General features: G+C 42.1%; 6 protein-coding genes across 13 annotated transcripts; 4 read left to right on the top strand and 2 right to left on the bottom strand.

Moving 5' to 3' along the window:
* The first annotated feature begins 45,817 nt into the window (after positions 1–45,817).
* Positions 45,818–52,863, top strand: LSM6 (LSM6 homolog, U6 small nuclear RNA and mRNA degradation associated). The gene is made up of 4 exons (XM_033061397.1): positions 45,818–45,867; positions 46,779–46,891; positions 49,972–50,085; positions 52,593–52,863. Exons 2-4 carry the CDS (start codon positions 46,798–46,800, stop codon positions 52,625–52,627), a joined length of 243 nt encoding a protein of 80 aa, XP_032917288.1. The 5' UTR covers positions 45,818–45,867; positions 46,779–46,797; the 3' UTR covers positions 52,628–52,863.
* Positions 52,864–59,497: 6,634 nt separating this feature from the next.
* REELD1 (reeler domain containing 1) lies at positions 59,498–67,978 on the top strand. 2 transcript variants are annotated; one of them, XM_033061360.1, is made up of 7 exons: positions 59,498–59,531; positions 60,584–60,804; positions 61,536–61,758; positions 63,358–63,509; positions 64,268–64,529; positions 65,174–65,237; positions 67,146–67,978. In XM_033061360.1, the coding sequence occupies exons 2-7, from the start codon at positions 60,585–60,587 to the stop codon at positions 67,734–67,736; spliced, it is 1,512 nt and encodes a 503-aa protein (XP_032917251.1). In that variant the 5' UTR covers positions 59,498–59,531; position 60,584; the 3' UTR covers positions 67,737–67,978. The 2 variants fall into 2 exon arrangements, with proteins under 2 accessions (XP_032917251.1, XP_032917250.1); XM_033061359.1 differs by having other exon boundaries at positions 64,250–64,529.
* Positions 67,979–74,057: 6,079 nt separating this feature from the next.
* LOC116996406 (acrosin-like) lies at positions 74,058–82,059 on the bottom strand. 4 transcript variants are annotated; one of them, XM_042779341.1, is made up of 6 exons: positions 81,051–82,059; positions 77,615–79,767; positions 76,440–76,646; positions 75,841–76,106; positions 75,462–75,607; positions 74,058–74,968 (listed from the first exon to the last, which is right to left on the bottom strand). In XM_042779341.1, exons 3-6 carry the CDS (start codon positions 76,598–76,600, stop codon positions 74,252–74,254), a joined length of 1,290 nt encoding a protein of 429 aa, XP_042635275.1. In that variant the 5' UTR covers positions 76,601–76,646; positions 77,615–79,767; positions 81,051–82,059; the 3' UTR covers positions 74,058–74,251. The 4 variants fall into 4 exon arrangements, with proteins under 4 accessions (XP_042635275.1, XP_042635276.1, XP_042635274.1 ...); XM_042779342.1 differs by lacking the exon at positions 81,051–82,059 and having other exon boundaries at positions 77,615–77,693; positions 78,120–80,066; XM_042779340.1 differs by lacking the exon at positions 81,051–82,059 and having other exon boundaries at positions 77,615–80,066.
* Positions 82,060–84,818: 2,759 nt separating this feature from the next.
* On the bottom strand, positions 84,819–229,894 carry SLC10A7 (solute carrier family 10 member 7). 4 transcript variants are annotated; one of them, XM_033061120.1, is made up of 13 exons: positions 229,759–229,808; positions 228,757–228,910; positions 226,434–226,516; positions 222,324–222,460; positions 218,134–218,209; positions 185,132–185,170; positions 133,272–133,307; positions 121,900–121,983; positions 111,542–111,707; positions 108,597–108,648; positions 107,075–107,148; positions 90,911–91,056; positions 84,819–87,715 (listed from the first exon to the last, which is right to left on the bottom strand). In XM_033061120.1, exons 4-13 carry the CDS (start codon positions 222,440–222,442, stop codon positions 87,671–87,673), a joined length of 837 nt encoding a protein of 278 aa, XP_032917011.1. In that variant the 5' UTR covers positions 222,443–222,460; positions 226,434–226,516; positions 228,757–228,910; positions 229,759–229,808; the 3' UTR covers positions 84,819–87,670. The 4 variants fall into 4 exon arrangements, with proteins under 4 accessions (XP_032917011.1, XP_032917009.1, XP_032917010.1 ...); XM_033061118.1 differs by lacking the exon at positions 228,757–228,910 and having other exon boundaries at positions 229,759–229,894; XM_033061119.1 differs by lacking the exons at positions 185,132–185,170; positions 228,757–228,910 and having other exon boundaries at positions 229,759–229,894.
* Positions 229,895–256,641: 26,747 nt separating this feature from the next.
* On the top strand, positions 256,642–258,434 carry POU4F2 (POU class 4 homeobox 2). The gene is made up of 2 exons (XM_033060348.2): positions 256,642–256,960; positions 257,411–258,434. Exons 1-2 carry the CDS (start codon positions 256,667–256,669, stop codon positions 258,350–258,352), a joined length of 1,236 nt encoding a protein of 411 aa, XP_032916239.1. The 5' UTR covers positions 256,642–256,666; the 3' UTR covers positions 258,353–258,434.
* Positions 258,435–262,355: 3,921 nt separating this feature from the next.
* Positions 262,356–263,949, top strand: LOC116996405 (translation initiation factor IF-2-like). Its single transcript, XM_033059989.1, has 3 exons — positions 262,356–262,439; positions 262,529–262,616; positions 263,666–263,949. The coding sequence occupies exons 1-3, from the start codon at positions 262,356–262,358 to the stop codon at positions 263,872–263,874; spliced, it is 381 nt and encodes a 126-aa protein (XP_032915880.1). The 3' UTR covers positions 263,875–263,949.
* The last annotated feature ends 9,344 nt before the right edge of the window (positions 263,950–273,293 follow it).

Raw genomic sequence — 273,293 nt, 5'->3', positions numbered from 1 at the left:
CTGTTCCCAGCAAACCATTATCATCAACACATCCCTGACGTGTAGGCGCTGTGGCCACAGGATTTAATTGCTTTTCTCGCTAACCTGCAGCCATACTTCCTTAGTCCTATTCTCTCACCACTAAGCACACAAATTTACTTCTATACCTATAAATTTTCTTTTATACCTATATATATATATGTTGGCTGCTTGCACTAAAGGTGCCCAGATCATGTAAGTGAAATTCATTTAATTTGACTTCTTACTACTCCTATTCTCATAGAGGTTTTAGGAGTGACAGAGATACTGCTGTGCACTGAAAAACACTGGGGGATTTCAGCAGTGTCACTCAAGACCTAAGGGGCTCAACGCTGCACGGAGGTCGTGGTGGCTCTCAGCAGAGTGGCGAGCTCCTGCCTGCAGATGGAGTCACGGTCCCAGGGAACAAGCTCTCACACACTTCTTCTCCCCCAAAAAGAAGTTGAGGAGCAGGGAGTTGCCCCTTTGTGTGCCTCCCTCCTCAAAAAGCGGCTGTATGAATTAAGAATCAAGGGTCTGAAAATGGAAGAATAAATAGATTCACTCAAATACTTTCTAGTCTCTCTTTGTATATGTTCCCATCCCCCAAAAAATTCCACATTTTTTGTATTAAAGAAGAAAGAGGGGAAGAGAGAAGATGAAGTTTTCTTGAAGAAGTACTTTTCCCATATTCCCTACATGGAGGATTTTGCACAAGCTAGAATCAAAGGAAGTAGGTGGGACCCTGAACATTAAGTATTCCCTGCCTAGCCAGAGAAAGTATAGATCTCCCACTTAAGTCATGTAAAGTTCATCAAGCAAAGGATAAAAGGGAAAAATCAAGGCAACTGACTTTTAAAGAAGTCCAGCAGGGCCATAGACTTGTGCAAGTTTCAAGATGTTACTGTTGGGTTTTCTTGGAAATCTTTATTCAAGTTCAGAGGTTTTATTCATTCTAAGATATTGAATGGCAGCTCATAAGAAAATGAGTAGGCCTTCTTGATCTCAATAATCATTAAGTCAGGTGGCCTCTCCCTCAAGGTGCCAAGAACAGCGTCCATCAGAAACAAAACATTTTGGTTGCCTTATGAACCCTACAAAAGCTGTATCATCAAGAGTGTATCACCACTCAGAAGGGAGACACTGTGATGCTTTCATTTACATGGGGAAAAAAGCAAAATCAGGGGTTTTAAAATCATCTGAGCAGCAAAGCAATTGGGAAGTGGGCCAAGAAGATACTCAAGAGCAGCTTTCCAAGAGAAAAAAGCATTGGAGAGGATAACCACAATGGAGCTGAGACTAGTAAGAAACAGCGTGGAACATCTTTCTGGTCTTCTAGTGTAAAAAAAGAAAAAGTCTATACAGTGGAGTAGAGAAACTCTCCTATTCAGAGTTTGTCAGGCTTCTGTGATTCATACAAGCCTCAGTCCCCACAACTGTGATACCATGTCAGACATAATTACTTCTGCTGTCCAGCTGGGTATGCTAATCAAGGAAGTTGGGTCAAGTCTGACACCACACCTACTTCTCTCTTCCATAGCGCTTAACCAACTGATTAAAAATATTGAGAACGCCTAACACTCTTCACTGGAGAATATAAAAATATGAAGACCATCATCCTCCATTACTGACATTGTTGGAGACCACAACACACAGGCTTTTACCAAAGAGCCTGCTTTATACACTCAGTGCTTCTGAGTTATCATAAAGTAATTAAGTCCAACAAGTTAGAGGGAGCTAGGTGCACCAGGTTCCAAAATAGCAAACAAAAAAACCCCAAAACTAATCCATTACCCAAATCCCACCCAAATGAAGCTAATACAATGAAGATATTTTAGGTTGCAAGGAAAAGTCTGAAGACTTCCAGTTTGACAGTTGAAATATTTTAGTTGGCTGAAATTGTCACACCATTATATAATAAGAGAGAATATCTAATTTATATACATTTTATGCTCAGGGTCCCTCTCTCTTCCCTAAGTCACCTCTGAACTGTTTTCTCATCCAGTTCTTTACATCTCCCTGTTTCTCCCATTTTATCTTAAAACTGAGAGACATCCCTCCTCTTCATCCCACTCCAGAGTAGTCTTCTAACCTACATGAACATCTAAGCTTTATACTCTTCATTTGATTGACCATCCTATCTAACTCAAAGCTTGTAGCTAAAAGTAAATTATCCTTACCAAAATATTTCCCACCTCCAAACTGCCATGCCTTCAGCAACTTCCTGTAGTATGAAGACTTTTCTGACCAGTGTCTTCCAAAACGGGTTTACTGTACTTTTCAAACAAACCTTCTCCAGCAAATTGCTCCTCTCCAGGCCCTGTTAAAGTCTCCTATATTGCCTCAGTGACACTGTCTCCAGCAAGGCTTGAGTATCGTTCTTTTTAGATGTTTCCTGTACAGCTGAGCCTCAGTTTTACTGGCACAGTAAGGCCTTCTTAAAGATAAAGTGGTAACACATGATTTTGCCATAGGGTTAGGAAAGGAAAAAAAAAATATTAAAGAAACTTCAAGGGCCTTTAAAGGTCTGTATTGAGCAACTGTACCTGCTCAGACCCCAGGCTGAGGCACCAATGCCAGCAGGCTCTTGGAAGGAACTTTCATGGCTCACGTCTCAAAGCCAGGCAAGTTTTCAGGCCTTGCTCACCAACACTTTAAGACAGGACCTCTATCCAAAAGCCTGTTCCCAAAGGGGACAAAGTCTGCTGAGGGAAAAAGCTGTGCCAATACACAGAGGATGGCAAAGTCACCAATGCAGAAAGGTTAGGTTACAGGCCAATGCTTGTTTCCTAGTGATAAGGTTAACAATACTGAAGATAAGAATGACTTATTTATGGGTGCAGGAATAAAAAAAATCCTGCACAAATTAAGCCCTTCTACATCTCTCTAAGCAAGGACAAGCTTGCATTCCATCGGCCCAAGAATGGCTGCCTGCTGAGCCCGAGCAGAAGGAGACGGGCACCAGGCGAGCAGAGCCAGGGCACCCCGAGCAGCGCCGCTCTCCCAAGGCACTCGTTGGCTCCGTGGATCATTTTCCCGAGGTTTGGGGGGAGCTCCTGCCTTTCCGCTCGGAGCAGGGCGGTGGTGGGTCCCTGTGTCTCCTGCGGGCTGCAGAGCGGCCAGGGCAGCCGCGCTCCCGCTGCTCCCGGAGCGCATCCCCGGCCCGGCAGTACGAGCCCCCCTGGATCGGGACACGATGGGGATGGAGGAAGGGGCCCAAACCTCGCTGTCACACAACAGCGAATTTAAGGATGTGTTTGCCCCACTCTGTTGCGATATTGGAGCCTACTGGGGCCATTCCGGCCATAAGCTTTCCTTGTCTCTTAGCAGGGTTTGGATGAAGCCATGCTCAGCTCCAAGGAAATGTTTGGTTTCCTTTGCGCTTAGAAGTGCCACCATTAAAAAACCGCCCCCAAACCAACCAAGTCTCCTGGAGACATACAGCAGTCTGTGGCACTGTGTCTACTTCTTGAATTTAAATATACTGAATCCCCAAAAATTAGATAATTTAAGCAAAATTTCAGGCAGGCCTATAGCTACTATACAGTAACACCGGCTTTTGAGTAAAACTAACAAAAGAATTGGGGGGGACAACAGTCAAAAACTCAACAAACCAGAAGATCTCATCAATGCCCTTTAGAACTAACCAAGCTGATTGGCTGCGTATTCGCATGGCTCTATTTGTGCTTGAGCATTGGCCCAAAGATATTATGTTGAGCAGCCAACTTTTCCCTTTTGCTTAATTAAAACTACAACGTGGATAGCAATCTTTTAAAGAAAATTACAGTACATCCACCTGCACTTTGAAAGTCTCTTCACATACTCTGCTAGATCGTTGGTGAGCCAAAGCTGCTGTCTGTCCCTTGACACTTCCCCAGTTCAGTATCCCACAAGATCTGCTCCTTGAACAGTGGCTTTCACTTGTGCCATTTTCATGGGGGTTTAGCTGTGGAACTGCTCACTATTAATGCAGAAGGTGTAAGTGAGACGCTGGAGGAGTTATGAATTTCACCCATTAATCTCAAACCAGTCAAATGTGTAAATGCTGGTGCTATTAACCATTCAACTGCCAAAACAAGTTTTCTGATACTGCAATTTTGATCCTAGACCTTTATCACAAAGAATGTGCTTCCCCACCAAGAAAGCACAGAGAACAATGGCTGCAAAAACGCACCATGTGAAAAGAAGCACATAGCAGACACAAAAAGAGCTAGACACAAAAATCAGGACAAGGATGACCCCACATGGTATGCAGTTGTGGCTTAATTGTGGTGAGCTTCCCTAACTGTTGTAATGGCAAACACAATGAGCTACACTAAAATACTTTCCTTTCACTTCAAATGTGCCAGAGAGGAGAAAAACACGCAGTTAGCTACCTCATTATGCCATTGTAACTCAACAGCCTGTGATCATCTGCACAATCAAACCAGTGGGTTTGCAAAGTTCTGAATTGGAGAACATATACTGGAAATAAAGGAGTCACTGCCAATTCATTCTGGATTTAGAAGCTGAGTTTTCAGTTGTTACTACTTGCCTGTTTTAGTTCTACCACTTTTATTATATTTTTGATGACCATGTACTGAGTATCTAGAAAATTGGTACTTTTACCACTGACCTCAGGTCTGCACTTTCTACTTCTATATTTGATTTTAAGTTGGTCATAGCAGTAGCACTGCTGATGCAGTCACATTTGGATGTGAGAGAAAGCATCACACAAGGCACAAATACAGAAGAAATTGGTTTAAAAAACCAGATCTTTTTGTAATCTCACCTCTAGGGCAGAATCCAGAATTGTGTTAGGCTACTGAGGCCCCCACATAGCTCATGACTGCAGGTGCCACAGAACCATATCTGTGACCCAACAACACACTGAGAAGCTGCATAGGGCTAGCAGAAAACAGATATAACTTTTACTAGTTGTTTATGCATTTTCATCAACAAGTTTCCCCCTCTGACATAGGCAAATATCAGGTAATACCTGCACATTTTCCTTCAAGAAATAAATTGAGTGTAGCTTACCTGTATACTGGGGTTCTCTGAATGGTGGTCTCCAGTATGAAGGTCTGTGTGTCATCAACCTTTCTTTTAGCTTCTTCCCTTCTCCTCTATTTCTTTGATCTGGAATAAAGGAGTAGCAAGTAGTTCACTGGCCAAATTGTGTGCTGTGCGGTCCAGTCTCAGGTGGAATTCAGAGAACTTTTACTTTAACAATGCAAGTTAAGTGCAGGTGTTTCCAGAGCCAAAGAGCAGCTGAGGCTTTTTATCCTTACAACAGAAGTCATAGGTGTAGATAAAGTTTAATATGGGGGAAGGAGACTGGGTAGGTTTGAGGTTTGGCTTTTTTTTTTTTTAACTGTTGAACACTAGCCCCTGAACACAGTTTGGGCAAGCAGAAGTGTGAAGCAACTCCTTGCATCTTCCACATTGCCACATTCAACAGCTCAGTTCATTTTCATAGAAGAGAAATAGCAATAACTTTTCCTGAGTGTTGATGTAAACAGGCTGTAAAGGTATAGAACAAGTGTTAAGGAACTAAAATAACTGAATTTTGCCATAACCCTTCAGCTACTTTCCTGGCAGTCTGTCCTACCAAGTACCTTTCTATTCTACAGTAATTTTTTCAAATGAAAACCAGCTTTTTCCCAGACTTCTTAATAGGCATAAATTTAAAATTTGAGTTTCTTTTCAACTGTCCTGATAAAGTCACCAGTTCTGTCAGATTGTTTTCTAGGCTCATACATCTTTCCCTGATTATCACAGCTCCCTAGAAACCAGCTAGACTGGAGACAGAAGAGATCTATTGTGAAAAAAAGAATCTCCTCAAAAAGTATCTATAAACAGAAATGGTTATCATACCAACATGAGAATGCTTGTATTTACCACTGGCATAATGCCAACATTTTACAGAAAAAATCCTTTGCTACTATAAGTTCTTTCTTTTAATCAGCTTTTTCTACCATATGTGAGTACACATCAACAAATATTTTATTCCATTATTTAGTACACTTAAGTGAGCAAGCAGTGTCTGACTGTCTGAGAGCCTGAAGAGGAGAGCACTCACCCTTCATTGACTTGAATGTATCCATTGTCATCAGCCAATCCTACTTTTTGTGTGTAACACAGGGATTTATAAGCCCTGCTTCCCACACAGAAACCCAAAAAAACCCAAATCCTGAAATAAACAGTTCAGCTCCAGGCAGCAACACAACTGTAACACATAATTTGCCATAATTACTAATTGCTTACTGTGATTACCAATTAGTCATGAACTAGTGAAATCCTGGTCTCAATTCAATCAATGACCAAATCTTCACTGATCTACTCATAGAGTCTTGCTCATAGAGACTGATGATTTCAGCTCTCGTGCACAAAAGCAAATTTTTCCAAGGTTTGAGCCACTTTACTGCCCCCAACTGCTCTTTCCACCCCTTTGCCAGAAATCCATTTTCCCGTAACAGTCAGCAGAATTTAACATATACCTTCATCTTAGCCACTGCATTTTCCAGTCCAGGTGTTAAGACACTGCCAGGCAAACTCAGCTGCTCCTGATCCAGATGGAATGCCTGTTGGCCCATTTCTGGTGCCCTGGCACACCTTCCTTCTTCTTCTGGTCTGTTGATTTCACTTTCTGCATTACCATTTTCCAGTTCAGATTTGAAATCTGGTTGTTTTAAAGTTGTTTTTTTTCTACTTTAAGATCATAAAGCTTAGGGTGATACACTAAGTTTCTGCTGGGGACTGTGCCAGAGGAACACAGGTAACCTGCCAAAACTTGAGTGCCACTCACTTCACAGTTTGCCCCTCTAAAACCAATTCCACTTAATCAAGCCACTTTGCTGTTAACAGAATTGCAGACAGGCAGCAGTGTTGGGTTTTGTTGCAAAAATCTTTGGAATTAGTGGAAGATATCAAGCTTGGGGAGTTCTAAGCTGTAGACAACAAATGCAAATCCTGCCAATCTTCAGTATGATAGAGAGAGTCTTTTAATTTAACCTAGATTTCTAGGTTAAATTAAAGAGAGTTAAGCAATTCTTCCCCATCCTGTGGAAGTTAGGATGAATTTCTCTGGTGAAGCCTTGCTTTCTCCACGGACAGCAAAGGAAATGGAAAGACTGGTTCAGCTCAAAACAACAAATCTGTAGGTTCCTAAAACCTAGCTTAAGGGCAAACTCCAACTTTAAAAAATAAATTATTATTTATTTAACTAAAAGGAATGCCATTTGGCTAAAATGGAAGGTATTTAACTAACAGGAATGCTGTGTCCACACATAATCTGACACAGCCCAGTAACATGGTGTGGTTTGACATTCAGTGGCAGTAAAGAGAGAGCAAATCTAAGCAATTGCCACCCACCTTGTCCATCATTCCTCCTTTTCTGCACCACACCAGCAAAAGCATTTGTGTAGCACACAGTGAACAAGACTGGAAAAAAGATGTTGCTAAAATTAACTCAGGAAAACAAAAACTTGGAGTCACTCACCATTCAGATGGGTTCCCAAAGACCCTACAAACTGCCCTTCCAAAGCAGAAAAGAAGGACTGCCTATGACTGAATGGCCATTAGAGCCATGCTGGCTCAGACCACACACTTTGCCTGCAGTCCCCTGGGCTGTTGTACACTGTTAAGCATTTCACTCTATTCTCTCTCCATGCAGATGCCCATCTCTAAAGAAAAGACTAACGCACCCCCTACCTTAGTGACTGTTTTGACCCTGAAAATATGATGTGTCACTAGCTGTTAATGTGTATGGTATCACAGAAGCTCATTTGGGATGCACATAGGCAGAGAAACAGTGTCAGAAGCCCACCTGCTAAGTCTCTCCCCATCCCAAATCTGTCCCTTCCAATTGCTCAGCACACAAGGCAAGTTACACAAAGGTCTATTTGCTCACCCGCAGTTTATCAGAATTAGCTGCTACTGTGTTTGCTAATCACCCTTTGGAAGGCTTTTGTCACGAATCAGACTTCCACAAGAAGCACACTAGGCCCACCAGGATCAGGAAGCCAGCATTGCAGGAACTACAGATTTTCCAGGACTGATAAATCCTACTAAAGACTCATTGAAACAACCAGTTTCCTCTGCGAAGTGCAAGGAAGTTTCCAAACATCCTCCTACAGGGACTTGAACAATTATATTTTCAGGTAAAATATTGAATAGCCTGGCCCTGGAGTCAGTCCTGCTGGGGTTTATGGTTTCTCAGGCCAGATAAAGATGCCTTTCCCCTTCCACCCTGCCAAGATGCAACTGAGCAACTTGCAGGTTTTCTGATCTGAATAAATCTGTCACAGATTCTTGCTGAAGGAGCTTCACTGCAGATGTACTTCCTGCATTGCCATTCTTGCTGGCTGCTTCCCCCTTTGACAGAGATCAGGTAGCACAGCCCCACCCATGAGCTCCTAGAGTATATCATCCTCCCGTGGGGCAGGAGAAAGATCTGGGTCAGCAGTTTCTAAACTGGAAGGTCACACATCAGCTCAGTGACCTTGGAGGATTAGGAATGTAACAAGTAGGATATCCTGCAACCACCACACTGTATCCCTATTACAGCTTCTGTGAATTCAGTTTGCCACAGGATTAGATACATTCCTGGAAGTTGCTTTAGCAACCCTCTGTGCAAATTAAAATGATACTTGTCACTAGCAGTGAAGTTGAAGATCACAGAAGAGAAAGTGAAGAGGAAAGAAAAATCCCAGTATTTACATTCTATAAATACTTTGCCTGTCCTTTTCTCCCTCATTTGTGTTACTGATTGTTTTGTGCTGGACTATCTGGCAAAAATTCTCATGTTACATATACACCTTTCCCTGCTGTGATGAACTGAAATAAGTTGGAGACCTTTATTTTCTCCTCTGCAACATTCTTCACACTTTGGTGTAAAGCATATTTAGAGGAAATGTAAATAAGCTAATCAATACTTTACACCTCCGTTAAATTACCACAAGCAAAATGTGGTTCTGATTGTCGTTCTCTTTGGAAACCCAATTAGTGAGGAAACTTGGAGACCCAATTAGTGAGGGAGTTAAGGCAGAGGGGAAAAAGATCTGAGTTTTAAGGGTTTTTAATATCATCGACTCATGGTTTTCTCCCCTTCTTTACAGTTAAAGTTTAAAAAATAGAAAATAGAGCTTGGCATTTTTTGCCACAATCTCTAGATGATGCTTTGAAATGTTTAATTAACATGCTACACAAAACAATGTCAATGAGACTGACTTCACCTGTTTTTCAGTGGCTAAAGTAATGAAAATAAAAGTAACGGTAAGGTTGAGATTAAAGAGGCCTACAGTTAATGACAGGCTGAAGTATTTCAACTGTCATGTAATCAAAAATATTTGAGAATGGACAATAATTAAAGTCAGGCAAAGGATGAAGCCCAGATTATTATAATGAGATATGGTGTGTTCTTCAGGCTATTTGGAGGTTAATGTTACTTGGTTTCATGTGGTTACGGGTAAGTAAGTACTGTACTACCATACAGTAAAAATAAAGTAACTGGATACATTCTGCTTCACAGTGACCCAAGGTTAATGGTAGTTGCTCTTAGTATATTTAAAACAGATGTAACAACCTCAGCATTACAAATCCAGTGCAATTGCACTAGAAAATGGCACCAAACAGGCTGGCATAGTACTGGTGTTCTTGGTTCCACGAAAGCAGCTTCCAGCATCATCTCTGTCGTCTTTTATCTGTGTAATTACACTGACTGTGTCCATGAATTCTTTCATTCCTGAATGGCACCACCTTTTGAGCAATAGATCATTGGTATGCATCACTCTGATAAGGTATTACACTAATATATCATTAAAGCAACAGATGTATTAGTGTAATACATCACTGGGACAAAGCACTCTGATGATGATGTATTCCTGAAAGGATGGCACCATGCAGAGGAGACGAGGCCCAGGAGAAGACTTTTGCTCAGTTTAATAGAATAAAAGACATGCCTTCCTGGCACAAAAAATGTGATGCTCCCTATAAAGATATGGCACTGCTATTAATTGTATTCCCATTTGTATTGGTAATTTGAGGATCATATGGCTTGGAAAAAATTTACTGTGGATGAGGAAAAGATGTAATTTTAAAACATAACCTATCTGACTATTTCACAGTCCTTTCCCATAATGTCTGATCTCCTCAGCTCTCCAAACACCTCATCAGAATCCTCCCTGTGTTAAAAGCCTCAAGACACCTATCCTGTTCTGGAGCAATGAGGCTGTGGGAATGGTTCAGGGCACCTGGTGATAAAATGGCCTTGCAGAGTTTGCCTGAGGAATGGGGCTCTGCTAGATAAACAGGCAGAGGCCAAGGAAATCCCTAGAATTGGCCTTGGAAGCTCTTGCTGAGTCACTGCTTTTGGAGGCAGGGATTATGCCACAGCCCCCATGCCAGCCAGCACAGGAGTTGTATTTAAATACTTAGAAAGCCACATGTAGTTTCAGGCACAGGCTGGCCAGTTCTGTCCCAGCCTCTGTGTATCAGCCTGCCTCAAGCCTTCCCACCTTTCTGGACTCTAGAAGTCCCAGGTTATCTCACCAGTTCAGGGATATACTTCAAAGGAATCTCATATATTTGATTACAAAAGGTGTGTGCTGATATATGAAACAGAAGGGAGGGCTGTGAAAAATCAGTCCTCTGAAGCAGTCATCCTTTGTGTTCTGTCCATTTCCAACCCATAAAATTTCTCACACAAACTACAATTCAAATGAATTCATCTGAAAAAAAAATTAAAATAATTGCTTAAACACAAAGGTCCATATTACAATACCTTTGGTCATGCAGAGTTGGGCTGTATTCCTCAGCCCTTGTAAGGCAAGGGAGTGTTCAGGTTCAGTGGTGATCACAGTTGGGTCCTAAATAAAATTGAGATGTAAGACTGAGTATATTGTCCAGTTTCAAAATAACTCTGGACTGTGGTATTGAGTCATAAGAGCAGGATGGCTATGGAGAAAAAGGAAGAGAAAAATAAGAACAAAAATAAAAGCCATGGGAAGAAAGTAAACAGGAGAGCTCAGAGAAGAGTTGGAATGGCAAGGAGAGAAGAAAACAGAGTAAAATTCCACCTCCCCCAATTTACAATGTCCATTTCAGTATTTAAAAGTTACTGGCACACACCCATTTTCCAATATATAATAGAAACAAATAGGCCCCCTGGACCCACTTTTATCACCTTATCTTACCATAAGCTAATGTTTATACAAAGAAGGGATAGTGATCTACCAAATTAATATCATAAAGTTTTGCAGGCCAAAATGACTAGAAAGGGGATCAAGCAGATGGGAATCAGGATTATGCAGTTTTGGAAATCTTTATTCTAGCAGTGTGGTATTGTTTTGCTCAAAGGGTTTTATTTTCAAAATTATAAAGTGATAAGGCAGTGGTATTAAGATGAAAAAATAGCCTAACCAGATCTCTCTTTCTTTGTCTCTTAATAGGACTGTTGGGACTCTGTTAGTACTTTCAGAGTCAGGCCTATGTGCTCTAGTCTGAGGAAAGTGGGTGATGTCAAATAATTAATGTGTGGCATGTCTTTATATAATTTAGTTTTAGTCAAATTATTATCTAATTCCTCTCTTTACCAAATGCTCTCCAGCAGTATTCTATTATTCTATTATTCTATTAAAAACATTTGCATAATTGTTGCATAGCAAAAGATACAGGATTGTTTTTTCCTTTTTTTAAAAATTTTTTCAAGTGTATTTTTTCTCACATACAAAGTACAGCACCAAATTCTCACTCCCTGTAAATGAAATTGTTCTAATGGACCTATTGATTTATTGAAGATCTGAAGATCTGTTTCACAATTTGACTGGTATCACACACAGGGAAATAGATGGAGTCACTATTTTGTATTTTTTGTTTGGGTTTGTGACCCACTTTTACAAATGAAACCCAGTGCCTTGCAAGTCTGAGTTGAACAGATGCACTATGGGGGGGAGATAATATGTAAGATTTTGAGCCTTCCCTTTGCTTTTCTAAACAGATGAGCATCTGCCAAAAAACCTAAGCCCCAAAGTCAGCTACACATTGCACAACTACTCAGCTCTACAAAAGAAATATTACTACAGTGTCACCATTGTTATTCTAATCCGGTCAGTGTCCATGCAGATGTGTTCTCACTTTGCAAAAAGAATCTAGAAATAGTTAATTTCCAAGATGGTATATTTTCCTTAATACTTATCAACCTGTGGTCTGTAAAACTCAGAGAGAACTAAGGGAAATGCAAAGGAAAATTCAAAGAAGCAAATTTATTCTAAGTAGGTTAAATTTGCCACACACCTACACTGGAAGTCAAAAAGGATTAAAACCCACTGATTTATGTGAGATACAGTTTTACATCTTATATCCATGCTAAGTATTTTCCTTAACAGTTTCTTCTATGTCTTACTGCCTTCTATCCTATAGTTTTCTATTTCAGTTGGAAACTGAGACCATACTTTAAAATTTGGTTTTTTTAAACAGATGAACAAATTATGCAGTAAGTCTCTGTACAACCTGTCACAAGTCTTTCCTTGAATTCCAGGATGGCCAAGGCTGCCTCCAATAAAAGATGATTCAAACATAAGAAACGTTCTCTGGGGTGAGACCAATGGATCCATTCAGTCTGGTATTGTGCCTCTGACAGCAGGGAAAAAAATGGGGAGGAGGGGTTGTTCTGGCAACTGTTTTCATTTTTCCCTCCCTGGAGGTCCACAGGGAGCAATAAGCACACCTGGGTGCTCTTTTTTCCTGTGTTTCCCTCCACTTCTCTATCTATATATTATTTCTATTCTGACCCTTGTACCCCTTCCCCCTTTTTTAAGATATTGCACCTCAAACAGCAAGGTTTTTCCTTTTTTATTTTTGAACTTAAACCTTTCTTGCTGGGAAGTTTGTAGGGGTGGGATGGTGATGGTGGTAGCTAATGCCTGGCCCATAATAGAGAAGCCAGGGGTATAACAACAAAAGGAAAAGCTGTTTCAGAAGGGGTGTGACTGGCAACTATTGGCAATGTATTCATCAATACCAATATTAATATATTGATGTATCAATACTTCTATCAATTCTTCTACTACTCCAGCATCCACTTTTGCTATAGAGGTTTTAGATGTTACATTCCTGCACAATTATTTCAGCATCCCTTCATGCACATCCATGAAGTTTTCTAATTCCTTTCTGAGCTTTCTGATACTAGGAAGATTCAGCTAATTCATTACATCTGTGATTTTGTAAACCTTTATCACATCTCCCCTCACCCTTCTCTGCAAAATGAAGAATATCAGCTTTTTTCTCTCCTCACAAGGTTGTTGCTACATCATCACAAGCTTTTTGACTGGGTCTCTCTGTATCTTCTTTGCTTCTACTGCCTCCTTCATGGAAGGTGGAAAGCAGAACTGGCAGCTCTGAATAGAGGGTGCACCACAGCTTTGTATGGTGACAGAATGTCACCTCTCATTTGTACTCAGTACTTTCCTCGTGTTTGTTTTTTGTTTGGGTTGGGTTTTTGAGGTTTTTTGAGAGCAATCACTCCAAGATCTCTTCCCGAATTCAAGAGTTTAGCACCTCAGTTCTGAGTTTTACATCACGTGGGTAGGGATTAGATTATTTTTCGTAAGATCACACTTATCTACACTAAAACTTGTGATGCAAAATCCATTAATATTCAAACCCAAAAACTCCACTGTTCATTCTCTTCTCTAGCTTTTTGATGAAATACTGAATGAAATTGGTCCCAGGACCAACTCCTTACTGCCAATTCTTTTCCATCCTGAAAAACACCTATTAATCCCTGCTCTTTCCTTTGCCCAGTTTTCAATCTATACAAGGACCTTTCTTCAAGTCTAACTTTACTTTCTGGAATAATCTTAGACAGTTGGACTTACATGATGTTCTTTAGGTTCCATTCCATTCCATTCCATTCCATTCCATTCCATTCCATCCCATCCTTTGGAACCTTGGCAAAGGCATTTGGAAAACACAAATATGTCCAATCAGCCCTCTTTCTCCATATTATTACTGTCACTATCAAAGAACTTCACCTGTATTTCCCCTTACAGAGGCCAACCTGATCCCTTCTCAACAAGTCAAATTTATCCATGTGCTCACTAATCTTATTTATTATAACTATTATTACTACTACTACTACTACAAGAGATGGTACTCCACCATTGTTCTAGGAATGAGCCCAAGGTTCACCTGTCTGTAGCTCTCAGGATCTATCCAGAGCCTTTTGGTAGATGGAAGTTGGCAATTTTACACATGGCTGTAAACCCACCCTCCAATGCAGTGGGTCTTTGTTCTTGTATTCCATATCATGGCCAGCAGCTCTGTAATTTCATCTTTGAGTTCCTCCAGGACTCCTGGGTGGATGTTGTCTCATCCCGATGACTTACTGAGTTCCGATTTGTCTATTTGGATAAACACATCCCTTGTATTTACTTCAAATTGATCTATTTTTCTGACTTTCCTGCTACAAAGAATGCATCAGAATTGGGAATGAGACAGTTTCTGTTGTAAAAAACAACTAAAAGAGGTTCCTTCACCTGCTGCAGCCACTTCTACACCTTGGTCATTGTTTGGTCCCATTAACCATCAGCTGGCTTCCTGCTTCTGGTGTATTTACAAATTTCTCTACTCTCAGCTATAGCATTCTTTGCAAGGCTCTTTTCACATTCTTTATAGCTTTCTTAATTTCTCATTTGAAATTGACCTGCCACTTTTATGGGTTTTCCTGTTCCAGAAATTCAGGGGATTTTCGGACTGCCTTGGTTTTTTTTTGAATTGTGGCACAATTTTTACCTATGCATCTAACAGAACTTTTAACAGCCTTTAGGTTTCTTTTAGATTTCTTGTTTTTCATTATTTTCAAAGGAGAACTGTTAGAACTGAAATATGTAAAACCTCAGAAAATTCCAGCCTCAGACTGGACAGCTTATACTATTGAGTATATGATCACAGTGCAGCCCCATCACCTTGGCAGCTCGAAAAGACATTCTTTATAATGGTCACTTTTAGCTTGCTGTACACCAGGAGTGAAAAAGGGTCCTGGATGAATCAGTGACTTGCAGGAATCCATTCAGCAGAGGAGAGAAATCCATCTAGTTAAAACACAGAGCAAAAACTACATCCAAAGAAAGATGGGGAATGGATTGGGAGAAATATGCCTGGATGTGAAACATGAGTGAAGGTCGGGGCAGACTCTGGAAGGAGGCAGACACAAACTGCTCTATCCCACTGCAAAAGCCAACAATCACATAATGGAAGATCATCATAGGGCAGACATTCTCAAAGGACTGAGATAAAGGGGTACTGCAGCACTGACACTGGCACTTCCCAATCCTGAAGGCTTCATTCCATTCCCTGATAGAACCTGCTGTTCATGCAGCTCTGTGTGGAGGAGATGAACAATTGTCCTGCTGTACCTGCTGAAAGGAGCCAGGACAGGCCAGGGGGAAGGGATTGCTCTTGTTGAGCATCTGTCATTGGAAGAACTGGGCTGCACCTACTCTGAAAGTCTCACTCCCAGTTCAGAAGGGAAGTAAAAGTTTAAGGAACAATTAGGCTTCCTATCAAAGTTGGGGCATAACCAGTAGACTTAAAGAAGTCCCTATAATTACACTGGTGCTTGCAATTTTGTTTGGGGCTTTTTTTCCCTACCTGTCTTGAGTTGGTTGTCACCTTCATTTACTTATCTTTAATTATTAGTACAATCTTAAAATTAAAATACATTATGAATATAAATTCCCCCTTTTTTCTTCTTTTAATATCTGTGTGAATATGACATTTTTGCAGAGATGTTAAGTAATCTGTTGGAGGGTTTTCTTTTTATTTTTGCGTCAGAAATGAATTAAAGTGAGAAACCTTCAGAGGTTAGCTACATAATTTTGAGGATTCATACACATGCACATACTACACTTTGTAAGTTCTTCCATAAATTCAATGCATTCAAAAGTATGTAATGTTTCAGTGATGCATATTTTACTAACGTATCAATCTAAGGCAATGCACATTAAAATGGGATGTCTCCTTGGTCAAGACTTGAGAGAAATAAAGTAGCAGCAATGCCTCCTTGACCTTTCTTTCTTATTTAAAGATTAAATAGGGACTATATTGCTCTTTTGAAAGCCTTTCTGCATCTTTCCCAGTGGCATAAGAGGTCAGTACAATCACCAGGACCTGACATCCTTTCCTCTGTTATGAAAAGTCCTTAATAATATGTATAGTTAATAAAACCTAATTGCATAATTCAACTGTAATCTCAGTCATGTTACCTGTCAGTGTGTCAAACCCATCTTTCATCAGAGGTACTTCTGTGACATAAGTCCCCCCAACTCTATTTGACTTCTCTGTGAGTAAGAATGTGCACTTTTAAATATTCAGTAATTGTAGGTTCTTGTCTAAACCCAACAAAATTTGGCACACTGTAATAAAGTGAAAGGTCATTTCTCATTGCTGGTTCTCTGAAGGTGACATTTCTTTGGTCGAGCTTCCTGACTCTGTGTAATTCCTCCTTCTGTTTATTTTACCACTCTGGTACCTCATTAGCCATTCCAGAAAAGGGATTTCTTTGACTGTGGTTTGCACAGAGGACAGAACATATCAATGTGCACTTAAAGAGTGTTAAAATGCAGACTATGTAAAAGCCAGTGTTTAGGGACAACTTGTAAATGTAACTTAATGAACCAACAGACCATAGCAGCTTCAAAGCACTGCAAATATAAGAAGAGAATCAATACTGAGACTGAGGAATGTTGGTAGGTTGCTTTCATTCTTCTGCAAAAAACACAGTTGATTTCATTATGTCTAAATCCTTCCTCCCAGAGAGATTCCAAGTCTCAGCTCAACCATACCAGGACAGCCATTTCTGCAGTCCCTGACAACCTCTCCTACAGAAATAAGGTGGGGCCAGAATCAAACTGTACCTGCCAGGTCTGCTGAAAACTGCCTTGCTCTCCCATGTATTCATAAAAAGGAAATTAGATTTTACTGGCTAGGGACAACTTTGAGGTACCAGCACAAAAACTCCACAGCAGGAGTGATGTTCTCCTCCTGCCCCACAAGCCAAATTCCTGGCGCGCTCCTTTGCCTGCTAGAGTTGAAAGACAGAAGGTGACTGTTTGCCACCACAAACCCTTCCCCAGCATCCAGCATTCCACTTGGTTTTCCCTGGCACAACCCTCAGATGGAGCCAGCTACATTTCACCTGAATCTACAGTTTGGACTGTCCTTTTCTTTTTCATTGGCAAGTCTGAGTCCTCTTTTCCTTATAACATACTTTTTTAGTTACTTTAAAAATTATTGTGTGTCACTTCAGCTTTGGTTTTTCTAGTTGAACCATGACAAAATTTCTTAGCCTCTCTTCAAAGGCCCAGTTTTTCAACTTCTTGGAATTTTTGTTGCTGTCAACTAAACTGTTCCCAGCATACTGAGGTAATTTTGAAAGCTGGCCCCCACAACTGAGCACATCCTTGCAAATGAGGCTTGCATGGCACTGTCAAATAGAAAAATTACCTTGCTTGTCTCTGCATATAATTCATTATCAAAACTTGTACAATGCTAAGCTTTTTAAGGACAATGTCTAGTATTTAATTCATTGTTGGACTGTGGTATGGTTCAGTGTTTGTTTTCATTTAATTTTGTCTTATCCTATATTTTTTTCTCAATTTCTTTCCAAGATTTGTCTAATAGTAACAAAATGATTATATCTTTAGCTCTCTCCATCAAGGATTTTGTTTTCTTCTAATTTTACTCCCAGCTGTTGTCTCCCATTAGGTCTCCCACATGGCTAACACTTAATTTCTACATTAATTTTAGCTGCTAACAAAGTGCTATGCCATAGATTGAGTCCTCAGTGAAAAACATTGAAAAGGAAAGGAAATTACAGTGGATGATGAAGAAGAAAAATCACTGTTATTTCCCTTAATTTTTTTGTAAAATGAAAGTTTTCATTACACTTCAAAACTGAGGAGGAGGACCAATTGAAAGGGGTAAAAAAGTGAAAAAGTGATACTTTCTTATACTTACTTCTATTCAGAAAATCTTCCATTTTATACTTCTTATACTATCTGGGGAGATAAAGCTGAAAAACCAAGCAAAACAGAGAATCATGAGGTTAAAAATACCTCTCATGCTTTCATTAGAGAGAAATTAAAATCAGAAGTATTAAAGCTAGACACTAATAACCTGTTTTTTTAAACATCTCAAGTCATATTAAAAACAAAATAAAATGTATTCATCATGTACACCTTTTCTCTTCCAAAAGGGGCAAGGCATAAAAAACCCCAAGGACCCCAAACAAAAAAACAGACAGGAGGTCTCTTTAATTTAAATCTAGGAAAAAAACAAAGTTACAAAATTTCAGCATTTCTTAAGACAGATTCATTAGAGTTTTTGGGGCAATGAAAATTTTAAAAATGTAAAAGAAAAAAATCAACAAAAAACCTAAACCAAACCAAACCTCCAAAATATTTAGTTGCTAATATAAAGTAACCACTTCCCATCTTTTGCTATTTAACAGAGAAGCCTCCAGTGAATTGGAAGTATTGAAGAATGACTGGAGATTTATCTCATACCAGCCTGACTCCTTCATTGCAGGTCAAATGAAGACTACTGTGTATTATTGCCTTTAAAATAAAAATGGGACCTGTAAATATACATTGTAATTAGGAGGCTCAGGTCTCCCTGCCCTGACTTCCACCACACATCCATGATTGCAGACACCAGTGGAAGGCTCAAATGAGATGTGTCAGCTGAGAGGCTCCCCTATTGCTTCCTGTGCTTGGTAATAAGGAAAGGTTAATTGTGATCCTTTGTATTTCCCAAGAGAGACCCAGGAAATGCACAAAGGTTCAGGTGTCTGTAAACACAGAGGTGTTTGGAAACCTGTGCCAAAGGTGGTTATTTTGCTGGCCTTGCCCCTTGTGTCCTGTAGTTCTCAGTGCTGTCCTTCTGACAACATCCCTTGAAGTATCCATAAAATTATTTCACAGGACACTGGGGTGTCACCAAGGCTAATTGACTTGTGCTGCTGCAATGATCCGTGGCTGTATACATCCAGACAGCCAGCATTGTTTCCAGCCAAATGTATACACGCATCTGGAAGTGGAAACTGGGGATTGAATTCATAACCTATAGTTCCCCAAATGCAGGTCTTTATGCAGAGAGTTAAAAGAGCAGCTGTAGTCACACAAAAATACTGCTATTCATGAGGATGTTTACCCCATTGAGGTAAAGAGCAGCAGCATGTACTCACTTTGGCCAAAATGACAGATTTCCCAGGGAAATCTGCTTCTGCAGAAATGCCACAGTTTCCTTTCAGTATTTTGGGAATCTGTGTCTGGCTACTGTTGAACAGCAGATATTGAAATCAGAAAGTCTCTGTACTGTCTCTCTATCTTTTGCCTCTGTGCCTCAGCTCCTGGTCTTCTCCTTGTATACATCCCATTCTTCCTTTCCCTCATGTTTTGTCTGACTCACATAGAAATACAGTTTACCAGTACATTAAAGCTGCTTAAATTAAATTATGAGGTGCACAGCTCACAGCACAATTACTGATATTTAGTTAATAAAGTGAACATGTTCATAATTGTTGTAATGTACCAGGCCTTAGTACAACTCATTGCTAAGCTCTCTATCTCATGTAATACTCCAGTCTAAGGAGATCCTTTAGGATTTAAATATGTATTTAGAAGGATTTTCAATGCTTATACTTTTTAATTATATAATTAGGGATGAGGAGGATGTGTTTGCAAAAACTTTCTGAAGGATTATACTAACACACTCCCTGTTGAGGCAAGATAACCTCACCTGCCACACCACCTGAAACAGGAAATTCCTGTAGTTACAGAAGCTATGCTGGTTACCTTCAGGAGCTTCCTCAGAAACCAGGAGAGCTGTTTGTACAGGGCAGAAAAATATGCAAGAAGCATTTCAAGTGTCCTTTAAAGAACTATTCAAAGCATTTGCTCTGGTTCTAGGACATCTACTCTACTGTTTGGAGGAAAACAGGATTACCACAAACACACCTGACAGGACTTTTTGGCTGATGTCCAAGGATCCGGGGATCCAGCTCTCCATCCCCGGAGCAAATGAGGTAACCTGCTTATACATTCACTCATTTCCACTTCTGTGCCCAGCCCAGGAATCACACTTGGAAACAAGATGTCCCCATTTGTTCACATGGAGGCACAGAGATCCCTCCTTTCAGTGACCTGTGTGGCACCTGTTGCAGTGACGCACCAGCAGGTAAACCAAAACCCTAGAGCCAGAGCAAAAGAGGTGGTGCCATTTCTTTCATACTGTCCTCAATATGGCAGCTAGGGACTTAGTGGGAAGGCAGAGGATTTAATGTGTCCTCCTGGTGGGGAATACTGCATAGCCAAACCAGAAGACAGGTGATGTCACTGTAATATGACACAGAGATGTCAGAAATGAAACGTGAGTCTATGTTTTACCAACAGCTACAGCTGGGCAAGACTGGTACTGAACAAAGCAAGATAGAATGAAATGAGAAAGATAAAAATCAGCATAAATTTAGACCTGTCCCACATAATCAAATGTCTTAAATATAAAAAATGGATTGTATACTTATTTTTATATTTTCCAAACACAGAACAGCTACGGTTATTTTGAAATCATTCAAGGACATGAGTCAGATTCCTTCAGTGTTGTTATTCCTATTTTTAATCAAAATGCCCCAGTGTGAAGTGCAGATATCTTAGTCTTGCTTTCTCATAGTATAAATGCAGAATAACAATCATTAAATCAAATTGTGCTTACTAGCTTTTACTGCCTTTCACATCTAAATAACCCAAAGCGTTTTACATCAGAAGGGTCAGTGAGACCAAGCACTCAGCAACAGTCAGTGTGAAGCTGCCTGTAGTGACATCAACCTGCTCAGGACAGGAAGCCAAATGATACTGAAATTTATGAAGATTGAATTTAATTACCTAAAAAGGCTTGAGAAAGGCTAGGACTGCTACTCTTACAAAGAACCTTATGTGCCCAAAATGACACCTCTAACAGCACAACTCATTTCAGAGCTAGGACTGCCAGGTATTTAACTGCTTTTATTTCCTGGTGCATATGTGTATGTTGTGATAATTTACCATTCAAATAAAACTTCTTTCCAGCTTAATGAAATCCAGATTGGTTGCAGCATCAAGATGGCCAGCTTGTAAAATATAATTCTGCTTTTTTTTTCTCCAAACATAGGGCAAAAAGCTCAACTTGTACCTAACACCAAATACTGTATTTGGTTCTGGATCAATTATGTTACTGAGGTATTTTCTGAATGCAATGCCTGCCCCCATTGCAGGGTGATTTTGACTCTTGCCTGTCTGTTGTCCACAAATAATGGTCCTAATGCACTACATAGCTCTTCTATTAAGCACTGAAGTACAGTTAAATATCAACATAAAGGATGTGACAAACAACGTTAGAAATGGGAGAATGAGAGGGGGGAAGAAATTGAAAAAAAGAAAAAAAAAATCAATTTTAATAATAGCTTGACAATTACAATTAAGTAATCCAAAGCTCAAGCTGAGCATTTTTGTTACACACCGCATGAATGATGTTTGTACTTTGGAACCTTTAAAATATTTAAGCAAAGAAGAAATGAAATGAACTGCAACCAGTTAAGGTCATCCATTTAGGACAAAATTGATAAAATATTAAAATGAAAGAAATAAATTTTCAAACAGAGATACTGAGGCTTCATAGAGATGTATTATTCAAAGCAGGGGAACATGTGTGACCTCTAGGCTATTACATAATGGAGAAAGGATATGACAGTTCAAATGTGCAGGAACAGCAGAGGCAGAGAGGGAAGATGGATTAACCAGAGGCAGTGCCAGGCTTCCAGGGTACTTTAACTGGACCTCTGTATTAGAGCATTGCACTCTCAGAGCCAGTTCCTGGACCACACTATCGTATTGGCCTTAAAAACCTGTGGAAAGATCATGGATTTTAACTAAAGATTGATTTTGTGTCTAGATGAGCTTGCTGCTTCCCAGATGCTGCCATTTACAGCAAGGGTGGTCCTATGCTGCTGAGTTTCAATGTCCTCAAAAGTTCAGCTTCTTCAAAACCCTCACTCTGTCCTTACACATCTTTCCACAGAGCAGCCTGGAGTCAGGAAAGCAGTGGCTGGCAAGGTGTAATCATCACACTTCTCCCTTGCTGTGGTCAGCTTTGCTGGCTTACAGCCAACCCTCTCCTCATCCATCTTTGCCCTAACTTCTTTGCCTTGAAGATGCCCATTTTATGCTTTGGACATCTTCAAGGGGAATAGTCTACTCCAGCAATAAATTGCTCCATTTTAATTTAAGGCCAGAATCAGTATTTATTACACAGGGTTTTATTATAAAATGGAGTTTTGCAAAGATCTCAACTCTTTTATATATGGGGTTTTGGGGATAAATCTCCCCAAAACAAAGAAGTAGCTGCCAAAACAAGATGTATTTTTAAATTCCAGCAAAACCTGCCTAACAGCAAGGTCTTTGCTCCTTTGAGAAATTAATTTCCACCTAGCAGAGGGTTCTTGCCTTCAAGCCTAATGTTCTGAGGCAACTCCATTGCTCTCCTGTTGGCAAAATGTGTTCAATATTCACACACCCAGAAATGCTGTACCTAACACAAAGCTTGGAACTGCACATCAGGTACCAGGCATCAAAAAGTTAGGGCACAAAATGCCAGAGCTTTTTCTTGGATACATTTTAGCCTCCCTAGAGGGCATGAAAAAGCACCTAAAACATTAGGAAAATTAGTGTCACTGACAGTCATTTGTGATCTTGAGTCTTCCAAATGTTTTTGATCCTCTTCCCATTTTTACTCAGTTGCAATCACTTCATGTAAAAAAATAAATCTGCATTTGCAGAGTAAGCATTTATTTCTAGCTCTCAAAGCTCCTTCCAAAACTAAGTATAAACATTATTAGCTTGATTCTATAGCTGCCCTGAGAGGGGGACCATTTATAAATGAGCTTCTATGCAGGACGTAGGCCTAACCTATGGTACTTCTTCTCTGTTCCTGGCATTTCAGGCTCTTATTCTGACAAAGTGTTCCCCCAAATAATGCAAAAGTTTCAGATCAGATTTTAGGTGTCCATATATTTTACCCCAGAATTTGAAAATACAACCATGTTCCTTGTGCTTATAATGGTCAAAAGTGATCATAGAATACGACTCTTTGAGTCAAAATTAATTTTTTGTTAGCATACCTCGGACTGACCAGGGTGATCAAATCAAAGGTCCAGGCCACCAGGTACCATTCCTCCAGCAGAACCCAGCAGCAAATGCCTAAGGAAGTGAGTAAGAAGTGGCAAACATGAAGTGACATGTCCTCAGTACTGTCCTATAGATCTAGTACTATCCTAGTGATCTAAGATTGAGGGATAATTTTTATTAAGTATTTTTTGTAAGAGTTACTACCTGCATAATTGAAAGTCCTTGATAGGTTTTACTCTCATCAAGTTTTTTATGATTACATTTTCAATACAAACAAAAAAGTGAGATTCATAAAATCCTGTAGCAATGAGTACCACAGTTAATTACAAGTTGTGTGAAAAAAACCTCTCCTCTCATGGTCTTTCTAGATTTCAGCTGGTATTCCTCTTTCTGCTTAACCCAGCAGAAAAAGCCCCATTGATATAGGTGTGTGGAAGACTGGTCTCAGAATTGCCTAGAATAAAAGCAAGAAATATGTTTTAATTAAGCTAATCTGTCTTCCTCAAAAATCTGGTAAAAAGGGTTTATATCGAAAGACTGAAAAAGTGAGCTACTCTTTTCAGATAATAGAGGAACTAAACAATCAGATAACTTGGGAAACTCAAACACCAACTTTTTTGAAATTTTGCTGAAACATTCTGCTATGCCTTCAGTGCCGACTGGAATTTTGCAGCCAACATAATTTTTAAAACTGAGATAAGTATGTGTGTGGGGGGAGGGAATAATAGAGCTTTCTATTAATGGAAAGCAGTCCGGCTGCAGCCTGAACTGTGGTGTCTTCCCTCCCTATAATCATGGCATTAATTACTCCATAGGTCAAATTATATTTCGGTTTGAAAGAGTTTGGCCATCTACGTGAATCAGGGCATGCATATTTAGATCTACTGTATCCTCCAGCATGGGCTTTTATTCATGTTTGATGCATGCAGGCTACTAATTTAGATTTTCATTGAAGATGGCTATTTTTTCCTCTCCTGCACAATGGCAGTCCAATTCCAAAATATACAGAACAAGCACACATTAGGTGAATCTGAGGGCAAGTATACTTCCTCCTTTGACCATATGGACAGGATTTTTCTTTAAAATAAAAAGGCCAAAAAGTGACTGGAACAATGCCCAAAGGGGAGAATAGAGACAGACATTTAAAGGTGAGCTCACTGATTTATAATCTAGTGATAGCAGGGGACACTATCATCCTTTCCAGCCAGCTACCCGGTTAGCAGCAATGCTTATATCACAAGAAGGGCCCAGGAGATCCTTCTTTAGAAAATAATAGCTGCAGCTATTAATATATGGGGGAACTGTAGCAATCCACTTCAGATATTGATAATAAATTACATTTCAGATATGAGATTACACACTCCAGGCAGGCAAACAGAAAAGCAGGGTTTTTTGTGTGTATCAGTGTCATTTAGAAGAGCTGCTTGAAAAAGTTTTAAGGAATTAGAGTGCTTCTGTCCAGAAAGAACAGCCAAGAGCTTTGAACAAAAATACTGCTCCTCATTTAAGCATATTAAGAGCCTGGATGAGACAGTAGCTCAGGACTCACAGGAAAGGTGCTGCTTCTTATATTAAGCTGATCCCACTATTTGTGGGAACAACTTGTGAAATTATTTTGAATATAGACACAGAGAAAGCATCAAAATATTGTAGCACATAGCAGGGCTTCTTCAGCCAATGAAAGCCCTTTCACAGCAGCATTAGATCATCTTTAAGAGGGCCAGTAGTGGCCCAGCAAGCTACCCACTAAAAACCAAGACAAGCAGTCTTGGTCTCAGAATTTTTTAGAGGATTAGCTTGCTCCCAGGTGCAAAGAGATGTAGGAATTTTGTTGTTCAAAACTTAAAATAAGAAACACACTGGAGCAGCAGGAAATAAGCCTGGAAATGCCAGGATTGATAACTCTAAACACATAAAGATACCATGAGCTTGCTTTAAGAATTCCTGTACTTCAGAACCCTGTGATATTTCAGTCATCTGTCTGGTTTGCTGGTGTGGAGATAAATGGATTCAATGTTTTTACATTTTCCCAGCCACAAAGATTAGACTTGTGTTTATCTATATAATGATAGCAAATACACTCATGTTACCACAGTTATGGGAGCTGGGAGCTGTAGAAGCCCTTAAAAATAATGACCTTGTGGATAAGGTTGTGAATGTTGTCATGAGTGAGCTCCAAAGACATTTCTGAACTCTGTTCAAGATCCCTCTCTTCCGATTTCTGAGCATACGGTACAAGAATTCCCACTGAAGCCCAAAGAAGTAAAAATCCCTTTTACTTGAGGTGTTCAGTGCTTTGTAGGATCAGAGCATAAGCAAGGCTTAAAAATGAATACAATCAGAGATTGTTGGGTTTTTTTAACTGTACCTTTTTAACTGTATTGCAGTCTTTAACACAACCTTTTAAAAAAGTCAGACTGTAAGAGGATAAGCATAATACAGCAAGTTTGAAAAATTCCCTGACTCCCTGGCACCACAGATTCAAGTCTTGAGGTCACTGAACCCTTCACCTTTCTCAGATAGATAAGATGACTACTGCAATATTTAATACAAGATAAGCCACACAAGCATTTGACTGGATTTGACCTCTCAGACAGCTTACAAACCCAAGAGCTTGTGTAACCTGAACCTCTGCAAGGAAATGGATATTTGTACATTCTCCCATAGCTCCAAGAACTGGAGACTGTGGAAACATCAAATATCATAAGACATGCTGAAGGTGTTATCCAGAAATACTGCTGAAGATATTTCTTTAGCTGCATCTTCAAGTATCAATGGCCAAAGCTGGTACTCACCTAGGTATGAAGAGCAGGCTGAGCTTTAGCAGTCTGTACATCTGCAAAGATCTTTTCCAGAAGCAGCTGCACCTTGGAGACAAACAGTAGGCACATAAGAACTGCAGGTCAGATCCTGCTCCTAAGTGACAACAAGCTGCTAAGAGACAGCTTTTTGCATGGGAAGCCTGGATGGGGTCTCTCTTGTCCCACAAAAGTATCACTCTGCTGCCATGTAACTTGATAGTGTGGCAAGCACCCTGCATAGTCAGATACACAAACAACTTTATGTCTTTCACAACCAGAGACAAAACCCAGATAGCCAAGAAGATCCAGATCACATGGCATGATTTTGCTGTGCCAAGCATTGTCCTAGTGGTGTGCGCTCTGGTCCACCAGACACGTAAGGCAGGAGAAGAAAGAGGGCTGCAGGTGGGCAGCATGGATGGCCACAGCTTGGCCACACTGCACTGACTCTCCCACTCTTCCTAATCAGTTAGCCAGGAATCCTTAAATTCTTCACCCAGTTTCTGTACAAGTATTCCTACTCACATGAAGCACATACACTGTTTCAGAGCACATTAACCCTGTCTTCCCATGCAACAAGGTTTCTCTCAGTGGCTACTGTCAGTGACTACAGCGACTACAGTAACCACCGAGAAAAGCAAAGTGGTGCCTGAGGACAGGTACTCAGTTTGCCAGCCTACTTAGCTCAGGCTTCTCATGTACCAGCAGATGCTGTCATTCACAATGCTGTGGCATCCAAATCTGCTCTGAAAAAAGTTTTTATCTGTTGGTAAGGACACACATGGCTTGTCTACAGTTGAGGCTCTGCTGGTGCCACATGCAGACTAGCAATAGTGGAAAATTCTGAAGTGCAGACAATTTCAGACAGACACAGAAATAATCCACCAAATGTCAACAAACTTATGCAAAGCTTTCCCATTTCAGAAGCAGTAATTCCTTATGAAAGTATTTCCATTTTATACTTCATACTTCAGAGTGCACTCCACATGCCTCTGAAAGTCCAGGATGAAAAATTCTTGTCTTAATCCAAATGTCCTCTAAATAGCAATGGAATTTTGAAACTGCCTGTAAAGTGTCAGAAACCTGGGGGCTTTTTTTCCCCTTCTGTGGCATCAGCAGAAATGTAGATGACACAAATTCAAACTGCATAGGTAAAACTAACATTCCCCTCCTAGCTGAATTTTAAACAACAGAGATATGTGTCTTGTTTAACATGATTTATAAAGGCTTCTGAGGAAGTTGAGACCACTTCAAACCACTTTGACTAAGAAGAAATAAACTAAACCACTGCAAAAAATTAGGAAAAATGAGATTTAAATTGATGAAGAATTTTATATGTTCTTAATGCTGTGCTTATTTGATAAAAAAATAATTAGAAAATAATAATTAGGAAATCTATTATTTCATAATGTAATTGCATTTGTCTGTACAAATACATTAATTCTTATTCCAATTTGGTCCTAACACAGCATTGTTAGTATTTGCAGGTGGCAGAAAAATATATGTTACTGTTTATGATTGAAGTTATCTAGTCAAGGACGTATTTTTGGTACTGAAAACAAGTACAGTAATAGAATTTTATCTAGCCCATTTATTTATTTATTTATTTGTTTGTTTGTTTGTTTGTTTTTTTAAGAATGGAAAGTATGGCACACTATGTATCACATCTCATTATGATGAACTGGAATAAACTACTGTTTGCATGGGGTTTTTTTACTAAATTATTGAAAATGTGGTTTATTTTTCTTCATTCTGACTGATGTTACATGAAATCTTCCATGCATTATTGCAAGTCAATTCAAGCATTTTTGCACAAATCCTTTCACATTACACAATTCAACATTTAAAAGAAGTGGAATCAAACTACTCTATTGCTTCTGTACTGTTAAACTTGATGCTAGCCAGCACAATCCCAAATCTGAAAACAGTTGCCTTAAGTTATGCAAATAGTCACAAATACCTCAGTGGGTCCTCTGTCATACCTAAATATGAGTGGTTCCACATTCAGGAACCTGGTGAGTCTTCACCAGTTCTGTGCCTGTGCATCCTGCGGGTATCTATTGGTTGCAAAAGGCTCCCGCAGAGGAAGAGATGAAATCCACAGGCTGGGCAGCTGCTTGTAAGATGGATAAATACAATCAAATTGCTGAAGGTACTTCCTTTGTGTCAGGTTGTTACAGTCAGGAAGACTTGACAACCTGTGCCTTCAAAGGCAACAGTTCAAGGTGGCTAAGATCAGTTTTGTCAATCTGACATAAACAGGTATTAGGGATTATTCCTCTGACAGAGACAATAAGCTGACCTAGATTTAAATGCAAAGATTATTTATGTGTAAATATTACATGCATTACTAAAGTTATAGGATGCTTTTAAAATGAGAATTAATATTGCATGATAATGTTTCTAAATATGTGTGTAATGAACAACAGGTAGCCCATAAGATCTGAGACCTGCTGACCCTGATGGCAGTGACAGTAAACTGCTGCTGAAAGAGTCCAGGCTGACAGAGGGACAAATATGACCTTGCTAGGAGCAAGTCACCTGCTCACTTTCCTCTTGTTACCTGTAAGTCAGCACTAACTGGATGTTACTACCTAGTGTGGAAATGCTGGGCTTTTATTATAAACACATACACATATATATATTTCACGTATAAAATACACACACACATACTTACATGAAAAAAAATATTCTAAATGAGGATTCCTTGGCCTTCTGGAATTTGCAGAGACCTCTCATTGCCTTCTTCCAAAATGCACAACCAAATTAATTGGTTTCATTAATTTTACCCAAGCAAAGCATTTTTTTCCCACTTCTGCTTGGGTGATTTTTTTGAACTGAGTTCTAGGTACACTCTGTTCCAGCCATGAATAAACCAGTAACTGTTAAATGCCACCTTTTCTATGAGCTGCTGTTGTATGGATTACTCACCACATGGATTTAGTAGGTGAAGTCCAGTATGATGACAGAGTTCCTGTGACAGCAGAAGACAAGGCATTACTGAGTTAATTTCTTCTGCAGCCCCCCTCTAGGGAGTGGTGAAATCCTTTTTGAGCTGATGGTGGGACAGACTCCAGCTCTTCTACTGTGAACATATTAAAAAATGACAAGAGACAATGTTTCATTGCAAGGAGCTTCTTATTCCAAAGTTTCATTCTGAAATGTTTCATGTTAACTCAGTGACTTCTTGTGTGGTGTTGGGACTTTATATTCTGTAGTGTCCAATACTATCTTAACCTTTCTTTCTCTTTTGACCAAGCTGGTTATGGCAATGTTAACAAGGTGATGACACCCCAGAGCTGTGCATCTTTTCTCTACATTACTTAATTTTCATGCAACAAATGGTATATATTATAAACAAGGAAGAAATCCACTTTTAAATATTGCCTTAGGATGGTCACCTAAAACTATGTTTCCTTTCAAAAGAGATGTGATTATAATGATTTTAATATAATGGCAAGATCTGAGGAAGTTAGCAATCATTTGATTTTACACTGGCCAATAGCAACTGAATATTTCAATGCAGACATGCTACATTTTAATGTAGACATTAAATAGACATGTTCTCTGTCCTAAGGTCATAAAGCAGAGAAGGGAAAGATAACTATGAAAGAGATTTCAAAATTTCAGAGTGACATTTAGGTGAGCAGCTGTTGTGCATGTTGAATATTTTTGTACCTCTAGAAACTGTGCCTTTCATAAAATAATTGTGGTGTTTATCAGATATCTTAATAAAGGTGTGAATTAATTTTATTTAGGGTTTTCTTATTGAAAAATTAGCGTATTTAGTTCTGATATATCTAATAATACACTCTGGGGAAGAAAATTAAGGAGGGAAGAGTATGTGCAAATAGGGTGAAGCAGCATGAAAATTCTTTTGGACAGCAGCATTCTGCTGGAACCAGCTCAAGAGTCAGAACAGGAGAGACAACCTGATGAAACTTGGCCCCAATAAGCAGAGTTCAAACATAATGGGAATCAGCAAACAGAAACTTCAAAATATTTACACATACCCCAACAGAGATGGAAAGTTCACATCCATAATGAATGGTCATTAGGGGGAAAAATCAAAGCAAAATGAAAGCAGATTTTTAGACAAAGCTGAATTTAAACCAGGGCTGATTACAGCTGCTTTAATGTCTGAATCCAAAATTTGGCTCAACTCTAGTTAAACCATAATCTGACAGATAGCCTCTTTTTATTACAATTCTCCACTGAATCATTTAGTTTGTGGAAGAAGCGTGGTTCTGGCATCATAACTTAAATTATGACAACTATGAGATTACTCCTATGATGTAAAAGAGTAATCAGGCTCATTTACTAATCTCCGTAGTTTTCCCAGGATATTTCTTCTCCAGGAGACCCAAATGATGCAGAGTTTAGCAGCCTGTAAGACTTATAGTAGTGATAGTCCATTATTTACCTTCTCAAAAAAACCCTGCAGTATATGTAGCCTTCTTAAATTCCCTGGGTGTTTTTTTCATTTTAAAAACGGGAGAGCCTGAGAAGGGTTTTGCTGTAGACAATATTATAAAGTGAGTGACCTACACAAGTGGTTTCCAAACAGAGGTGTACATATTAGAAGCTGTATATAGATAATTTCTAGGTGGTAAATGATGCAAAGTTGCCACTGCCAATGAATGGAGTTTTTAAGATGATGGTCTTCAAAGTGGGGTACACACAAGACAGACCACTAGGATGAAAGAAGACATTCTTTATGTATGCCTCATTAATAAATAATTTTAAAAATTAATTTAATCTATTTCATATACAACTCACCCTTTTAAAAATTTCTATTTTGTGCATGTTTTATAGGAGATATAAATTAGTACAGTAGCACATTTATATCATTCATAAATAAATAATTGATTGTACATAGAGTGGAGTTGTATTTTTTTGCTGATAAGGGTATGTAACCCAAAAGGTTTAGAAACCAGCATTTAAGGATCAGCCCCTGACCGACCAAAGTGGGACTCCCATAATTTGACAATTCTTCTCTAAAAGGTTAATAAAGGCCTCTTGGGACTTCTTGCAATGGCCAGTGAAACAAATGGAAGCCTTGAGTATAAACTTCAGGTGGATTTGGATCAGGCCTGTCAGAATTACAGCAGCAGAGGTAAGAGGAGGTACCTATCACCCCTGAATCCTATTCCTACAGCACTGCTGACATTGCTCTCCAACAAACTATTGTGTAGATGCAGAAGAAAGAAAAAGTGCTTATGTGTAATTCTGCATAGCAAAGGAGTAGTTTTATGGTGAATAAAGTACTGATATGGGGCAAGATAAACACTTCTTGGATCACAGTAAAGGTTACAGTTGGCAAAACAAATCTAGCTGCCAACTCTGTACTTTTTCTGTCGTTACACAACATAATCGTAACACACAGAACACTTGACATTACTGCTAGAAAATAACTGAATGCACAGCCCACTAGTTTTGACAAACAATTGCATTCTATCATCCTAAAAAAGGAAGCCATCTTATTCCTTAGCCCATGCCTTGTGCACTCGAGGCACAGCAAGCAGCACTTGTGGTGTGAGGCACAGCCCTCTCCTGCCATGGTCTTCCTTTAATATTGGTGGCTGTGTCCGAGTGGCCATTGATCAGCATCAGCTCCTCACTGACCTCAGGCCCACAGCCTGGACAGAAGGTGTGCTCATCCTTGATGCCAATCATGCTGTCCCTCAGAACATGTCAAAGGTATGCTCTTTTCTTGGATCTGAATGACTAAGTAGGGTACCTGAAATACAGCTATTGCTGCTGCTGCTGCACTCTAGAAGTGTGGCAATGTAATGCAACACTTTTATGCACCAGAAGAGATTCTATCACTAGAAAAAAAGGTAGGTGCATTTATTCAAACATCTAAAATCAATCACCAGCTACCAGAAATAGATCACATCTTGCCTATCTTCCTCAGTTTCAGTAGTGACTTCAATGGAGGTCTGTCTCTAACATGCCTAAGTGGAATGGGAGAGTCAGAATGAAGAAGTTTACAGCATCAGCACCTCCCTCCACTAACTGAAACTTCTTTCCAGTTCTCTCAGCTGGCTTTTGGGCTCCATATGGATCTACTGAAGCCCTCTCCATTGTACTATATGCAGAAAGATGAGTGACATTTCCTAGACATTTTTAACTTAATAAAACATATGGTTATTAATGATAGTTATAGAGGATATAATTGAAATTACATTAGCTCTAGAGAAATGCACACATATAAAACCAGGGCAACATTTAACACTGACACACTACTAGTCCATTTTTGTTAGTATATCAATAGGACATTGACTGATGGGTCTGCACTGGCCTGTTCTCCAGGCACTGCCACACTTGTGCTGTGGCTGCTGCTGTAATTTCAATCTATACACAAGGGAGGGACTCAAATGATTTCAGAGGGTGCAGAGGGGCTCATTCATTAGTCTGGCCTCATAAAAACTTACTCTAGTGCAAACATTGAACTGGCTACACCTATTTTAATGCAATTAAAAGACTGCATAAATCAATGTCACAACAAGTATTTCCCTTTAGACACCCACTAATGATCTTAGCTCTTAGGAGAGCTTTGCTTTCCTTTCCTGAGTGTCAGGTCACTACATCTGGTTGGCCTTCCAGAGGCAGCAGAAGCCAGATCCTGGATAGCCAAGTGGCTACAGGTACTCTCTGGCATCACCAAGCCACGGTAGCCTTGGAAGCTGTTCAACAGATTTGCTTCTCTCCATGCTCTGGCAGAGCAGGTGTGCTGGTTTTGGCTTGGGGCTTAATTTTTTCATAGTTAGTTAATATGGTTCTATGCTTTAGGTTTGTGCTGGAAATAGTTTTTATAAGACAGGGGTGTTTTTGTTATTGCTGACAGGGCTGACAGAGAGCCAAGGCCTTTTCTGCCTCTCACCCCAGCCCAGCAGCAAGGGGGCTGGGGGTGCACAAGGAGCTGGGAGGGGACACAGCTGGGACAGGTGATTCCAAGTGACCCAAGGGATATCCCATAGCACAGGGAGTCGTGTTCAGCATATAAAAGTTAGGGAAGAAAGAATCAGAGGGGGGTGTTCAGAGTGATGGAGTTTGTCTTCCCAAGTTTCCATTACATATGATGGAGCCTGGATTTCCTGGGCATGGCAAACACTTACCTGTCCTTGGGAAGTGGTGAATGAATTCCATGTTTGGCTTTGCTTGCACCTGTGGCTTTTGCTTTACCTATTAAACTGCTTCTACCTCAACCCATGCTTACCCTTCTATTTCTCTCCCCCATCACAGTAGGAGGGAGGGAGAGAGTGGGGCTGAGTTTCTGTCTGGGGTTACACATGACAGCAAGCGCTGCAGACAATTTCTGTACCTCACTGCTGTCCTGCCTTAAAGATCACTGCTATTGTTAGTGTAGCAAAGAGACCCTAGCGCTGCCTCCAAGCCCTTTACAATGACAATATATGTCCCATTATGCACTTTTTATAAAAGGGGAGTCACAAAATGTTTAGGTGGCTTTTCCAGGTTCCAAAGCAACATCAAAGTGGTAATTCTTATGTAACTCTTGGGTCAAAGAGCATATTTGACTGAATCTTGATGCCTCCCAAACACAAATTATGATACTTGGATTCAGCACTTTCAAATCTATGAGCTGTTTGGTCTCTGGCTGATGACTAATGAAATAAACTGCTTTTATCCTCCAAAACCTGAAGAGAAATGGAGTGTATTTCAAGCCTATTTTATTAAGTGAGCCCATTGTGGAACAGATTAAAAGGTGGTGGCTCCCAGAAAACTTTTCATTGTAAGCCTAACCAGGTGATTCTCTGATATTAAAAATAGACACTCCAAGGAAACAGAGGCTGGCAGAATCACACCATGAAGAAAAGGGCTCGGTTAAACTCATATATCCCCATCTACAACCAAGAGCCCCCCACAAAGCCCCTTGATGTACGTAAGGCACAGCAAGGCTGCTGAGGCTTTGCAAGGAGGTCTGTCACGCAGACAGGTGGATCCCAAAGCACAGACCACTCCAGCTTCATCCCCTCCCTCCTCACCAACAGCACCCCAACCTGCCATTCCCAGAGGTGAACAAGGGGAAGGGCACAAAAGCTACTGGACACCTTCATAAGGTTCATGTTTATCTGAACATGGTTTCTATCATTGTTTAATAGTCTGGAGCATGTCAACAGGAGATAAAGAGGAAAGATGACTGAGGAATTAAATTATCTGTAGTGCTGAGTAAGCCTTTTTCAGCCCACTGTGGCTTAAATTTGTCACCTGACATGATAAGGTAGAAGAGGTTATATAACACTTCAGCTCAAGATGCACCTGCCTGGGAAGGCCTAACATCCCTCATTAAAGGAGACAGTGCTTGACCCAGCACTGAAATTAATACTGAAGTATTCCCCTGGAGCCAGGATTGTGGGCCCTCATTACCATCACCCTCTGGATGCTGCTCTAAACATGGGCACACTAATTGATAAAGAGAATCAATCCATTTCAGACCCCAGAGACAAGCAGCTAGAATTTGAGATGGTTATTCTTTGATAGGCAAAGAGGGCATTTTTTATGTTTTTCTTGTGCACATTAAGTGTTGGCAGAACTTTAATCAATCTTCATGTGCTGCCAATAGTTCACAGATAGAGCTGCAGTGCTTAAAGGAAATAGGTTATCTTTTCCCACTGTGAGCTGCTAGCTCTGAGCAGTGTTTGATGCAAGTCTGAAGAAACTGCACACTCTGAATTTGAAAGGACCATTAACCAGGAAAAATTAACAAAATACTTAGAAATGACTGAGCTCGGTGGGCCAGTTTTCCAGATATGACCTTTAATTCTCCATAAAGAGAAGGTTCTTTAAAAAAAAATCAAACATTCTCACCAATCTGGTTAATTAAACAGAATGGCAAATGCTACCACACGTGTGGAAGGAATCCAAAACAGTTTGGGTAGAAGAAAAAAATTGAAGTTATAACCTAGTCTTATTTAAAGAAAAAAATAAATATTTAAGCATATGGTATAATACTTCATGAACCTGTGAGAGTAAATATAAAATTGCACTAAACATATATAAATATTGCACTAAACATTATAAATAAAAATAAACTGTGAATATTTTTTCCCTGAAAAATTGTATCATAATACTCAGTATATGCATATATATATATTTAGGGAGAGAGTGTAAGCACAGTAGCCAAATGTTGTAACTTGTAAGCCATATTAAGTTACTTATATGAGACTCACACTGATTATTGCAGCTATCTTGGTACATCTAACTGTCCTGGTCTAGCAAGGATGCTGTCTGACTGTGCAGGCCAAGAGCAAATGAAACCACTTGGGCACTGCCAAGTCAAAATGTCAGCACTGGATTCTCTTGGTAGCTTGCTGTGTCTAGAGGTGAAATTGGGAAATGAAATGTTCCAAAAAATGAAGCTTTGGTGCAGGCAAACCATGGAGTTTATGTTGAAAATAAGTGGCTGCCAGCCTGTTGATCCTATTGATTAATTATATGCTCAGGTATAAATTGAGGGCCCCTTTCCCTTCATGTCTTAAGAAGGACTACAGGAATACAGTACAAAAAGCAATTGAAATTGGCCTATTTCCAGTCATTGCCCTTAAACCTGAGAAAATGAAAAGACAGGGTCTGGAGGTCCTGTCACAAATCTGAAATCTCTAAGTTATTACATCAGTTAGCTGTGTTCTGTAGTAGCCCCATAGCTAGTGCTCATAGATAAGAACCTGTGTTTGCAGAAGTTAATGTCTATTAAGATTATTTAAGAGATCTCATGATAACTTTCATAACTTCACACAGGTCACGATCTACTGCTGAACTGTAAAAAATAAGCCCTGCTTTTGACTGTACCCTCACAGTGCCGTGGCATCCTGCTGCTAATACTTACAGTGCTAAATCTAAGTTTAGGCTTGAAGAATTAGATCATACTTCCTTTTTCCTTTCATCACGCTAGAAGGTGTGTCCTCCTTACCTGAGCCCTTGGCTAAATATCCCCTGGCTGCTCTCTTTCATCAGCAGGAAATTATGAACTCCTGGTCCAACATGCAATTATTTAAAAATTGTATTATCATAGCACCTAATGGTCCCTTGCACTTGGCACTGGACAAGCACATTGCAAAGTACATTGCCCAGATAATTTTCAATTCAATTATGAATAAAGATACAGTAGAGGGATACATCATGGAACACACAAACAAATGAGACTAGTTAATGTAATAAAGAAGATTGAAAAATATTGCTTTGATGTGGCTCTTCCTCCATATTACAGTCTTCCAAGAAATGTTAAAAATAGCTAAAATCCCTTAATTTCTTCCCTAATAATACTTTCCCAGGTGACCATATGCCACAGAGGTGCTGTATAATCACAAATGGGAAAAATACCAAAGATCGTAAGGGGAATGAGTCATGAAGCAGCAAGACATGGTCTAAAAATATTTACAAATCCTTAGTTAGAAGAAAAAAAAAGGCTGCTGCAAATAGCGCTTCTTGGACAACAGGATTCTTTGTATGGACAAACAGCACATGTAACATAACAAATGGCAAGCTTTTCAGGCGAGACCGATTTTCAAAGAGCTTATGAATGTCTCTCTCCTGAATTCCTTCTTCAATTTTTGCTTAAACTACCCTGAGTCTTACATATGGAGAAGGAATAGGCTTAATCGGGGCAACTGTAAGCCTTTCATCAATTCAATTATCCAGTAAAGGGCTCACTCGTTGAACTCAGCCATAAAATGTTAGAGTCGCAGCGCTGCTCCTGTCTATCAGCTTGTGTCCCTGAATTCTTTGTACCCTTAGGGATGTTTTATCTTTTGAGAAATGTGACAGTCTGCCTTTGGAGACTGGCCTCAGCACAGCTCCATAACCAATATATTGACAGATATAAGGCAGCGTGAAAAGCAAAGCAGTTCAGGACTTGTGTCTGTCAAGCCACTTTTCTCTCCACACACGGGACCTTTAAGAGTTATTACAGGGCCTTTCAAACCATTAACTTACATTAATGACATCAGATTTATTTTTATAGGGATCTACAGATCTGCAGAAGTATCACATCGTATCTCATTTCCCAGTACTTTTACTTTTTGGAAAATATAATTAAAATATTATCATAACTCTAAGCATACACAGGGCTTATCTTCAAAAGGTACCTTTGCTGTTGAAATAACAGGCTTAAAATGGGGAGATGAATTCACTGATACTGCCAGTGTTGTTGACATTTTCTACTGAAATGTGGCTTGATTGTTTCTATATGTAAACTTGAACTTGCAGTCTCTCTTCTCTCCATTTTGAAGAGGGAGGAAGGAAGACTGCTGTTTCAAAGTAAATGAAAACCAATCACATCACCTCTAGGAACATACTAATCCATAAAAATTAAATTCAAAAGAACACAGGACTAGCAGTGGTACATTACTGACATCCTCATGAGGTCAACCATAATTTCTGATTTTACAGGACACACAGATGTGCAGTTGTATTGACATGAGTGCATCATGTTGGGGATAACACTATGCTAATTGTTCAATACTGTGATCTCCTCCTTGTTTCACCCTACCTGACTGTCACTGTTTCTGTGCCCCGGCACCCTGGTTAGGAGAACATGATGGTTCAGAGCCTCCTGAAAACCATTTTCAATTAAAATCAGAATTTCTGCAAAAGATAATAGAAAACAACATAATTACTTCTTATGTTGTTCTTTTCCTCTTTATTGCAATCCCTTGAAGATCAAACTGCCAAAATACCAATGGACATAATATCCAAAGTTGATTTTCTGAAATTTTATTTTGGAGGAAGCAACACTCTTGAGGAGATAGCTGTATATATATGACAACATATTTTAATTTCCTGTCTTTAATCAAAGTCACCAGCCCAATGCTAACACAATGTACTTATTGGACCTTGAGATTTCTTGCTATTTTATGGCCTTTTAATCTCATGCTCTCGTATATGATGTTTAAGAATGGTGCATCTTCAGAATGACATGATAAAGCTTTCAGTCAGGAGCTGGGAGCACATTTAAGAAATGCACATTTTAAATCAGCCTTTAAAATCACTAGCAAATATTTCCTAGACGAAGTAGTAAATTTTCTGGGCTAATGTAGAATGAAATAGGTTTTTGGTGCTGGGTTCCTGTCCTTTCTCTCAATGAAATAATCATGTGTCCAGGTAATGGTGGACTATATTGCTGTCAATATCACTTTCAAGTTATTAGGTCCAATCAATGCTGGATAAAAGGAAAAAGGGTGGTCAACAGGCAATCTGGCTTTCAGTTTAACACTCCCTTGAGGATTTTCATTATCCTTTCCTTTTCTGTTCTCAAGGTTAGCTCGAGCTAGACTATTTGTAGCTTCAGCTTCCTGGAGATAATGCACATCCACAATAGCCTTGCTCCTCCAACGTCACAGTGCCCTTCCACCTGAGTAAGCAGAGTCCTGTCTTTTTTCTATTATTTGTGACCTTTTCCTGGGTTAAAAGGTGACTCCTGAAGCAGACAGGTTTCACTTCTTATGGTGATTGCAGTGCAAAAAGCACGCTTCTACCTTGTTAGAAGTGACATCACTGTACATTAAAGACATCATATCTCCTTTCATATTAAAATGCCTGTCAGTTCTGCTGCTCGCAGGCTGTAAATCTGCCACAGTATCCTGTGCTTGGGAGCTTTCATTATGAAAATATGGAAGATAAGCACTCTGCTTTACTGTCAAAAGGAAAAAGTAGCCTGGTAGTAATGAGGTTACTTTAAAAATAAATACACAATTCCTTAAACACAGATTACTTGATGTGGGGCAATTTTTGAAAGCAATCTTTTTTATTTGAATTCCTAAAAAACATCAAGCTTAAAATATAGTATGAGTAACGCATTCATATACAGTCCTGTAGAATTTATTAATGCATAGATTTAGCACTTGCTCATGCAGTAAATCATTAGATTTTCCTTTGACTTTACCCCTCCAGCCTTGAAAGAAATGACATACTAGAATTTAACCTGTTTTCCATCTTTATATAATATAGATACAAAAAGACTTGTATGTTCTGCAAGACAGTGACAATACTCAGCTGCTGTGCACTTGACTGTAGAAAATAATCAGTAGAAATATACCTCCTAAACAGCAAATAAAATTATAAATAATTATTGATCATTTTATCTCATGGCAGCATTAGGATCTTAATAATACCTTCATACTACATAAATTTTTCATCCATTGTTCTGAAAGTACTTTAGATATATCATTCTTGTTGTTTTACAGAGGAGAAGGTGAGACACAGAGAGGTGAGATGACCTGTCGCAACATTTGAGAGCAGCTCAGCATCAGAAGTGAGAACAGATCCTCCCTCTCTGGACTAACCTGCCCCACACTTGACTTGCTCATTTCCAACTGGAAATTTGCACTGTGTGTTGGTGTAACCCTGAGGTGTTTACACAGCATGTGATTATTCGTTATTCAACAATGGGATAAATTGTCATAGATATTTATTATTACAAAAAAATCAATTAGAAATCTCCTTATCCATTTTGTGTGAAAACACAGATCCAGTGTTATTCCCCATTTCCACCAGGATTCCCTCCAGCTGAGGAAACCTCAGCATGTGAGCACACCATGTGTATTTTCACATTTAATCTTCCAAATGATATTCTCCATTGTGGATACTCTGAGGAGCCAAAATGAGCAGTTTAATAGTTACTTATGGGCGATGAAGCCTTTCACCGCCCAGGCATTGATTTTAACATCCAAACCCTACATCCAGAGACAGGGATATACATTTAGGTTGTCCTGTGTGCATTATGTGAAATCAATTGGTAATGTCAGTCCCAAGCAGACAAGCACACAGGTGAAAACCATGGGGGAAAAAACCCCAACAAGATAAAAACAGAAGAAGGAAAAAAATAAGAAAGGAAATTATTTGGATGAGGAAGGTGAATGCGTAGGAAAAATGTAGTAGCTGAGGAGGTGACACGGTTGGGATATGGTCTGATGAGGCAAGACCAGAGAATTGCACACATCATGGAGGAAATCAAGAACATGAGTCACTCAATGGAGCTGGAAGTGAAATGAAACAAGAACCAAAGAAAAGTGTGTGTGCTTCTTCACCTTCCACTTTCTCCTGGAAGCAGAGAGGATTTTCTTCCTCTTTATAGTATGGAGTCCTCTGCTGTGGAGCAGAGCAGAGAGAAGTAATGAGAGCTGTAGTTCTTTAACGACCCAAGTCATAAGGATTTATAACCCATTTTACACCAATGTTGCCAACACCTTCCTGGCCACAAAAGCCTGAAAGGACTGATCAGGCTTCTGTATCATCTGTCTTTGCTCAGCAGAGGCTTTTGAACCTTTGCAGTTCCACAGCCACATACCCTGTCTATGCTGAGTGCTTTCATAGCATTCTCCACTGTTTCCAACATCCATGTAGGTTCAGCAGCAGCAGAAGCAAGGGAGAGATTTTTAATGGCAGGTGGTCTGGATGGCTATAGGCACTTTATGCTACTGCCCTCTCAATTTTCCAGGTAGGATCAGGTGAGTGAGAAAAGATGGGTGCTGTTTCTTACCCTAAAGCTCCTGCAATTCCTGGGAGTGGTGGAGCTGCACTGATGGCACAGATGGCAGTTTTGCCTGAGAGGCGTGAACCAGACTGTGGAACAGTGAGTCAGTTGCCCTGCATCATTCCCCTCTCCGAGAAGATAACATTCCTCCAAACCTGTTACTGCTGATCTGGAAGAGTTAGTACCTAACCTTCAATATATGTAATTTTCCCAGGAATGTATTTTTTTCCTTCTAAAAGCAGACAAGACTAAAGTATAGAGAAATATTTTCTGCCATGTGTGAACACCAGGGAATCAGATCTGAACACTGTGTTTGAGGTTATACTGTGTCTGAAACTGCAAGCCCCAGGGACAGGGCCACAGGCAGTCACACCAGATTGACAGATCTAAATTTATAGATACAATCTTTATTTTCACTAAGATATCCATTTAATTTATATTAAAGTTAAAAAGACAAGAGAGTTGCATAATGTATTCTGTAAAAAATTAACTTTTGACATATTATGGAACTTTATGCCATTGTTCTATTCCTAGCAAAACAGTATATTTCATATAGATAGGGCCTTCTAGTCTTCCCTTTTTGATTTTATGCATTCTTGTTGTTATATTACAAAAGAATTGCATTCTGTTTTGTTCCCTTCATGAAATAATGACTTTTTAGTCAATAGCCAGAAATTTGGGTCTATTGGAAAATACCAGCTCACAAATGCTCTAGGAGTGGCCTAATACTGACACTAAATTGCATTTTATTTCTAAAGAAATTGAGCTCTGCTGTTAGCAAATGGTGATGGTAACATAATACCCATTATTCTAAATGCTTAAGGTGGCTGAACACACTTTAACCTTCCTTTTTCACTAAAATTCAGGACAAAGTATGTATTGGTATTACCACACTATAAATCTGACTCATGTTTACATCATATCCCCAAGTCTGCTTCAGAAGAATTTCTAGGGAGCTGGGAACCAACTGTGCAGATGTTTTGGACCACCAGGTCAGTTTAAAGTGACCACTTCAACTCATGTCTGGGCTTAAACTTGATACCAGAGTTTTCAACCTGAAGTACTGAATCAGCTGCATCAAACTGGATGTGAGAAAGTTTGCATTGAAATATCATCTGGAATTGATACTCCACAAACAAAAAATATAGATTGTGTCTTTACCCTGATGTAACAGTCTAAGCACAAAAGGCTTTCCTCCAACTCCATCATACTTTGGAAAAAAATCTAGTCAAATGGTGCAAAAAGGAGTCAAGTGGGGCTTCCAGCCTTTGCTTAATAGAAAGCACAAACCTGACATGATCTATCACGCTATATTTTAACTGGACAGAAAGTAGGAGAGACAAACATGTGACAAAAGGTCATTGCGTCACTTAAGCCATATAGCAGGAGATGAACATCCCAAAGTGATGAGCACAGTGTAAGAAGTTGAAGACAACAGAATTTTGTTAGGCTCTTTTTTGAGTAAGGTTCCATTCAAAAATACATTAACTTTTTGATTGGGAACATGGAAGGAAATCAGTGGTTCTGATGATCTTAGCACAGCATGGGAAATAATGTTGGCTAACTAAGCCTCCGTTTACAGAGAAAAACATCTTTGAAGTTTTACTGTATAGGCACAGACAATCATTCACATGCTGAGAAGCTTGAACTCCTCCATCCAAATGGGAATATCAGACCTCTTAATGCTCATGAAAAAGCTGGTCCCTTGGGAAGCCAAGGAGTGCACTCCCAGGAACTTAGAGGGAGTTAAGCGAACTCTGAAAGCTTCTGAGAAACTTCCTTTCTTTTTTACAGAACTGAAAGGGTAGGAGAGAGAGAGAGAAAGCCTCAGGCTGAGTTCTTACATTATTCTCCCCAGCTCCCTGGAAGAACTGCTGACAGTTCCTTGTCCACTAGAAAGTTTTGCAGAGGAGGAAAAGGAGGAAGGTCCCAATACTTCCTTTCTTTCTCTTGCTTCTTCATGCACCCTTCAATTCCTTAATGTCCTATTCCTCACACTCCGAACATCAAAAGAAGACTGCACTAAGAAGCACAAATCACAGTGAAAGAACACAGCTACAGAAGGAAGGTTTTGAGACCTCAGGTGTATTTTCAGTAACTTACAGAGGCATTCTATGTAATGGAGGAGTAATTAGCAAAACTTCTGGCTTCAATGGGAGCAGAATTTTGCCTTCCACCTTCCAAACCCCAGAAATGTATTATCATACTTACACCAGGGCCCTCAGGAAATCCTGGAATAGCAGTGCTAATCTTGACTTGCAGAGCTTCTCCACCTCAACACTATTCAATGGAGGCTGATACCTCCTTCTACCTCCCCATTCTCAGAGGCTCTGGACAAGAAATGTTCCCCCGGATTTGTAACTCAGTCTTGGCCTCTTACTTCATTACATAATTTTTAAAAACACCTTTTTCCTTTTTTATCCTAACCTAAGAAGGCACCAAAATTAATTGTTAAAATCACGTGATATGCTGTGATTTGGGCCAGAATGGATCTGTCTTCTCTGGCATAAATTTCACGTGAGGACTGCTTAAAGACTGTGGCTTTTATTAATCTACTGTATGTAGCTGGAGATTATTCAGGCTGAATTCAAAATGTGTCATAGACATTCTTTTGTCATCTGGGTTGTTGTTCATTTGCACTTAACTTATATAAACTATGTGCAATTCACAGGAAAAGGAGAAATTGGACACTCCTTCTGACCCATTCTGTGTTCTGTAGCCATCTCACTCTGAAACTGCTTTTATTTCAAGCAGCTGGGAGAGAAAAACCTTCATAACTTTGAAGTGGGTTTTACTGCATTGGCAGGAGAGAGAGAGAGAGAGCATGTGAGAGTGAAATCCCATTTCATTTTTAAAGTTAATTGTAAAGTTTTAATTAGTTCCTCTGAATAAGGATTCTGTGATGCTTTATATTTAAGAGTTAGCGATAGTATATGATCCACAGACTTCTATCCTAAAGTTCAGTTGACAAAGGCCAACACAACTCTTTTCTTTGTAACTCTGTAACCATTTATGTTTGAGGTGAAGATGTTAATATGGAAATTTTGTGAGCTGGGAACGACTACAAACTCTATCATTGTAATTTATGACCTTTCATCTGAGGCCGAATGTAAAGGCAATTGCAATTGTTCTATATCTCAAGGCCAGCACACAGCAGATGTGTGAAATTTGGAGTGCTAGACATAAACTTTTATTACCAAATTATAAATAATTTCTATCACTTACAATGTTCACCTTTCAAGTTCATCTTGATTAAAACGCAAGGGCAGCATCTCGCTGATTTCCATGAGTTATACAGCTCAAAAAACTCTACCATGGTACACTAGGAAAAGATAAAGCAATGCAATATTTAAAACAATCTACTGAGAGCCAGGCATGCAACATATTAGATCAAAATACTTCTCATCTAGAGGACAAACAAACAAAAGATAATCATTAGCCAATGACATCTGAATTCTATTTTCACTTTTGGAGATTTGGAACCTTTAAGGAGTAATTTTAAGGCTAATTTACTGTAGGTACAGCACACTAGAGTGCTCTAAGATCTCTGGCAAGCCAGGGAAAATTATCCAAGATTTGGGTTCATTACTTGGCTCAAACTATGGAAGAAGGGAGCTAAGGATACAGAACTTGCCAATCTCAATGCCCATGATTCAAATCTGAAGTGTTTGTGAGGTTCACAGGCTGCAAAGCAGAAAAGCACAAGGATTTTGTTGACTGGAAGTAGACAAAGTATCCACACACATAGAAACTGTAATTAAGTATAAACCTCGGCTAGCTAGAAAGCAGCCTATTGAGCAGAAGGCAAAACAGCTCATCAGTCTCTGATGGCTCAAAAAAAAAAAAAAAAAAAAAGCTCTGAAGGCAAACTCGTCAGAAATAAACCAAAGAGGAAGACTCACAAAACAAACTGTCCTTGGTTGGATTTGCAAAATTGCCATGCAAATTTGCCAGCCCAGACATGAAAGTATTATTTGCCCAATCTTTGTACTGGAGATTGATAACAATGAAAACAGGAATATTCCCTTATCAAAGCATTACTCATTGAAGCCAGGCAGCCAAATAAAACTTTGCAAGTCTGTTCCCTAGAGTAACTATTTTATGTTCCTTTTCTGCTTCAAATACTAGATATAATCAAGCACAGTTGGATGCTCCTGATTAACATGATGGTTGCCTGGAAACACAGGCATAGTGTGGCCAAACTTCCCTGTCCCTGCCTGTGCTTGAACTCTGGGACAGGCAGGTGAATAAGGTCGGGTTTGCAGCTCTGCCTCTTAAAAGCCTTTTAGTCTAAGCATCGGATAAAAAATTGTTACTGTATACATATTCAAAAAGAGAGGATAAACAACTCTAGAAAGAAGTGAGAAGACAAATCTATGTTCTGAAAAGCCATGGCACATTTTCTTTGTATCATGAGAATTGAGAGGTTTGGCAAGATACTAAATCAATAACAGACAGATAAAAAAAATCCGACAAAACAAAACCATCCAGAAAGCTTTCACAGATGATTAACTCCTGTCAAAGTACTAAACCCTAACAAAAAAAAAAAAAAAAAAAAAAAAAAAAAGTATTTTCCTGACAGGGGGAAAGGAGGGAAAATAAGTGCAATGATAGGAGAAGTAGAAGGGTAGAAGGCGAGTTCAGTTTCTTCTTGTGCCAAGTTATTCCCAGGTGACTTTAAAAAAAATCTTTTCTGTTTCTATGTTCACTGATTCCCCTATGAATGACCCAATGACCTTCAGCACTTTCCTGTCTGGTCCTGGACAGGATGCCTGTGAGGTGCTCACTGTGTCCCCAGTAAGGACAAGATCATTTGGGAATTAACAGGGTCCCATTAGAGCAGAATACAATTATACTGGACTGTATTGGACATTAGGAGGAATTCCCTCACAGAAAGGGTGACTGGACACTGGAAGGGCTGCCCAGGGAGGTGGTGCAGTCACCATCCCTGGGGGTGTTTAAGGAAAGCCTGGATGCGGCCCTCAGTGCCATGGTGCGGCTGACAGGGCCCTGTTGGGCGATAGGCTGGACTCCATGGTCTCTGAGGCCTTTCCCAACTTAACTGATCCTGTGGGGCTTTTTACCACCAGACATCTTTGTCCTGGAAGATTTCTCTCCGATGGGGTGTTATTTTGTGAGGAGCCCTAAACAAGACATAAAAACGCCACCATCTCCGTGAAGGAGCCGCGGCTCATCCTCGGCGAGCCCTCAGGGGTCGGGCCAGGCTCCCCGGGCAGGAGGGCCGCGCTCAGCCCAGCCCAGCCCGGCCCGCGTTCGGGCCCTGCGCGGGCTGTCCCGCCCGGCCGCCGTAGCAGGGCGGGGCCGCGCCGGGGAGCGCCGGGAAGGGCGTGGGAAGCGCCGGGAGAGGCGGCGGGCGGTGAGTGCGGGGCCGGGCCGGGGCCCTGCGTGTGCTCCCCGGGCTGGTTTGGCACGGAGCCGCGCTCTCCGGCTGGGATCGCCCCCAGGGTGCCGGGGCCGGGCTGGAACGCCAGGGTTCCGCGGGCGGGGAGCGGCTCCAAACGCGTGTGGGGTCTGGGAAAGGGACACAGCCCTGGGGCGCCGGCATCGCTGGTGGCGGTGGGTGTTGATAGGGAAACAGTGAGGATCCCTGAGGATCCACGGCTGGAATTGCCCATTGCGATTTGCTCCAGGAAGCGGCTAAATGAAATCGGCACCGTGCGGGTGTTTTCTGCCTTTGGTTTAAAACGCAGAACAAAGCGATTTTAGAGCAGAAGTCAGGCGAACACTGAGAGGGGGTCTAGCTGCGTTTTTAAATCACAGCATCTTTCCTCTGTAATTTAATCACAAGCCTTAACTTAGCCTGTTTTATTATCTGAAAGCATGCTTTTAAATTTATACTTTTCTTCTATTTGTGAGCTGAGATCAAAACTACTCTTGCTGCTCTCTCACAGACTTCGGTGTATAGAGCATGGAGGGACTGCTCCCTCCGCCCCTAAAGACATGAAACACCTATTTATGGCTTAGCCCTCTAAAACCACTTTAGCAAATTTAGGGATGATGAGGCCTTTGGCACTATTGAAATTTAAAAGATGCACGCTGTGGCAAACAAGGATTCTTAATAATACTTTCAGAAGTAATAAAAATCCCAAAGGGAAAGTTTAATACAATGGCTACAGGAGCTCTGTCTCACCACCTCAAACTTGCTTTGATCTCCTTGAGTATTTTCTCCTATTGAAAGTATTACAAATCAGGAGTCTGCCTGTCTCTATATTTAAAACAATGTGGAAGCATGTCTCTTTTTCCTAGTATTTGCTGTTCACTTCTCAGCTTACCAGAAAAGATCAAGATGAGTCTACGGAAGCAAACCCCCAGTGACTTCCTAAAACAAATCATTGGAAGACCAGTTGTTGTAAAATTAAATTCTGGAGTTGATTACCGAGGTAAGTTCTCTATCTGTCTCTGACTGTAAGTAATTCACTGAGGAGGCTGGAATAGATGCATTGATTTTGGAAAGAAAAACAGTGTGATCCAGAATCATGGAGTATGAGAACAGAGATCTCAGAATGGTGACAATAAAAATAGAAAACCAGTTCTGGATAAAGTGATAAAAGAAGGGGGTAACAACAGTGGATTTAGAGATTAAAATTACTGATCTAAATCATTAGTGTCTTTGGTCACAGGTGTTTAAACTGGATGATTCTGAGTTTCTAAACTGACACCTGGAAAGACTGTCTGGAATTACAACTCCTGAAACAGCCAGAAACACCCCTTGTTGGAACTAGACTTTTCTTCACCTTTTGTTCTCTGTTTAGACATAATATAGATCTTGATCCAGGAAAGCTTCAGAGTAAACTACGCTGTCATATAATAATAATAGAATTCTTACACAAGGCATGAAAGTGTTCTTGACATTCTTGGTTAAGCAACTGCCTAGACCTGTATTGGATCAAGATTAACAGAGATACAGGAAAAAGTTTAGCATAGCTTTTGCCAACTTCATTTTAATGCAGCCCATCAATTTTATTTCTGATTTCTTCAGTCTGTCAGTATACCTTCATGTATATAGGGTTATAGATTTTTGTTAACCTGTAAATTAAACTTCTCTGTGCAGTGAAATGTCCTGGTCCTGCTCCCATTTAGATGAGTACCAACCCAACCAATTCTTTTAGTAGCATCCAAACTCAATCAAAAGTAGTCATGTCTATTCTGTTGTGCTCAGTTAAGAAATTCTATTGTGTAATGACTTAAACATTATGGGTGTGCAACAGATCCTTTCTTCAGAGAGGTTTACTTCAAGTAGCTTAGCTTGGCACTTGTGAGAGGAGACTTGTTTGTGCTGTGACAAGGAATCTTTGTGCTATGATAGTTTTAAATTGTTATTATTCACTGACAGAGCAAGCAGTGGCTTCTTATTCCTTCCGGTTTCTCTACAGCGTCACTCAGGTGGCAAAATTTGCAGCCTCCCGTTTCTTTGAGAACCATGTTGTCTGAGCACTTGAGGTGAGGTTGAGGGCTTAAAAAAACGGTCACTGCCTCTGTAAATTCTTTAGTGCAGGAAAACATACAGTGCTTTCAATAAAGTCAGTTAAAGCAAGTCATCATTTACCTGAAGGGCCAAACCAGATTTGGGTTTTGCTGCACTTCCTATATTTTTGAGCCCATTGCTACCTTTCCCTTGGTAAGATCCATTTGTAAATGCTATAGGTGAACTACTCAACCTTCCCCTTAGCAAAGCCAGTTTAATATGCCTACAATCAGACACCACATTAATTGAACAAGAGTTCCTTGAACGCCCTTATTTGCCACTGGATTTTTTTCCCCCCTTCCCTTCCTTATTTCCCTGCACTCCTTTGATCTTGTGACAGAAAATCCGTGTAGTGTTATTTGAAAAATACGCACTTCATTTTCTGCAGAAATGTGACCAGCAATTGTAAAAGCCAAACATTTACAAAACAGCATCTCAGGCTGTGGTTGCACATCTATCTGGATTCTCCCCGAGGCTGTGTTGCTGATTTTTTTGTTGCCTCCACCCTTGGAGGCCCCATATGCACCAACGTGGCCTCATGCAAGTGGTGATGTGTAACTGAAATATCTTGAACCATTGCCAAGTGGTGCAAATATCGAAGACAGGAAGCCCTGGGAAATGATCAGGGATACATTAATGTATGGTTTCTGTGTGTAGATATGGATATGTACATCAAACCATCTCTACATACAGATAAAACAGATAAATTGCTAACCAGGCAGTTAGCAGTGATAATATTTGATACCATTAGTGGTATAAGAGTAAACACAAAGAAAAGGAGGAAGAGAATGAAACAACTAACTTTAGGAACAAAAGAGTTTGAAAATACTGCATTTGTGGCTTACTGAGTTGTAGCTCAGGTCAATTCACATGGTTCCATTTTAAGTTTGGAAAAACATTTTTGTTTTCTGTTGTGTGGATCACTCAGGATTACTGGAGTGGAAAAGAATCCTGACTTTGTTTTGGGTCTTTTTGGTGCATTTAGTGGCACTTTGTGAGCAGTTTTTCCTATGTCTATGGAAACAGAGGAGAGAAAAACAGAAAGGAAAATAATAATATTTAAGCCATAATAAGTTGGCAGAAGTAGTCGAATTCCTGATTAACTAGAAGATCCTGCAGTAACACTTCTGAAAAATGAGAATATGTCCTGAGTTTTCTCCCTCTTCCTTAGTACAAACAATATATTATATTTCAAGTTTTACTGCTAGGTAAATCACTAGGTGTTTTTCAAACAGAAGAAAAAATTATTTAAGTAGTATTGTCTGTGAAAGGAGGGACTCAGGAAAGCCCACATGCAAAAAAGATGATAAAACAACTCGTAAAAGGCTGTATTACCTATCTGCTACTACAATGTGTATTTTCTTGACCCAAAAAAATTGTCTAATTACAAATGACATTTTTTCTTTAATTGCTTTATAAAAGCAGTGTAATTTTATTTTTGTGGGACAATTTCACTGGGCTTTGTTGAAAAATATGTAGGATTTTGTTGACATCAAAACAGAGACTTGCAGCGAGTGTTCTTCTAGCTCTATAATCATGAAGACAAATGTGTAAGATGTCCTGTGTTAAAAGGGTTGTTTTTCAGCTATATCCTTCCTTCACAGGTTTTGTTGACTACACAGTTTACATAGCTTTATCCTTACGTTATCCAGTTACACTTAATGTCACAGGTGGCTTTTTGGTGTGTGCCTAAAACACAAGTGAGAAGGGACAGCTTAAACTTTCAAAGTGGAAGTTGTCCAGCTTTTGAAATAATGCCTTAACTTTTTTTTACTCCCACAACTCTTACACCAAGTGATAACATTGCTACCAGAGTGCCTGGGACTCCCTCCTCCCAGCTGAATTCTTTGAAGACATCTGCCCATGCTTGGGTTTTTTAGTTTGTTATGAGGATACAGGGTGGGGGTTTTTCCTGTACGATTCAAGCACAATGCATTTTTGTTAATTTTAAAATAAATTCAAACTGATTCTCTTCTAAGCTGCCACTGTTTTCAGGTGTCCTGGCTTGCCTGGATGGATATATGAACATAGCTCTGGAGCAGACTGAGGAATATGTAAATGGACAGTTAAAGAACAAGTACGGGGATGCATTTATCCGAGGAAATAATGGTAATTCCTACTCCTTCTGTTACTGCACGTTAGAAAATTGTGCTTTGATATTCTGAATTTGAGGGGTGGCTGAGGTGTAAGTAAGCTGTAATATTCTTTCTTGGAAATCTTTACGATATTTCCTTTTTAGAGTTTCACTTTCCAGGGTCTGTGCTTTTCTGCATTCCTGTGGCCCTTTTTTCCTCTGAACTTGAAGTTACAGTAGTTTCACGAATACAAGCCGCACGGATTATAAGCCGCACCCCCGGTGCCTCGACAATGTTGCTGTCTTTGTCAATAGATAAGCCGCACCCCGAATATTACCCGCACTTCCGTTCGTCGCGAGAATCCGTGCGCAGCTTTCACAAATTGGCCAATTAGTAACAGGATCGCGGCATAGCGGGCTTTACTGGCTCGGGGCGGGGCCAGGCAGGCTCGGCCTGCTCATGGTTGCCGACGGGGCCGGCTGGGTGGTGCTGCAGCCGCCGCCGGGCTCACTGGCCCCCCTCTCCCGTCAGCACCGCCCCGCCGCTGCGTTTACGTACTCGCCCTGCCGGCGGGCCAGCCACTGCCGCCGCTGGCAGGCATGCCGGCCGCGTCGCCGCTGCGTTCACGTACTCGCCCTGCCGGCGGGCCAGGCACTGCCGCCGCTGGCAGGCATGCCGGCCACCTCGCCGCTGCGTTGTTTACGTACTCGCCCTGCCGGCAGGCCAGGCACTGCCGCCGCTGCCAGGCTCGCCGGCCGCCCCCTCCCGTCTGCACCGCCGCCGCGTTTCCTCGCCCTGGCCGGCACTGCATGCCCACGCACCGCCGGGCTCCCCTACGCTGCTGGCCCCGATTCTGCTGGGCTTCCCCCGCTGCCAGGCAGCCCCACCCACCGGCCTTCCTGCTTCTGCCATGCTCCCCTGCACTGCTAGCCCCAGTTCTCCCCGGCTCCCGCGCCCTGCTGGCCCGGGCTCTGCCGCCCCCCTGCCCCGCCCTGCTGGCTCAGGCTCTGCCGCCCGCCCCCCACACTGCTGGCCCCGCCTCTGCCAGGCTTTCCCACCTCTGCCGGGGCCGGCCGGGCTCCAGCTTGGCTTGGGGCTGCCGCGGGCTCTCACTTCCGTGTTGGCAGCTTTTAGAATTTTGTTAATGTATTAGCCGCCCCGGAATATTGGCCGCACTTCCGGGTTTCCACCAAAATTTTGGTCAAATTGGTGCGGCTTGTATTCGTGAAATTACTGTACTTTAGAAAAGCATGCCCTTTTCTAGCTTTCTTGGAGCTTATTTTCTACTGTTTGACAAGCTTACTTACTCTTTTGCACTTACTCTTGTTTAGATGACCTCTGCACCATAAGAGTTTGTGGGTTTTAGGCAAGCTACTGCATTAAATTTATGCTACAGTGCATACAGTCCATATTACAATGACACAAATTTTCTGGTGAAGCAGTTTTCCAGGACTGAACGAATGTTTATCCTTAATCCTGGAAGCTATTTTCAACTTTTGAGTCAAGATTTTACCACCAGTCAAAAGAATCACTCGTTGATCACCTATGCATATCCAAGTGCAGTAGGTGGATTTTAGTGCACTTCAAGGACAATCCCAGGCTCCTGAAATGACTCTCTGGTATCTGGCTGTAGTAGCAGGACATGCCAGGGAGAAGAGTATCTAAAAATAGAAAAGGTTCACAAGTCAGATGTGAAGAGACTTGTAGAGGAGGTAAATGAAGCAGAGTTTGACCAAGTTACTTGGGAAGAGAATGGAGCTCAGCAAGGAGGGATAGAATAAAAAGACACAAGCACTGAATTCCATGTTAGAAGAGTCAAAGAGAATGTGGCACCAGTGTAAAAGAACATTTTGGGTCGAGAAATAATCCTTGAAACGAGGCCAACCCTTGCTTTTTGCAAGGCATTTGGACTGTTGCACTAAGGAATGGAGTGACATTACAGCTTTAGAATCAATTAAGGAAATAATCTGTTATGAAAGTTAAAACAAGTGGATGAGAGGCAGAAGGCTCAAGAACAGGCTGAACAGAGAGCTGAAGACATGTGGCAGGTTTTGGAGCACAATACCATTTTATGTTGTGACTGCATCTGTTCTGGGGATATCATCAGCCAAGCAGGAGGAAGATTTCTGTTCCTTCATAACTAATCATTAGCTTTACCTTAAGTGCTTGGGATTTCCAGCTTTTATTGAAAGATCACAGCATTAGTGTCTGACACCTGTAATTCTGCTGCTGCTGAGCTCTCTCCTGCTCCCCTCAGGAATACTGCAGGGCACTGCCTTTGTTCCTGCTCTGTTCAGCCTACATCTGCTGAGGCATAGTTGGGCTATGAATAAAATAAATACTGAACCAAAGTAATGCATGATGTTTAGAGCTAATGGCATTTTTTGAAACCTGGATTTAAAGGTTGTCTGAGTTTGTGTTGAATGGGATTTATTACAGTGTTGATTTACAAGCCATGGAAATAAGATGTTTCAAATAAAAAGGCTTCTGCATGTTATTTACCAGGGCCCTCTTCTGTGTGCCACTTTCTCCTTTTCACAGTGTTGTACATAAGCACCCAGAAGAGGAGGATGTGAAGATGCCAGAAGGAGGCTCTTTATTTGTACTTGGGAACCTCTTCGAAGTGATGAGCCCTATTTGATTTGTAATTCAAAATCCACAGGTGAAATACACAAGTGTTTAAGTATTTTTTTAAATAAATGTAAACATGAGTGTAGATTGCCTGAGTGCTTTTGTTCCAAAGCATTGCTTTATTCCATTGTACAGAAAAAAAGAAATAAAAGCGAAGCATGTAATAGTGCTGCAAGACTAATTTGAAGCAACAGCTCATTTAATTATGCTAACAGTTACAAAAATACTGATTGGAAGGTAAGCAGGCACGGGGTAATTGCAAATCAGAGCCCTGTGTTGATGGCAAAATAATAGTTTAAGGGATGGTGGGAAGGGAAATGCTAATGGTTTGGTGACAATGGCCTGTCCCTTTTGGAAAACACAAGGTCAGCTTTAAATGCCAGTCTGGTAAGAGTCATCGGCTAAAAAGTTCAGCTGTCCAAAAAATCTTGAATTGTGGATTGAATCAAGGGATATAACAGTGACACTTCAACAGTTAGGGGTGGGGAAAGAATTGAATCAAATGGAAGAAAAGCCTTAAGGGTGAAAAGAAAGCTCTGTGCCAGCTGAGGAAGTCAGTCAGAGGTGAAGAGCTCTCAGTTGGTATGTCAGTACAGCCTGGTAGCTACTTCACCTCCTGCCTGTGTACCCCCCACCCTTCCTCTGCTTGGGGTGACCTTTTTCTTGTGCTTCTCTACCAAACACAATGGACTTCTTCAGTAAAAAGCAATTTTGACTAATATCTAAATCTACTCCTGAAAACACACTAGGAATCTGAAAGCTTTTGTCAACATGCCACATGTGTCCTCTCCAGGCAGTTCCTTCTTTCTCCCATCCACTCCTCCCACAAGCTGGTACAATCTCTATTCTCTGTGTCCAGCCAGAAATGAGAACAAGTGCATTAGAGTATGGGGTATGCAAGGGGTGGCGGGGGAACCTCTGAGCTGACAGCAGAGAGGGAACTTGTGTGTATTTTGCAACAATGCTCCCAGATAATTAAAGCACAGTGAGTAAATCCAGCTCAATTTTATATGGATACTTATTCCAGTTTATAAAGTGTATTTTCTCCTTTTACATGCAGTCAACCAAGAAAAAAACCCAAACTAACTCTGAAAATTCAGGTACTCCTTCACTGTTAAGTGCAGGAGTGTTCCTGCACTTAACATCACACACTCAGAATGTTTCCTTGTTCTTCATGTCAAAGTTACAAGTTAGGGTAATGTACCTCATGGTAAGGTTACTGAGCCAATTTCTTTTTGCATGAGCTTTCCGAAACCTGGCTTTATTCTTTGAACAGTTTATAATGCCTCCAGGAGCAAAAGTATTTCCAGTTTTGGGTGGATTAACAGAAGTCAACTGTGCAAATATAGCATTGTCCTATTCTTCCCAAGTACCAGTAGCTCTGATGCAAGCTGGAAAAAGGAACATGCCAGTTACCAAAGGGAGAGAACATGAACTGCAAATTTTTAATTTTACTGTTTTATAAGATGAAGAAGTAATTTTAAATTATTTTGCAGTCAGTAGTTAACCTTTACACATTAAGCACTCCAGAAGCCATGACAGAACACACAAATAGAGTTGCTACTGTATGATATGCTTCAATAATTTATCATTTTCTGACAAGGGTTGAAAAAGGTCCAGGATATAAGACAAATCACCAACTTGTTCTGCAGTAAGTGACTTTTTTTAAAAAATGAAGATGTACCTCCAAGTGGGGCATACTATTTTTCATTTGCCTTGTCATCTGTATGTAGCTGGCAGGTAACTATCTGCTTTCAGTCCTGGAGACTGTCCAGATTTTGTGTCTGTTTTTTTTGTTTTTATTTTTAATACAGGGTTAAATTTTTTTCCCTCCCCCTCCACACACCTACCCACATATAGCAACACATTTTGCTGACTTTGATTTCATGTCAAGAGTTTGCATTGTTAACTTTTTAACTGCGGTTCAGTTTCTACAAGTCTAGTTGTAGATCATATTTCAGTTGTAATCTGCTACTTCTGCTGGTCTAATCACATACTAAATTCTATATAAATATAAATACTGTGTAGTTGACATGCCAAGGGGCTTTTTAATGTATTCTAGGTCATGAAGTCACTATTACTATGTGAGATAGAGAGATTTGCATTGAAGGTTAGCTGTTACAATTCATATTTAAATTTCAAAAGTAGCAAAAGAAATGAAGCATTTACTTCCCACAATCACTGACTTCCAGTTTTATTTTACTAGTTCTCCATGTGCCATTATTTACCACATCCTGATGCTCTTGCCCCAATAGCTGTATATAAAACTCAGGGATTAAGCTCACTGAGATCAGAACTGACCATGAAACATTAATGTCTTGAACAACCCACAAGCATTTGTCCACCACTTTTCTTAGAAGAACATACCCAAAATTAAGTAATCCAAAACTGACAAAAATGACTGAATTTCAAAGACTAAAGCTGCACCCATGTTGGTAATCAGTACTTCTATGCAATGAGATCACACCATGAAACCATGGGAAGTCAGCTATCCCACCTTCAGCACATTCAGTTCACAGACATACTCTATGAAGAACAGTAACTGTAAATTTGCTACATCTCCACATCCAGCACAAGTTTTTTGCACTTGAAGAGCCCAACTGAGCCACTTAAACAAAAGCCTGGCTGGGAGCAGCAGCATAGCATCCCACATGGAAACAAGAGAGAACCTAGAAGGAAGCAAGTACTCACTGTGTGGTAAAGCAGCCAAAACCAAGTCACTACTAAAGCCTAGAGTGCCTTAGAGTTGCCCCTATATAAAGGGAGCAGAGCATGCTAGGAAGGTTTTGTTTTAAAGGTGTATACCCTGATTACCACTCACTTTTGTAATTTGTTTCCACCTGGTTCCTAGTTCAAAGGGAATCTAATGCACACTGATCATCATTCATTCAAGTTCTTCCTATCTTTTTTGTGATATTAAATGACAAAACAGCTACTGAGAGCCCTTCTGGGTATGACTTGGTTGTTAGTTCCTCAGGCTTTTTCACAGCTCTGAAAACCAGCTGTGCCCCACAGCTGTGTTGTTCCTGGGAGATAAGAAAGCATGAAAATGTTTGCAAAGTGACAGCCTTGCAATGTGTGACTGATGGTGCCAGAGCAATTCCTGATCTTTAATATCCCAGCTCACACCCGTGGCCAGCTCCAGCCCTGTGTTGGTTTTGAAAACAAGCAAGCTGTAGAGTCAGCAGTTTCAAACGCTCAAATTCCTGTGCCAAAATGCTCTCCAAGGCCTGAAATCAGATGAGAGGAGGTATTTTCCTGGGCTGCTGTATTCACCCTGAGCAAGGGATTCAGCCACAGGATCCCTCTGCCAGGTCACTCTAATGGAGCTCAGAGGCAGCTCCCACTCAGTGCCATGATCACACCACCTGCCTGGCCTTGCCTTTATCTAACACAGCAGCAACAAAGGATCATCCTTTAGAACAGAGGGTTGGTTTTGTGTATAGAAGTTATAAAATAGCTTAAGTGGTGAGAAGTGAGAGTAGCTCTCCATGGATGCTTTGCATCTGCTGTGCACAGTGCACTATGAGAAAATCCATATGGGCTCTGACTGATGCCATGTGCATGTGAGGAGCCCAGCATCTGAGGGCATGTTCGTTTTACCTGCTGTCTGTGTTCCTCATCTTACTCAATCTTATTAAAGCAATATTAAGGTATTTATTGCTAGGCCTTACCTCTCTTTCTTCCCCTCCCCTGAACCCTCCTCTAGAGAAGAACAACTGCCCAGGTTGCAGTAATTACCAAATAAAATAAAGAGTTATTTTGGTTTGAATTTGTAAAGGAAAGAGGGTCACAATGTATGTTGCATGCGTGTATATGAGCCAGTTCATTGCCTGCAGTGACATTTTAGACAATGTCACACTTTAAGTGACAGAGGAACAGCAAGAATAGTAAACTGGATAAAAGGGGAAGGACCTGCGAGTACTTTTGCCAACTCTCTGCCTAACAAGTATCAGAAAAACATCCTAGACTCTTCAAACACAGAGGCACACACATGCATAGGTCAACTCTGAGATGCCAGTTTCTAGAGATTTTTCTCCATTCTCCCTGTGGGACTACCATGGATTTTTAGCCACTCATCTCACAGCTGAGCACTGTTTTTTGTTTTAAAGTTGACTTGAAATATTCTTAAATAAGGTGGTGCTGCCAGCTTTGCTGATTTAATGATCAGTTTCATATGATCTGAACTCAGCTGTTGCCACCTTCAAGCTGTCTACTTGATCAACCTGTCCATTCTTCCCTAAGCCCTCTCAAACTTTGCTAACAGGACTCAGGTGGCTACAGCTGACCAGAATGAAATTCTAACTCATTAAAACCCTTATCTTGCAGCAGCTAAGTATTTTCCCACCTGTCAATGAAGCAACCAGCTTGCTCTGGAGCATCAGCTCTGAGTTTCTTACATCCATGTCCATATTACATACTGATCTCCACTGCACCTGCTCCACATCTGCTGCGCTTGTTGTGGCCTGGTGGTGTTGAAGCAATCTGCAGGAAGGATAGTTTCTGTACCAGAGAACCTGCAGTGGTATGGGGTTTATAATCCTGAGCACTTATCAGTGACATTTCAACTTACATGGTTTATACTCTATCTTAATTATCAAGCCACTACAGAGCATGCACAGTTGTCCCCAGTGCTATTTCAAATTCCCAGCTATGGTCCAAGGGGTTTTTTAATTCTAGAAATCCCCTACACAAATGCTACTGGGAAAACAATAGGCAGGGTGTAAATTGTCTTATGTCCCCTTCTCCTGACAGCTTCCTACTAACGAAGACGTCTATGACAAGAAAAAGCAAAGCTCTCTCCCATTCCAGCAGTGCCACGTGGTCTGTCTGGGCCCTATGGTCAGAGCTGAGCCCGGCTGAGCTCAAGTGACTCCAGCAGGTCACAGCCCTGGCCAGAGAAGGCTGAGGCAATGCTGTCCTGGTGGGTGATGCAACCAAAGGCTCTGAGAGGGCTGTATTTCTTATTGGGAACATCTGCTTGTCACTTGGCATTTGAACGAGCAGTTTGAAGCTGCTGGTAGGTGCTTGTGTCACGGTAATGACTGTGACAGGCTTTTTCCATCTCTGAGGAGGACATGGTTGTGACATTTGCTTTGAATGCAGCTTTGAAGTCACTGACTTCCTGTGTTTGAGACCGGCAGTGAGGATGAATTCTGTGTAAAGCTGTATTTCAGATCAGCCCAGCAATTAACACTATCCAGGCAGTGCCATCTGACTGGTGCTGCTGAACCTGTGAACAGCAGCATGGCCTGAGGCTGCTGCAGCCTTGGAAGTGAGCATGGATAGTTCAGTGCTGCCCTACATCCTCTGCTGTTACACATGGGTTAGATCTGTTTGAGCCTCTGCTCCCCACAACTTTGCATGGTGCTCCAGGGAACACCAAACACTGATGTTTCAGGGTCTGCACTTGGGCCACTTTTTCATCTTTCCCAGGTGGAGAAATGACCCCCACTGATTTTAGGAATATGTTAGAAAGGAAAAACCATAAAAGACTGGCTGGTTTCAGGAAAGGATTAGTCATCAATACAGCACAAAGGTATTCTTTTTTGTGTATGAAGGATGGGCAATTACAAGCTGGAACAGAATCAAGTATGCAAACTTGTCCTGCCTTCCTGTGAACTATGCTCTGCTTCTACTGAGAAAAGGAAAGAAAATTATAAGACTTACATTATATATTGAAATTCAGTGATTTTAAGGCATCTTTCAAATGCAGAGGAGAGCAGGCTGATGAGAGCCCAGTACCAGCAGCTTCCATGCTTTCCAGCTAGCTGAGAGCTGGGCTGTCAGCAGCAGAACCTCAGTGCCAGCCCAGCATCTTGTGTCTCTTCCAAAAGACAGGCAGTAGAGCAGGGCAGACTGATGGTAACAGTGCTAATAAGTGAAGCATCTGCAAGCTTGCCCCCAGTTTTTGGGGGATGCCCTAGGCAGAGGTCACCAGGATGCCCCCTCTGGACAGACTCACACAATGGTCAGATCCCAAGCAGGATTACAGATAAGGCACCGCTGGCAGAAACGAGCCACTGGCAGGGAACAGGATGAGCCTGGTCACAGTGGCCAGGGTCATCAGAGAGCCCTGATCACCAGAGCAGTTTGCAGTCATGAGGGGCAGGATCAGCTCTGCCTCCAACTACCAGCACAGCTGCAGCAAAACTCGGGCAAGGAGCAGGGCTGACAGCCTGGACATGAATACAGCTCATGTGCTGGGGGACAGTCACACTTATCAGATGTTTGGTCCCCTGTGCCAGCTTCAGGGGATTTGTGGGGTGTTGATGGCTCCTTCTGGCAAGGCTGGCACATGGGATGAGCCTTCCCAGCCTTTGTAGCAAAATTCTGCTTTTACTGCCAAAATTAATCCTATGTGAGCATGAGAAACAGGGCACACTGCTGGGGTGACATGGAGGGAGCTGATGTGGCTTGGCTTTGCTTTGCTTCAGCATGGAAGAGGGGATATGTGTGTGGGGAGGGTAACAGGGAAGAAAAAGTCTCATCATCCTGCACCTCTGCAAAAGAGTTTCAGGGTCCCACACAAACCATTTCCATGATTTGCTGTGGGTCTTCTCCTCCCTTTCTCACTAGTTGAAGAAACTTGGAGATTTAACACACACACATAGACAAAGAAAAAAGAGAAGAAAAAAAAAAAAGGGTAGGATGTGAAAAAAACCCCTAATATGATTAAAGCAGGATTTGAGCACTGGCAGAGAGCTGCCGTGGGTGGTGGGTATTAGCAGTAACAGCTGCTGCGCTTCCCATTAGAGGAGCAGGCGAGGAAGGTCCCTGAAAGGATGGGTCTCTGGCAGGCTGGCAGGGCAGTGGTGGCAGCGAGCCCGGCAGCGAACGTGCCCCAAGGTAAGAGCCGGCAGCACCGGCAGCCTGAGCCGGGCAGCCCCGGGGAGCAGCGCTGGATGGGCACAGGAGGGCGGTGGGGCTGGGATGGGAAACAGCCCGGGCAACACCCAAGGGAAAGAGCTGCTGCTCGGGGCTACTTCCATGAGATCCTGCGAGAAATCCTGTCCAGCAAGGGAGATTTAGGTGTGCCCAGAAGGGAGGCCGGCTTCACGATAAGGAGACATCCTGCCGCTGGTCCAGCAGGGCTGGGAGAGTTAGCAAAGGCTCCTGTAATTCTCACGAGCACACAACTGCTTGGAGTAGCAGGATGCTTGCCTGTGGAAGGTTAAACTGCATCCGTCTGCTTGCTGCTTTAGGCTGGGCATGAACTGTTTCGCGTGCAGTGGTGCTTCATTAGTCAGCTGGCAAGTTTCAGAAGTGCTTGAGAGGGAGGTGTAAGCTAGATTTCCTCAGCCTCTATTGCCTCTAATTTATTTATGTTTACTCATTGACTAAGTGTAGTGACATCTAAGGCAGGAAAGGCTGCATGTTGAAAAGGAGATGGTAGAAAGCGCTACATTAAAATCAGAAGCACCTGCTTTGCGATATCCATTACAATAAATGCCACACACTCATCCTTCAGCTTCACTTTGAAAAGTGCATTTTGAAAAAGCAGAAGAGCACAATACTCTGTTCAATCTGGAAATGTGTTTTGTGTTGCCACCGCGGCTCTGTGATGGCAGGCAGGGGCAGCTCTGCAGGTCAAACGGGAGTGGTGGAGGGTGCTGAGTGTGGCTGTACACAGCCTGCTCCTCGTCCTAAAAACCACAAGGGTTTTTATAGCAAATCTTTTCTGGCTGCTCCCTCCATGGGCAGCTTCGCAAGAAATACATCCTCTTGTGGGGGGCTCTTCCTTCTCCCAGCCTGAACAGTTCACTTCAGAGTGTAAACGCTGGGGATTCCCAAAGTGGCTTCAGAGATTGGGGAAGGTGGCTCTGGAGATGAGATAAAACAATGGCACCATTTGGGAAGCCACTGCTCTGAAGTGAACTCCACACTGTTTCCTGCTGTAGGATGGAGGATGGTGGGAGAGCCCACACTGCCATTGTTGGCTGGGCCTGCACGACCCTGTGCCTGGTCTCCTACGCAGCCGCCTTCTCGCAGGGCGCGAGCCTTTCTGCCTGCACCGACATGATGCCCAGGCACCTGAGGGTGCAGCTGCACAGCTCCAACAGCAACTACGTCACTGTCCACACCAACGTGTCCTTCTACTTCCCAGGAGACAAGGTGCCAGGTAAGGAACAGCTTCTCATTCCCGCCTCTGAAAAATACATGGTAACTTCTCTCAAGTGATGGAATTAATCTCTGTGAGTCTGGGAGAGGGATAACTGCTCTGAGTGAGCTACAACACCTCTCTTGTCATGAGGACATACTTACAGAGGAATTCTGTTTCCAGCATGGGTACTTTGGGTGGGATTCATTTATCTCAAATGTGTCTCAACCACACCAGACCTTATTACATGCAATGGCACATGAGAGGCACCTCCAGTGGGTAAAGTCACCTTCCCAGTTGCTCTGCACCACTTAAAGGGGTCTGGGTGATTCACCTGACTCTTGGGCATGGTTGGCAGCATTCCCCATCTCTGGCATTGCTGCTTCTCAGGCAGATGCAGACAGAGCTGAGAGGCATTATTCCCCAGTTTGGTCATTTGCCCATTCATCCATGTGCAAAACAAAACCCCTCTGAGAGCAGAACATGAGCTTTCACATATATACAGAGCAGTGTCCAAACCTCCTTCCTTAAAAATGGCTGCATGCTGCCTGATCCAATGTGGTTAACAGCTTATCATCAAGGAGGGATGGGGGGAAAGACTCAGGCAAATGCTGTGGGCAATAACACATTGCAAAACTAAAGGTGTTTTCAGTAGTGTTGGCCAAGGTTTTTTCTGGGAACTCCACTGCAGGCAGTTCACTCTATAACAGCAAGATAAATCCCTTTGTGTCCCGTGTTTTGTCTTCCAAAAGTGACAGTAAGAAGCACTCGGGACTACATGGGCTTTATGCTGCAAGCTCGCAGAGTGTCCAACAATGAAATTGCTGGCACATTCATCTTCCTGCCTCCTGGTTCCAAGCTGCTGACTTGTTTTGAAGATGGTGACACTGTCACACACTCGGACAAGTCACTGAAGAGAAACCTGTCCTTTGTATGGAAAGCACCAGACCAACCCATTGGAGACATCAAGTTTTTGTAAGGACATGCTGGTTCCTAATGTGTCTTCTCAGTTGCAGGCTGTCTAGCACTGTGGTTTATGTATCTTGAACCCAATATAGCTAAATACTTAACAAATGCTGCAACAGCATCCCAGTTGGTACATAAATCACCATTAATATCTGCTGTGTCATTAATATCTGCTGCTTTTTATTTACATGGTCACTGTTTTCTCAGAATAGATACACTGGAAGATGACAGCTTAAGCATTTTAGGAAACAGAAATATTAAATTATAAAGAGAGAACTGTGACCACGTTGCCTGTCTTTCTAAATAATACAGCCCATAGGACTTCCCTGCCTACAGGATAATCTTGTATATCACTTCTTAAAAAAAAAAAAAAAAGTTAAATGTAAACAGAATTACTCACAAATTACTCACAATAGAAAGAGAGTGAGCACTTTGTCAAAACTTGACATCTCTGTTTTGCACCAAAGCCCAAAGTGTCCAAGGAGCTTGGTTCTGATTTGGAATGAAATTAAACTTCTTCTAACTGACTGCCTTAGAGGAAGCACAGTGGCTTTTCATTTCAAAAGAGATTAAATTGTTATATTTCAACTTTAAAACATCACTTATAAACTGCATGGCCAGATCCTTGGCTGCTTCCCAAATTCTAAGTAACCTGTTGAGTGTCGTGGCTTGAGTATCTCATCATGATTCAAGAAAAAATCATTGAAACAGAAATATTGCTGCTTGGAATTTCCAATTTTTGGCCATTACTTTAGATCAGAAAATACTATTAAAGAAATACTATTAAACTCACAAAAATCTCTAAATAGACTCAAGTAAATCCCAACAAGACCTAGTCCTAGCCATAGACTCTGGCACTTCCTTCACACTCTGACTTTTGACCCTCCAGGCTGATACCTGATAGACTCTCCCTTTTTACCCTGTCACAGCATCTGGAAAAATGCCTTGTTAGGCTTAAAAATGCCTTGCAAGTGTCATTTGGCACAGGAAAATCCAGGTTGGTTCCCCCTTAGATAATTCTCAGAAGCAGCTGAGCAATCTGAGCTGAAATTCTCCCAAAACCTCCAGCTTAAATAAGGCTCTCAGGGTGAAGTTAAAGGTTGGCCAATACAGTTTTGGCACCTGACAAAAAGCAGAGGATTAGGCAGGCTCAAATATCAGAGGGCTAAGAAGAGAGACTTTTTCTTACCCTTACCTATTCTGCTGTTTGCACAAGTTACATCGGCTTGTTTTAATTAATAAATACCACTGTTGTTTCCCTGCCTACAGAAGATTATAAGCAGAGCTAGTCCAAGTTTTACAAATGCACTTCTATCAACATGATGAATGTAATACAGCTTTTTAATTTTTTTTTGTTTGTTTAAGTTCCCACACATTTTTTGGCTGAACTTACTTATTAATTGAGTGGTGATTCTTCACCCCAAATCTTTCTCATGGGACCTGGTACCTTTTATTTGTAATAGAAAACATATGACAGGCTAATCCTTTAAAATACTTTCGTGTTGGTTCTCTCTTCAGATTAAAGCAGTCTTTATCATTAGCTGAACAGCCAGATGTTTTATTAATGCTATACAGCCAGTAAATTCTTGCCTAATTGTGTTTCAACAGCATCTCCATAGTCCAGTCATACTTTGTTTACTGGGCAAAGATTGAATCTGCTGTTGTGGCTCAGGGAGGGCAAAACAAGACTCTTGCTGACAAGAAGCCCAACACCATAGCTCCCACACCCCCACAGGGACCAGCTGACCTTCATCCCACAGGTATGGTGAGCAAACCTTGTTCCTTACCAACACCCCCTGCAGAGTGCTTTTACAGCTTATTCTGGGCAAGCGTCCAACACAAGTGGCCAAAACAAGCCACTAAATGAGGGACCCATTTAACTGCTGTGTCTGTCAAGGAGATCAGTGATGGCCATGGTGAGCTCCTTGAAGTCAGGGTGTGGGTCAGTATCTGAGGTGTGGGTCAGTATTTGAGGTGTGGGTCAGTATTTGAGGAGCCAGTTCCAAGGAGGGCACCAGAAAGTTAAACGGGGCTGCCAGCTCTTACGATTTCAATGCAAAATACTTTACCTAAAATCTCAGCTCTTGAAGAGAAGGAAATGCAATTAGCAATGTTGCCTAAACAGAGGAACATATTTGTCTCTAAATGTGATTACTGCCCTCCAGGTATATATTTAGTTGTATTTATGCAGCCTCTGGTCAGTAGGATGCTCCAAGAATTTACATACACCCAAATCAGATGTATTTCTCAGCATTTTTGGCATGGCACCAAGGCTGAGTTTTAATTATTTTACTTGACCATTATATAGGCAGAGAACTTTGCTGCTTTAATTTCCATGTGGGTTCCCTCTTAAAAATAAGTGACATGAAAATAAAGAGTCACTGTTACAAACCTTCCTGGCAAACCTTGGCACTGAGTGGGATTTGAAATAAACAAACCAAAGACAATAGACTTCTGCTCCCCTCTCTCTGATTTTTGTTTTGTCTCCCTGCTGGACAAGGTCCCATCTCTCCTGCAGCTGCCACTGGCTCCCTGCTGACTGCCAACCCCACTGGCATCGTGGCAACACCAGCCCCGGAGCCAGGTTTTGATGTGGGGTCAGACACTCGTCCCATTGCTGAGCCAAAGCAGCCAGCCCGGACTTCACGGGCTGTGTCCAGCAGGAGCATCCAGTCCAGAGGCCAGGAACTGTCCCTTCCCACCCAAGATGTTGGAATGGTGGATGCCTTGCAAGGTTCCCTCTCCCAGGACAATGCCTCCAGCTACAGCACCTTCAACGGGTAAATCTAGGTGGTGGGAAAAGCTGTTTCTCCAGTCCTTGTGGGGAAGGAAAATAGTACTAGTTTCCCTACAGATGAACAAGGAAGACGTAGGAAGGTGTCTGTGTGTAGAGGAGGGGTGAGAGGGTGTTTGTTTGCTGAGATTTTGAGAAATAATCCTTTGGATATTGCACGACAGACAGTGATGGAGAAAATCCAAAACACCTAAGAACCCAACGCTGTGTTACTCAGCACAGTGGGGGACTGGCCAGGCGGTGGAAAAATGTGATAAAACCTATCGACTGTTACAACATTTTTCTGAAAGTGCATACAAATATCCAGTGAAACAGTGAACTCAGCAGACCTATTTCTCCATCTGCAGGGAAAAAGAAAAAAAAGGATGCAAAGCAATTATGACATTTGGGCTTGAGGACGTCTGCTCAGAAGTCTTAGAAGGTTTGGGCTGCATGAGCTTTCATGCAACATTTCCTACTGTGGGTGAAAATGATGGGGATAGGAATCAATGATCAGGCATAATTCAAAATACAGCTTGTATGATCTACATTGCCTGCATGCATCCCAAAACTTCTCTAAGGAGCAGCACTTGGTGGTGTGAGCCACAGGTGTCACTTGCTAACCCTGCCTTTCCTTTGTCTATATTTCAGAGCAGGAAGCATTGCCAGTGCTGCCACTCTATCCCTGTGTTTGATGTGTACAGGCAACAGGAAGGTAAGCACCGAGGTGTTGGGGGGACGCCCTAGCAGCCCCTTGTTTTTCTTTTTTTTTTTTTTTAGCCCTCTGCCTGGGTTTTTAAGAGGTCCACTGTAAAAGCAATTGCTTTTCCTTATGTAGCCGTGACTACAGGCTGCTGGAAATGTGTGTGCTTAGAGATACAGAGCTAATGGGATAAGTCCACTATGCAGGTGATGGAGAGAAGAAAAATACAAGGAGAAGAAAGAACTAGGGCTTCCAGGGTGCAAAGGAAGAAGAGAAATAATCTCACAGAAAATAAAAGACAAATAGGACATACAGCACATAATGAGCCAGAAATATTTAGGAAGGAGCAGAGGAGAGAGAACAAGTAAAGGAGAGTTGTGTATCATGAGCACCTGGCAGAGGCATGGAGAAAAGTGGAGAACTGGCAGTAGACAGAAACCAAAGGGAAGGGTGAGTTACTGTACAAGGCAAGATCAGAAGAACATAATGAAACAAAACCACTGAGAAATTAGGCAAGAATGGAGAGGACTATGAAAAGAAAGGAGAAATAAGTTGAAATAGGGCAAGGACTTGCAAGGCAGTTCCATTTTCTATCCCAAAGTCCCAAATCCTGCAGTATATCCTTACAGTAAGGCATTTGCATTTGGGGGGCAAGTTACCCATACACATGCAATCCAAACTTTGCCAGCCTGCTACTTTACAGTTTGCAGTTCAGCCACTGCAAGCCTTCTATTTACTACTGTATTTCAATAGCAGCTTCAGAAACCATTCCTTCCACAAAGGATGGTCTGACCCTCCACTACTTTGCTTCACAGCTTGCCAGGGCTCCTACCTCAGCTTTGTGCTCCTGTCACACTGTCTTCCCAGGAAGCTTTAGAAATCACTAATGATGGTAGAGGGTGAGAGTTTCTCTGGTGTAATTAATGGATGTGTGAAAAAGCCTGCTGGGCTGGACAGGCTGGAGAGGTGCCAGCTACTGAGGGCCAGATCCAAATCTCAGTGGAACTAAATTAAAAACTCCAGTATGTTTTTCAGGTTTTGGATGGGGGCTCAGGTGCATAGTGGGAATGGAAAAATTCATTGGGGGCCTCCTAAATTGCATGCTTGTTCCCCAGTTAGTCTTGGATGATACCTGCAGCAAAGCCTGGGCTGCAGAACCAGTGTGGAGCAGCTGGCATTTTGTGACAGTTAAAATAAGGTGCATGGAACCAGACAGTCCCCAGAAACAGGCCCAGGCAGGAAGTGTCATTCCCACTAAAATGGGTGGTTAAGCAGTACAGAGGGGCAGAAGATTTCAGACTGGCTGTATAAACTGAGAAAGCAATACAGGCCTTGGGAAGAGTTTATAGCTTGTATGAATGCCCCAAAACTGCTGATGGCGAAGGCCATCCCAAGTCTCCCACGTCCATAGATGCTGCAGCCTCAGAAGGGCAATACTGAATCCCAGTGGGTCCATGTGAGCCTACACATGCAGCTTGGCTGGGAAGATCACACCTGCCCTTTCAGCATGACCCTGGTGCCACTCAAGGTGGGAACTGTTTACTAAGTGATACAATTTTGTGATAATGATGCCTGTGAAAAATACCACCGCCACAACAGGAGCTGCAGATGTTTAGTTAGACAAGGCAGTGACCTTCCTCTCTACCTGTGCCCTTCACCTTGGCCCCTCTAACCCACACTGCCTTTGCTTCTGGGACCAACTTGAGAACCTTGTTCCTCCCATGGCAGCTCTGGTAAGCATGGAGCAGGGTTCTATCTGCTTTGTAGACAGGGAATAGAGAGCAGTTAATCTAAAACCAGAGAGACACATGGGCATCAGAAACAGAGTTGAAGGGTTCAGTGAGGTAGGCAGTGGGAACTTAAATCAGCCCCCTTTTCTCTTCCCTCAATGCACATTTTGGCATGTTTTTGCTTTCAAAGGGCAGCACTGAGAGTGGGACCATCTTGAAAGCCTCCCTACGTGTGACAGCATCTCCCTCTGCCTTGCACATACGCACTCACCTGGGTGACATTGCTGCAACCACAGCCTGGCCTGGTGATGCCAACGCTGCTGGCAATTTGTCCTCGGCTTCGAGGCAAATGGCAGGAAGAGAGGTGGCACCACAGCCAGAGGAAGCAGGCACCAGGGCTGAGGAGAAAAAGGATGAGCAGGAGGCAGCTGGGAATACCCTGCCATGGGTGACCAGACCAGCTCCTGAATCTGCTGCTCCCGGGAAAGGGGAGGGCCCTGGCAGAGGACCCCGACTCCTTGCAGCCCAACTCGGCATCCTGCTGGTGTGCACGGCCGCGCTGAGCCTGGTGCTGGCGGCTGCCATGCGCTGTGTCTGTGCCCAGCACTGCCACAAGCGAGCCGAGGTGTCCTTCAGCGAGCCCGAGCCTGACGTCATCACTGTCACGGAAAACGGGGAGGTGATGCACTTCCGAAAGATCCGGGACAACAGCTTCGTGCTGCTGCAAGCTCAGTACAACTGGGTCAGCCCCTCGAGCAGCGGGAAGACAATGGTGGTTTAGTCCCTTTTTGTGCTGCCATATAGGCAAACAGACCCAAAGCAGCCAGTTCACAGAGGTGTTAGGCAAAAGTATCTAAGCTACAGCTGCTGAGAAAATAGAAGCTGATAGATTGCTCAGTGTGTTACACTTACTGCAATTAATATTGTATATCTGCTCATTAACTGTCACTGTGGCAGTGACATACACTTCCTCTGTTGCCTTAAGGGTGTAGCCTAAAATAGAAATTCTTCCTCTGCACTGTGGTATTGACTTCTGTTTAATCTCAGAATATAAGTTTCTAGTGTTATATTTCTTCCTAGGAACTACAAACCCAACCATTCTCATTTAAGAGCTTACAGGTTTGACTTTGTGCACTTGGCATCCCTCAGATGACAAATATTTGCCACAGGATTTCAAATTTTAATTTGAAAATAAAAAGCAATAACTCATTAGTGGAGAACATTGATCCCAAGAATGCTGAATTGATCCATGGAGTGAAACACAGGAGACAGACACCAGCTTTTGGGGGAGAAACATGCCTCCTCATCAGGTGCAAATGGAAGAAAATCTTTCCTGTCCATTTGCACCTGATGAAGAAGCTTGTTGAAGCCTGACAGCCAACATTTATTTAGTCTTTTACTTTGAGCCAGCTCAGTGACACTGTGCAGAAACATGGACTGAGAAGTACCCTTCCCAGGTCACTTTGGAGATGCCCTGCCAAGGCTGCATGGGAAGTTAACAGCATCCTTGTGTTCTGAGTTTGTGCAAACTTCTCTCTGACCATGTGGTTTTCTGTAGGAGATACCTAAAGCAACCCTTGGAAAACAGCATGCTCCTGGACACTTCCTAAGAAGGACAGGTGACAACAGCAAGGGTAAAGTTTTATTTTAGTGCAGCTTTAAAAGAGCCAGAAATAGACCTGATAATGATCCTCTTGAGATGTACATTTTAAAGCCTTTCAGAGAACAAGAATTGACCCTTCTGGTGTCCTTTTCTAGGATGAATCTGCTCAGAGCTGATCATTCCCAAGCCATGTAGAGGGGGACAAACTTACGTTTTGATGCTGCAGCCTAATTCACAGCCCACAGCAATCTCCCTCAACCAAGCAGATAATAACAGGACTCTGATGGTTCACCCAGCCTTCCTGATGACAACTTCCCCTTAGGAGGTCCCTATGGCCATCTCCAACTAGTTGCTCATTTCCATGCTGGACAGTCAGTCAAAGTCCAGCTCTCACATCCTCTCTTACCTCACCACATGAATGGTGACATGAGTTCTCCTTCTCCAGCTCCAGCATGATGCACAGAGTGCAGCTTTTGCTAGAAGTGCCTTCCATTAGCATTCAGAAAGAGCTGGTTTCTGACAATACTGCTGCACTGTGATCAGTGACATTTGTGCTGCACACATGGACAAATTTTTATCAACTTCACTTCTAGGCCCAGTGAGCCCTAGGCAAAAGAAATGAGTAAGAAAAGAAGTGTACTCACAAATGCAGCTTGCAGAGGTGAGCCTGATGTTCTTAACCACTGCGCTTTGAAGAGAAGGGCAACTCTACTGTAGCCCTTTGCTGCACAAAAAACAAGGGTAGTGCTGTAATTGAAAAGAGAAAGTTTGGTTTAGGACTCAGAAGGATGGTTTTATATTCATTAATTGAGCTTATACCCTACCTACTAGTAAGTCTCCAGGTTTTTAAGCACACATTTAGACACTTACAATGGCATTCCTCTCCTGTGTCGTGTGCCTTAGAAAGAAATCATGTTTCTGTAAGCCAGTGTATCTGAACTGTGTAGTGACTAAAACAGACTGCATTCAAGTCATTGTTAATGCAGCCAAAAAAAAAAAATCCTAATTAACTGAGAAAATAGGTCAACAAACTCTTAAATATTTAAAGAACTATCACATATTATTTTAAAAAGTTTCTTATGATGGCATAGCTGTTTATGAATAAATTACAAATACCTATGGCCTCTTTCACTGTCTCTCTGGGATTAATGTTACCAGACTGCTCTGGTTCTTCCTCTCCCCTCAGCTCTTTGCCCACAACCCAGCACTGCTTCTTTCTGGGCTGACTAGAGCAAGGAAAGGCCTCATGGAGGTGTTTGATTGGGAGAGTGGCACTTCAACCCCATTCTGCCTTCTGCCAAACTCTGCCTTCTGCTAAATTGATGTGCCCCAGTATTATTAGTAGTAAAACCAGTAATGGTGAGCTCTGAGGGATACAGCTTCTCTGAATTAGTAATGAGTTTTGCTACTTTGCAGCTCTCTTGGCTGAGACCTAAAGTGCCTGTGTTTTTTTCTTGACTTCCAATGATGTTCCGTTTGTTGTAGCTGCCATGACAGGAGGAATGGAGGTCTTATCTCTTCTTGGGGCTGTTAAAAACATGAGCACCGGTTAATTTATTAACAGGCAAACTATTCAAATATCCCCATTCTTAACTGACTTGCCTAATAGGGAAATTAGTCTGTGCTCATGCTTGTAAGAGATTTCTGAGAAAAAACCATCAGAATTAGGAAAACAAAGGCACAAACCATTCTAATATTTACTGGAGAGACAGGTGAAAGACTTACCTTGTTTCCCTCTCTAGGTGCATGCCTGGGCTGGTCACAGAAGTTCTGTTGGGACTGGGGATCTCAGTTCCTCCAGGGCAGCTCAGCCTGCAGTCACTGTGGCTCATGTTAGGCTGTCATCCCTCAGCAAAATGGTTTGAGGTCAGAAGCACTGAAAGCAGCTAATGCACACCTATCCTGAGCCTATCTCCCCACCAGCCAAACAGGCATCAAACATAGTTTTGGCAGTAAAAATGTCTATGGCTATAACAATACCTGAGCTATCCTAACTCAAGAAAAAAATAGATTTAGAAATAACAAAATGTGGAGAGGTTGCACTAAGCAAGACAGTTGATCTAAAGCTTGGACATTACAGATGTTTCCTGCATTGGTTGAATTGTCACTTGTAAGCAAAAAAAGCCAGACATGCACAGATTTGGCCAGCTCCAAAAAGGGTGACAAGATTCACAGGAGCAGCCCCAGGGCTCTGTGAGCAGTCACGGTCAGCAGGGACGTGCGAGCTCAGGCTCTCCCAGATGAGTGCAGGATGTGGCCCCAGGCATTTCAGAGATCTGACTGGCTGGCTTGGCCAGCCCTCTTGGCACAGTTTCTGCAAACTACTCAGGACCACAAAAACCAAGGAAGGCAAAACAGCAAGGTCAGGAACCCAGAGAGTAAAACATTCAGCAGATGTATGTGTTATTTATTCACTCAGATTTAAATAATAATGACAAATATCTGTAAAAAAGAAAAGGAGACAATGCTTTAACAATTCCTGCGACATTCAGCTCCAGAAAGACAGCTGCTTAGCAGCAAAAACAAATGATGAAGTATCAGCCTGACCTGCAGAGCTGCTGAACAGCAGAACAGACCCCTCACTCCTCCTGGCAAGCTGGACCCTTTCACTGCCCCTGCCAGGCCCTTAAGGCTCATTGTGTCTGGACAGCTCTACAGGGCTCCCTTCCTTCCTCAGCTTCCCTTCTCTCTCCTGCCAGCTCGTCCAAGGCTACGAGAGGGCAGAGAAAAACTTTGAGAGTCGCAAATTCCCCTGGACCAGGAGCTGCTCAGAGATCCCTCCCAGCCCCTTCCTGCCACCAAACTGCTTCCCCTTCACAGGTAATGTCTCAGCAGTCCTCTTTCCTGTGTGTGTGACTCTCTCAATAAAACATTTCACTACATGATCTATGAAGGACCGTGTCTCAAACCACATTTTACTCTATATTTAAGTGCGTGTTTTGCTGATTTATACTGTTCTAGAGAACGTCTCCCTCCCCGAGCAGGGCAGGCCCATAACGGATACATCAGCTCTGACTAATGATTATTAGTACATCCCAAGGTTATGTCCCACAATCAAATAATGTGTAGGAGGGAAGAGAGACTCCAGTTTACTCGGCTGAGGACAAAGATCACAGATAGTCTCTTTCAATCTTCAGATTGCAATATCCATTACAGATTGCCACCTTCTAATGTCAAAGTATAATTTGTTGTTGAGAAAATGTGTCGCTGTTCCAAAGGTGAGTCAAAGATCAGCCTGGCTGTATATCAGCGCATGTTGATGTACATTAAGAACTGACGGCCAGGTACCAAGGACATCAGGCAGCTGCTGCAGAGGGAACGGCAGCAGACGTGACTTGCTGATCCTTCCTGTGCAAACACAGGGCCCGGAGTGGGAAAATATTTAACCCAGTCCAAGTGAGGCGTCACCAGTAATTACCAGTGTCTAAGGCAGCACCAACGCGACGTGTCAGAGGCAGCGGCTGCCTGCAGGAATCCGGGCAGGAATAGTGCAGTACCTGCGCTCCCGGGCACATCCGTGCGGGCCCACGCCGCGGGGTCCATCCCAATCCCGGCTATTCCCGCGCTGCCGCCGGCCGCCGCCAGGGGGCAGCGTTGTCCCGCGATGGCGACCCCGCGCTGCGGGCCGGTCCCGGCGGGCTGCGGGGCTTGCGCTCCTTCCCCGCGCTCAACTTACGTGCTTTATACTCGGTCTTAATTATCGAGCCGCTACAGAGCATGCACATTGTCCCCAGTGCTATTTCAAATTCCCAACTGCAGTTTGTGGGGATTTTTTTCTTCTAGAAATCCGCTACACAAAATGCTTCTGGGAAAACAATAGGCAGGGTGTAAATTGTCTTATGTCCCCTTCTCCTGACAGCTTCCTACTAACGAAGACGTTTATGACAAGAAAAAGCAAAGCTCTCTCCCGTTCCAGCAGTGCCACGTGGTCTGTCTGGGCCCCATGGTCAGAGCTGAGCCCGGCTGAGCTCAAGTGACTCCAGCAGGTCACAGCCCTGGCCAGAGAAGGCTGAGGCAATGCTGTCCTGGTGGGTGATGCAACCAAAGGCTCTGAGAGGGCTGTATTTCTTATTGGGAACATCTGCCTGTCACTTGGCATTTGAATGAGCCGTTTGAAGCTGCTGGTAGGTGCTCGTGTCACGGTAATGACTGTGACAGGCTTTTTCCATCTCTGAGGAGGACATTTGCTTGGAAGGCAACTTTGAAGTCACGGAGTTCCTCTGCTTGAGAAGAATTTCTTCCTAATATCTATTCTAAATCTGCCTTCACTTAAAAGTCATTCCTCCTTGTCCTATTACTACTTGCCCTTGTAAAAAAAGTCTCTCTCCAGTTTTATTTTAGCCCCTCTGTTTGCAGGGGCTCTCAGAACTTCCTGCTGACAGCTTGCAGGAGAACATCCTGTGTGGCATCATGGTTTCTTTGGGAGGTTCACTGCCACCCTGCTCTCTGCAGCTGCTTGCCAGCAGCTCCTTCCCAAAAAAACACCCACCAGAGCACGTGGCTCCTGCAGACAGCATGCACTTGTCCAGTCTGGTTGCAGACACGGCAGGTGAGCAGTGCAGCAAAAGTCAAATACCCCAGAGATACTCAAGCAGTGTCATCCTTTCCATGTAAAGCATGGGAAACATGGATGCAGCACAGTCCATGCTGGTCACATCAGCCACAGCAACACCCTCTGGGGAGGCTCCCTGTCCTTGATGTCTACAAGGGCTAATGCTCTTCTGGGCCTCCACTGACAAGGGCAGCTGAGATAACTAGAATGCAGCCAGCCTGTGTCTGTGGGACTGGCTCCTTGATCCTCCCCTCTCCCTATCTGCCATGCTTACACATCCCCCTCATCTTCCTCAGCTCCTCTCTGTCTCTGCCCTTCCCTCCTCCCAGCTATCTTTTCCCCCTGAATCCAAGGTTTGTCCCACCTGTGAACTTGGTGTTGCTGGTGCTGTTAACTAGTTCACCTTGACCTTCCATGGCATTACAGATGCAGTTTCCTGGGTCCTTCTGCTCCTGCCAGGTTCTTCTCCCCAGAATGACCCCAACTCTTCCTTCAAACATCTCTGAACTGTGGCCGCCTCACACATCAAGGTCCCTCTGCTACCTGTGAAATCTTGCTCTTCCTTAGGGCACTGTAGCCCCTGTCAGCTTCTCCCTGTCTTTGTGACAGTCAGCAGTTTTGCTTGTTGTGCTCAGGAGCTTCCCAGGTCCTGCTCTGTTAGCTAAGGCTTTTGCCAGGCCCTAGTCACCAGCTTGTGTGCCTCAGTGTTTCCCCCCCAAGGTGTCTGCATGTGGCATTGTCTTCTCCTGTCCTCTTCCTAGCCTTGATGTGCCAGTCTTCTCCATCCTGTGGTGGCTCTGAGCACTCTCCTCTCTGAGCAGACACAATTTCAGCCTTTTGGAGTGACTCCCTTTGTGTCCAAGTGGTCTGGTGCTGCCTCATTTTGCAGGTCCTGGGCAAGGAAGTCCTTGCCTTGCTCAGGAGACCAAATTGGACTGAAAGCATGGTTAACAACAAACATAGGCAACTTTATTTCAGCAACTAAGTCAACATTAGCATTTGCATACATGCAGAGAAGCAATGTGGGCAGGACAGAGGAGGCCTTCAGCACTGAGGTGGCCTTTGGATCAGCAGGCATTGCCTCAGCAGGAAATGGTCACGGTCTCATGCAACCTGCACTAGATCCTGTCCATTCTTCTGCTCAAACTGTAACTCCCGGTATGTTCTTCAGGAGCTCCTGGAGCTTAGTGAAGAATTCCATCAGCTTCTTGAATGGATATGGGCAGTTGTTAGTCTCTTGCACTGGTGTTGGCATCGAAGTTGGCTTTTGAGTGGGGATTGGTTGTTGAGTGGGGTATGCTGTTGTCCATGGCCTCTGAGTGGTAAACGCTGTCGGCAATGGCTTCTGAGTGGGGTATGCTGTTGTCCATGGCCTCTGGGTGGTATACGCTGTCGGCAATGGCCTCTGAGTGGTATACGCTGTCGGCAATGGCCTCTGAGTGGTATACACTGTCGGCAATGGCCTCTGAGTGGGGAATGCTGTTGGCAATGGCCTCTGAATGGTGGGGAATGCTGTTGGCAAAGGCCTCTGAATGGGGGGGAATGCTGTTGGCAATGGTCTGAGAGTGAGAGGCGGTCTTGGCCATGGATTAAGAGTGGGGAATAATGTTGGCAATGGCTGAAGAGTAGGCCATATGGCAGGCAGATGACCCCACCTTTGTGAGGCGGTTGCCCGAGAAGGCTCTACTTTTTCAAGCAGTTTCATCTGGAGCAGAATCCACTCATAGAAGTGCTGAACAGAAGTGTATACTCCAGGACGTTTTGCTCTGGCACAGCCTCTTCCCCAGCTAGTCACACCAACGACCCAGAAGAAGTCAGCGTTGTTGTCCTGGCACATGAGTGGACCCCCGCTGTCACCCTGCAGCGGAGCAGAGAGGATTAAGGTGGTGTTGGGTGACCCCTGTCAGCACTGGGGCTGCCTCCTTCTTTCTCACAGCCCCTGCCAGAGCTGTATTCTAGGCAGAGGAAGGCAATAAGCACTGGTGGTCACTGCTCAGGTGCTGTAGCCTCCAGAAGCTTAGCTGGGAGTGGGTTGGGGGCCTATGAAGTCAGGCTGTCTCTCAGCCCTGGACAGTGATCCTGGATGTGCAGGGGACAGATGTTCCAGCATTGGCATGTGGACCTCTGGGCTGCCAAGAGCACTAGCAGGGCTTTCTGGGTAGAGTGCCAGGCCTCTGGGACAAGGGAGGCCCAGGGCTAGGTCCTGCAGATGGGGAATGGGTGGGAAGCCCCAGCAAAGGTGGGGAGCTGGGGCTGAGAGAGTGACTGGCCAGGGAAAGGAAGGGCTGGGTTGTGTTGGGGTGGTGCTGCCTGCGCTGCTGGGGGCTGAGTGACTCATCATGCGCTCCTACCTGGCAGGTGTCAATGCCACCCTCCGGGTAGCCAGCACACAAGTTGTGGGTGTGGATGTCCCCACCGTACCACTCGCTGCTGTTGCAGATCTGGACGTGGATAAGGTGGACCTTGGCCTCCTGCAGGACATCACTTGGTGTTTGAGCTGTGAGCACAGAAAGGAATGAGGACTTGGCAGCTCACAGCCGCTTTTCCCATCTGAGGGTGATCCCCTTCTCTAGGGCTTGGCTTTGCCTCTACAGAGGTGCTGGAACTCTCTGTCCTTCCTGCCTGCCTTTAGGGAGTAGGCAGCCTAAATCTGGCTTTGGCCTTGGCTGTCAGGAAGCCCAACCCATCTTCCCAGTGTATTGAGCCTGCCCTCCATTTTTGGAAACTCACATCTTGCAGTGGTGGCACCCCAGCCAGCAACATAGCAATTGTCCAGCTGTGCCACGTTCAGCGTGCGGTTGGGCACACAGACCGTCTGGATGTAGGGGCTGCACTGGACAGGCTCGTTCAGTTCCAGCAGCGCGATGTCATTGCTCTGGTCGGCAGAACTGTATTCCCGGTGAATCAGCAGCCGCTTAATCATGCGCACCTCAGCGCCAGGGCCTGGCTCGGTCAGCTGGGTTGCCCCAATCAGCAGGCGCATGGCGCTGATGTTCCTGAAGGCACATGGAGAGAGGGATGAGAGGGAGCAGAGCCTGAAGCTGTGGCAGCCCAGCAGTTACCGGCCTTCTGCTTCTAAAGGCAGAGGAAAGCAGCACTATGGAGGAGTTGACTGCTCTAGTCTGCCTTAGGCTCTGAGAATGTCAGGTGGAGCCTGCTAGGAAGCAGTGGCATGTGCCCAGCCTTCTTCTGAGCAATTTCTCAGTTGGGCTCTGCATCGCCCAGCACTGGGCACACTGCAAGGAAATGGGATGGGAGAAGCATATGGCACTGCTTAGAGGGCATCTGCTGATGTTGTGGGAATATCCCTGTTTCCTGCTGCTCCTTACCTGGACTCAACAAAGCAGTGGGCTGCTGTAAGGACCCACTGTACGCTGATGAGGGACCCTCCACATAGATGCCCCGTGCCTGAAACCGCGGGATCTTGGATGCTGACAAGCCAGGGCCAGGCGCCTCCCTCGGCATTTTTGCCACCCACGACGCGTGTCATGCCTCGCTCATAATCAGAAGCCAAGGGCCGGATCCCACAGCTCCCACTGCAAGTAGAAAATAATTTCCTTCCTGCTCCATGGCTTGCTGCTGCTCCAGCAGAAGCTCTCCACAAGGTGTGCAGGGACAGCAGGCCAGGAAAGGCCACAGGGTGCGCATCTGTCCACAAGGAACTGAGGCTTCCCCATGCTGTGGCCTGGCCATGGAGGACAAGTGGGCCCTCTCCAGGGAGCCCCCAAAGTGCTGCCCAAGCTCCCTCCCAGAGCCTGGGGCCACTTACTCGCAGGTGTTCCACATGGCCTGCGCAGGCCTGCAGGTGGCCAGCAGGACGAGGAGGAAGAGCAGCAGCATTGCTGTCCGTGGCTCGTGTCAGCTGCGGGAGTGAGGCCTCCGTGCACCGGCACAAGCGCAGCCACAGTGCCCGCAGCACCTGCGCTGCCCTCAGCCCTGGGCTGATGTCACAGAGCAGCTGGTTCCGTATCCAGGCACTGCGGCCTCTAGCACCGGAACCATAGAACGGTTGGGGTCAGAGTGGACCTTAACAACCACCCAGTCCCAACCCCTGCCACGGGCAGGGACACCAGGCCAGTCTGCTCAAAGCCCCATCTGGCTGGGCCTTGAACATTTCCAGGGATGGGGCAGCCATGGCTTCTCTGGACATCCTGTGCCTGTGCCTCACCCACTCTCACAGTTGAGAATTTCTTCCTCATATCTATTCCAAACCTGCTGTCTTTCACTTTAAAGCCATTCCATCTGGTTCTACCACTACTTGCCCTTATAAAAAAAAATCTGTCTCCAGCGTTTTTGTAGGCACCTCTGCTTGTGTGATGAGGGTGTGCAGACCCTGGGGCACAGGGAAGCGCAGATGCATTTGTCAGCAAGATGGACAATTTTGCTTTCCTTCTTTAAAATATGACAATTTGACTCACTTTTCCTATCATGTAGTACCTAAGTAAAAGTCAGTTTGGTCATGTATGTATGCTATCTGGGCCTGTGTATCTAAAATGGAAAATACCTGTGACTCTGCTCTCCAGGATGACTTCTCAGCCACAGTCAGCACTCTCTCTGAGGAACTATGAAGTGTTAAGTGCTGCCTACAAACAACAAGGCACAGAAAAAACACTGATGAAAACACATGGAATTAAGAAGCATGGAGATATATCTGATAAAATCTGGCTTTGCTTTCCATGCCAGCCCATGTATAGGTTCTGAAAACCTCCTGAAGATCCTTAACCAAAAAAACAAAAAGAAAATATGTAATCAAAATGGCATCTAAATATTAACCTGCTGACTGATACATACACATATTATTCTAGTTCCATAGTGCTTTCTACCCCTTTTTCTGTTTTCAGACAGAGCAAGGAAAAGACACATACAAAGAAGAAAAAATTAGAAGCTTGAAAAAGGGTCAAAATTAGTATTTGCAAACCAAATAAAATTTTTGGACACCTGGGTGTCCAAAGCACTTTTAAGCACTTTCTTTTCAATGTTATTAAAAGTGCCCAGTTTTCAGAGAGTACCTGTCCTCCCAGAGTGATGGTTATCTGATGTGCCAGTGCCAGCTGAGCATCTGCCATAATTTCTTATTTTGGGAAATGCAGGCCACTTGTGTTTACATGTCTTGAGACTGTCAATCTCTTCCAAGGAGCTGGCAAATGGTTTGCATTGGTTTTACTTCTCTGAGTCGTTTTCCCATTCTTGTGATCACCCTTTTTCTCAGTGAGAGGTTGAATTTCTGGTGTAGTAATATCCATCCACATAAAAATGAGGGCTCAATGCATTTTAAAAGGGAGAGACATTTAATCATTGATGAAGGTACAATATTCTGAGTAGGTCTTAAAACCACCAGAGGTCACACATGGGTTTCTTCCTTCCCCTTTTCCTCTTCCAGCTTTTTAAAAAAAACCTGTTAGTTTGCCAGTACAGCTGGATTTTTGATACAACAAGGTAGCTAAACTTCTTGTATAGATGATACTGAAAAACAACTGCATTCAATGTTTGAACAGACCTAGCGATTCTAAACACATATTTGCCTCTGAAAATTAATGGTGTGCCCAGAATATAAAATGATGCTGGTTTGCGTGACTTGCATGACATTTTAGTGACAAACAGGAGAAATTAAAAGTATGGGAGTGTTTCTTTGTTGTTGATGTTTTTGGGGATTTTTTGTTTGGTTGCTTTCAGGTTGTAGGGTGGTTTTTTGGTGTGTTTTTTGTTTGTTTGTTTGTTGGTTTTTTGGTTGGTTGGTTTTTTTCCTTTAAGATGGATATGGCCATCAACACATTTGGAGAAACCTCATACAATGTTAATTGAGTCACATCAGCTAGAACCTCAACTTCTGCTGCCACAAGGGTCATCTAGAGAGTTGTCTTTTTGGTAAAGATGCTGAACAGATGAATATCTGAATGGGATATATGTCTTGTGCTGATTTGAAATATACTAAAGAAATGTAGACTTTGGATAAACGACATTGTTCCCTGTCTTCTAATTTCAGCCTGAGGCAGCATCCTCTGTGTGTGGGTACAAACACTGGTATCTAGGACAGATGTTAAGTACGTATTAGTATTTGTTAATTCATACAGTTTAGTGGTATTATGTCTTGCAATTAGTTGAGGGATGTTTCAACTCTAAATCAATTCCCAAAACACAATAAAGAAAATAATCAAGGGTACTTAAAAACTAGTTGGAAGCGAGTGATCAGACTCTTCCATTAATTAGGAAAAAATCAAAGAGATGATGGAATATGCGCTGCAGAAACACCAGTGACTGCACCAAATAAGCTCAAATCAACAAAAAGCTAACTAAGTAAACATAATAATTACCTACAATGTATTCTTGAAAGATAAGAAGAGCACAAAGTACCTACAACTTCCAGGACAGAGGGAACTGAAACAGTGGAAGATGCTGGAATATTTCAAGGGCCTGGATCATAACTGACCCAGAGACAGACACACGGACACAAAGGGTGTCCAAGTTGAAGATGTTCAACTCTGCTGTCAGCTCTGGCTTCTCAGGAGACTTGGGGTGCTCCATAATACTGGGGAGGAATAAATAACTGAGCCATTCATTAATACATACCAGTTACCTCCATGTGTGGTCGAGTTCCCAAGAAACTAAAAAACCACACTTACCAAGAATCCATGTCTGCCAGCCCTCTCATTTTCCAAACTGCAAAAAACCTAAACTATAATAAGGCCCAGGACAACAGCCAGTCCAAATTTTTCACTTCAAGTCAAAGGAATAATTTGACTTTTGATTTTTAAAGGGCAACTATCATGGCTTTTAAGCAATAATCTGCAGAAGAGATGAATAGCACACTTAGGATCTGCATGATTTATTTGGCAAAGCCTATTAGTTCTTTCTGAAGAAAATTAATAATAATTCTCATCTGTTTGTCAGTGGGAATTTAATGTAGTCTAAAAAGTCACTGAGAGTTTTCCTCAGATGGAAGTCTGTTCAAAACAGAACAAAAAAGATGAATTTGAGAAAAATGCTTAATAAAGTCTTCTTTAAATGAAAACTACTCAAGACTTGACTGTTAATCAAAAGAACATTACTTACCTTACTCAGCATCGCTGTACCAGAATCTGGCAGCAAGTTTTAAAAAGGAACCCTTTTCTCTTTCTTTACAGTCATAATTTATAACAGCTGAATTACTGGCCATAAATACTCTTTTCTTTCTACTAATGTATTATGCTTCTGGGATTGTTCAGAGCAAATATTTTGTTACTTAGAGAATAAGCTCCTAAATTGAAGCTTCTGGAAAAAAACCAAAAACAAACCCACATTCAAAGTAGCAGCTGTATTTAAAGAATATCACTGTGCCATCTTAAAAGACTAAATTTTATTTTCACTAGTATTAAAAAATATTGAAATTTCTCCCTAAATCTATTTTTTAAACACAGGAAGCTGCTGCTTGCCATGCACTGGAGCATATTTATGCATATACCAAAATCCAAGGCTCATATTCAATTGAAATATGAAAATTCAAATGGGATTAATTAGCAGAGGGAGTTTGCTGTTGAAAGTGGAGTTAAATAAGCAAAATATATTCCTAAAAATGTGTGATCAAATTATAGAACATAGAGGATAATTATTTAATATACATTATGATATACAGGGAAGAGTTTTTCTACACGTACTATACATCTCACTTTGAAAAAAACCCCCAAAAAACCAGCAAGATTGAATTTTGTTAGGTTTTTTTTTGTATTCCCCTGATAGATACTTAAAATGAGATGATTTGGGACATTGATAGGTGATAGTGTAGCTACATACAGCTCTTTATGCCTTTTATAATCAGAGAGGTTACATGTTAGTGGTTTGTGTCACAAACAGGCGTTACCTGATTGCAAACATGATACAAGTCGGGCTCTGCTGACTGCAGCGCTTCTGTTCTGCTCCCTGACTCACACAAAATCTCACCTATCACAATTCCCCTATGTTCTTACACCAGGAGAGGCCAGAGGGAGGAGGCTTGTGAGCACAGGACAGCACAGTACTTGAGATTTGGCTCTGGCTCTGGGAGAGATCCACGCGCGATGCTCACAGCCGGGCTGGAAAGATACAGGCTTCTCACATTAACACTCCGTGAGCTGCAGCAAAGAGAGTTACCAGATTAGCTGGCTCAAATTGTGTCATACTCTTATTTTTAGCATGCTATTATGCCTCTGGGATATATTTTATTTATCAGGGAATTGGACCAGATAAACAGATGTTGTAGCTGTTTTCTGACAAAGGGCTTTATGCAACTCGCTGTGAGGTACCTGAGGGACTGTATGTTTGGGGAAGGGACAGAGTAAATGAATGAGGAAATACAGTAGTCCTGAGTCACTTCTGGGAAATTACAGTTGATTTTTCAGACACAGACCTAAAATAGATCAAAAAAAGGTTTCTTTGTAATTTTTATAAAGAAAAATACAGGTTCTCCCAACATTTCCCTAATCTGAAGCAATATTATGAAAGAGAACAAGTGAGAATTTGCTGGAGAACTTGCCAAAATATGTCAACAGCAGTATGGGTTTGCCCAAAGGACTGACAGTGATTCTAATGGATCCAGCAGTGAGCTTCAGGTCTGCATCATGTGGTGTTCCCTTCCAGGGGAGCTGCGAGTCCCAACAAAGAACACAAGAACTGCAATTTGCATGGGTTAAGTTGTTCAGTGTCAGCACAAAAGCTGAGTTCTGCTTCCCCAAGCATCATCTTGGAAGGCTGCCCTGGTTTCTTGGCTACAGGACAGGGTCTCTGAGAGAGCTTGGAGAAGAGATGAGAGCATCATCTTTGTGATGACACCAGGTTCAGTTAGGGACAGCAAACTGGGAGAAGCTAAAATAATAAAAAAAGGAGAAAAGGACATTTTATCACTTCATCAAACAGTGTTGACAAGAAGTGGCAAAACTACACAGGGAAGGCACTGGGAAATAAAACAATTTTGTGATATCTTGGGTATGGGCTGTGCAGTAGACAGGGAAGGACTGCAGTCACAGTGCTAAGGAACAGAGGGAGCACAGAACTGCAAAAGCTTTTGTCAATATAATTTCATACCCAATTATTGTCACAGGACTCTCAAATTTTATTTCCTGCATTTCTCCTGGCAGAAGGCCAGTTCTCACATGACCTCCATAATTTTTTAATCCTATCAATAAAATTGTCTTTCCTTCAAGGAAGCCCATTTTCTTCCCTTTCAAGACAGCTGATTTCCCTTAGAAGTTGGAATTGTTTCATAAGAAAACTGACCATGAATAGCAAATTTTCTCTTACAGAGATGAACCAGCACCAGCATGCCAACATCTGCAAGTCTTTGATTTTGTGACTGTTATATTATATGTAGCCCACCCACACAGTGTGACATCCAGAGACTTTTTTCCTTTTCTTACCTGGGTGATAAATGGTTGTGCCAGTGGCAGTTTGGAACACAGGTAAAGAGTGGATGAGATGCATCACCACGGGATCCTTAGGAGATGTGTGGCCTCTTCCATGGGCTGCAGCTGCTGGGTGTGGGCTGTCCCTCTGAGCACAGATCACAGTCAATTCCTAATCTCACACCTGCTTCTGGCTGGGGCTAGCAACAGTAAAAGTTCATCTGAACCTACCAGGCAGCCTAAGAACTCATTGGTTATTTTGTTATCTAACAAATCCAGGTGTTTCTTGTAGCTCAGCAGGGCTCTTTTCTGCATAATAATTCCAAAAGCCTTTGATTTACCTGCCCTCCCTGCCCCTGACCATGGTCAGAAGGATAGGTGGCAGGAAGCAAAGCCTGATTCAGCAGCAGCTATTGCTCATTTTCTTGTCACTCTATAGGTCACTGGCTGGCAGAAATCTCAGTGGAAATGCATCTAAAAATATTTTGAAAACTTGGCCTCCACTGATGAGAAAATTAAGTGGTGACTCATGCTGCCAACAGCTCCAGACTTGATTACTGCAATTGATGGACTGAGAAGCTGATGCTCCACCGAGACTGCTTAGGGGAGCAGCTGAGAGGCCTCATTGGCATTCCTTGTTTCCAACACATCTCTCTTGTCCTTTTAATCAGTAATAAATTTAATTTCACTTCTCACTGAAGATCTCACTCTCCACCTTACTGGCAAGAGGAACAATCCAGAGGCTGCTTTCATGACCTCTGCTGCAGCTTTAGATGCCAGCACAAAGCAGACTTGCCTGGAGCAATGCCTCCAACCTGCATTTCTGAGCATTGCTTTCTCCAGTCCTGCACAGCTTGTCCATGCAACTCCAGAAGATTTCCTACCATCCCACAGGGTGCTCTCTGTTGAATGAGAATTTTATAGGAATGGGACACATCAACTCGGAGGAATAAAAGTCAAAATGCCTTCTCGTAGAAGCTGCAGTCTAATGATCATGAGCAATAGTGTGGTTGAAGCAAGAAAATGGCAGAGGAGAGCACGTCCCTCTCCTGACATTGTTCTGACAGGACACTAACTTTTGGTCTGGGAGACTGGGGCTACCCCATGGAAACAGGGACAAAAGAGTTTCAGTTTGTAAGATGCTAGAAAGGGCAGGCCATCAAATCTAAAGTAAAATACTCTTCATTTACTCTCATCATGTGCTACATTATCCCCGAGCTTTGTTAGAAGGATGGCAGGGCTCTTCAAACAGCTTCCCTGGGGAGACTGCTCTGCAGCTTAACAACCTTGCACTGGAGATGTGCAAGTGTAACCAAGGGCAGAATTTAGTCTCTTGTCTATTTAACGTGTTTGCGAGGGACTGCCTGTGTTCCTGGCACTTTATAATAATAGTAATATAAATGCATTTGGATTATAACCAAATGGAGAAACTATGATTTAGCCCTTTACTGTGTTGTAATTCCCAAATGTATCAACATCTATTTAAGTGCAAAACAGTCTACAGTTTACAAATACAAAGCTGCGATTGTCTGCTGTAAGAGTTCTGTATGAGATTATGATTCAATACAAAACACAATTTAGTGTCTGAAATTTCATTTTTAATGGCAGAATAACATCAAAAAAAAGTAGCTCTTTCTCCATATGCAGTCTTGCAAAAAAAAAAAAAAACATATCCCAGGGACTTGGCCCTTTCTAGTCATTTCTACATATATAACTGCTCATCTCTTATGCACGTATGCACTCGCACATAAATCAATGTGCTTGCAGACAGACCATATTTCATCTTGCCTTCTAACCTCCCGCTGTCAAGATATTTCCACAGAAAAATGTACACAAATAAAACTAACAGCTCCTTTTTCCCTGACTGCCAGAGTAATGTAGGGGACTACTTCTGTAAAACCAAGCTCCTTCTGCTCCGTGAACAAGCACAACTGCGCAGCTTCTGCTGAGACTGCCTTTCTACCACATAACCTGTTCACACTCACTAAAGGATCAATGAGAAAAAACACAACCACATCTTTGATTTTAACTACATTAAAAATTGTTTATCTTGGTAAGCTACTGCAGTCATCAAAAGCTTTTCAATTTAATGCACAAAAAGGGAAATAAAACGTTTGACTAATTCAACACAAAGTGCTAACATTGCCCGTGACCTCTGAAGTGCTGTTTTATTGTTTGGGTGGGTTTTTTTTTCTCTGCTATCATTGGATGGGATTATAGAGATGCAGAAATAGGAAGCATTGATAATCAAGGAAATCTTCATCTTGTAACATGGGCAAAGTTCACATTTGCCATAATTTCTGTCTGATTATGCTCAATATCAGTTAAATTTAAACATGAGAAGTTGAAAAGATTCACAACTGTTTTAAGTCTTTAATAAAAACCTGGCTAGGTTCAATGTATTAACTTTCAATTGATGACAACTAGCAGTATTCTGAGGACTTTCTTTCCTCAAGTTCATGAAGTATTTCCAGATAATTAATGGGCTTTTTAAGAAAAAAAAACCACAAGCAAACAGTTTAAAAGCTCACCCACAAAAGAATAAAACACATAACAGAGGTAAAAATGTGACCTAGAGGATAAATAATTTTATCTTCTTTTCCTTTTAGCAAAATTGAATTCAAAACCATTGTTTATTAAAGACATATAACAAGTCATAAAACAAACATCTTAACAGTCTTAACAGAATTCATGTGCACAATTCAGTTTCATTAAGTATGGATTTAAAATATGTGTTTCAGTTTAGCTTGATATTCTCTTCGGATCAACACCTCCAACAGTCATACACAATATTTAAGCTGCCCCAAAGCAATCAACAAGGACTTTGTAAAGACTCTAACAAAACTACATCGTAAAAAAGTTTGAAATATTCTCGAAAGTGAAAAAAACCCCAAAAAACAAAGGATGTGTTCAATGGAATCTAAGCGAGTTGTTGGAAGTACTGAAAGGCAGAGATTCAGTACACAGAGGTAGCTCAGAAAGGGTACATGCAGTGTTCTGACTATTGAGCACTGACACAACCACAGTAGCACAGTCAGCTACTGTCTGCTTGAACTCTTGCTATGTATTTTTAAAAAACAGGAACACTGCCTCTGGGCCTGTTGTCTCACCATTCAAAACCAACAGAAAGAGTCATCAATATATATCAGTGGGATTGGGATTAAGACTCTGTAGTCTCTGAAAATTCAGGTTTATGGAAGCAGAACAAAAAGAAACTGTCCTGAGTTTGGAAGCAGTCCTCTGCTGCAAGTGGAGTTTTTAAACCCAGAGGATTTTTTTCCCATATGGTTACCACTTAGGATGCTGAAGGAAGTGGAACCTTAAATTTGGCCCAGGAACTCTCCAGTTCCTTGCAGGCCTATTGGTGGATCTGCCTGTGCTATCTAGGGATGCACTGATCAAACCTGAACTCACTGCCCACTGGGAAGAGAGCAGAACCCTGGGGACATGGGCAGTGGACAGTGTCCCTCAGCCCTCTGCCTACTCAGCAGGGAGAGCTTGAGCCCCCTCCAGGGAGGGAAAGAATTCAGCATGTGCCACCTCCCGTACCTTTGTTACATGGTCCTTTTCTTGGTGTGCTGGTTCTGAGCAGGGTGATGCTGTCAGCTCCCTGTAGTTTCTCATACAGATGGCAACAGGGAGTGGCCATCAGGTAAAGCACCGAGGATTGGTACCAGATTACTTTTTTCCTATTTTTCACAGGACTGGAAGTAACAGACTAGGTAAACCAAGCACATTTTTTTTTGTAAGGCAAAAGGATATGAATTTCACATGCTTATTGTCACACAGAAGATCTTCAGCTTGTGCAAAGGCTTACAGCCTTATCAGAGCTCCGATAATCTGCTTTTGCTCAAGACTTGCTCCGATGTGTTTGCACTCAGCCACGCCTTTAGCTGCAATGTTAACCGTGACACACATGGAAGCTCTGCATTTATATTGATCCCACACTGACCTATTCCTTTCCTTACTTAATATTTTAATGCACAAAAGTCAGCACAGTTTTAGCAGATGGGCACACCCACAGTCTGGACTAGAGCACATTTCTGAAATCAACTCCCAGACAAAATGTAGTGCTGGCTGCACGTTTAAATATATGCCTGCATTCCTTTCTCTTCAATGCCTAGAAATAGTATTTAGAACTCCTTTTTAATGTAAGTTTATTAGAAAGAGTAATATTATTTTTGTAAAAGTTGCGATTGATTGTCAAATGAGCTACAATAGTGTTTTTCTTACTATAAGGATCTTTTAATTAGCAAAAAAAAAAAAAAAGTCAAGTTTCTTGTCCTCATAAGCTACTATTCATTACCAATGCAGCAATAGAGAAAACATAGCCTGGCTTGCTACAATAAAGGCTCTGTTTCAGCATCCTAAATTCTCCGTGTAGATCTCCGTACATTGCATAGGGGGAAGGAAAAGAAAAAAAGACCAAAAATTTGTGTTCTTCAGGGGTAAATTATAAAAAGATCTCCTAGCTGCAAACACAAATACTTCACTCATAACCCAAGCACCAGACCATTTCTTTGAAGAAGCTTATGAGGCATTTAAGATATACAATGGCACAATATCATACAATGGAATTGAAAGAATTTTCTTGAGAAACCATTAACTTTGAAGGAATGTCTAGACAACTGTGTCAACAAATGCAAATAATTCATGCTTTTCAGCTTCTATCCATTGGATGGCCCCATGCTGAGTATACACAAACTCAGAAGAAAAAGGCATGTCACAGTCATATGACTAGGGAGTGTAACAGAGTCACACAGAAATTCAAGTCAATCTCAGAAAAAACCTTCAGAAAGCTCTTCCCCTGGGTAAGCCAGCAGTGGGATAGGCTTCTGGTCATTTTGGCTAGTTTAAAACAGAGACTTGCAGCTGGTACACCCTGGCTTCAAAGCAGGGGCAATGGAAGAACCAGCTGTCAGTCACGACCATTCACTCGGTTAGAAAAATAAACTAAAGGACTCCAAAATACTGTACAACCTCTGGCAGCAACCAACAAAGTGGCTTCTGAAAACAATGCTTTTGCCAAAAATGCATCTGTAAGGCACTTAACAGGTATCTTTTAATATATATATATATATATATATAGATATATATAAAAAAATAAAATATGCACTGAAGCAACATTCACAAAACCCAGCTGTGTCAATTGTCCGTGTGTACAGTATGGTACATATATACATTCACTGTGACACAGGCCATCTCCACAATTATACCTTCACGGGTGCTTTGGGCTGCCTGGTTAACTTCAGTGCCTGTGAACAGGAAACAAAACAGTCACTTTTTTATACCCTTAAAAGACAAGCAACAACACAAGGTAAGATTCTCATTTATAAGGGGCAACAAAACACTGTGTGTACTTCTGAGAGGCTGAGAGCGTGCAGCTGACAGGCTGTGGGTTCTGAGATGATGGTTTTGTCTCTTACAGCCCATCACAACCTCTGCTTACACAGAGAGCCTTAACACAGGAACCACAAGGACTATGGCTACAGTGCCAGTGAAGGAAGCAGAGATGGGTCTCACATGCCTTTAAGAAAGCGACTCTTTGGACCCCACCCAAATCACTCATGGCACAGATAGAAGAGCTTCAGACCCACTTAAGGAAAGACAGAGAAGGGAATTTGTGCCAACACCTTTGTGTTCCCAGCTTCCTTCCACATGGCTCAAAGCCTGCTCAGAGGATAATCACTGCTGCAGTGGTGGATGTCATGCACTCTGATGTTTATACCTTCCTTTCTGAGAAAAGGCAAGAAAAAGCCAAAGTCCATCAGTCCAGAGGTGATCATATGCCAGGGGACACCTGACATCTTTGTAGCTCTATTGCTGCTGAGGAAGAAAGAAACCCTTTTCTTTTTTGACACTGTGTTCCTCACAGGGCTGGCCAATTATGGTAGCTGAGCTATTTATTCTGTGTGTGACAGAAGTTCAACTCGGTGCTCATGCTTCCAGTTTGGCAGGAAGCAGCCTCTCTAAACTAAGGAGAGAAACGTGATAGACTTAGAAGGCATTGGGTTTTCAGCTGCTCCTGTACAGCAGTGTGGTCACTGGGAAGGATGCTGGCTGTTGGTGTGCTCAGCAGCAAAAAAAGCTCCATGCCTCTTAGGTGGGACAAATTAGCCCAGGTAAGAGGAAATTAGAGAAATTAGCAAATTCCTGAAATTTGGAGCCTCTGTTTTTCTGAAGTCTTTTGGGTAAAGAGCCCTGACAGACTGATATTTGTCTGATTTTTTGTTTCCAGCAGGTTGGCTAAACAAGCAATTTTCTGTCTGAGAGATGCCTGATGGGGCTTCTTATTGTAGATATTAACCTTTAATATTGTACACTTAAAGCTTGTAAGCACTGCTTGAAAATCACTCCAGCACAAATGTAAACCCTTAAAAAAACCCCAAACCTTTAAAAATAAATGGGCTGTATTCTCCTCAGAAACACCAGCATTTAACTATTGTTAAATCCAGCCCTTTGAGATTAGTCTTTTGGATATTATTCAGCAAGAGACTTTGGAGAGAGAGAGACATCATTCCACACTTTGTTTGGGGAAACAATTTTTTAACTTTGTAGTTTGGCAGATTCTGCTGCCATATTTACAAAGTAGAAATACCTTAGTGTAGATGAACCTCTAAATATTTAAATTCAATTTCATACAACCCGATCACATGTACTATCATAATTAAGTAAGAATGTCACTGCAGTTGAGTACTGTGACTGGATAACTGCCTCCCCCTGCAAGAGAGATGCCAAAATGAAGCCAAGGTGTTTATAGAAAATAAACATCAAGGGTGATGATGACATGTTTATTTTCAAAGCAGGAGACCATTATCCAGTCACAACATTCACTTCTATTATACTTATTGCAACTGTACCAGACCCAACCTCATTGATTTTTTTCAAAGAGTAATTAAAATAACATTTGTGAATAATACAGAAGACCAACTGAGAAACTGCAGCAACAGAACAACAATCCCCCAAAGTGGTTCTACAGTGGCATTACAGTCTGCTCAGCACAGGAGGTTTATTTGATGCTTAATGAATAAGAAACTAGTGCTGGTGAACTGTAAATCTCTCCAGTACTGATTGACTGTTCTGATGCTCTGTTTAAAGGCTGTTTTAACTTGCAGCAGCTGACAGCAGCCCCTAAAGGCCATTACTGTCCTGAGAATCAGGGAGGTCTGGATGAGCTCCAGCCCCACTTCTGAGATGCTGAAGAAAAGTCAGCATTGCAGGGATTGTTCTGTCACCAGCAGCATTAACTTCAGGCAGTCTTTCTACAGGAATAGCATGGAATTTTCTTTATAGCACCAGTAAAGTCTCCTGATAATTTTTGATTAAAAGAAAACTAATGATTTTCAGACTGATAGGTCATTGCCACTGGACTCTCAGATTTTAGTTTTCAGATACTCATACCAGTATATATTAACAAGGTCTGATTTCTGAACACATTTTCTGAAAACTGAGAGTTTTCCTGCTTTTTACAGTTCAAGTAACACATGAAAATCACTGATTTGGGGAATTGCAGCATTCAATATAGTAAGGTTACTAAGTGGTGTGAAGCTGTAAAATGACAGCCACTGGGTTTTGCTGAAAATTGGAAAAATGTTATCAATAAAATTTTTCCACTGCTAAGTGGAGAATGCAGGGTGCTGTTGGAGCTAGGCTTCCCATAGTAAGTCTCACCCATCACTGAAAAAGGCTGCCAAAGGTTGCTTCAGTTGCTGCAGCTTCTTGATCTTTATTATTTCAGAACATTAAAAGACAGCATTATTTCATGGGCTAGCTTTTTGCAGTGTAGTTATTCGAAGAACCTGACTAAAACCACTGTAATTATTTCATATAGATAACAGAATGCTGTCAGGTGTCAATACCTTCAATTTGAATCAGTGATGTTGATTCCAAACCCTCTAGGTTGTAGTCTATAATCCTACAAGTATCCCATGTCTTAATTTTGGCATAAAATGGGACACCCCAGACTGCTGTAGACTTCTTGCTATTGTAAAGAGTGACCCAAGTGGGGGGGAGGGGAAAAAAGTTTTCATCCTGCTTCAATCCAGTTCAGAAAGTATCCTTATTTTACCTTATTTCCCCAGCTCCCATGCCAGCCAACACATCTTTGTCACTTCTCCATAAAGGAGATCCAAAGCTGTGATTATTAGTCAGCTAATGGATGGAGACATTCTTATGGGGCATATTCTGAATTCATAATTTGAATGAATTAGTAATTTGAATTAACCATAGAGATCTAACTTAATGCTTTGAACTTTTTCAGAGTCTTTTCAAGTGGCATAAAGTTCTGCACTTTTAATTTGATACTGCCGTGGTTGCCACTGTTACAGAGGAAGCAAGGAAACAGAAAAATCCCAACCATAGAAGGAACCCCAGGAGTTTAGTACGTGTGTTTAGGTATTTTTCCCCTCACAGTAGAGCTGCCATTATAAATGAAATCCAACAATTCTTACCTTTTGCCTAGAAACCATCCAGGATTTTATCGTTGGTACCAACAGACTGCCAAGAAGGATCTGAGCAGGATGATAGATGAGCAAAGGGACGGAAATTAAGGACAGGTGTTCATAACCTGCAAATACTATCTTCAGCATGGGAATCCCTGCAGGCAGAAAAACAGGAGACAGACTCTCACCTCAGACTTTGAGTTCCAGATAAAAGCAAAGCATTTTATGTTGCACTGACATTTCACACAAAAAAAAATAAAATCCCAAAATGAACTGAAATGTTTTATATAGTAAAAATTGAATCCAAATGAGTAAGATAATGAAAACAAAAAATACATGGCAGAGAAAGTTCTGTGGCAGAAAGGGAGGAGTAGGGAAGACCATAAAAGATTTTTTCTAATTATGTTAATATTGCAGTAAATAAAAACTGCTGCTGAAGACTTGATATACAGTACATTCTGCTATAGTGTGTTCAGTTGCTGAGCACAGTTCTGAACTGCTTATTTACTCCTTCCTCTCACTGGGCTGTTCTGTGTTTGCATGATTGTCCACCAACCTGTCCACCTCCTGCTTGCCACCTTTGCAACCTTTTGTTGGTCTGTTCTCCACTGGAGGAGGGTCATGTTTTCCTGCTACGTTCCCTGCAGTTGGTGAGCATCCAAATGAGAGCCTTCCCTGCTTTGACTGATCCATGAGACAGAAAAGGTTTAGTCAGCTGGGTAAGCAATATGAAGTGATGCTGCCCACGAAGACTTAGGCAGCAGCTGGAGTACTGAAGTTGCTGGATACTAGAAGTGAGTGCTAAGACCTAGAGATGGGCCATTTTTCCTAAGAGCTGGAATTGGCACTCAACAGTGCTAATTCTATCAGACATCTCTGTGCACAATCTTCCTGCTTGATGATGTGATATGTAAAAATAAGTTTTATTCACTTCTACAGTAATGAAACCAATTATGCCTACTTTGAACATATCACTGTTCAAAATTATCTGTTTACATCTTGGAACTTTGCTACCATGCTCCACAAAATGCAGGTGTGGGCAAAACCTGCAACCAGCTCTGTCTTGCCTGACCAGGTATTTGCTCAGCTGCCAACAAAAGCAGCTGCAATGCCTCAGGAGCCTCCTGAGAATGCACCTTATTTTCTCTCTCATCTGAAATGTCACTCTAGGAATCCTCTGCTGGCATCAGCCTTGAAGTGAAGCAGACTACACAGTTTTCATGGAGCTCATCTGAGTGTCTCAGAGAATCACAGAGGGGTTTGGGTTGGGAGGGACCCCAAAGCCCATCTTGTTCCAGTCCCCTGCCACAGGGACACCTTCCACCAGACCAGGTTGCTCCAATCCCCATCCAATCTGGCTCTGCCTTGTCTCCTTTCTCAGCAATGACAAAACACTGAGCTTTGTGCCACATACCCTCCATTTCCCCAGGAGGAGATGTTTCAGATCAAAAAAGCTGTCATATTTATGGAAACCTTTCTTTATATCTTGGATAAACCCCCGTTCTCAACACCATTTCAGGTTTCCTTTAATAAAGTTGACACCTCCCTATGTAGGCAAACAGCTTATTTGTTAAATATTACCACTTTACCAGTGCCCCACTACTGTTGACACATGTCCAGGCTTGCTAAAATCTTCACGATGTTTCCAGAGCACTATTTCTTGTAAGTATTATTAGCTTCATCACACTACATCACTAAAAATCTCATGCCTGTGCTAGTAGCCTTTACCTATGAGTGTATTTGAAGGGATGCATTAAATCAAATAAATAAAGGCTTGCATGCTTTATTTCAGTATTATGATTACCTTCAAAACAACATAATGGACCTATCACACAATTGCTTATTACACACTAATTTTTGGAGCTTGGGAATAAATAGTATTTATACAGAAATTAAATGGGCATTTGCATTATATTAGGGCATGTAATTTACCTCAAATGCTCATCATACTGTTTTTGTAAACAGATAAACATTTTACTGCCTGTTTCCACATCTCAAATTGATCCTTGTGGGCCCTTTTCTATTTTCTAATCACAGAAGAATACACTAGAGTCCCAAGCTATGAACATGCTGTATTTCTGTTTGTAAGACAGTACCTGGTGTTTTGGTAGTGCAATTTCATCCACAGATCCAAAAACATTTTAGAAAGCTGAAGAGGGTTCCTACAGAGAATCAGAAACACTACAATGACTAGCCTAAGATCACACAGAAACTAATGTCAGAGATGTGAACAGAATGCATCCAAAGTGACTGAGACAGGCTTTACATTACTGTACATTTTCTGAAAGAAATATAAGAAATTCCAGCCTAAAAGGTAAATTGTCTAGAGGAAAACTATTTCCATAAACTAGGAAAAGAAAATTAAAGTTGTCAAATATAAATACAAAATACTATAATTAGTGTGACAATATAATTAGATCACTGGGTAGAAAGAGGTTCTTAATTCACAGCTTGTTTAAATACATGTCACAAGAACAGGTTCCTGGAAGCTACTAATGTGCAATTAAAGTTCCTATTATTTACCAGGAAATGCTAACTGGTGAAAAGAAGTAGCAATAATCATTTTTGCAGGTAAGGATTAGTCCAATGGAAATAAAAAAACACCAACCTTGTTGCCTTTTTATGCACTTCCCGATCTTTATAGTTCCAACTTTGCCAGTATGCGACTCTCTCAGAAAATATTTCGTGACAGAGATCCCCATAGTGTAGTCACAAATGCTTGTGTCAGTAACATTACCACACAGCTGAACTAAACAGCATGAGTTTTATTTATTTTTTAAAATGCCATCTAAACTTTTTAGTAGCAATATGTAGCAGCTGCAAGCATCAGTATGACTCTAATGTTTTCCAAACATAGAAAACCATGCAAATATCGAATTAGGAAAAACATGCCCTAATAGTTACTTTTACCTCTTTTAAAGTGAAACACAAAAACAACTACATTTTTCTCATATATATATATATGTATGTATGTATACAAAGATACATACATAAACACTTGGGAAAAAAACAAACACTGAAGGTTCGTGCCACAAATACCCATTCATGCTGCTGTGATTTATGGAGTTACAAGCTTCCAGCAACCTGGTTCAACTCTCTGCCAAAGACTCTCACTCACTAAATATCATGAGGCCTGACTAACAAAGTTCTCCTCTGTGCTTTGGTGCTAAGTTGGTCAGCTTTGCTCCAAGTGGGGGTTTAACAAGCATCCCATCCTGCTCCAAAGAAAGGAGTGGGGTGAGACCGCAGCACCCCACCAGACTAGAACTACAGAGAGCTGCAGCAGGAGGGAGAAAAAACAAAGATTGTTCCACAGGTATCCCTTTCAAACCAGATCATTGGTACTTCAGCTTTTACCCCAGATTTCCCTCTTCCCCTTTGTTTGGGAATGTTTCTCCTACCAGTGCTCCCCCATGTTCCCATCTTCCTCCTTGTTCTTTGGCCCTGGTATTCAGAGGCTCTTCTGTTTGTATCTTCTCCCTTCCTCCTTTCCCCTCCTCCACTCCCATGCTTCCAGCCTCCAAGGGTTTGCTTCCCAAGACCTTTAATTCTACTCACTGCAGCCATAAAGGTTTTGGATATTTCCACTAAAATCACTCAGCTCCACTAAGGGCAGGGGCACCAACATGACAGTCCCACCACAGCTGAGAGAAGAAGACAGGCCTGTGACAGGGAGCACATTTCAGTTTTCTCCCTTTTTTGTGTCCCTCACTCGGCTCTTTTTTTTTTTCCCACATTAAGCACTTTGCAAACCTGAGGAAAGCAAGGGAAACACTGTTTATCCATGACCTTCAACAGCAGCAGGGAAGAGTGATAGGACTGCTCTTGCAGCCCAGTAGAGGAAAGCCTCTTTGCTCTCCATCGCTCCAGGGTGTTCCAGTTTGGCTCCAAGGCTGTAGGTTATCAGCCCTGGCCAAAGGACACTGCTTCTCTAACAACCTGCTCAACTGAAAGCTATTTAATCCTTCCCCCAGTTTGCACCCAGGATAGCTTCCCACAACCTCCCCTTTCCCCTTTGCTACTTGCACATTTCCTAAAAGGCCCATGAAAATATTATGCTGCGCTTCGCTACATTTAGTTAACTGTAAAATAATCATAATAAAAAACCCTAAAAGATTTGAAGGTATTTTTAAGATAATTTAAATATAGGACTCTTTTCATCTAGCTATCACTGCAGTAATATAAATGAAGCAAATTAATTTTAATGCTCCAAGGTACTGATTCTGTGTCACTGTCACTGACAGGATCCAACTAGACTTTATGAGATGGCATTTGACTTTATGGAAGTGAGCACTATGCACGCATTTACAATTTTACAGGGACTTTAAGCTGTCATGCTGAAAAATGTTTATAAAACATTAATCAAAAAATGCCTCTTTAATACAATGCATTGTCTGAAAGATGTTAGAAGGCACATATTGTAAATGGATTCTTTTTCTGACTAAAGTAATTTCTACCAAAAGCCTTTCCCCACTGCTATACCAGTACACAGTGTGGAGAGATAAAGAGCACTTTCTCAGCACATTACTACCTGATCCAAACACTTGGGAAATCACTAATGTACAGCATGCCATATTTCCATGTCACACATGACACATTTGTCTAAAATTACCCAACAGAGTTTGACATTGCAGCATATTCCTTAGCAGAGCTTTCAACTGACATCTGCCAAGTAAGAACTTCAAGTAGGAGCTTTCTTCTTCTAACAAGCAAGTAAGAGTTTTCTTTTATCCTATACCCATGATGGAAATGATAAAACAATAAGTACTGGAAATCAGAGGATTTTTTCTATTTTAGTATGTTTATTTTATGCTTGCTGGATGTGTAAGCTCCCCTTAAAGCACTGTTTCATCATTTGCTGTTTTCTATCATATTGCACTGGGTTCAGAGAACTTAATAGAACATTTTTATTACCACCAAAACACAGGCCATTATCTCTCACACCCAAAGCAGAATTATTGCTAGTGCTCTACTTCCATACTTCACTGTATAGGTTTTTTCCCTTCAATGTCTTCATAACAAACAATTTATCCTAAACCTTTATTGCTTACATTACTGAAACACATTCCACACCACAAAACACTGCAGCATTTCTTCTCAGGAAAAGGGATTTGGGGCAAAACAAAGAGGTCATCCTAGGGCTATGGAACCATCAGGCATTCAGGAATCAGAATGCCAAAGAACCCTCAGAAACAGGCAGTGGAAATACTTGGAAGAAAAGCTTTAGCCTCTGAATTTTTACCTCTCCCTCGTACTTGTCAATACTTTTCAGAACTCTCTACTGCCACAATCTTTATGTGCAGTGCACAAAATGAATCAAGTGCATGATGGTAGCTTCTCTGATGCTCTCCATGCTACTCTCTCATTGAAGGATCCTCTCAGGGACTGATGTGAAAGAAACATTATTGGTCAAACAGACATTTCTTTTTTCATCTGAGAAAAGGCCTGTACAGAGGGGCATATATTGCACTGAACCTCTCCCAGGCTGCCAGAGCAGGAGGATCTGAATTTATGCCACAAAGACAGCGCCAAATGAGCACCTGAAATTTTACTGCCAGGTTTCAGAATAGCTCTGCATGGATCCCAGTGACTGCCTAGTGGGGAGGGCTGGAAAGATTTAGCCAGTGCCCAATTCAGAGGATTGGAGAAGAGTTGTTCATGCAGAGAGCTGCCAGAAGAGCAAGATACTGCTCATCTCACTTGAAAACTTTCTTAAGGATTTCCCAGTTTCTTCCCAAGCAAATCATTGCTGTGGTTAGTTTTGAGGAGACAGAAGGTCACACACTATGCCTGTCCAAAAAGAGATGTTTCTTGCCCTCATTCAGACTGTATTATGACATACTGAGATCATGACAGAAGAATATTTTGACAAATTAACTGAATTATTCTTTTGTACATCCATGCCCTCTCCAAAGCACACTCTGAACCCAAGTTAAATGCTTTTCCCTAAGGACCAGTATCTTTCAGGTATGGGGATAGCTAAATGATACCTGACAACCTCTAACAACGCAAATATTTGTTTGCTACTGAGTATTCCCATCCCAGAAAGCACCTTCCAATGTAATGAGATCACATTACACTGCAGGGAGAAATGTGCCCTTTTTGCCCAGATACATGCTGTATGAAGAAGACTCATGCCTAAAATGTTCTCAGGGAAAAAAACCCACAATTGTTTTTCAGCATGTTTTCATACTTCAGGTGAGTAACAACTATAATGGAAAGCAAAAACCAGGCTCATGAAGTGGTAAAAACAGACATCTGGGGGGGAAGAGATTACATAAGGGACTGTAGGATGTTAAGAGACTCTGGAAGAACTGTAGGGGAAAACTGCAAAATGGAGGCTGTCCTCACTCTGGAGATGTGGACCCTAATCTTCAAAACATTTCCCTTTCTTTGGGAAAGAACAATCCCCTTACATTACACTAAATTATTTACCTCTCTGCAGGACTAGAATTACTGGGAAGGTTCTGCCCTTAATCAGTGATGTGGCCACATATTGGCCATGCTGTTCTGTGGGAAGTAAGAATTTATGCTATATTTCAAGGGACTGGACTGGTCTAATATTTAAGTAAAGGAGGAAAAGGAAGAGAAATGAATGAGAAATTTTTGCTATAACTCTAACAAGAATTTAGAAAAAGAAGAAAACTTAATATGCTTTGAATGCTTTTGCTCATTCTTTTTCTTCAGGTAACTGGTACAGAAATCAGTACTTGTACAGAAATCAGTAATTCAAGTGCAATGTATGTACAGTTACCAGGGAATGGCACATCTTGATACCACCAAAATTTTAAGAAAATAAAACTGCAAAAGCTGGGAGGTAGAGAAAGAAAGTACAGTTTGTCTGTTTCTGGGGTTTCAATGAGTGCATTCAGATTGGAAGTGATGTTTAATGAACAGCATAGGCAATCTTACCAGCTGCTAACAATGAAACATTTAACACCAACAACTGAAGACTGGTGCCTGAGATTCCAGAACACCTCCACCTGGCTGACAATATGGTGGCAGGAATTAGTTAACAGGGAATTCAGGAATGATTTGAACCACTGTGAGTCATTTTACATATGTGACTAATTCTTAATTTGGCACCACAATGTAGACGTAGCAATGTTGTAAGCCCACACTCACACTTCAGTGCTTTTTTAATTGTTTGGTTATCAGCTCACTCTTCATACACACCCTACTCAAAGCACAGGCAGCAAATTAATAATGAATTACAAATTTGCTATCAATAACTAAGCTACAAGACTAAAATGAATATAATTTAAAACCATTTTTAGAGGTTTAGTACAGGAAATCTACTAATGAAGGGAATTCTGAACTAAGAGATGGACAAGTGACCTAAACCCACAAAGCTGAGATTTGATTACAGTAAATTCACGAATACAAGCCGCACTGACTATAAGCCGCATCTCTGGGTGTTGGCAAACATTTCGGTTTTTGTCCATAGATAAGCCGCACCCGAATATAAGCCGCTCTGTCGTTCGCAGCGAGGACCCGCGTGCAATTAGTAACAGAACCGCGGGAGGGCGGGGTTTACTGGCTGAGCTAAGGCTGTGCAGGCTCGGCCCACTAGGGGCCGCTGACGGGGCCAGGTGGTCCAGCACGGTGCTGCAGCTCGGGGCCGGCCGCCGCTGCCACTGGGCTCGGTCACCCTGGGTCGGCGCTGCCCCGCGGTGGCAGGCAGGGACGGAGCTTCCCCTGCTCCCACGGCAGCGGCGGCGGGCGGGGACGGAGCTTTCCCGCGCCCGTGGCGCCGGCGGTGGGCAGGGACGGAGTTTCCCCGCTCCTGCCGCGGCGGCGGCGGGTGGGGACAAAGCACCCCGTCGGCTCCCCGAGCCGCAGCAATGGCTGCGCGGGGCTCCCGTCGGCTCCCCGGGCCACAGCAAAGGCGGCGCGCGCTTCCCCCCTCTCCCTGGGCCGCAGCAATGGCGGCGCGCGCTTCCCCCCCCTCCCTGGGCCACAGCAATGGCGGCGCGTGCTTCCCCCCCCTCCCCGGGCCGCAGCAATGGCTGCGCGGGGCTCCCGTCGGCTCCCCGAGCCGCAGCAATGGCGGTGCGCGCTTCCCCCCCCTCCGCGGGCCGCAGCAATGGCGGCGCGGGCTTCCCCCCCCCTCCCCGGGCCGCGGTAGGGGCGGCCCGGGTCCCCTCTCTCCTCCCCGGGCCGCGGCAATGGCGGCGCCGGGCCCCCCCCGTCTCTCCCCTGGGCTGTGGCAGAGGAGGAAAGAGAGCTCTCCCGCCTCTCTCCCCGCCCCCCGTGCTGCCTGCAGGGAGCCAGGCTCCACCCGCGGTGCAACAGAGTAGCGATTTGTAACAATCGCAAAATGCCGACTTTGCAGCTGCTCGGCTCAGCACTCTGGCAGGCACTTCTGAGGTTGTATTAGCCGCTCCTGATTATTAGCCGCATTTCCGGTTTAGGAGCAAAATCTTAGTCAAATTGGTGCGGCTTGTATTCGTGAAATTACTGTACTTTGATTATTTCCTTGAACACTACTGCCCTTCCACACACAGCTGAGGCTAAGATTTCATAGTATTAAAGTTTTGATTATATAGATTTATCTACACATATTATTTAAAAAAAACAACATTAAAACATGTTTTATAGTTGTTCTTATTAATAAGTAAACATAGGCAGGAAAAATTTATGGTCCAACCTGTTTCATACTATCTTTTCATCAGATTTTTTTAAAGCTTTTCTCCACCTGTAACCTTGATGCAAAGGAAAACATGATATACAAATTCTCTGTAAATGGTAAACCAGGAAAATCCTTCTTTTCATCTAATTTGTGTACCCAAAAAAAAGAATATATGAAGCCAGAAAACCTTACTGCTCCATTTGGGAAGGCATATTGAGAAAATAGCTCCCTACACCTTGAAATCTTATGGGATACTATCTCCTATTCTAAAACTCTGTGGATAGGGTTATGTGCTTGCAGTGGTCATGGCAGCTTTAGAGCTGGATCCCTGTTGCAGACTCCCAAACTATTCTGCAATAGGAGATTTCTAGAATTTGCTGCTGCTGTTGATTTCTCACATCTTTGCACCCACTGCTTTAGAAGTGTCTGGAGTCAGCAGCTCAGGCTGGCTGCCAGAAGGTGCACTGAGAGCAGCAAATGTAGATACAACTCTCTCAGGGAGACTCAACATCATCTTCAATAGTCACCAGCTTTAGTATGGGTGACACTTGTAGCCTCTGCCAGCTTGAGGTAAAAAAAAACAAACTTGAGTCATGTCCAAACATGGATCTTCCCAAGGGTAACCTGTCAGCTGTCTGCTGAATATAATGTAGTTTCTTAAAGTAGATAAATTAACTTTAACTGTTTTTGGTGGGGAGGGAGAGCTCCTGTGTCATTATCATTTTACAGATGGATATGTGTGTTTACTTTTTTTTATTTCATTATAAAGAGGTATGAGCTTGCTGTCATTAAAAACCTCCAGTCTGGTTTTTAGTGTCTGATCCAATTACATGTGCTTCTGGAAAGACACACAACCAAATAAATAATTGGAGAGGTGCATCTCTGAAATGACAATTGTTATTCATCGATCTCTTTCTGCAAGTCGAGATTGAGAGATGTAAACTTCAAGTGAATGAGATCTCCTGGGTGAGATTCTTCAGTTCAAACACAGTAAACAACTGTTGTCCTCTGATGCACATTTTAGTACTGCTGCAGGCAAACTTTCTAAATATTAATAAAAAACCTATACAGATGAAAAGGAAGCCCTGGGAGCTGGTACAGATTTCTTGCCACATTCTAGGTATAATCAAAGAAACATATGTTTCAGGTGAGAAAGAAAAGGAGATTCCCTAATTTGCTGTAGTATTTCCCCTTCTGGAATCACAGAGAGGTCAAAATTGACTAAACTAGATTGTGATAATTATGGTTAAAAAAAAAGCAAGGGAGGGGCAGGTATCCTGTGCCCAAAAGCCACCATAACTCACCACACTGTGCCATTTCCTACTGTCAGACTGGCCTGCCAGCACATTTCCCTCTGCAAAGCTCAGACCCAGGGATGCTCTGCTCTGAAGGAGGCAAACAGGGGCAAGTCACATATGAGTAATGAGAAAATAAGAGAGATGCTCTGGCACAGATGATCTCAGTGACCACAGCCAACCCAAAAGTGTCAGTTTGACCTCTGTGAAGATTGTTCCCCCATGTGAGGGATGATGCAAGCATTGCAGAAATGCTTTCATGTGCAAGACAGCATCTCACCTCAGGGAGGTGGGGGTAGGGGAAGAGCCAAATAACCAAATGTTGGCTCTAGAAGACTGCCAAGCTAGGAAGTGTAACCCAGCTGCCTACAAAAGAAAAATGCTAACATGAGTAAAGTGCAGTAGATCAAGATGCTTCTGTCCTCCCCACTGTAATCCCATGTAATACAAATCCCTTGGTTCTTGTTCTCCAGAGACAGAGAGGAGAATCACAGAGGAAAAAGCCCAGACAATAACCTGCTGTTCCTTCCAAGCAAATGCTGGGCAAAGACTGAAGTGAAGAGAAAAAGATTTCCTTTTAGCCCAAATAATCACCCTATCAAAACTTTAAAAAGGTTCTAGCAGTCACTAAACCCATTCCTGAGGTATCTCAGAAGCAGAAATTGGAGAGTTCTTAACTCTCTGGGCAGCAGTGAGGGATCCAGACACAGCCTTTAGAAGACATTCATTCTTTGAGGCATTCTCCTCCCATTAGCTTCCCTTCTGCCCCAAGGGACAGCACCCACAGCTCTAGGCAGAGGAGTAGCCAGATCATTTTTACTTACATCACCCTGTCAGACACCTGGGGAAGGAATGAAACTAAAAGCCTGTAAAAGATACAAATGCAAATTCAAGCACTACCAACATGAAGAAGTATGACAGGATGCAGTAACATCTCCTGTCCAACACTCATGGGAAAATTCTGATGGTAAAAAACAGCATCAAAAGTCTTCCTCTTGGAAACTTTCAGAGAGCAATTAACCAGGATTATTTTCTATATCTTTACGTCAAAGGCAGAGAACCTTGATGAATAACTGCCTTAGAGGAAAGTTCTCTGCCAGGAGCAGAGAAAAACCACTACACTCCAAAAATACCAGAGAACAGCCTGAATACTTGCTTAGGGCAACACACATGATTTTGCCACCTTACCTTTCTATTACAGAATGATTAAGGGATGCTTCCTTTTAAAAATCATCAACTTTTTATCTTAGCACAAGTTAGAACATTTTAGCATTTTTTCTATTTAAAGGAGAAAGGTGATTATCACCTTTACAATAAAAAGAGTCTACAATGGATTATTACAGCATTTCAATACATTATTTATCCTGAAAAATCTTATAAGGTGATATCTGTAGAAAGCATGATAGAAGACTATAGATACCTGGGAGCAGATTGGAGCTATTTGTGAGCATGATGCCCTCTGTTCCCACTGTGCAGCTGGGGAGCTTGGGGGAAGGCACAGGCTGATTAATCCACAGCCTGGATGATCCCCTTGCAGACATTCCCTTCAATTTACTTGTGCACTATATCAGGCTTTTAAGAATTGTTCAAGTACAGGAAAGCTGAGTATTTAAAAAATAAAATTGAATTAAAATAAAACAAGACAAAAGACAGTTGGTGTTTTGGCTTTTATTTCTAGAATGAACTCTATTCTTGCCTGAAAGTATTTGGTAGGCTAGAAATTTCATGGTGAGAGAACTGCTACCTTGCTGAATCCAAATGAGGAAAAATACATCACAAACAATACCCCAGTCTTATTATTAGGTAGGGTTATTTTTGCTGTTTGGTTTTACCAGTTTGCTATTCATCATACGCCCAGTATAAATATTTACCCTTGTAGTAGCCAAAATAGGTAACATTATTTTGAATTTTACATAGTAAATACCAAGAATTAAAGCAAATATTATTAAAGCAAATGCCAATAATAAAGCAAATATACATTTTTGAAAGTCCTGAATTTTCCTTTTAGAGGTGTAACTTCTATCTAGCAATTCACTCTCTGAAAAAAAATAAAATAAGGTTCTGTATTTGACTGCAACTTTTGTGTAAGTGCAAGCAACAACTGCAGTATTTTTTTTAATGAGCCACAGTGATAGCTTTGCACTTCCTTGAGGCCTCTTCTTTTCTCACTGAATGAACTCCAGGGAATGGCATCATGTCGGGCTTTCCAGATGGATTATGTGAAGCCATAGCTCAATGTCATTTTCAATAGCAAGGCTCATAATTAAAGGTCAAATAGTCACTTCATCTGCAATCAATCAATAGAAGAAGTACTAATACTAAGTACTAATCAATCAATGGCAAATGCACTAATAAAAGCCATGCATCAAATGTCTGCATATGTGTGTGCTCACATGTACCGTGCATATATGTGAGCAGGGGGAAGGAGAGAAAGGGAACAACGTGGGGGTGAAAATGCCAGAGGCCATTGTGGATACTATATTTATCTTGGCTTCCTTGCAAGTTTATATCCTGCTTCAGACATTAGGTGAAATGCAAATAAACATTGGTTTTTCTGCATGTGTGGTGCCCTTTATTCAAAACCCAGCTGAAGCACTCACCTCTTTGCAGAGGTGCTGACTGGTGCTCCCAACTAAGGAACACAAAGGCACCCACCCTGTGTAATTTGTCCTTACACAAACACGCCCTGCACTCTGATCTCTGAGACAAAAAAGTGTGTCAACTGTTCTGTCTACAAAATAAAACCCAGCAGATGGGAACAGCACTCATCTCCGTGCAGAGCAAGCACTTATTCATGGATGCAACAGTGGAAGTGGCAGTTGGCCTCATGAGCATGCACTGCATGGGAATTAGCTGGTTTCGTAATATGGTGTGGGAGAAAGTGACTTACAAAAGTCTTCTCATGCCTCTCCTATTACCACTTCTAAAGCTTTAAAGCTGTCAACTCTTCTCCCACTTTAGTTGGTGCCATTCTCAGCTCCCCAGGGAACGGGCCAGACATACCTATTTGGAGTTTCACCTGCCAAGCTGAGAGAAATCAGTTTCAAAGTGAAAGAACAAGTGTTGGGGGGTCATTTATACACTACCACTGAAATCTTGAAGACAAACAAAGCAGAGCTCCACAATGGATGTGAAATGAGAGCATGAGCCGTGTTTGTGCTTTCAGGCATTGCAGTGACAGAGGGAGAAGGAAAAGCTCTCTCTACCATAAGCAAGCAGAAGATCTCTTGCTGCATGGTTTGTAATAAACTCCCATGAACAAGCAGAAATGTGCCAGAACATCAAAAGAGCAAGGGCAAAAATGTCTGTGTTTGTCTTGTTTATAAGACCAAGGTGGACAGGGAAAGATTTAAGTGTCATTCAGAAACAGCTCATCCTTAAAAACAAATTAGATCTACTCTACTCTCACCTTCAGTGAAGGAAAAAATGCCACCTGCTCTGGATAACCTATCTGTTTACACCATCAGCTCAGGGGCACGCCTCATCACATGAACCCTGGCTTTGTAAAACCCAATACTCCTTATTTTCATACAGATTTGTTTTTATACTGCTCCTTGTCATATGGAACTGGAACACCAAACAGAATAAAGCATCAATGGTCCCAAACTCAGCCAGCTGGAATCTGATACACAGCAGGCACACCTGGACACCCTTGGAGCAGGGGTGCACACAAGAGCAGCAGGTACTTCAGGCTTACCAAGGACAGACTCCCAGGGGATTGCCAAAAGGAGCATTTCCCCAGCCCTTTCCAGGATGACTAGAAAGCAGTCTGCCCCAAAGCTGACAGACAGAACAGTCCATAGCTCAGAAACAGCCCCACAGTACCATGTTCCACTACTCACCTTTTCACTTCAACCTGCACACTAAGACATGGGATATCTGGACTAGGGAAAATGGTATCTATGCCTGGGGAGAAGCTGCAGGAGTCCTTGAAGTCAAGGTGGCCGAAGTATTTTTGCTGGTGTACTTGGGCAAAGAAAACTGCAGAATACAAAAGCTGGCTCATGAGGCTATGCTAATATGAGCAGCTGTAACTTGGAATTGGAAAAATGTGAGCCAAAAGGTCAAGGGAGCTAGGAACCTCAAACTAAGTTCTTCTAAAGAAGAAAATAAAATAAAAAAGTGAGAGTGTAGTAGCAGAAGAACAGTGAACTGACTCAGCTGTGTGCACAGAGACAGGTCAAGACAGGCTGCATAAGGATTCTTGGTAGAGTGAGAAAAAGAAACAAACAGTCCTCATTTTTTGGGGGGTGATGGCAAGCCCCTTTAGGACTTAAATATTTTAAAAGGTTTTGTGCTTATTTTCTTAAGGTCATGGCAAGCCAGCAGAAATATTCAACAGAGCATATATAAAACTATTCTCACCAAAGAGAGAAGGGGAAACTTGCACATTTGTGCTGTTAAACACAACCAGCTTCTCCAGCTGTACTATCACAGTTGTGCCCTAAGTTCATACACACCTCCAAACAGCAGCACAGCAGTGTTTTAGGACTTATATGTGCAGCTGTATCTACAAATACAAGTGTAACTTGTGTCCTGAATACAACCTCCAAGTAGTCCAAGCTCAGTTCCATAGAACTTTTGGCTGGAAAAGACTAGTGTCATTTAATCTATGTTCTGCTCCAAGGAAGACCAACTCCAGCTATTTAATTCCCATCTGAGGCTTGTTCTACCAGGATAGGAGATTGAACACATCAATAGGCAAAGCTGAACTGTTCTACACTAGATCTCCCTGACTGTTAGCTTAAATCATCATCATTGTAACAAAATCCTTCCCTTTACAAAGTCCACTGTGACAGATTTACTTTCTTCCTTCTTTGCATCAACCTTTCATGCATTTGAAGATCACTGCAGTATTTCAGTTATCTTCTCTCAACAATCCCAACTGCTTCATTCTACCTCTGGGGTCATGTTTTTGAGGTCTATGATCATTCATGGCACTCTCCTTTCATCTCTTTCCAGTTAGTCCACGTAATTTTTGAATTGTGGAGCCCAAAACATTGTGCAAATATCAAAAGCTGTAACACTCAACTCAAGCCACACAACTTTTGCTCCTTCTCTGCAACCCACAGGACTCTGTGTGAAAGGAAGGTAGGTTTGTATTTGACAAAGCTATGGGGCTGTTACTCATTTCCTTGTTCTTCCTATACTGTTAAAATAATTTATTTAATGACTTAGTTTTTAGTAGTTTTTCTACAAAATGAAGTTAAAACTCACTGATCTATAATTTCTCATCCTGTCTTCATTTCCACTGTAAAAAGAGATTTTGTTTGACTTTTCCTTGTCTTCCAGGAACTCCTCCACTTCCCACAGACTTTCAAAGGCACTTGCTAACAGTTCAGCACAGGCCTGGCTGAAGCAAAGAACCCTGAGGTGAGTTTCACTCCATCAAACCAACCTGGAAAACATCTGACTCCTGACTTGTTCTTCCCTGTTTCAGGCTGAGTTCTTACCTTTGTTATTGACACTTGCTGTGTTCCTCTTCCAGAGATACACTCTTCAAAAGAGTCAGATATTCAGTCATATATGCTTTACCAAATATCCGTTTTTATAATCTGAAAACAGCCCAGTTGTGTCCCTGACGGGACATAATGGGTGAACCAGTAGCAAGTGGCTGAAAGCATTTCTGATTCAATATTATTTTGTGAATACCCATCAGAACATTCTATTATCACTACGGTGTTATAAGTGAAAAATACCTCTATGATATTTTGATAAATTAATTTCAAGAAATAAAGCTATCCAAACTATCTGCAGACTTCAACACATACATTTTGCTCATGCTAAGCAAAAGAGTATTGTCTATTTGTGATTTCTGAATACACTGTCCTTTGATTTTCACTTGTACATCCCAGCTCTTAGATGCAACATTTTACTGTCAAACTGGGCAGATAAACCTTCCAATCTCTCCAGAAACAACCCTGAATTTTTTTCAGCATTGGATTAGGCAACGTACCAGAATAAGAACTGAAAGAAAAATACAGCTTTCCACAAATTAGGTGGTCTTACTCTACAACCACTAAAATCTCAGCTGAGAGGATTGTGTTCTCTGCCCTGTAGGAAGCATTAATTTCATATGTGCCAGAGTATTAGCCTACTATTAGTATCATACTGGTAGCAGTACAAGTCATGCTAAACCCAAAACCATTTAAGCAGAAAAAACAGCAAGTAAACCAATTTTTTTTTCGACACAGTAAGGCATGGATGTTAGTGCTGTTTTGCTCACAAGCTTATCTCCTTACTTACCCAAGGTGAGGGATTTGTGTGTGGAACAGAAAACGATAGCCACTGTGTCTGCTGGTGTGAAGGTAGAGTTATTCCTACAAAACAAAAGAGTTTTAATAACCTCTGACAGCAAAAACCTTCTTAAAACAGCATCTATCAAAAATACTATTTTGAGGATTCATATACATGTTCACATCACTTGGATCAGTCTAGTGATAGAAATAATTCCATCCATAAATGAACACTAGTGTTTGATTTTTATTTTTGTTTTAGCAGAATTGTTTCTCTGTTCTGGCAAGCTCTCTAATGAATACATTCCCATGTGAAGGATAGGAATTTTGAAGACATGGTGTGTAGGACACAACTTTATTCAGCCAAGTTTATTTTGTTAAACATGCAAAAAGATCACAGCAGGAGCCACTTGCCTCTGATTTTTTTTCTAGTATGGAACAGTAGCAAAATATTCAGTTTGGACAATATATTGAGTCTACACTAAGGAGCTAGCTTAACTTCAGAGAAAAACTATATCTAAGGGTTTAAACACTGGCACTAAGGCCAGAAGGGATGGAAAATGACATATATAGAGAGAGAGATATGACTGGCCAATGGATCACCCTTTGGTCCAAATTAGGAGTAATTCTGTGACACTCTAAATATTCACCATACTGAGTTGGTTACTGCTTAAGGCATTTTAGATTTCACAATTGGGGAATATCTTCTCCCCAGGTTAGGTCTAGCAGTTCAGAAGTTATTTAAAAAGGCCAGGATATGATCTTGTCACAGAGAAATTTTCTTGTGTCACTAAAAAAAGCCTAAGTAGCTCTAAGACACTCTACCCTTCTTTGTGATTCTCCCTTATGGATATTGGATAATTCATATAAAGCATATGCCTGGAGTCTGCTGTATTGTGGCACTCCTCTTTCAGCAAAGTGCTGCTACAACAAATATTCCAGAAAATCTAAGTGAGAGGACAACTGTGGCTACTCCAACCAGCACCAGTGATGCCCTGAGTCACTGGCTGAATGTACAACTGTCCTTCCTCATTGATATTTTAAAAAAGAAAAAAAAAATATCTACCAAACATTAGTTCAGGACAGCTGTCTTTAAAGAATCACCATATAAATGTAGCAAATTTGACATATACAGAGAGGAGTGAATTGCCAGCCCAGCATATGTATCTCGAGATGTAAAAAGTCAAAGTGAGTTCTCTCTCTCATATGTCATCAGCATGTCTGCAGGGCAAATTATACCTTCAGTGACATCTGTGCAAATCCATTTTTTTCAGTGGATGAGGTATAGCAGTGATTGATTGAGATTTAACAACTCTGTAATTAACACACAAGAAAGGACAAAATTCAGGTCCTGCTCTCTTAGCCTATGAAACTCTAACAGAGAAAATGCAGGAAGGACAATATGAAATACCAAAATGAGGTCAACCCAATTCAGAAACCTGCCTTTACACATTTGCATAAACTTTGTCACCCAAACCAAAGATACCGCACAAAAGAAATACTCAAAGTTGTGATTCAGCACATTCAATTACCTTGTGGAGAAGAGAAAAGTCAGAAACATGAAGCTCATCTGAATAGAAAATACTGAAAGAGAAACAAGCTAAAATTAGACCACAATTTTAATTACCATGTCCATGCCTTTTGTTCCCATACTACAGGTCAGAAACAAGGCAGGGCCAAGTCTACCCAGAGAAATCCACTGACAGACAGCCCTTAAAGACTGCCTGGAAGAGCAATACAGATCATTATATCCAGGGAAGCTAGAATTATTGGTATGGCTGCACAAGTTCTTCCTGGGGTAACTCCTCTGAATCAAGTATTTCTTGACACAATGAATGGCAGGAAATAGTGCACATGCTGCACATCTCTTTGCACAAGTTTTGCTCTTTGGGTTGACAACATAAAACCTGTCAGACACACTCTGGTTGCTGGGTGTTTAGACTTGCTATTTTACAGGGGAAAGCACAGCGTGTAAGGATGATCCAAATAAATATTCTCACCCTTGGGTATATTAATCATGATCATTTATGGGGAGAGGAAGAGAAGATCTTCAGAGACGTTTGAGTTCTCTCTGAGACAAAGACTTATTCCTGGGCTGGGAACTTCAGACATTTCCTCCAAGTTCTGTAAGCACAGGTAGTTGTGAGCATCCCAAGGGGAGCTCTTCTCTCTGCCAGTTCTGCTGACACCCACAGGGGCTCTGGGGGCACAGAGCCCACCCTTGGACTGCCGAGGTATGAGGAGAAGCTGGTGGCCTCCATGAGCAGCTGCAGAGACCGAGCATCACCCCAGAGCACAGGGACTCCCCACAAGGCTGGAGGAGAGACCCTGTGACCTGCACGGGTCTTTTCTGAGTCTATGGGTTTTGGGGGAAAGGCTTTCACTTGCAGCAGAATCCGGGGTGGGTCCTATCCCTATTCCTTACCACACTTGTGACTGCAATAAGGCTGCCCCCACAGGGCAGTGCAAGCCAAGAGAATGCATTTGATTTTGACCCCAGTTTACAACTGGGAAACATGGCAGGGATATTAGCTGTTACCAGTGACATTTTCTATTCTCCTACATACATTTCCTAGAATGTATAAATGCCATCTCAGTATGCACTTGATTCCTCCTTCATGAACTAAGGGAGCAATCAATTTTTCCTGAATTACAATTTTTCTACAACTAAGTACATTAATTTAATAAGCAGAGGAAAAAAAAACAATCCCTTATTACACATAATTCTGTGAAGCAATAAAAATGTGTTGCTACCAATTATTCCTTGTGAATATTTTGCTGTGGCTAGAATATTAGCATAAAAATGACATAAAAACATTAATCAGCAGAATAACAAACTCAGTTTCACCTCAAACTGCTCGTGCTAATTTCACTTCCTGGTGTAACACAGTACACACACCCAGCCAACACATCCAATGGTGATACAAAAGCTTTTTCTGGAATACAATGTGCATACCCATCTCCAAAATTTCCTTGGTTCTTGGTTTTATAAATATTCCAGAAAAAAACCCTAACCAATTGTCTATGTTCCAAGCAGTTCCAGTGCTTAGGTTAATATTCTTACTACGAATTTCCAATTTTGCACACTGGCAATGAACACATAGATATGATTTTCAGTGTATTCCACAGCAAATTATACATTTCATTTCACATGGCACAAAAACAGAGTTGTCTTGAAGAGAAATAAAGGCCAAGCAAGGCAACAGAAGCAAACACTGCACATCAACTGTTCTAGGAAGAACATGCCTTTTTTAAGTAAAAAAGAATATTTTTTTTCAAAGTGATCAGCACAGTAACATAAAATTACTTCATTCTGAGTTTCTCTGCACATTAAGCCCAAGTTGAAAATCTCTGTACCATTCTTTTTTGCTGACAACTCTGCACTGATTTAAGTGTAAGGTCCTTCTTGGGTGCCAGTGCAAAGTAGTATTTATTTTATTTAAAAAAAAGCTCCGTAGCATTGCTTCCTACTTCTTTGCTTTCAGAATAAAGGATTTGTATAGTACCATTTATAATTCCATGTTTACTTCACACAGGTATAGTGTTTCATAATCAAAAAAAATGCCACAAATAGGAGAGAATTAAGATGCAAAAAGGGCAGGCGCAAATTTCTTACTGGCTTTAGTAGAGGTCAGATTTGTAGAAGATACATTATTTTTATTAGACAGAAGCATATGCTGACACACACCTCAAAGTAGGTGATGGACTGATTTCTTGAAATCTAACAGTTTTAGAGTATGAGATGTGATTTATACTGAAGTATACTCTAGTTACCTCTCCTCCATGCAAATTGAAACTCCTGTCTGTGGACAGCCTGAAGCAAGATGGGAATTCCCTGCTGGGAGAGGAGACAGTGCCTGTACAGCTCTGCCTTTCCCTGGGAGGGAGGGATCTGCAAGCATGTTTCCAGCTGATGGCAAGGATACCAGCAGCCTAGTCTCACGTGGATGTTATTTAAGGCTGAATGACTTGAGTGCTTCTAAAAGAAACTCTAAGAAATGTGCTCATGCACAGAAACAGATCAACACATTCTAACTCCCAACTAGTTTCTAGATTTATAATATGCTAAGGAAGAACAGTTTAAAAATTGTAAGAGTGCTTCTGAGTAACAGCTCAATCCCAAATCTTTCCTTGCTGTTTGGAATGTGACACCTGTGTCTTTTACAGCTGTTTAACAACAAAGAAGCCAAAACCAGAATGCCAATAAATGTTTGTAAAGCACTACTGTGCCCTTTAAGAAAGGAAGGGCCACAGAGCAACCTCAGGCACACCTAAATAGCAGGGTTCATTCCTCTCTAAATGCTTACTTGACTCCCTAAGTGCATCCAGCTCCTAAAAAGCTTGGCAATCTGGTTTACTAGATGCTTTAGAAACTCTAACCCCATGCCAGTACCCCCACAGCTCCCCCAGTACATGTAGCTCATTACAGACCTGAAACACAAAAAAAACCAAGGAGTCACTTTAGGGCTGAACTTACTTATGAACACGATTATAATCAAGCTAAATTTATCCAGGTCAATATTTGGATTGGCAAAAGTATCACAGAAGGTTGTGTAGATGATCATCAGGAGCACACAGCTGCTGATAGCACCAAATGGAGGCTTCTTCCTTTCAAGCCAGTCCTTGATGTATCTTCGGACAATCTGAAACACAGAAACCAACAGGTTGCCTCTTTTCAAAGATGCAGGGAGCCAAGTTGGGCATCACAAAGTGAATCTGACAGCGGAAAGACACAAAGAGAAGAGAGTAATTTGGATGATGGCCACAGTGGATTTCAAAGCTTCCCTGCCACACAAGTCTTCTTCTGGGGAATTTAACATTTGTAGTGCAACTTCCACTGGGCGTCCATAATGAGAGTATATTTTCAAGTACATTCAAATCCATCCTTAATCATGCCAAATGTTCTTTGCTAGCTGTCACTGAGACATGCCCATTAAGCCTCCCCAAAGTTTATCTCCTCTGCTGATACTAATGGATGTATGTAATTATCACAGTCCCCTTTGCATCAACAGACAATTCCAAGTGCAACTTTGGGAATCTTAAAAATCTGACATCTTCAGGAATTTCATGACGGTAGATAATCGAAAGTGATCCATGGAACATTTTAATATTTAAATAGCTAGCGATGCACCAGAAGTTTTTAATTAAATTATAACTCAAGCTTGAAAAGCAAAAGTGCATGTGTTGTGGGAGTTTAAATAATTTAAACTCTGAATATCTGGAGTTTTTGTAAATCCAAAGACAAATGCCATTTGCACGCTTTTAGAATACCAGAATTAACACATGAAAACAAGGAAACCTACTGTTCTTAGTGGAACTTTTGCACTTTCAGGAAACAAAATGTGAAATGGTTTTTCAAGATTTTTTCAGAACCTACTGTAAATTTTAAAGCAACCCCAACTTTTAAATTACACTGAATGCCATAACACTGAGCCTCAGCAGATACAATGCATCTATTTTAGTCCTGCCTAGGGAGTTGCTTTTAGTTTTTCTGTTTACTTTATATGGTTTGAAAAAACTTTTTAAAGCTTTTATCGTACAGCTGCAACTTGTGTTAATTTTTCAGCAATCACATTATCTTGCCTAATTTCTCCTGAGGCCTCCTGATGTTCTCTGTTACCACATTTTTGGAAATCACAGCCCAGGATCCTGAAGCATTTCTGCCAAAGGGCTCCAAAGGGGTCTCATGACCTTCCCTTGGTGGTGCCATTAGCAAACATCCCCACCATTGGTTGAATAACACAGAAAATCTTAGAGTTATTCAAGATGAATATCAGGGCATCATCACCAGTGCTACCACAGGACCTTTCCACACAACCAACACCAAAGCCATGGGATCAAGTTGCTCTCAGTTTTCCTCACTGCTTTCCTGGCTTGTTTGCAAGCCTCTCAGCAGGGAAGTCCTGGGAGCAGCTACCCAAGTCACCACAGCAATGAGACTCCATTAGGGCACACACTAAAACTCTGGCACATGGGCTCCATGCCAAGCTAAGCAGGCTGAGGATCAGCACTCGCCTCCCAGCACTTGTGGGCTTCCTGCTGATGAAAAACAACAATTTCGCAGGAAAATATCTAAGGGAATGCTCAACGCCCCGGTGAAAACACTGAACTTTCAAATGTCACACTTGCCAAATGTTAAAGAGAGAAGATAACAAAAAATATAAGGCCAGACTTCTGAAAGAGCCTCCATTGGAGCTCCTTCAGCTACTGGGAAGGAATAACACACTGCATTGAAGAAAGAGACAAAAATGTGCAGAGAGCAATGTGAGAGACATAGGAAGTTCAGATTACTCTAAGAGCAAACTGGGGACACTAATTACCAGAAGCAAAAAGCAAAGTCTTTCACTTCTAAAGTGAGTGGGTTTTTTAAAGAAAGTTTAAAAAAATATCCTATTATCCCTTAAATTGTCACATTGGAGAAGAAGAAAAACTACTTAAGGCCACCTATTAATTTATGGTCCTTCCAGAAGATTTATACTGAAAGTAACGAGATGTTGAACAAGAAAAGTGATGGTTCATTATGCCACAGTACAATTTTTAGTAGAAGTATTTAATACAAAAACTATAACTCTCTGCTTGTTCAGGCTCCAATTATAACAGACATGACCATAACAACATTATACACACTTATCCTTAACTGACATAGAAGAGAAATAAAAAAACATTTTAAAAAATAAAACTGCAAGTATTTCCTCAGAATCTTCAGTCGAGTGATATCTTTTTAAAATATCTACCACTTCCTAGCCTGGAATTTTTGTGAATCAACAACTATAAATACCAGTACAGCTTCTTACTGCACACTGTATTGAAAAAAAAATATGTAGTCAGACTCTGGAGAACTAAATTGTGGCTTCAAGAAATCATCTAATCAACCCAGTGTCATGCTAAATATGCACCAAACACAGACAAAATACATCTTTTTTAATACAGAATCCCTTACAGTTTGATCTTCTCACAAGGTCCAACATGATCTGCAATTTCAGAGGCCAATTCAGCCTATAATCACTGATTCAAAGTAACCTAAATTCTTGTATAACTTGAGGGGAGAAATATAACCCTACAGAAGCTCATGTCAGCTGATTCACTTTGACTGAAAAACAATCCATTTGTTATTCATGCCTGGCAGAGTTGCTTCAGGACAAGGATGCTTTGAAAGCCTTTTAATTCTTAACCCAATTCTATAACTTTTCAGGGTAAACACAGAACTACAAAAAACCAAAATTGTGACTATTTGTAGTGCAATAACGATAAATGCCACAAATATAATGAAGACATCACACATTCAGAGCCTGGGCTGAGATACTAAAGCTTCATTTGTCTGAAGTGCAGCAAAAGCTAACACAGTCATTTTTGAATGTTAATATCACCACTGGTATCCAAAACAGACACAGTATACTGATGGAAAAGAGAAAAAAGGGATGTATTGGGTTTTGTGGCAAGGTTTGGAAGCAGGGGATGCAACAGAGGTGGCTTTTGGGAGAAGTTGCCAGAAGCTTCCCTTATGGCTGATGGAGCCAGTGCCAGCAAGCTCCGAGATGGATCCATCCCTGGCCAGGGCTGAGCTCAGCAGTGATGCTGGTAGGGATGCACTGTAAAGATTTGTGTGCAGATTCAAATGCCAGCCCCAAAGAGCAGGGAAAGGCTGACCCAGAGGTTGCACATGAAAGAACATGAAGGTTCCTTCCCTCAAAGTGTAATTTAGTGGAGAAAACAGCAGGAGAGCAGCAAAACTTCACAGTAGATGGTATTTTATAAATAACCCTCATGATGAAAGATGCTGATAAACTCACAGAAAAGTTAGACAATAAAAGAACACAAATGTGTCCAGCAGCAACCACCTCCTGAAGACAACATTCTGGCAATCTCCAAAGGTTTTGGAAAGGCATCAGCTTAAATTTGCTTCAAAACACAGTTTCAGGCTCAAACTTTCCTCTTGCCCAGGATTTAATTTTTAACAACAAAGAAATGTAATTACACTTGAATTAACAGTAGTGTCCCCATTTCAATTTAGTTCTCCTACCAGAATAGTTATATCCACAGTATTTTTCCTACAGACTGCTCTGTATCCTGCCATAACCTCCTTGTCTAAATACCAACCTCCCAAAGCAAAGGGGCTCAATGCTCAAATGCTTATTTCACTTAACATCCCTGGGCAAATAAACACGATCTGCCAGTCCAGGAAGGCAGGTAAATAATGCTCATCTCTTATTAGATCACACATGATAATAGCAGAAGGTGTGTTACAGAAAAACAATTCACTTCTCTAACTGTACCTCCAAAACAGTCCACTGTATGCCCAGAGAAATCTGTCAGTAAAATACAGCTAGACTGTTTCTACCTGTCTGCTCGAGTGCTGGACACACAAGATAAAAAATGTGACAAACAATGTAATTCATTAACGTTCATTATTAATTGAACTAAAAAAGGCAAGGAGCTCCCCACCACTTTATATGGAATGGAATAATTTCTGACATTAATCATGCAGCACATCTCCTAAAAATGATCTAGATGTGTAACTTATTTGTTTATTAAACCCAAGAAATGAAAAAAACCACGAAAAAACGAACAACCCAAGCCCAAAAATCCCCAAGGGAATAGATAGGAAGTCACCTTTCTGTTTCCATTACACACAAGAATGTCTCTTGGTATATTTGCCTCATTATGTAAAATAAATTTTTCCTGATTACACCAGCTCTTTTGAACTGACTTCCTCTTTAACAGAATTTACAGTGGTGTTACTGCACTTCTGCTCATTTTATTTATTGTGCATTGGTATATTCTTCTAAATACCTGGGAAAAACACCTGAGGCTTTACCATTTCAACAAAAACACGGATCACCTTTTCCTTGTGTTCAAACACACAAGTACACAAGCTGAAACTGCTGAATTATCACCACACCTAAATGCAGCAGTTACCTTACTTAATTTGTCTTCCAAGGTAAGATGTCTAACTCCTTCTTAATTAATATCATTACTACCTATAGCAACAGACTTTAGCAATGAACTTGAAATTGCAAAGTTTTCTTTTGAAAATCTTAGTCAGGCTAGATATTTTCAACAGTCCAGTAATTTTTCCTTATCTCTTTCAGTATAGTAATGGCAAACCACGAAAGACAATTGCATGGAATATTGGGAATTACATCAGTGAAGCCTGTAAGACACAAAAGGTGAGAAAATTGGGAAGGAAATCAACTAAGATGACAGCAGCTGTAAAAACCAGTATAAAGAATCAGATCCTGGAATGGAAAAGAGAGAGACTGGGTGGTAGAAATGAAATAATATGCCAAGATGGGCATCCTTCACAGATTTCTAGAACACAACCAGCCTCCACATATACATGGTCTGCATGCCAGTTCAAATGCACAGGCTCTTTTACAAAGCAAAACTTGCACCATTCCAGCCAGACCTTGTCCTGATAATTTTAGAGGGATTTTACCTGTATGCCTGAAGGCATAAATTCCCACCTGTTCCTGAATGCTGCTGGAAAATTTCAGACTCTGATGGTTCACCTGCTTTCCTAGAACATCAACAATTGTCAAATTTATCCTTATGCTACAGAGTGTGCAATCCAATGTTACTGTTCTGAACGTTTCTTTTCTGAAGATGGGGTGGAAAAAAGCTATATTTGCAACCTGAGGAAAAAAAAATCTTTTTCTACAAACAACATGCTTTTTTTCCCCTCAGCTTACCAAACTCCCCTAAAAGCTAGCTTACTCTATTATACCAGTCAGTTTACTCACAAGAGGTAGCTCCCAACACATAAACACCTTTAAAGCAAGGTTTATAAAAACCACATGAGGCCATTTTCAAAATTAACTTTCACATTTTGGGGTAATTTGCAACTGTTGTTTTAAAACCTTATAAACAGGTGCAATGTGGCAGGAATGTGAAGGGTGCCTGCAGCAGCAGCACCTTTCCTTCACATTTCGCATTGTGGAAACAAGGCTCTGCTCCCTGTTTGAGTCAGGTGGTAGCAGGGAGTGAACTGTGCTCTGAAGGCTGTTTATCCACTTTTTGGTCCTCTGCAACAAGCTCCTAGGAGAGAGAGACAGCTCATCTCCCAGGGTACCTCTCCTCCCTGCAGCTCCCCTGGACTTTGAAGAAAATCAGGGCTATTTCTCTGTGGATTTAATTTACAAGAACAGAAAGATTTAACACTGTTCCCCCTTTTTTTGATAACAATTCTGTTAATTTTTGTTTCCTCCACCTTAGTTAAATAGTTCCTTCTACTCCCTATCAACTGCCACCTACCTTCCCCTTTCCCTTTCTCATTCTTTAAAAATAAATACCTTGCTAAGCTTTTTAGTTTCAATTTCACTTACAACTTGTATTGCAACATAGCACCCTTTTAGACTTGTGTTTATAACCACAGCTCCCAAATGCTGATAGGGCTCCTCTGGAACATTTTGGGCAATGATGCAGAAGGCACTTAAAATCCTTTACTTGTAGGACATCAAGAGTTTTTTGGCATGTGTGACTAGATTCAGTGAGGATTTCTGTACTACTGGTTTCATTTTATAGATTTGGGAAGAAGAACTACATAGAATCATAACATTAATTTTAGCTTTAGTTAAGGTCTGTTTAATGTGAAGTGCCCACTTTATGCTGGCAGACAAATTACCAATGGTCTAACTAGAGAATGCATGAATGATAATGTACAGACAAGCTTTTTATTATTTATTCATAGAAAACAGTGGGTTTTGGTGTGCTGCTTTGAAAAATGTTCAAACTAGTAGAATATAATGAAAGCACAGTGAAAATTCTATTTCATTAACATTTAATCATAAATCGCTCTTTAATATAAAACATAAAATAAAAGTCTGTCATAAGCACTTAGGTGCAGGGAATGGAGAAAGTCTGCAAAAAGGGGAAAGGAAACATTGCAGTGGGTTTCACTGTTCCTGTTATCTGTCACTTCAGAAGAAAAAAATAAGCAAAGAAACAACAGTCTCCAGCTAAATCCCACAACTGGTCATGATGAAACTGCTTGGATATTTCTCAGAGCCCTACATTTTGATGGCTAAAAGTATTAACAATATCTATGGACAGGGAAACAGTGATTATAGCAAAATCACAACAGCTCAGGAGCAGCAATCTTACCCAGGACTCTGCTACCCAGATAAAAAAAAATCAGAACTTTAAGCTGCCAAAGCAGACTCAAGAATCTTTTCCATGAAATATCTATTACCATGTTTATGGTATAACAAGTATTCTCAAATTCCCCTTAGAGGTATACAAGAGTGATGCACAAATAATAAGCTCTTACCCACTACAGATCTTCAAGGCTTATAGAAAATTAGATCTTCATAAAATACTACAGATTATGTCCCTTTTTGAGACCTCTTGTCAGAGGGGTCTTATTCGTTACTCTACAAATACAAATGCAATATTATACTATCAATACTGATTTGAGTAACACCAACCTGGCAATTGCAAAGCACATCTGAGGACAAAGGCTAAAACATTTTTTAGGTTCAGGCAACCTGCACATCTCTGAATGCAGAGAGATAGATTATCCTTATTGGAGACCATCTATCAATCACTGCTGTCTGTGAGACTGGATGCCTCTAATAACATGATATCTTCTTCCTCCTTTAACAGGTCTTCCTTCCCATAAGGAATGGGTCACCACCTGAGCAGAGCCTGTACCTGCAGCCCTTTACACATTTCAATGTCAGCAGCTAGAAGAGCATGCTTGACTTCTGTCAATAAGTATTCCTAAAAAGCTAAAAAATGGTTCAAAATTGGAAAATAAGTGGAAAATAAGCATCAATTACACCATTGTGACTTCTTTCTCCCAGCCATCATCAAAAATTCTGACAAGCCAGCCAAACAACCAAAACTGTTGATATCTTTTGCCATAAAGCAAACAAAAAGCCCCAAACATAACAAATCTAAAAGCACCTTCTTCTCTGCTTTGCTTATATCCCAGGGGCTGCTCAAACAGCCAGCTCTGCAGCCTGCTCAGGAAATGAGCATTTAGGCAACACAGGTTTTCCCAGAGGCAAGATTTTTTTAAAGGAAAATAAAGCCCTTGGAGAATGCTTCCTTTAAGCAGCCTCCTGTGTTTTACACTGATGTGGTTTGAGCATAAAGCCCCCGTTGATCACAGATGAGTTAGGAAGGCTTAGGAGAGGCAGGCAGATTTCCAGCTTGGGTTTTTGTTTTGTTTTTTTTCCCCAATCAAGCTCTTTGCTACCAGGTAACCTTACCGGGCATTCCTCCACTGATTTTCTGCTGAACAGTATGGCTGCATGTGGTAAGGAATTGATGTTGTGGGCATGAAATGATAAATTCAGATTAATTGCTGAAGGCATCGTTCAGGAATTGTGGGTCACTACCTCCTAACACATCTGGAACCCCAGAGTGAGCAGCCTGTGATTCACAAACATGTCCCTGTGCCACGTGTCAGGCAACACTTCAGTGATGAGCCAGTGGTGATCTATGAACACAGGACAAAACTTCCCATTTAATTGGAGAGGATGAAGGGCAAGGAGACCTAGCACTGGGTCTCTTGGTATCAGTCTTTTTCTTGTTCATGGTCTTCCCTGACTCCTGCCCATTACTTTTGGATATCCACATTCAGAAATGGTTTCCATTCCTATCTGGGCAGGTTGGTTTACCTTTTTACAGCTCTACCTAATCAAGATGATCAATGTAAACTATTGGTATTTCTGATCTGTAGCTTTCATTAGCATTTATTCTCTTTTACATCCTTTGAACAAATATAAAAGTGCAGTAACTTCAGAAACAAAGTCTTTGTGCTTAGAGGAAAGTGAGATACTTCTGTTGACGCTTCACTTCCAGAAACTGCTTCAAGCACTTTTAAAGAAGAATTATCCTATTTCTTGTTGAAGTGTATTTATAAAAACCCAAACTATTAATTTGTCATTAAGTTACACAAGCTTTAAGATTCTCTATTTTTTCTTTCAGTCTTTATCAGAACTCCTAAATCCCATGTGAATTATGCCTCATGACAATTCTGATTTTGATCCTGTGATCACACAGAGCAGTTATTTCATATGCCTACTGCTCAATTCATGATACTCAGCCTTATCACTTCTTACAGCTGAAAGAACACCCAACTCCACCAATTAGCTAAAACATAAATTTCTTACAACATCTTTCCAAAGTAACATTCCATTACATATACAGATGAAAGTTCTCTTGAAATTTTGCCATCACTTTGTCCAGTGACCTACCATCATCTTTGGGCTTATTACATTGCAGCACAGATGCTGACACTCCATGGCTATAGGACACTTTATTGCTAAATCTGCTGTCATGCATTTGTTTCCTAGAAATTTCCACCTAAGGCTGCCAACTAACAGCTTCCACTGTTTGCACCTTTCAGAAGAGGATTCAAGTACTTCTGCTTGCCTGCTTTTGGTGGATGCTTAATTTTGACAAGGTAAGAACACAATACAGAGGTAGGTTAATCAGCAACCCTTTGTACTAATTAATAAGGAAAGCCTTAGGCATCTAATTCAAAGTATGAGAACAGTTCCACACCCTTCAGGAACACAGAGCCACTGTCCATTTTCCAGATTATGTGATTGCAGAGAGCTTACACTGAGGTGCTAATGCTGATGACTACTGTCATGCTGATCATGCTTCAAAGTGTGTTTTTAATCAAAAGAAACTTCACTAAGAATTTGTTAATTTTCAGTACATGCTGATTTTGAAATGTGCAATTATAGTTTGATACAAGACTGATTGACTGTGCTATGTAGCACAGGCAGTGACAGATATTCCTAACCTTGTCCAGGGTGCTCCTTTATAGCCTCCACTTTCATTTGCCTGTTTTTTAACCATGCCTTCCATTTCTAAGTTTGCTTTAGGCTGACAAAATTCAGAAGGTTCCAGCTGAATCCAGAGTTCAACTGCATGCTAGAATGAGCTGCAAATCCCCCTAATATTCCCTCTGTGCATTCTGAATGCCTGAGAACAACAAAATTTACAAGTAAGTAAAAATTAGACTTAAGTTATTTTAGTGCCCAAGAACAGTGACAACAGTTATGACAACTTTTGGTCTTACTATTGTGGTTTCCCACCATGACATGGGAGAAAAAATAACTAATACTAACATTTGTGAACAAACAGACACTACAGAAACAAGATCACAGAAAACCTTATATATGCAATTAGCATTTTTTACATTCAGTGGAGTTTTCTATCATCTGCTTTGTGTGAATAAAGCTTTGTGTGAACATATGAACAGTGAGTATAAAAATTAACTGTTGAATAACTGTTCATTCCACACATATCTTCCACTCAGTGTAACATGACAGAGAAGTCATGTAAAAATAGTTTGCAGTTGTACAACTAAACCCCTTACTGCTAAGCATAAGCAAAATGGCTCGAACAGCCTTAATTTTATGATTTCTTAACTTGTGATCGCTTAGCCTTTATATGCTTATTAATGCTGCTATTTTTTTATTGCTGTAATTATTAGTAGATACTACACAGGGAGGAAGGACTTCCTTCACCCCCAGGCAAAGGGCATATGACAAAAGGACTGTGTAGTATTCTCAAAGCTCATTTGTATGGGGCTGGAATTTCTCTCAGCCTGGGCTGCCATTTTTCCCACTTTATGTTCACGAGCTCCCTCCCCGCTCTGCAGCAGCGTATGTTTGTGGTAGTGAGGGACAGATGCTCAATCTCCACAAAGATCAATGTGGCTCCAGGGAGCACTGTAGCATCTTTTCCCTGATATTAGACTTCAGTGTCCTGAGGCTGTTCCTATGTGGCAGCTTATCAGGTTGCCAGTCTGTCTTTAAGATAGCTCTCTTTATCTTATTTTTTAAAATAAGAATGTATATTTAAAAGACATACCTGTCCAATAATAAGAGGGACTACAACAGTCATAAACAGCTGCGAGAATATGGATGTAAAAGGCACAGAGGAGGATGATCCAAGCTACAAAATAAAGATGTACCATTAACATTGCACTTTTTCTTAGTATCTGCAAATTTCACACACAGATAGCACACATTAATATGCATTTTACTTTACACATAAAAACTGGGAACTGTGTGCACTGAAAGTAGCTGCACACATGTTTAATAGTTAAGTCACAATAAAGCATTTGGTGTTCCACAAAACAGAACTAAACCAATCTCTGCTTATTTTATAACTTAGGGTAATATTTCGTTCAATATTCATTTAATTGAAAACCTATTACACATATATGCCAAGTAAATTATGTAAGCATTTATAGGATGATAATCTAAAGAGACAGGGAGTGAATCCTCCTAAGTGAACAGTTAGATCAACTTACATTTATACAAACAGGCAACAGAAGTCAGTGTAGTTATTTCACTAAATAAATGAAAATAACGAAACAGTGAAGACAACATTCATAGGTTTTATTTCAGTGTTGTTAAAAAAGAGATATAGTGGAAGTATAGAACTATTCTTCCATTAAGACAACTGAACTGACAGGCTTAGTCTTCAAATAGGTGATCTCCAATAGTGAATGCTAGAAGTAATTTTTTTAAGGTGCAGGTAGAAAACAGAACACTCAGTCAGTGGGATTTCTGGAACCTGCTTCAGAATGTTTAGGAAAATATACAGTATTTTTTATATTCTGACTGGATTTGTTTTTGGCTAGGTAATTAGAAAGTTTCCTTTAATGTAATTTAACACCTCTTTAACAGCAACGGAGCACACATCAAGAAACATACTCTAAGAAGACTGAATACATTGCCAGAGCTCCCATAGACAATCACTTGCTTCATGATGAGGCAAAGGACACAACATTAAGGCTTTCACAGATCCACTCTATTTTATATTTTGCACTTCACTTCAAAGATTCTCAAAATGACGACAGAATACAGAATCCTTTCAGCACCATCTAAATGATGCTGATTTTCTAAAACATTCTTACACACATCATTCTCATAAATTATACTCATATTGGATTATACTTTTCACACTTACCTTCCTTTCTGAGCTACCTGCATGACAGACAAGGTGATCATGCAATCTACTAACTTTCTATAAACCTGCCTTGAAAAATCAACATATGGCCATACAAATGGGTTTGGCATAAAACAAGACTCTTCATAAATTTGAGCAACAGAAAAATTGGAAATTCTATATAGTGAAATACTGTACTTTATGCAGAAATGTACAACTGCACTGCTTTTTTGTAGAGTTGTACTTTTTTTTAGTGGGTGAACACTGTGGGGGATGTCTCTGGGCAAACTGAGCTTTTGGTGCAGGCAAATGGCATCAGATCTCATATGTCCCTTTCTGAATACACTCTGGGTGGAGAGTCTCAGGAGGAATGTACAGGATCTGGCTATTTCCTATGTGCTACCTTAACTGGCAACATCAGCTGAGGCTCAGTCTGACTGCTTAAATTACAGCATCCCATCACCATCACCTCCAACTTTAATAATGTGGGCACATGGGAGGGTACCTGAGGATGATGCCACAGCTGAGAATTTTGATCTGCAGGTAGGGACTATATGAGCTTAAATCTGAGAAGTAAAAGCTTGCATAGGAAGATTCAGATCACCCATGAGTACCCAAAGTCTGGCAGTGCAGCAATTCCCAAGGGACACTGGGCACTGTGAGTGTTTCCCTACAGAAAGCACAGACCTCCATCATCTCACTCGTGATCTCCTCATTGCTTTAATTCTTGTAAGCAGCTTCTGAAATTTTAAAAGGTTCTTAGTTTTTCAAATTGTATTTGGACTTATTGTTACGTGCTGAGGAGCTAAAAGCATTACTTACTGTGTATTCCAGGAAGCCTTTTCAAGTGAAAGTGAAGATTTTTAAACTTTAAAATCTGCCTGGGCCACAGAGGAGTCAATCTAAGCAAGCCAGGACACTTGCACAGCTTCACAGAACTACAAGACTTTGGCAGTGACTCCTGTGCTTCTCCATAAAAACGTTGATTGGACTTTGCTCACTACTTTTCAGTTTTATGCTCAGTGGATGCATAATCAGTTTCTAAGTCAGGAATGAAAAACTATTGAACAGTATAACACACTGCTGAAAAAGGCATAGTCTTGCCAGCTTTTAAAAATATTACTTCAAATGTAGTGTCTTCAAACTGTTGGGAATTTTAAAGTATTTTGTGTATATCTAATATGTTCTGCTTCAGATGTGGGGCTTTTGGTATTTGTTTTGCTGTGTTTTTCACATAATTACAAACTGAATTAAAGGTACTGCTATGTCTTCAAACAGACTTCTAAACTGTATATTTTGAAAATAATTTCAGTGGGCTTTTTAAAATCAAAATCTGTTAGATTATGTCTATCAACTCTTATATTACCTTAACCTTAAACCTATTTCCTGAGAAAGACACAGGAGATCAGATATAGGCTGAAGAGAAGGCACAAACTTCTCAATCACACAGAAAATAAGGATATAACCCAGACTCTGGACATATGATAGCTAACAAGGAATCAAAAATACTAAAGCACCCAAAGGTAATGGAAGCATACTTTGACCAGGGCTTTCTCAATATTTGTACCATGAAAACTCATCAGGCTCACATGTCAAAGTGTCCCCTGGACTCCCAGACATTGCTTGGGTTCCAGAGTTCCTTTGAAGGTATATTTTGGATATATTTGCCATGTTTGTTTTGAGAAAGAGAAGTGAGAATTGTGGAATATAGAAAACAAAACCCTTGATACAAAGTTAATTAAACCTCCCTACATACTTACAAAATGCAAATATTCTGTCCAAATGAATAAATAGGATTTTGCTCAGGTTTTAGTTGGATCAAGCTGATTTGTGTACTACCTAGATGATGTGCATTGCACACAAATAAGTTAAATTATGTAAAATTATGTTAAAATGGCTGACTATCTTTGGCTTCCCTCCTTGTCAAAATAATCTCTATGCCTAAAAATAAATCTTTTTTCAATGGTAAAAGGACATACTGTAAGAACTGGCATAAAAACTTCATAAAATCAAACTGCTGATTTATAGCCAAAAAAACCCCACCCTGACCTGACTGGAATGACATATGGAAGATAAAATGCACCACTTAATCAAAAAGAAATCACAAGTTTCATGCTACCATATTGTCTATGCTTATTTAGGAATATTTTTTAAAGTTTGATATTGTGAAGAGATTTTTACACACCTTTCTGGATAGCAGTATTTCAGTTACAGGTTTAGTAATAAGCCAGCCCTGCTTTAATGGACTCACTATTCAAGAAGAGACCCTGAAAATTCTTGATTGGGGAACGACACTTTTCACTTAAATAATCTGAATTATTTCAGCAGGGTAACTCAGATAAGCATAAAGATAATTCCAGGCAAATCTTCCCAAACAATTCTGTCACCATGCAATACTTCAAACCTGACCTGCAGCATTCTTGCTAATTTAGTCCTAGACCTTTCTTCTCAAGAGACTGCCTGTTTTTAAAAACCCAAGAAATAATTTAGTGGATTTCTTTATGAGTTTGTGGTAGAAACACTGGCTTATCCTTAATTAAAAAGCTGTATTTAACTGGATATGGTAAAAAACAACAAAGAGCAAAATCTTGCATAAAAACAAGACAATTCCATCTCCCAGCCTAGACTGCCTCCACAAGCCAGATGCTCCATTCTCATCTTTCTGGCTGACCAGGCAGGTGTCACAGTGGGTGTTCCCACATTCCCACTGCCATGGACTCAGAAGAAACACATCCTCCCAGTCCCACCAAATTACAGCCCAGTGACAGGTGTGCTGCACACATTGCGTCCACTTTGGAGCAGGCTGTCCTTTGGGGGTGACTTTTACTCTCCCAGTGCTCTGCTGCAATTAATGCTTCCTCAGGTTGTGTCTTTGTGCTCTTCACACACCATCAACCAGCTTCAGCCTCACCAGCTGTTGAGCATAGAGGAGGAAGTGAGGCAGGGGTGAAAAGAGGGCAGAACCGATGGGGAGGGGCACTACTGGCTGCCCTTTTACACAAGATATTAAATTTTAAGCTTTTCCACATTCTGGCTGGCTACTCTGACACCATCTTTAAATTTTGCATTCAATGCTGTATTGTCGCTGCTTCTGGTTCCACTCATCCAGCCCAGATCCAGCTGCCAGAGGCCAGTGTGGAACACCCCATGCCCCAATCCCTTTACATCCTGTTGTGGAAGGTTATCAGGCAGATAACTCAGTAAGGCAGAGAAGCCATGTAACAGATGCCAGCTCCCAGCCACTGACCAAGAGTCATTGACTGGTACCAAAATAATCCACCTCCAATTATTCCACCTGTTATTATCCTTGGAAGAGAAGGGGAGGCATATCACTGAGAACAGAGTTTCTATAGAACATGTTTAAATTTTAAAATAAAGCTTTTAATTACGCCTGCCTCTTCCCTTAGAAAGGGGTGAAAGTACAAGAGATTGCATCTAATGCTTTGGCAGTCATGTATTTTAACAAAGAGATCTTTCAGTATTATTCTTAAAAATTAAACTTAAGTTCCCAGTTCTGATAAATAACTAGATATATTTAGCATATTCTTGCATATTCTACATGTTTGTGTAGCTCTGGGAGTTATTTGGCACAAATGAAAAAGTATCTATTTGTCTACACATACCCTCCAGTTCTGTTGCCAAATAAATAAATTTTAAAAAAAAATCAAAGTTTCACATTCAGAAGTATAGAAAAAGAAAAGCTGACAATCTTGACCTTTTTTTTTTTTTTTGTTTAAATTTCCTAGCTTGGGCAATGAGACTGTATATTTTGGGTTTCCCTTGCTGAAGTGATCACAGATGCCTAATCCCCTTTGGGTTCCCCTATGACACATTAAATACCAAGCCAATCCAAACACACCCGTGGATTTTAAAGCCTTTTATAGAGCTGTAAAAATAACCATAGGGATTCTTCATCTGAAATACACCGGAGCTACTCTTCCACTTAACCGAGGTGCAATGATCTGGAGGGTTAACACACAGAAACAAGATCAAGTTTACAACCCAGAAACACCTAAATGGGAATTAGATTAATACCCTTGGAGAGCTCGGACTTAAGGACTAGCATCCAAAAATTCTGCTGCAAACAAGGGGCTGACTAGGTGGAAAGACATAGATTAGTCAATACAGGGTAGTTAAGAACCATGAATATTATTTATCCATGAAGAAGAAAACTGTGAAAACCAGAGGAAATAAATCAGTTGAGATAGAGGATGCTGGAGACATTGCAAGAGGCCTGGATAAGCCCTTGGTGAAGCAAATTGCACAGCTGTGCAGGATTTGTATTACCTGGGCTGGAGAAGGAATTAAAACTGGAGCAGATGCACAAAACACCTCAGATTAAGGGATTTGTTTTACGAATTTAAAGATTAGAAATGCATGGCTTGTTTAGCCTAGCTGACTGAAGGCTGGCAAAGAGAAAGAGTCAGGGAGATAAATTTCAGAGAAGTGCTATTCAGATGTATAACACTGGCAACAAAGACACATGGATTACACATCTTTAACCAGTACTTACTGGAACAGTACACAAGTTTCTAGCACTGTGAGGGTGGAAGGAGAGAAAAACATCCTTATTTTTAGGTTGGGTCATGCTCAGTTCTGAGGTGAATTGCAAAGCATGGAAAAGAGCTGGACTGGCTAAGTCAAGATGGGATTCTACTGGTAGCCTGGTTCTAAGATCCTATTAAAGATGTGTGGCTAACTTCTGCCCATGTTGAAGCAGGTGGTGCACTTGAAAGGCTCCCCTAGTTTTACACAGATGAAAATCTCAAGAGCAATAACCTGTAGAAAAGCACCTAGAAAATCTACAGTATTTTGTGTGTGAGTCAGGAACAAGGAGGTTCCCTATTATTCTCTGTTACTCGTTCCAATTTAAATAACAAAGCCGTAAAAGATGAATGCGAAAAAAGCAATAAAATTATTAAGTAAATATTTTACAGCAGTCATTGAAAAGTTCTAATTAATTGTAAAGAGTTTGGATCAGATCAGAGAATTTTGTTTTCCCAATGATTAAAGAAGAAATGAAACAGTGAGGTAAATAACCAGGTAGAAATAATGACGCACTTTAAATCTTCCACATGAGTGAGTTGATCTGTTAATAGCTAATGCACTGTGCTGCTCTCCCTGCCTTCCCCCCTCACTGTAATCAGCCTTTTGTCACATACCAGTGAAATCCATTAGCTGCAACTTCCTTATCAACTTCCAAGGCTTTCCAGCTACTAAGATATTTGCATATTTAACGATTCATTTGACTGGTATCAACTCTCATTTACCAAGTGCTTGAGAAGAAAAACAAGGCATCGTGTGTAGAAGTTCTGTGTAAAAACAAAAAAGCACTCACAGCTCCTTTCAATAAACAGATTTATCAGAATTAATGGAATTGGAGTAGACTTGGTAAAAAAATCTGAGAACTATTCACAACTTTTAATTTTAATTTAAAGATTGTGAGTACAAGTGAAAGCTCTTCAGCACTTAAATCAGCTTCTAATTTCACTCACTTTTTTTATTTCACTTTTCTCTGTGCTACTTGCACCAAATCTCCTTCACTTGTCTACTCCTGAATTATTTCAGGAGTGCTACTTTCCAGTACTTATGACATCACCACTACAATGCCAACATAAAAACAAAAATCCAAAAATCAAGAACAGGAGCAAGCTGATAAAGCCTTGGGAAGATTCTGTTTTGACACAAATGTCATAGTAGTTTTATTGGCAAAAGACCTAAAGGGGGAGTAATTCCTGACAGTCACAGAGAATTTGCCAAATGTATCTCTAAAAATACACATAAATTTTGTATTGGGTCTTTAACATTCCACATTAACTGCTCTGCAGGCATGCTTCTGAAGAATGTGAAGTACATAAAAATGTAAAATACTGACTCATCTCTAATATTTTTTATGGCTTTCAACAGAAGTACATAGATTCACACATTTAAGACTTTTGCTGCTTAGAAAACGAACCTTGGAGAAAACAAAACTTCTTTTTCTGCTTTAAAAATTTTCATGATCGATGTGCTACTCTGGCTTCAGTTAAGTGTGCAAAGTGACAAGAGGGAGATGGACAATCTCACTCTCTGAATGCTTTGGTACACAGCCTCCTAATCATTGTTAATGAAGCATTTCAGAATGCTGCAAAGAAATATCAAGCAGCATAACCTCATGCTAACTTGGAACTGAATTAACTTGCTCTGTTTCTGCTCACCACATGTATGAACTCCAGTTATATACAGTTTATGGGACACTGGCCATTTGCAACACCTTTGCTGCACATATTAACTGCTAATAACAAGGAGTAACATGAGGATGATTATATTGCTCATTAACATATCTTGGGAAGAAAGATTCAATAGCTTCTTATTAGGCAAAATGTTAATCAGAGGTATCTGTGATGAAGTCAGATATTCTTTATAAAGTTTAGCTAAGCATCCTCATACAGCCCAGTAATTACAGGCACAGTAGGGCTTCAATAAATTAATCTGAACCTCTTAGAATGTTAATTTTGAGTAAGTTTTACATCAGGAGTTTCATAGCAGAAATATACTTTCCAGAAATGCAACTGACTTCCTCTTCAACACCATTCATTTAAGATGATAAATTATTAGCATTAAATGCATTATTTATTATAGCTTCAGCATGCCTTTATCAATGTTGTTTAGAAAATTTATACTTACATTACTGGGCAATTATGAACAAAAAGACAGCTCAGAACATTATATTCTCTGGTGCACAAAGGGCAAGAAATAAACAATAACTGCTACCTCAGGTTAAGCTATATAACAAAAACAAGCTAATAGACAACAATGTATTTTATTTCTCGTAGCACTAAAGGTACTTTATGTACTGTACACAGGGAGAATAACAAATATGAACACTAATGCAACAGAGCATTCAGACTATCATAGCACAACTCTGTGGAAGAGTTAATGCTCTCAAGTATCAGATTCAGGAACTAAAATTCATTGATGACATTGACTTGAAAGGTCCATGAACAGCATTCAGCAGCTCAGCTCACTTATGGTAGAGGTAAATGGAAGTTTTATTTTGAAGCTTGAAAATTCCACCCTGTATTAACTAAGCATTAAGGCTAAGTTGCATGACTAAACTGATTACCAGGAGTTTTCTAGTCAGTGTTTCTCATTCCACAGTGACTCCACAGTACCACATGAAATGATGAAGCTGCAGGTTGTAAGCAAGCATAAAGAAACATGTGAACTGTGTGCTTGAATCCACTATGGGTTCACCAGGCCAGATGCATCAAGGAATCTCAGAGGAAAACTAGAGAGATTCACAAGAAAAGAAGGTTTCAGCAGTCCAAGCCACAGACTGTCACAGGACATGGGAACTCAGGTTGTGCATGTTCAGCTGTTCTAAATACCTACCACTGGATAAACTGAACCTCCAGAGAAGGCAGAGCTCATCCTAGCAAAGTGTGCTGCTGGGCTGATCAGAATACCACCCTTCATGGGTGAAGCTCTCAACAAAGACCTCAAGAAGTTTTAAATGTTTATGTACCACAAGAGAAGTCCTCAAGTTTTGGGCTTTGTGACAAAAAACCACAGTTTTTGCAACTCTCCTTGTCCCCAGACTAGTTTGTTTATCACTCTGATGACAAAGCAATTCATGTGTGTATCTTCCTCAAGAACAAGTCCAAGTCATGTTACAAACCACCCAACAGTTCACGTGAATTTTATACACTTCTCATACAAATGTTTCCAGGGCTGGTAGGAAGAACAGAGACATGTTTTGTCTTCCTGTTCTTGCACACATGAGGTTTTACCATCTCTTCTGAGAAGTAACAGAGAAAGCTGTAATTTATGGGGCAGGATATTTTGTTACCTGCCTATAAAGACACCAAAGAAAAGAACTTCATCTTGCTTGAAAAGATATACAGATCTTTCCTTAACATTTCAGTTTCTGCAGAAAATCCCCCTTTTGACTATTCAGTGCACTACTCAGTGAGGTAAAGCACGGTGAAAGGTGCCAGTGAGCAAAAGTAAAAAAGGCTGAAGTTTCACTTAGAAACAAGGGCACAGGTCTCTGAATGAATGCCTGTGGAAGAAACACTTCCTATCGATAAGAGGGAAGAGGACTGGAGAACAGTGAGGCAGGCCATCCTGAATCAACATATTCTGCACAAGAATAACAAAACACCCATTTTTTTAAAGTTACAGTAATTTCACGAATACAAGCCGCACCAATTTGACTAAGATTTTGCTCCTAAACCGGAAATGCGGCTAATAATCAGGAGCGGCTAATACAACCTCAGAAGTGCCAGCCAGAGTGCTGAGCCGAGCAGCTGCAAAGTCGGCATTTTGCGATTGTTACAAATCGCTACTCTGTTGCACCGCGGGTGGAGCCTGGCTGCCTGCAGGCAGCACGGGGGGCGGGGAGAGAGGCGGGAGAGCTCTCTTTCCTCCTCTGCCACAGCCCAGGGGAGAGACGGGGGGGGGCCGGCGCCGCCATTGCCGCAGCCCGGGGAGGAGAGGGGGGACCCGGGCCGCCCCTACCGCGGCCCGGGGAGGGGGGGGGAAGCCGGCGCCGCCATTGCTGCGGCCCGGGGAGGGGGGGGGAAGCCCCGCGCCGCCATTGCTGTGGCCCGGGGAGCCGACGGGAGCCCCGCGCAGCCATTGCCGCGGCTCGGGGAGCCGACGGGGTGCTTTGTCCCCACCCGCCACCGCCGCGGCAGGAGCGGGGAAACTCCGTCCCTGCCCGCCGCCGGCGCCACGGGCGCGGGAAAGCTCCGTCCCCGCCTGCCGCCGCTGCCGTAGGAGCAGGGGAAGCTCCGTCCCTGCCTGCCACCGCGGGGCAGCGCCGACCCGGGGTGACCGAGCCCAGTGGCAGCGGCGGCCGGCCCCGAGCTGCAGCACTGTGCTGGGCCACCTGGCCCCGTCAGCGGCCCCTAGCGGGCCGAGCCTGTACAGCCTTAGCTCAGCCAGTAAACCCCGCCCTCCCGCGGTTCTGTTGCTAATTGCACGCGGGTCCTCGCTGCGAGCGACAAAGCGGCTTATATTCGGGTGCGGCTTATCTATGGACAAAAACCGAAATGTTTGCCAATACTCAGAGATGCGGCTTATACTCAGTGCGGCTTGTATTCGTGAATTTACTGTATCTTTTTCAACCTACAGCAAGTCTACAGTCCCAGGTGTATTGAGAAAGCCTTGTTGGTGTGTATCAATATATACAATATAGTCAAAGCAGCTGCATCAGTGAATTACAATTTGTCCTAGTAAAATAAAAATTTTCCCACACAGTTATTCTGAGGCATTAGTTGATGTTGCATGCACTCTCACAGTACTATTTATCCCAGTTTATACTGCTATGTTTGTATAAAGTCCATATGTTGCTTAAGCACTCCTGCTATAAACAGTGCATCCTTTGCATGCCACTTACAAATTGTTTCAGACCAACTTCTCACTTCCCCATCTTTCCAGTGTGCTGACTTACATACAAAGCCATCAGTTAAGACACACATGAAAGAAAATGCATGTCTTCCTTTAAATCCTTGAAGTGCCCCAGCCTATATTCCCTGCAGCAGCCACAGCCCTCAGCAACTTGCACTCCATCACACCATTTATGCCAGCAAATCCTCAAGGACCAAGACGTCCCATCTGACAAGGGATTTACTAAACACCATCACCCACCTGTAAAAGCCTCTCCACTGTATCCCAATATCCATGCCTTTATAAAACATGAATATAAAGCTTGGTCTCCTCCCTTTCTTTCTACCAGGAGTACCCAGGCTCCAAGGCCCTCACTGAAGGGTAACTATTGAACTAACAGGAATGAAGCAGCATTCCATTTAGTGATGCACAGGGGCTCCAGAAATCTGTCTTGCTAACCTCTACCACAAAAACACCCGTGGGCTCAGTTGCCTCAAAGCAAGGCTGTGTTTATCTGAATATGCTTTACCTGTTGTTCTCACCCACTTCAGATCAGTACAATCCTGTTCAGCTCCTGCAAGTGAAAGCTCCCTAAGAGCTCTCCTAACAGAGTGATCTCCCTACCTGGCAAGTGGTTGTGTTTTACCCAGCCTGACTAACAGCATATGATTTTACACTTCTGTAAGAGCAACATCTCTTGGTCATCTTAGAATGAAATGCAGGTGGTGTTTGTATTACACTATGATACATTTTGATGACCTTCCTGGGAGGCAGCTGATTTCAAATACTGACAAGAAAAATTATCTTCTTTATTTATGCATTGGGAAAACCATCCAAACTTGCATCTTAAATATAAATATAGGTGCAAGATTACTCAGTAAAAGATATTAATGATAAATCATGATACTTACAAAAAGCAAAAGTAGTAGTGGAGTTATAACAATGCCCTGAAAGAAACAAACAAAAAACAGTCTGTTAGTCAGGGATGCAGAATAATCTTTACTTTCTTACCTTAGTGTATGGAAATACACAAACATCATTTAACATCATAGAAATTAAGTACCAAGCTCAACTTTGCTCTTCACTGAGCATGTTCTTTAACATTTATACAGCAATTATTTTATAAACTATGCTCAGTACCAAGTACCTGTTTTTTATCTTTTTGCACCTAAGCCCGTCTATTCTAAAAGATCTGATATACAGAAATATGGATCCTTTATTTTAAAAAAACATATTAAAGCTCTCCCCTCAGTGTGCTGTATCTTAACTTCACTAAGCAGCTCCTCCTCAGGGGGAGACTTGATCAAGTCCCATGCTACCCAGTCCCAGGTCCTCTTCTGAGCAAAAGCTACATCAAGTGTGATGAATTAGGTGTCGTGACTGTGTAATGTAAGCAGATATTCCCCAAGGAAATGAGCTGAGATCTCAAAACTCATTTCACTTGATTAGACTTCATGTCTCACTGGTAGAAGGCAAGTCTTTCATCTAATCTAATCACACAGGACCACCTCGGCTTTCCACATCCCCCAGGCAGATGCAAGCAAAAAGATTTGTTGTCTTCACTGACAAGGAACAGGTTTAAAGCTGATGATTGGACAAAATAGAGGATTTTAAGTTTCATGAAAGCAAATCTTAGAATGAGTTGTTTGGGTTGGGAGTTAACATGACATGCATCACTTTCATAGCTGCAAATAGCAATTCCCCATCACCCTTCCATCTGACTTCAATATTTTATTATTGCTCAATAAAATGATTCCATCATTTAATGCAAGCTAATTCACAGAGCTGGCTGAGAACTTCTCCAGGCCAGGACTATTCTTCATCCAGATAGGTCACAAGAATAGCTAGCTTTTCATCTATTCACAAACTTTATTTAAAGGACAAGGGTCCAAAACATGCTCACATTTATCTAAAGAGTGCTTATTTTATGTTTTATTTAGCTACAAGTGAAAAAAAATTGAACAAAAAAACCCCAGTTGTACCCAACTTTACACTTAACCTTGAGCAACACAGCTTTATTTCAATATCTTGGAAGAAAAATATAAAGAAAAACCTTAAACAACTAGTTTTGCATTTCTGAGTCCACAAAAAAATCACAGATCCAGATGGACTATCAGCCACAGAGAATTCCTATTTTGTTCCTAAAACAAAATGCAAGAAATAAATGCAACAAATTATAGCAGACAGGAAGGATCAAGGAGGCAACAGTTAAGCTGTGCAACTTGAAGGCTCTGCAGAATTTAAAAACATATTTCAAAATAAATAATACATGCCATATCTGACTGCCCCACAGCCCAGCTATCCGTAATAATTTATCTTTTTGCAAATGTCACAACTGAGATAGATCATAAAAGACTGAAGAGAGAAGTAGAAGCAGTAAGAATTGCTTCAGGGAGTCACTCACTATTTACAGGAGATCTAGACCAAAATAGAGATAACAGATATGAAGAAATATAGGTGTTCAAGTACAGCAACTGGAGAGGAAGAAACAAAAGTTGAGGAAGGGAGAAGGCACCAAGGGCTGAACTGACACTTGCATACAGAATCTGTGAGGAAGAACTGGCTGCAAGATCTGTGTAATGTAGGGACAGCACAGTCACTTCATCAGAGACACCCAACTCCAGCTTTTAGGGACAACTGCTCAGAGTACCTGAGCCAGACTTTGCCCTTCTTCCCCTTTCCCATTGACAGCTACACTGCACACCTCAAATACACCAGACATTACCAAGTGCCTGAGTGCTCCCTGAGCCTCTCTAACTTTGGGATGGCAGAACACCACTGCAGCAGGGTTCCACCTTCAGGCTTTTGCACAGGTGGGGAGGAGCACGGATGGAGCAGGAGGTGATGCTCCAAAAGCATCCTTTACTCCAACTGAGCACTGAGTGTAGGGAGAAGAGAGCACACTGCCAGCTTGAGAGCACAGCCAGCTCTCCTCCAAACCTGAATGAACTCATTGTCTCAGCACCATTAGCTATTTCTTACATGCTTCATGCCTCAGAATGGTCTTACATGTTACCAAAAAAACCCCAAAAAACACAGCAAACAAAACCCCTCCCAAAGGTAAAAAGAACCAAAACAAACCAAAGCAACCTTTCTCTTTATCTTGTTGATAAATCAAGAGGGTGTCCTTCCTCCTTGGAATGGGAGCTGTGACTTGCTACTGAGTTACTTTAGAAGCTTGCTGATATTAACACAGTGGGCAACAGGCACTGCTAATTCAAAGCATGTGCCACTAAAGGAAACTGCACCTCTGTGACAGTAACACTTCTTGTAATTCTCTAAGTGGAGAGCGAGAGAATCATAAAGAGATTCCTGACTGAGCATACTGCAAATCTGGCATTCAGAAGGTCAATTTTAGCAATTTGTTACTAAATTTTGCTATTAAACCTGCTGATCTTAATAATCAGAAGTGAGTTTCCCATTTCCTCACCACAGAAAGGATTTACAAGGCTGAACTTTTCCATTTGCAACACACATGCGATTCCCTGGGAAGCTAAACAATTACCTGACAGAACAGACAAGTTCATATTAAAAAATAGATGCTGTTGCTGAATCAGAGTAATTTGATGTTAATGTCTTATTTTGATAAGGAGTGCCAGTTTGAAAAACCACAGTGATTACATTAAAACCAAAGGGGTATTTTTCTTCAGTCAGTAGTGCAGTGGTGGCTGTGATGGTTTACAGATGCAAGCAAAGCAGGATTTATTCAGGGAGGGAACCTCTGCTACCCAACCCACTGCAGGAACTGCTAAGGAACAAACTTTGGGGATCCCACTGCTGGAACTGCTAAAGAACAAACTTTGGGGATGTAAAGCTATACATTATATATATACACGCACATACATACAAACACACACACACATATATATGCTAGATATGTTAACCTGAAAACACTGATGCACTTTTGTGTGCTGAAGCCCTTCTCTCCAGGTTCCTGCCCCAGATATTAAGAAGGGCTTACTCGACCATGGTGTGCCTGCCTAATAAAAGGCATTACCCTTCCCTGCACACAGCACCTTGCTTTGACACATTACCTCTTCATTAGGAACACGCTCCTCAGTGTGCTCGTGAACATTGTGTGATGCATCTCAATTCATACCCACTAAAGAATAACAAATAGAAAAACTGGAGCCTAAAGCCTACTGACAGAAAATACAGGGGACTATTTACATGTTGAAGGTAAAGCCCAAAGTCTGATTCACTAAGAATAAAAAAATGTGGAATAAAACAGTTACTCCTGATTCCAGCTCACGTTCCAGCAAAGGCTTCACAAAGATGAGAAAATTCTGACACTGGCACTGTAGCTGCTTTCTAAGATTGCAGCTGGCTGAGGAGCACAAAGGAAGCTAACAATTAAAATAAAGATGACCATTTCTAAGGCCATTGGACACTGAGACCATCAGAAAAGAAAATGGAACTAAATTTGACAATGCTTTCCCCTGCCTTGCTTTCCAGGCAAGTGCTGTCAAATACATAGTGTATGGAGATAAACAGATTGTAGATTAGCACTTCCAGCAAAAGCTGAGCATCTGCCCTTGAGAATGCAAGGTCATTACACAGTTTTAGCATCTTCAAAGTTCGGGTGGAGTGTTAAGCTTCCTGACTGCTGCCCACAATGGAGTCAAAGTTGTAAAGTGACTGCCGTTTGCTATCTGCAGAAAAACTTTCAAGAAATCCATTTACACCTCTGATGTGAAAGACTGACTGAATATATTTCAATGATTTTAGTGGAAAGGGCAGAAAAAATATCTCAGCCTAACGTGGGACACTGATACAGCATAGGAGTCTGAAGAGTCAGATACTTGGAAACATCTCCCGACAGTAAAGATCATTAAACTGATTTTATTTAAGAGAGCTTAAATACAGGTTGTGTGTGCAAGCATGTGCATAAACATACATATAAACAGCAAGGATGTACTTGGAGATCCCTTTGTTATTTGCTTTGATTAGATAAAGTTGCTAAGAGGTTTTCTATAGGTTTCATCCAGTACAGCATTGCTGTAGAGCAGGTCTTAAGAGGTGTTAATCCTCCAAAAGGATATATAAAATAAATTCATGGAATTGCCAAATCAGACAGGGAAGGGAAGTCACCTAATGAATTTGAAACTATGGTGGCAAATCATTAAGAATGAAATTATGCAAATAGGAAGAGAGAGGTGGGCACAGATCCAGAGGGACACATGGTAGAAGACAAGTAGGGATTATTGTAATGAGGCATGAAATACATGTGAACTTTCCTTCCTTTCTTTTACTCACAAATTTCCCATGTAATTTTTCATCATTCTTACAGGTCATCAGTACGACACGCATGTGGCAACCACTAGTGAGAAAAACCTTAACCAAAGTCACGTCTGATTTGTCTAAAGAACCAGGGCTAGAAAGGGAAAACTGGGTTTTGTAATCAAGGTTCTGAACCTATGTGTATTTTCTGAAATCAATTATCTACTCGTGCTTAGTGCTACAGAGGGTCCTGAAAGCTTCATCAGAGCAGCACACAAAAGGAGCAGAAGTGTAAGCAGTGTTATGTAAAAACTTACTGGGCAGCATTTCCATGCTACTGATAGGGTAAGGTGTGAGAAAAAAATCTTATGAACACTGGATAATTTCATCAGAAGACATGCATAAATGGGAAATTTAACTCAGCCTTATTCTGTGTACAGCAGAACTTCTCAAATGACTTTACTTCAAGAGCTGCTGGCACTTTTTGGAAAAGAAAGATCAACCAAAAAATATATATTTGCTCCATTAGTTAGAATATGGAGTTAACAACGTCAAAAAGCCCCAGCCTGCACACCCCACCTCACCACCCAACAAACATATGTTCCAAACACAAAACTGTAGTTTTTATGATTACAACGAGAAAGAAACATTATGTCAAAATATGCATTATTTCTATTTATTATATCTTTTTTTCCCTTGATTTTGTGCTTGGAAGTGTGTTTTCAAATTTTTTTCCTTTATTTTTAACAAGTTTGAAGATAACTTTATCATGCTTTACATTTTAAAAAGAGAACCTTGCCTCTAGAAAAGTGCTTCTAGGTCTGAGTTAGGCATGTTTGTGAGCAACAGAACAGCTAGTACCAAAGTTCTGACAGAATACAGATGTTCTCCAAAAAAAGAAAGACAAAAGAAAGTTGACACACCTAAAGATGGAAAAGCTGATTGTTCCCTATTTTCACTGACATGATGGAGATTGTAAAGACCACAGCAGCACTCAGAGACAATTCTCAGTTTACTCAAATCAAGGAGCACAAGATTCCCACTACCCTCACCCCCTCAGACTGGTCACAGCATCACCTAAACACAGTCTATTACCTGTGACACTACATTATTCATCATCTCAAATAAACTGATTTAAAGTGTACTCCCCTGTCAGACTGCTTTGCAGTAGCCTTAACTTCAGGTATCATATACAGAACGATTCCTGACAATAAAACACAGCTTTCACATACCAAAATCCTCAGAAATTAGCTGCCTTCTCCCATTTTCCACCAGTCCCCACATAGCTTTAGAACTATGCAGAACTTCTTGACAGAACACCACAGATTAAGATAAAACCCCCCATGCTAAAAATACACACTTGGTTCCAAAACCAGAAGGGCAAAACCCACTAAAAGTCAGGTTGGGACCAGGCATGTTCTTGTGAAACCACAAGAACTGAAGAGGCACTGAATGCAGAAGGGGAATAACAGAACAGGGCCTGACAACAGGTGCAGAGGCAACTGTGAATTTTACACATCTCAGTTTTTAAGTACTAAATCTTTTGAGCATGAAGATTTCAAGTTTGTAACTGAAATTATTCCAAAAAACATTTCCTTGCCTTAGTGTTTGGATCCAGTGGCTGCAGGAGCATCCTTGAGAGACTACCTTTTTATGGGCTCTTTAAACAGCTTTTAATATTTTTGTATGCATGGCTATACAAGCTATGCTGTTCATTTGACTTACTTAAAGATGGCAGCAGAGATGACAAATTTCTGTTGATTGAGATGTTGAAATTGGTTTCCACAATAAAACATGTTTTCCCCGTTTCTAACTTTGTCCCCATATGAATTACATACGTTTGGTTTTATCTCTTGCAAACTCAGAGGTTAAACTACAGCTTTCTCATATTCTTGTAATTTCAGCCATTTCCCCAAGATGCAACTTGTGTTGCTCCCCCATGGACATCACAGAAGCTCCTGGTGTTAGATAATTACTTGTCTTTTGTTTTCCAACTCAATTATTTTCAAAATAATTTCAAGTGTAGAACTCCTACTATACATCCCTCCTCTGTCAGCTACTCTAATGACATTTTTGGATCTGAGAAGGCTTATACAACTACAATTATTCAAAATAAATATGTAATTTAGCCCTTTATGTCTTGTTCTATATGAAATGACTGTTCTGAAAGCTGAGGAGAACAAAGGCTTAGGAACTGATGCTTTTTAGGATGCTTAATACACCCATTCTCCCCATAATAAATAACAGGAAAACTTGAAAAGATATTGAAGAGAGTATGAAATTAAGTTCACATGCTTTTGGTAAAACGATAAATATTGTACCCCACCAAGATAACAAAATCAAAAACACAATTCTAGGTAACCCTAATTCAACTATAATTATTAATAAACACCACAACAATAGCTGTAACTCATCCAAATAGGCCAAGATTTTAATAACAAAACTGTGAAATTAGAAGCACTACATCAAAATGGCTTTTGAGTCATTTATCAGAGGAGACAAAATAAATCAGAGTTCATATCAACTACAAGATTATGCAGAGGGCTTTGTGAGTTGTTCCAGACATTGTACCACCTTTGCTCTGTTGTATTAATCTAGTGCCCCCAGCTGTGGGAATGGACATTAATTTGAAAAAAAAAAAACCAAAAAACCAAAAAAAACCCCAGATAACAGTAAAAAATCAAAAGTATTTCCCATATTTATTAATAATTACTATTTGTAGATGTTCTTCTTGCCTACATTTTATACAAGCTTGAAAAAAATGGAATCAAAAGAAATGTGAGCAGCCAGAGTTCAATTCTTTCAGCGAAACAGATCAGAGAAACAAGAAATACCGTGATCTGAACTAGCAGCAGTAACACCACCACACCTGTCACAGATGAAGTGTAAAGAATAAAACCAAAAGGAGAGAGCATTTTTTTCACTAAGGTTGAGGGATGAGTTTCTGGTATCAAATGGAGCATTAAGGCAAGAATAAGAGGATTTTAGAAAGGTAAAACTAGAGATAAGCCCAGTTTGCCTGGCTTTCCCAGCAGAGGGCATCTTAAACACATTAGAAATCTGTTTCTTACACAGCAACAGAATAGTTCAGAACACAGCACTAAGGACCCTGAAGTTCTAAAGCAACTATGAAAACTTCTTGGTGCTTTGCAGGTGATACAGGAAAAATATCTGGAATGATGCACAAAATACAACACAAGTCTCAATCACAGTTGGAAATGACCACTTCCATCAAACAACCTGAAACCATCAGTTAGGTGGGAGCTGGCTGCCAGGGTGTGGAACAGCTTCCATAACAGGTGGGATCCCAGGTGCTGCTTTTGGCCACACTTTGCAAGTGCTGCGACCTCTCTGCAGGAGCTCCGCATCTCCGTGTGTGACCGAGGAGATTCCAGTGGGCTCTGCTCACACTTCTAGAACAGGATCAAGCCATATCCACCAAACTTGTGACACCTTCCTGCAACTTTTCCTGTCTCTCTCTTGTGCAATGCATTTAACTCAGCTGTGTTGTTGCTGTTCAAGTTCAAGGATACTGTCGAGCCTGCTGGAGCTACATTTTCCTCTTCAGTGCTTTTGCTGACCATCACTCCTGACCTCAAGACTTTCTTCCTCTCCTTTACTTTTCACCTCAATGGAGCCTTTTAAAACTTCATCCTATGCAAATATTTTTCCTATTCAAATCAATTTCTCATGGGGTGTCAGCTGAGAACAAGATCACTAAGGCTCTGTATGCCAGGACAGGGATTTATATACTGGCACTGAGTGGACCTTGGTTGGAGAAGACATGAAAAGTGAGAAAGAAACTTTTCAATCATCCACATCTTTACTCTTTTCAGAGTAATCCCCTTGTGTCTGCAAAAGTCACTTGGGAAACAACCCTGTAATTTCTACACTGCAAGCAGGTTCCAAACCATACGAGCAGGACCTCAGTGGGGCTGAGGAGGAAAGGCACAGAACTTGCAGGATTGGGGTGTCTGTAGCAGTAAGCACAGCCCTTCCTCGAAAAAGGGTTTAAGATACAATAAGGATATAATAAACCTAATTACGTGTGTTGGGGTGTTCTTCAAGTCCAAGGTGTATTAGCACAGTGTTAAGGATGTGCCACAATTTCTCCTTTGTTTTGTATGTAGAAAATAAAAATGCAGCAGCAGTAACAAACATATTTCACAAGAAAAGGTAATTTTGGACCAATCTTTAAGTCTGTTTTCATGAAGAAGAAAGTTTAAAAGGATCTAAATTTTCCCTGAATTTGGATCTATGCCAAGTCCCAGGCAAATCTTAATTTAAATTACTAAGAAGCCATTCCCAGCAAAGCATGCCAGCCTCAGCACCTCTGCTCCCACAAAGCCATGTGTGGCACTAGGACAGGATGGCACTAGATGGTGCTGTGGGACCTTCCAGGGAAAACAGTCTTCTCATAAAACAGAAGTTATTGTATTGTTCAATTAGCCAGAGAGTTGATTCTGTATTTTGAGACACACTGAAGAATACTAAGTCCCAACAAAAGATACCAAACCCACAGAAATGGAAGGAAACACCGAGTAAACATTCTGCTTTGACTGACACTGCTTTTGGCAGCAGCTAAGTGCCACTCTTCCACTGGAAGGCTTCTTGCCTCTCCTTCCCAAAGTAAAACGATGCAGTTTTTATACTCTACACCAGCCTTGCTTTAAAGCATTCTACATGTAAAACAGAACTGAAACAGTCCCAAGCCACAGTTCCAACAGGCAAGGTCCCCACAAGACTATTCTATCATTCTTTGGGACTGGACCTCAGCACCCTTTAACAGACACCATTTTATCCCAGTCAATGTTTGAAAAATTATTTTGACACAATAAGCTTCAAATTAACAAAACTTTGAATTAAATAATCTGGGTATTTATTTTTCCTTCACAATGATCAGTTGTGGGAAAAAACACCAGAAGCACAAAGGAATGATTAGAGAAAGCTGAGAGAAAAGCTAAGGCAAATTCTAGAGAAATGAGCAGTTATAAGCACTCATCAAAATTGATTCTACTTATTTCTTTCTATAGCTTTCCTTGTAATTGAAAACTATTCAAGTAGAACAGGTTCTGTATAAAGACACCACCAACATATAAAGCAAAGCACATTTTGGTAACATAAACACTGTGTTTAAATAAACTCTGATCTCCTTCACTCTTCTTCAAGGCAAGAACCTCAAACAGTGCAAGTATAAACACTGAAAAACCACTCCTTGACACATGCAAGAAAATAGAAACTTTATAAAATGGGCAGAAGCGCTGTGCCTTTAAAAAATTATAAGGGTTAATTATGCACCAGTAGTAATAAAACCCCTAGCATTGCAAAGGTCTCTCTGTGACCTGCTATTCAGAAATACCACCTAAAACTTGCCACTAAAATGCTGGCTTAATTCTCCACTCCCCCAAAACATGGTTTTTGTCTGCAATATCCATAAAATGAGATACTATCCCCCTCACCCTAAATCAAACCAACAGCATAGTTTGTCTGTAATTATTGTTATGAATACATTGGCTTTATCAGAAAAATGTCTCGTCGGCCAAAGCGCTACCTGCACTCTGTAAGGTGAGAAATGCCCTCGAAATCCCCCAGGATCCTTCAAGATCATTCCCAAGTCTGCTGGAAAGCCAAGCTATTATCAATTAGTTTGGGAACAAGATCACTCATACATTCCTTTTTCTATCTTCACTCTAAGTGCCCTGAATTGTTTTAATAAAATGTATGACAAAGCTCATTCAATCTCTTTCCACTGTTATTCTCAGGTAGGATTTCCAGTCAGCATTGAGTATTTCCAAGGCCAAACCCAACCCAAATGCACAGAAGCCTATGCATAGACACAAACCCCTCAAACCCAGCCCCCAATATGGTAATCTATATTGCTTGTGTTCTGTGCTGCCTGCCTGGCCCCAAGTCATCAATAATGAATAGAAATGTACAGCTACAGCACTAGCCTGTGTCATGGGCTTGTCAGGGATTTTTGAAAGGGAACAAAAACACAGGTCTGCCATTTGATTGTGTCTTCCTCTGCAAACGCAGGAAGGGCAAAGCAAAGTGGTATTTAAAGGGGTAATATTATTATACCCCTTTGTATGAGATGAAGTTTCCTCAGCCATATAGATTAGAAAACTATTTGCTTGCAATGCAACCAGTATTCTCCTAGGCCTGAGGATTTACTGTTGATTCTGAGCCCAGGGAGGAGAGCTTTTTCTATTTTAAGATAATGAATACATACTCAAGAGGAGTCAAATACCAGAGTTTACATAGAAGGAGAAAGGATTTCTTTTCTTAGGAATCCAGCAAGTTCAGTATCAAATAAATTTTGTTCTTGAAGAAGAAACTTAATGCATGCAAACACATATACACACAGTCAGTGAAAGCAAAGGCATTATTAAAAAATATGCAGATCCTCATGACTGGGCTAGAAAACATGAAGAACAAAAAAAAAAGCTGGTACTTGCATTTATGATTTCTTTTCAAATATTCCCAAATACATTTCTACAGACATTATGACTATGGTCTTACAGGAGTGATTATCTCACATTTTACAAACAGAACACACCAGCTGGTACACTACCAATCCACCCCCTGGGGAGGGTGGGTGGCAGATTACAAAATGTCTACAGGACACACACAAACTAAACTGATTGAATACCCAGTAGGAAACCCAAATCTTTCTTGCGTTCTACATCTGCATAAATTCCAGAAAAAGTCCTGCATTAATATATTCAATTAATAGAAACATTAACTTTTGTAGTAGATAAGTGCATATTCTCCACTTTGGAAGACTCAATTGAAGATGCACCTTTATCTTCAAAAAACCTGGAACTAGACAAATTGAGATAATTTATACAAGAAATGAAACTATATAAACATGAACTTCCAACCTGGCATCAAAAGCAAGACATCTCAATTCAGATTACATCGCCAGGCCTTCTTTTCCAGAAGCCAATAACAAGAAAAAGCACATGGTTTAAACACAACTGAGGAAAATCTTCAGAAAGCAGCAATCAATAATACAATTTAACCAGCCTACTCTGCGTTCTGACCTAATGTTATCTTGTGATAACTGTTTTTAATGGCTAGAGTGGGATATTATCACATTCAGCTGAACTCAAGTGTGCATAAATCGCTGAACGTTCATGGGCTGAATATGTTATTAATGACTGTGAATAAGGCAAAAGGAACATAAACCACCTTTCTGTGGCAGATAATAAAATAGCTGCCTCAAAATCATAAGTACACATTCCAGCACACTAAGGTTAAAAAAACCCCAAAACCACAGAAATGCGATTCTGTTTAAACTGATTAAATTGAGATCATTTACTTACAAAAGAAACTTTATCCTATTTAAAGAATTCCAAAATTATTTCATGGCAGATATGTTGCTTCTCAATTCTAATTCCAAATGCACTTCAGCATGACTACACTAAATATCATTCATTTTGCAAATTCTCTACAGTCAGTAAAAAGTTCTTTTCTCCTAGTGACATCTTTTTGTGGTTTTGCAATTGCTCAGATACCCCTCCTCCAGCCTACTGCCCAAAGACAGGTTTGGCAGCACAAAACTTCTGCCTTGCTTTGAATATCCCCATGGAGCACACAATCTACTTAGCACACATTTCAAAGTGCTGAATATGCACATCTGCAACCAGAAAATGCAAGGGGAGTTCTCATATGTGGTAGAATGGGCCAAAACCTCATTCTTGTTATCAATGCCATATGACCCTTGCTGCATCTTGTGATTTGTTTTTTTTAAATACATCTGCTTCAAATATGTTCATTTTTTGTGTGTTATTCACAAGATACAGATCTCATTGTCAAGAAAAGACCAGTACCTTTGTTCAGGATCACACTATTGCTCAAGTGACAGTGGAAAAGGTAAAAAGTCAGGCAGAGGTATCCTAAAGAACTGCTTTAAAATACCACAAAAAAACCAACCAAACAAAAAAAACGCAAACAAGAAAACAAATAGGACGGGGAGAAAAAAAGAAAAAAAAAAAAAAAAGGAGGAGCAGCACACAAAACTTGGCTTTTTACTCCATTTCCTGTATGGGTTGTGCTGCTCCAACTTGCCATCAGAAGGAGGCTGCTTTTCCCCTGTCTGATATGAATACTGGTTTTGCATTTAAATCATCTGCCCCAAAATGTGGGTTTTTGATTCAGGAACATGACAGAATATTTCCAGAGGGGGAAAATTCTTTCTGAAAACAAAACAGTCCTAGTCTAGCAGAGATTGTCTAGGCAGGGAAGGGAGGTGGTGTGTGTGACTGGAACTAAAGGAAGAAAAAATATTTCCCTCACATCCCCCACAACAAAGGTTTTTTTCTATTTCAGCTCTTAAGAGTTCAAATGGCAAGACGGTGTTAACTTGGAAGGTGTTTCTGTTTTACAGGAGGTAAAACAAGAGAACAGCTAAAAGATGTTATCCAAGATTTCTACCTTCCTCTTCTCAGAGCAAGAGCTCTTCAGTCCACTTTGTCCTCAGGGAACCACAGCTCTAGAGGTGGCTCCTTTGTGACTCCTTCTCAGGCTTTGCCCCAGCTCTTCCCAAAGAGCCACTGCCAAGGCTGGAAGTTCACAGTATGGGATTAGACCGTTTGTGTATTTAAATTTACAAAAGCCTCAGTCCTCTGGATCTAGAATAATTCTCATTCTACAAGAAGAATATATTCCTTTGTAATTACTCAGTTAAATGACACACCACACACATTCAGAGAGCCTCATCAGCTGAAGGGACAAAACGTAACCCTAAGGCCTTTGATTTTTACTGAGGGTTTCTAGGATTTTATAACCAACAACAGATTTGTTTGTGCCTATTTTGTGTGCCTAAAACTTTTCATAAACTGTTTCACCTGGTGGGTGGCAGACTGGACTTCTCCACAGAAGCTGTACAACACTGAACTGAACCACTTGCTATCCATCCCTACCCTGAACATGGGAATTTCAGGAAGAGCAGCAAGATTCAACTCATCCTAAGACAAATAAATAACTGACACAATTTTCAAGGTAGCTCCCAGATGTTTGCCTCATTGATCTAACATAAATCAGTGGTATGCAATCTAGTAACACATTACAACATCACTGCAATCTACTACTGTGAAAATAACAAAACCAACTCATCCCTCAGCTCAATATTACCTGATAATAACTAATAGTGACCCATTACAGGGCAGTTTCAATACCCACAACATGGAAGAGTTAAACAGCCTCATCTTGGTGTTAAATATTGGTTCTGCTTGAAAATGAGAAACACACCTCCTGTCTGCCTAGGTATGAAAGTATGCTTCTTCAGAGAACAGATCCATGCCCACCAGTTTATTCACTTCCAGTTTATTGTCAGCCCTTTTCATTTTGCGTGCAATTTCCATGTGAAAAGTCACAATTTCATGCTTTGTTTTGTTTTTTTAACTGAAGTCTTACTGTATACTCTCACACAGGTGACAAAGCCAAAAATAACTGTTTGTTCTTTTTTAATTGCACATAACTATTTAATCTCTTTTCCAAAGCAACTTCAGGCAATGCAAATGCACATAATACAGGCTGGCACAACACCCCAATGGGCCCCATTACTAAAGGCCACAATGCCATCATCCCTCTCATTTCAGGATCAGAGAAAAAGGGCATCAGGCTACCTCATACACAGAGCAAAAATAACCATCCTGTAAGGCTAAAAGTAACAATAACTTGGGATGGTCATTCCCAAGCTGCAAGCTGTCTAAAGACTTCTACTTTTGTTAACCACACTGTTTTACTGAGAAGGGACGCGATGTAAAGAGCTGAAAGTTTGCTTGCCAGATGCCTACCAGAGCTTTACATGCACAAATAGAAAAAGATAAAACTGCTGAGTTATTTTTTATACATCTTATGTAAGAGAGGTTTTTAAATGTAAATATTATACTTAAATTAGCATTTCTGGTTTGCCTACAATCAAAAGCCTCTAACATCACAAATCATGACAAGGAGGTGGCCTAGCAACCTAGACAGACAGACACAGGAAGTTCAGTCAGTCAGTAATAAAAAGCTTTGGCTGTCTGGCTTCAGGGAGAAGAAAATTGCTTGGATGATCACTTCAATACTCTACTAGGTGATGCACTATTTTATTCTTTCTGATAGCTGCAGTTTAAAAGAACTCAAAACAGGAAAATGTACATGTAAAGGCTGAGCAAAGATGTGGACTGATGCTTTATTTTGTTTTGTTTCAGATTCACACTTTTGATAGAGCCTAGGGAGCCAGAGAGAGAAGAAAGGAAACTGTCCCCAGTGCCTGACAGTAACAAAAGTGAAAACAGCTGCTTGAGTTACAAGCTACCTGCAGAGTGGCTCCAGGAGCAAGGGGCTCTGCTGGGGCAGCTACAAGCTCTGCAGTGTTTGCAGGCATCACTGCAGTGCACTTGCCAGCAAAACAAAACAAGCTTACCAAATCACAGTCACAGTTTCACTGGTTATTGTGAGTCACTGAAAACACACTGTCATTCTACTCACCAGCAAATCTACATCTAGATTTACCCTGTGGTAAATTTACAGTGCTGCCCATGAGGGACCCAAGCCTGGACCATGCTGCTGAGCAGCTACAGCCCCTCCCAGAGAAAGGAGGCATTCTGCCCCTAGAAAGAAGGTTTGTTTTATAAAAGAGGTGTTGGCAGAGCTGAGGGTTTTTTCTCTACCCTTCTTCACTCTAGTTACATCTAAGCAGTAACAGTGCTAAACTCTATGCTAATGAGAAGCTTTAAATTCTCCTGTCAACATGACTGACTTTTCCCTTTGCTAGTCTTCATGAGGCTCATTTTTTTCTGTTCCTTTCTTTTTTGCCTCTCCTGAAAATCTTTTCCAAATAGTTTAAAACTATAACCCTTCAAGGAGCTGACTTCCAAGTACCTAACATTTAACACCCTAACATCCTATACCCAGAAGGACACAGAGACAATCTGCATTTTTTAATATATATTTTTCCAATAACTCTTACTTAAGCACGAGACCAAGAAACACCTTCTAACTCCATTACTATTATCAACAATGAAAAAACTACCAACATTATCATGTCTTCAGTCCCTCACAACTACTGGCAACTCTCTCAGACAACTGGCAAATAAATCTGCTTTGGTCATTTATCCAGCAAGCAGTGATTATCAAGATGAACATTACCAGATTTGACAAGTAATGGCTGTATTAAATACTATAAGAGTACATTTCTCAGAAGTTGATGGCCCATCCACAGAATTCTTATAATTAGGAGCAATAACCATTCTGGGTAAGTGACTATTTTCTTCCAAGGGTAATAGCATCTGCTTACATAAAGGGGTATTTTTGGCACATTCTCAAGGTCTTCTTTCTTCTGCCCTGCTGTCAGAACTCTAATCAGGTATGCACAGCACCCACAGTGGTCCTGCATACGCCAGGTAATTAGCCTTTCCACTAATCAGAGAGAATCTCTCATTGCTGCAAACATACAGGACACTGATTGTTCCTTAACCCTGAGGTTTCCTCTGCTCATTTCTCAAAGAACTGACTCAACACTGGGTACCTTGAACTACCCTTTCATTGCACACAATTTAGAGCTTTCCAAATAAAAATCATTTCTGAGTATTTTGCTGGAAGCTGAATTTAAAGACATGAATTATCGATGTTTCAGCTAAAATGCATCCCTGATCTTTTCCTTTCCTCCTAAATAGTTAAGAAAATAAAAGCTCACAATATATTTCTCCATGACCATCTTCACATGCCTTTCTGCTTGAAAAATTGATCATCTTAGATAAAAACTAATTTACACCTGTGATTTATTAAGACAAGAAACTCGTGTTTAGAAGGAAAAAGGCTGCAGTAAGTGTCTATGCTCTGACAAATGGCAAAAAATACAGCTGATTTAACAAATGAGTGCTCAATCAATGATTCACTGAGGCACAGGACAAAGGGAAGTCAAAATCCATTACATTCAAGAATCTCCTTTAAATTCCACTTCAGTGCACTGACCCTGTTGCTCAATGCTAAAGACTTTACAAGGTTTTCGGAAACATTTAGAGAAGCTTTTGTTTTGGCATTCACTCAGCTGCACCTCACAATTAACACTGCCAGACTCCTCTCTAATCAATTATTCATTAAGATTACTAGCATATCTTTTGAGCTCCTTAACTTCACATCAGAAGTGTGCGAGGGATGATACATCCATGTGTACTTTGCAGAATAAAAGGCAGACTCTAAGCAGGTTTTAACGTTTAAATGAGAACAAGGCTAAAAGAAGCGAAATCAACACTTTTAGTCAAAGTTGAGCTTCAGGCGAGCTGCAGGCAGTGCACAGCGTGAGAGAATTTGGCTCCAGAAAGTGCCCATGTGTTGACAGCTGAATAAGAGTTTGAAGGCTTAATGGTAAGAAATGTTCAGTCAGTGGTAATGTTACACTTTACTTACTCAGTTAACTACTCATCTTCTCCAGCCCTGACAGCTGATGACACAAACCCCACTCAATTCAAGTTTCACCAGTTGCTATACAAACATGTTTATTGCAGTTCCCATGGCTAGCAATTTTACCAGTAAAAAAGAAAAAAAAAGGCAGGAAATAATTTTCAGGATATAACTATCAAATACAATTGTGCTGAGAAATCAGGAATGCAAAAAAATATTAAAAGATGCTCAAACTATAGAAAAAACCCAAATAATTTGAGTCTATTTCTACAACTATAATAACACCTGTAAAATAAGCAAGTATCAATTTATGCTATGATAGAACCTATTCTATTAAACACATATCTTGGTGAGGAAGAGATTTGACCTTTTAACATAATTTAAGCACATCGTTTAGGAAGATTCTGTATTTAAAGCCCATGAGAGATCTAACTTGGGCTCTGAAGTTAGAAGCTATGAATGGTTCTCCCAACAGCACACAGAAAAACCCTATTATCACAAAATCTTTTAGGTTGGAAAAAACCTTCAAGATGCCACTGTCAAGTTGAAATTATGAAGTTTTCAGTCCTTGTTCGTATCTACCTGTTCTACCTGGGTCACAATGAACAGCCAGACAGGACAGCAGGTAAGATGAGCCTAGAGTTACCTAGAATTTTTGCATTTTCTAAACATCACAGCATGAGTAAAGGCTAAACAAACAAAAAATCATCAAAAGAAAAAAAAAAAAGAAAAATAAATGGTAGAGCCATAACTGTTCAAGTGCTCACACTGTTACCAGAGCAGAACTGAGTTTTCTGAATCTGAACTGGTATTTAATGGAATCTCATAATCTAAGTGTGAACAAGTCTGTAGCTGCTAAATAACATGTCAGTAAAATGCCAGAGGTGCCTAATACTCCTTTATTCTGCATGCCCAGAGCTGCTGCTGTCCTGAGAACAGTAGCTCTGCGTTTACTTTCTAGGCATAGTGATAAGCACATCATTTACCAAAATCTGGTAAATTTGAGGTTTGGTAATTTTTTGGTAAATGAAAAGCAGGCCATTTACCAAAGACTGAATATCACATGCCAGCACCTGATCTTACATTACAGAAAGAATTAAAAAAACCCAACTCATCAGCAGCTAGAAGCAAGAGCCAGGCAATGCCTTCAAGCATTTGCAACAGATTGCAGCACTTCAAAATAAAGTGAAATTATGCTCCTCGTGACTACACCTTGCTCCTTAGGTTATCAAGTGGCCTAAATGCTTAACTCCACCAAATGAACTTCTTGAAGCTACCCAATTCACTAAAGACAGACAGAGGTGCCTAGAACATTTAAAATATACAAACAAACAAAAATAGAATAAGGATCTTAGAAGTGAAACTCCCTTTGAAATCAAATTAGGTACTTTGAAAAGTTTGGAAAGTACCTATTACAACTTTACAAAGCATAGAAAAAGCTAATTGTGTGCTTCTACAGACAACTGTATTCCTGAGATAATATTCATTATCATACATACTGTAAATATGTCAATATGTACCAAAAAAATCTCAATGTATTGAAATATTGACAGCAAAAGAACTTCATGTTATCAGATCAGCATTGTTGCTGGCTTGGGGACAGTAAAGAGATTTAAAATTGTCCTTGGAAGAAGGCTACTGAAAGGTATGAATTCATTGTACAAAATACCAGCTTTCAAGATGTCTTTTGTTCCTGCTACGCTTCCAGTGATTTCACAGAACTTGGTTACTCAGAAATAAATGTTTCAAGCAGAAATAAAATATTATATCTCCCAGAAATTAGACTGATATTTCAACTGAAGTACAGTCTAAATCCTTACATGACTTCCTTTACTATCCTGATTGTTCTTTTTGTTCAGAAGTAACAATTGCATTTGTTATTTCTGCTTTTCAAAGAGAAAAATTATAATTTAGATTCATATGTAAATTCCATGCTCCTTCATGGATTGTCAAAGCAATGCATGACAGACTGTACAGTATCATCATTAAAAATAAAGTATCATAAAGGAAAATGAAAAGAGAACAAGACAGCAAAAAATCCCTAATAAAAGCATTACCAATTCTCTGTTTAGCATCAGAGGCATGAACACAAACTACAGCCCTGCAATGTAAAGCTGCCAACTGAGAGCCCTTTTGGACAGTTGGGTGTCACAAATTTCTGCTGTAACCCAGAGGTCTGTGTTCAATGACCAGTTGTGCAAATGCTCATTGTGGAGCTCCCCATCATTTGTAAAACAGATCAAATGGTGCCACTCAACACCCCCAGCCTGTTTATCACTGTAGCCCTGTCCTCAGGGTGTTTATGAGCAATGTTTAAAAGGCAGCAGTATGCACAGCTGATCAGACCAGCAGCTGATCAGTATTTCATCACCAAATCCAATAAGGAAACAAATGAGGCAGAGCACAGGGATGGAAAACAAAGGTAGGTGGAAAATGTTAAATGAACCACCAATTTACGGAAGATAAAAGCACTCTCAGAAACAATTTACAAAACAATTTTCTTTTTACACATTTAATAAACATTCTGTCAGAGTAAACGAAATCTCAGAAGCTGGAAGTTTAAAAAAAAAATCAATTAAAATGAAGTCACAGGGAATGGTGGGAATTGTTCCTGGCAGTTATTTGATATAGTATGGTTAATATTTCTAGTCAGGCAAATTAACAGTTTGGCTGCTGTAGACTTGCACTCACACAATGCGTAACCTCTGAGGGTTTGTTCTAAAAATTACAGAAATTTATGCATAAATACTGTTATACAGCTACACTTGAGATGTACAATAACAGTTATTTACCACACAGACTCCAATACAAAGGATTTCTACCCTGCTAAAACCAGCTGAAAAGAATGTCTGCATCTTAAAATAAAAGTAAAAAACACACCATTCATTCCACAGGGTCCCATTTAACTTGTAAAAAACATTTTGAAAGCTCTTAAATGAAAATCTGTTTCTCTAGCCAACTGTATCAATAGATGAGCTTTTCTTTAATACCATTCTGCTGTATAATTTGTACTGTGCCACACTATATTGATTGAAGAAAATTCCAGCGAGGCAGTGTCAGTTTCTGTTTCTACAGGGAAACCACTGAGCTGAACAATGAGGCTCCTAAGGTCAAATCAGGATGCAACTTGAGTGTTGCTACTTTAAAATTACATGGGGCTAATGAGGAAAACAATGGGAGATTTGCAGACACAAGAGCAACATCATTTTTCTCTTCACTGTCCTGTTAATGTAACTTGAATAATCACGTGAATTAACGTTTTTACTTTTCATACCTTTCATGAATGAAGTAATTCATGTTTGCAAGCAGAAGCTGTTTTCTTCAGATGCTTCAAGTCATGTACTATCTCTACTGTGCTGCCAAGTGTGGCCACAGAAAAATCCATTTATCTTCCATCTTATCTTGAGATTCTGCTTAGGAGAAGCTGCTACTCCACTTCTGTAGCTCATGTTTGCATTACAGATTTACCCAACTGCACTTCAGGTGCAGGGAGGGAAAGTAGCTTATCATTATCACAGTGCTCTTTGCAAACACATTCCATTTCACATGGATGGTGAAAGTACAGATAGGCAACTTGATGCAACCTTGCCTTGTTCAGAGGAATGAAAAGGGGAATAAACAGGAGTATTTCACATGAGAGTTCACATTTATTTGTGTCTGAGCTATACAAGCTGAATAATTAACTAACAGCCGTGACAGAATACCTGCCTGCAGACACCCAGAAGTGGAATACATAGTACCTCTAGTTTGGGTGTTTGGACACCTGTGAGTCAGCAAGTAAAGGGAGTTTCAGTCCTGCCCACTTTTCAGAAAAGACTCCCCTTGTCCTGAACCTTGGATCCCTGGAGCCACAGCTCTGCTCTGATGCTTGGACAACTTTTCATCCCAGATCTGTACCTGACATACATGGTAATTCTGGATGAAAACACTGTGCTGGTGTCATGCCATGGGCTTTGCACATATCTCCTGAGCCTGGCACTCCTTATCAGTGACGTTCCTCCCTTATCCTGCAAAGATCACAGAATCACACACAGGTTTGTAATACAGAACTCAGAGCCAGCCAATGAAAATCTTCCACACCTTCAGGCTTTTAAGGTCTAACGTAAAGTTATGAAAACTGAGCTGACAATACAGTGAAACAAAGGAAATATATCAATAAAACCAGTTGTATTTGAACTATAGAATGTGCAGACTAAACAAACTTTATGTTGTCCTGAGGCATTTCAGATATGTCATCCTTCCTGCCCTCCCCCACAGATCATACAAGGTATTTATGAGTTCTGTTAGCATGCACATGCTCAAAATAGTGAGCACAGACTGAAGGGATCAGCAATGGTTTTTACAAGCACTGTGCTTAATTATTATTCTTACTTTTTATAGTGACTACTGGATTAAAAAAAAAAAACAAAAAACAAATCCAAAACAAAGCTATTATCTCAGCTTGCTCAATGCCTCAGAAAGACTAAATGAGCACAAAACTGAAAAGTATCTCCCACCCCAACAAAAGCATGAAGAATGTCACAAGTAATGCAATTAAAAGAGTCACCTATTAAAATAACACCATCTCTCAACTAGCTAACTTTGATTCAAAAGAGCAAAATAATTTAGCAGAGAACAACGAACACTGTCTAACCTTTCATACCATGTTAACAGGTGGCAGTGCATTTTTCTTTGATGTTTGTTGTGAAGTCAGATTCAAAGAGCCTGTTCAGTTATTCTTTGTTGATTTGTATTCCCCTGTATTCCCCTCTGCTATCAATAACTACATTAAAAAAACAAAACAAACCCCCATATATTTTTAACCTTATGAGATAAGCCTGTCAGTGCACACAAGCATCATCTGACCTTTTTTTAAAGTTATAATTGAAATTACACGCTTTTGATTGCTGACAGTTTTGTACAGAAGTCATGCTTGCAAAACTAAGATCCATTGCTGAAATTATCAGAAGGGATATAGTTAAAGGAACAAATGGACAGAGTAAGGTCAGATTACAAACAGAAGGCTTTGCTCAGATTGTTCCTGTCTGTTCCTTACCAAATGCCAAACTTTAGACAGGTGTCTAAAGTGAATTATCTCAGTGAGTGACAGTCCCAACCAAGCAGCAAACAAATGCAAATTTTCCTGATACCCATCTCTATTGAGCTATTGTAGCTATGCCTTTATCCTGCATGTATTATTGTTTATTTCCAAAGACTGGCACTCAGTTACCTGTTTTCCACTTGATGTGTGAGACACTAAGATACCAATGCCCTGCTATTTCAATACAATGCCCCAAGTAGTAGCAGGTAAGCACAGCTAACACATGGGAGAAATGTCAGAATCTTCTGGTTAAATCTAATGGAAGAACCCTCATTCCAGACATCCCCTTCCTTGAAATTGCTCTTTTACAACTGGATGCATGTATAAGGGGTTGAAGAGAAAACAGGACAAGCTCACAGAAGATAAACCTGTTGAAATTCATTACATATACAGAAGTTATAAGTACTTTAGGAAATACAAAGCTGGACGGTGTAAGAACTTCAGGAAAAGTAATATATAAGAATAATGTGAACTTTAAATACAGTGCTCATTAACTATCTGCTCTAGGCCAGGGATGGAGAAGGAATATTCAATCAGTTCCAGTATAGATTTTGTTTGCTGCAGCATAGTTGCAGCCATCGATGTATAAAGTTATTTTCATCAAAGGAATATAATTTGTTTCCCCCCAGACTCATAATACAACTGAGCAGCTACAAAATCTCTCCCTGTTGTTTTATTACCTACAGACTAGGAGAATTTCAGAAATTAAGAAGACAGATTAATTACACTGTACAAGTTAATTAAGTCTTTGAAGAATAATGGATCCAGCAGAAAGCTCTGTAATAGCATGACAGAACCGTGAAAGAACAGCGAGTTCAAAAAACAGGCTAAAAGGCCAAAACGGCACAGAATCTTCCTTTCCACTGAAGTTCTCAGAATGTAGAAATAAACACCTCCATAGAGAGAACAAAGCCTAGCCCTGCCCTGTGTCCTAATGAATCAGGATGTACTGCTGGTGGCTGAGGGATGTAAAATGTCCAAGTGCTAGGAGAAGAGCCCCAAGCTCTTCCCAAATGATGCACTCCGGTATTACAGACCTGCTAGCAAAATGGATCAGATTCTCCCATACATGATAGTTATTCTTTTGGAAAAAGAGGACAGATATAAATAAATTGTAGAAAAAAATCTGATACCCAGTGGAATAATAAAGGTGTTCAACAGGGAAAAGTTTTCAGGCACTGCAAAATTCTGCAAAATTTCAGATGGCCAGGACATAGACACAATAAATGCAAATGCATTCACTCTGAAACTGTGGAAAACTTAGAGAAAGAAAATTCACTAATATAAACATAAAAGTTTGTTCCAAATGGCCTGAAAAACTAACTTTGCAGTTAATGGGTATATGCAAGACAAAAACCACAAACTGACAGTTTTTATAATTGGCATTATGAATGACAAAAAGTGCATTTCAAACTGTATGACCATCAGTGATCAGCAAGATATAATTTGGTCATCTGTGTGTTGAAATAATTTATCCCCATCCTGCAGCATGTTTAGTTTCAAAATTGAAGACAACAAAATCTTGTTGGGCTGTTTGGTATTTTTTTATAAAATCCAAACAACCCCAAGTACATGAGTTATGGTGTCGATTAGTTCTACATTAAGGTATCTGGATGAGGTGAAAATCTGCAGATGGATGTATTTATCTAACTGGTATCAACACATTCCCATTCCAAACCAGCATTTCACTTATCATATACTTGCAATCCTTTGAAAGGAAAACTGTGAAGAGCTCTCTAGTAGCCATCTATCCTTCTTATGCCAACATAATGTAGACAATTATAGCAGTATTCCTTTCAACCTCTTGAACAAAGTACATTAAAAAGGTTTGATCAAATCCTCTTTATGCAATATATGCCACATTCAGTGAATACAAATTGATGACCTTGCCCTTTGCCCTGGCAAACTCTTTGTCTTTCCTCTGTGAAATGGCATATTTGAACACAGTATTTTCTTATATGTTGCCCTGATTGCATATGGAGAGAACCCAGGCAGCTAAATGTTAATCAAACAAGTGAATGAGGTTTCTTAAATGCTCTTCTTGTACACAATTTTAACACTCTCTCACCCACCTCAAATCTTCTGTATAATGACGTGCCAGACAGAATATCATGCAACTATGTTAAAAAATGGCATAAGTTCAAATTATTTAACAGTACCATGAAAACATAAATCCTCCCTTTTATACCAAAGCACCAACAGATTAAAGGGAATACTATAAAATCTTTTTTTAAAAGCTTGAGCACAAACTATGTTTAATAACTTCCACAGCTATGGACAATTCATTAGGCTGCTGTGACTGAAATAGGCTAAAGAGCACCTCTCCTTTTTGTTCAGTTTAGTATGCAAATGGTTGTCAAACTGCCAGAGTAGCTGGTTGCACTGATTTTTCTACACTGCCAGTTAATCAGTCTCCTATTTCATCTGTATGCAACCTTCATACACACATACAGGAGAAACAAAAACTGAAAACACCCAGATAAGTGCTTACCTACAAATTATCAGGGAAGACTCAGCACTAGACCAGAGTTATTTACATTATTTGTTTTACAGTAGCACTAAATGGTTAGGTGAACCAATGCACAGTGAACTGCATGTATTTATCAGTGTCTTCCTCCAAAAGTCTATAACCCGGCTTATGAGACACACATTAAAAAATCCCAGAGGACAGAAAAGGAAGCCAAGAGACAGATAGATATATGATGGGGTTTGTCTGGTTTTGTTGGTGTCCCCTCCCCCTGCTTTGTTTTTCAGTCTGGGTTTTTAATAAAGATCCCTTAAGAGTCTCAGAAGTTACAAGTGACGGCACAAAGTGAACAAGCACACCTATCTGTTCTTGGGCTCCAGAACAGAATGGATCAAACAGATATTTATAGACAGGGAGCTTTATAAAGTGCACACCCAGAGCATTCACAGCATTTAACAAAAAGCCTTGTGTAACAGGCTGGCAAAGACAATGGATTAAGAGGAAGCATTAAATACAAAGCGCTGTTGTTGCGCTGACTGCCATTGCTTGATCATCAGGAAGTCAGGAGGTGGCATTTGATAAAGCTGGTTACTAAAAGGAGAAACAAAGAATACTCCATCTGTGTCACACGTATGCCACAGCTCATATTGGCAATGAAAAATACAGAGAAGATTGTGCCTTTATTCATATTTTAGGGGATAAGAAGACCTGGCTGTAAATAAATAATAAATAAGAGCAGACAATTCTTCCACTTTGCTTCATTGAGCAGATCAAATAGAACACAGGTCCTCTGTGGAGTAGTATGGAGCCCACACTCAACTGATACATCACTGGTATCCACAAAGGGGATTTCTCCCCTGATTTCTTAACCAAAAAGCAGAAGAATCTAGGTTCCATCTTATTTGGGTACTCTAGTAGACTTTTATTTGGATTCTTTTGTGCAATATCCATACCTTTCAGATGCATTACCAAATCTTAACTTTGCTATCAAACTGTGTGACATATCTCACAGATATTAAAAAATGAAAGTGGAAGCCTTTAAATAGCTAAAACAAAAGAGGAATGTTGACAATATATTAAGTGCTACTTATACCTCCATTTGGTACTACATACATTTTATCTAAACTCTTAACTTCAGCATTTAAAAAGTAAGTGATTTAATGTAATTTTATCTTAAAAATATTTGCAGTTGTTCCATTCAAGTCAAAGGGGTTTGGAAGCAGTAACATTTCCCCAGGTGGAAGGTACTCCTCCTATTCATAAAAAGACAGAATATTGTGTACATGACTCATTATTTGGACCTGGGAGGGAACCCAGTAGAATCACGAGAAGGACACTATCAGAAAGACTTTGTAAGGATAAGTGTATGAACTTACAGCATTTTCCACTTTTTTAACCATAAGGATGGAACTAATTACAGAGCCATTTAGTTTAGAAAAGACCACTAAATTCAGGAAGTCCAACCATAAACCCAGCACTGCCATGTCCACCACTAAACCTTCTCCCTCAGTGCCACATCTGCATGTCTGTTAGTCACCTCCAGGGATGGTGACTCCAGCACTTGCCTGGGCAACCTGAACCACCCTTTCTGAGAAGAACTTTCTCCTAATATCCATCTAAACCTCCTCTGGTGCAACTTGAGGCCATTTCTTCTCATCCTATTGCTTGTTACTTGGCAGAAGAGACTGACCCCCAGCTGGCTATAACCTCCTTTCAGGTAGTTGTAGAGAGAGGAGGTCGATATGAGAGCGATATGAAACATGCTTGATTGTTTTTTTTTTTTCTGGCTATAGCTTGGAGCACTTCAATACTTGACAAGATAAACTTCAAAATACACTACCAAAAAAAACCCCAGAAGAACAACTCCACCAAAAAAAAGTAACTGCTCCTTCTAGTCCTGTTTTGTAGCAAAACATTACTTTAAGAAACCTTGCACTTTGGCACCAGACCAGTCCTTTCCATTGATTTTCATCAGAGCAGAATTACACCTTTTAAGTTTACACAAGGCACAGTTTCACTTCAACCTCCTCCAGCAAAAATTGTCATCTTTAGCCTTCACTCCTTTGGCCACAGTTAACCATCTTCTCTTCTTCAGTCACACATGAAACATTTCTAAAATGGATCACAGACACGATCAAGTGGGGGAAATAAACCCTCGGTTTTTGTTTTAAATCTCAGTTCATTTCACTGTACTGGTCTGAAACACAGCCCAAGAAACCAACATGTTGGCACCTTTATTTTTGCAGCATGAGAGGAGCAGAAAACAGGGTTGTCACCTCTTTAACTGACTTTGTCACCAGAGAAGTCTGTGAGGAATTGCACCTCAGATTATAAAAGAAGAATAAAAGAAAAAATATCCCATTTTGCTGGATCACACTTTCCATTTGAAAGTGCTGTAAAAAAATCCCCCAAAAGTGTCTGTAAAAACAGTTGACAGTTGCTGGACAAGAACATTTGTCCTTCTGAGCACCCTGCTACCGTCTACCAAAAGATCCTCGGAACCAGGTTCACTAGAAGTGCGCCAATAATCACAGTTAGGAAAATATATGCTTTATTTGGAACATAATCCCTCACAACTGCAGCACTTCAAGCACATTTCTTGCTGTAAGCAGCAAAGAAGGAAGTTTAGTAATCTTCAGTGTTTGCAGGCATCAGCAGAAAACTGTGACCCACTGGGCTGTCCTCACCAAAACACACAGAACTGCCAAATGTCCATTTGGAGCCAAGTCAGAACCCATTCTGCCATGTTTTTTTTCTCCAAATAAGGTTAGTTCCAAACTCATAACATTTCTTTTAAAAGGTCAAGTTTGCTTTTTGACCTGCTTGATGTTTTTTTACTTTTGTAATTCCACTCACCTGAACACCCTGTAGAAATCAAAACATTTCTAAGGACCCCAAATTCATCCTAAAGGGACTCTAGTTTGACTATCCAAAGCATTCCATGCAATACCTCTCTCCTAGCCATTTCATCACCATTAAGTCTCCAGCTAAACTGAAAGGCAAAGGACAGACCCTCAAACCTGCCCACCAGCTTGATTCCTAAAAAGCCTACCACATCTTTGTTAGACAAAACCAAATTTTTATCCCTCCCTCCAGTTACAGGGGAAGATTTGACAACACTCTAAAGAAGGCATTAGGTATCCAAGATGTCGCTTCCAGCAGGTAAATTTACTAACTCCGCTTACGGACATATCTCAAAGTGTTTCTTTCTGCTCAAACAGAAAATCTCTGTACTTTTTGCACTCAGTTTTACTTTTTTCTGTGTTCCTTAAGAAGAAAAACATCTATAAATCAAGGAAAAAATAATTTAAGCACGTAAGTACACGTATAAGTTCAAAAGTATATTTCCTCCCTAATGCTATGTCGTCCTATACAGCAACTCTCCATTCTCCTAGTGGTTCTCTAGCCCTTGTGATACAATTTGTTGCCTGTCCATTAGGGATTACAGTGAAGAGAACCTTCATTGATGATCCACTGCTACACTGACTTTCACCACCACCTTCTTCCAACACAACCAGAAACCTCCTTGTGCTACCAAGGGCTGACACCAAGTGGATGGAGTGGCCACCAAGCAAAGAAGACACACCAGGGTGACTCCTCTCACTATAACAGCATATTTTCCACTAATTGTGGCATGGAATTTGAATTACTTAGATGTGGAATGCTTGGGAAGAGAATACTGGAACTGAAGAGACATGGGGTAGGAGCTGATCCACATCTTTTGTGGCATACAGTCTTGGGAATCAGTTAATTTTGAAAAGGCTAGTTCTTCCGTAAGCAAGAGTCAAACAATGCCAAAAAATAAGCCCACTGAGCCAAGAAGGCAGGAAAAATGGTTTGGCACAAATGCAAGACTCTCAAAAGCAGTGACAGAAGAACAAAGGAACTGGAGTCTATAATTTTACTGAGGGTAAATCTCTTGTTGTATAAGACTTGTGAAAATTAAACTCATTTTCTGAAGCCTGTGATTCTTTGCTTTCCTGAGAAGTGTTTCCTGCTAAGGGTAATTAAAAAATCAAAGCCTCAACTCATCACTAACTTACGGGGGAGAGGTAGGGAGGTGAGATAAACTAAAAATGGTCAGCATTGAGAACAGGTTGACTAAGCCTTGGACAAAGTCCTTGTTCTCTGAGGCTGCATTTCCACTTTTGAAACCAGAGGCTAAGCTTGCTTGCCTGTTATGCAAGATAGAGATACAAGCCTGTTCAGAAACTCAGCAGCCCTGTTCTGTGCCTTTCCTCTTTTTGTGTGAGGTTCTTGCCATTTCAACTGTGAGCTTTACCAGGAAACAAAGTTGGAGATGTCTGTCACTTCTCACAGACAGCTCTTGAGATGCTGTGCCTGCCAGCACTTTCCCTTGTGTTTGCCATTTTCCCTGGCATCTGTGATGTGTATTGTTGTTCTCTGGACTAAGATCTTAGTTCCATGACCCAGGACCCAGGTTTCCCCTACGCACGAGGATCAAGCATAGCCTAGTGCCATTCTCTATTTCATCTAACCTCTTACTTCCCTTCCCACATTCTGGACTACCATGTTCTCACTAAGACATCCCTCTGATAAACTAGACGACTGCCATGGTCAGGATTTTAAAACAGAACAAAGCACAAGAAAGCCATACAAACATGGAAAGGAACATTTCAATACTCAGACCAGGTCCTTCTCCCAGCCCCACTGCTAGTTGTGCTACAAGTCTGCTTTTGCAGATTACAAGAAGGCTTCACTTCCCATATTAAAACAAGACTGCCAGCAGCAGAAGCCAAAGCAAAGAAAGATATGCCTAAACCACTTAAAACCCAGCAAATAAAAGTGAAAGGGGGAAAAAAAAATCTTTAAACTGTCTCTTCCACACAAGTGTTAAAGTGATCTTTCAATTATTGATATCTCGCTTTCTCAAGTGGCCACTAAGCTGGAAGCTGCCCAAATCTTTATTTGTATTTCAAGACAACAGTCAATGAGAAGTCTCACAGCCTTTCTTAAAAAAGTGAGCAAGTCCCTTGCAAAGCAAATTTGCAATCAGGGACAGCAACTGGAATCACTGTTTTTCAATAGTGATTTCAACAGTGAACAGTAATTTAATCTAACTGAAACCTGCAACAAAGATAAAACCTACTCCTATTTAAGATCAACAGCCTCATATTAAAATGCCATTTCTACCAGTATATTAAGAGAAAAATGAAGCTTTTGTAAATGGGCTTGCTTAACATGGCAGTGAAATACTCAGTGTGAAGTACTTTTATCTTGTTACATAAAATAAATGCAACTTGTATAACATCACTCCAAATACTAAATTGCTATGAAAAAGAACATGTGAATGTGCCTATATGAATTCAGAAATAAAAAAAGAGTGAAAAATTATATCTGCTGAAGTGAAATTAACTGAACAAAAATTCTCTGTGGCAATACTTCAGCAGTCTCACCAGTCAGCTTATCAGTTGAATAGGCTGGGGGGAGGAAGGAGAGATATTGCATAAAGTGAAAATACAAGTATTCTCTTATAAAAGTCAATACATCATCTTAAGCTAGAAAAAAATGGTCCCTAAACATCCATAACTACAATCAGTAATTGTCATTAAAAGCTCTCATTATACAGAGTAGGTGTAATTAGAGCATCTTGCCCGCACGGGGTGCAGCACACAGAGATTGCTGGAAGAATTCATAAATTAGTGCCAAATCAGTCTCATTCCCAGCTACAACACAATCTGCTGTAAACCAGAAAAATTGTATTTACACACATTAAGGCAAAGCCCACTGGTCTCTACAAAATTAGCCTAAACATGAAATGCAGTTATTTGAGGGACTCCCTATTTCATTATGTGTCTAAGGAATAAAGGGATAAAGTTTGCCATCAATAACGCTGAACATATCTGCTGAACCCCGCAGATTCCAGGGCATTAATAATTTAAACTCTTATGGGAATTTTGTCATGGTGGAGATAGGACTTGTCTGCAAACGGAGCTCAGGGGATGTTCAATATGATCTATTCTAGTACACACACACAATTGCTACATTTATCATGATGCAGAGGAAAATGGTTCCTTCTTAAGGACTTCAGGAATGTTTCTTCTGTAATTTACACAACAAAAACTCTGAACATTTCTAATAAAAAAATTCTAGGTCCTATAAAGATATTACTGTAAGAATTACACTGAAAGGCTTATTTCCTCCCCCTCTCTATTACTTGTGCATGTACAGTGTTGTTTTCAACACATTATAAAATGGGATGGGGAGAAAGGAATTCAGCTCCTGAGAGTAATGTTGTCTATGCAAGATGCTACTGCCAGCACAGATAGTGTATGAGCTTATGGCCTAAGAAATAAAGCTGTATGACTCAAATATTTATACTGGTGCAAAGCTAATAGCTCTGTATATAACACAGTCAGTTATGTGCACAACTACTGGATGGTAGAGCAAAAATCCCCTTTTGCACATGCCACTGGAAAGCATGGAAAGAACAAATCCTTTTGCAATGCTCATAGTATTTGTGTAATAAAGAGTAAAATTCAGTCATTTCTGCAGTAGCCTATCTAAGGTAAACTCTAGATATGGACACGTTCACTCAAACAGGCTTCGAAATAATTTGACAAGAAAAACCTTCCTTTCACAACCAAACCTTAATTCACAGTCTGCATTAAAAAACCTTCAAAAACATTTCTGTCCACATGCTTTCAACGTGCCCACATTGTTCCTTCATTAAGCCAGGCATGCACAACCTGATGTGGTCCACAGTTCCTGAGTGGCAGAAGGACAATGTTCCCCTACAAAGATCAGGCACTAGGAAAGCTAGTGCAGGAAAACATTGCCAAATAATTCCTTAATTTGCTAAATTAGCTATATTTCCATTGAAATAATATGAATAGGTGATCAGAAAGAATCTTAATGGCACAAGGAATGCCTCAACAGTCCAGCTGATTAGCTTTTCACCATGATTTAAGATAGCCCCTATAAAAGCTAGAGAGCAGCACCCAAATCCTCTTCAAGATTATTGCCTGACTGCCCATGAAAACTGAACTCTGAGTTCGAATTTTATCACTTAATGTCATAAACCAATTATTTTTCTACTGGGATATTTGTAAACAGAAGCAGTCTGAAAAACGTAATTATAAAGTTTTTTCACTGTAGCAGTTTTTACTTGATGTTAACACCCTGAAGAGCCATGTTCCCATCTCAACATAAACAAGTTATGCCAGTGCTGGCTCTCAAATGGTTACTTGGACAAGGCCTTCTGTGTATCTGATGAAAAAAAGAAGAAACCACCACAGGAGTGAGAACAACAGGTAGGATGTGTGGCAATGGTGCAGAGGGAGTAAATCTGCAGGATTGTTGAGGTGCGTGCTGCTGAAACAGGAGCCCCCGGTCAGGGCTGCCTCAGGACAACCCCGGTTCAGTCTGAGCCAGAACTTGCTGTTCTTCCTTCTGCATGGAAGCCAGCACAATCCCCGGAGATCTGCCCATCCTCTCTTGCTTATCCAGTGGATCATCTTAATTTAGACCTCCTGCTCTCCAGGGCTCTCCTGTCCCAAAATCCTACTTTGTCACAAACCTCTTTTTAATCTGCTTGGACATTTCAGTGCTTGACCGAGCTCTGATGTCTGATGGATCATCCCTTGCTAGTTCTCCAAAGAGAAGGAAACTTCTTACTCTGACAGAGCTTTTAGAAATCCACGGCCCAAGTACATTACCAAAACATTAACTGGACAGCCTAAAAACAGCAAGTACCCCTGCAGAAAAACATACACCTACAAGTCCTTATGTATATCTCATTATTCCAGAGTGTTTGAACAGCTTTATGAAACAGATTGATAAGGCTGTAGTGTTTTCTTCTATCAGCCATGGCTCTTCACTTCTCCTACAGTAAAGCACAATAATTATTTGGAAGATGTGGAGGGTGTTTAACAGATTATAAAATACCAACAGCAAATAAAACAAATTATACCTTCTATCATATATTACAGATTTTATAGTTTTCTGTGTATTATTTGATAACACTGGCTTGGGATGATCACAGTACAAGTTCAGCTGGCACTGGACTGTGCAACTGTCTGAATTAGCATAACAATTTTAATCCCAAAAGTTAAAAGAAATCACATTGAAATATAATAATGATCCAGAATAATGTTTTGTAAGCATTTATAGTGCAATAATTATGCCACAATTTGACTTAGCAGGGCTCTCATAATATATTTTTCTAAATGTCTTTGGAGTGACATATCCCAATTTGACAGACTTGCATGAATGAGAGAGGAACAGTCCTCCACTAACTCTGCTTCGGGTTAAGGAACCTGAAATTATAATAATGACAAAATTCTATTTTAGTTCTCTGACTTGAACACATATACACACTGACTGGATTTTGAAACTGCAAGACAAAATGGTAGACAGGCCAGCTTTGCTGGGAAGCCCACACTATAATTAGGGAAGGGAGGGGGGAAAACGAAAAAGAAAAAGCATGCAGCAAAACCATACTTATACTTTTATTAACTGAGTGAATGAAACTAGGCAGTAAGGCAGCACTCTATAAATATTAGGCTTCATCTAGATTTTATTATTTGCAAGCTGTTTGTGTTACAGTGATGCTCTTAGGTTGTATTTTAACTACCTACTAAAAATATGGAAAGCAATAGCAATAAATATATTTTATACATAATTTCATGTACCAGTTCTTTGCTGGGGACACTACACAGTCTATAAAATGAATCTGTAGTCTTTTACTCTGTGTTAATTGGCCTGCAAAGTCACAAAGATGGATGGAAGCCGTTTCTCAAAGTCAATGACCACAAAAACCTTACCAAAATGCTAATCAAGAGTTAATGCTACAGTAAAATTGACATTGTTATTTTGCTAAATGCTTCACTGCAGTGCATCATGTGTTACAAATGCACCAAGTGGCCTTTCTGGGGACTGAACACAACTTCATATGATTTTGCACTCACTGTAGGGATGGATCTCCATTCTGTGGCACAGTAAAAGATACAATGATCACCACTGAAGGAAAAAAGCATGTGTCTCTAAGCACCAGTTATCAGAAATAAGAAAGAAAATGAGCTGTGTCTAGGTGCTTATGGAAAACTGTGCAACCTCTGGGGAAAAAAAAAGTACAAGCATGTAAAAAACTTAGAGCCATTTGTAGCCTTTTCAAATTTCCAAAGACTGGTTTGCCAGCTGCATGCTGTCTACTTCCCAGGATGCACTGGACAGACTTTTGAATATCTGTTTCACTTATTACAACCAAGCTTTCACAACCATATACAGAATATTTACAGATCATGGACTAGTTCCTCCAGTCAGGGCAGAACTACTGCCAACACAAATACCATGCCCTGTGAGCTGACAAAACAGTATTGTCTATATAAAAAAAAAAACCCAAAAAAACCGCAAAAAAAACCCAAAACAAAACAAACAAAAAACCAAAATCCAAGAGGCATTTCTTGCATAACAGCATACTTTTAGAGCCAGCAGAGCCAGGGACTGCTTAAGAAATAAATCCTGTGAAAGCTCTCCTTCCCTTGCAGTCATTCTAGGTGACAAAGAACAGCACCACGTCCCTGTTGCTGTCTCCCCTGCTAGTCAGATGTTGGGCAACTGTGGGATCCCAGCAGACTCTTCTAACAGCAGTCCAGAGTGAGAACAACACTGCCTGTTTGTGTGCTGAGCAGGGGCCTCACTACTGCTCCTCACTTTAAGAGACTCTTGTCTTCCCATCCACTTCCAATTTTAATTTGTCCAAGAATTAGACCTCTTACAGATTGATTACTAGCTCCAGGCACCTGATAAGTCACGACAAAATTAAATTCACAGTCTAGTACAGTTTATTAGCAGGTTACTGAGCTGTTAGAAGAAAACACCCTCACTCCTCTCCCAATGCCTTCCTCCCATGCTTCACACCATCCACAAAATAAGGTACCTGTACATCATGGAGCATAATGTCTACCCAAAGCCTGTGAAGTCCAAAAAAGACTGATCTGCAAATTAACACCTTGTGTCACTTTGTGTGGAAGGACCAGATTCAGATTTCCCAGTGTCTGCAGATTTGTACAGCAATTAACATTTAGTCTCCTTCCTTTACAGAAATTGCATTTACCCACAATTATGTATTTGCACTGCATGCTCCTGTAAAACACCTAACTGGCAAATAAACCTACACTGTGGATTTATCCACCTGCATTTTGTATCCTCTTTCCACGCAAAACTCACACAAGGAAGCAAATTCTGTCAGCTGCTCATCACGTAATATTAAAAAGACTAGAGGAGAAAATCTAAGTCATAAATGCACAAGGACCTTCTCCCTAACCACTGCACTATTTCACACAATAAAATTAATAATTTAACTATCTGAAACTTCACATGTGCAGGGCACTGCAAGTAGACCAGTGGCATTTTCACTTCAAATTTATATAGTCTTTAGTCAGTATACTTCATCTGCATTTCTAACACCTGCTTCAGTCAGCTGTGAAGTGCAATGTTATCTATAAAATTTTCTTTCATCTTTGTACTGTCCATCCAACAACAAAAAAAAATTATCATAGCGGATAATTACTTGACTTTTAAAAGGATATGAAACTTTTCACATGTTTTTTGATCACTGCTTGAAAGACATGCTCATATATTTGACACTCCATTTTATTAAAAGGTTTGAGTTTTTCAAAAACCTTTTCCCATTACTCATAGTATCTAATTCTATGCAATATAGTTCTCCTTCAAATAGTTAACATTTGCTTTCCATATAGTAGTAAAAATGTGGTTAGAGTAGACCACAATAAGGCATGGCAAGGTGTGCATTTTCAGACTATCAGAGCACAAATGCACCAGGAGGAAGAAGTCAGAATGACTCTTCCACTCAGGTGGGCATCACTGCTGGCACCTGTAGCTACCACAGTACAAGATGATGTGGACAGAGTATGCACAGGGGGTGAAACCATGTGCAGCTTTCATCCAGCAGGTTTATGTTAGGCAGAAATCTGTTTCCAGTCATGCTCAGTCTCAGTCAAGTTAAACACTCAATACCAATAAAGATATCTAAGGAAAGTGTTCCATGTTGAGTTTTCAGGACACTGGTTGAAAGAAAAAAGATATTATGAAAAACCTATCTTGGTATATTAATGTCAAAATTTTCTATCTGGCAGGGTCACCTAATTTAGATACAAGGATAAATAATTCTTTTGCTTGGAAAGTAAAAAATGGCAAGTTTTCAATCATTTCACCCTTTGTAGAGCATACTGAGTTTGTCACAGGTAAAGTAAGATGTTCATGTAGTCTGATCTTCCACCAGCTCTCAGGGAAAGGACATGACATAAACATCCTTGTGACAAGTTATGCTGGAGCAACCAAGAAGATACTGTCAGAAAATAATTTAGAAAAGGATTTTTCTCATACAATGTTTTTTTAGAAAGTAGAAACAACAAATACAATAATTTACTCACCATTGTAGGAAAGTAATTAGGAGGAAGTGGATGAAGAATTGGAATGAAGGTGGAGAAAACAAGATGCTGGGAAGTGCATTTGTTCATGTGGCATGCCAAAAAGGGGATAAATGCCTGAGCCTCATAACCTCCAAGATGGTTTGGATTTTGCTGGGCTGGTGTTTATTTATTTATTTGTCTGTTTTACCAGAAGTTAAAATGAAAACTCTATGCCACTGACAGAATAGTGTTAAAAAAGCCATATAATGACAGATCATAAACAAAAAGTTCCCTCCCTCCTCCTGATCTTTTCAAATACGTGCCATTAAGGATAAAAGACAAAGATTGCTTTGATACCTACAAAGAAGATAAGGCAAAATAATAATGAAGGGAGCCTCTCCACAACAAAACAAGTTATTAAACAGCTATTAAAAAAAAAACAAGAGCCATGAACTACTCCTGGCTCATCCTGAAGGATCATGAGGGTTTCCCAAAACTGACTTTTTAAAAGCCAACAATAAATAATCAACACAATTTCCAAGGGAAGCTCCAGTTTTATAATCATGCCTTCTTGCAGTTGAGCTAAACACTTTGCAAGAGCTTTTGACCTAACCTCTGGCACCTCCACTAAGACAGTATTTGTCACCCTGACAGCAAGGGGAATGATTTCCAGCCCCTCAACTTAGAGTAATAATGACATCCGTCTTGTTTTCACCCCTAGAGACTGAGGACTGCTGAGTTTTGAACAGGCACTGTTCAGTCAGATAGAGAAGAACCACAGGGAAAAAAATCCAGGCAGAGATTTAACCTGTTCTGGGCCAAAAATCACAAAGCTTAATTTATTAACGTGTTTAGGATATTCTTCCTCCCACAAAGCGTCAACTAAAGGTGAAAGAAGGTTTGTATAGAACAATGCAGCACTAGCATTGGTGTTTGTTCTACATGCTAGAACTCAACTCTTGCTAGCTAGTGCACCCATATTTGGTGGTCAGAGAAGGACAAAGAGCTCCATGCTCCCTGATGGATTAGTGTAGGTGACTGCTCAGCACATCAGCTCATGTTTTACAGCACACATACACAGCTCCTTGCAGCAGCACTAGTTCAAAGTGCTAATCAAGCACAAAACTTAAATATCCCTGTTCCCAAGGAAGGGATGATTTCTCTCTACTTTCTCTCACCCCACACACTTCTTATGCAGGTGACTAAAAGCTGCAGCACAGAGGAAAGAACATTGCTCCATTTCAATCAGAAGCGAAAACTTTGGGGGAGAACATTAACAGCAGATTCTAAAAACATTTTCATTTCCTTTTGATGAATTTTTTAAAAGTGAAGAAGAAAATTATATATTTTGTGCATTTCCAAATCTGTCTGCAGGGAACATTTACCCTTAAATCAGGCCAAATGACTACATGTTTGTGTACAACCACAGCCCTAGAGGAATGCAGAGGAATGCTTCTTCTAGTATTAAAAGATACTAGAGAGGGCAAAATAAAAACCAAATTGTCTTTCACAGTACCTCCCTTCTCAATTTTTCCTTGATGCTCCATCCTACCTAACATAAGGAACTAATAAATTCAAACATTTGCTTCCCACAGACACAACTAAATTCTTGCAAGAATTTGAAATCTCTTGCTTTACAAATACACTGTTTGAAGTTTAGTAGTGTACATTTTCACCCTTTTTAAAAAAAGCACACATATAGTTCTCCAAGTAGTTGACAGAAACAAGTAAACAGCTTTTCAAAGCAAACATTTTTAGAACTAATTTTAAGTGATATGATACCATTCCACAATACAAAGTTCAGTACAGTAATTTCACGAATACAAGCCGCACCAATTTGACCAAAATTTTGGTGGAAACCCGGAAGTGCGGCTAATATTCCGGGGCGGCTAATCTATTAACAAAATTCTAAAAGCTGCCAACACGGAAGTGAGAGCCCGCGGCAGCCCCAAGCCAAGCTGGAGCCCGGCCGGCCCCGGCAGAGGTGGGAAAGCCTGGCAGAGGCGGGGCCAGCAGTGTGGGGGGCGGGCGGCAGAGCCTGAGCCAGCAGGGCGGGGGAGCCCGGGAGAACTGGGGCTAGCAGTGCAGGGGAGCATGGCAGAAGCAGGAAGGCCGGCGGGTGGGGCTGCCTGGCAGCGGGGGAAGCCCAGCATAATCGGGGCCAGCAGCGTGGGGGAGCCCGGCGGTGCGGGGGCCTGCAGTGCCGGTCAGGGCGAGGAAACGCGGCGGCGGTGCAGACGGGAGGGGGCGGCCGGCGAGCGTGGTGGCGGCGGCGGCGGCAGCCCTGCCGGCGGGGCGAGCGAAAGCGGCGCTCGCGAAAGCGCCGCCGCTCGCGAAAGCGCCGCCGCTCGCCGCGAAAGCGCCGCTCGCGAAAGCGCCGCCGCTCGCCGCGAACCGCGAGCCGCGAAAGCGCCGCCGCGAGCCGCGAACCGCGAGCCGCGAAAGCGCCGCCGCGAGCCGCGAACCGCGAGAGCGCCGCCGCGAGCCGCGAACCGCGAGCCGCGAGAGCGCCGCCGCGAGCCGCGAGCCGCGAGAGCGCCGCCGCGAGCCGCGAACCGCGAGCCGCGAGCCGCGAGCCGCGAGAGCGCCGCCGCGAGCCGCGAACCGCGAGCCGCGAAAGCGCCGCCGCGAGCCGCGAACCGCGAGCCGCGAACCGCGAGCCGCGAAAGCGCCGCCGCGAGCCGCGAAAGCGCCGCGGGGCAGGCGCGGCGCGGGGCGGGCGCGGCGCTCGCGAGGCGCGGCGCGGGGCGAGCGAAAGCGGCAGCGGGGCAGACGGCGAGCCTGGCGGCGGCAGCCCTGCCAGCCGGGCGAGCGAACGCGGCAGCGGGGCGGTGCTGACGGGAGAGGGGGGCCAGCGAGCCCGGCGGCGGCGGCAGCACCACCCGGCCAGCCCCGCCGAGCCGTGGCGCTGAGCTGGGCCACCCGGCCCCGTCGGCAACCATGAGCGGGCCGAGCCTGCCTGGCCCCGCCCCGAGCCAGTAAAGCCCGCTATGCCGCGATCCTGTTACTAATTGGCCAATTTGTGAAAGCTGCGCACGGATTCTCGCGACGAACGAAAGTGCGGCTAATATTCGGGGTGCGGCTTATCTATTGACAAAGACAGCAACATTGTCGAGGCACCGGGGGTGCGGCTTATAATCCGTGCGGCTTGTATTCGTGAAACTACTGTAACTTAACTTGAAGTCAGACAACTTGCTATTACTTTATATCACAACAAGTGATATTTCTTTCTGTTAATTTCACTTTATTTTGGTGTGAAAAAACAGAAAACCAGTCTAACACAGAAGAGAAGAAAACATCACAAATTAAACCCAGGACCTTTCAACATTATGATCTGCACACAATTTCCACCAGGGACAATTTTTTTTATTTGTGCTTTGTTGTTGTTTTTTCTTTCAAGTTCTGACCAATAACCACAGTAGGCAAAACCAGAAAAAAATAGCCCAAAACAAGTATATTCTTCTGCCAAAAATGTGATATTTTCACACCAGAGAGGGCAATGACAAGTCTTGCTAAATATGACATAAGTAACCTTAGACAAACAGATTTCATGCTAAAACTGTATCAGCACAGATTTGATTTACATACGACTCCAATCAATTACCTGATGATATAATATTAAACACATATTTTGTTCTGTAGATATTCTCCAAACAATAGTGACAAAAGACAGGCACTCTTGATTCTCTGATTCATTAGCTTCCACTTAAAATTGAATCTAGTTTCTTATAAATTTCCAGTATTCAGTCTCCATTAACAACACAGATGACTGCACCAGAGCCACAGAGGCAATTTCATATCCAGTATCCACATGCTATGTGAACAGAAGAAAGATGCCAGATCACAAAATTTAAGGTACAGTAACTTGACGACTACAAGGCACACTGGATTATAAGGTGCACTTCGGTTGCGGTCCGGCTCGCAGCTCACACTTCTGGGTTGGCAAATTTCCAGAATTTCTCCGTATATAAAGAGTTCCAGAGTATAAGGCGCACTTCCTGCTTCGGACCAAAATTTTAGTCAAAACGGTGCACCTGATAGTTGCGAAATTACTGGACTTGGGTTACCACAGGGCCACACCAGTCAGCATGCCCGTGTCACCATGTCTGTGTCACTATGCCTGTATCATGCTGCAGGCAGGGAATACTTGGTCCTCACTTTATCAATAAATCAGGTTTCTGTTCAATATGACAAACTCTGGCACGGTTAGCTGCTGGCCCAAATCTTTAATCCAGTATGTAAGGTGTCTCCAGGATCTTCTCAGGCACAGGGTAAAGGTTGTTCCCAGCAGGCACTGCCACAGTGTCTGGGGAGCCATGGGGTGGGCAGTGATGGCACCAGGCCACTTCCAGATGTGCCCCTTGCTCCTAGGAACGCTTCACTGCCATGGCCTGGGCTCCCCTTTCCACTTCCAGCCCTTTCCTGGCCATGAGCACCCTCAGGGCTGAGTCGGTCCCGCTCCCCTGAGGCGGGCGGGGCTGTGACAGCATAAAGGGGGTGACACCAGCGTGAGGCTGAGCTGTGATGTACCCGGTGTCGTGGCCCCAGCACTGTGACATCACAGGGCCATCCCTATAAACACTGGGCCAGCCCCACAGCCGCCAGTGCAGTTGCAATGGCACTTGCCGGAGCCATGAGCGACGTCAGTGTGCTGCTGGCTGCACTTGTCCTGCTGCTGGCCACCGCGGCTGTCTGGTGGGCCACTGGCCACCGGGCACCACGGGGGCAGCAGGCCAGGAATGCAAAGGTGCGCAATTGCCCCAAAGTCCGAGCCAGGGGCCCACGGAGGAGCCCAGGAGTCCCAGCAGCTCCCAGGGCCTGCAGGCCTCGTGCGACCCCTTGGATGCGCCCAGATGTTCGCGTAAATTCCTCGAGTGTCCCCTGCGGCTGTGGCCCCTGCCTCAGTATGGCCAAGGAGCTGCAGAGGCTGCTGCTGCTGCTCTGGGTTCCGTGTGGGACATCAGTGACACCTTTCTCCGGGATGTGGCAGGCGCTCTGGGTACAGCTGCAGCAGCTGTGGAAGCAAGGCCACCTGCCCTGCTGTGCCTCAGCCCGCTGCTCCAGGCCCCTCCGTCCCTCCAAGAGCCTGCTCCCACTCAGACTGGCCATCCTTGGGACAGCCTCCAGACCTCTGAGGACATTCCATCGTGGACCACCCGTGCCTCCAAGAAGCTCTGGCTGTCAGAGATCCACCACTCCAGGAGCCTCCACTGCCTCTGACAGCTGCCAAGGCTGCAAGACCCTCCCTGATGTTGACCGCCGCCCTCCATCGCAGAACCTCCCCATCACCGAGACCCCACCTCCCTGCCAGCAGCTTCCCACAGCCCCCATTCCCGCTGAGAGCCCCGGGTCCTTCAAGATTCTCCACCTCTCAAGACCCGTCCTTCTCTCCAAGTTCCCATCTCCCTTCCAAAGTTTCACTCCTGGAGGCCTCGATCCCCCTCAGCCACTCGGGAAGCCCATCCAGTTTATGGACACCGAGGAACGCCTGGACAGCTTTTCCGGCTCCCTTCAAGATCAGCAACATCCCACGGACATCAACAGCACCGGCACAAGCCAGAACGTCGACACGGCCAGGGAAAGCCGGGAAGCAGAAATGGGAGCCAAGCTGCAACCAGAGAAGCATTCCCAGGAGCAGGTGGCAGAGCCACAAGTGTCCTGCAGCCACCAGTGTCCACCACAGGGCTCCCAGGATGCTGTGCCGCAGCCAGCGGGGGACAGCCCAAGCTCAGTGGCACCGACAGTGTCCAGGAGACCGTGGAGGCTGCACGGTCTCCAGGAGGCTCGCCCGAGACGGCCCCCAGGCTCCAAACTGGTGTTCAACGTCATGGGGGAGCCCTTCTGTGATAGGGGGACATAAATTAGGATAGGTGTTAAATAAGTTAGGAGAGGTGTTAAATAAAGTAGCGTTCCCTCAAAGAACTGTCTGAGTGCTTCTGATTTTCTGCGTTTGACTGGGAGAGAACTCCTTTTTTCCCAGGAACTGGCTCAATGCTGGATTTGGGTTCCAGCTGGGAATGTTGTGGAATTCTGACCTACTTGATTTGATTAAAGTCCTATTTCCCCTTAGGGCTGAGCTAGTATCAGTTTCAACCCTCAAACGTATTTTTGTCATTTCCTATGACGTCCTTCTGACAGAGATGCCCATGGGGCTGGCAAATGGACCCAAGTACTTGGAGGATTTGTAGGGACAGAGTCATGGCCCAGCTCTGCTCCTACAAATGCCCTGCTGCTGGTCCCTGTGAGAGCAGGGACAGGACATCCATGTTGAGATCTGCCTTTGCACCTGCCCAGGGCTGCCCTGCTGCAAGAGCGGCGTCTCCAGGGGTCCAAAGCAGCCTCATGTCGGGCAGCAGGTAATGGGGAAGAAATCACAGTAAATTCACGTCTATAAGGCGCACTGGATTATAAGGTGCACTTCGGCTGCAGTTCGGCTCTCAGCTCACACTTCTGGGTTGGCAAATTTCCAGACTTTCTCTGTATATAAGGCGCACTTTCTGGTTCGGACCAAAATTTTAGTCAAAACCGTGTGCCTGATAGTTGTGAAATGACTGGACTTGGGTTACCACAATGGCCACGCCAGTCAGCATGCCCATGTCACCATGTCTGTGTCACCGTGCCTGTATCATGCTGCAGGCAGGGACTGCCTGGTCCTCACTTTACCAATAAATCAGGTTTCTATTCAATATGACAAACTCTGGCAGGGCTAGCTGCTGGCCCAAATCTTTAATCCAGTGTGTAAGGTGTCTGCAGGATCTTCTCAGGCACAGGGCAAAGGCTGTTCCCAGCGGGCACTGCCACAGTGTCCTGGGAGCCATGGGGTGGGCAGTGGTGGCACCAGGCCTCTTCCAGATGTGCCCCTTGCTCCTAGGAATGCTTCACTGCCATGGACTGGGCTCCCCTTTCCACTTCCAGCCCTTTCCTGGCCATGAGCACCCTCAGGGCTGAGCCGGTTCTGCAGCCCTGAGGCGGGCGGGGCTGTGACAGCACAAAGGGGGTGACACTGGCGTGAGGCTGAGCTGTGATGTACCCGGTGTCGTGGCCCCAGCACTGTGACATCACAGGGCCACCCCTATAAATACTGGGTCAGCCCCACAGCCGCCAGTGCAGTTGCAATGGCACTTGCCGGAGCCATGAGCGACGTCAGTGTGCTGCTGGCTGCACTTGTCCTGCTGCTGGCCACCGCGGCTGTCTGGTGGGCCACTGGCCACCGGGCACCACGGGGGCAGCAGGCCAGGAATGCAAAGGTGCGCAATTGCCCCAAAGTCCGAGCCAGGGGCCCACGGAGGAGCCCAGGAGTCCCTGCGGCTCCCAGGGCCTGCAGGCCTCGTGCGACCCCTTGGATGCGCCTGGATGTTCGCGTAAATTCCTCGAGTGTCCCCTGCGGCTGCGGCCCCTGCCTCAGTATGGCCAAGGAGCTGCAGAGGCTGCTGCTGCTGCTCTGGGTTCCGTGTGGGACTTCAGCGTCACCTTTCTCCGGGATGTGGCAGGCGCTCTGGGTACAGCTGCAGCAGCTGTGGAAGCGAGGCCACCTGCCCTGCTGTGCCTCAGCCCGCTGCTCCAGGCGCCTCCGTCCCTCCAAGAGCAGGATCCCTCTCAGACTGGCCATCCTTGGGACAGCCTCCAGACCTCTGAGGACATTCCAGCACGGACCAACCATCCCTCCAAGAAGCTCAGGCTGTCAGAGATCCAGCACTACAGGAGCCTCTACTGCCTCTGACAGCCGCCAAGGCTGCAAGACCCTCCCTGATGTTGACCGCCTCCCTCCATCGCAGAACCTCCCCATCACCAAGACCCCACCTCCCTGTGAGCCGCTTCCCACAGCCCCCATTCCCGCTGAGAGCCCCCGCTGCTTCAAGATTCTCCACCTCTCAAGACCCGTCCTTCTCTCCAAGTTCCCGTCTCCCTTCCAAAGTTTCACTCCTGGAGGCCTCGATCCCCCTCAGTCACTCGGGAAGTCCTTCCAGTTTATGGACACCGAGAAACGCCTGGACAGCTTTTCCTGCCCCCTTCAAGATCAGCAACATCCCACGGACATCAACAGCACCGGCACAAGCCAGAATGTTGACACGACCAGGGAAAGCCGGGAAGCAGAAATGGGAGCCAAGCTGGAAGCAGAGAAGCATTCCCAGGAGCAGGTGGCAGAGCCACAAGTGCCCTGCAGCCACCAGTGTCCACCACAGGGCTCCCAGGATGCTGTGCCGCAGCCAGCTGAGGACAACCCAAGCTTGGTGGCACCGACGGTGTCCAGGAGACCATGGAGGCTGCACGGTCTCCAGGAGGCTCGCCCGAGACGGCCCCCAGGCTCCAAGCTCGTGTTCAACGTCATGGGGGAGCCCTTCTGTGATAGGGGGACATAAATTAGGATAGGCGATAATTAAGTTAGGATAGATTTTAAATAAAGTAGCATTCCCTCAAAGAACTGTCTGAGTGCTTCTGATTTTCTGCATTTGACTGGCAGAGAACTCCTTTTTTCCCAGGAACTGGCTCAATGCTGGATTTGGGTTCCAGCTGGGAATGCTGTGGAATTCTGAGATCTGCCTTTGCACCTGCCCAGGGCTGCCCTGCTGCAAGAGTGGCGTCTCCAGGGGTCCAAAGCAGCCTCATGCCTGGCAGCAGGTAATGGGGAGGAAATCACAGTAATTTCACGACTATAAGGCACACTGGATTATAAGGCGCACCTCCGGGATTCGGGTAACTTCCACACTTTCTCCATATATAAGGCGTACAGTCAGAGCACAAGCTGACACCCCGTCAGGGTGACACCCGTCAGTCAGGGTGTTGGTAGCAGTCCCATTCAATGGTGGCTGCAGTCCTCCTGCAGTGACAGATGTGGTTCAGTTGAAGCAGTGGTCTCGTAGAAGGGTGCAGCCTCCCTCTGAAGGTCCAGCGATGATATGGAAAAAAAGTCTGGTTTTCCTCTGGAGTCCAGGGAAAAGAGGGCGACTTGGCATCCCAGAATGTCAGTTTTTATCTAGGTAAGAAAGGTTTGGCTCTCCCCCCTGCCTGGAGCAACTCTCAATGGGATAAAGTAATTTTATCAGTCACACAGTGGGACTCAATGGGCCATTAGCAGAAGATAACTCCTTGCAGAAAGGATGGGGGTTGGAAAGATAAAGAACAACACCCTACTGGTATCAATGGATTGTGCATTAGCAGAACATCTCCCACAGAGATAAGGATCACTGCCCCACCTGGTCACAAGATAGTGATAGAATAGAAACTTTGATCACATCCTGTATTGTAACCCAAGACACTTTGTCAGTGTTTGGGGCTTGTTTCAGCTGCAGTTTGGCTCGCAGTTCACACTTCTGAGTTGGCAAATTTCCGAACTTTCTCCATATATAAGGCACTCCAGAGTATAAGGCGCACTTCTGGGTTTGGACCAAAACTTTAGTCAAAAGGGTGCACCTTATAGTTGTGAAATTACTGTACTTTGCATGTCCAGTCTTGGCTATAGAAACTGCTCTTCCTTTTACCTTGTAATTTCCTAAGTGACAACTGGACTGGAAGAATGAGGTTGCTTCAACTCTCACACTATCTTTCCAAAGTGTAAAATCACCCTGACTTCTGCCTCTGAATTTTCTCCAGCAACATCCACCTTTGCTGTTTGTTTTACTAACTCAAGTAATCCTACCAGCACATATATCCTCAGTTCTCTCTTTTCCTAAAAGCCTGCTCATCCATGGAAACGTAATGATGGGGGCAGGATTCAACGTTCTGTGTCAAAAGCCATCACCAAGTACCATGCTAAGCAAGTGCACTAGATGAGGCTGCTGACCAAAAAAAGCAGGTGCAAGAAAAAAAATCCTGTCTGCTGTCATCTGAAGAAGTGGGAAAAGCAGAATACTCAAATATATTTATCTTGGAAGTAGATCTTCCTTCCTTATATATTTGGAAAGGTAGCAGTTACTTATTTTTTGGCCTCAAAAATAATACAAAGACATGTATGGCCTACTTACTGCTATCTTTAAACAAACTTTCTTTGGCAGAACTGACTGTTTGAATCCTATAAGACCAAGTAAGATGAATTAAAGGATCAGTAGCAAAAGTTAATGGGAAAACTGAGAAAGCCCTGAGACCAGCTACAGCCCGCATAATTTCTACACATTTGACAGCTAATGGTTTCATTTTTTTGTTATTAGGTAGATTTCAAGGCATTTTCCTCTTGGTCACTGTAAAAAAAAAAAACCACAGGGATTAATCAGTGGCCTTCTAGAGGATGCTGGTTTTTTGAGACCTCCACAGCACATTTTCTTTCCTCTTGGTTACTGTCACCTACCCTCCTCCTCTGTAACATTTCAAAAGATAACAAATAACAACGCTGCTGGTGGTTAACTGGCTCTCTGTGCTGCCTGGCTCTGCAAATCCCTACTGACTGACTGTCTTTTCAGACCAGCTGTGTCATCAGTGAGACCACACAGTGGGTGTTACAATGCTCACATTTCCAGTTATCCCTTTACGTTACAATACTTACATTTCCAGTTATCCCTCTACCCGATTTCTCTCAATCCCTTGGGAGCAAGATTCCATTTACTTCTGAGTATCACACCTGTATACTTACTACATTTTTTTTTTAAATTTTAAAGGAGTTCAGCATTTGTCATAGGCAGATTTTTTTATTATTTTATTTTGTAAAAATTTCTACATCTCATTCTATCTAACACCCACCACTCCGTCAGTTTGGCTTTGGAAGGGAGAGAGATGATCAGTAAATGAATACTGGGATGGGTGCACATGCCTTGCAATCTCTCAAAATAATCATCTATGTCACAGCTCTTTTTAAAGCCCATGCTAAAGGGTGTCTTTCACAGGGAGCTTTTTTTATTCAGTCTTGCTTATACCCAAATAGCACAAACTAACTCCAATTCAGGTATTCAACCGAGCAGGCTATACACTGGAAGTTTAGGTACACAGTGAGAGTAAAGCCCTACATGCTTTGAAAAGTCACTTGGCAAACCTGGAAACAGCCAATGATGCCCAAGCTCAAGTCAAAATGAGGATGTTAACAACAAGAGATCTGAGCACCAACCATGAAATAAGTTACAGTAAGGCAACATAAGCAGCTCCCAAGATTATTTCAATTCCATGGAATACAAACTTTCCCTGCCTGGTTTATACTATCTGGTCCAAACACTTGCAGCTGCCAAAATCTGCCATCCCCTTCCACTCATGCAAAAAACAATCCTTCAAGGATAAGGTGCCTTCTCTAGGGGTTGATTAAGAGGGAGAACTTGCTCAGGACTTGGAGAACTACCCCAATCAAATTCAGACCAGCAGCACCTCTGTACTGCTCACAGAGCAAGAAGAGACCACTTCTGAGAGTGCAGTGGCTCACTGTAAAGCAGCTCCACTTTGAAATTAAACAAGACTGAATCTAGAATTCAGCACCTGTTGTGAACAGACTTCCTGGCAAGATTTCCTTGTAAACAGCTAGCACAGTAAAAAGGGAATCCCAGATGATTGCTCTGCCCCTTTTCATACTGCAAAGACGCAATTAAGAGGGAACAAAGGGGTATACAAACATGCGCCAGATTTTTGAAAAATATTTACAATGTTTGTACTAGAAATACTTAAGACAGATAAGGATATTTATCCTAGAAATAACTAAGATGAAAAAAGTGATACTAAAAAAAGCCCCATATAAACCTAAACCATTCAACATCCATTAAGGTAAAATAAAGTAAATAAATTCAGCCAATTGGTTATTTCCATATGGTTGGATTTCTTTAAATAGTAATGAAATCATTGCTAAAAAATCCATTGTTATTAAAATAAAAAAGTTGGCTCAGCCTACCAAAATTAGATTTGTAAGTTGCTGGTCATTCCCATAATTAAATCTGTGTCACAAATTTGCAAGAAAAATGGACACTATGACTAATGCATTTACTTGCAGCACTAGTGCTGTCAGGCTGTGTAAATCATTATGCCTGCTAAAGCAGACTAGATAAGAATTCCATACATTTTCATTAACCCACTAAGCTTTGTATAGATGTGAGAAGCTAACTTCATTCTCTGCTAGCTTTAGCTTGCATTTGGAAGACAATATAAATAAAAACACTAGCCTTGATTTGATGAGCCATGTGGCTGCTCCAAAAATTATTTGAGCTTTTTGAATGACATGAACCAGTTCTGTCCCCTCTGAGAAATGGTCAGATAAAAGAACAAACCCACACATACTAAGTTTGGACAAAGGAGATTAATGGAATGATGGGCACCTGAAATGTGTCTCAGTACATCTATTATGTTTCAACAGAGAAAGAAAAGCTAATCTAAGACAGCACTGGAGAAAGTCTTAATCAATTATTTGCTGTTTTCTCAGGAGTCCAGTGGTCAGCAGAGTAGAGCCCCAGAATCCTCTCTTTTCCTCTTGATTTCCTGTCACCACAGACTCAGATCTCAGTTACACTTCTTTGGGTAAGGTGGAGCTGATGTTCCTTTCACACCACTGTTTGTCACCCCAAGGCACAGAAGAAGCAGCCTACACTGACTCACACCACAGGCTGGATATTCTTATGGGATTCCCAGCCCACAGTCTGGAACAGAAAGGAGATTAATGAGAGGTAGAAAGATTAGGCAAGACTGGTCTAGGCTAACAGTACAGAGCATTTTGTGAGGATACAGTGTTCTGGAAGTCCATCTGCCACACACAGGGCACTACACTGTCACTGCAAATTGAGTGCAGCTCTCAGCCAAGCACATCTCCAGTGCATGAGCAGACTCAGTGATGGGTGGACAAAGTCAAAGGAGCTGAACCACTCAGGCAAATGCCATGGAATCAACACCATGTTTTGCAGTCTCCAGCCTATTGCTCTGTGATTTGGACATTTGCAAGTATTTATCTTCTTTCAGAAGCAGAATAGAAATGCTTAGGAAGCATGGCAATACATAAAATGTTAAGAATATCAGCAGACCTACACTTAACATTCCAGGCAATCTCTTTAGTCTTTAGGTGCAAAAGTATCCTCTTCTCCAAGTGAAAGCAGCTAACACAGCGCTTTCTATCTTAGCATGTACATGCATCCTTGTGATAACCAACCACTCTGTATGAGTGAAACACTACCAGATTATATTAAATCCCCATTAAGAGGAAAATCTGAAATCACTTCTTATGTTCCACAATTATTGTAAACCAAACTGCTTAAACGAGGGGAGGAGATAATGATATTAACTACCCAACTCAGAGCAATCCTCTGTGGTATGAGCCTAAATATTCTCTTGGCTGAAATTTATGTAAATTGAATTCATCTATCATTAGTTATTACTAATCTAGCTATATAAAAACACTTTTCTGTAACAATTAGTTTTTTCAAACACTATGCTTTAATTAGACCTGGGACATTATTAAACTAAGTCAGTAAAATAATATAAATATGTACAGTATCATTCCATGCACAGTTTTGTCTGTATATATATAGGAATATGGGCTTTGGTGGAGTTAAAAAGGAATTCCTTTGTGGTTGGCTGGTAGTTTTTGTAAATATCTTTACCAGAGAAAACACCCTCAGGTGTTTTAAGTACATTTCTGTTCACGAAGACATATTTGGCATTTCTACATTTTGTGTACCACAAGATGTTCCGTTTCACTTGAACGAGCTGATCTCAGTATCACTCTAACATTACACTGAGTATTTTCCTGCAGACATTTTGTTCCACAGCTTACCTTAATTTAACTTCTCAAGCATTATTTCCTAGTCTTAAGGGGGGAAAAAAAAGGTGGTGGGGGCAGGAGAGTAATCAGCACAGCACATCTTTCAGCCCTTTAAAATCAGCCTGTTTGACACTATCACACACAGGCAGTGGCCCACAAGGCATAGTCTGAAAAGAGAAAACACTGTCCTGACTTTGTCACAAGTGCCATGACCTGTCCACATACTATATGTGGTAAGACAAGGAACATAAGAAAAACTTCAGCCTTGCTGAGGTCAGAGCCTTTCAAATAATCTACAGGACACATGGAAGTATAAAGTTTTGGCCACAAAGGTCTATAACTCCATCTAAGCCTGTCCACATACAGCTCATCATTAGACACTCCTAAGAAAAATGCATATGTTATTTAGATTCATCATGAATTGAAGATACAGGACATATGGATTTGGCTATGGGTGCAGAACCTAAGTTAGGCACCACTATAAACTGATAGATTCCCAAAACCATTTCCACCAGGACCTTCCATTATCATCTCAGAATCAAGCCAATGTTTTACATTTTACAGAACAGTTTTGACTTCAAACAAATGTATATATATACATATATGGACACATACGTATTTAATCCTTTGCAGTTTTTCAACAGCAAGCTTCCTTTGTGACCACACACTTGCCAGTGCTCCACATCTGGAGCTGCTTGATTCAAGGCCATGTAAACCCAACACCACTGTGAAACTGCAGGTAAACAACTCTGTCTACTTGCTGCTGTCCCTGGCCTGCTATGACATTTCAATAACAAGGTTTATCCTATCAACTTCATAACTGGAAATGCTTGTAAGAACAAAGCACTCAGTAAACATATTTGTGATTTGTGTCATACACATGTATTGCCTATGTAATCATGATTTCAAAACAGAATTACTATAACAAGTGTTTAAATGTGTGGATATATTTGTAATTTAATAGTTACCAGTGTCTTTACCATGTTATTCTAAAAAAGATCAGTAATTAGAAAAAATCAGCTGGCCCTATGGTTTCATTCTAGCTGATCTTTAATATTATTTGAAAAGTCTTTTCTGGGAACTTTGTAAGAATAATGTTTACTGTAATGTTGCTCCAACATTTGCAAAAAGACCTGAATGGAACAAAAAGTGAAATGAGGTAATTGCACGTAAGCAGAACTGTGCAATGATCATGAACTAAGATCAAAACCTTCCTAAAATTAGGAATATTACATGAAGACAAAAACTAACCCAGCTTCTTGAGCTCAGATTTCTTCAAAGAGCTGTCAACAGCTACTAGAAATTGAGAATATGTCTCTGTTGATTCACTAGGTGCCAGCATTGTAGTCAGAGCCTAAATTCTTTCTTGAAGCTGAAAGATATCGCCAAATGGCAGCTGAACTGAGTCTTTGGATATTCACAGAAACCTCTTGAACTGAAAGCTGGAGACAGCAGAGAAACCCCCAAAAATTTATATCCACCTTCCTAACATTACCCTAGTCCCTCAAAAATGCAGCAGCACAATATAACTTCAAAATGCCATGTGACTTTATCTCTTGCTAGAGTTACATACACTTAAGCTTCTAAAACCCACCTTTCCATTAAAAAACAATAAACAAGAAATGAGCCATAAATAAAAAGTGAGTTATTTTGTACTTGCAGTTTTGATTTCAATTTCCTAATTTGAATTCTTTTATCATTCATTCATTTTTTACACCACAGTATAAAAAGGGGACACAAGACTGGCATCACAAACACATACTTCTAAACATGCAGAAATTTTAGTAAGAACAAATTCAATTATTAGCTGCCTAAATAAACAATCACAGTAGTTTACAATGACATAAAATATTTTTTTTACTTAATATTCATCAGCATCTCTCTAAACAACACATCAATAAAGGAAACCATCCTTTCTTCATAAATATATTCAGTGTTCTTTACAGTGCCCTTTCCAAATATTTGTAGACCATCAGCACCACAAAAACTGCTTTTGCTTTTTGAAGAAACAGTTATATTTCCAGCTGGATTGATTGCTTTCCCATATCTAGCTATTTTAGTGTGCTCCTCAGAGACATTGAGCGGCTCCACTGACAGTAAAATATGCTAAACAAATGACAAGTCACTGAGTAAATTAGCATCTACTCTCTGATCAGCTGGGTCATGTTTTCTTTTCAAAATCCATGGCCTCTTGATAGAAAATAATGAGTATTTGATGGGCCTTATTAGAAAAATCAATATATTGACGCCCATGTCTGAAACATCTGCATAATAATAGATTCTGTTAACCCATTTAGAAGAAAATTAAGATGTGTTTACACATTATTAATTTACCATGAGCACAGACAATTTATTCACTACCTTTCTCAGGAGTTTAACAAAAAGAAAAGAAATTGCAATATCCGTATTTAAGGGCACAGTGACAAACTGAAAGATGATTCAAATTTTTGCCATCTGAAGGTCAAAATTCCACCAACAATAACATTCTAAAAAACAAACACCAATGATACTGTTAAAAAGGAGACTATTAAAGCACTTGCTATAAATACTGTGTTACTTACCAAAAAACTTCCAAAAGCGGAATTAAATATAGCAGCTGCCTAGAGAGAAAAAAAGGATAAATATCACCAATGGTAAAATAGCCACAGTGCAAGAACAAAATGTTCTCCCCCCACCCACCAAGCTATTAGATTCTCCAAATACACTCATACACAGAGACCATTAGGCAGTTAGCCACTGCTTAAAAAATTGCCAGTCGCATGTAACTTATGAAGACTGATGGATTCTGGTTTATGCATTCATAAATAATGTGTTGAAAAGGACAAAAGCAGGAGGAGAAGAAAATCCTGGTTGATAGACTGAAGAGGAATATCCACAAGAACTAAGAATATTACACAGAAGCTTGGTCTCACTACTCGTGCTCTAATTTGCCAGGAATATTTTTATATACTGACGTATTAATTAAAATAAGCATTACCTGATTTAACTAAAATACTGCATTTTAATACACTTTTCATAATTTTAATGAAATTTTAATCTGGTAAATAAGCTACTTAAATAGTTCACCGTAATAAAGTATTGAAAGAGAATTTCCTGTAGGTTGACAAATTTAAAATAGTAATAACAACAAACCCAACCAAAAAAACCCCACAATGACCCCATTCTTCTGAGGCCAAAATGTCATTACTTTTCACTCCAAAGTCTTTTAAAATAAAAAAAATAAACAATTTTGAGAATGACTTAAGAAGTGTTTGTGCTTACCTAAATATCCAGGAAATATAAGGTAGCAGTATTATTTCTTAATATGAACTCATTAAATAATTCCAGGAAGTTAAAACTTGAGTCTTGCATAGCTTTCCCCAATTACCAAGAAAGAACAGAAACTCTTGTATGGCAGCCAGTCTGATGATGAAAAGCCACACAGCAAAGGTAAGAGGAAGGAGAGGAGGGAAATCTACCATTTACATCCTGATTTAGAGTCAAATTAATCACCCTGGACACTTCCAGCTACAGATTAATAACAAGAGGTTGCTAGTGAGTTGAGCAAGTTTGAATAAAGTCCAAAATCAGGGTAGGAGCAGTAGCTGAACCTGCCTTCTGCTCCATAAGAGCATGCAATGAAAATGAATGGGTAATGAGATCCTTGGCTCTAGAGAGCTTAGCTTTCTTATTCAAGTTCATAATTAATTCAAAGCTTTGATAATTTCATTAGATTCCTCCTCTGCTGGCCCTATCAATAAAAGATGGCACTGGACCACAGCTCCTCAGTGGCCCAAATACAAAAACAAATGCAGACTGGGAAACCTTTGCTGACTTGCTTACTAACAGGGACAATGGCATATGGCACTCCGTGTTGTGGAGGGAGCACCTGAATAGATACAGTTAAATAAAACATTATAGTTGACAGTTGTAAAACTACAGTAACATATTTTAACACCTTTTTCTCATCAGCATTTCTTTTTTGAACACTAAAAAAAAAAGAAAGAGGCACAAGTCCAAACAGCTTCTCTTGCCAGAGATCATAGCTGAAAGGAAGCATGAGTAGTATAAACAATTCCTCAACAAGTATGAATTAAGTCAGGATTTTCTACTTGTACTTGAAGCTGTGCAACTGATACTTTTGTGTAGCAAAGACACAATACACCCATCCACAAAAACCTAGAGCACCTGCCAATCCTGATTTGGGGATCATCTAGAGAGATGACATTACTTTATTTAAAACAGGCTGCAACTCTACTTCCAGAAGAAATTCTGTACCTGGAAAGGTGTTATGGAGAGATACTAGACAGTGGCATTTTGCCCATTATCAAACTTTTTCATTCTTTCCTGATCCATCTGGAAGATATCTGGATTTTATAGTAGTCCCTGCTACATGCTTGAGATTAAGACAACAATCTCGGACAAACTTTATGCTTCAGTTGCTTAGCCAGTGATGTGCAAAAGTCATAATTCACAATCAGTTCCGGAGTACACTAGTTTGCAATTTTTAACTCTTTCTCTGAAGTGTTAGAAATTGTCCATAGTAGATGATTAAACATTCATTACAGCAAAAGAAGAGAAAAAAAAATCAGGAAGACTGCAAATTAAGATAGAATCATCCAGATGATTTGCCTCAGTGAGGGAGGACTAACATATGTCAATTACTCTACCTGCAGTTTTCTTTGTAAACACTTCCCCTGCAAAATAAACTTAGAAATAATTTCTTCTCATACTCACAAACCTGGGGCTTATATTTGTGATTCTGGTTCAGTTCAAACAAACTGGTAATAAACTGAATTAACTGCTCCAGTTGGTAATTAAACATACCTAGTAGCATAACCCTGTAGAATTTAAACACTTTTGTGCTTCCAACTCCCTTCTATCAGAGGGATACATACCTCACAGGGCATTGTCAAAATTAATTCATTCCTTAAGAAGCACTCTGAAATCCTTAGAGGGATGATACAAATAAACATTAGTGCTGACACATGATACAGTCAGGCTCTTCATTTTCTACTTGAAACATTTATTAGTCACTATTACTGCATCACTTTTTTTTAGTGTTTGCTCTTTTTGTGCTTCGAAATATCAGGCTGTCTGCAGTCAGTTTAAATGAAATAATAAAACATGAAAACACTTGGATGTCTTTATAATACTCCAAGTTCAGATTTGCATGTGTTTGCAATTCATCCATTGCATTTTCTGTTAGTATGAGGGGAGAGCTCTCTATAAAATCCATACTGAAGTCCTTGAAAAAGGTAAGTGCATAGCCACATGTTGAAATGCAAGGTCAGACCACATTCAAAAGCAGCAGTATCAGCAACTAGACAAATTTTCTATGTTTGTATCAACTCAAGAGACATGACTGAAAGTCACAGCCACAACTCTTAACACAGAAAGTACAGAAGAGCATGGACAGCATCACTTGAGTTAACAATTGTACATATTAGCTCCATTAAACAACAAATTCACTTATTATTATGCAGGTACAATTTCAGTCAGCTCTATATGGCACAGGGTTTGAGTGAATGCTCTCATGGTCTACATTTCCAGGGAGAAAATTCCAAATGAGAAATGTCCAGGCCATCTCTGAAGGACACCTATCCGGCAACACTTGGCAGAAACTTTCCTTTTCTTATACCTGAGTCTAGCATGGAAAACACTGCTAAGATTTCTACAGTGACAGCAACAAGATCCAAGACAGTCCCCTGGCAACACAAGGCAAAGCCACTCCAAGGGGCTGAGTACTTCCCCCCAGGTGTGGATCCAAATGCAGCAGCAAGTACATGCATCAGTCAAGTACATGTGACTGAGCAGCAAATCAAACAAGTGTGTTTAGAATTCCAGCATTAAATACAGAACACATTCTGAACTTTGTTCCACTGCCTTGTTTTTGGTACCAAGTTAAACTATCTTGGAATTTATTGGACTTTGATAATAACATAGCCAGACTACATTAAACAACAGGAAGAGACATCCTGGCCACATTTGGAACATCTGCTCAAACAGCAATATTTTATCATTATCAGCAGGACTACAAAGAAATTGTTACACACAACTAAACTGGAGCTTTACTGCAGAGTACAGGGAAACAGCAGTGCCTCACAGATTTGCATGTGGATCTCAGAAAAAAGTAAGAGGCTTTCTCACCAATATGTGTATACTGCTTCAATACTGAAGCACTTGATTCTCAAGTGTCATTTGGCAGCCTTTAGGGAGACAGCCTTCCCAGATGTATTTAAGGCTGTGCTCACCCCCAGGCACCCTACAGCTGGGACAGCCCACGCTATGGACACCAGGGCCTGTCTGCTCCCAAGTCATCCCTGCTCTCAGGAAACGACATTCCAGGGTCAAGGCCACAGATGCAGAGTAATGAAACCAAACAGCCTCAGACCATCCTGGAACGAAGTAGCCTGGGCATCATACAGAGTTGTTCTGTGTCTGCCATTCCCTGCAGATAAAACCTGACCATTAGGGGGATGCACCACACACTAGTGGGATATACAGCAATAATTATCCTATTTAACACACAAGGCACACTAAAGAAGAAAGAAAAGCCCAGAAAAGCAGAAAAGAACTGGGGAGAGACAAGGACTCTCACAGTTCTAGTGCAGGATTATGCAATAGAGGACAGAGAACACAATGTGGTAGTGTAACATTTTAGAGCATTCATACTTTTGTTGCAAAATTTAATACAACCATGTCTCCTATTTGACAGAAGAAAGGAGAAAAAATAACAAAAGAGACTGAAGAAAGTGATGGAAATGGTTTGACCAAATAGGACAGAAAAGGAAATTTTATCTACCCAAAGAGATCAGTGTAGTTCAAAAAGGTCAAAGAAGGCAGGACATCAGAAGTAACTTGAATGACTTGGCAGAGTCCCTTTAAACAACTCCTTCAATCTCCTATTTTAAAATAAAATTTCATGTGAGTGTTACTACAGCTCATGTCCTAACTGCTGTTTCCAATAACAAGATGTTACATCTCTGTAGAAAGTTATTTGCCACAGCACTGTTACTGCAAACAGAATATAAATATACCTAATAAGGTTTAATCTGTGTTGCTGTTCATAACTATTCATCTGAGTTCAGACAGGAAAAAAAAAATATATATTCAAGTTCCTGGTTTTGAGCACTAAATTGAATCAGGTGTCCTCTTTTCTTAAGAAAATTAAGTTGCTTTTGTGCAAGAGTGTTTTAATGAGAACAGAGCCTGCCGACATTGATAAATGGGAATGACACCAGAGAGAGCATGTAAGCAGGACAATATGTGCATGTTACAGTCTTACAGGCTATTTTTCACTGACTATCCTGAATGACTTCCCTGTTTCTTAAGGGGCCTATTAATCTCAAATTTAGTTATTACACAACGTTTATTTGAACATATATTCTGTGGATGATGACAGTTAATAAAGGAAATCTTTTACAAGCTGTATTTTTACATATTGTTCCAACTGCAGCTCCCAGTCATTCCACTGTATTGATGGAATAACCTAGTTATGATGTAGCTTTAAAAAAGGCACATATATTCAGATTCCTTTCTAAGCATATGGGGACTCTTAAATAACTGTTAAAATGCATATACAAATCCTGCTCTGGCGTGGCAGAAATAAAAGAGGCAGTGTTAACTGCTCAACCAAACCTCCAGAAGCCCAGTTGCCCCCTCCAAGGCAAAACACGTGCCTTTTTAACACTACAGCATCATCTCTGGGAAAAAAATAGGGTCTAGATTTGACTCTGATGTATGTACACTCCATACTGAATGCAACAGAAGCTAAAGAATACATCTTACACATGACTCCAGCCCATATGCTGTATATGTGATAGGGCACCACAAATTTTATCACATTTACTACAAAACAAAAAACATACAAAACCCCCAAACCAACAACCATCCAAACACACAAAATATGAAAAACACAAAACCCCCCACAAAATATACTAAATCTGACAAAACTTTGATACCAACTGAATTTTGAGTCCAAAGAAATCTTCCCAAAAAAGTGTGCTGATGTTCAAAAAGTCTCTTATAAAAATACCAAATTAATTATTTTAGTAGAAATGTATGTAACCTTATGGTCTTATTTAAAAAAATAAAAATCGAAAGTCCAGAGAATCACAAATACACACACAAAAACTACATCCACCAACCAAGAAACCTCCAGTATACCAACAAAAAACCCAAAGTATGGAGGGGATTATCTGTTTTTCCACTGCCATGTCCCCTGTGGTCCAACACAATTTGCTGACTGGGGAAAAGATAGCAAAGATATCACCTCATCCCCAACCTGCCTCTAGAGCTGTGCTGACAACACTAAGACAGTGCTTTATTTCAACCATGTTCAATAACCACCAGTTCTATGGAAACAACATTGAAAAGGCACGAGAAAATGAAAACAGAATAACTAATCTGTTGTTTGTTTTGCATTTCAGCAGGGGAACATCATCCAGAGAATGATGCTCTCTAGAACACTAAGCTGAGCTCTCTGTTCCAGGCTGCCAGAGGTTGCCATTATTGAGTTGGTGCTATTTCAGGCAGGAAAGAGCATTCTGCCACAAGCAGGGCACAGAAACAAGCTGGGGCCTCTGCTGGCAGAGAGTTACTGCCTCTTACCAGCAAAACTGTTTCTGTTGAAAATGAGTCTTTCATTCCCCAGTTTTTGTAGTTCCTCATATCCATCACCACCTTTTGGTAAATAATATTTACAAATACAAAAGCATCTATTGAAAGGAAAGATTTTTGGACACACTTATTAAGTTATGTAGTCCTTCCCATTGAAGGATTTCTCTGTTTCATCAGTAATTTCAGACATACTAAGGCAGATAAAGAAAACTATCCTGCTCACTTTCTTTTTGTTAGAGATGCTAACTTGTGTCTACTGACAGCAACTGGGATGACTCAAGGGAGTTCTGGAGTGTCACTCAGAGGCAGGAGGGAGTGAAGGAAGACTAAAAACCAGGAGAGTATATGCATTAAAGTGGGCTTTTTTCCAGAGAATAAAACCAGAATGTAAACATCTGCTAACAATTCAAATGGCAAACATTAACCATTCAGGTCTCAGGAACGTTTATGTGTCACTCTGCAAATTTCCACCAATACTAACATACAGATGAGTAACAGGAAATCCATGTTTAGCAAAGGTTGGAAAGCAACACCACTGTATCTCATTTTACTTAAGATTACTTGTTTAGCTGAGCTCAATGAAAAGAAAGACTTTTGTCATCAGAAAGATCACACAAATGAAGCCAGGAGGAAAGAACCTCTGTCGGGAGCTGGAATGTCCATTTTCACATTGAAAGAACCAAGATTTGGTCTCCTCAGGTACAGAAGAGATGAGAGGCTTCATGAACAGTGGACAGCACCTGACTAGCCCATGCCATCAGCTGTACAATGCTGTCACTTTGTTCATAGTTTCTTTACTTCAACCTAAATAGCAAAGATTTACCCACACCAGATACTCCTGTGGTTGTGTGGCAAACAAAACTTGTGCGATGTTCACAAGAAAAGCAGAAAAAAGGTCATCTAGGTCATATTCAGAAACACAAATGTAGGTAACACACAACTTTTCCAAAGCCTTGTCTATTCCCTCAGGTTGCCGAGGTTAAGGGAGTCTTCTTCCTTTTAGCAGCCATGATCCTCTTCCTTTTGAGAATGAGAAGGGCTGCAAGCAGAAGCAGCCACCAATACTCTCACCTCATCCCTGTGTGACAGTCACACCCCAAGCCCAGCAGTACCCTGAAGATCTAATTTAATTTTCCCATCCTCCTGTCAGCTGCAGCTCAAAACACAAAATCACTCTCATAAGACACAGTGCCTTCCACTGTTGGCTCCTGTATCACCCACACCAACGAGGCAGTGACCTGAGCACCTACAGTGGACTTTTGAATACCAACATGAATAAACAGAGGCACTTCTCTTTTTTCCTCCTCTACTTAAACATTGCAAATGCAAACATTAAGATGACTGCCCAGTGCCAGTGTAAACACTGGCACAAGCAGTGATTTAAAGCTGACAGGCTCATTACAACACAGGCTTTCTCATACCAAATACACACGTGTATAAACACCAGGCTCCAGCATCTGACAGTCCTCCATAAACTTCATGTGGCTCTGACGCAGCAGAAAGCTCTGAGTCCCTGGAAAAGCACCTAGCCAAACTTTTTTATGTATTTTTCCCCAAATGGAAAGCCCATTTCCATCATTTTCCTAATCCAGGAAAGAAAAGGTAACTTCTCTCTTGTACTCACATATTGTGAAGTGTAAGCCTTAGCTGCCATACATTTGGCCTGAAATGTGGTTAGAGAGCAAAAAGTTAAGAATTTAACCAGTCTCTGGCACTTTGGTATCAGAACTACCCACAAGCCTTATGCACATCATGCATTTCTTAGAGACTCCAGGTTTATTACCTTAGCAGTGAAGACACTGGGTCTCACACCAGAACAAACAGATTGCTGAACAATAATTTAATAAAGGAGACTCAGCTGAACAATGGGAAACAAGTACTGCCAACTTGTTCCTCTCTTATGGTCAAACACTTCATAACTGTAAGAGACTTTCTCTCTTAAAAAAAAAAAAAAAAAGACTGAGGAAGGTATCCTCAAAAGGATACAGAGCAATAACAACCTCCCGAACATACTTTTATTTAAGTTCACATTTTCTGAGATCTTAAGCTGTGATAAAAACACTTAAAGGTCTTGTCCCCTGATTCTCCTGGAGACACATCATCCATAACATGATTAGAGGTCTAGTTAAACAATGCATCCCACAACTCCAAAGAGTATTACTTCCCTGTTGAAGTGAAATGAAAGCACAAGGCCACTTTTTAAAAGGTGCCCTTTGCATTAACTGTAAGGCTGTGCCTGCACCAGTATTTTTCTATAAATATCCCACTGTCATATTGCTTTCTGGGCAGTTAGTAGCAGAACCAGACATTTTAACTGCTATGCCTTCAAACCCAGCTCAGAACAGCATTGTTATGAAAGTCCCTGTCACTACTACCACTGGCAAGAGCTTCACTATCCGTTGTGTAATGTCAGGAGATGGGAAATATAACACTAGTGCAAGGAAGGCCACAGCATGGGGAGGTTGGCTGAAACAGCAGCTCTGTAAAATATGAATTAAGTGTGGCCCTGTGCACAGATCCATGAATCCTGAGCTCTGGAGCTCGTGTCAGAATTTGTCATCTCATCAACAAATGTCTGTATTTCAAAGAAGGACAATTTATTTTTTCTTAACCTAGCCCAGAGGTTAGTTTTTACTATAAGCCAGTATTACATGGTACTGGAAATTCCCTTTTTATGAGCACAGTCAAAGCACACTGTAATATTGTGGCAGAGGGAGAGGGAGGAGGAAAAGAAAAGCTGCATACAATAAGCAAGAGACCAACATAACAACCACTGCATGAAAGATAAAAAGGAACAATCTTGAGGCATGCAACTACATTCTTTGAAATGCTGCTCAGCTACTTTCACCTTCTATATTAGCAATTCATATAACTACAACTTACACATGCACAGAGTGATAAAGTGCCTAAATGTGCATCTTTATATATTACATATCCCCAAAATATGCCCAAGGAATTCAGCAGTGGATCAGTAAGAACTGAAGGTCCAAGCTATTTTTCTCTAACAACAAATTAACTACAACATTGGTATTTACCACCACCCTTCTTCTCAATCGTGCCCAGAACATCTTTAAATTCTACTCTGACAGTTGTGCCCATTTTTCAAGTGGACTGCTACATTCTCTAATTTAAAGGGGGTAGAAGGGGCTTGTCTTCCATGCAGTGCAAGGATTAATACTCAAATGCCAATCAAGTCTAGGTCAGGAACTCTGTTTCACAACTACTTGAGAAGCAGCACAAGTACATCATGAACTACAAAGATGCTGAAACTGTTCCTCAGCATTCTCCTTCATATATGTATATATTTAGTATGTAAACATATATACAAAATACATAGCAACTCATTAGCAACTAAATTAAAGATATTTTAATTACTTCCTTCAAGTAATTTACTTGACACTCTAATGGGTCATATAGACTACTATATAACCACTATTTCTCTAAAGAAAAGGTGGAGAGAAAACACTAAAAACTATGGGTTTCATGTACAGAATTCTACTTGTGCTCTCTGGAGAGCAGAGGATCACCAAAAGCTGTGATGGCTCTGAGTTTGTTTTACTGCAAAAAGTTAAACTTGCCATTCACACTGAACATGCACTTTGTGGTAGCTTTCACTGAATTTTCCACTGACATCCAGAGCTGGTTGAAAACTGGAATATGCAGCATAAGGGATATTGCACTAAGTCTGCAGAAGCAATATAGATCAGAGTTCTTTTTCACCACACAGTACCTCATAACATAAGATGCATAAGTGGACAACACTGTGCAAGAACATTCACAACTGCCAGGTCAGAAGTGTGAGAGCTGCCAATTTTGCTGCACAGCAGGAGGTACCCATGCCAGGGTAGACACCCTCAGAGCAAGGCAGAGCAGCAATACATGTGAACACAAAGATAAGGAGCAGAACTGGATAATATCCAGATGTGAGAACAGAAAAAGACACACCTTATACACTAGGAACAATCAGAAATCATACCTTTGACAAACACCAAGTACCAGCTCCATGAGCAGCACCTCATTTATCAAACAACTTTATATCTGACACACTAGCTGCATTTTGTAAAAATAGCTTTCATCTTCAAAAGTTCAATTTAGAGAACAGCAATTTCTTTGACTAGTCGGTGATCAGCACTTTGGGATGTAAAACAGACAAATAAGGATGTTAGAAATCACATCTGACTAGTATTTTGAATCATGTTTTGCCACTGATAGAAGCTTGATAAAAGGCAGAGAAAGACTCATTATATCAGGTCATATCATCATAGGGAAAAAAACTCCAAACACCAAGCCCCTCCACATCTGTCTATGGAACAATTTCTCATCTCTCACATACATTCATTCTAAAACCCAGTAGCTGTTCAGTCAATTGTACTTCAAGACCTCAAAAAATCACAACATTGTCACCATCTTGTTGAATCAAAGTTCAATTTGTTCTAACACCATAACAAATGTATTCCTGTAATCTGTATCTATATCCTACCCTCAAAGTATAAACAAAATTCAGAGTGATATACTTATCTACAATACATAAAAGAATCATATCACCACTGTAAGCTGTAGTGTAGCAATATAGTGGCAAAGCATGAAACAGTAATCAAAGTCCTGAAAAATACACCATTGTCAGCACTGTACACTGGTACCAGTGTATTATAGCACCTTGGTTTCAAATAAATCAACCTAAGTGCCTGCTTTGGTAAGCACTTTGAATTCACTGTACATCAGCATTAGGGGGGGTAATGCACAAAGAAACAAATCAGGGAATGGGACTTGTAAATAACAATTCAATTAGCAGATTTATATTACTCATTTCCTAATAAACTTTCTACCCACACCTACATGCAAGCCCTCCTACAGCCTTCCCCCCTTCATTTACATATCTGTGCAGGCCTGCTCTTTTTTCTCGGGAGCCCCTTTGCCCTTTCAATCATGAAGTATATTACTCCACTGTCAGAGCAAAGCAGTTCCTAACAACAGGGAGCCCAGCTGGGATAGGAAGAGGGCAGCAGGCTCAGGCATTAACATAATAATCCAACTGTGTTCCCCCAGGCCCTTAGGGCACACAGCATATTAGGCAGCCCTCCTGTGCTGCCCGGGCCAGGCTGCCGGATCACCTGCCCATCAACCTGTGGCAGTCACCCCCACCTCGGCTGATCCAGCTCCTGCCAAGCCCCCATCCCAATTACCTTCCTACAAAAGACATGTCCGTTTTCCACACCTCAACGTGCCTGCTGCACATCCTTATTTACTCCCTCCAAATGCACCTTTGCTGTGCCATTTCCAGCACCCACTCCCTGCCTTTTAATTTCTGGAAACGCTAGGGATTGGAACAGGACCTATTGCTGCTGCCAGCAGGATCAAGAATTGTTGCCTTGGAACAGGAATTCAAACACAAAGCACTGCTCTCCAGATGCAGCTTTCAGCCCTACCTGTCCTCTGGATTCTTCCCTGAAAGAAAGAGCTGGAAAATCCAAAGAGGCAGACACATGCCTTTGTCATTTCTGTGCCGTGCCATCCAAGGAAACCAGTTTCAGGTGGCCTTGTTTGTTCTTGCTGGGGGGTTTGGAATGCTGGAGGATTTTCAGCAGTAAAGTTATTTCACAATCTTTGGTACAAGGCCTGCCACTCCACAGGACACAGCTACTGATTAAAGAACAGAGCTTATAACAAAATTTCAGTGTACAAACACAAACTAGGTATTTGCAAGAATCATTATAATGCTGATTTCAGACCTATAAAAACAACAAATTTAAAGAATGTTTAGAATCATACTACTCTTCCCAGCTAACATTTCTTAACACCTAAATTTCAAATTTCATTTCAAATGCTTTTGGTAGCAAACAACTCAGAATATTAATTTGCATGTACCCTCTATTAAGCCCTTAAAAAAAGAATTACATTTGTTATGCAGTGTATTCCAGTGCAATTCTGTAAAAAACCCTTTATTTACAGTATACATGCTGCTTGTACAAAGTACTTAATAAAAAGAAAAACAAACACACTTGCCAGTAAAAAACAATATTTTTCTCATATTATACAAGACAACCTCAGAGACTATGAGGAGAAAAGCTTTTGGTTCTAATACAGCTTTTATTCTCATTAAAACATACATATTCTCTAATTATCCTTAACAATGGAAGGCACAACAGAAATGCAATACAGTCTTGTTAAAATAACGTTTTGCAGACTGTGCAAAGCCCAATTTGCTTGATCACTTGTGAAGCAAAATTTCCCTAACTTCATTAATTTTCATTAATCTAGCCTTCTCAAAGAAGGAAATATTCAGCAGCAAATGTGCATTTTATTTTAAATGCTCGGTTGTTATATTAGTACAAAGAACTATTAAGCATTGTAATCCATGTCACAATAGCCTGTCAGAGAAAGACCATGGAAAATGTTAGCTACATAATTTAAGCATTTTAGAAAGCAATCCTTAGGCAAGCTCTGCCTATTACTATACCTCCAATACATAACACTAACAAAAAGTATACATTGTGAAAACCATGTCACATTTTAAAAACATTTGCTTACAAGCAATTAGTTTTCCCATCACAGCCATAACTTGTTAGCAGCATGCCCCTCTGAGCTGGGAAGGGGGCACAGTGAAAACAGCCCTTTGCCTTGAATTTATGCTGGGTCACAGGGTCACCAATAAAACACCAGGATAACCCAGGGGTTTGCTAAATGCTTTCTATAGTCAGGAGACTTCTTATATAGCCACAAGCTCATATATTACTATGACTTGTTTTAGATTTTTAGGATCTGCAATTTAGAGAGGAAGGGCTTTATCAACCAGCTTCTGATCCTTCCATCATCTCTTCTGCCACACAAGGCAATTCCCATCGTTGTTGGCATAAAACTGAACAGCACTTGGAAAATTCACTACAGTTCTTCTCCTTCAACACCTCTAAACATAGATGACTTTGCTCATCCAAAAACCAGGAAAAGGAGCTGACATTTTTATCATAAGAACACTAATAGCTTTCTGGAGTCTATTCTAATTAATTTCCTTTCTTCCCCACATTAGAAATCAAAAGCTCCACAAACTAAAGTAACAGCAAGTTGTTCTTGACATGCTGGAAAACCAGGTACTCTACAGCAAGAATTCTCTGCCAAGAATTTGAGTATAATCAAGTCTCCAAGCAGTTTTTGCTTGTGATTATTCATATGTTACCATGTGCAGACACCTTTCAGAAAGTTGCCATGTTAGTTACATTCCTCATTCAACAATTCCAGTGTTGTGAATGGAACACAAGACTGGAAATAAACTTGTCAATGGAAACAAAGATTTTCCTATTTATCTCATTACGTGATCTTTAGATCATGTTGCTGCCTCAATTACATCAATATGAGATTTTTAAATTTGATTTTACACAGCCCAATGTTGTAATGGCTCAGGTAAGTTAAAAGGGAAGCTATGGCTTAAGTTTCTCATACAGCCTGGGTTGTCACGGGCTGTTTAAAACAGTAAACAGCCCTAAAAAAACTAAATATAACAATTGCAGTATGGAGCAAAATATATACAGATATATTTCATTTGATGACAACTATGAAATGCCTACATATTCCCTTGAAGGAACAAAATACTAGGTCCATGTAGATGTTGTTTTACTTTTCTGCATAATTTACCCTTCAATTTAACCCTCATTTTCTTTTCTTTTACAACACTTACTCTTGATGACTGCTTCTAGAGCCCTTCCTCTTTCATAGTTCCTATGGCTTTATTCTTAAATACCAGACAGGAGCACATTAGTGACACAATTGTTTTCATCCCTACATAGCTGTGCCAGCAGGGCACCCCTGTCATCCCCAGATACCCAACAGCCTTAACCAGAGAACACTGTTCCCACACATTTCTAGGAGGCTCTGTCTTTACTGCCTATGTTTTTTCCTTCAGAAAAATTATTTCAAAGACTCTCTGGTAATAGAAGCACCCAGAATGGAGCAATAATCATTAATATGCAATGTAACACCTTAATGTACCCAAATTTATTCAGCTTGTTGTGGTGGGTTGACCTTGGCTGGATGCCAGGGTCCTACCAAAGCCACTTTATCACTCCCCTCTTCAGCAAGAAAAACAACTCTGGTGGATGATATCAGGACAAGGGGAGATCACTTATCTATTTACTGTCACAGGCAAAACAGACCTGACTTTGGTAAGAAATATTTTTTTTCCCTATCAAATCAGAGCAGGATAATAAGAAACAAAATTAAATCTTAAAAACATCTTCCCCTCACCCCTCCTTTCTTTCCAGGTTTAACTTTACTCCCAAATTCTCTACCTCCTCCCCACCAGAGGTGCAGGATGATGAGAAACAGGGCTTAAAGTCAGTTCATCACACATTGCCTCTGCCTCCTCACACTCTTCCCCTACTCTGGCATGGGAAACCAACATGAATCCTTCTCACAGGCTGCAGTTCTTCACAAACTGCTCCAGCATGGGTCCTTTTCCATGGGTGCAGTGCTTCAGGAACAGACTGTTCCAGCATGGGTCCCTCACAGGGTCACACATCCTGCCAGCAAACCTGCTCCAGCATGGGCTCCTCTCTCCATGGGTCTGAAAGTCCTGCCAGGAGCCTGCTCCAGCACAGGTTTGGCCCAGAGTCACATCCTCCTTCAGGCATCCACCTGCTCCAGTGTGGGTTTCTCCATGGACTGCAGGTAGATCTCTTCTCCACCGTGGTCCTGCAAGGGTTGCAGCTGCCTCACCATGGGCTGCACCACAGGCTGCAGGGGAACCTCAGCTCTGGCACCTGGAGCATCTCCTGCACCTCCTTTGCGTGCCTGGGTGTCTGCAGGGCTGCTCCTCTCACATATTCTCACTTCTCTCTGCTGGCTGCTGTTGTGCAGACTTCTGCCCCTCCTTAACCACATTATCCCAGAGACACAGCCAGCACCTGCTGGTGGGCCTTGGCCAGTGGCTGGTCCACCTTGGAGCCAGCTGGCATTGGCACCATTGGATGTAGGAGACACTTCCAGCAGCTTCTCACAGACTTGCATACAATACAATATATCCAGTATACTTATATAAGGTATTTACACTTATTTCTGAGTACACTCAAGGACCTGCATTGCCCTAAAGCCAGTTTTCTGTAAATTCAAACAAAGAACTGCTTTAAGGTCCCTATGACATTTCATGGTACAGAAATGTGCCACATGAACAAGAAAGCAAGGGACAACTCTTCTTGTAGAAGATCTCAGTAATTTCACCAGTTCCATACTCCAAGTACTTGTTTAATAACAACTAGCATCTCATAACTTCATCTCTCAACATAAAAAGTTCCTGGCATGTCAGGGAGAAGTAGTTCTGCAGTGCTTTTCTCTGCTCCTTAGACTGCATTGGAATCTCTCACATCACCTCAGACCCAGTCACCTTTTTACTTAACTTGGTGAGGTTTGTGATCAAATTATATGAATTTTACCAGGGAGATGGCTGTGCCTCTACTTCTATAAACTCATCTAGTATTTGCTGACTGTGTCACATTCTTGCTTGTCAGCAGTAGTGGAGTGGCTTCCAAGAGCTCTAGGCAGTTAACAAAAGAGAATGAAGTGAAAGGAATTCTGTTTCAGATACATTGCAAATCCATCCAGTAGGGCTCTCCCCAAAACCTCAGCTAGGGACTGCACACCTTCCTGAGAAGCACCCTGCTGCCTGTGAGAGGCAACTCAGAGGGAGGTCAGACTGGTTGGCCTTTGCAGACACTACTTCATGGACCCCTGGATTTTATCTGTTCCAGTTCTGTGACCTTCAACAGAGCAGTGCAGACAAACAAAACTGCTGCAATGCCTCCCAAAGGAACAACAGAGAAGGAAAAGTAAAGTAAGAAAAAAAGTAAACCACAAGGGTTGTGCAAAACAGAATTGAAATGTTATCAAGACCTCATTTCTCTATGTTAGGACAGCCAGGCAGAATCTTTTGAGCAGCAGGCAGCTGCCAAGCATAGTGCTTGTGCCCAGATTATGGCACAAGAATGACAACAAATGATCCAAAATCCAGGGTGCCACCAACCTTATGAAAACAGTTACTGCCTGCAAACCACTCCTGTGCAGCTCTCCCTTCCTGTGCACTTCTGAGAAGCACAGTACATCTTCATCCTATTCATACTATGGACCTCATAGAAATTTTCAGATAATGATCAGCTACACCTGTTGGTAGCCACAGGTTAAGTAACCCTGATTCACCAGAAAGGTTTTCCCTCACATTTCCTTAGATGGTGATTTGTTTTATGCAGAGCTTTGAGTGTGCAGCTGAACAGGAATGGGGACAATGGAGCAGCAGCCATAGCTGAGCTGGAAGATGCAAGACAGCATTTTGTCACACCACCTGTGACAGAAGTCAAAGTATAAAGAAACCACAATAGACTTTCAGGCAGGTCAGCTTTTGGGGTTTCTTGCTCAAATACAATGATTTCAAGTGAGACTGTCAAGACTGAAACACACAAATCAATTCAACCCTTTAAAACACTCCAGGGATCTTTTCTTCACTTACTGCTCACTCAAAAATGCCTGTTAGAGCTGTTAAACACCTGCAATATAGACATTAAACCACACACAAACTTAGTGTGACCAGAAACTTACACTCAAATATGCACATACACTATTTGCCACACATAATACTGTATAATGTTAAAGATACTGAAATAGTAGCAATCAGAACAAACAGGTATCTCTGATAATTATACATTATTACTCAAAAGTCCAGGAAAATTGTTCGGTCTGCAATTTTACAACAGAGAATGTTACTACTTAGTAAAATAGATTTTCAACTCACAACCTTGGTATTTTTGCCTGAGAACAAAAAAAGAGAAGCACAGAAGGCCACAATCAGGTTTTCCTCTCCTCTCCTCTCTCTCTAGGAGTCACTCATTCCTAAAGCACTACAAGAATTCAGAGTCAGCACTTAAAGTCTTAGTTTGTTATTTCAAAATGTATAATACAAACAAGTGTTGATCACTAAAAAAATTATTAGCATTTAATTAAAAATATCAATAAGGTGGACAGCAATTATATGAGACATCCCTTCCCTGGAATTAGATACTAATTCATTCTAGATTATTAGGGACCAATAAACTAAAATCACCACCCTGACAAGTTAACTATCATTATTGACACAGCTCTGGATAGAAATGACACCAGCCCAAAGGATGGGAGAGTAAACAAAGAGAAATCATAAAATCATGTTAACTTCTGACATTTACAAATGACCATGATAAAAAACATCTGAATGAGTCACATAAATTTGCTATTATGACAGTATTTAATTTTTTTTTAAACTAACACACAATTGTATAAAAAAGAACTAATAGTTCTTATAGACAGGACTGTACTGGCAAGAAAAATTTAACCAACAAAAGGGTTAATTAGGGATACAAATTTTCTCAGACTGCTAATAATGGGAATGACACATATTATGTGCCCATAAGTAATTCTCAGGTATCTTTGATCTTCAGCCCCCAGCGATTACTGTTGCCTACCATACCCTGGCCTCTGGGACTCTCTCAGAACCAGACATCTGGCTACTTTGTTGTTTCAGACTAATCTCATCCCAGGAGAGCTCAAGAAATGACACCAGGCAAGGAGGGTCCTGGCAAGGGAAAAAACATTACAGTGTCAGCAGATTTTTTGAGTGGACTAGAGTATCAAAATTGTCTGCGAATTTCTATAGGGATCCCGGGGCTTCTCTGCTCTCCTGCGCTGCTTTCACACAGAACACCAGAATGCACATGATCCTGGTTTAAGAAACTGTTAATCTCTTTGGAGAAGCTAATGAATGATAATCCAATCAAGAACATGTGACAAAGGCAAACAGAAGTTAAAAAAAAAAAATCTGTAAGGAATGGGTGGATTTAAATAAGATTTTATTGAAAGACCAACACATACTGCATGATCAAACGGTGTTTTTCAAAGCCTATTAAAAAATACTCCAACACTTCAAACACTCTATTTTTGAGTCATTCATAGGTTTTTAGCTGCCAGCAGTGTTATCCCTGAAGAATGACCCTCCAACAACTGCAAGAAATCCAGCAGAGTGCCCAACTGGTTGCTCTGGGCTTAGACACCGTGCAGTTCACACTGCACGGAGCCCACAGGAGTCAAATGGGCAGCAAACATGGACAAAGGAAGGTTTCAGTCCAAGGCCAGGTTCTCTCACCATCAGAGGCTATCTGGGTTTGGCCACAACCTCTAGTCCAGACTCCCACCCTGCCCAAATCACTGTAGGTCACATCAGAAGTGCTGCTGGCAGCTGGACAAGAGTTGTCACAGGGATCCCTGCAGAGCGCTCTTTTCCTGCTCCTACATCCCAGGTGTTCCCAGTGCTCACTTACTGCCTGCATTTAGCAACACAAGGAGCCAGAGCACTTAGAGCTGGAATAAACAGAAATCTCACATGTGTTTTTCTGAGAGCAATTAAACATGCCCATAACTATGAACATTATCTGAGCCATGTACTTCCAATAAGCATCGCTTTTAAAAATCCAGGAGTGGCATAACAGCAAGAACTCACTTCTGTGAATTCACGTCTGTGGGTGTCCTTTTGTTTCAAATCAGCCACCACACCTTTTTTCCCCTTCTATTGGAATGAGTAAGCTAAAAAGAATGGTCACAAAATAAACTCAGGTTCTGATGCTTTTCTAAAGGGAGGTCCATATGATTTAACTTTGCCTCATTTCAGGACATTTTCAAAGTGCTCAGAACAAAGCTATGGAAATTCCTCTGAATAATCTCTCATATCACACCAGTTCCCAAAGAAAACCTTTAGCAAGTGTTACAGACAGAAGCAGTTTGAAAATAATGTGCTTTACTGGTGATCCTGCTGCTACAGAGCATCGTACTCTCTGTATTTCCTCATTTCTCACATCACAGCTATCCTGCTTCCTTTCCAGCCACAACATTCCCCTCCCAGTGGAACAAACAACACTGAAAAGTTACCCCAAAGTATTTAAGCCGTTTCCTAATGCACTGTAACAGTTGGACCAATAAGAAAAGAATCTGTGCATCACTGGCTTCAGCTGCATCACATCAACAGTAAATTAACTCCTGAAAAATTCAGCATACTTGTGAGATATTCAGAAAGATGCTAAGCTATTTCTTTCTGAATATGAACTAAGCAAATTCTCCTCTGCTTGTATGGTATGCTGTTAGAGTGAATGTGGATTAGTCCAGACAATTAAATTTTAAAATACTGGCAGCACCGGGACAACATAAACTGGTTTTTATGCTCTCTCTATGTAACACATGCAGAACAAATGTTAGTCTTAAAAGCTTTGCTATGATATCAGCCTGTTAGAGTTTAATTGATGACTTCTGTGACTGCTGCTTCACACAACAGAAACAAGGAAAAGTCATAAAATATTCCATACCATTGCAGTAAAAACTTGCATTGTACTTATCAATACATCGCCTACTGCAGAACAAACCAGACTGCAGTGTAACAAGAAAAGTGCTGTAAGGCAGAACAGGTCAAACTAATGTGTTTTAAAAAAGCATGTGACTTTAATGGTGAGTTGGCATCAATACAAGTAACAAAAAATGAAGTGCAAACTAAGTAGAATTTTAATTTTGGTATTTTATGCACTGTAGATACCTAATACCTTCTGTCTCCACGAGTCATAGAATTCAAATGGTTCATCCCACACACTTGCCTTTCCCTCTATTCCTTCTAAATCAATGATAAACAGAACTCCACAAAACACATTATCTGCTTCACAAAAACACACAGAAAAAAATAGTCAAAAAGCAAAGAAATTTCACACAAATTCTACATATCGAATATAGTAAAATACAAACTATATCCATGTTCTAATGAACATTTCTCACAGTGCCTAAAGGCACATTTTTGTAAGATTGTGTTAAACACTGCACTTACAGCCTAGACATAGGTACTACAGCCTTATTTGCAAGGCCATATGCCATCACCAGGGCTCCAACAGCAAATGAGCAAATGCTGCAGAACATAAATACTCCTCTGTTTCCTCTAAGTATTGATTTATGTTCTGTGGGTATCCAAACACTGGTAGCTAATGCTGCCTGGCACTATCTATTATGAAATTACAGCTCTTCAGTGAGGTTTTCTAATAGTGAATAAAGCTCCCCACAGCCCTTCCCCAAAAGCTCCACAGTTGGAAGCAGAAAGCAGTATAGCATGACAGGAATGCCAAGATGTCCATACAAAAACAAATCAAATATGAAAACAAACTCCAGAGAAAAAAGGTCATCAAACAAAATCCACGTTAACAGCTCTAATTTGGAAATTGAATTGAATAGTTCCCATTTTTCTGTCATTGCAGTGGAACAGAGAGAAGAAAAGCCATTCTGGACATTAGTAACACCATCATGAACAAGAACTCCTCCAAGAACCTAGCTAGCCTACACCAAAAAAAGGTTTAATGTGTAATATTTTAAATGGCATATGGTTCAAGCATTGATCTCACTGCAGAACCAGTAATACCCCCCAAGTAGCAAATCCCAACCAGGATTCAACCTACATATTTGAAAGGCTGTCTATACAACTGGTATATTTTCTTTCCCACTCCAGGGCATTTAACAATATAGCTCTATAGTTCACTGTTGACTACATGTATACTGTGCACTTCTTCATGGTTTAGGTATTTTATTTCTCTGTTTCATTTCTGTCTGTATGAACAAAACCGGGAGAAAACAGTCATAAACAACTTTGATTAAATTCTCCTGGGTTTTGGAGGCTGCCTTTGCTTCCAATGAAAGCTGGAGGAAACAGGCTTCTGAATGTAGATGGAAGAACTCCACATTTCCTCCACTGAGCAAGGCTCTGCTCCTTATCTTGTAATTAGGCAGTTTGTCAGCTAATAAAATTACTTTACAGTCCTTTAATACCTGCATAAGGAGATAGTAGAGGGAAAGCTCAGTGATGTTACCTGAGGAACACACTTCCTAGAGATAAGTACAATTACTCCAACTTCAAGATAATGGCATAAACTTAGCCTATAAATAAAGATCCATCTTTAGAACCATTTACAGCATGAACAATACTGATACTTGGGTTTCCTTCTCTATTTTAAAATCACAGGCAGTTTCAGTTATTTGAAATAAAGACGACACTTTCAAAAAGACAGTATTTAGCATGAGAATATAGCAGACAAAAATGCAGTGCTCTGCTTATTTTTACATCTACTTGGCATTTATGTCAGCTGCACACTTCTGCATAAGGATACCACTTCAGGCCAATTATTGCCTCTGGAATCCACCTACTAGAAATCACAAAGATCCAACTTTTCTTTGTGACTCTCACCTACACTGATTCACCCCCTTGCTTTGATTTCAACAGAAGGATATCTGATTTACTCTAGGATAAAGGAGAATCATCATGCCCAAATTTCCAGGTACCTTCACTAGCAGCACAGGTGTTCTTTTGTTGGCAGCAGCTGGCACGTGCTAATTAGAAGGAAAACCCAATTCAACTATTTCTAGTTTTGTAAAAGCATCTAAGAAATTAGATGGCTCAGAACAAACTCTCAGCATATTACAATATGTTCCACAGGAAGAAATACCCTGACAAAATTAAATTTTCCATTGCCTTGCATCACACAATTTAGAAGGAAATTGAAGCCTGAAAGACAGGAAATCTCTTTAAAATCTGCTTGTATGGCAGATCTGCATTAGGCTGCAAAAAATTATTAGTGTCTTAAAAGATACTCTTGCCTCCCACTATCACAAACTAAACAAAAACACCCACAAGCTGATAAAGAAACCATGAACACAGTCTGCTGGAAGTGTTGCTAAATGAGCCATCCACCTCACAAGATACTGTATGAGAAGTTAGCATGACAAGTCATTTGTCTGAGTGTAAAATCCTCTTGCAAGTTGGAAGCACTGACTGATACTAAAACCAGACAGGGAATCAGAAGACTACCACAGATTATTTACACTGTGGTTTTATACTAGTAGGGAAGATGACAAACAGCATGCTGCAACTGATGATTTGGAAGAGGAGAGAAATTGAAATTAGTCTGATCAGAGCTTTGACAGAATGCTTACACAATGTGCACTTATGACAAAAAATATGACAAAAAAAAAACAGATGGAGGAAGGGCTGGGAGGGTGATAAGCAGAACTGTGCTGCTAAGACAATGAGGAAGATTTTACACTTTAAGACAACATGCACATCTGAATCCTGATCACAGAGAGTGCACAGCTGCCAGACTCACAAAGGACCTCACTTATAAAGTATCCTTATGTTCTAGGAGTTCATATTTACATAAAACAAAGTTACACAAAACTACTGCATAGGCTAGTGTTTTAAATTTGCATACAATCCATTGTTACCTATAGATCTGCTCTAACTTAATGGAATAGTCTAAATTTCAAGAAAATTGAATTAAAGTGCTGAGGAAACAATTAAACAAAGAAATCAAGGTTACAAGGTACATATTTTGATGTTATTTGCAGAAGATGAGATAAAACTCTGAGTTTTATCTACTGGGAGTTTTGGCAAGGTTTGGAAACCCAAATGCAGCAACAGAGGCATTTGTTACTCAAGGGGTGATGACAGCAGACCCCACATGAGGTACAGATGCCTCAGAGTGACTTGTCTGCAGAAGGGATTTGAGGACAGCACTATACAACACTGTATATTTTTCTATGTATTTCATATCTACAAATACCATCTATCATTCTAAGTTCCTCAGATCATAAATTATAGAGAACCAAGCCATGCAGAAATCATGGATATGGGTGCTGCAAACAGCAGAAACGTCCCAGTATCAATAGGTCACAGAATTTGTGACCAGGCTTAGAAATAGAAATGCCTCACAACTGCACAGAAGAGGTGACACTGCTGGTTGAGAAGAAAAGGTATAAGAGAGGCCATAGACTAAATTATTTAAATAGACACCTTAGAGGACATAACCTACACAAAAAGTCTCACTCAACACTGATGTTCTGGGCCATTTGGATAATGAAAATACAGCAAGTGTTTTTGAGGTAACATACATGACATTAACAGTACAGAAAAAAAATTGCTATAGGATGTATTTTCTAAATTGCAGGACCACATTTTAAAACAGAAGCATAAAACATATGCATAGATCAGAACTGAGATTTTAAGTCTAATTTTAATGCTGCCATTTCTTGAATTACAGGTAACCTATCAAGCCAGTTCATGCTTCATCTTCTTATAGGACTTGTATGCATTGAATAAATGAAAGCTTTCCCAAAAAACACATTTTAAAACAAAATAATTGGCTCAAGAATACAACTTGATAGCCACTCTTACAGCTGACTTGCTGTAGTTTCAGTTACAAAATCTTAGTACTGTAAAATTAGCTAATATTTTCAAAGAAATTTTCAAAGAACATATGCCAAGAATACGTATGTGCTTGTCATTTGCAGCTGTAACTTGAGGAACAAATATCTTTTCTTAAGGAGATAGAAGGATTTCAGAAAACAAAACAGCAAAATATTGAATTTTAACCCAAAAGTGAAATGGCATGAAAAGAGGACTAAGCACACTATTCTGAATAAAACTGCAACAGTTGAAACTTTCCTGTAAACAGAATCACCTTCATGACAGAAAAAGCACAAACAGATTTGGTTATGGTTGTTTAATGCTCATCTTCTAAATGCAGAAAACCACGTCTGCAAGCAAACAGGCTGAGCACTATAAACTCTGTGAGCAAGTAGGTGCTGCTACAGGCAGGTATATTTGCAAAACCAGTCCCAAGGAGCAGGCACAGAGTTCAGACTCTACTCTTGGGCACATTTCTATTGCTCATTGGTACCACTGGAACGTCTGTATGCATGCAAAGTTTAGCAAAATAGAACACTGTGTTCATTCATTTCCACTGACAGGATGAAATCTGGGTCCCTAAGAACCTCAGTTCTACTTATGCTTTCCTGCCCTGTTTCCCTTCACCATTTGATCTTTCTGGTTTATGTGAACTATCAGCAAATAAGGACAGAGATGACATCACTGCATGCACAACATGCTTTGATGGATTCATTAAGATCATTCAGGTTTACTAAGTTATTTTCCTATAAAAGGATTATTGTTATTATTAAGGTAGCCTGTGTGCAATGGTAGAGACTGACACACCTGAAATCTAGGATATTCTTCCAAAAGTCTTTACAATATAATTTAAAAACAAACAAACAAGCTTCCCCCTTTGCAAAGGTTGAAATAAAGCTGTAACAGTAGCAATGATTACAACCATTCTGATCTCCAGTACCCGGATTACAGGCTGTAAACTCAATAATGTGAAAACCTCAGTGAATGTTTCACGCCCCAGTCTCATGTCTCAGAAATAACTTTTCAGACTCCATTATGTCCTCCATAAACTTGATCTTTCACCTCTAGTGAAAATCCTCTTACAACTATAATTCTGAAGTTAATGATGAGAGATTTCATTTGCTTTCCAAGCACAGATAAAACCTTTTTGAAATACACTCTCACTGCCATGACCTTGGTCTATGACTTAAGAGTTCACCACATGTAATAATTTACTTTGTCCCATAGGACTCATTGAGATTTCCTTTTAAAAGGTTTTGGATATGCAGTTGGAGTCTAGAGCACTCACACAGCATGCCTCAAGTATACATCCCCATATACATTTACAGACATTTTGCAACCATATCATTACACAAAATGAATTTAGATCATTAAAAAAATACAACAAAAAACAAAGGTCTAACTAAGCAAAGTCATCCACACACTAGAAATTCAACATTTTGGGAATCCTGTTGCAATAATCCACAATATCTGCTAGAACAGGGGTTGCAAAATGTCACTGAAGTAAAGCACATAAATAGGCAAACTGATTCAGGAAATACACTGTTGCTGCCAACTTAGCAGCTCAAAAACAGTTCAGTTCAAGCCCAATAATATTCTCTTTAGCTCATGTGCCAGATAATTACCAGAATTACTGCATTAGACAACCTGGTTAGCATATGGCTGCTGACTTCTTTGCTGATAAGCAAAGCTTCTCTGTTTGCTTAGGCAGGTCTTACTAAACACGCCTTCAGTATTAAAAACAAATAGATGAAGACACACCTACTGTATCCACCTCAATTAAAGGCAAGTTTTTTGTTCCCCTGAATCTTGGGGAAAATTCCTCCTGGTGCCAACTGCCTGGGGATGCATCCAAGGACCTGGGGCAGGGCAGGATGCAGAGGTAGGAGGCATACACCTGGGGAGGTCAGGCTGAGGCTGGTGAGGGAAGCCCAAGTGCCAGAGAACAAAGAGCCTGTAAATGCATGAGATACTGGATGGGTTGGCAAAGATTATACTTAACAGCAAAGCTTCTCCCTCATCACACAGATAAATTATCAGGGGATAAATTATCCTGCTGTGCTTCCAGGGCACTCCTTCAGCAGTTTCCTGCCCCTCAAAACTTCCATCCTCTCACAGGGGCTTCCCATTGAGCTCCAGAGTTTGAGCTTTTGCACCAGCTATTCCAAGTGCTGCTATTTCCCCTCCCTCTGCTAATTTAGGAGTGGCAGCAAAGTACAGGATTTCAAATAGGAAAGGATATATTCACAAGGGAACATGTGCAAAAATCCTGGCTGAGCAGGATAGCACCTGAGCATGGGATCTGCATGTCTGAAAAATGCTTCCCAGGAAACACATGGCTTTACTTCAACATGCCCAGAAACAGTTTATCAGCAGCTTCCTCTTTTCAGACTTCATAATAGGCCAATATTTTCCAGAAGCATAAAAAATGCTTTGGAATCAGTAAAAATTTGCTGCTCTACTGCTCGCCACACTTCTTGCCACATGCTCTAACTAAAAAATTGAACAAAAAGTCATTTTAACAGAAAAGTAAAAATGGAAAACACTTCTAAAATATCCAAATTTCTCCTTTTAAATAATTTTAAATAAATTTGGGCTTATTTAGTTGTATATAAAGTAACCTAGGAGTTTTTCCTGTCTTTACACAAATGAGGTTTTCCTCCTAGAATGTAAAACACATTTTCTTAACATATATTGAAAAAACTGACAAACAATTTAGATGACAAAAACATTCATAATGTTCCTTCATAATTATAATGATGAAAAAAGGATAATAAAATAAACTTAATTTCCTTGAAAAGGAATGAAATTTAAGGGGAATAATAATTTTAACTGAAAATCCTGCTTCATGTTTTACAGCTTTGGTTTCCACAAATCAGTGGAAATCACTTCATACTGGACACCCAAAAAGAGAGCTAAAGAAATTAAGGAAGTGTTCAAATTGCAAGCCTGATTATTTTCTTTCCTATATATTCTTATTATCCACTAAGCAAAAATATTCATGCCAACTAAAAAAGTGCTTGGAGTGGAAAAAAAAATCTAAGCAAAATACCCTGAGGCTTTGATTTTAACACAAAAAGGACAAAATCAAGAAAGAGGAAATAACGTAACACTCTCTCTTTACAAGTCAGAGTTCAGAACTTGAACAGCAATGCTCTCCTTGACTAAATCCACTAAAGAAATTCCTAAATGGCGCTTTTTGTTCTCAATAGATTTGTTTCATTTTGATGTATCCGCAGTGAGCTGTAAGGCAACAGGTGAGGGACAGTGGAACCAGAACCCAGCACACCCCTGGGTTTCACTGCCAGCAAACAACTGCACCACTCTGCCAAAAGAAAAAAGTTTTCATTAGAAAACCACCCTCACACAGTGAATGCAGGTGCTCAATGGAATTTAGACTGCAAAAAACACTCCACTGAAAACAAATCACTTGCAACTCTTTTAATAATCTTTCAAATTTTCACTGCCTTCCAATACAGCCTTTATCTTCAAAGGTTGAGTTAGGGAGAGCAGGTAACACTTTTCTTGCTAGTAAAATACCTGCTCTCTCTCAAACAGGCACAAAATAAAACAGCAGAGAGTACAGAGCCTGAATTTTAGAGTACTGGACTCCATTCTCTGCAAACACTTTAATATAACTATTTCTGAATTGTTAACAATTTAAAATACTTGCTTTGAATACACAATGCCATTCATACAGCACTCACTGCTAGATAAAGGAAGTTCTTGCACAGTATAACTTCACACTGAATTAACCTGCAGACCAAGGCAAATTCAAAACCACCTTTCTTTAAAAGGCCACTTTTGTCAAGCGTGAGAGCAAGATTCTCCTTCTGTCCTGGCTTCTTTATGCCACAGCTTTCAGGGTCAGTGACTGTGCCACAGCAGACAAAAACACTGCCTTCCCAGCCAAGCACTGCAGAACAGCAACAGCACAGCCTCTAAAAACACTCTTACAAAGCTGATCTAGGACAGTTGTGCAAACACAGCTGTAAAAACACAAGGCTGTGATGATTCCAGGTAGCTTCTAGCCACAGCCCAGTTTGGTGCAATTTAAGCAGGTTATTTTACAGCATTCTGCATTATGCTACAAGGGAAGGCTGAAGATGCACAAGACTTCAAGTTCTGTTTTATACATCTCAACTGCACAACTCTACAGAGTCTTGCACTTCCCTCCTCTCTTGCACTCCCAGGACTTTTTCCACTGGACACCTTATGAGCCATATGAAAGACCTTCAGTTAGAGGCAATGGCAACCACACACAAAATTAAATCTTATCCTATTAAATCTTATCAACCACTGATACCTTGGGTTAGTAAATCACCTGCTTTTCAAAGGTGCTGGACTATCTGAAACTTCCTACAAAGTAAAGAGCTTGGAGTTGAAGCGCTTGACTGGAGATTTCACACACCTCATGTTAGCCTGGATTTACTCCACTGAATTGAGAGCAGAACTGTATGCCTTTGAAAATGCCCTTCCCTCTCAACAGTTTGACTAGTGGGTTGGCATTAAAACTACTACTGATAAACAAAAGGAGATCAGTAAGAGAAGGAAAAAACCCCAAAGACTCCCAATTGCTTTGGGTTGTAGAAGACTTGAGAAGATATGAGGCACTCCAGAGATATCTAACAGAGCTGCATGACTGGGACACATTACTGTGATGAAATTCATATTGTAAGTAATAATTTGGGCTCCTCCTATGCATTGATGGATATAAAATGCACTCACCACTCAGGGAAGGAAAAAACCCTAAGTATCAATAAATAGTTCAATAAAAACCATGTGCTCAAAGCACAGCAACAAGAAAATAAAAGTAAACTGTTAGGATACATAAAAAATTAGACTGTAATACTAAACTAGAGTGGGCAAGTTTAATAGCACAACAGCTTCTATGTACATACAAAGCTTATGCTGACACAGCTCTATATTTGTACATGTGAAGTACAGACATCTTGCCTAAATTCGTCCTCCAACACTCAAACACTTCCAAGTGAATTCAGTGTAGTATCTAATAGCAGAACTATTTAATTTTTATTCAGAATTCTTTAATCTGTACAAGCAGACAGAATTTACTAATTAGGAAAAGAAAAATTAATCATATTTCTTTTCCTTTTACAGTATCACATTTAAAAATGGTTGAATTACTTACTCTTTGATAAACAAAACCTTACACATCAATATTTTCAGTGTAATCTGGAAATCAAATTTTAGACAACACTACTGACATATTTAGAGAGGAAAACCTATATTACAGAAGACAACTAAACATCATGACACATTAGTTTATTTGAGGATCTTAAACAATTTTGTTTCATAATGTTCATACGTTACCTTCCAAGGGTAAACACTCATGGTACACTGGTGCATCAATCAGAGTATGAATCACAAGCCATTGGAGCTTGTACTTCTTTTTATTCATTTTATTTTGTTTTCTAAAAGGTTAATGTACATGTATATACAGTTCAAAGAACTTCAGATATTTTTAGAGAAATCAATATTGTTCCTGTGACTTTACAGTAGTGTTAGAGCTCACTTTTCCTGTATTTCTACTAAAAAAAAAAAAAAAAAAAAGAGACAAAGGAATTTTCCAGTCTTCATTCCTCAGAAACTATTCATGTGCTATGTTTTTCAAAATATAATTTAAAACTATTGTGTATAATTCATTGGGTAAATGTTGCTGTTCTCCTTTGATTCTTTCCCAGAAAGGCTGTGGACCTTGCAAATTTGTACTCAGTTTTACGTTCTACATCTGCTTCATAAAACAAATCTAAAAATCAATAATAGAACTATCTCCTTACTTTATACCTTATTTCCAACACCTTTCTGGCTTTCTTCATTGTAGTCTATTTTATATTTCAAAATCTTGTCTTGCATGTGCACCACCTTGTTTTACAAAAGGGCATAGCAGAGCCTCACTAAAGTTGCAAAAAAAATAAAGCAGCACATTGATTATGAGATTTTGTACAAGCTACAGTTCAACTGAACAATAACAAAAAACCCTCAGTGGTTGTGTGGTGTATGAGATAGCAAAATAGCCAAAGTATTCTTCAACAAAATGAGCTGTCTGCCACGATTTATCTGCACAATTCCATCACAGCTCCTGCCTGTTATGTTACACTTTTCAAAAGTATGTCATTAAGCTGCCATAAAAGTCATCACAAATTGCTTTTTCTCCCAAATTGATAATAGACCTATAGATCTAATTTTCAATCTCTTTTCTTCATTACTTTGATTCTTAAGGAGAGTATGACATTTGCTGTCTGAATACTTTGTAGTAATATCAGGCATCTCTGCAACACTTCTGTCTGAGTATCTCTGAGCTTTTAATAGGTTTGTCTTTACAGTGCCTTGAAATGATGACATATTTATTTGTCTCTATTGCAGACTTTTAAAGGAATTGTTTTTATAATTTCACTGAAAAACTACAAGACTTATTGAAAGAAAAAGACACAACAAAGCCTTCAGTGCTATCAAGCTATGCCTTTAAAATCCTGACCCTTCATAGTACAAGAGTAAAGAACAATTGTGAGGCCTTCTGGTTTTCATTCCAATTTTTTAGCTTCATGGACTGTATCTACACAAAACATGAAATTGATTGACAGAAATAACTAAGTACTTGAGAAAATATCAACAAATTTAAAATTAGATTTTGATTCTTATGGTGATTCCTCCTCATTTTTCACCAGTCAGCCTATAACCTTTTTGTTCATATAGGGCTTCATATGTATCAAACTAACATTCAGTGCTTAAAACTGGCTTTTTTAATGAACTAAGTGCATTTGTGACAAAAGCTAGGAATAGGCTGGTTTAAAAAGTTGCTTGCAGGGTTAATGAAAGGAACATAGGAAAAGATCATAGGAGCAATGATGGAAAATCAGGGTGAAGGAGAGACAGAAGAAAGAAAGGCTCCCTTTTATTATGTCACAGCCAAATTTTCCAATTAATATGCAGCAAATTCCACTACCCAAGTAGCCTCTAATGATGTATGTCACTTTCTAAGCACTTAACCAAATACTTAATTACCCTGTCCCAGGCCAATAAAATATAGATCTTACATCAGATTTCTTTCAGCACTGATCTTCAAACACTTCACAAACGTGCTATTATGCATCACAGCAACCCCAGAGACATAACTCACTCTGTTTTACCCAAAAGGTTGATGACAGAGCTAAAAACAGAGACCATGTTTCCCCAGGCCCAGATGTAGTACTTCCACCATGACACAGGGACTGATATTTCTGTGAGAATAACCCAAGTCCAAAGTGACAATTAACAGTCTCTTCTACTTCAGACAAAGAAACCTAAAACTCTCTACACTGGCATAACACAAGCAACCACCACAGCTCTTAAGTGCTGTGCCTCAAGACATCCAAAAAGGTTTTCAGAGCAGTTATTGAGGGTGTGCCTGGACTCCACAGCAGCAGGACACTTCTCAGACTAATTAGCTCACGTGCAGTTTCCTTGTCATATTCCTTCTGAGCAACCTCATTTATCTTCATATTACATTATGCAGTGTAGATACATCCTCAGACAAATCAATTTCTCTAGGTAAGGGTTACACACTTGCTGAGGCTAAAAGCAATTTAAGAAGCACTACTATGAACAAATGCTCTCACAGTATAACCATTGTTATTTTCAGTGGACTGCCAAGTTTAAATTCTTCATATATCAGAATGCATTCAAACTGTAATGGGGAAAATAATATATCTGCTTATATCAGAAAAAGAAATACATCAGTAACAGCTCAGGTAAAGTTTGGCAAGGAGAGGTGTGAGACTGTTTTTCTCCCCTAGCATGAGGGATGTGATTTGCTGATCTTCAGAAGAAAAATTAGCCTGAACAACAAATAAACATGAAATTCCAAGAATATGCTTGCATTGGAAACATTGTCAAGTTTGGTAATAACTTTGCCACAAGCTTTGTCAGACTGAGCATGTTTAAAAGGAGTTTTTCCTTTACAGACTCTCTTAGAGCCTGAGAACCCTCCATTTCCAAACCCACTTCTTGATTCACCCTCTCTGCTGTCACCATCTGTAAAGGTATGCATTTTCACTTTCCTCCAACACCAGTCTGGCACAGAAGAATCAGAGTTTAAACCTTGTCAGTGATTTGTACAATCACATAATAGAAAGCAGCCATTTTTCAGCTGGTACAAAATGCACACACCCTCACTGCCCCAAAGGACACTACCCTAAAAAAAGAGTATTCTAATGGTCAAGAAACTAAAGTACCTCTCTCCCTCCTGCACACTGTATTATATTGTTTTCAACTAACCAATCTTGCTGTAGTTTTTTCTAGAGGATTTTTACCTTGTTCTAAGGATAGTACAAGCAGTGCTGAATGAGTACTCAATACCTTATTTAATCCTCACTGTTCACTATGTGGTATCTTGCTATAATTTACAGTATCTACATATAGAATCATAACTGGAAAACCTCTCATTTCTCTGTTGATCACTATTAGGCATTGAATTATTTCTTTATAGTAACAACCCCCCAGCACCTCCATCAGACAATTTTATGGTTCTTTTTTCAAGGTAGCAAACTGGCAGACAGTGATGTACATCAGGATTGCCCATAATTAGAGATGGTTGACTTGAAATACTTTGGGTCTCTCTTCAGAGGATAAAGCAATTAAACAGCACTTTGTCAGTACAAAGTACAACTTCAATCTCTTTCACTGCTATCATGTGTTTTCAAAGCTGACATTAATCGGTCCCAAGAGCCTGAACTCAGAAAATGAGAAGTTCACAACTAATGGTCATATTTAAAACATGTGGTTGAAGTGAACCACCCAACCTCACACAGGAGCTCTATGGCTGAATTAAAATTTGCCTTTAACCCTTCAGAATAGCATCCAACACCCCAGGTGTAAATCCCATCTGTCAATGTTAATTCCCTCCTTTCTTCACCTACCAGGTCTCCTCCACCTTCAGCAGTTGGGAGGGAGCAAATCTAAAGGAAACAAGCTCATTAATTAGCACAGCTGGATTAATTTCCTAAATGCCATTTACCTGGCCTCCCTGAAAACAGCAACTGCTTTGTGGTTAAAGAAAGAGTCTGAAATTACACCAGAATATGCTTGTTTCAAGGCAGAAATTTATAATGACCAAACTGAGTTTACCCAACTTCTATTCCAGCATTTCCTATCTGTTGAGAACTTTGCATTGCATCACTGTCAGAGAACCCCACATTCCCTGAATTTTCACTTCACACAGTCTGAAAAAAAAATATAAGATTTAAAGCTGTTTGTATTGCCATGTCACTTGCTACATTTGCAGCTTTGAGCTTGAGAAATTCCTACTACAGAACTTCTTAATACTGAACACATCCAAAGAATATCTGCAAGGGCACAACTTCACTGCAAATCTATTGGTCTGTGCAATAACTACAACACAGCACAGGAACATTATAGGGTTAGGACTCACAGTGCAACAACCACCAGAAATCTCCCCACACCAATTTCTATCAGAAACCTTTGTATCACCTCAGAAAAGTGAGTTTCTTTAGGTTTCAGCAATGCCAGCATATAACATATCACTATTTTCCTTGTTTGACACCAAGACAGCACCCCAAGCCTTAATTCCAGAATGCTTTACAAACCACAATAGCATCACATTTCTGTCTCTGCTTTGCCACTTGAGTTCATCATAAATAAATACTTGTTTGAATAGCTGTTTTAAAAAGCCAAATGCAAACTCACCTCATTCCCACCAACAGCTTTGGTCAAAATTACAGCAGAAGACACTGGAGGTGGCATGCAGCCCACTGTCTGCAAGCTGAAAACAACAAAAAGAATGTTACATTCCTTACAGGAGGCAAACACTAAGCAACCCCACAACCTTAAACTACCAAAGAGCTGAGAAGAAAGTCTTATCACCTGTGCAGTGCAATCAGTTCCCAATCAGCTACAGCCCTGCACTAGGAAGGGCACTCCTGCTGGCAGCATTTCTATGCCCTCTCTCACCAGTCACCACAAGCACTTAACCTCTGTGACTTCATTTCTCCATCTGCAGTACTGTAGCTCTTATTCACAAAGGTCTCTCTACATCTATCACAGACCTCCAGTCACCTGACTGCCATCAGATCATCAACAGATTTTTCTTACACTTTAGAAATCCAAGATACCCTACTATTGCCGTCATTTTTTGGCATTGTTAGTGCAGCAAAGTTATTGATGTGTACAGTAAATGCTGTTGCAAAGTAAGAAAAAGGTGGTGAGCTTTCCTTTGTTTTCAAAGACAGTCCACGAAACCACACAACAATAAATTACAATTAAATTTGGGGCTAAGTAAAATAGGGGTTCTGAAGAAATACTGTGAAAAGGAAAGAAAAACTTGAAAGGAACAGTAATGGGTGGAATAAAATAGATTGCAAAATCCCTGGAAGTGTTGAATTTACATATGATTTCAAGTATTGGAGCTTGAGATTCTAACTCAGAACAGTCAATCACTACTGGTGAACTACTTTGCATTTGTAACCATCTCAGTAGAGCCCCCAAGTAAGGCAGTGTCAAAAAGCTGCAGCAACAGAAGCATTAAACCCAGGCACCAGGGTGCACATTACTGTGCAACTGATATTCTGCAAAAATACAAAAGGCTTAAAGAGAAGAAACAGGTAAGTGACAATGACAGTACTCTTTTGTCAGCTAAAGACACTGTGGGAATGAGGCAACCAATGTAAGCATGGTATAAATCCAACCACAAAGTGCCAAGCACCACCTTGGAAGCACAGAGCACCTTCACCTTACAGTGAAATAAGCTATGCCAGCAGGGAGTTGTCAGCACATGGCAGAACAAGCTCATATTGAAAAGAAATACAGGAAAAAGAAATGATGCAGGAAGGTTTGGAAACACAGGAAAATACACAGCAGACAAACAAACATGGTCATTCTGATGTCCATGCCCTACACTGTGATACTATTCTCTCTATGTGGCAGCCAGCTCCTCAAACTTCTCACCTGCTCTAATAAGGAGTGGGTTAAGTACAGAGTTATCCAGAAAGATACAAAATGTGTGTAAGGGCATTCATCTCAGCTGGCAGGGATTTTCCATACTATAAGGGAAAGATTTAATCAATCTCTGTTAACCTTCTCAAATTGAAAATAACACATTTGGGATTAAAACCAAAAATCCCTATCAAGCAATATTAATTGAAGAAAACCTGGTACACACTAAAAGAACATACTTTCAACTGGGTGTATTGAAACATGCACCTGTAAACTTTCTTTTCAGTTTGTATCAACTACTCAATTCTACCAATATACAAACAGATTCCTCTAATGCCCAATGAACTACTAGAGATAACAACCAACCAACTAATTTATTCCACTGGACCAGGCCATGCCATCAGTACTAACATCAGGGGTCCAAACATTGCTGTTAACACCACAGACAACTGAGGATATCTGAAGTCACATGTTTTAGATATGAAAGCTCCAAAGTCATATCTTATACCCAATCTTTGCATCTCACGCCTTACCACTTGTGCTGTAAATGCTATATGCTAAAAGTGGAGAAGAGGTGAATCTGTGCATACATTAATAACCTGCTTCATGCTTCTTTTCAAATAGGTGCAAAACCTGGTCAGGCAATAAAACAATTAACTTATAAGATGCTTGGGAGGATGTCAGTTTCTCCTCTATTTTATGCATTTCAAAATAATTGCAAAGCAACCTCCTAATATCATTCCAGACAAAGAGGGGGAAAAGAAAAATCCCACTCAGCTGTAGAAACAGAGGTGAAAAGCTGGTACCACCCAAATCTGCCTCTCAAATAACACTTACAGCAAAACAGACCATTGGAGAGGATGGGAGAATCTACCATGCATTCTGATGCAAGATGGAAAAGGTTCTGTGGGCTGTGCCCTTCAGGCACAACCTTGGAGCAGTGGAGAACTGCAGTGCCCAAGGGAGCCACCCTGCCAAAGGGTGCTGCATGCCCTTGGGAACACATGCCTGTTTTTCCAAGCTTTTTTGAGGGCTATCAACCAGCCTTCACTACATGCTGTGCTAAATGTGTGATAAGGAAGTAACTTTGTCTTGTTCCCTTCCCTGTTTTCCTTGGGTATTTTAGCGTTTCTAAGGGAATAAAACTACAACTGTGGGGCATTAGGATGAAATTTAGTTTACACAGAGCTGCCACAGCACAATCCCTGACATCAGCTTCTTACACACACAGAGGGACCTGCTTTGAAAGGTGTTATTCTAGAATTAGGACAGAGCTCAGTATCTTCTGCACCTGCATCACACTGTACAGCTCCCAGTGCAGTGTCTGCTGCTCTGAGCATGTCCTGAACAGAAGTATTTCTCAAGAAAGCACTCCAAAAAACCCAACCAGACGACCTTAAACTCCTCAATCTGATCATTCTTTCAATGAAACCTCTATACAATAGTTACTAAAAGATAAAACAGCCAATCAAAAGCAGTACTCAAGGAACAAGTGCTTGAAAATCAGCTTGAAGTAAGCAGAAGTACAGCAGCTCACCAGTAAGACACAGACACACTCTCAGGACAAATGAGCCTGGTTTAGGCTCCACATTTAGAGAGATAAATGCAAAAGTATTTATTTTCTTTACAAAAATACATACATCCCTAGTTTTACAAACAGTTTTACAGGTGTGCATGCATATACATACAATTATACTCGTGCATGCAACAGATCATGTCATTTAAGTACTAAAAACCAAAGTGGTATAAGACTCATGGGAAAGAAGGAATGAGAAACTTCATGGAACCAAAAGCCCCACAAAAACCTCTTTCACCTTGCACTTGAGAAACTGAAACTCCATGGATTAGGAAGGAATTTTGGCTACTGTGAAAAATCACATACATACCTGTCCTAGCTGAGAATAAAACTTCACAATTATTTTACTTTAAAGAATACCTTTTACTACAAATAGCTAAATGCAAATGAACATCATACAGCAATCTTGTTATTTCCTTGCTTTACAGACACTGTTAAGCAAAAGATTGTTAGCTTTCAATTGATGTTGTCTCAATGTCACCCTCTCACTATCATTTGGACCAATTCACACTTGACAGAGCACCAGGAGAAGCCTCTCACAAACAAAATGAAATGCTCCTTTAGGTTTAGGTCTTGTAGAAACATAAACATGAGCAGCTTTTTCATTAAACTTTTAAGACAAGGAACTCCCCAAGCAATGTTTCACCAAGCAGTGAAGAAACAATGGGGATTCTTTCAGCAGTTTTCTGAAATAATTGATTTTTGCATTCAAACATTCCAGTATACCTGCATGGCACTAAGTATTGACCTCACATTAAAAAAAAAAAAAAAAAAAACTTTTTTATTTTACATAGCATCTCTCCCTAGTACACCATCAATGCAGCTTTGCACATTGGCAGTGTATACCCAAGATTTAAAACAGTTTTCATGACAACTTAGTTTCTGCTCATCACAAAGTTCTTGTCCTACAAAACTTTTACTCTTTTTTTTTCCCCATAATTTAGCTGGAAGCAGATACTGAGCCCTTGAAGAAATGCTTGCTACAAACTACCTAAAACCAGAAAACCAATATGTGGTGCACACAATACTTATTCACCGATTTATGCTTTTCCTTCAGCATTCCTTTTCTTTGCTCCCCACCTTCCTTGAGACCCAACACATCACTTCAGCTGTGTTTTGTGAAAAAGAAAGCTAACATGTTGCAACCTCCCTACACATAAGACTGTCTAGACTTTCTAAAAATGAGACCAGGTTCCTGAAGGGATAATCCTGTGCATATACTTTGTTTTCAACAGCAAAGTGCTGAAGCACAAAAAAAAAAATCCCCAGCAAAATCTCTTCACAAAACAACCAAACACCAGTTGCAGGATAAGCAGCCCTTTAAGATGACAGCTACAAATATATTTTACTCAATTATGCTTAAACGTACCCTTTTAAAAGCCATTCATTTATAGGTGTGATTGATAACAGCTGAAGAAAGACCCATATTGCTGTTGGGAAGAACACAAGTGTAAAAATCTGGACAAAAAGGTGTAGTTTCACATGCATCAAAGCACTTGTCAGCTCCTGCAAAAGAAAAAGAAGAGAGGAAGTTGCAGTCATAACAGCTGAAGTAAAATCACGTTTGTGCTTTTAAAACTAGGATCAGCTTTATAATACAAAAGGAGTGCATGTCAAAAAGGCACCTTTAGGGATCATCTGATCTCCTCTTTAATAATGAAGTACATCCAGACAACATAAAAGCTGTCTGCTCCTGGGCATTTTTCCACAAGAATTGTCCACCACTTCAATAATAGTGTAGCTCTCAGAACAGCAGCTTTTCAGCAGGCAGCCTTAGCACTTTGTCATGGCTTCAAAACCTGTGTTAACTGCACTGATGGCTGTTTACTTTACTGACTTTTGATGCCAAGAGGCATGAAAACTTGTAGTGAGCACATGATTTCAGGTTGCTCTGTCTAAAGAGAGCCACAAACTGTGATTCTCATTTATACTGTTAGGGGAAAAAAAAAAAAAGGATGTTTATGGATGTTTGTATTACCAAGCATTCATTTGTGGTTTTGGGTTTTTTTTTATGTTTGTTATTTTTTCCTTAAAAGCAAAGTAATCTGTAGCAGACTTTGATTATTTATTGTATCAACAGACAGGAAATTTATAGGGAAAAAATATTTGGCTGATGAAGAATAACAAAGAACGAATACCAAGACTGTAACAAGCTAAAAACTGTTAAGCCATAAATTTCAGAGAAATAAAGTGTAAAGGACCACTGGAGACTCAGAAAGCAACAAAGAAAAATTTAATTTTAAATCATGTAAGAGCACTCCAGAGAGGCGATCAAGTACCCTTAAAGAGAAAAAACTCTTCAGCTAGCTTTGTCTCTCTGTTTCTGCCTTTTCAGGCATTTCAAGGACCTTCTACACAAGTTTTTGAGTACAAGGAAAGAGCCTTGCACATTTTAACTCATTTCAAATCTCACAGACTGAGAATAAAAGTTCCTTTTCCTTTCTCTCACAGTAACTCATACTTTTTTAAAGTAAACAATGCAAAAGAACCGATGGCACTCTTACTCAAAATCTAATTTGCTGGGATTCTCCAGCTGCCACTCCAGATGAATTAAACATATCTCTATCTCGCATACAGAAGTACCCTTTTAATTTCCAATTTTTACAATTGGAAAATGCCATAAAACCAGAGGGTTTTAAGAAGACTCTGTGATACTTCCAAAACCAAAACCCAAAACAAAAAGAAAACTCTGTTGTAACTTCCAGGGAGCAAGGAAGGTGACACAACACAGCCAACCTGCTGCATGGAGGAATGCTGTACTAATGGAACAGATCTTTGCAGATCTAAATTACCAGTCTTGAAAATGTCTCCAGCGATTGCCTTTGAGAATAGTAACAGTTATTTGGAAGAGTTATTATTATAACAGCATGCCTTAGACTAGATGATCACAGAATAAATGCTGAGGTAAACAGCCTTCATCCTCTTAAACAATTTACAAGGGCTTGTCCAAAAATCTACCTGCCACCTCAAAAAAGTTGCTGGAAGTTGCTAGTTATGACTCTGTTTCTGCACACCAGACAGAACAGGTTACTTTGTCTTCCCCAGTATTTCACACCCTTTAGGGAGCTTGGTGTGGGTCCCTGTTGCCATCCAGTCACGCTTCTGACAGTCATAGCTGGACTCCTCTGGGCAAATACCCACACAGAGCAAACAGTGTTTTCAGTGGCTTGCCAAATTCCTCCTTGAAATGGATAACTCAAGTATGTGATTTAATTTCTGGGGCCCTACGGGAGGTATTTGCTTTAAAAGAGCCAGCTATCCAGTCACTGCAAACTGAAATAGCATTATATTAAGGTGGAATCAAATGTTCTTGTCAGAGAACACAGAGTATTTCTACAAATGTAAGAGGACCTTGGTCACCTCTGGCTCTGAAAGTGTAACAAGGCCATGCACAGACAGGCTCTCCTTGAATTTTGCCAATTATTCTATAAAATGATTTCTGAACACATTGGCAAAATCAAGCATGCACTTACACAGCAGATTAAACCAGAAGTGTAACCTTAAAAGAGTATCAGTTATTTCTAGTTTTCTCAGATTTATCAGAAGGCCTCTGTTAACACTTATGAACTTTTCATCCTGTCATAAAGCATACCAAACTCCAGTTTCCATCTAACTAAAACATTATCCAAGGTAGAACAGCTGATACACGGGTCAAAAACAAATAAAGCCAAAAACAGAAACCATACACTTTGCAACCCGATAAAAAGGCACATTGAGTAATAATACCAACTTTAGGTTGTGCCTTAAACAACTAAAACATGCCTCCAAGTATTTTAATAAAAACACAACCTGGTCCCCTAACACATATAAGGATTGTTTTTAATATACACTTTAGAAAGTAATAGCACAAGGTACAACGTGAGAAATTATTTTCTTCTTCTGTCTTCTATCCCCATGGCAGAAATTCAGGAAAGGCCTAATTTCTTCATGAAGCTGGATAACAGCACCAGCCCCAACTGCTGCTCCCAAAACAATCTGAGATCAGCTACCTGGACATAAACATCAGCTCCTGTAAAAGCTTCATTTTCATCAATATATTGCTTTTAATGTCATAGATAGAAAAATGGAAAAAAGTTACGTAAGTTCAAAGTAAGACACGATCCATTGCCCAGAAAACTGTCAGTCACATCACCTTAACTGGAAGTTAGATGCAAACTAGCATGGAGAATCTAATCAAGACTTTGACAATGCTACTCATTTCTCTCATGAAGTTTCATACAAGAATACAAAGTAGTGAAAGGGAAAGAAATTTTACATTTTTTCCTTTGCATGCAACAATTCATAAGCCTGAAAGAAAAAAAACTCCACTCTATTAATACTACTCAGGTTTATGTTTAGGGTTCTCGTCTGTGTGAAAGAGAATGCCTCTCCACAGCCTATTTCCATTAGGATTAGTTACCATCCCAGGCAAACAGGACTCTTCCTGCATCCCCATAAGGCTGCTACAGAAGTGACTAAAGTTCCCCAGCTCACTTACACTGTGTCCTGGCAGAACTAGAGGTCCTAGTGCCAGAACTACCAGGAGACAGCAAAGGAGAGGGCAGCCATCAACTCAAACACCTCCTCCACTTGAAAGTTCACCACTATGACCATGATACAGGTGGAAAGACTTTTTTTGTTGTTGAATGCACAGTGTTCACCCAAATCCTAGGAGATAACTGGACAAAATTGTGATGATTCTTTCAGGCATTAGTATCATGCAACTTATGAATAGTATCCCCTGTTAGTCAACAGCACAAAGGAACCAGAAAACTAAACTAGCAGAGACGTGCAGTGTTTAATTTCAACTCTGGCTGCTCCTTCTCTTCTTGGCACATAGCCATCATTTCCCTTCCCCATGATTCCTTTACACACCTCTTCATCTCTTCTGAATCCCAGACTGTTCCTCTTTGAAAATCGCATGACACAAAATTTTGAACAAATCTCAGTGCCTGTGATATGCACCACAGTGTAGGCATCTCAAATCCACCTGTCCACAAAGAAATCCTATGGGAAAAGATTGCCAAGACTTTGCATTTGTATATTGACTTTGTATCGCATAGGAAACCTTTTGTGCTGATCCTAGCTGCTGTCCTGGCCCTACCAAACAAGGTAGCTTAAAGCCACCAGGTCTTTGTTTCCATCAATCCAGCAGTGAACAGCTGCATCTCACCCCAATTTGGGTTTGGGACACCATCAGGGTGTGGATCCAGTCTCCAAATTATGCTCATCACTTCCATTTGGTTAAAGCTGTGCAGAGACAAACCACCCTCCCTCTGCAGATGGGTGACATTTATCCACACTATCCTTATTATCATCATCTTCATTTACTTTGTGAAGCACTTTCTGAAACCAAGGAGGGTTATGCCTTAAATATCTATCTTCTCTTGCTAGCCATCCTCCCAGCACCATCACCATTCCAATAACATTTAAATCTGATCAAAAGGAACACAATTTTTTTAGAGCATAACAGGAATGAAGCAATGAGAAATTACAGTACCTCAGTTTTTAAGGAGAGTCCACTGTTAAAGAATATAGCTGAAACGGCAATGTAAGTTATGGTAATTTCTGGTTTCAAGGGTCCTAAAAAATACAGACATAGAGAACAAAGTGAACTACAGTCAAAGGGACAATGATATGCAAACACTATATCAGAGTAAATGAGAATACTTACAAAAAACACCTGGAGAAAGTCTAATCAGTAAAGTCTCTAACAAAAAGAACGGCATTTCTATCAAGTTACAGAAAGCATGCTATTAATTTTTAAATAAAGTAAACAAGTGAGTGCAGAGTGAGTTATGTCATTATGTAAAATTGATGGCCATGACTGAAGGCCACTGGGAACCCAGAGGTAAATTCTGGAAATTTGAAAGCAGGAAGTCTTTCACAATTCTGCCATCAGAGCATCCCTATAGCATCAGCAAATTCAAACAAAAATATTAACTGGTACCTTCACAGGGCCATTGACATCTCTCACACAGCTCCTCTCACTTCTTGGCCTACAACACACACACATCTGTCTGGCTGCCTGCACCAAAGAACCCAAATCACACCTTGCAATGATTTCCTCAGGCAATGCAATTCTGTGTCATTCCCCTCACAACAGAAAATGTTCAAGATGGTTCATTCCAGCCCCACAAAAACACATTTCAGACAATGCTGCAGTCAGATCAGCAAGGGCAGATGTCTGCACCACCAAGAGTTCCTCTGTATGAAAGGTTTACATTTGTATACATTTATATACTTTTTTTCATGGAGGTTAAAATATAGTCTTTTTTACACTCCTATAAAAATGATGAATTCTCTTAATACACTTTGGCTTCCGAGGCCACCAGGCATAAAATGTATGTGCTCATTTTTTCATGAGCATTCAACCAGATATTATGTTAGAAGGAAAATATTAGCAGTCTACTTAGGACCAAAGTAATATCCTCACTCTACAAGTGACCCTAAGTTGTCATGAGCAAAACTGCAGCAGCAAACAAGCCAGCCTTGACTCACTGCTCCAGAAGAGAGGAACCTTTCTGCTCCCTCTGATGAATGATACATTGATGATCACACTGGAGTAAGGTCAATGATCCTTAAATCAGAGGGACTTGTCAAATTTGCATCTCAAGTCATGTCAACCCTACTCTCAGAGAGAACTCTGTTGACAAGACACTAAAAGTGTGTGTGCCAAACATAAGAAAAAAAAAAACCAACCAAAAAAACAAGCTACATGTATGAAAACTAAGGTAAAAATAAGACAGGAAATGCAAGAGTTACAGTTGCAACAAAGCACATGACTAGTTGCAAAATTATGGCACATTAACTGAACAGATGAGGGGGAAAATCCCCAGAAGATTACACAAATATACAGCTCTACAGAAAACTATATTTTATAGACACAATTACCTCTTTTTTTCTAATCCTTAGGAAGATTAGAGCATCTATGTACATGCACATACAGCAGACAGGCAGTGGGTTAGTCTGGCTAAGATAGGGGTTCTTCCAGGGCTCAGTTTTTTCTAGTTTATGGCTTTTCACTGGGCTACCTGAACTCCTCCTCCCAGGAGAAGCCACTACCACCAGAGCAACCACACACTCTGGTCACAACAGAAAAATTCTTTTCACAAAGGAACTAAATGGCCTCATATATCAAATAGGAAAACACACAAAAATGGCTTGGCTTATGTCGTGAAGGTGACAACACCACAAATCTTTGTTATTTATGGCACAATCTTCCACGGGTATGGATGCTGGACCATCCATATCATTCACTGAGGCCCTGCAAATTACTGTGCATGGCTTTGTCAGCTGGAAGATGACAAACTAAGGTTTTTTCATGTGTTGATACTTCCCACCCCTCACTTCTTTCTGCTTTTAAAAAGGAGTATTTTTCTTCCTCAGAGCACTGAGATCCCATAGTTTCAGAGGAGGCAATTCCACTATGGGAAACACGTGCTCACTACTTTCAATCAATGCTTCCAAGCTTTTTCAAACAAGTTGTCCCAGGAACAATACTGTGTCAAAGCTTGACATCTCTTTGCAGCAGGATAATTTAATGAAGTGCTCCATCATAGTGATTCCATGCAGGAAGTGAGCCGAGGAAAAATCATCTCCTATTCTAGCTAAAAGGATCTCCCACGTGGCTGCTAACAATTAGCACAGCACTCAAAGCAGAAAGGGACAAAACACCTGATACTCTCAGTTTCACGTCATCTCTGAGGTCTGCTGAAAACACAGCACGGATCCTGCAAGAAGCTCCACGTGGGTTCTATCCACTTATGCAGAACAGCACACAGATGTTAGAAGGGATCCTTGCACAGCAGGAATTTGCCTACCCTGAACTCCACGAAGTACCGGAGCCTTAGTTGCCACAGCATGTGTTCAGAGCCATATTTTTTTTAATCATTTTCTTTTTTTTTCCCCCAGAACCTAAGAGGTGGGAAAAGTTTGGCTCCTCAGTGAGAAGCTGTCTATTCTCAAACTTCAGTTCTGTTAAGAAGAAAAAAAAAAATTAAAAATTTAGAAAAAAATCCCTGTGCCTATAAAAGCACTGATAGATTCTTCCTCCTCTCACATAACATGGAACTGCCTTTTTATTAAGCCATCAGAGAAAAATTAGGAAGAAGTAATACAAAATTTAATTTGTTCTTGAAATCAGTGAACATCCCAGGAGCTGAAGTTCCAATAGAACTAACCAGGAGACGCCCCCAGCGTTTATACTTAAAGATACATTGTTTATGTTTAAATAACAGTGGACATTTCATCAGCCGGGATGAAACACAAGCTTAACAAACGATAGATCTGCTTTGCCTCCTGCACGCATTTTTTACACCAGCACCTTCCACAGGATCAGTTTCCCTGTTTTCCCCCACCTTTCATGAGGAAGCAAAAGGGAACAAAACAAAACAAAACGAAAAAAAAAACCAACTTTAAAATACAAGCGTTCCACTATAAAGCGAAAGAAAAGGTCTGGCCGAAACTCAGCACCTGAGAGTTTACCAGGACGCCTCCAGCTGCACCTCCGGGAAGCTCCCAGGCGGCAGAAATCCACACCCTGAGCTGCCAGGACCTCATGCCCACAGCGCTGGAAGTTAGGACTGAGTTGAACAGAAGCACATTCAGAGCCAGCCACTACTTGGCTCCCATCACTCCTAATCCCAAAGGAGCAGGACACTCTTCCATGCCGAGCAGAGGCACGGGAACACAGGCGGGAGCACTCCCCGTGTCGCTGAGGAGCCGGGAGCAGGGAAGAGGAGCCGATGGAGGGCAGGGACCCGCACGGGGCAGCCGGGAGCCGGCCAGGTCCCGGGGGCTCCGGGCACAGCGCCCGCACTCACCGCCTTTGACGCCGACGCCGGGCTCCAGCCGCGCCACGGCGATGACCAGCACGATGCCGAGGATGAACCACTCCTTGCGCAGCCGCTCCAGCAGCCCCATGGCGCTGCCCGGCGCGGATCGGCTCCGCCCGGCGCCGCTCGGCGCGGTTCGGCCGGGCTCGGTCCGGTGCCGCTCGGCTGCTGCGGGCGCGGGGCGGGGCGCGGCCCCACCGCCCGCCGGCAGGGCCAGCCGGATCCGCTGACAGGAAAAGTCTCACCCACCGCCGCCATCGCTACCACGCACCTCCTAATAGCCGCGCAGCTCTCGCTGCCGCTCCCCCGGCGGGCTAAGCGCTGCTGCAGGCCCCGTCGGCTCTGGCTGTCCCGCCCGGTATCCCCGCGCCCAGGCGCACCCCGCGGGTGGCGGTGGCAGGAACGGGGCAGGGCCGTGGCTGCCGGGGCCGGGCGGGCCGGGGAGAGCGCGGGCACGGAGCCGGTGCGGGCGGGCGGGCGCGGCGGGGCGGTGCGCGCTGTTTCGGTGCATTACAGCGCCCGTGTGACGGCCGCGTTTACGCGCGGGAGGGTGGGCGCGAGCCGGGAGGCGGGATCCGGAATCCGGGATGGCTCCGTGAGGGCCGGGGCTGGCGGGGCAGAGCCCGGAGCTGTGATCTCCGCAGCCCCAGCGAGGAGCGCCGGGGCGGCCGCCGCGCCACGCACCTCTTACCGCTGTGCGCTCACCCCCGCCCGTCCCGGCGCTGCGCCGCCGCCGGGGACACGTGGAGCGGGATCGCCCTGGAGTTCCTGAGCGCCTGCCTGTCCGTTCTAGGCAGTCCCAAAGGCACCTGTCCAGCCCTTGTCGCGACATGCCGACAGCATCGCCCGAGCCGGGCCAGCCACTTCCAGCGGCGGGCGGGTCCCTGGTTTACCTCAGTGCTATAAACACGTCCATTAAAACTGTATCGTAAAACCTCATCCTGGTGCTCCACCCGCGCTTTCCATTCCCTATTCCCCTCCTGTGGCGTTTCCCCGATGGATTCGTGGCCGCATGAGCCGGGGAAGGATGAGGCAGGAGACGCTCTGAGCTGCAGCGGCTCCGCCGGCGCTGCCCCATCCGCAGACACTGCGCGATTCCCGAGCGCCTCGGGAAATCCATCCCGCACAGCCCCGGCCATGTGTGCAGGACTCAAGGAACAGCCCTGCCGCCGGCTTTCTGCTACCAAGGAAAGAAATGCGTGTAGCTGAAAGCTCAGCTGATCTCCAAGATGTGTATATCCCTGCGTGTTCACCTCTGCAAACAGGGACACATCAGAGCCGAAATATTTGGATATGGGATGGAACGTGCCTTCTCGCACCCGCAAGCGGATCCAAACTGTGCGGTTTGAAATGATTATGCTTTTCACTGCTTTACTAAAGTTCACTGGAGCACATGTTGATCCTTGCTCCCTTCTCAGGGAGAGACAGAGCAAAACCTCACTGCACTTGCCCTGTGCAATCACTGCGGGTTGGCTGTTTTGGGGGAAAATAAATGCACAATGTTCATCTAGAGCAAGCTGTGATTATAATGCGTGCACAGGAGAGATAAATCAGATGAAGATGTACAGGTAAAGTTTATCGTATAAACTGTATATTAAATCTCTCTGTGGACACTCGCTCACAGGTGGCCCCAGTTCCAGGACATCTGCACCGTTCATGGATCACAGCACGCACATCTTTCCCTGTGTGGCTCTGAAAGCACACCAGCGAGGGCAAGTTCTGATCACCTGCTCTGATCTGAGCACAGCAGGGGACCAGGCAGATGTCCATGGTTTCCCAGGTGTTTTTGTTGTGAATTTGTACACAGCGCTGGAGCTCCTAACAGAGATGGGAAGCAGACTTTTCACCCTGTTCCTACTGGTTCCTGCCAAGCTGATGAGCTGCAAGATGCAGAGGCCTCTCACTGCACCAGCAGGGCTAGAAGGCAGGAGCAGATTCAGCATAATTCAGGAAAAAATATAATAATAAATAATCTGTTTAGGTCAAAATGCACTCAGAAGTTAGAAGCAGCTGGATTTCATAGTGAATTGAAAATGCTGCAGTATCAATTCCTGCAGAAGCTGCAGAGGATGCAAAAAAGGGGCAGGTAAGGAGGATGATCAGTCTGGCAATAAAATTCATTCATGCAATAAAGACACCAGTCTCACCCTGCTTTTGCATCACAGTTTTTACATGGTAGTAGTCCTGCCCATCACTGTTTGCAGGTGGATACTAATAATGAATTTCTAATCTTGCTCACTGTTCAAGTTAATTCCAGTTAATTTTGCCAACAAGTTTCAGATATTTGCTCACAGCAGATCTAATCGGCAGAAGTTACAAACTTCAGGTTCAGTTCTAGGCTCTAGAAAGTGCTTCTCAATTTCCTCACCTCCTAAGGGTCACTTCCTGTGCACAGTCCCAAGCCTGTTTCTCCCTCTCTAAAGAAGGATGAGATATCTCACTGGCTATTACATTTAGAACAGTTAAGAAATATATCTACTAAAAACCACAAACAAATAAACAAGAAAAGCCCCCAAAACCAAATGGTTATCAGATCCAACAGAACTTCTCTCTACATTCAAAAAGATAAGTTTTAATGAGGCTCTCTTGCTTTGAGTGCACACTTTGCCTTTAATTTTTTTCCAAGAGGTCTGAAGTTTGTAATAAACATCTTTTACCATCTGAGTTACAAAAAACTCAGTTTCATGAGGCTCTCTTCTTCCATAATCTTTAAAAATCATATTCAGATATTCTGTGTGTTGAAAGACTTGTACAAAGACATTCTAGCTGTCTTTTTCTTTTTTACAGCTGTCCTCCTATGACTGTGTGATTAAGTAGATGAAACTGTTCCTGCTTTTAAATAAGAGAAGACTCTGTAAGCCCTGCCATGTCCCACCAGAGTGGAGCAGAAGGGAAGAAAATACTACATGTGAATTTTGTAATTGGCAAGATGCTCCCACATCCTAAATGTGTCTGCAAGACAGCATCACTGTTGCTATAAGGGAATTTATCATCCATATGGAGGCATTTGGTCCCTATTAGAAAAGGACAATACAGTGTCTGTCCTGTCACCCAAAACTGTCTCCTGCAACATTTCACATTCCTCCTCACATAATACATATATTCTAATTAAACACCAGGACCCAAACAGATCTGAAATGGTCTGGCACATGTGTGTGTTCATTCTCTGTTACATTCTACAAAAACATTTCGGGGTATATTTAGCTGTGGCTTAGACGTAGCACAGGAACAAGAATTTAGCTTCTCTCTGATTTCACATGACCAAATTTTAATTTTTGTTCAACTGCAAACATACCTTGAGGCTTCCAGATGCTTTCCTGCCTCCAAAGGCCCTTGTGCTTCCTTCTGCATAATACAAAAGCTCTGAGATGTGGAGCTGTGAGATGTGGAGGCACCAGGTCTTTGTTGCTCACAGGTAACGTGCTGAAACCATCAGGACTGTTTGTGTGAGCAGGGACTGGTTTTCCTGTTTGCAGAGATGCAGGAGTGGACTGGATATTTCTGGGCTTCACATTTTGAACAACCACTCTTGTGTGGTTTGAGCCTATTCTTTTTGTGTGCCCAGCCTCTGATCTGCACCACGTACCTCGTTGTCTGATAACTGAACAGTGATTTTAGGGAATGTGCGAGGATTTTCATGCTCCTGAGTAGCAGATGTCATTTGATTATGCATTTAGACAGGAGAGATTTTAATATAAAGGAGAGGGGATCACCAGATAAAGGGAGCTTAAATGAGAGGCAGAGATAGTACTAAATAATTTAGCTTGAAAAGAACAAAGATATTCAGAATGAACAAGATAAAGAGAGGTGTTAATTATAAATAGGAAAGTTGAGGAGAAAAAGTGGAAATATATGGGAGGCGGTTTACAACACATTTATATTTCTCACAAGCACTTAGTGGCATGATCTCAGATTTTCTCAGAGAAAATTAAAGAGATTGCTGAACTGATCCTGTTAGCTAGATTTCCTCGTGGAAGAAGAATTTACAAGTCTTTATTGTGTCTTGGTCTAGGTGCTTATACTGCTTTAGGCATCTGCAAAGGATCTTTTGGTTCTTGCTACTTAATATTATTGAATACCTATAAACACTTAGGTATTGCCAGCTGCAGGACTTACTACCCTTAGCATAATGCAGCAGCAGGAATTATGTACAAGTTCAATTTAGAACAGCACTCAATGGGACTTAAACACACATAAAAGTGTGCTTTACTAAATAGAAGCTATGAGATGATGAAAGGTTTTGTGAATCTTTGGGTTTATTATAATGCTAGGATAATTTTTTTCCCCAGAGACCTGAAATGGAGAATACTTGTTTTGTTTTTAACTTGTAATAAAAGGTCCTCTTATATATTTAGTTATTCAACAAATAAGCATTTTTTTCTTTTATTTAAGAGCTCAGTGTGGAATTTTCATGAGATAATCTCAGGTATTAGGAAGAAAATTTAAAAGACAACAAGTGGGGGTTTTGCTGATCCCTTTCCTAGAACCTGCTTGTTCTTACCAGAAACAGAACCTGGTTTACTGATGCTCCACTCATGATATTCTCTTGACTTCTCCTCCTAGACTACCAAGAGACCATATAAATTTAGAGAAATTTTCATGTTTAGCACTTTTTCACAGAAATACAGTTTCCCAGTAGACAGCAAAGCTATAATGTATTCCTAAAGTTGCATTAAAAAAAAATAAAAAAGGAAAAGAAAAGCTATTGGCATAATAAAGCTGTGGTCTTGATACAAGTTATGGGCTTCCTCAACTGCAATTCAAAAACAGAAGACAAAAAAATTATTTTTTTAAAGCTTGAAAAGCTGTACATATTTAAACCTGAAAAATGAAAGCAAGAAAAGGAAATAGCTTCCCTGGATAATTTCAAAATGAACAGCTGGATTTAACCTATTAAATAAAAGACTCCAGAGATAGCATGGGGATACCTTCATCTTTTTTTCTCCTTATGCCTACAAAAATAACCTTCTAATATTATAATAATCATACCAAAATACCTACAACATGAGAATTTTCACTACAGAAGCCTGTGCTGCATTTTTACAAGGGAGAAGCAGGGGGTTTATTCCTGGGTGTGGATGCACAGATGTGCAGACCCTGAAGTTTACAGTGCTTTTAAGGTAATTAGCCACTCATAATGGGAAGAGTGTGTAAATCATAGAAAGCAGAAAGAGGAGAGCAGTCACCCCAGCCCCTCTAGTGCAAACACATTCATTTGATCCCAGCATATCTGGCCTTGATTTAAAATGGACTAGGAAGTGAAGTCACAGGAGCACTGAGTGCTTCCAAGTGCTGCAGATGTCAGTCCTGAGAGGAATGTTCCCACACATCCTCTCCTAGAGAGGCAGGAGAGCACATTAAGATTGGCTCTGCTATGTCTGATGTTGATCAGGCTCACATTTAAGTGAAAAAATGTCAACTGATAAAGCAGAGGCAAAAGAAAAAAAAGTAGAGCAAGGAAGGGAGATAAGCTATGGGGAAATATGCTAAATAATTAGGAAAAATGTAACCAGAGAGGAAGAAATCCTTTGAAAACTATCTAATAACAAATCAGATATTATATCTGTCAATACATAAAAAATTATGTTGCTGACAACTCTTCATGCTACAATCTGCAGCATTAATAAATTATGAAGTATTAAAAAAACTGGGACATTTTGTGCCTAAAACAGTATCACACGAGGACAAGGGAATAAAGCTGAACTAAAACAAAGGACACAATTGTGTTTTGCTGGCAAATAATGACATAAATGGAAAACAAAACCACAGAAATAAACACAACCCCTCCAACCACCAAACAGAATGAAAACATGAGTGCCTCGGTTCTTTGGCAGTCAGTCAGATGCAAATCATGAAGTCAGCACTATCTGATGAAAGTTTTGGATGCAGTTGTTATTCCAGAAGTGTCCAGCCCAAATTGCTTATTTAAACAATGAGAAGGAGATGGCAGGGGAGCAGAGGATTAAAGTGACATTTGAGATCCAAACTATCCCAAGGCAAACAGGCACATGGGGGATAGAGCCTGAAGGGAAAGCCATTTCTGTCCAAGCTTACTGTGCTGCTGCTCTCCTTGCACTGTGAATTCATCTCCCTTACTGCTGCCTCACTAACAGGAGGCAAGATTTTGCTCCTCTGTTACATCTAGGGCTCCAACATCCACCACTTGCGTTTTGGCACAGCCAACAGAGCTGCTAAACCCTCTCATCCTCCCTTCTCTCGTGTTCAGCATCTGCCTCACCCCTGTACCAGGACACTGTTGAATAGGTCTGCTCCTGGGACATTCTGCCTTCTCCTTCCTGTTCCCAGGGAAAGCAAAGAATTATTCTTTTGTGAAACTGAAATATTCCTATGACATAATCAGGGCTTGACAAAGACTTCCAAGCAGCACTGTGCCCTGCCTGACATCAATCCAGCTTATGCCACACAAGTCATCCTTGGGTGATTTTGTATTGTTCATTTCACAGGTCTCATCCAACCTCTCCCGTTCCCTTCCATGTAAGCAGCTTTAATGCCACAGCCTTGAGATGCAGCAAGTGAGGGAAGGAACTAATTAATTTTTTTGCAGTAGGTACAAGTCAGTCAGCAAGCACAGTAGGGAAGTTAGAGCAGAGACGGGGAGGGATCATCTGGTTGGGTTTTTTTCAGCAGAACCTAAAGAAGCTGTATTAGGTAGGGCCTTATATTTCCTTTAGAGGATGTGCATTAAGCAGAGCTCTACCCTGATCCCTTCAGGAAGTGGGAGAGTTATGATGGTGCCTTTTCCCTGAGAGCATTTCTAAGCTGTTCTCATAGGAAGCTTTCCTTGTGGTGCATTCTTAAGTAGATCAAATGTAAAGGAAAATCCCAATTTGGAATTAATTGGCATACATTTTTTCAGAAGCTGGAGGGATTTTGAATTTCTTCCTTCTAGATGAACTTACAACATTTCTGCAATCCTGCATTTGAAGTTGCACCTGTCTGTGGAAGGAGGTAATCACAAGACCTGCAGCAAGCCACATCACCCTGATTTTACCTCTCCACCCTGTTACTCAGAGGCTTTCCAGTGTGGTGTCCATAGCCCACATTTAACTCCAGCTCTTTCTTGCAGTCTTTGCTTCTGTAAGTGCTGTTCTCACTCTGGAGGCAGCAGCATAGAAAGAAAGCCATGTTTGGAATTAACCATTTCCAGCATCCCTGCACAGCCAGAATCAGAAGCAGATGCTTGGTGAGGGAATAAGACTCCTTTTTTAAGGGGATCCAGAGTAATCATTGGCTTAAAATTGCTTAGTATCTTCAGCTGCAGGATCATCCACACCACGTGCTTGCCTTCTGTTATTTTGTGAAACAAAGCAGAGGTGTTTTCTATAGCATGATGGATCACCGTCTCCTTGAGTCATACTCCTGCTCTGGGAAAATGGCTTTCCTCTAAACATGCCCAACCCACTGGCACATCCAGTACTGATTAAGAAGCACCACTCTCCATGCAGACAGGTATTCCCTCCTCACCTCCCGTCCAGCAGCTCTCTGGGTGCACAGCAAGCTCCATCTGAGTCACGCAGTAATAATCATTGCTTATATACAAGATCCCTTGTGTACTGTATATTAATGTCTGGCTGGTAATTTAATGGCACCTCTAGGCATAAACAAAAGTTTATTAAAACAGTAAGTAAAATGTTCCCGAAGACTGGCCTGCATTTTTAATTTTCTGTTCAGCATTCCAAAGTACAGAGCCAGCCTTATGCAAAAGGAAAGCTACAGAGTTAACACCAAGTCACTTTGCACAAGTCAGAGTCTGAAGCAATAGGATGCTTCATTTATTCTCACAAGCCCCTTTTTTTCTGGTCATCTTTAGCAATGACAGCCATACAAAAATTTGAATTATTAGAAATGTGTACAACTCCAATATGCTGCTGCTTTCTGATTACTAGTCACTTTACTTGTCATTTCTCAGCAGCTAAAATCTTAAATCCCTGTCAGTAGCTGGCAGTGCCCACCATGGTTAAGACTGAGTTGTGCTCTGAACCTTGGGCACATAAAAGTAACACCATTCCTCCCCCATGCTTTTCATTCACCAGAGGATTTTTTTCCCAAATTATTTAGTGCTCTAAAACCATCAGGTTTCTTTTCTCATAGCCCAATATCTCGAGCTCAGTAAAATGCGTACGTGCTTGCTAACACACGTGTTGTGATACATTTACGGGGGCAAGTAGGTGAACACATTTTTTAGACAATAGTTAAGCAGAAACTTGAACAGATTTTCACATTTTAGATTAAAGTTATGGAGACATAAAAAATTGCAGTAAATTTTTTCCATTGAGAAAATTCACTGTGGAGATGCTGGAGCCAGCAGCTGTGCTTTTAGCAAGTCTCATTTCAAATCCCAGCCACACTTCCAGACTGCAGTGACATTCCCCTTCCACTCCTCCACTGTAATATAGTGTACACCAAGGACCAGGAAGCATTTCTCAGCTCCCAGGGCACATCACCACCTCTCTCCACAATGAATCACAACCCCAGTTGCTCAACTGGCCTCTTGCTTTCTACAGAAACACAACAGGAGCATTCAGACTGAACAGAAAGCGCCAACACATGCTCCAACAGGTCTCATCAATGTGAGCATCCACAGGACTTTGGGAGCCTGGAGAAAATACAGCTGTTCCCAATACTTTTGTCATAACCTAGAATATTTATCTTCTTTAGAACTACCTTTAGACCTACCTGAAAGGAGATTGTAGCCAGGTGGAGGTCAATCTCATGTCTCCAGTGACAAGAGACTTCAGGTTGTGTCAGGGGAGGCTGAGATTGGATATTAGGAAAAATTTCTTCACCAAAAAGTGAAGTTTTCCATCACTAGAAGAGGCTGCCCAGGGAAGTGGTGGAGTCACCATCCCTGAAGGTATTTAAAAGACAAGTGGCACTTAGGGGCATGGTTTAGTGGTGGGCTTGGCAGTGCTGGAGGAACAGTTGGACTGGATGATCTTTTCCAACCCAAATGATTATGTATCAAGGAACTCAATCTGAGTTCTCAAGCTGAGAAATCACAAACAGCACCAGCAAGGATTAACAAGGAAGAGAAAGACTACAACTATAATGGAAAAAAAAAATATCCAGAATGAATCCTTTAATGCCTATACAGAATAAAAACTTATTCTGTAAAAAATGAAAGAATTCATTGTGCATCAACTGCTACTTTTATGCACCATTCTTCAGCTTTTGAATTTTTAGAATACATTTTCCTTATGTTTAAAAGACAATCTAATATAAACAGATATGTTATTGACCTATTAGCCTTAACCTGCAGAGGCTGATATCCTTTATTTATAGCAACATGATTTTAGGTTTAAAAAAAACGCAAAACCACCAAACACAGACCCTTGTTCAAAATTAGATGTTAAAGCTTTGAGCATTCATCAGTAAGCACAGGACTCCAAATTTTGCACAGAAATTTCAGGGGGTTTTTTTGGTCTATCAATATTTTGTGGCACTGCTCACATGAGAAAAAGCAGAAGATAAGGGTCAGGCAACAATGCCAGTGTAAGTGTGATGTGCACTTTGTGGTATTTCTCACTTCCAGTTACAACATCAGGGCTGATCTGTTATCTGTCATAAAATCCTGCCACAAAATATTCAGACATAATGGACTAGATATGCAAACAAGAGCCTGCATGGTCTGGCCCAGAACTTAAAATTAGGCAAATTAACACTGCCTTTGCAGCCTTCAGACTCAACCTGGCAGTAAGTCCCTGAAATCCTCACGGAGGTCAAGGGGTCTTCCACATGGGATAGCAATTCTTATTCAAACCATTCCCTCATATAAGACATTCAGCATAAGTCTTTCTTCTCTGTTCTTTTCTTCTAGAGAAGAGTAAGAGTGTTTAGGATCCTCACCATTAAAGGCAAGAATTCATTCCCATTTTAGCATTTTTAAATCTCCACTGTTGTGATTCAATAAATTCTTAATGTCACGCTGTCTATGCAAGGTCCACCTTTTATCCCCCTGCAGAACAGCTGTGAAGACACAAGAGGTGAAATTTTAGCCCCAGTTCAACAGAGCACTCACACACATATTTCAGGTGCTGCAGCCGGTGAAGAGGCTGATTTACTTAAATGCTCTGCTGAGTTAGAGACCTGTGACCTTATATCATATGCAACTTTAAATTGAGCTAATGGCAGTGCACTGACATAAAGCACTGGCTTTTACATTCCAGGAATAGAAGGGAAAAAGGAAAATGTTGGTCAGAATCTGGAAGCTTTGCATATTCATACTTTTCACAGTTGTTAAGTGTTTGAAAATTCAGGTAATGAGCATACAATACTCAGGCTGCCTTTGTATTGCTTGGGGGTTTGCTATTCTAGTAATATCTCTACAGAAACCATTTTATCAAGACAGGGTTTTTTTGCCCTCAAATTGAATTAGCACTTGTACATTGAAGTTTTCAACATCACCCATAAGATTTTTCAACTTGTCAAAAGAATCTGCATGGTCTCTAACCATGAATAAAAATGATTTCAGATATCATCTTTATTTCAAGTTTTATTTCCTGGGATTAATCTAATTGATTGTGCTGGTGGCTTGTTGAACAGCTGCTGAAATAAACAGACTATTTATCTTTCTATGTAAAGATATGGGTACCTGGTTTAAATAAAGTTCATACCAGTGTTGAGGGGAAAAACATCAAACAAAAAAAATACCCTGTTTTCCAAACTGGCACCACAGACCTGAAATTGCAAGAACTTTCTTAATTTCCTCTTGCTGATTTAATAAATCTTTTATCATATAGACAAAAAATAAAGTCCAGTGTACCATATATACCTAATTTTCTAAATATATGTCTAGATGCTCATACAAGACATCCATGGTTTTCTCCTCTATAAATAGGAATAACCCCAAAAACCTTCACTTCAACATAATTCTCATTTTTTTTCCTTAGCAGACCTAACCTTGTTTTCCATCTTTGATTACAATCCCATTAACCCTTTTTATGGCTTCATAGGTAAAATACAGTAAAATGCACACTCCTTTGGCTTTAACACACATTTTTACTTTCCCCAGGTAACTCTAGTGAAGAAAATAGCATTGCCAATAGGAAATAAAGGAAATAAATAGTGCCACATAATTCTTCTTAAACTCTTTAAAAATTATTTAGTTGCTTTAAGGTCCTTAAAGCATCTTGATTTTCTTAGCTATTCTCATACACATAAAAAATTATGGGCTGGCATGGAGATAATATAAGCGTAAGTAGGTGGAGCCTCTAGCACCAGGGTGGAATTGGGCTTCTGTAATAAGAATTGCTTCTGTAAGATGCTGGCAAATAATAGGTACATACAGGATCAGTTATTAATAGCCTTTTTATGCATAGATAAGCACCACTCTTAGCAGCATGCATGTGCACAAATTAAATATTAATAAGCAGCACACAGTTGTGTCCAAACAGAAGGAAAGCTGCAGAGATAAGAATTAGAATCATAGAATCACTAAATTATTTAGGCTGGAAAATACCTTTAGGATCGGGTCCACCCATTAACCCAGCACTACCAGGTCCATCACTAAAACCATCCCTAAGTGTAACATTTACACATCTTTTAAATGCCTCCAGGGATGGTGATTCCACCACTACCCTGGGCAGACTGCTCCAATGCCTGACAACTCTTTTGGAGAAGAAACTTTCCCTAATATCCAACCTAAATCTCCTCTGGTGCAACCTGAAGCCATTTTCTCTGGCCCAGTCACTTGTTACCTGGGAGAAGAGACTGACCCCTATTCGGCTGCAACCTTCTTTCAGGGACTGTAGAGAGTGGTAAGGTCTCCCCCGAGCCTCCTTATCTCCAAATTTATCACTAAACAGCTAAAAATTTCAGAAAGACAGCAAAGACTTCAGAAGAGGCACAACCAAGCTATGGTTGCTGAAAGAAGTTACTCATTTAATGGCAGAAGTAAGCTATTCCCATTTTCTCAGATCAGTATATAATTTGGGGAGCTGTCTGTCTTGGGATAGCCTATTTTTACCCTTAACGAAGGAACATAAAAATTCTAATCAGTTTTCAAATCTCAGGAGTCCAAAGAGAATTTGCATATCTGCATAAAGAAGGACCTGGTACAGAAGAATAAAACAGGAATCTTTTGGATTACCCAAACTCAGGTGGGATGCTGCTGTGGTCAGTTCCCCAGCAGGATTTAGTACAGTTGGTAAGACCTACCTTCTTTCAACCCCTCCTCTGGAATGGTGCCAGCTGTAATTATACATTATAATGAGCAAGAATCTTGAATTCACAGTAGAGAAGTGAAGTTGTTTCTTCTCACCTTCAGTAATGTATTTCTGCCCTCCTTCTTCATCTTCGCTGTGTTGTTTTGTAGTTTATGTCAAACAAGTCTCATTCTTCTCATTACAGACAAAAACTCCGCCTGTTGAAGTGCTGAGAGAGCTAATTCTTGTTGTTCTCACTTGTTACAGAAAACCTCCTGCCAAAGGAACCGTTTGGCTTAAAATATTGTTTACAACCTCTCTTCCTTTACCCGCCACCACAGCTTGCTTTTAAGAAGTCTGTTTTCATAAACAGTACGTCTTGTCTGCTCAAAACAGCATAACTGGGAGTTGCCATATCAAATACATTTATAGAAGATGGCAGCAAAGGAATACCTTGACAGACTAATGATGACCTCCTGCAAGTCAGGCACTTAAAAGGCTCATTTCCCTGGTTAGCATATTAAAAAGTAATGGCTGAGTGGCACTGCTTCCACTCACTTGTCAAGGGTAATGCCTGCCCTGTGGGCTACTGTGGAAATAACACCCAAACTCACCACAGAGGTGGCTACCAAATAAGTCAGTCTGATGGGGGAAATCAAATGCACAAATTAATGTCAGCTTCCAGCAGACAAGACTGAAGCTAGACCAAAAAACACAGAGCTGCTTTTTCCATCACATACTTTGCCTTGGTAATGCCCATGGATTTCTACAGCTTTTCTTCCAGGTTAAAAGCAGGGTGGGAAGGATGAGCTTTGTTAAGAAGAAAAGGTGTCTTTGTATCTATCTGGCTGTTTTGCCTGGTGCCTAAGTGCTAGTCTCTTAAAATACAAATGCACACAACCACTGAAGTCATTAAAAACCCTGTTAGTTGTTATTTCAACAGGTCTGTGTAATTCCTGAAGCAAGTAGAAGGGGCAGAAAATGCATCATGCCCACGACTTAGTGCAAGACCACAGGTCAGTGAATTTCTTAAATTACCACCACTCAGCCCAAACATTTGAACTGGAGGTAAAAATGAAGTTCGCTCTTTGAATCTGATGTATTCTTCCAGACTTCAAAGCTGGGTAGAAAGCCTTGGTAGAAAAGGCAAAGAGTGAAATCTTGATCCTATTCAGGTTAATACAGAAGGTACTCTAGACAACTGAAGTTAATCCTGGCTTTAGTTTCCAAAGTCAAAGCCCTGACCTCATGGAAGTCCCATTAGCATTTCTGAAAGGATCAGGGACCAACACACTTCTGCTAAAATAACCTCTGCATTGAGTGCAGGGGTTGCTCACAGGGGTCCCACACATACCAGCACATGCTGGGTGATGTTGAGAGAATTAAATTAATTCTTCCTTGGACAAAACTCACAGTAAAGCCCACTGAGCTTCTCCAGGTAGGAGTGAGCAAAGCCATATGCAAGGAGGTGGAGCTGTTCCCCAGAAGTTGGGATTAGTGTTTGAAAATGGGAGAGCAGAAGGAATTGCCCTAAAAAGCAAATTGTTTTTCCACATAAGCGGGGAAAAACCCCAAAAACCAAAATAACAGAATAAACAGCAAACTTAAACCTATTGGAACGACACTAAACCAAACTATGATTAATCAATGTTGGGCTTGGTATGTAAGACACTTGCAATACCATCAACTTCCAGATAGGTACTTTTCATTTGTGCTTTGTGCCTATTGTTCACTAATAAGAAGAAAGTTTTTGTCACCTTTGAGTGAGATACATGGGTATCACAGAATCATGGAATGGTTTGAGCTGGAAGGGGACCTTGAAGATCATCTGGTCCCAAGCCCCCCTGCCTTGGGCAGGAATACGTATGGCAGGATGTGTCCTAGAGGTTCTTTGTGTTCCCCCCTGCCCCCCTTGCCCACCCACTAGAGGGTTTCAAGAAGTTCCCACCTTTGTTTTCTATTTAATCTGCTGTGTTACCCTCCACCTCCTGAAGTTGCATGGGTTACTATTTATTCATCATTTCGCTTTATTAAGATGCAGTTCAGGTTTTCAGCTACGCTGTATGTTTTGCAACCATGAAATAAGTGCCTAAAAATTCAAAAGACACAAGAACGTAAAGAACCTTTCAGAAACCCTCTGCTTTCTGAAGAAGCCTCAGCAGATAGAGCAGTTCAGCAGTGCAGAGCTGTTACCTGTGACCTAAAATACCTTCTAACGCAGCAAATTATTTTAGATATCAACATTGTTATGCTGGAATAAATGTAGAGCTCTTTCTACATTTTTGTCATGTTCTGATAAAATCCCAGGTCTGACAGGATATCTTGACTAAAGAGTCCACATGAAATATGTTGCTAATTATTTATACACCTCTTCAAAGGCTCAGTGCTGCAACTTGTACTTCTTGCTACTCTCACCTACCCAGGCCCTAAAGCTGTTTTTCAATCACTGAACTGAAACCCCTTAGAGTAACAAGTTTATAATAGAGGTTCATAAACCTGGCAGTGATTAACAGCACAGGTTAATCAAATGGGTGTAGAACAGGCTTTTCCTCCCTTTTTCTTTAAAGGATACTGGCCCCAAGTGTTTTTCCCTTTTGCTATATGGAAATAAATTTGCAATTAACTTTTACTTATTGGTGTCATAGCAGCCTCTGAAGATCCCAGCCAGAAGCCAGCACTTGTGCTTCTCAGCATGTAAATGCGAACCAGAGGACAGCAGGCACTCTGAAGAGCTGACAGCTCAGCACCATCCCACAGATGAGCTCCAGGGGCCAGGGATGGGCTCTGCCAGGACCCACTTCTGCACAGAAAAGACCAGGCAGCCTCATGCTTATGTGCCACCCTTGTGACTAAAGCTGCTTGATGATTTAAAATAATTAGGAGGAGTTGTCCTCCAGTGACATTGGTTGGTCAGCTTCTTACGAAAATCAGAATTATCAAGCCCACCTACTACCAAATCTCCTGCACTCAATTCACTCCAAGACCAACAGGACATAAGGCTCCAGCATGCCCCACACACAGGGAATTAGCATCTGATTTCAGCTGTTTGCAGTTGGACTCTCACTGAACATGACAGAGTAACAACAGGAAAAAAGAGTTTGTGGTGGTTACCAGGCTGGATGGCAGCTGGGCCTAGGAAGTCTGAACTTCCCAAAACTTGGAGCCAGTAAGAAACTTCCAACAGAAAACAGCTATCAAGGGCTGGTTTCTAAACTCTGAACCCACTGTTTATCAGTCAGTAGCCACAGCATTTTTGTTTAGGATTCTCTGGAGCATGATCTTGAAATAAATGGGATTAAAATCTTGATCCAATTACAGTTGAGAAAAAAAAAAATTCCTGGACTGCATTAACTAAGTGCAAAGACAAAAAAACACTTTTGGATTAGCACTGAAATTTATATTTGCTTCACCTCACTAGGTCAGAGGGTTTTTTTCCTTGTGTTAATTGCATCTAAAAACTGCAGACTCCAACCACTCACAGTCTGGATGTGTGACAGACTGAGCCTGAACACCCAACACCTTCTCTCAGGACTCTTCCTCACAGTTGTACAAACCCCAGACTTCCCTTGCTACCAGCTGAGTTTATGGTAATAGAACCACCACGTTAATCCAGAGTAAACTCATCCTCCTGCCTGACAGCTTGCCCTCCTCACAAGGTCCTGGCAGCTCACAGGAGCAGTAAGCACCCCTCACCCCCTGCCTGTAACCATGGGACCTCTCCTTTCTCCCCAGCTGTCGATGCTCAGGTCTGGAGCATCCAGGTGCCATGGGGATGCTCTGCTCCCTTACCCTCATCCCAGCCACTCATCAGGATACATTTTTTAATTCTCACTTCTATTTTCATGTTTCTATAGCCCTCCCCCATTTCACTTTGTTTTGGTGACGGGCATGGCATTTTTATATCAGCAAGTCAGAGGAGTGATTGAGACCTGAAGTAGAAGGTAGTAAGCATGAGTCCCCAGTTCTTGGGTGTGCTTATTCCATACCTTGGACCAGTCCTGAAGGAAGATTTTCCTTCTGCAGACTCAAGGACTCACAAAAAGATTAAAAAGATTAAAAACCTCACCCCTTAAAGCACTAATTTTCACCACACCAGACAAAAAAAGCTTTCATCCTAAAGAAGCAGTGGTTTACTTTTACACCATGTATTCTGTCTTCTATTGCTTGTCCTATGAAACACAGAATTTTCTAAACAAGAAAAGTTACCCTTAGAAGGCATCTGCTTCCTGCTCACATCCTGCACTGCCATCCCTTGTAATCCTACCATCCTCTACCTGCTTTAAAATGCTGTTCTCACTTTTTATGACAGATTATAGCAATCAGGAGCAGATTGAAAAAAAAAAAAGTTATTTGCACATAAGCATAAACTATTGGCAGACTTCACGCGAGTTCTGAACAGCAAAATTTTCGTAGTCTAAAATCCTTTGATTGTCATAAAGACAGTCGCTTCTCTTTCAGATAAAGGCCAGGTTTCTCATTTATGGCCTGTGCAAAACTGCTGGGGGTGATTTATCGAAAATGGGATGTTCCCTCTTCCTTCCTCCTACTTAGACAAACTATCAAAGGGGGGAAAGAAAGGAGTTGGCAATGACATCACAAAACCTGAAATAATTTCTTTGTTAACTTATAGTTGGAGGTAATTTTTTTTACTACTGGAAAGGTTTCAAAAAACAATGTTACAACCCTAACCTGAGCAACGCTATGACCTGAAATCTTAATATTCTGGTGGGTGCCAGTATAGAATTCAAGGTCCATTTTATACATACATTTACAATCAAACTAGGGAAGTGCTAATTTACACAGGAATTTCTGCTTGTGTAACCTAGAGGGACAATGATTTCAAGAGGTATCTGTGTGCATACACCAGAGGACTGAGGTGTTTGTAGTCTCTGGTCTATCAGCAATTTCTTTAACAGGAAAAATAAACAAAAAATAGCAAGCAAACTTCTCCATCAAAATAAGACTGAAAATTATACTTAGCAGTTCCTTAGTTTTAGTACTACTAGTACAGTTTATCTCTCCTCCAGGTTCAGCTCAAACTGATTTGATAGCTGGTGTTTTACTTAGCAGGAGCTTTGCCCACCAAAAATGCACCAGTGCTGCTTTCATCTTTCATTTCCATGGCTTTTGCTCTGCAGATGCCAGTGGCACCTTAAGTCTCTGAGTTTGAGGAAAACCAGCAACTGTTCATACAGCTACAGAGATCTGTTGTTTTCCACCATTTTTCATGGAACAGCTCAATTCATGGAAAAAAAAAACCCAAACTGATTATTGCAATGAAATCTTACCTTACAACAGGTAAGGCAGCACCACACAAACTCAAATAGTGAACTGCAGCCTGTTTTCAAGGCAAATGGAACATTGGACTGCCTTTTTAAAAGAGGTAGTCTTGTCAAAGAGCAGCACATACCCGTTATCAGAAGAAAGCTACCCAGCTATTCCCAGGTCTGGCTGAATTTTTAAAGAACACTGAAATGTTTGGAGCACTCACACATGCATTAATGCGGCAAAGATGCTTTCAATTCACTCATTTTTTCTTCTGACTTAAAGTAGAATAAATAAAAGCAAAATCTAGTCATACCTTTGCTGAATTAATGTTTCTTCCCTCCCTCTTTAACCGGCTTGGCTTCTTTTTGCACGGATAGTGGTCTTGATTGAGGTCAAGGTTGACACAGCAGCTCCTTTTGCCTGACCCACTGTCACCACCTCAATGCACATGTAAAATCATTGTCAAAATGTTACCAAAAAGATATATTGTGCAGGTATAGAAGAAAGTCTGCTATCCCCTGCAACATCATCCATTTTTATTAGGCCACATTATAAATTACATTTTTCATCGTGTATCTTAGGCATGGAAAATAAATGCACTAACCCTGTAAAAATAAGATTCCTCACTAAAACCCTCTATAGGAGACACCAGTCCAGAGCACACATTTACAGCTACATCATAAATCTTTGGTAAAAATGGGATTTATAAAAGCTGTGCTGACACAGCTTATCTACAAGATTGTGAAAACGACAGCCATGTGTAGAGAGCTCACTCTGCTAAAACAGAGCTGTATGAATATTGAACATCAAACCCCACACAAGTCCTCTGACCTCTGCAGCAGCTCCCAAACCATCCCTGCCTGCCTCCCTTCCCAAGCCAGACTCCCTCCCTCATCCAGAACACAACTGTGAATCAAACAGAGCAAAACTCTTTTCATCATTTCCTTTACCTCACTTGCCTGCAGAAAGATATTCTTTCTACCCACCTCTTCTGGGTTTTTCTCATGACCACCTTTTAGTACCTAAAGCAGCTGGGCCTTGCTAATTGATAAACTTCAGTGGCTTTGACCTCCAGGTGTGTAACCCTTACTTGTCAGCTTCCTGAACTTTTCTGGTCTTCTGATCCATCTTTAGATATTCTGAGCAAAAACCTTTCACACTTGACACAAGCCCAGCCAAATACTGTGACATGCCATGAAACATCTTTCTGGGGACATGGAAGGGCACCAGGTGTTAGAGAGATATGAAGTAAGAACTCAACCACATTTCATTCCAAGAGATATCTCTTACATGATCCTTGCAGAGAGTGAGTCCCAACCCTCTGCTGGGCACCTGAAGGAGGATTTGCTTTTGCCTCTGGTTGAGGAGAGGAATTTTCCCAATTCCCTAGAAACAGGAGTAGGGCCAGACAGCAAGAAGATGCAAACACCAGCCCAACCCTCTGGAAGCACTTCCACAAGTCATCCTTCCCAGAGCAAACTTTCAGGGCTCCCCAGGGTCATGGGAACACAGATGAGCTCCGGCTGTCGCTGGCCCCTGTGGCCCTAAAGTATCACCGGGACCACGGAGGGAGAAGAGGGAGAAAGAGAAGGGCCGGGGGAATCCTGGTCCTGAACTCACCTCTCCAGCGCCTGGGCTGCCTCGACATCCCGGGGGAAAAAGAAAAAAAAACAAAGCAAAACAAACCCTAAGCAAACCCCTCCAAAAGCCCCAAACCTTCCACTCACTACCGCAAACTGAATTTGATTTTCTGATTGCCCCAACTGTGTTTATATGGATGGGGGTGGGGGGGTGGATGGCGCGGCGCAACCCGGCGCATCCCATCCCACCCCACCCCATCCCATCCCTCTCATCCCATCCCTCCCCTCCCTTGGAAACCCTCGCGGGACCCCGCCCGAGTCCAAGCAGGGCACTCCCGAGTGCATCCCCCCTCACTAAAAGCCATCGCACAGCTGTCAGCACTTACAGCAGACAACCTCAAATGATCGTAAAAGCTTCTTCAGATCCAACCTCCTCGTTCAGAAATACGCATGAACATTATTAAAAATTATATCAAGCAAAAAACCCGGAAATTCTACCCTTAATATAAAACCTAATTATCCACGCAAAACTAACAACAAAAAAAAAACACCATAAAGACAAAAAAACCTCCCCACCATTTTGTCCTACTTCGGGCTAGAGTGTCTGGACCCAGCAGGAACATTTTCAGAGGCAGGCGAGCACACTGGGAGCCCAGGTCACTGGGAAAGACAGGGATGCTGGGACCTGTTAGGAAGTGTTTCCTCATCTCATGGGTGTGCAGCAACAAATCCACTTACTCAAGCAAACATGCTGACCTAAACAAGGAAAGCAAAATGCATTTTACTCAAGTAAGTTCACCATGTCAGACCACCTACCAGGCAACAGAACCGCTAAGGGATTAACAAGTAAGAATATTATTTGATTCTAAATTTTCTACATATACACAGCAACAGACACAGAGTCACACACATGCAGCTTGATGATTTGAAAGGTTTCAAATGACAGCATTTTTGGGTTGCCCCAGGTCTCCCCCATCAAAACAAACAGTAAAACAGTTAAGCATGAATTTAGTTCACTCCAATTCCGCAAAGTATTTAAAGTAGAGGTGTGGATAGAAGCTGTTGTGAGTAAATATCTCTACAGAAGTTTGTGTTACATGCTATGGACTGAGCTGTCTGCATTTTAAACTCTGCTTTGGATTGGCTGTACACACATCTGTCAATTATTAATCTCCTGCATTTTTTTTTTCTGGGCATCATTTTTTTTTCTTTCTTCAATTTTTCTTTACCTTCACAGTCCCATTTTCTGAGCTGTCTTCTTTCCTGCGTGCCTGTGTGTTTGCAGTTCTTAACACAGAACCATTTAATAAGCTTTGATGTTCCTGGCAAAACTCCCATTGATCGTCTTGATTGCCTTTGTAAGAGATTTCACTGGAATTCGATGGCTGTCTCAGGACTGGGGAAGACACGTGATAACACAGTCCTAGCCCGCTGCTTCCAACAGGAAATGTTGATGCCAGCTGCAGATGCGTTTCACAACTTGATTTCATTACATTAACAGTCTTCAAAATGTACAATACTTCATTTTTAAAAAGGGAGAGGGAGCACAGGTGGATGCCTGCCCATGCTCTGTGTGGGAAGGGCTTTGATGTGTGCCAGGAGGTTGTACAAAAGATGGAAAGCATTTCTGCTGAATTTTAACCAATATAAAATGAAGAGGATTTGTGATTAGCTTTGAATAAAGCTTAGCCGAGTGTCTGTGCCCACATGTAAGGTGGACACCCCCCCAACATTATCATTGCTGTTATGCTCAGATTTATCCACTGGGAGTTAAAGCCAGGTTTTTAAGGACTAGGTCTGAGCCCAGCGTGCCTGGCCTTGGAGGGCCAGATGCTCCATCACAAATCTGATATTTCTGGGAGATGCTGATCCCAGTGGGGCTTGCCCACCAGTCAGGTTCCAGTCCCACCATGCTCTGATTGTCTGAATATTGAATCAAAGGGAGAAAACAGAATAATTCCCAGATATTTCCACCACCCAATCATGGAGGAAGATGAGCCCATGCCAGCCTTCACCAAAACTATGGAGACTGTGAAAGCACAGTCTGTGGTGTGGCACACACCAAATACCACAGTCCACATGACCCTGTCTCCCTAAATAAGTATTTTAACACATTATTTAATGGCTCAGAGGTAAACACTGACCCAGTGACACAACTGTGCCTGCTCAAGAATATGAGGTTTTCATCACCTTTTCCAATGGATATCAACTGTCACAGTTTTTTTCTTCCTGGCTGGGAGGAGAAGGTTGCCAGGTGAATCCTGGGGACATGCAAAGAGATCAGCCAACACCTTGCATGGCAGAAGAGGGAGAAAAGCAAATCATATTTTTCTTGACAACACTGAAGAAGTAGATGGAAGACACTGAAAATTTACAAGGGCTAAGACCTCTGAGCTGAGGACATGCCCATGCTGGTGATCAAATTGAAAACCACAACATTTTCCCTAAGTTAGAGCAAGCCCTGAAAGACATGTGAAATGCAGGCACCATCCTTCGTTGCACCGAGTGCCTGGCACCAGCCTCCAGGCACCAGCCTGAACACACATGTCCTCATTGCTCCAGTTAAATGGCATATGGAGGGAGGGAGGGAGAGAGGAATTTCATGCTTAATTAGGGAATGTGTTTGGAATATGATTTGTGATAATACATCTATAACGAGGGGAATTAATGAAAATAATTAATGAAGGCTAATCTAAGATACCAGGGTTTTGTCTAAATCAGCAAGAGTAGAGTCCCAAGGACATTCACGGTGTGACTTATAGGATTATTTTTTAAATGATCCATAAGGTCTTAATGTTTTCAATACAAGTAGGAGGTGGGGATGTGGTTAGGGTGGGCTTCCACCTGTGAGACTGTTCATAAGGTGGGTTCCTGTGTTCTGTGAGACTTAGATCTGAATTTATCTGCTTTGTATTATCCAGTGTTTCTTGTCCTTTAAAAGTCACTTTATGTCTGAATTTCCCTCTTTACAATTTCATCTCGACCTCTAAGGAAGAGCAGTGAAGTTCACTGCATATCCAACTGCTCTGATTTTACAGTGTTTGGACAGCAGGAATATCTCAAAAAAAAAAAAAAAAAAAAATCAAACAATCAGAAATACAGGCAAAATCACTGCCTTGCAGGACACTCATGACCCTTGAGCTATAACGCATACAATGAAACTTGAATTAAAATTAATGTAATAAAAATAACTTTTGTACAGCGCCAAGCCAAGTAGGTGATTGCTGTGCTGACACCAGCTAGATGACCCAGAGCAGGAGGCAGCAGAGTCACCATTGCCACTGGCGTTAGCCAAGGCTATGGACAAAAAAGGCCTTTCCTGAGGTCTCCAGGGCTGGCCGAGCCTTGGAAGAGCCTGAGGAGGCGTGGGAGTGTTCTTGGTCTCCCCTGCCACACTGGGCCCACCTCAAACAGCAGCTCCAACAAAGAGGAGGGGTTGAAATCCGTGCCAAAATGAATGCCAAAAACCCTGTACAAAGACAATCCCTGCCTCCACGGCCATCCTCCCTCTTGGAAAAGCAGTTTCGGAGTGGTGTCCTGGGTGCTGTGGGGAATGTGCAGGGTGTGTGAGCAGAGGAGAGACAGTGTGAGCTGGATGGCTCCTGCTTAGCAGTCTGCTCACATCATTCTCCCACGAAGAATATTCAGCTTTCTTTGTCTAAAATGTTGAGTGGTTATGAATAGTAAGGATAGACTATCTGTAATTATTTTTAAATTATTAATGGTTTTGTTAGATCCCTTCACTTCTACATTAGGTTTCTGTTAATGTAAGTTAAATCAAAATGTACTTCAGTTTCCAGGCAGCTCCCAAATGTATTTTTCATTCTTTCATAACATTACTTCAAGTTCTCGATGAGGTGTCTGTGATAAAGTTTGCTCCCGAGCCGGCAGACTTCCAGTCCTAATGAATTCAGTGAAAGGCTCACCAGGCAGGGCTCTCATCAGCCGGGCTGGATGGCAAACGAGGAGACCGTGGCTGCACACTGCCAGTCAGACTCCCACCCCCAGCTTCCAGGTGTCATACTCCATCCATGAGGAGCACGGGATCCACGGGGGAATCACCCAAGACGGGGGGGAAATTTGTCAGAATAACTGAGTTACTTTATTGGCACTTTCCATCACGCTCAGGAGACCCAGCTTGTTATGCCAGGCACTCCTGATCAGAAAATACCCGCGGAGTGCCTGGCTCGGGGCTCAGACCCTGCAGGCAGAGAGGACAGGTTCCTGCTTGCCACCCTGCCCCAGGAGATGCTCTCGGACGGGGGAAAAGAGAGGGGAACAAATGCGGATTTCTCTTCCCTCCTCGCCCCTCGGGCGGGGTCCGGGGGTCTCGGCCGGCCGGGCCCCGCTCCTGCCGAGGGGGCAGCGCTGGGAAGAGGAGCGTGCGGAGTCAAACGCGTGCATTCAACACAAAAGCCACGAAAAAGTGCCTGGATAAATTATGCAGAGGGATTTCTGGATTTCTTTCAAGTAATTAAGTTTCGATTTCTTGCATTTATTTTAGTGCCAGGAAGCACGAGGCGCCACGGACGGCAAAACTCTTCATTGATCGTTCCGGGCTTGAAGTTTGACTTCGTGACTTGACTCGGCTCGCGGCGGCGGCGCGGCCGCAGATTTGGAGCGGGGGAGGAGATTTGGGAGCGGGGGAGCGATGCAGGGCTGGAGGCACCGAGGGGTCCGGGGATTCCGAGGCATCTCCGGCGTGCGGCGTGTCCCAATCCCGGGATGTCCCGGGCCGTGCATCTGGGCGCGCCCGCGGAGCCCCCGGGGCGGCGAGGCCGGGGGGCCCCAGTGCCCGGAGCCCCGGAGCATCCCGGAGGCGGCGGGGACCGGGAGCGGCGTGGGGCACCGGGTGGCGGGGCCGCGGCCGGCGCTGCCCTGCCCTCAAAACAAAGGTGGAGTTTGCTCAAAGTGTAGCCCGCATCTTAATGTATTAAAAATTCATAGGGCGCATTAGGTTCGGTAAAATATGAATGCGCGTCTTTAAATTTTAATCGTAAATCAGAACATGGATACATGAGAGGCGACAGTGATTTCTCCCCAGATGTCTGCGTGGGTCAGGGTGTGGGCGTGGGTAAGTCGGAGGGGGGGCTCTCCTTTTATTTCGGCAGCCCAGCGGTGAGCAGAGCCGGCTGCGGGGCCCGCGGGGCCGCCGAGGTGCCGGGGGGCGGCGGAGGCTCCGCGGCTGCTGCGGCTCCCCCCGGTTCCCCTCCCGACTCCGGGCGGGGGTGCGGATGGGCAGCGCGGGGGCTCCACGAAAAAAACCCGCAACACCCAAACACAAACAAACACACACCAAGAGAAGGGGGGGAATGGGAAGGTGCAGGGCTGTGGAGCCGCGGGCAAGGCGCTGCCGGCAGCGGGCACAGCGGCAGCGCGGCGAGTCCCTGCAGCGCGGAGAGCACCGCGGGGACCCCCGGGTCACCCCGGGCCCGGCACCGAGCAAAGTTGGCCCAGCCCAGCGGCCGCGCCGCTCCTCGTCCCGGTGGCGGCCGATCGGAGCGGCGAGGAGCGCTCCGCGTTTTGGAGATCGGTTGTCAGTTGCTATTAAAATCAAGATTAATTCATATTAACGATATGCGTTCTCAATTCTCCCGTGTGACAGCATACATTAGAACAACTATTGCGAGTAATTAAACTCAGTGCGGGAGGGGTTAAATGTATAGCGGGAGGGGGGGTTTCCTCCTCGCATTTCTCTCCGCCAAAGTTGAGCCGGAGAGCCGGGCGGGCAGAGCCCCTTCCCCGGCTCCGCGCACCCGACAGGCTGGCTGCCCTCGGACCTCCCCGTGCCAACGAGGTATTCGCTCCTTCTTCTTTTCGCCCCCTCCCCCTCCTTTTTTTTTTTTTTAATTTTGCCCTTCCCCGGGAAGCGGGAGCTTTCCCTGGTTCTCCCGCACACCTCCCGGCACGCCCGCGCCGAGGCGCGCAGGGCTGCGGCCGGGGAGGGGGAGGCGGGGGCGCGGGAGCGGCCGGGAGCGCTGCGGGGACCCCGGCGGAGGGAGGCGGGGGACAGCGGCCTCCCTGCCACCCCTGCCACCCCTGCCAGCCCTGTCAGCCCTGCCCGCCCTGCCAGCCCTGCCAGCCCTGCCTGCCACGGGCGGACCGCACTCCGCGTGGGCTCGGCCCGCGATCGCCTCAAAACGCGCAAAATATTATTGATGGCTCTTTCTTGGGCGTTGGAGATGCTCGATGCTTTAGACTAATTAGACAAGCCAAAAGCCTTTTGAAGATTAAGCAAATTGGACAACCCTTGTTAATTAGAACATAATTTAAAGTTTGAAATTATATCACTCATGAAGTAGCCTAATTAGTATGACGATATGTTAATAGCCTACCGAGACACGAAGCGCGGAGGTTTGGCATGAACTCCTTAAAGGCTTGCAAGAAAATCCTCTTTCCTATGTTGTCATTAATAAAAGATTTCTATAGACTTCAGCCTTTCAACGGTGACATACAATTTATAGTACACACAATGCATTAGCCCATAGTGCTGCTCAATTTTTTTACTATTATGAAAACTAATAAATTCGTCAAGCTGAATTAAGCATACAAATCAGATGAGGCATAACAGATTACATATTGAAGCGCCGTGTCTCCCGAGCCTAAATGAAATTTCAATCTAATAATTCCTTCCTGGCCCGGCCATAATTTGTTTAGAGATGTTGTTCTACTTCTTTCCAAGCGCTATTCACACCATAATTAAATGATACTCAAGCTTTTAACTTTGATTTATTTCATTTCTCCGAGCTGGCGACAGTGAGAGCTGATACAATGTAATTTTTTTTATTTCCCTTAAAATTACCAAGTCTGCTGTTTAGGTGAGAAATTAAACACCTAAGCACTTATTTTAACCTTTCTTCTGTAAACTGAAATTCATGGAAATAAACCCGACCACCTCCAGGAAAACTGACTTTCCCAGATTTATTTTCTCTCTTTTTTCATTTTTTCCCCCCGCTTTTCTTTTTCTTCTTTTCCTGTTAGACAGGCGTGGGAAATTGGCGGGATAGCGGTGCGCTTTTCCAGGAGGATCCCTCCGGCTCCCCGCCGATGGTGGGGCAGCCTCTGGCCGCCGCTCCCGGCCTTTCCCCGCGCTGTTCCCGAGCAGCGCCCGGCGCACCCCGGCCCTGCCTCCCCCCGGAGCGGTGCCACCGCAGCTGCGGGACACTCTGGCCGTAGGTGCGTGGCGAGCCCGGACGGGACTTTTTCACCCCTTTTGTAAAAGGATTTTTTTCTTTTCATGGAGGGTGGATTTCAGGCGGTGGGGTGGTCGCTTCCCCATCCTTTTTTTTTTTTTTTTTGCCTTTTTGGCTTTTTCCCTCCCCTTTCCGGGAGGCGACGGGGCGCGGCGCGGCGGTGAGTGTGGGAGCACGCGTGGGCGTGGGAGCGGCGGGGGGCGGGCAGGGAGCGGCGGAGGAGGGGGCCGGGGCCGAGGAGGCAGGCGCGGAGGGCCCTTCCCGAGGAGTTGGGCTGTAGTGACAGGCGAGAGGGGAGGGGAGGGAGGGGAGAGAGTAAAACCCACCGGCGCGGCGGCGGGGAGGGCACTTCGCGAGAGGCGAGGGCCGGCGCCGGAGCGGAGGCGGCGGCGGACAGCGGCGAGCGCCCGGGCGCAGGGCGGGCGGGCAGGCGGGCGGGAGGCATCCCGCGCATCCCCGCATCGCCGGAGCCCTCTCCCTCTCGTCCCCGGCGGGGCTCGGGCAGCCGGCTGGGGGGCGAGTGGGAATTTTTGGGTTTTTTTTGTTTTTTTCTGTTTTTTAAAATTTTTCGGAGGGTGGGGGCGCGGGGCTCCTGCGGCTTTTCCGGGGGGTTCGGGCCCCCGGCCCCGCGCCCCTGCCCTCCTCCGGCGGCCGGCTGCCGGCGGGTCGGGCCGCGGCGGCGGCGAGCACCATGATGATGTCTCTGAGCAGCAAGCAGCCTTTCGGCCTCCCCCACGGCGGCGGCAGCGGCGGCGGCCTCCACGAAACCAAGTACTCGGCCCTGCACACCGCCTCGCCCTGTCCCTCCGCCGGCGCCGCCGCCCCCGCCGCCAGCTCCCCCAGCAGCACCGGCACCGGCGGCTCCGCCGGACGCGGCTCCGGCTCCGGCGGCAGCAGCGGCTCCGGCTCCAGCTCGGGCTCCGGCCCCGGCGGCAGCGGCGGCGGCGCGGAGGCGATGCGGCGGGCCTGCCTGCCCGCCCCTCCGGTAGGTGCCCGCCGCCCGCCGCCCCGCTTTAAGGGGAGCCCCTCGGCGGCCCCCCGGATCCGCCTGATGATTTTTTCATGGCCGTGCAGCAAATCACCCGGCGCCGCCGGGCGCTCGCCCAACTTATGCATGCGGCGGCTCTTGCCGCTCGTATTAATTTTTATGACCTGGGATGCTGCGTGCGGCTGGTGCGTGTGTCCGTCCGTCCGTCCGCCCGCCTGCCCGCCCGCCGCGGCTCCTCTGTGCGAGCGGCTGCGCGCCGCGCCCGCTCCCTCGCCCCGCTCGCTCCCTCTTCTCCTCTCCTCTCCTCCCCCCCCACCACCCCACCCCCCCTCCCTTCTCCAGGATTTCTCTTTTAACATGCTGGGAAGGTTTTAGTGGCACGGCGGAGTGCGCGGGGAGGCGAATTCCCCGCTGAGCGTTATGTGTGCCTTCTATTTGCAATTGCAGAGCAATATATTCGGCGGTCTGGACGAGAGCCTGCTGGCCCGCGCCGAAGCCCTGGCAGCGGTGGACATCGTCTCCCCGAGCAAGAGCCACCACCACCACCCGCCGCACCACAGCCCCTTCAAGCCGGACGCCACGTACCACACCATGAACACCATCCCCTGCACCTCGGCCGCCTCCTCCTCCTCCGTGCCCATCTCCCACCCGTCCGCCCTGTCGGGCACCCACCACCACCATCACCACCACCACCATCACCACCACCAGCCCCACCAGGCGCTGGAGGGGGAACTCTTGGAGCACCTGACGCCGGGGCTGGCGCTGGGGGCTATGGCGGCCCCCGACGGCGCCGTGGTCTCCACGCCGGGCCACGCTCCGCACATGGCCGGCATGAACCCCATGCACCCGGCGGCGCTGGGCATGGCCCACGCCCACGGGCTGCCGGCCCACATGGGCTGCATGAGCGACGTGGACGCCGACCCCCGCGACTTGGAGGCCTTTGCCGAGCGCTTCAAGCAGCGCCGCATCAAGCTGGGGGTGACCCAGGCCGACGTGGGCTCGGCGCTGGCCAACCTGAAGATCCCGGGGGTGGGCTCCCTCAGCCAGAGCACCATCTGCCGCTTCGAGTCCCTCACCCTCTCCCACAACAACATGATCGCCCTCAAACCCATCCTGCAGGCGTGGCTGGAGGAGGCCGAGAAGTCCCACCGCGAGAAACTGGCCAAGCCCGAGCTCTTCAGCGGCGCGGAGAAGAAGCGCAAGCGGACCTCCATCGCCGCCCCCGAGAAGCGCTCGCTGGAGGCCTATTTCGCCCTGCAGCCCCGGCCCTCCTCCGAGAAGATCGCCGCCATCGCCGAGAAGCTGGACCTCAAGAAGAACGTGGTCCGCGTCTGGTTCTGCAACCAGCGCCAGAAGCAGAAGCGCATGAAGTACTCGGCGGGCATCTGAGCCGGCCGCGGAGCAGCACCGACAGCATCAGCGTCACCGTCACCGACAGAGAATTCGACGAACAACGAGAGCAACAACAAGGAAAGGAGGAAAACAACCCCAAACAACCCCAGCCCACCCCGCCGCCCGCCCCGCGCCCAACTTTCGGGGGGAACTTCCCCGCGGAGCCGCGCCCGGACCCGCCCCGGCAAGTACCGCTGGTTTTTATTCCTAACAGACCTCGCCCGGGTGGCAGCGGGGTGGCCACGATGTCATGGCTTTCTCGGGACCCAAACTTGAATCTAGAGTTGAGGCTTCGCACCGCGAGAGACGTCTCAAAAGTATTTTGATTTAAATAATAATAATAATAATAATGATTAAAAATAAACAGATGGCAGGTTTTTCTGCATTTACACTGCGTATTATAAATATATAAATATATATATATTTTTACTGTGGTTATTATCCTTTTCCTTCTCTGAAGTTATAACGCTTAGGGAAAGAGCTGATCCTGCTGTGTTCACTGGTCTTCAAAAGCTATTATTAGATTACTGCCAAACAACCCCTTGTAAATTATTAATTTATCTCTCTAGCAACTTCATTTTGTGCTCATTCTAATTAATTACACCTCTTTAATCTAAGTCTTGATAAAAGTAAAAAAAAAAATTGTTAGTGAGAATCAAATATTTTGTGTTGGTAGGATTTATGAACGTGAGCTTTTCTTCTTCTGAATGTCCCTTTTGGCCATTTGTAAATTGTCACCTGAACCTAAGGTATTTCTCTGGCGAGTATTCTTATTCGTACGGCGTCGGCACCCTATAGTAGATGTCCTACATTATTTGTGTAGCCTGATTCACTGTCCGAGGTATTTGTTTACCGCGTTACATATTTAATGGGGATTCCCATATTGTCCCCACCACACGCTGCTCCCGAAGTGAGAAAGGACGTGGCCGCGTAGGTGACAGCGCTGGGGGGGGTGGGGTGGGATTGTCGCTTCGGGTTTCTTGCCAGCACAATATCCGTCTTTCTCGATTTCAAAGGTGTATCGCGACGGTATTCAGACCGGCTCGGTTATTTATTTATCTATCCGGTTGGTTATTTATTTATTTATTTATTTGGTCAGTTATTTATTACCTTTAATTGCAATACTTTTCCACGGGGGAAAGTCCCTTTTTGGAAGTCTGTTTGTAGAAAAGCCAAATTAAAATTTGTAGGGAAGGGGAGCGAGCGAGCGAGGCTGCACTGCTTGTAAATTCACAACCGGTTTGGTACATTTCTTTTTGGAACAACAATAAAGTGAGGGTACTCGGTTGGGTACCTGTATGTATTGTAAATATTTCATTGGCGTTGACGCACATATAGATATATTCTTACAGATTTCGCTGTATCGCTGTTTTATCCGAGACTGTTTGAAGTCTTAAGTTCTGTACATGACCCGATTTCGTTGGTTTTTGTTTGGGTTTTTTTAAAATTAATTTTGTTGGTTTCGCTTTGTTAATAGGAGGTTTATTTATTCTAGTAATGTACTAAGTTATTTTTAAATGTTGTTAAATCGTCTTTCATTAAAAAAAAAGAAAACAGGATTTTTACGTTTTATTGGCAAAGCGCGTTTGCTGCTTCTTGTTTTTTCCACCGCCAACCTCTGCCCGAGCTCCGCGCCCTCTCCGGGAAGGGGGAGCGGCCCGGGGAGAGCCGGGGCAGCACCAGGGACAGCTCCAGGGACAGCACCAGGGACAGCTCCCGGCCCAGCTCCCGGCCCGGCCGTGTCTGCGCACAGGGACAGGGACGCGGGGCTCTGGGGTGTCCCCGCTCTCCGAGCCGCTCTGTCCCCGCCCGGCGAGGGGGGCCGAGGGTGCCCCGCAGGCTGAGGCGCGGAAACAACCCCCACATTTGAAAAGGGAAAAGTCATTTCCCCGCGCCGCGCTCACAAAAGCGGGGTGGAAAAAAAAACCCGACGGCGCCGGGCGAGGGGGGGAGGGAGATCATACACGAACCGCGATTAAATATTCATATTTCCGCCCAGCCACCAGCTCCAGCTGCAGCTTCAAAGCCACCCGGGCACGCCGAGGGTGCCGGCGGCTCCGCGGGCGCGGAGCAGGGCCGGGTGTTCCGAGGTCCGGCGGGCACAGGTGCTGTGGCCTCGCCGGTGTCCGCACCCCCGCGCTCGCCACCAGCCCTTGTCGCTGTCGTGGTCCCCGCAGTGTCACGGCTCAGCCCCGCGGGCGCGCAGGGCGCGATGCCCGCTCCTCCATCCGCGGCCGGGGCTCGCAGCTCTTTGGGAGAGGGTGGCGCTGCCCCGCCGGGACCCCCCCAGGAGGGAAGTGCTTCTCTGCCCCTCCCCCGAGGGCTGGGGGCTCGTTCCAAGAGGTGAGGGAGGGCAGGAGGGGGCAGGGAAGCGGCCGTCGGGGTCAGGCTGAGGCAGGCCGGCGGGGACAGGGCCCGTGCGGCCCCCGAAAGCAGCAGAGCCCCCCAGACCGCGAGCAGGCGAAGGCAGCGAGCGGCGAACAGCCCCTGAACCGCCGCTGCGCCCTCTTAAATGAGCCATTCACTTAAAGGCTATTACGGGCGAATTAATAAATTACACAGCGAATTATTAAATCCAGATAATTACAAGGAATAAGTAAGTAATCATTAGTTATCTCAGCTAATTACTGTGGGTCAGAGCGAGCGAGAATGTGAAATCCTCCTCGGGAATTGAAATTAACTTTGCACTGTGAGTCTCTCTGCTTGACATCCCCAGTCTGTAGGCACATGGCAGCTCCCCTGTGAGCTGGGCTTTCTATTTAACTTGGAGAGAATGGAAATAAAATTAAGTGGCGATGTGATAATAGGAAGCTGCTTAGAAAGCAAACGCGATGGGTTTTATTTTTTACCTTTCACTGCCTGGAGATAGATCGCTCTCTAGTTTGCCAAATTAAAAACCTGGGGCAATTAGCCGACTTCTCCCAGTACCTGCCGGACCCGCGCTTGGAGATGATTAACAAACGAAAAGGCACGGAAGAGCCGGGGGGCTGAGGGGTGTGTGGGGCTGCAGAGGTGCCCGGGATCCGGGAGAACCGGGCCGGGCGCCAGGGCAGCCCTCCCGCTGCCCGGGCCGAGCAGGGCTGAGGCACCAGCGTGCTTTGTTTTGGGAGACAATAAGCTGACGAGCTCTAATGAGGGTCCTCGTCTCTTCCGTTGATCTTTCGCCAGATCCTCCAGGAGCCCCCCCTCTCCCCCAACACCCATTTACAGCATCACTTCCCGGCTTTCCTTCACGTGCATCTTTTGTAAACAGCAGATCTATAGGCGGAGATGCTCACGCTGCTCTCGCCGGGCTTTGCCCGCATTAAAACAACAACAACAACAAAAACAACTGCTGTGCGTGCACGGCGAGGAAAAATATCTCGGCTTCTTTGCCTTTATCAATTGCAATTAGGTGGACAGTCTTCCCCCTCTTTCCTTGCTCCAGTCTGGGATGATAATTAAAATTTAATGAAGCCTGGGAGTAGCAGAGCTCTGTCTGGGGACTGTGGAATAGAATATTTTAACTGTACATTTACACCAAGTGTCTGGCTTCAAAGACGTGACTGCTTTTAATCTCGAATTAGAAAACCACAGACCTGAAATTAAATATTAGCCACCCTCGGCTCCCCTTCCTTCCCGCCACACTGTCACGCCTGTGTTTGCCTGCCTTGCCCCACGACACGCACACATCCGCGTCTCGAGTCTCCAATTACCCTCGCGTTAATAATAAATGGCTTTACCGGGGTACGGGTTTCCCCCTTCTTTCTCTCTCTCTCTTTTTTTTTTTTTTTTTTTTTTTTAAAATAGGGTTAATGCAATATTAATTACTCGTAGCTGCTATAAGAATGCGCCGCGTTTTTCCAGGAACAAATCGATGGATCGGGGCGGCGAGCGCGGAGCAGGAGGCGCAGCCCCGGGGCCGCCCGGGTGAGTACGGCCTCCGGCGGGGCCCTCCGCGCCCGCGCAACTCCCGCGCCCCTTCCCGCACCCCTTCCCGCCGGGCGCTGCCCCGCTGAGGATGGGGACGCCTCGTCGTTCTCCCTCCCCAAATCCTCTCTCGAGGGAAACGCCAGCAGTGCCCACTCCCGGGACAGCCCAGTTGGTTTGTGATCCCGGCGCGGTGACCGGGACGGGGAGGATGGGGGGGACAACGTTCCCCTCCCTCCTTTATGGTTGTTGTTATTTTGGCAGGTGAGACCCCGAGCCCTCCCGGAGGAGGGGGCCCGGCGGCACAGGAGGGGAACCTGCCCCGCGGCTGCGGCTCAGCGCGCCCCGCAAGGTAAAGGAGGGGCTTGGAGGGAAGAGAGGACACCCCGCAAGTCAGCGCGGCGGGGGTGGGGGATAGAAAAAGAATCACCAGCCAAAAACATCTCCCAGGAAAATCCGCGGGTTCCCCCAGACAGCCGGGACCCCTTTCCCAGGGCAGGGGAGTTGCTGACCTGCTGACACGGCTCCTCCGTGCGGGAGCATCCCGGAGGCCGGGCAGGGCCGGGGGTGGGCGGGCAGAGCCGCGGCCGCTGCTCGGGGTCGGTCACGCCTTCCCTGGCCCAGGGCCGGGCCCTCAGCTGGCACTTGGTGGCAAAAAAAAAAAAAAAAAAAAAAAAAAAAAAAAAATTAGAAGCAAGAAATAGAAAGAAACCAACCTAAACGAACAACTCAAACAAACCCCTGCTCCCAAACTGGCCACGACCCCCGAACGAAAAAAGCGGAGGGAAAAAAGAGGCGCTCTCAGCGGGCCGGGCGGCAGCTGGGACACCCCGGGAGCAGCGTGTGTGCGGGACGCGGCTCCGCAGATGAGCCCCCGCCCCTGCCGGGCCCTCCGCGGGGCGAGCGCTGCCCGGCCGGGTTGGTCTGGACTCCTGCGAGCTCTGGGCACTGCCCCCACAGCGGCACAGCCGCCCTCTGCCCCCGCCATCAGCCCCGGGGAAGGAGCCTTCGGTCCCCTCCTCCTCCTCCTCCCCTCGGCCCGGGAAAGCCGGGGGCGTGCGGAGCGGGGCCGCTGTGCGCGGGTGGCGGAGTTTTTGCGGCGCTGGGGCCGGGGCTGCGCGCCCGTCGGGGCCGCGGCATCGCTCGGCGGCGCGGCGGGGCTGGGCTGGGCTCGCCTCCCCGTTTATACAGAACAGGATCATTTACATAAAGTCCTTAAGGCAAATAACTGTTGGGGCTCTAATTTATATCTGATCGAAAATTAGCCGTCATTATGCGCTCCATTAGCAGCGTCTTTAATGTGCTTCTAAGCACCATTTGTCAAGCGGCTTGTTAATATCCTTCAAGTCTTTAAAGTTGAGAGCTCATTAAAGAGTGCGCTCTGTTATTGATGTAATTTAGATGAGTTTGGAGGAGCGAGTGCGCCGCGGACAACCTGGATGAGCGGGGAGAGGCCGGGGCTGCCCCCGGGCCGGGCGAGCAGCACCCCCGGCACGGCGGCCCCTCACGGTGGCCCCTCACGGCGGCGCCGGGCCCGGCCCGGGGCTCGCTCCTGGGGAGCCTCTCTGGGCCGAGGCCGAGTAAACCCGGTTAATGATGTGCAGACGTGACTCCGCCGCCTCCCCCCCACTCCATCGGAAGAGCATAAAGGCCAATAAATTACCTCCGCTGCTTATCTGAAAATCCATCTATCCTGTCGCCTTTTTTTTTTTTTTCCCCTCTCCGCCTGAGGAGATCGCGTTTGTGCAGCGCGCTGAAGCCGCCCCTGAGGGCGGGCTGTGGGGCAGCGCCCTCCGGGGGGCTCCGGGGCCCGGCTCGGCCCCTCCCCGCCCCAAATCCTGCCCAAACCAGGTGTTCGTGGGGGCAGCCCCGGCTGAGCTCTGTGTGCCCCCCTCCCCCGGGCGGTGCTGGGGCTGGCGGGGAGCGTCCTCCCCTGCGCCGCCGTCCCCGGGCTTCCCCCGGGCAAAAGCAATAAAGCGGGTAATTAGACTGCTAAAGACGGATGTAAATAACGGGGAGGAGGCGGCGGTGACAGGCGTGCGACGGGGCCGCTGCCCCCCGGGGATGAGGAAAGGAACCTCGCCGTGCCCGCCCCGAGGCTCTGTGAGGGTGCCCGCTGCCCCGGAGGGCACCGGCACTTCAGGAGGGACTCACTCCCCATGGGACAGTGCCCTTGGCCCCCGGAACGCCCAGGGCGTGCAGGGCAAGGGCCAGGGCAGAGGAGCTGCGGTGAGGGACTGCTGCAGGTTTCAGCAGCCTTTCAAACCCCGCTGCAGGCCGGCAACCCGCCCGCTGGGGCTTCAAGTGGGCTTTCACACAGGCTTCTGTCAAAGGGGTGTCTCCTTCACCCCACCGTCCCATGGACACACGGACACCCCGGGTATTTTTCCTAGAAGTGTGATGTGTAAGCAGCCATGTGTGATCCAGCCCTGCTCAGCTCTGGGGCAGTGAGCCCAGGGGTGCTCCCCGTCAGAGCAGAGTGGGACACATCCAGCCTTGCCCCTCACATGACAGATGGCTGCTCCTGATCCCCTGGACACATCTTCTGCACTTTGCATGCTCTAGCATGAGGTGTCCTAGTCCTAGAGATGACCTGTCGTAGAGCCACCACTTCTATACTTTGGTCCCCAAAGCTCTCTGGGCAGAGGAAGAGAAAAATGCCCTTAAGGCAGTGAGTGAAACACCACCGTGGGTGGGCAAACGCATGAAGCACAAAGAGCCACCAGGCGGCCCGAGGGTGACGTGATGAGCTGTCCCTGCAGATGAGCCCTTGGCAATTGTCACCAGGAGCACACAGGAGCCGCAGCACAGTGACACATTGCCCTGAGCTGGCTGGCCTCTCTTCACTTTGTGCATCTGTGTGTGGCATTTGGGGACAGACACCTCTCAGGGTGTGTGTGGGCACATGTGGGTGGCCTGCTGGGTTTGAGAAGGCTCGTTGCCTTTCTTACTCATCTTTTCACTCCCTCGTAGCTTTTCTCTTGCCTGTGGCACCGCATTGTTTTGGAGGGAAAACCATGGAAGTAGGCAGGATAAACTTTGAGAACGCACATTTTTTAGGGAGGACAATTGCAGGGAGATAGCTTTGTCTGTATTGAACAAAGCTGTTCCAAACCAGGATGTCAAACAAAGACTTGCCCATGCCAGATGGGGAGGGAAACCCATGGAAGAGTCTCATGTTATGATGCGACCAACATTTTATAGCAGCAGTGGCTGCAGCTTTAACAAAAGTAAAAAGAAGTTGTTTCTTGCCGTATTTTGTGGGCAGAACTTGTGGATGTGCAGCAGCAAATGAGCCATGCCCTGTTCTCACCCTGGACACCCTCATGGGGTGGCTCCTGGCAGTGACACGTGTGACACTGCCCACTGGGCCAAAGAAGGGTGTGATGCGCAGGGCTTGGGCAAACCTGGGCATAATAAAAGCCTCCACCCCACAGGTAAACACAAACATCCAGACACAGCAGATGTTACGTAAAACAAGGCAAAAGGTGTTGCCTTTTGAAATAGTTTTTACATCCTGAGTTGTAAAATTTCTTTCCTGAATTGCTCTTCCTTTTAGAAATACAGATTGTTTAAGAATAGAGTCTTAAAATGCAGTGTCGTTAAAAATGACTGTGAATTGACACATTTGGTGCTTGATATTAACCCTCCCAAATTTCTGCTACAAAAAGTGTCCCACCACCCTCCCAGTGAAGCCAAGGGCATGGACTCCTTGGAGGCCACCCAGACCAGCCCTGCTGGAGCCTGGGATAGCACCACAGGTCAGCATCTCCTGGCTGTGCCTGAACCAAGGAATGAAGCAGGGCAGGGTATCAGGCTGGCCACAGACAGTTCTGCCTCCCCCGTGCTGGCTGGAGCCAGTGAACACCCTCCCAAGCAATGCCTGGCCATGGGCTGGGGACAGTGTCTGCTCCAAGCAGGCTGCTCAGTGGTGCCCATGCTGTTTTGGGGAGGCAGGGGAATAGAGGAAGGGAATCAGCTGTCACAGAGCGCTGCTTGGCCCCAGGCTGGAGAACGGCTCCCAGCTGGCTCTGCAGACTGGCAGGGATGCAGCCACCAGAGACCACCCATCATTGTCTAAAGCTTTCTCTCTTCTGTAGAGCCTCTTCCCTGCTGGGGAGGTCGGGCTGTGTTTGGCCTGGGTGTGAAGACCAGAGCCTCTTCCCCAATCCAGCTGAGCCGCTTTGTCTCCCTGACCCAGGCAGCAGCACTTCCAACTCGTGTAATAGTCTGGATTAGAGCCAGACAGCTGATGGGCTCTTGCCCCCACGCAGGTTTGCTGGGCAATGGCACCAGGACTTGGGGAGGTTCCTCTCCAAGGACCCTGCTACCTGTCATTTGGGTGATCCCAGAGCATCCCTGCATCCCAGTGGCCCCACACATGTACTGATGAACAGGGATAGGTCAGGCATGGGATGGAGCCAAGGGGCTCCTGTCTAGGGCAGCCCATGGGGATGGAGCACAAGGCAGCCCTGGGAAGGTGGGGAGAGGTTTTTCCTTCTTTTAGACAGCTGTTAAAATGTTTTCATTTAATCAGCCACAGCACGCATGGCTCAGTTAAACAGCTGGCACCCAGGCTGATGCGCGGGGATGTGTAATTTTGATTCCTACCTTTCTGTTTCAAAGCTGTGTCGTTTTCAGCACTTTGATCCAGAGACTAAACTTATTGTGGCATATTTATGTATATGACATTTTCGTTCGCTCCTTTATTTATTTATTTCTGCAAAACACAGCACTGACAAGGTTTCTAGTGCTGAGGCAGAGGTGCTCTCTGAAGGAAAACACGTGGTCCAAACTCCAGCATGTGCTGCTAGAGTCCTGTTTTATACAGGTCACAGGCTCCAATGCCAGGAGCAGTGGCAATGTGTGGAAGAGCTCATGCAGGAAAAGGAAAAAACAGGCTGGGGGTCAGTGACAGCGTATTTAATGCTGCATTCCAATGGATTGGTTTTTACTTTCATAAGGATGCATTTTTCTAGAGTTTTACAATTCTTTCAGGGTCATTACAGCAACTCAGTGCTTTTAGCCTTCCTTAGTAGCAGCATACTGATCCTCACAGCATTCCCAGAAAGTAGGGATGTGCTGCTATCCAACCTTACAGCAGAGGGAAACAGAGAAGTTCGGGATGGATGAGGAAATGGAAAGAAACTCCCCAAGTCCTAAGAGGGCTCTTAGACCTGGGACCAACCCTGCCCCATCTGACAATAGCTCCAAAAAACTGAACCAGTGCCTCCCTTGAATATCTCACTCCCAGGACACTGGTAGTATGAGATATTCCATTAAATACCCATTTCTCTCAGAAGCACAGCAGTTTTTTAAAAGCTCAGCCTCAGTTGTACTGCAGAGGGGAGGTGAAAGCTGACTTCCCTGAATTTGGGCCTTTATGTTGGGTTCTGTGGTGTCAAATAAGGGTCACAAACTCTGGCTGACATCAGAGGATGGAGCATTAATAAATTCTCTTGCCTGGAGCTTTCAGTACATGTGATTTTCTGCCTTTTCTCTTGTGTGGGACACACATGGGGTCTGTCACCTCTGCACAAAACCTGTGGGGATATATCCACAACTAAACCCCTTCCCTGTCTGTTTCACTGGCCTGACATGGACTTAAAACACTTTTTTAACTGGTTTGAGGCTGGGGAGGTACAGAGGCACATACAGCCATGTGGAATTTGGTTCCCCCAGGAAGGGAAGGGGGAACCAAGAAGCCAGGTCCCATCCATGACTGAGCCACCTGAGGAAGAGATGATGCTCATATGGACATTTCAGCACCTCGGGCACCTCCTTCACCCTTTCCTGCCTCCCAGACAGCTTCTGTTCCAACAATCCTTATCCTCTCAGTGCAGCAGCAGCCCAAATGCAGCTCTGATGGCTGAGGCTGGCATTTATTACGTGGGTCCTCCTGTCCATAGACACCTGTGAACACAAACAGCCCTGTTACCCAGATGGAAGCAGGGCAGCTAATTTCTGTAGGAACATTTTAAACATCCTCAGCAACAGTTTTAGAAGGTTTTGGGCTTCACATTCAGAGAGCCCTGTCACATTAACAGTTTAACTGGGAAAGACCAAAAAGGTTAAAGTAAAAAAAAAAAAAAGTTACTCCTTGAAAAGCAACAGAGGAATTGCTGGGGCTGTTAGTTTCTGAACTTTAGAAAAGACTCTCACTCATACACCTCCAAATTGAATCCCTGAGCAGTGCTGACTTCAGATCACTTCCCTTTTTGCCCCTATGAGTGTTTGTGAGCCAAGTCTTCTTGCCCAGAGGAAATCAGCAGGTGGCTGGGCTGCTTCCTTGGGTTCTGTGTCAGATCTCAGTGAGATCTCTACCAGTGCATGCTTTAGGCATGACAATCTTGGAGCTGTCCCTGATTGAATAGAGTAAAATCAGAAGCTTTTCTCACATAATGGTACCTTATATCTGAAGGAGGAAAACCATCTGCAATTATGGGAGAAATATAACACTGAATGTGGTTCGTTTTCAGTCCAGGCTTTCCAGGAAGAAGATGTTGCTTCACCTTTCCTCTCACTTCAAAATTGCAAGCCTTGCCTTGATCTGGGAAAGCACTGTGCTCAGATTACGGGCAAATACGATAAACCAACATCTCGGAACACGTGTAGTTCTTTATTTTGAGGTACCTGTAGGCACTTTTGGCTGGCATTTCATCATACCTTAATCTTCTCTCTACCGAGGCAGAATCACTCTGATACACTGTAAAACAGCATTGCTTGCTACCTTACACCCTAGGCAGTGAGCTGTAAGTAAGATGCACACGTGCAACCTGATATTTTTTGTGCCAAACACCTCTGCAAAGCCAGCTGCACGACAGTGTCACATATATAAGTCATTGTATTGCCCTGCTGACAACCCCTGGTTAGAAGTACTCTGCTTTTCTGAAGCTGAAAATCCTCCTGGAGTACAAAACTGCTGGAGGAATAAAAATTGCAATTACAAATCTCAACTAAATACACAGTATTTACGTGTCTGTTTCAATACTACATTTTTGTGGCAAGTTTTTCCATCATGGGTCGTTCAGTTGTGTTGGGACAATTTGTTAAATAATGTAGAGGCACTTCATCAAGGAACAACATCTGAGGTGATTTACAGTTCCATCTTTTAGCAGCACACCTGTAAATCGCTATAAATAATGCTAACCCCTATTAAGGAGACATCAGGGTGCTTCCAGACAGAGGGAAATAATGGGGAAGCAGTTGTGGATGATCCTGGGTAAAAGCACTGCCAGTTGGGGTTGTTCCAATACACAGACCTGCACTGTCCACAGCCAGGCCTGAAGGGGAAGCTGTGGGAGGTCCAATCAAGTTGTGGAATAGCAGAATTTGGAAGGCATTTAGGAGCAAGCTGGTGGTCCAGAAATCAGTGACATTCCAGGATTAAGTACCTTTGTTTATCTCGAGGCTGTAATGGAATTTTTATAGGTATGATGTTTGCAGCAAAGTTTAATTTTAAAGAGTTCCTCATTTTTACTTCTCATTTGTATCACATCTTCATTCAGTAGCAAGGATAAAATGAAGGAAGGCTGTGAAGCATTGGAATTGTGGAGACAGAGGGGAGACTTGGAATGACGGAAAAAATGAGTCTAAGGAAAAGTAGGGAAGAAAGTACAAACAGGGAAAGGATATAGCAGGCTCAAAAATATTAGATTTAGGTATTTGTGTGTCTTCTCAAAGCCTTTTAGCTGGGGAGTGAGATTCTGACTTAGATCTGCTATGAATATCCACTTACCTGAAAAAAGATTTATTTGGGGCTGCCACATGCAGATTTTTACTTCAGCTTGCAGTACCTGTGAAAACATTGAAGCCTTTGCTTCAGAAGTCAAGAGCTGACCTGTCCTTCTGTTACAAGAGAGGTGTCACAGGAAGGAGCTTTAGCACACACCTGGAACGGTCTTCAAAGGCTCAGAAATTGGAGGAAAAAAATAGAAGACCTTCCTCTTGTTTTCCTTGAACAGAGTTCTGACCTATGCCTGAGATGAGACTGAACCAAACTCACTCTATTTCAGAGGTGCAAAAGCCTCTTCCTGGCTCATGCAGTCAACACCACGACAGGCTCATGAGTCTGGGTTTGGTTCCACAGACTCTTTCAGCTGATGAAGACCACTATATATTTTCAGCACCTTTTTCCTTTGCAAAAATAGTTAACTCCAGTCTCACAGTCCTGATGATATTTCACTCTTGTCTGATATTAAGAAACATACAACAGGGACTGCAGAAATGAATCACAGCATCTGATGGTGAGATTAAACCCAGCAGCTTTCAAGGGAAAGTGCATTGTCTCACTGATGGAAATACCCCAGCTCCCTATAGTGGGACGTGGGATCTGGGAGAAACAGAGATGGTCACTAAGGCAAGTCATACTTCTTGCAAATATATTAGTTTAGTTTTTTTAATCTTTTACTTTCCTCACCTTTACAGCTTGTATTTTTATTTACTTTGTATGAATGATGAAGTTTTGTGGCACAGAGTGTTTCAAAAAGTTATTTTCTAGGCAGGTTCCACTATCCTGAATTTTGTAGTCAGGAAGGAGATAAAAACCCTAGAACATGACTTATATGAGTGACCCCACCCAGGAACACTGAGTAAACATCACCTGCTCCAAGGTGGTTTGGTGTGTGTGTGGAAGTGCAGTCTCAAGCAGGTGTTCAGGTTTCTGCCAAAAGCAGCGCAGAACCCGAATGTGTTGGTGATGTTGCCCTCTGAGAACAGAGGTAGAGGTGAAGTAAAAGCAAAGCTCTAATTCATCAAAACATTCTGATATCACAGAGCTAATAGTATCAAGGCTCAACAGACATGAAAGCTCATTGCAATTCAGAATGTTAAAGAGGTTGCTGTGAGAGAGAAGCAACCAGGAGATTGAAAGCAGGTAATCCTGAACTTCCCTTATCCCAAATAAGTTTTGGTTTAATCTGTACTGCAAGCAGCCAGCCATGCCAAGGAACCCTTTTCCTGATACTTGTGTGGAAAGAGAGTGTCTAATTTCCTTAGCCAAGTGACAACTCTTGTGAAACAACCAGCAAAGAATAAACAGTGACCATCAGGCTTCATGAAGGGCTTCTGAAAATGTTTGTAAAGGCATTGCTGTGGTTAAGTCCAGATTTAAATCACTACAATTGTAAACTGTGAATTTGTGGCAAGATGTGGACGTTTTCTGACATCCAGGAAGACCAGGAGCAGTGTTGCAGGGATAGCACAGCTCAGGGCAGGGGGCAGCAGCCTTTCAAAGCTGATTTATCTCTGTGTATGGGTAATTATGTCCCCAATGACGTGCTGGATGTGCCAGTCACAAAAGCTGCCTCTGAGAGACAAGGGCTACCTCTTATCTGTCTGTCTGGTGTAGGAGATCTCAATCCTAGCTGGCTTTGGAGCTGAGTAGGAGTCAGGAGCTACTTCCACTCCCAGACACTCCTCTTAGGATGCTCAAGTTCCCAGTCTCTGGCTTGTGCATGAGCTACTGAAAATCTGCTGTGCACTGGTTTTCTGTCCCATGCTGCAGGAGACCAAGTTGCAGAACTGAGCTGGAGAATGAGCAACTGCTGGGACTACTTGAGACTTGTCCCCCCCGGGATCCTCCTCAGCTCCTGGAGACTCCAGGCCTCTGTCAAAAGAGGACTCACAAATGGAAATTAACCCATTAACACACATTCTATCTACTCATAAGCATTTGTGTGGCAAATATTGAGGTATTATGTGTGGCAAATACTGAGGTATTATGAAGTTTTCTTGTCAAACAAGACACAGGTTTGTTAAAAAAATAAAAAAAAAAAAAGAAAAAAGTCCTCATTCTCTTCTTTGTAGGAGCTTGTTCAGAAATATCTGCCTGAATCTCAGGATAAAGTCCTTGATGCACACCACTTCTGAGGGCTGAGTTCTCACTTCATGAGAGTCATAGCTGAACCTCACAGAACTACTCAAGACTTTAACCTATTTCTTGCATTTTTATATGTATATTATCACTTCTTCCAGTTACAATCTACTTTTTCCTAGCAGGAAACTAACATGTAGCTTTAGTAATACCTATCATCAATCTTATGTATTCCATCTATTTCCAGGTAATTATATATAGAGTATTTCTTAGTCTATATTCGGATGGCCTATTTAGAGATGAATGGATTCCTTCCAGAATGGCAATTACCTTTCTGTGATTCAAACATTATATTCTAAATGGCATCACAGGTGAAATACCTTATACATCATCATAATTAACAAGATACATCCTATTAATGGTCAGAAAACATGCTTTTTATAATTATAAACAGAATCCTTTGTGAGATACAATCTTCCTCTCTACTGAAAATTGTTAGTCAATACCATTGGACACATCCACAGCAAAACCTACTAAAGCCCTACTCAAAAAGCAACCTTAATTGCCAGCCTAACATATCCTAGGCACCCACAAAAGGTACATTTTAGAGACATTACACTTCAGAAGGATTCAGATATTCATCTGCTATAATATGTTGGAAAAGTGTCTGGTTTGAAATGGACTGGCATAATAAGCTAAATTGATCTGCCTGCTTTCCTAACTTTGTTAAAGTCAACTCTGCCTGTGATTTCTGAGAGCACAGAGAAAGTTGTAGACTGCAATCTAAACTCTCTCTTGAGTCCTCCTTATGACTGCAAATTAAGGGTAAGGGGATCAGGTGGTTTCTGGTAAAACTGGGAGGAAGGACTGCAAGGATAAAGAGGAGTCAGGGTGGAGAATAACTGTGTTCCATAAGAGGAGCTCCTTAAAGGAATTAAAACACCTCTCATGTAAAGAGACAAAGGACAGAAGTTCCATTACACCAGTGTGAACTCTGATCTCCCCAGATCTTATGAGCAGCACTGTGTCTGACAAGAGATCAGCAAAGGGAAGTGATGTTGGGAGAGCACTGCTAATTCAGAGAGTGGTGATTTTTCTTCTGCAGCAGCACTGGGTCAATGCTTCAGCCAAGTACAGTGAGCACTGTGCTTTCAGCTGGGGTGTGGGAGGTGTTCACCGGGGCTGCCGTGACCCGTGGAGCTCTGACTGCTTCCA

This window comes from Catharus ustulatus, chromosome 5, assembly GCF_009819885.2.
Source record: "Catharus ustulatus isolate bCatUst1 chromosome 5, bCatUst1.pri.v2, whole genome shotgun sequence".
Lineage (NCBI taxonomy): Eukaryota > Metazoa > Chordata > Aves > Passeriformes > Turdidae > Catharus > Catharus ustulatus.
The sequence above is the reverse complement of the archived record's forward strand: the minus strand, read 5'-3'. Positions and strand labels throughout refer to the sequence as shown.

Excerpts from the sequence above, each read along its gene's own strand:
- LOC116996405 (XM_033059989.1), top strand. The coding sequence starts at position 262,356 with ATGGGGACGCCTCGTCGTTCTCCCTCCCCAAATCCTCTCTCGAGGGAA. Across the intron at positions 262,440-262,528 it reads CTCCCGGGACAGCCCAGTTG|GTGAGACCCCGAGCCCTCCC; the intron begins GTTTGTGATCCC and ends TTATTTTGGCAG. Across the intron at positions 262,617-263,665 it reads GGCTCAGCGCGCCCCGCAAG|ATGAGTTTGGAGGAGCGAGT; the intron begins GTAAAGGAGGGG and ends GATGTAATTTAG.
- POU4F2 (XM_033060348.2), top strand. The coding sequence starts at position 256,667 with ATGATGATGTCTCTGAGCAGCAAGCAGCCTTTCGGCCTCCCCCACGGC. Across the intron at positions 256,961-257,410 it reads CCTGCCTGCCCGCCCCTCCG|AGCAATATATTCGGCGGTCT; the intron begins GTAGGTGCCCGC and ends TTGCAATTGCAG.
- SLC10A7 (XM_033061118.1), bottom strand. The coding sequence starts at position 229,858 with ATGGGGCTGCTGGAGCGGCTGCGCAAGGAGTGGTTCATCCTCGGCATC. Across the intron at positions 108,649-111,541 it reads GATTATAATCGTGTTCATAA|TATTTTCTATTCAGATGAGC; the intron begins GTAAGTTCAGCC and ends TTTCTCTTTCAG. Across the intron at positions 87,716-90,910 it reads GGATGGTTTCTAGGCAAAAG|GCACTGAAGTTAACCAGGCA; the intron begins GTAAGAATTGTT and ends TCCTGTTCACAG.
- REELD1 (XM_033061359.1), top strand. The coding sequence starts at position 60,585 with ATGGAGGATGGTGGGAGAGCCCACACTGCCATTGTTGGCTGGGCCTGC. Across the intron at positions 60,805-61,535 it reads CCCAGGAGACAAGGTGCCAG|TGACAGTAAGAAGCACTCGG; the intron begins GTAAGGAACAGC and ends GTCTTCCAAAAG. Across the intron at positions 61,759-63,357 it reads ATTGGAGACATCAAGTTTTT|CATCTCCATAGTCCAGTCAT; the intron begins GTAAGGACATGC and ends GTGTTTCAACAG.
- LOC116996406 (XM_042779343.1), bottom strand. The coding sequence starts at position 76,950 with ATGCTGCTGCTCTTCCTCCTCGTCCTGCTGGCCACCTGCAGGCCTGCG. Across the intron at positions 76,647-76,879 it reads GCCATGTGGAACACCTGCGA|TGGGAGCTGTGGGATCCGGC; the intron begins GTAAGTGGCCCC and ends TTCTACTTGCAG. Across the intron at positions 74,969-75,461 it reads GTGGCATTGACACCTGCCAG|GGTGACAGCGGGGGTCCACT; the intron begins GTAGGAGCGCAT and ends GCTCCGCTGCAG.
- LSM6 (XM_033061397.1), top strand. The coding sequence starts at position 46,798 with ATGAGTCTACGGAAGCAAACCCCCAGTGACTTCCTAAAACAAATCATT. Across the intron at positions 46,892-49,971 it reads TTCTGGAGTTGATTACCGAG|GTGTCCTGGCTTGCCTGGAT; the intron begins GTAAGTTCTCTA and ends CACTGTTTTCAG. Across the intron at positions 50,086-52,592 it reads ATTTATCCGAGGAAATAATG|TGTTGTACATAAGCACCCAG; the intron begins GTAATTCCTACT and ends TCCTTTTCACAG.